The sequence below is a fragment of the Solea solea genome, chromosome 6 (assembly GCF_958295425.1).
Source record: "Solea solea chromosome 6, fSolSol10.1, whole genome shotgun sequence".
Lineage (NCBI taxonomy): Eukaryota > Metazoa > Chordata > Actinopteri > Pleuronectiformes > Soleidae > Solea > Solea solea.
Window position 1 is genome coordinate 12,643,987 of NC_081139.1, and position 219,806 is coordinate 12,863,792.

Here is a 219,806-nt window from a genome sequence, read left to right on the forward strand (position 1 = left end):
TTTCAAAGGGTTAGAAGAGGACACCTGGCACCGTGCATTGCAGTGAGCGAATGATAGCTCCTCTTGTGCAGAACTTAATTAAATTCAATGAAACATTTTTGCATTGAGCACATTTTTCAAAATCATAGTGGGCTAAAATATATATCCAAATATAGACTTGAGTTGTGACAAGTGCCGTAAAACACAGCTGCCAACTTATCCCATTATGTTTTGGTCTTGCTCTGCTCTGACATTATACTGGACTTCAATCTTTAAAACATTACCAGAAACACTCAATATTGATCTTAAACCAAATGCATTCGGAGCTATATTTGGTGTCACAGATGGTCCCGAGACCAATTTCACTCTATCTGGGACATACATTTGCAATCTTAAAACTATATAGTTACAGGTCTTATTCATATTCACAGGGATACTTCCACTGTTGGACCCCTTGCAAAACTGTCCCTAACAACTGTGTAGTAATTGTGTGGCAGCTTTATGCATCTTAATTGTCTTCTCACTGTCTCTTTTCAACTGTAGTTCACAGATGGAATTATATTTTATTCTGTGGAATTGAATGCCAGTTGAAGAAGAAATTATAATTTAGTTTTAAATGCCAGATCTATACTGCCACGTTATAGGTTGAAACTGGCAGTCATAACCAAGAGACATTTCCCTGACAAACAGGCTGCATTTTAATCTTCATTAGCACCTGGAATGTGGGTGACCTCAGATATTTACCAGCAGACAGAGAGAGGGAGACAGAGAGAGAGAGTGTGTGTGTGTGTGTGTGTGTGTGTGTGGGGGGGGGGGTTAATTAGTACAACTCAACACACCTGTGTGGGTGTTACACCAAATGACCATTAAATTAGCTTCCAGTGTTCCATATGCATTCAGAATTGAATATTTATAAAAGCTTATTTTTTTTTATAAAAAATATTTTAAACATGGTTTACAGGCCAGAGGAAACAATTTAACACACCTGATGTGGATGTTTGCACCTCAATATCCACCTCAATGCACCTCAATATCCAGCTCTTGAGTTTTAAATGACAACTTAACTGGTCTTTGAATGCCCTTTAGTCAGAATCAACTTAATTTATAGTGAATGTTTTAGCATTTGAAGTGCAGGAGAGAAAGGGGGAGAGGGAGAGAGATAGAAAGAAGGAGCGCATTGGTGCCGCAGCGGGACCGATTGTCACACGGACCTTCAGCGGGGTCGTTACCGGAGAGAGCAGCCACTACTCACCGTTCTCCCACATACACAAACCGGAGGGGAGATACAAAAGAAGGAAGAAAGACGGAGAAGACGAAAAAGAAGAGAAAGAATTAGAGGAAGGAATTGGGGGAGCCGTTATATTTGCAGTAGCTGCAGCCGCCGTCTGTCATCACCTTCACCGGACAGGATCTACTACCATCATCATCCTCATCACTCCTGTTCTTCATCCCTCATCCCCATCACCCTCATCCAGACCTATCTTTCATCACCATGCCGGGCTGGCGGAGGAACCTCACTTTCTGTCTGCAGCGGATGCAAGAGGAAGGTAGGCGAGCAAAGTAAATTAATGTGTTATTATTTATTCGCTGGCACGTGAGTATGTGCGCGCGCGAGCAGTGTGGATTTCCCTCCTGCAGTTTAAATATGAGCTGAGATGTGAGCATGTGTGTCTATTATTTTCGGTCTCTGTTTCATGAGTTTTCCTGGCTCACTAGAAGTGCGCACATGTTCTGACTGAGAAGCACCTGCAGCCTCGGCAATTGTGTGGATGCGTGCGTGCGTGCATGCGTGCGTCGTTTACGAGTGTGCGTGTTTGTTTGGACCATATGAGTGTGCACGATACGATCGGCGTGTTGGAGTTGCGCGCCATGCGCACACGTGTCACCGCGGCTTTGTTCCGCCGCCACAGCAGGGATCGTGCGCGCGGGCCAAGTGATGAGTGCAGGTCAGCGTGCATGCGCGTGCGTGTTTGTGTGTATTGCCAAGAGAGGGTGAGGCTGCGTGTTGGTCCGTGAAAACAAGAGAAGACAATTGTGATGTTGGTCAGCTGGAGTGTGTGCACGCGCGTGCATGATGACATAATGTGAATATGTGCGGTTCAGAAAGTGTTTGTCGCATGTGATGCCAAGATACATAATGGTGTTGACAAAGCCTGGATGAGGCAGTGAGACTGTTTCTGTATGGTCATGTGTGATAAGCTGAATTTAGCCAAGAGTTCAAGACAAGATTACTGCAGCTGCTTTATTGTTACTTTATGTTTTATGAGTAAGAAGAACATAGTAGCAGAAGAGTAATTTGTAAACCTGTTCAAATGGACTCTCTACTGATTTACTTTACACATACAGTATGCATGAAGTAACAACTCTTACGTCAAACATGTTTTCCCCTTTAGTAATGACTGATAACTGTGAGCAGAGTTGTGTTGTTGCGTGACATGGCTTGTGAATTAGGGCTGGGTCTGGCCACTAATTTCCTGAGGCAATTTGATTCAAAAAGCTTCAACTTGATTTTTTATTAATTCAGTGAGGGATATGACAGATATCGGAGATTCTCATAATGCTTATGTCCATTTCATCTTTGTCTTATTAGTTTTTAAATGTAGCATATTCCTCTTTTGTAAGTCACTTTGGATAAAAGCATCTGTCAAATGCTTAAATGTACATTTCAAATGTAAATGTAAATCCCAAATTAAACAAAAAGTCAGGTTAAGTCTTGGCTGGGCCTTCAGGGGAGGAGCTCCCAGCGGTCTTATCATCTTTGTCTTTTTTTCTTCATGTGCTCATGTGATCTCGTGAGACTAGTGAGATTACTCATGGCATATATTAAAAAAGTCACAATTTAATAAAAGTTGTTTTAAATCACTATATATATTAATCAGAATATCATTTTTGGTGGACCCCGTTATGATTTTTCTTTATTGAATATCTTGAAAGTAACAGTATAAGTTTTGTCCACACTGTAAATTTAATCTGGGGCTGGTTGTCACAGTTTGGCCTCTGCTCCTTAGCTCCAGAGTGGAATTTTAATTCTACAGCAATAAAATGTAAGCTTTCGACTCCATGACAGAGGTTTGTGGGAGGCAATTTTGTACGCCAACATAAACATCCTATGTGAATCGTGCTTGGCATGTAAACACTTTGATTTCCTACTGTCGTGTGGAAGAACGTACACTTCAGACACACTCAGTATCTCTCAGCAGAATTGGAATAAGTGCAGAAAGCCAGTCCATAACACCAAACATCAGTGGCTGATCTCAGTGTTCAGTGCTCTCAGTGGGTGCAAATCACTGCAGCTCTGTTCAGAAACGTGTGCTCTCTGTCTCAGAGGAGAGGTGGCTCATATCTTTATACCTTTGTTAAAATAAGACCTAATTATCACATTGTAGTGTAATGTTCTGTTGTCTACATTCTAGTCTTGTAGTGTATGTGTTTATAAGATTTATTTTTATGGTGACAGGTACAGTACAAGAATATACCGTCCTGAAATGTTTAGACAGAAAAAACTGTTTACTAATTAACTGGTGTGAGAGGAAGAGAAAGGCAAAAGGCATTGCTCAGCCAAACACATTTGTTGGGTGGATGCCATACGTTGAGGTGTGTTGTAACAGGTAATTGTGTTAGGTGTGAAGCTGTACGTGCAACTAAGCAGGATGCCAAATGTGAAGAGGGGAGTTTTTCAGAGAGACTTTAAAAACAGGAAGTGATGAGTCCTCCCTAATGGGAAGTGGCAAACCATTCCATAATCTGGTAACCGCTACAGCGAAGGCCCGATCACCCCTGAGCTTCAGACTCGTTTTGGGGACGACCAGGTGATGTACGTCAGTGACGTAAGGTGGAGCAAGTCCATCAAGACACTTGTACACAAACAATAGTAACTTGAAATGTATCCTGTGGTGTGATGGGAGCCAGGGAAGTGAAGCCAAAATTGGAGAGCTATGCTCATGTCTGTGAGCTAGTTTTTCAAGAGTTCTGTCTCAGCAGAATTGATTTAACTTTGGCTTCTTGTCTCAGTTGAAAGAAGCTTGTTTTTTTTAACACGGCTAATCTGCTTATCAAACTTCATAAATAAATTATGAATTATTATGAATTAGGGCTGGGTCTGGCCACTAATTTCCTCAGGCAATTTGACTCATTCAAAAGGCTTCGACTTGATTTTTTATTAATTCAGTGAGGGATATGACAGATATCGGAGATTCTCATAATGCTTATGTCCATTTCATCTTTGTCTTATTAGTTTTTAAATGTAGCATATTCCTCTTTTGTAAGTCACTTTGCATAAAGGCATCTGTCAAATGCTTAAATGTACATTTCAAATGTAAATGTAAATCCCAAATTGAACAAAAAGTCAGGTTAAGTCTTGGCAGTGGAGGAGCTCCCAGTGGTCTTATCATCTTTGTCTTTTTTTCTTCATGTGCTCATGTGATCTTGTGAGACTAGTGAGGTTACTCATGGATAAAGGCATATATTAAGTCATAATTTAATAAAAGTCAGTACCAGTTGTTTTAAATCACTATATATATTAATCAGAATATCATTTTTTCAAAAACTGACTAAAACTATTCGACTACAAACAATACTACTAAACTAACTACTACTAAACAACTTAACCAAATAATAAATATAGGATTTATAATAGTTAATAAATTAAGTTAGACGTACAAAAATTTCTTGCTAGCTAAGGGGAGCTGTAGAGCCGGCAGGTGTCGTCTACCGCCTGCCATAATTAGAAGAAGAAGAAGAAGCCGGAGGATTGGTGACGTAAGCAGGGGGTGGGTAGACTGGACCGTCTCATTTCACAGCGCTTGACTTCCGGGTCCTCTGAAGCGTTCGGTCGACGGAGTCATATCCTCCGTCGACCCTGTGGTGTGTCCCTCATTTGTACTGTTGATTGTGGTCCTACTGCAATCTTTGAATTCATTTTTGGATCAATTCTGTGTTGGCTGTCAGGTAACTGGCTTAGAGGAGCGTCACTGCCACCAAGCTGACTTTGTTTGACTTTGTTTGACTTTGTTTGACTTTGTTTGACTTTGTTTGCCTGTTTTACCCAGAAGCTGAGTGAAACCTGACACCTGGTGGTAAAGTTTGACATCAAAAAATTGGGCTGAACTGGTCTGAAAATGTTTACTTTGGTGAAACCCCAGATGGACAGGGAGAGATATGGACTGATGGTTGCTTACTCCTGTATGTGTGTGAGATATTTTAGATATTGAGTATGCTTGACACACAGTGACCCTGCTGTCCAATGTTAACTGCCTTATGGACCCAAGAGTGGATGTTTCAGGCTCTCTGTAAAAATCTGTATAGAGGAGATGACAGCCTTGATCATCATTGCCTCTGTTATTGGAGCTGTAGTGCATTTTTGTTGTTCTTCTTCTTCTGCCCATGTTTGCTCTTCATGAACATAAACAATGCACCATTATTGTTGTATATTGTGTCCTTCATCTGAAAATGGGCTCTACCAATCAATACTATCAGACCTGAGGGAGCGTGATGGCAGGGGGGGGGAGACAGGGGGGTTTATCCCATCTAACTGCAGAATGACTAGGTGTTTTTTGAGCAGCAGAAGTGAGGAGAAGAGGACATGATTAGTGACATGACAGTTTTAGTAACTTAATGAAGTCATGAAAAATGGATGTAAAAATGTCATTCGCACAAAAATATACTAAACTCTATTTGATTTGCATCAAAAACCAGAAATGAAACTGTAAGAACTGTAGGTGTGTATGAATGATCAGAGCTTGTCATAAGTAATGTGTCAAGCATAATGGTGTAAACTGTCGAGTAGGGGGTAAGCGTCTTTAGTAGCACTTTTTTCTCAGGGCTTACCTTGGCGTGGTTTGCAAAGTGCTTAAGGAAGATGAGAAAATCTACTTCCTGCATCCATCCTGATTTATTTCCACTTCCAATTCTTCCTATTGGCCCATCTCGTACAAAGTGTACGGCATGCTTGGGAACGCAAACATTGTAACATTGAAACATTGCCAATGGCATTGAATGCACTTAGGCATACTGAAATTTAAAGAAGGACCGACGTTGTTACAACTGACCCAGACTCTTGTATCCATGAACTGTCTTACAGCTAACAGCTAACACTTAGCACAAGCAACATGCATGAAAAATATCTAAATAGACAAACATGAATTAAGTTTGATGTGTTGGAATACAACACAGGTAATGCCTTTATAAAAATAAATGGATAAAAATATGTTTTTCTTCCTATATTTTCTTTGATGTTTTCTACACAGTGCTGATGCTTCACATGTGGAATAAGTACTGGAAAGAGCATGTGGAAAATGAATCAGGTGATTCCTAAGCTGTACCTGTGAGTCACTACCAAATGATCATTTGTGGCAGTTACAATGAAATGTACACTGCAATTTGTGTGTCTGGCATTACTCATGTTGTAGGGACCTTAATCTGTTTATAGAGTCAAAAATACGGGGACTTATCCCAATGATGTTTATCATTACATTTTCAGGAGAATCCAAGTTTTGAAGTTAGGTTACATCTTAGGAAAGTAAGTGCATGTCATACTCTGTGGAGATTGTGAAGACATGACTTTATCATGGTACACACTTACAATTGACAATTGTGTAATGATTTCATAAGCAGCTTTGCCATTGCTGTGCAATGGCTGTCTGATCGTCAAACTGTCTCATTTACCCGTTGAAGGTCAGCTAATGGATCTGTGTGTATGTGTTTGCATGATGAGGGAAAAAAAATATTCAAATATTCAAATATTTATGTGTGCAACACTCATCCATCATACAGACCACGGTGAGATACTAAAGGGTGCAAAATAAATGATAGCGGTGTCTACGATCTGTGTGTAAAGTGGGGTGGAAGAGGATGTTAATATGGACCCAAGTAATCAGAATAATCTGAAACTCTAATCCAATACAGCCCATTCGGAAACAAATTTCATTCTGAACGAGAGGGCTGGTATATCGTATATATCTGATCGTCATCGGGACTTCCTGGTTTGTTGCTATCACGTGTCAGATTCACATACAATGTGATGTATTTCTATTTTGTTACTGCTGTATTTCCTCTCCAACACAAAAGTAAAATGAAGTGTGAGTGTATTATGAACTTCAAAACCCCTTTTTAATGAGGCTTAGTTGTGTAATCACTGATTGATTGGAGGAGGGGATGGAGAGAGAGGACAGTGCTGAAGGTGACAGCGTTTAACATTGTTTTATAGGCAGTGGTGTAATTGCACAATGCCAGTATTAGTGAGACAGAAAGCAGTGTGCACCAGCGTCTGCTGTACGTTAGAGGACGAACAACACCACCAAGGACCAGACTCATAATCAACTTGTTCATGCATACTGTTACTTATTTGCAACCCATTTATCACGTATTATTCTTAGAACCTGATGCCAAAATAATAATAATAAGTTCAAAAAAGGTCACTTTTTGATGTTTGGCAAACATAAGCAGGCGAAGATTAATAAGCCTACTAAGCTCTAATGCTTCAGCAATACAGTATAGCTTTTATTTATTCATTTATTTTTAGCAGATGCTGAGCAGCTAACACCATGTACAATTCCAAATGTTGTTGGTTGTACGGCATATCGGCAAAAACCTAATTAACCTGAAGTCTGACCTAAATTAAACTTGGTTGTTGCCTGTTTGTGTTCTCACAATCTCACATTCCATTGTGTGTTGTCCTTGTAATCTTTCAGCACTGAGTTGTACATGTATGACGGTGGCAGTTGCTGGTCCTTGAAACAGGGGAAGCTCATTTCAGGCCCAGTTTATGCATAAATGCTGCCGTTGTATCTATACTTCACTTGTGTGAGACTGTATATTTTGACAATGCTGTCACTCAAAAAGTGGTTTCTGCCTTTCAGACAGTTCCTCCAATCATCATGCATTGTAGCCCAGGGTCTGAGCCCGTCCACTGCGCTGACTCCCAGAAACTCTGATGTATTCTGTGCTTTCCCATAAAGATCAGTTGAAGTTTCCACCTGTGTTGATGCTCTGTGCTGCTATGGGAAAGTAGGAGAAGAAAATCGCATCAGACGATATAGCTGATTGTGTTCTAGCGCACTTTTAGTAATGAAATGTAAATGCAACAGTACATATTTGACCAGAAAAGGCCCTCAGTTCAACTGGGATTTGTACTGGTCTACACTGCCGTGTAGCCTCCATCGTTCATTCGTAAGGAAGTAGAATGGTGGGAAGGATTACCAGAAATTGTGCAAACAATGATATTACATGAATAGCTCAGGGCGGCTTAAAATGTTGCGTATGTTTGTGCTTGTCGTTGAATCAGGAGTTCAAACATTACAATGCATACAAACTCATGTTTGCTCTCAGATGAGGTGGAGGATCTGAACACGGTCGTCTCTGTTCTTACTGACTCGAGTGTGTCTCCATCTGATTCTCAACATCCGGTCTCAGTGATGGAAGATTCTCAAGCATCTTGGAGTAGACAGAAGTATCTTGTGGCTGCTTGTTTGTGTGGGTTATTAAAGATTCAAGACAGCTGGTCATTCAGTCGACTCACGCACTGGCAAATTAAATGGTATTTACTTTACTTACATACTGGCTTTAAAGTATCTATTGGAATGTTTTCCTGTAGAGAGAGACACACCTAAACCTTGGACAGCACTGCCTGGGGCATCACATACCCTTCACATTTTCACATTTTGCCTGTACACGCAAAGTTCAAAGTGTTTGAACTTTAAAATTGCTGACCTTTCACAGGGTCTGGGTATCACAGGGGATATATTGGACCAAGAAGCCTAGAAACTCAGTCCATCTCTGAATTCTCAGTGAATAATGCAGTACAGCGCAGTTGCTTTTCTTCTTCTAAGTAGATTTGTATTAGGTATTGTATTTTACGTGCACAGTAACATGTCGACTTCAGGCTGAGCGTCTTGCACTGACGCAGTCCTGAACCAGATAGAGCAACTGTCACATGCAGGTGGCTTTAAGCACATATGTATCTGTGTTAGATCCTCAGTGGTACAAACACTTATGTCCGTGCATGTCATGAATGTTCTGCACTGCACAGAAGTTCAATAGCATCCAAGTCTGGACGTTTTTAATAACCACAACTCGACTGTAGTATTGACATCCAATATCGCACTGGTCCCTGCACAGTTGGTATCCACATAAATGCTTGCACTGTGCTGTTACCATTAGCTGCAGTTTTCTCCACAGCATGTTAGTGCTGTCACTTTTCCCCAGAATATACTCCACACATGTTATGTTTTCATTATTTTATGAACAATTTTAATAAATGCTACCTTGTAAATAGTGCTGCTCGTGTTAGAGCACTCAATTGAGTGGGATGGAATAAACACTTCAGAGTACACAGGTGTCTCTGATCAGGTATTTATGAGCCAGCTTACAGTCGGTGTCGGTGCACACCGTGTTTCTCCATTAAAGCAATGGGCTTCAGTCTGCAGAGAGTGGCGTCTCCCTCTATTAGTCTTGCATCCCCAACATGCTGTGACTGCTGCTGCTAAGGAAACCTTACATGTGCCCTCTGATGGACTCTGAAGGCTACTTCTTAAATAGACGCTTGTGAGAATACAGCATTCAAATATATTTATTTTATTTTATATATTTATTTTATTTTTTTTTTTTTTTTACGATGATAGTTGCCCCGTCCTGTGTCCATTCTTCTCCAATTTTTGGAGAGTTCTCACAAATTTTCATGAAAATTGCAAAAATGCAAAGTGGTTATGGAGTGATGCATAAAATAAATACTTATTTCTCGCATGCAATTTAATAATTTTATGTCAATCTTCAAACTTATTTAAAGCCACTAGGTCGATTCCAAAGTGTCTGTCTTTGACAACATAGTAATGGTCAGACACACCACTACAGTCAAGGGCACAGTAAATATGCATACTGTGAATTTGTCACCATTTTTCATCACACCAGCATTTCTGTTAAATTCACAGTTCTCTTGTTTATAATAATGCTCTTGTGTGGGTCAAGATATTGAATATTGAATTGCGAGGTTTAAAGGTTTAGAAAACATGGAACGTATTTCAGTGCCCACTTGTTGTACGATGACATGGAGTATGGGTTGTAATCGTATTTGTTGCCAGTGTATCTGTAAATTGTAACCATGTTAATGTGAAAAGCTGTTACTGCAACATTGTACAATAAGACAAATGCCCTCATAACTATAGAAATGGCAAATTCTGAGTGTGTGTGTGTGTGTGAATGTGATGTGTGTAGAAGGCATGTAGCCGTAGGTTAGAAGTGGGCGAGAGCAGTAACGCTGCTTCAGTCATAATAGGATCTGACGATGACTCATGCAGAGCAGGAACAACAAATGCTCTGCTCTTTCCTCCTCATCTCCTCCTTTTTACAAGCTCATCTCAGGCCCCCCTTTTCTTCCCCCATTTTCAGGCTGCTTTGATTTCCTCTTTCCTTTTTCTGTCGTCTTTCGACCTTCTCATCTCTATTTCCTTATCTCATCAGGCATCATTCACCTTAGATCTTTACCGTTTGCCTCTAAAGTTCCTTTACTTGGTTTCTTGGTTTCTCATTGTGCCTCCATGACTGTGTACTTCCTGCCTCCCTGCTTATTCCCTCCTCTCCTTTGTACTTCTACTCATTTAATTCCTGTCGTTTACATCTCCCCGATCACGGTGATAACCTTATCACTGTATTATAATGACTCCTCTGCCCACAGCAGATAGCAGCTGTTTTGCCACTTTATATATAATCTAATTTTAGGAATTAGAGAAAACGTCCAGTTGAAGCCTCAGTAAATGCATCAAATGAGGTCCAATGATATTGTACTTTACTGATACTGTCATTCACTCTTATACACTGTATAATCAGTGCTTTTACTATATTATAATTTTCTCCTTCAAAACCTCTGCTATACTGTTTCTTCTTTTTCTTCTGCAATGTTGCCTTTAGTCGTAACTGGGAAAAGTTTTTGTCACACACATCAGTCCTCTATTACTCCACCGTTTGTTTTCCCCCCAAGAATCGTGATATTTCTACGACCTTCATGAACGAAAAGTAAAAGTATCAGTGTCTGGTTTCTCTCCGAATGTATTGGAAGTCGTGTTGTCCGAGCACACAAACTGCGAAGGGCCCTATTGCAACTGAAGGAGTTATTATTTTTGTTATTAACAGGTTCAGCTACTGTAAATGATTCAGTTATCGTGATACGATTTGAATTGTGACAAAGCATTTACTGTAATCCCAGCCCTCCTTTATAACGTTGGTTACCAAACCCACCTGACACCTACATTTTATGGGTATTACGTAGTCTGCCTGCAGCAATACTCTTTTTGAGTAATGTTATGTCACAACCAGCGTCTAATACAATCGTATCTCTTTTCTCCAGTGTCTGTACAAACTGAGCACTATATCTTTTGTCATGGTTGTAAGTATCAAGATTTGTTATATTTGAGATGGACCACAGTAGATTGTTTTCCACCTTGCAGACCCACACGTATACTTAGTTGATGTAACAGTGCAACTGACCCACTGTCTGCCTCTCTGCCTCGGTCTTGATTAAAGTCTGTTGTGCTTGTCCTGGGCTGATTGCTTTCTGAGGCAATCCTCTGAGTGACTGAGCTGCACACCTCTGAGCCTTGAAAGCAATTGCATTTTTTTTTTTTTTTTTTGGGGGGGGTTATGATCCGTGGTCCCATAAAACCTGTTTGAGGTGTTGTCAAAAAATTAAAGACACACATTCCCACATTTATTTTTTGGAAATAAATATAAAACAGAATTGTTTTTTTCCTGTGTCAAATGTAGCTCAACTCCTAAAGAGCCTCAGAATAATTGTTTTGACAGAGCAACAATGGCATGTCATATTTTAAGGAAGTCTTCTTATCCATTCATTTTCTACGACTTTATCCTCCACAGGAGGGTCGCAGGGGGTGCTTTGCCAATCTCCGCTGACAGAGGGCTGTGGGGGGGGGTACACGCTGGACGGTTCACCAGTCCATCACAGGGCCACATATAGAAACAAACAACCATTCAACCATTCACTCTTACTCTCGCGGTCAATTTAAAGTGTCCAATTTACTTAATCCCCATATTGCATGTTTTTCCGACTGTGGGAGGAAGCTGGAGAACCCAGAGAAAACCCACGCACACACGGGGAGAACTTCCAGAAAGGCCTGGAACCCGGGTCCTTCTTCCTTGATAGTGTTTTTAGGGTTAGATATACACCACAACACTAGTCTTTATTTTAACATCCAGCTGTTAACACTCATGTCACTACATACAGCAGTCACTCTCTGCAGCTGCCTTCTTTTTTGCCACAGGCAGTCCTTCTCATCAGCTGGCTATGTTTTCCTTCTCTTTATTTGGTGTATGTTAATGCACTGGCAACATTACCATCAATTCTGAAGTGAGTCATTTATTATTTTTGCTCTGCTACAGACACACCCTTTCCTTTTCCTTTCCTCACTTGTTTGTTTGTGGTCACAGTCAGACCTCAACAACACTTCGACTTCAATGACTGACTAAAGTGACAACAGTCCTTCACCTGCTTTGAAGTGCACTTGGGACAGTGTAGAGTCCAATTAGATGGCTGTAGCCCAATGGATGCTATTATAATACATTTTCCCTACATTGGTGGTGGCCCTGTGGCCCACTGATAGACCAGTCCATCTGCCATTTTTAGTATTTGCCAGATTGCCGGTCTGGGCATGGTGCAGTCTGACAGGGCTGTTAAAGTCAGAGCTTCACTCTGTCACCAAGGTCATCAACTTACAAATCTCATATCTTCTCTGCTTTTGTCTGAGCTTCTCCTTTGTCCTTTCACATTAAGACAAAACATGACAGATTAGAAGCCAGAGACACAGGACAAATGAAATGGAAGGGGTTGCATGTTTATAAGGTAGGCCACGAGGTTTGGTTCTGTTAATCAGACTTTATTCAATCTTATTTTTGTGAATTCTCTCTTTCATTTTCATTTAGTGAACTCTCCCCTTTTAATTTTAACACACAGTTATACAATATAACCCTGTCTTTTTACTGCATATGTGCACAACAAACACCCAGTGCTCTTTGTCCAGAACTCCCTCCCTTTCATACCAGTCCCTTTAGTATCTGTGTGCATTTCAGTCTATCTGTGTGTCTGCTGGCAGAAGCAACCATTTGTTCTGAGCAGGGTGCTTCATTCATTCGCTCTATATGCCCAGTTCAAATTGTTGAATGCCCTCTTATACTGCCCACGTACTCTGTGTACTTTCCCTGTTTCACAGCAGTTTCCTGCCACTTCCTCACGGCTTTTATTCAGTGCCATCTATACTATCTTCCTGCCTTGTCAAACTCAGCTCTGCTCCTCCCCTCTTCTGTCGTGTGCTGCTCCTACATCCTATAATTATCTGATAAACCTTTTCTTCTGTTGTAGGATATGAATGTGTCTTGACTGCGCCACCATATCATTGTAACAATAAATGCTATAGTTATTTGATGTTGACATGTTAAATGCATGTTATTTGATGAGTTACTCTTTATGATAGATGTTGACATAGGTCTATAAGTATGGAGTACTACGCAAGTCACCATAATCTTTACTGACTCACGGTAATGATTAATGACACACACACTGGCACACGGGCTACTGCAAGGGCTACGTTTTGTTTCAGGTGATGTTCAGTCTCTGATGTCTCTGATGATTTTCCCTGGTGAGGAACATTACCATGGTCATTTGTGGAATGAGAAGACCTATGTGTGAAGATGTATCACTGCCATTATACCCTCCGCATTACAATCCAGGATCCTGCTGCAAGATCCACGACTTAAGGCAGAGCTCTGCAGTATCACAGAGGATAAGAGAATTATGTGTGTGTGTGTGTGTGTGCGTGTGTGGGCTGGTTGTGGGGTAATGGTGGGGGAGAGTACAGTGCCAGAGTGAGCCAGGCAGACATGGTGAAAAATTACTGAGCTCAAGATGAGAAAAAAGAAAGTTGTCTGAGTGTGAAAAAGGCAAAGGGAAAAAAAAAAAAAAAAAAATCTAATTGAATCTTTAAAGTCTTACTTTTACTGTTCTCATAGCAGGAGTAACACAACTGCTTTTTAATTTCAGTGGGTCCATTGCATTACATCAGCTGCATTCTCCCATAATGAAAGGAATAAATCCAGCAACAAAAACTATGAAATGAAAAGAAAACACCCAACAAGATAATAATACAGACTTATCGGGAAAGATAAGGGAAACTCAGGCTTATCTTGGCTCTTTGTGTCCCTGAGTAGCTACCATCGAGATCTCAGACTGTGAGCAGGGACTTTCACTGAAGCTGGCAATGACTGCAGCAAGAGTCAAGTTTAAGAGCAGCTTACAGTGACGATGGATTGATTTTAATGATTAGGCAACAGTACAACCCAAAAACAACATTAAACAACTTAAATCCCCTTCTTTACAGGTGTAAATGTAAATATAAGTGTTACCAGTTTTTTTGTGGCATCAGATGTGAGCAGTAGCCACAACTTAAGGTCCGAGATATCGCACTGAAAAGTTTTTAGAAGTCAGTTTCTTAACTTGTTTCTTAACTAACTGTTCAGCCAAAAACCCTTGACATCCATATTCACATTAACATGTTAACTTAATCTGTCGTCTGACCCTGTCAAGTACAATACAGAGGACACTTGGAGCAGAAGTATAGTGACAAAAGCAAAAGGCAATGCAGAATGCACATGATACCAGTAGATACTATTAAAGTCATCCAGTTGGAGAGGGTTTCATGGGCCTGATTGATGTTTTGTAAATCCCTATGTCTATGTTACAAAGTGACACTGACACATGGGTCATTTTCTATCTACCTAATTATATGCTGTGTAGGGTGTGTACTATGTCAGGTGCTATAGGGAAGGTGCTATCATCTACATTAGATGATGGATAATACACTATGATTCCAGCAGTAACATGCCCAGAGATGTGGAGAACTCAAGATAAGAAATTGAATGTTAAAAAAAAGAAAATCAGCTTTTTAAGTGAATACATTTTGTCATGTGTGTGACTGATTCTGTTGAGTGTGCAAATCACACATTTTCCAACCAGGCCATGTGGATTATCTTTTTGTATCCATAAATATCCTCAAAATGTGTATCTCAGCAGTTGTAAAGAAGCACTCTTACCATCCGGGATGAGAAAAGCATCTATATGTGTGACTGCCACTCTGTGATAATGTTATTAGTGTATGTGTGTGTGGCCCCTTCTGGTCTCCGGTTTCAGCTGGCTGACCTACAGACAGGTCAACTCCACTGAGAGTTATGCCTTTTGGCATTTTCTGCAATTCTGTGCACATGTGTACTGTACATGATTGCCTCCAGTCTCTGTCTGCTGCACGTTAGTGCAAACCTTTGTTTTTCTCCATGTTCCACTCTTTACTTTAGAACAAAACATTGACACAGCATTAAGATGCCATGTGCCCTGCATCACATTTGACTTTGCCATCCATTTGGGCTGTAACAGTTTGCATTAGTGTGCTTTTCCCTTCAGAACATTGGGGTTCAGGTCACACAAATGCAAACTTTACCCGATGGCGCAGTGCAATAAGATTTTCATTCTCCTCCTTTTTAAGAAAACTAACTACTCACCCAAACCATTAGAGTTGTGGTTATTACAGTAATTTAGAGTTTAAAAACAATCCTGACAGGTGAAGGGCTGGGCTACCGCTGACCAATTTATATTGCTCCCATTGATTGGGATAATTGGACACTCTGGCTGGCTGACCCCAGCCACATCCAGTGTATAGTGCTGGTCCCAAGCTTCCCAAAAAGGTCCCAATAAGTTCTGTGTCATGGAGGGCATCCGGCACCACTGAAAAAGCAGGTGATCGGCTGTGGTAGCATAACACACGCTGAGAGCACGGCAGTGGGAATGGACACTCAAAAACTCGAAAATACTGATTCCTTTGAATAACAGCGTCACCTAGTAGCACAGCAACTACACCATGTTACATATGCATGTATATAAAGTGTGTATTTGTTTAAATGAAGTCTATAAAAGGCAGAATGAATGTTGTTTGAAGCTGGCTGTTATTAGTTTGGCTTAACTGCTTATGCAGATTTCAGTCAGTTTCTTTATCTGTTTTCTGTTAATTGCACACCCACATGCAGCTTATAACTCAATTATAGGCTAAACAGAGTACTATGAGAAGGAGGGACACAGTAGTGCACCGTAGTGCACATATTCACACACACACACACACACACACACACACACACATGCACCACCGGCCCCCCTGCACGACGATCTGGCTGCCTCTCCTAGACTCTCATTCATGCCAAACTAATAATGTATTTTCCATGGTATTAAATGTGAAATGAGGCTGTGTGTGTCACTGTGTATTTATTTCCTCGTGTTTTTGTAAGACTGAATTGTGTTAGGGCTTACGTTTTCTCAAAATGGCAAGTCCATGACCAAATATTTGCTGTGATTCCAGAATTGCTGAAAGCCTAATACCAGTGTACTTACTTGCATATTAACACCCTGCTAACCACTCTGAACTCAGTTAAACGCTACATGTAGCTTGATCCACTTACACAACATGCCTGCCAAAAGTGGAATTAGCAGGACTGCAATTACTTTACTCTTACTTTACTCTTTCCAAAGTTTGAACACATTTATAATGATGTTTGATTAAATAGTTTGGATAAATTCAAACTGTGTTCAAACATAGACCCGATAGTCAAGGCAAAGGGTCCAAAAATATCAATTTATAATATGCCAGAAACACAAGTTTGTCAGTGTCTTTTTATTTACTATATTACCCGTGTATTAGGACGCTCAGAGCACACAGATGTCCCTGACACACACGGATATTTGATATTTATGAGCCAGCGTACATGGAGTAAGAGTATATAGGTTAAGTTATTACTGGGTAATATACTGTAGGTGTAGGTTTGCAAGATGCTGTTGCTGCTTTTGGCTGACAGTGTCGATGATGTGGTAGGAAACATGCGCACCCTCTGCGGGACTTCAAGGGTTACTGCTTAGTGCTTAAATAGGTGCTAATGAGATGGCAGCGTACATCGAGCAGGTAATTCCAGTTCCAATGTGAACTCTACATACGACGCTTGAAATAAATATCCCGTTGCAGGGACACAGTGTTGGTTCACAGTATATGTTGTAAATGAAGATGCACTTCACGTTTCCAATATTGCGTATATGTGTGCAGCCATCTTCATTTCAAGGCAGAGTCTGTGAAGTAGTGATGGTGGAGTAAAGTTGCAGTGTCAAGCTGCAGCCGATACATGTCTCTACTGCGGCACATATGGTCAAACCAGCTTGAAGTGCAAGCTTACTATGCAAATGAAGAACAGCTCCAACCACAACTTCCATGGACAAATTCTCCAAGAATCAGGGTTTGACCAGACACACTCAGACGGTGATCTTCAGACTAAACCAGCTGGTCTGTGACGTGATGTGTGTATGGATGGAAGCAGGAAAGTATAGCTTTCATGCTTGCTGCAGGTGATAGTGTGACACTCTGTGTCTACAATATTTAAGACCTTTTCTGTCATAAACACCGACTTGTGGCATGATCTCAGTCTGAGGAACTGAGTCAATGTAGGGCTAAGATCTGAGTTGTGATTAAGTTAAGCTCAGGGTCAGGCATGAACTGTTTATGGAGGTTAGGGATTGTTTAGACTTTCCAAATGAATGGAAGTCCTAGGAAGAATAGCTGTGCAAACCAGTGTGTGTAGCTGCCAGGACTAACCTGTCAGCACCCTGTCAGCTCCTCTCTCCACATCTCACATGTTTAGCTGAAGGGTTATGTCTCTGTCCCATCCAGCAGTTTCAGCGCATAGAGGACAAAGTATTTTCAACCCCAACCTCAAAACATCATATTAAACCTTTAAAATGCCACTGAATCTCCCCCGTAGACCACAGAAACAATTGTATGTCCCTTTAAAGGCATGTGGCCTTTGTGTCTTAAATGTATTACTCATGCGATGACAGTCAGTGCTACTATGGTACATGTACAAGTCACACACTTCATGCACAAGGCCGTCATATTAAAGTACTCACACTGTTTAACATATACATTTGAAGTATTAGTAGAGGAAGGACCAACTCTGCCAGTGTATGCATCATCGCCAACCGGGGTGAGGAACAGCATTGGCTTTAGTGCTTATTGGTAGTATTGCTAATTTTCAGTATTTGTATAAAGATGTTTTTGACATTATTAATAATGTCAATAATAATTCCATAAAAAGCAATCTGAGAGATAGGTAGAATTCTGCATCTTGTCAAGATTCTGTTTCCAGCCTTGGGGAAATCTGGCCTGTGATGGGAGAATTTGACCGATCACAGGGCAGCTGAGGGAGAAATTGAGCATCTACTAGCTGTTATACTAAGCAGCTGCATGCATACATCCTTTTAGTTAAACAGGTTGCTATTCCAGCATTGGCAACAACTGCAGAGCATCTCATAGAGGGAGATAATTCCTTGGCTCATCTGTTATGTATAAAGTGTTTACATCTATCCATGTGTCACAGAGGAGAAACAAAATCTGAGCTGTCAAAGAAAGTTTCTTGTTTTAACGCGATAGATTTTGCATCATAACGACATCGGTTATTCTACCAAAGGTAGATTGATGATGTTTACATCAGGGAGGGCTGAGTTCGAAGGTGGAGAGGCTCTGTTTGCGCTGAGGATCACAGCTGCAACAGGAACTCTCATTCCACATAATCTCCGTTCATTCCTCTTGTTGCTGGAACGCATACAAAGCCTCTCTAATGGCACACTGGTATGAGTGAGTAGATGACATCTGATTATTCTGATCACTGCACACGTTTACAGTATAATTGTGTGCACTTCACTGTGATGCGCTGTCGTGCCCAGCTGAAGGATTCAGACGACCTACTGTCTGCCGTCCCCTTAGTGTCTTCAACAGGCAGATGATGTAGTCTGAGACAGTGCGTGACTACTGCAGCAAAGTGCACACAATTATACACATAAACTATCTCAATATAACAAGAAAACAATCTCGTTATGACGAGAAAACCGTCCTGCTATAACGAGAAATGGCTCCGATTTCTTTTCTCTCCTCTGTGGCAATTGTACTTCTCAGTCATTAACGTGACATTTCACGATGAAGCTTCAAAAAGGTCTCAATTAACCAAAACAGTAATTTATTAGTCAGACATACTGACAGCTACACAGTGCACACTGACACACACAGAGGTGAGAGTGTCAGACACAATTCTGAATCTTAAATGACTTTGATTTTATAATTGAACACACATCCAATCATTAATTGTCACTAATAGGAAATGCACGTGTCCCTGTTGGTTGCTGTTGCTTTAATGACAGAGACGTCAGACTCTGTGTGTGTGTGTGTGTGTGTGTGTAAGGAGACAGTTAAGTGGGAGACGTGTCTGCATTTGTAACTGCTTTATTTGTGTTTTGTGTCAACTTTGTTTTAGTTCAGTTCCCTGTCTGCTCTGCATTCACTGTCACAGCGCACCTGTCTCCTGAAGCACTCTTCATTTATTTATTCATTTATTTAGGTCCATCAATGATATTTGATGCTGTAATATTTATGCAGTGGCACATTGAGACATTTATATACCAACAAAACTGCATGAATCTGTGATCAGATTATGTTTTCTATTAAAGGCGACATAGACCGGAAGCTCCAATTAACACTGCGTTTGTGTGTGTGTGTATAGCGTCATTACCTCGTTTATGAAACCCTAAAGTTTCAGAACAAACAGTTCAGCCACTGCTGAGAAATTAGTGTTGTATTGTTTTCCTGGGCTCTGCGAAGCGGATCGGCACTTCCCTATGCTGATGATGTCATCAGAAATGCTCACCATTCCTCTCACAACCGTAGCGCCTCCTGGTGCGGGCCCTAGTCCGGGCACATCCGGTTGCGTACATTCAACCGCAGAAGAAGAAGAACTACTCTCGTTGTAGCTGCTGAGATGCAGAGCATCCACCGTGCCAGAGGGGGAGCTGTGTATCTGAGAGCTGGCCTACTAATTACGTCACTTCCAGGTACCTGGCCAATCACAGGACAGTGGGAAAGCTCTCGTTGGCTGGCCAATCACAACACAGTCCACGTTCTGGGGGTGTGGTTTTGGTCTGAAACAGCACGACTGACGAGAATGTCAGTGAGGAGATATTTTGATCGGCTCGTTTGCAGCGAATGGGAGGTTTTTAACTATGAAAACATGTTAATATATGTAAGTAAACCTCTATAACTAACATATATGTGCTATACCAGCATTCGATGTCACCTTTAATCCAACACATGCAATCATGTGACATCTAGAAGTTCATATTATTTTGCCATGGGGCTTCATAATCTTTTTTTATGTAGCGTTCACAATATCATGTTAAACATGACCAAACGTTTCAGTCAGGCCACATGAAATGATTGGGTGGTGTCTGGTGAACCCTGCCTGTATGCTCTAGTCTTCACAACACAATTGAAACAGAGATAGTAGCCAAAAGTAGGACTGGCCAATAACAAAATAACAATATATTTTGAGATATGTCTATAAAATAGCAATATCTGCACACTCCTGTGTGTTTTATTACAGTTTGCTGCTCTGTAGTAAATCTTTATACAAGGTGAGCAATGTTTTGTGAAGAAACTTGTGACATTACATATAATTGCTATGTATGTTTAGCCTCAGATGTGTGACCTATTTCTCACTTGATCAAGTTGTTATTGTTATCTGTCCATAAATGTAAGTTTTATTATATAACTATAATTGTAATTATTGATATTGACACACTTTGGCCATATAGTCCTGTCCTAGCCAAGAGGTAGTGAGCCATGGAAACATGCCAGAGAAAGTTCAGCCAACAATGTAAGTGTTTCGGGGCAGAGCGTTGACAAAAGGTGGGGTGTATTAGTTGCATTTGACAGTGTAGAGTCGGCTATTTCTAGCCCGCATGTCTTCCCACACCTACAAAAAAGAAGGAAAAAAGTGCTGGACCTAAAAAAGATAAGAGTAGATTATAACAGGAGTGATAAAAACAGCCAGAGAAAACAAATGCAGTATCAAGAGGCGGGGAATGGAAGAGCTTTAGAGGGATGACAAAAAGAAGATAAAGGTGGAGGAGAGTAGAGGGAGTGCAGAGAGAGAGAGAGAGAGAGAGTCTTGGATAAACAGCAGCCAATCCAATTTCATCTGGACTTCAAAGACTCAGAACAGCAGCAATGGGACTGAAAAGAGCTGGTCACCTCCACCTGGACACGAACACTGTCGGCTATTTGCAGCTTTTATCCACAGCGACTTACCACCAGTCTCCATTATAGCTGTTAGCCATGGCTGCACCTGATTCTTTTGAAATCCACTAGAGCTCCTTTGACCAGTGAAAGCATGATCAAATAATTACATGGGTTTGGTTCACTCAAAGGTAAAGTGTTCTTTATGTTGTGCATTCAAATGCTCCAAAGGTTCTTCAAAACAAAATGTATTCTGCAGGAATTTAGTGAAGTCAATGAGAATCGATCTGTATCGACTGACAGTAACTGTAAATGAAATGTGTTGTGATAACATGTAACTACAATTGTGCAAGTGCAATCAAACCCTTAAACCTTTGTCAAGTAATGCTCACATATGTAATTACATTTTCTGTATTTCATCTTTTGTGAACCTTCCTGAACCTGAACACCTTCAGAATCTTTGAGGCTGCAGTGACTTGTAATAGGGACGCGCAATAACGTGCAATAACTAGCTTTATGCTAGGGCTGCGATGATAAATTGGTTGTGATTTTTCAAATCATCAAAAATAAGCTGTCTGATTCGTTCAGCTTCTTAAATGTGAATATTGTCTGGGTTCTCTGCTCATATAAATTGAATAACTTTGGTTTGTGGACAAAACAAAACGAAACAAGGCGTTTGATAACATCATCATTTCAAGGTTTGGGGAAAAACTGATTAACATGTTCAACATTGGCATTTTATGGACCAAACATCTAATTGAATAATCAAGAAAATAATTGCCAGATTAACAGATTAAGAAAGTGATTGTTAGTTGCAGCCCTCCTCCATGTCTTGAATGACTTTGCACTGTATGATAAGACTATATAATTTTTAAGCCTGATGTGATTTGTGATCTGAACTGCAATCACTCTTTGAACTGGATTTGAACATGTGGCTGGTAATCTGAACATAGCTTTATCTGTCAGCAGCTGTTCCAGTCAGTGGCTTAAACTCTTACAATCAGACTTGGTAAATTCCAGAACTGTAGTTATGTTAAATAGACACCACTGAAGTCAGTAAAACATGTTTGATTAACTCCAACATTTTGTGAGTAAACTTCAGTACAAAGTCTGTTTGTTACAGCCCAATGTCACCTGTGAATCCAGGGCTCACAATACAGGCCTTTAACTGCAGATAAAAGTTAACCAACTGGCTGAGGAACTAAGATCAAAATAGTTGAGGATCATCAACTCACTTCCGATAGACGTGGTTGTAATTACTATGTCAACATGGTGACAGCATCACAGTTGGTCTGATCCCATTGCTGTTTTGCACATCATATTTAGTCATGACAATTTGTGATGCTTTAGTCCTTTGACTGTATTGTTTGCACTTAGCTTTGATAAACCAGCCTTTGCGCCCTTTGTCTAATTTTTCAATGACATTTCTCACATCTATCATATAAAAGAGCAGCGGTACATTTCCCGTGGTCACTTTTCAAGCGCTGACTACAGCTTTATCCTCCACATGAGGGTCGCGGGGGGGGGCTAGTGCCAATCCCAGCTGACACAGGGCGAAAGGCGGGGTATAACCTGGACAGATCGTCAGTCCATCAAAGGGCCACATGAGGTCAAATAACCATACACTCTCACACTCACACCTACGGTCAATTTAGAGCATCCAATTTGCCTAATCCCCAAATCTGCATGTTTTTGGACTGTGGGAGGAAACCGGAGAACCCTCAGAAAACCCACACACACACACAAGGAGAACACGCAATCTCTAAGGGAAGAGTGCTAACCACACCTTGGTGATATCTAAACTACATTAAGCTATAATGATTAAAGTATAACATTTGGGTGTACTTACATTTGATACAATGATTGACGTGCCATTACTCTGTTCCTTCCCCAGAAACAGAGGCACATCTAATGGCATTCATTTTCAATTTTCTTCTCTCTGGGTTTTCCTTTCCTGATGGGATCCTGTAAAAGCACATGCCTGGCTTGTCTCCTCGTTGATTCGTGCAACTGATGAAACACCAACTGTTTAGCGTTTTGATAAAATACACAAGTGTTGATGTAACTAACGTAAGCTCACTGTGATGGCTGGATGAGGAAGCCGTGTTTTGCCTTCCAGGAGTTGTCCCCAAAGGAGTGACATCACATGAAAACTACAGAACTCAGCTAGTCTTGATAGTGGTGGTTGAGGTTGTGAGGGTGAGTGAGCACGTATGCATTTATGCTTTATGCACAGATGTGATAGATAACACAGTTCAAAAAAGATGACGTAATGTCAAAACGATTCTTGAAGACATGTTTTTAAGGAAATACACTAAATTAAACCAATCCAATGGACCAATACAGCATCAAAAACATGGCAGCATTTCCCATGTTATTTCCTGTGCAGCATGTTGTCATGCCCACGCATGGTTTAAGTACGAGACATTTAGTCGTTGGCTCCTACTGGTGCGAGTGTGTGAGCAATAATCTGTTACAGAGCTACAACAACATAGCTACAGGGTCACTGACTTATTTTCAGGTCTCTGTATTCAGTTAATTGGGTTGACAGTAATGATAGAATTAGGTTCTGCCTCATTAGTACAGGTTTTGGTCTCCACAAGGTCTACTGGGCCTGACAATGGCTAGAAAAGGTCCTAAGAAGGTAAAAAATCCAAGTGCAATGCTTGGATATTAAATGTCTCAATTGTTACCATGGTTTCTGGCTGTAATGCTGAAACTGATCATGAACCTTGACTGTGACACTGCCAGAATTCTGTGTATTCAATTAATATGAAAGGTATCAAATGAATGAGTGGTAACATGCTACTATTAGCATTTAATTCAAGTTAGAAGAAGCTGGAAAATTTAAAGACACATGGAAAAAATCAAACAAACTATTGGTAATTGTTACCATCAGTCTTACACACATAGGTTTATTAAATGACAAAGGAACTAAATAAAAATAAACAAAATCCAATGAAGAAATTAACATTAAAAAGTGTTTTTGTGGCTCAAAGGCTGTAAAATGTAACAAAATAATAGATGGGTAATGTTTGTTATCCCAAGAGGTAAACCTGTCTTTTTATTTATGACACTTAAATGAAATCTAGGTTCTTCTGAGAGGTTACAATTCACAGAGGTAGAGAGGATGATTTACAAAACCATTTAAAATGATATGTTGTCACATTGTAACAGCTTTTATTTGAAGTGGCAATTGTGTCAATAGCTTCAAATGATGATGAAAAAACAAACAAACACTCATGCACTTTCCCTCTGGGGGCCACTCTTATATTGCATTTATTGTATTTATCCTGTATTTATAAATCAAACTTAATCTTACTTGTAATCCCAAAACCAAGTCTACACACACGCACATGCTGTGATCCGTATCTTGTTATTTGTAGTGTCTTTGTGCTTCTATGCCTTTATCTTCTGTGTTTTGCTTAATCTGTATTTGTTGGTCTCTGATCCCCGCAAAGCGCTTTCTGACAAACCTGTTTGATAGAAGCACTTTCAAAATAAATTGAGTTTGGCTCGCTGAAGACACCAAGTAAAGGAGAGTGAGAGTCTGAAGAAGATATGTAGTATGAGGACTGAAGGAGGAAAGATAAAACCATAGATCAGATCACCAGGAGAAGAATGATGAAGGGAGAGAGGAAAGGAGATAAGGAAAGTACATGGACAGCACTGTAGACAGAGAATAGGGAAGGCTATTTCATTTTATTATACTTCTCTTGGTCCTTTGCATCCAAGTCTGATGAATGTCTGATCTGCTGTGTCTCGCGTTGTTCAACGTGTGTTGCTGCTGCAGAGCTGCAGCTATGTTTTACAGAGGATTTACCTGTGGAAATTGCAAGTTCGGTTACAATTGCTCCATGGATCGGCATGTTTGCAATTTATACATATTAACTCGAGGAAAGCCTCCACATCTTCCGCCGCCGACTAAAAACACATTTCTTCCGACTCTACCTTTACTAAGACGACGACAACGACGAAAAAAAAACAAAAAAAAACTTATACATCGCACTTATGACTAGCACTTCATAGTTTGGCTTACTTGAAGCTCTTTCTTACTTCTAGCTCTTATTTGTACCCAAATGTTTAAATGCACTTATTGTAAGTCGCTTTGGATAAAAGCGTCTGCTAAATGACATGTAATGTAATGTAATGTAGTGTTCAGCTGCATTTACCCACAAACTAGTACGACCAACAGTGCTGTTGCAACAGTGCCACTGCCAGAAACGCCTTTGGTAAACAGAGATGGATGGATGCAGCAGCAGTGCGTCTTCTTATCATTATCCCATATATGCCGTTGTTTTCTCGTCATAGCCTAGTTGCTCACTCAAATTGGAAATGTTCAAATCCTGAACAATGGTATATCACCACAGCAAACAGCAAAATATCCCACACAATTCTGACCAATCACAAAACTGTTTACAAGTACGTAGCGTTGAGGGCATGTCAAGTCTAGACTGCAGTGTGAAAACAAATAAAACTACGATTAAGTGCAACATTGTAACATATTACTCTTTGAATCGGAACATAATACATGTATGAAAGCACCCTAAATTAAGAGCACGGCATTCTAACATGCAGACCTGCTGCTCACACATTGAGCATGTGCATGGTACTACAGTGTGCACTCAGTTATGAGATCATCATTACAAGTTCACATCTTGCTTTGGTGGCTGCACACACACAGGTATAAGGCAGCTCCACCTGCATTTGCAATACTGAAACTCACATCTGTGGCACTTAGACTTTTCCAGTCCCAACTGCTCCAGTGGAGCTGATCAGTAGCTGACAGTGTAGGGAGACTGCAGCAGGACCAGTCAGCTCCCTGGTCTGCTGTGACTGTAAAGGCAGATGACGCAAGAAGAACATGTTTTGATTATATTGGGCAATTTATTAGGACTCAAGCAAAAGCTGCAGATGCCACATGTTGTGATGAGTGTCCCTGGCAAATGAAGCATGTTGAAGTCATACTGCAAATAATCGTTATGTCATCCATCCATCCATCCCTCCCTCCAACAAGCACAGTCAATGTACTCCAAACAATGACTTTGTTACAGGGAAGAATATCTCATTGCCTGTTGGTGTTGCTGTGTTTTGGGGAATGAACTATTCTAAATAGAGTGTCACCATTGTGTTCTTGTCTTTTGCTGCACGGATCCAGTTTCCTAGTTCAGGGCTAAAAGAGAGATAAAAAGATAATACAAATAAGTTAAGTATTTCAGGTAAAGGATGATTAATTAATTGCCAAGAGTTAGTTTAAAATTGTCACTTGTTGATGGTGGTTATCTCATACTGAAAGACCATTCTTCAAAAGCTCTTCCTGTTAGTGGGGACAGTTTAGCCAATAAACTGTAATAAAATAGTTAATAAATCAACCCTGTCAGTTTGTCACTACCTGCCATAAACAAGCTTGTGTGCTTTTACACAAGAGGAGTGTTTCTTTGGTCTAGAACCTGATTTCATCGAGTGTTCTCAGCTTGAATGACAGGGCTTTGTGTTTGACTCCAGTCCAGTGTGTGTGATGCTCTTGCTTTGTGGCTTCTAAAAGAGGGCACTGTATTTTCAATTCACTCAATCTGCTCGCTACTCATCCACTGCATGTCCACTGTCACTTGCTACCATGTTCCAGGTGGACAGTTAGGGGCCTGTCCACATGGAAAAACAATAGTTTTTTTAAATTGGCGTTTCATCCACACGGAAATGTCATTTTGGGTGGTATTTTTTTTGAAAAAGCGGCAAAGAGCGTCAAAATCTCAAAATGGTACCCTTGTGTTTTCATGTAACTGGTAATTGGGAAAACAATGATGTCATCGTCGACCTCTCTAGTGCTGGCATTCAATCATTGGAGATTGATTGGCAGTATTGACAACTACCTTCGATGAAAAGTAAGCCTGCAAAGATGCTAGATATCACGAGAGCATGTCAGGAGATAACAAACCCTATTTTCACAGACGCTGTCGCAACTTGAATGAACAGTGCAGATTACTGATACACGGTCAGCTGCACTGCACATTCACAGCTCATTCTTGTCTGTGACTCAGTGCTGTGTGGTTACAGTGCTTCTCTCTCTCTCTCCCTCTCTGTGCGTCTCTTTGCTGCCGGCTCTCCGCCCGCAGTAAATGGAGCTAAATGAAGCTCATTCGTGCGGCAGGACTGTATATTTCCTTCTCAGAAAGTAGTTAGGGTTATGCCTGAAAGGTTCTAGATTTGTTGTTAGTTGCTTTTTGTAAAAAAAAAAAAGAAAAAAAAGTCACTAGAGGTCTGAAAAGTCACTAAATAGTCACCAAGTTGGCAACGCTGTTTTTTTGGTCTGTTTGCTTTATGTTAACTTTTATTTCTTTCCTTTATTTTCCTTTCTGTCTCTGTGATTTTATACATTGTATTGTGTACGACATCTTCTTCCTTCGCAGTGCAGAGTCACTTACAGGACGGGCATTAAGTACTACAGAGTCGTTTTGGGTTGATTTCGTGTGGATGGAGACATTTCCTGAAACGATGCAGTGTTTATGTTTACTCATTCAGAATGACAAAGAGAAATGATTGTTTATGTTCATGTTGTTTATGTTTCATTCCATTTCCATGTGGATTGGGTGTTCATCACACAATTCCTTACCCTAATATTTGCTGAATCTTCTATTTGGCTGTAGATGGGAACCATCATTTACAAAATGAATGTCACGATGTATTGAAGAAGAATGTAGACTCTTTAGGAAAATCGTTACTGAGGTTATAAATGAAGTGACAAGTTGGATTATTTACTCCTTGACTTACATACAAGCATATTCTTTTTTGTAACCATTTACACAAGTCACCCCTGATTTTAATAGTTTTACATTCCAGAATTTGAGGTTTATAGTTGCATTGACGTGGATGGTTGTTTGTCTCTATGCGGCCCTGTGATGGACTGGCGACCTGTCCAGGGTGCACACCGCCTTTTTCCCTATGTAAACTGGCATTGGCACCAGCGCCCCCCCCACGACCCTCCTGTGTAGAATAAAGAAGATGAATGAATGAATTAGTTGCAGTGATGCATATAAAACGTGCATAGAGCGAGTAGTAGTATTTTTCTTCCACCACTCAAAGTGTCAGCTTTGCAAGCAAGACTACCCTTAAGCATATTAACACAAATGATTAATCTGGGGGATTTGGTTGCAGCTTCTTCCAGGAAACGTTCCTTCTGGGCCTGCGTCTTAGGCCCATATGTTTGATCATCTGTTCCATTGCTGGTGTCCGATGAGCCATTAGCATATAGGAACATTAGCATTTGACTCTCTGATATTTGGTTTTGGCAGGATATACAATATTCCTTTCATTTAATTTGATCACAACCAGTCTCCTTAAGATTTCTGACAAATGCTAATGGTATGAGATGGCACTTTAACCTACTATGGACCCAAAACCAGATGTTCCAAAGGGCCATTGCAGGTGACCCAGGACTTCTACTGTCATTTTCCTCAAGTTGATTTACAATCAAACTTTTAAATAAACTTGATTTTCCTTTATCACCTCTATGTCCATAATATTTAATCGACAGGGAAAGTGATCATAAGTTACTACTCTGAATGAAAGGTTAAATAAAACTGTAATGATGTTTTCTCCTTTACAAATTTAAGAACCTGAATGTGTGCTCTACTGGCGCAACTGTCTTATTTATTTAACTCCCATCAGCTATTGTGACACAACAGTGAAGCCGCCCTTGGCCATTCAAAGACAACATTGATATTGTCCTCTCTGTGGCATTCTGCTGTTGTCAGAGCATACTGACACATGTATACACACACACACAGGCGCGCACACACGCACAACTGCACATAATGGATGTGCAGAAAATGGTATACAACACAAGTCTACTACAACAGCCAGGAGAGAAAACATGGGTGCACACATTCTGAGCAAGGTTAAATGCAGCACAACTCCACATTACATTCATATCTCAACACAAGTATAATGTGTGAAACTACAAAGATATATAGTGGACCCAGTAATAATGTAAACTGAACACCATTGTACACATAAGGCCATGGATATGCCCAACACTTCTTCCCTTCACTCAACAGGAGGATGATTGACAGTGGCTCATGCACAGCCAGATGCTGCATTGCAACTTGGCTATAACTGAATTCAAAAGAGCCGCTAACCCTGGCGGCTCTTAGGGCCACAAGGTTCCACTCAATTTCACCTTTTGTTTGTTTGTTTGACATTTCTGAATGTGACCCATATCTGTTGTCAATTTCATTTCGAGGTGACAAACCGGTCAGTGCAAACAAACATCTACTATAAGTTTACGCCTGCCCAGAGTCAATGAATTTCAACCCCAGTACCTGCATTTATATTCATGTTTTAAAGCACCACAATCAAGGTGGCTTTGTGCACAATTTAGAGTTACAATTTGGAGTTTTTCAGACAATGTGGTGCATTGGGTTTTGAACCGGTGACCTTCTTGTTGTGAGGTGACAGGGATAACTGTGCAAATACAGTAGTATGCAGTTCCTAGAGAACCACATTACAAAACCCGAGGTTTCTTTCAGTTTATTGAAGGCTCTTTCTTTACACATATGGTCCCTTGATTCCTGTCATTCCTAAGATACAACTAAAACAGTTTTTATTACATCCAAATCTTAGGGCACCACCAGCTGTCAATGAGTTTACTTCATACAGCATATGTGTGCAATGCTCAAGAATATCTTGAATATCTAGAATAACATGAAATAGTAAAACAAAAACAGCTTTTACCAGTAAAATTTGCATTTTTTTTCTGAAAACTTTTTTTTTTACAACTGCATACACAGTATTTTATGGATGTAAACGGTCTTGATGACCACAAAAGCTGCTCTACACTACAGTTTTGCCATTCACTCATTCCCTCAAACAGTCATACAGCAAATTCTTCTATCACACATCTTTCATACCCATTCACACGTTGCCAGCACAACTGTCAGAAGCAAACGTTAAGTGTCATAAACCCAAACCCTCCAGTTGAAAGATGACTCGCTCCACCACTGAACCAGAAATACCTACATGCATACTGTACGGTCATGCTATGACAACAAATCTAACGCACGGTACTGTATTTACTGTGCATTTCAATCAGTAGAGACTTGTGAATATGAGATTTATTGATTGATTCATAGAATAGATTCATTGCATTGTTGATAATACAACACTAATAATTTGACTCATGAAAATAAACTGTTCATTTGTTTATCCATTATACACCACTTACCTGTTTTGAGGGTCATGGATAAAGCTGGAGCCAATCCCATCTGACATCAGTGAAAGGTGGGGTACACCATGCAGGACAGGCCACCAGTCCATCACGAGGCCAAAAACGAGGCAGATTTCGTGCGATGATAAAATGACAGTCTTTGTTGCAGGGCCTCAGTGGGTAAATATTGAGATGAAATGCATTAACCCTGACCAGCAGCTGCTAAATCAGATTCTAGACACGAGGTGTGATGGTGGTGATGTCTTGCTGAGACTGATGAAGGCATATAGAGGGTAACATATTAAAAAAAGGCAGCAGCACGATGATTAGGCTACCACTGAGGATGTGTTGCTGAGCTCGCAAATGACCCCAGGAGATGAGAGTAAGGAAATGAGAGTGGATGATGAATGAGAAATACATGAATGAAGCATGGATGGTAGTTTGCTCACACAACTCATGCTAGAGCTTCATTGTGTCTGTTAACCATCAAATCATTGAGCAAGTCTTCACTTTTATAGGCAGTAAACTGGACAACTGTGTATTAGGGATTGTCCTATCCTGTGAATATCCTAAATTATTAAGCGCTGCAAAATAGTTTTTAGTTGCCATGAGACTATTTTGTGTCCTCGTTCCCGTCTCAGTTCCCCGCTGTCTGACTAATAATACTAATTAAAAAAAAAGAAAAATAATTATAATCTTATATACAGGAAACAAACAACATGTACCAATACAGTCTAAATTGACTCAGAGTATGTGACAGTGCATTTATAAATTCATTTCAGACGGTTGCATCACTTCTCTGAGCCCTGTGGGCTGCTTCATTAGCATAATAATTAAGCCAGTGCCACACTATTTGTTCATGTTTTGCCGCACACTGCAGTTGGTTTTGAAGTTCCACCCCTTCATACGTGGCTCACCCTCATCTCCCAGAGACATTACCAAGCATTAAGACAATGAAGTTAATTAACGCAGAGTTAATTTCTTTGGCACTTTTTTTTTTATGTGTGGCTGATTGTGTGTGCCAGTACACCTGAGACTTCTGCCTCTGTGTGTGTGTGTGTGCGTGCACACCTCTCCTCACTGTCTCATTACATGCAGGGACTGACTCAGAGAGACAGCCAAGTATAAGATAGCGAGCATAAAAAGGGAAAGGAGGGTTAGGAGACGGGGAAAACTTTCATTATGTAATTGAGAATGAGAATTCAATCAACCCTCATTTAAAGCAAACCCACACTCTCGCGCTCCCTATCAGGAATGTTTGCGAATACTGATTTATGTGAACTGCAATGAGAGCATAATGATGTTCTCCGTAATGAAATGATTAGCATTTAAATAGCTGGAAATACACTGACTTGGCTTGCCAAAGCTTTTAATTTGATTTGTGTTGGTTTCCGGGGCCAGCGTGGTCATTTTTATTTTTGGCTGCTTGTAATTTTGGTGAAGTAGAAAAAGAAAAGGTTACACCGTGTCTCGAGTCTTGAGTGAATGGCACGTATCTTCCCAAAAGGTCAAAGAAGCTGTCAATTAAAAATAAATAAATAAATAAATAAATGCATATCTACTTACTATTCCGTAGAGGTGCATCAGCTCTGTGACTGTCTTGAAACACTACTTGCTATATGTTTATATGTTAAACCTTTGATGGTGGTACACTAAATTCATTGGGGATCACTGATTAACCACAGGGGTTCTAATCAGATTAGATGTATCAGTCAAAGCCGATCATTGTTTATAGTTCCAAAAACAATAAAACATATACTTATAGTGAAAGACATGTTGATAGTTGATAACGGTGATAAGTAACTATAACATAGGTAATAGAAATATGACATAAAAACACTATTTTTAATTAAACCAATCTATTTCATCACCTGGTTTGTGCTGATTCCATGAATGCAACATTCAGAGTTAATACTGAAGTAGAGATATTGAAGCCAACACATTATGAGTAAGAGATTTCAGTGGCTTTAATGTGCTTTTATTGAATCTGAATATGTGCACACTAGTGTTTGATTGTCATGCTGCAGTTCTTATAGTCATATATACTGTATGTCATTAGCTTATGGGTTAGAAAACTATGGGTTAAAACTGAAGTGTTTTGCTTTATATTGCTAGTTTGCAATAGAGTGAAGTATGTTACATTTTGAGTTATGGTATGGTCTGGAATGGTACACTATATTTGCAATTTTGTTCATCCATCATGGGATCATGGGAGCTGGAGCCAGACCCAGCAGAGATGTGGATGGAGCTGAGAGCTGAGGCGGGATACACCTTGACAGGACACCATCCTATCACGGGGCCAACACACACAGAGACAATCGATCACTGCCACTTCCATTCACAACTGAGTGCAATTTAAAGTCTCCCGTTAACACTGCTCAGAATAAAAGGAAGCACCAACACACATCCGCTCTCCTAAAGCTGTTGTCTAGCCTGATTTGTGCTTGTGTGTGGACCTAACTCAGCTTGTAATTTCCTTTTAATAACAGTAATCCCACCAGAACTGTGCTCTGCATCAGTAGTCAATGTGCTGCCATTCTGAAATACTGAGACGGGACAGGAAAGGACAAAATCACACAAAGGAGAGTTGAAGAGAATATGATAATGGAGATGGCAGTTTAAAGACACAATGAGAGGCCATTTTGTCTGACAAAGCGTCTGACATTCCTGTCAATGTGGCCATGAGGTGAATTCATTCATTACCAATGTCACTTGCTCACATACTCACCCATTTTAATGCCTGGTACACACTGGAAGCATGAGCAGTGGGTCTGCATCGTGAAATGTCTTGCTTTTTATTTAGACACATCAATGCTTCACCACAGTTTCAATTTCTTTATATTTTGCATATGTGACAAACACGATTTTTATTGTGTAGGAATCTGTAGGAATTGTGGATGCAGTTGAGCATTGTGGAATATTTTAAAGTATATATTTTGTTTTTATCCCTTTTCCACTCTTTAACATGAAGTCACTTATATTTGTTAACGCAGTCACTGTGTTTTTTGCTCACATACTGTATTTGCATAAGCTGAAACACCAGTCTTTGTGTCAGTGTTAACATATTAGCATGTATTAGCATCTATTTTACATGTTACAAAACGTGACACAGTGATTACGAATTGCAAAAATGATTTTTAAAGATATTAAACTGTAGATGGATTTGAGGAGGAAGTCTGCCAAAAGAGGCCCTTGAAAGTTTGTGGATTTGATGAATTTTTTGTCAAAAATCACAAAATCACCCATAAATAGACATGGGTCATTGAAAGTGCTTGAATTTTGTGCAAGAACGAAGTTGTGTTGATATTTAGGGAAGTGTCTCCCACCACCTACTGTTTCATGTGCCCTGCATTGCTCAATGTACGTAGACGAGGCAGCAATATCGAGTCGTAGCAACACTGCAGGTAAAAATCACACTTCAATATCCTTCACCTCTTGAAGCAAATGCATCCAAATTAAGGGCATTTCTTGTCTTGATAGCACATTTTTACTTCTTCCACCTCTTGTCTTGTAACTGCCACAGTGTACTCTTGCTAAGTAGCTTATGTTTGTTGTTGGTCTGTCTCTGTCGGATTATATAATATTATAAGGATTATGCAAAAATTACTTAATTGATTTTCTAGGAACTAGGTGGGATGTTGTGGTATGAACCGAAAACAACACATTCAATTTCAAAGCTGATCCAGTTAAGGCGGTGGATAATTTCTCTAACGTTCACAGATAGGGCATCTTTGAGCAATTTTCACCTGAGTCCCTTTTCTTGTTTGTAGAGATGATAATGAAACACACAAGGCACATGGAGAATGCTAGTATTTGTCACAAAGTAAAAAAAAAATGGAGAAGCCAAACAAACAAAGAGAGTCTTTAATAAATCAAATTAACTAAAGGCAGAAAAGTTAAATACAAACCAAAAAAAATGTTCGGTTGGTCTAACCGACACAACTTACGAGGTTCCCCTTCTTCTTCTTCTCATACATTCCAGCAGGCTGTACACTGAGAGGTTAAATACTGCCCTCCACAGTCCTGAACTACCGTTATTCCTGCCCATCGAAGCCTGACTGCTGATATAACACCTAATCAGCCAAAAACATCCCAAAAAGCACATACAACTAATTGTAGGGTGCAATTGACTGTGGGAGGGTGCTGAAATGTGCGGACTATGTGATCTGCTGCGGGCTGTGATTTTTAACAACTGTCAAAGTTGCTGTTCATACTTTACTCATACTTCACCTGAGACCCTTTCACATATTACTGGGCCAAATAAGAGTAAACTAAATAAATAATAAATACTCTAAATAAAGAAAATATTTTATGAACGAGAGTCAAAGTGGCAATGGTCAAACAAAAGCATGAATGTATTGGCTCTGGCAGGTAATAGGCAACCAGACTGGAAGCTGCTCACTTTATTTCCTGGGCTCAGGTGCCGCTGATCTGCCTGGACAGGTTGTTCAATCAGCTCTTGCATCCAGCTCCGCCTCAGAGACAGCACAGTAACTGTGGATATAATTGACACAGCCTGTCACAAACACACAAATAAGTTTGTCACAAAAATGCATTTTGGTCATTATTTATTTTATAGCTTGAGCTCCTTTCCTACCCTGAGTGAACCTCGGACTAATTTGAGACGGCTCAAGTCAGGGGTGAGGACTCGTTGCTGCCAAGGCTGTTGTGAATAATATACTCTGACTCACAGATTCCTGTGTCGGCTGACATGATGTGGATGCAGGTGAAGGGCCTGGCGTTAGACAAATAACAATGTGGTTTGCCTTGAAGTCTAATGCACATTTTCTCATTTTATCTGGATTATTAAACATTCTTTGGTGAAACTGTACTTTATGTAATTACACCGAATTTGTGAAAAAGGAAAAAAAAACAAAACAGTAGAAAAATAAAATAAGCCAGTGTCAGTGATGAAGAGGAAGACTATGTGGGGAAAAAAGGAAATTCAGTAGTTCAGTCATTTTCTTTTCTTCATTGTCATTTTCTCCTCTCACCATTGTATTTCATAGCTAACCAGCAATTTACTTCTCACTCTCCTGATGACAATTAACGCAATTCTAAGGAGTCAGCAAAGATTTCCCCTCTTTCTTTGTCAATGTACAGTTTCTTCCTGCTGATGTGAGCACTCTGCTGTGTGAGAGAGGAAAAATCAATGTGGTCATCTGTAATTGTGTGTATCTCTATGTTTGTCCGTGTGTGTGTGTGTGTGTGTGTGCGTGAGAGAGAGAGAGAGCGAGAGAGAGAGAGAGAGAGAGTTTGCCAGGCCAGCTGAGGGATGTGGCAGCCTGTCTGTCTTTGTTAGCATCTTTGCTTTGCCAAGGCTGCCCTGGCTTAGAGCAGTATGTAACTCCCCCAAACACACACACACACACAAACTCACACAGAGACAAACGCACACACTCTGGCATACGTGTAAGGATGTCAGCACACATGTTCACTAGCAATCAATGATGCAAGAAGCTTTCAGATCCTTACTGCAAGTAAATCACAGCACGACAGTTCCGACGTAAAGCTGCAGTAGGCAGGACCACATGAGAAAGAGTTGATTGTCTTGTCTCCCAGGTACAGTAGTTGATGAATGTTGTCTGCCAGATGACCTTTGACAGACACTTGTGCTTCAAACTCAACATACGATAAAAGCTCAACGTCTCCGTTTCTCGTTTCTCATGTCTCCGGTCATTTAACTTGTGTTCTACTGCGTTTATTGACTGAAAGACGGTCTTCCACTCAAGGGATGTGCACATTATTGATGGGAAGTTCGACTCTTTTTACTGACTCGGATCTTTTACTCTCGCACAGTAAATTGAACTCATATTTTTTTGAGTAATTGTGTTCATTTTTAAAGCGGGTGGCGCTGTAGCCCGAAGGAGTGGCGAAGGAAGGTACTGCATGAAAATGAACAAATCACTCACTGAGACGACTCATTACTCCCGAGTCATACAAAAGATTAGTGCATATTGAACGAATCGTTCACGAACGACACATCACTAGTGCACATGCAGTCGTGTGAAGCACTGCCAATAGGAGTGAGTTTAGGTGCTGAAAGATTACCAAGGAATTATTAATCAATTAAATTAAATTTAAAAAATCCTAATCTATGTACCTTATACCCCATCTTTGAGGATTAAGCATTGACAGCAAACTGTAGGTTCAGTATTTAAGTTTAAGATGATTGTTCCCTGTGATAGATGTTTCAAATGTAGGGTAAAAGAGTTGGTTGTGAAAGACTTTTTATCTTATCTGTTGAAATCATATTCATATAGCCATCAATAATAAAGATGCCTGAATTAAATATGAAAAAAACAAGTAAGCGTGTGTAGCCTAGTAGTACTGTGATAAACACCATTCAGTCCATTCAGATCACATGAAGCTGGAGAGACAGAAGTTAGTTACGGAAAATGGCAGAAGCTAAAATCCACAGTCTTACTACAAACATCCTGCAATATTTTGGGCTTTGACGAGAAGGCCAATGGGAGGGGGTGGGATAAATTGGTTGCATTTTGCCAAACAATACCTCTGCTAGCTTTTCCAGCGTTACAGACCCAATGTTTAACTGCAAAGCACATATTTTCAAATGTCAACATTTATAGAGGGGGAATCTGTCTTTAGTGGAGCTGTCCAGTGCTGAATGCAGTTTCAGGAAGTCCCTATCACCTGCATAGGTTCTCTTTTCCTTCAGGCTCTACAACAACAGATGCCATTTAATTTCATAATAAAGGTACTTTTAAAGGCATGCACAGCTACCCTGTAACTGAACTCAAATTAAATAAAGCATGCATCATATATTTTAGTGGCTCTTTGATATTCTCACTGAATGTGGACTCCAAACTAACATTCAATTTCAACGTCAACCCAGAGCACGTGATTGCATAGTCTGGAATAGTCATGGAAATAGAGATTATCTCCAGCAAAGCCTTGGCCAGGGCTTTGAAAATGGGACTGCTGCATTTGGAGGAAAGCAGTTAAAAACAGGCAGCAGCCCCAAACAGCTCATTGTTACTCGGAATCCTGGCCCACACACAAACCTGGAATTAAACATAGAACTGGATTTCATGTAGTTTTTACTCTCGTTGCAGGACATCAAAGTTCTAGGTTGGATTTAAGTTTCACAAATCTTTTTTTTTTTTTGTATTTTCTAAGTTTTGTCCGACACTGCAAAATAGCTGCAACACTAATGCTGTGGCTCCCAGATGACCTAAATGTAAATGCTGTTATAATCACAACACAACCAACCCTCTAATTCATTCAATTTATCCATGGAACAGTTGCAGTAGTCCAGGAAATGTCTAGTAAATTGCGCCTGGATTTTTCCAGTTCACTGTCATGTTCACATGTGATGAAGCAGTGGGAGAATGTCTGGGTCAGACAAATTAAAAACAGCAGGACAATCTTGGGGACATTGAGGTGAGCAGTGGCGCTTGGCATCAGCGTGCAGGGGGACACTGAACAATTTGCTTGAATTTCCTGTGTTTTCAAAAGGAGATTTCACTGGGGACTGGTAGGAGAGTTGGCTGTAGTGTGTGTGTCTCTCCTTGTCTGGGCTGCTGTTGTTGGAGGGTGAAAAAGCAGGAACCCCTTCAGGTAATCATGTTAGTTTCCTCCACTGCATCCAGTGCTGCAGTGGTCTTTGTCTGTGCATGTGTGTGTGTGTGTGTGTGTGTGTTTGCACTCGTGTCTGACTTTCAACCAATCTGACTTTAGCACCTCGGTTCTGCGGTAGTTATTTATGTCAAGCCTTTTACACACACTCACACACACACACACATACAGCTATTCTTCTTTGGACACTGCATTGACTTCTGCTCATTTGGACAGTCTAAGCAAAGCATTATACCTAATCTTAACCAGTTAACCTTAACCATAACATATACACTATTAAAGTCTTAGCCCGAAAACTTATCCAGTTCTTTAAAAAATAAGGTTCTGTCTCATTAGGACCATGTGTTGTTCTCCATGAGGACTACTGGTCCCGACAAGTTCAGTGTTTATGCCAGCACGATCCCTAAAGAGGTAACAAATACAAGTACACAAAGAGAGAGAGAGAGAGAGTGAGAGGGGGAGAGTCCGAGATGAGAGAAGGAGAGAAAGAGAGAAAGAGTACATAGTATAGAGAAATATGGAGTACAGAGATTTCTGCCTGCAGGATTAGTTATGGTTCTGTCTCAACAAAGCTGGGAAATGAAATGGATGAAAAGCTCTTCTGAGGGAAAGTTACCGTGAACATTTTCCTCCCAGGAAATCACAGAGAGACAGTGAGGGAGACAAGGAGGAGTCCTGGCTTCCACTGTTCATATATACTTACTGTATACCACAAAGAAGAGTTCTTTTTACACAGAGATGCAAGACACCATGTGTCTGTGAAGAGAGTACCAGTGTATGGTCCAAAGATTACACAAAAATATGCCTGTGTTTATAACACAAAGTTCTGTCATCTTATGTGTGAAAGTTGTATTGTTGTTTTTTTATTGCGGAAACTCACATCATATGATTGCATTTATTACTCTTAAAATCCTCCTTTTTTTCACTAATGCCAACTGACAACAGACAACGTTTTATAACAGCATAGTGACTGTTCTGTTAACATATTGTTACAGGGCACAAAGAAACAAACAAAAAAAAACTTTCATTCTGAAGTGTTGCAGTGAAAATTAAACACAGAAACCCACTGGCTTTGCAAATGTAGGCTGTTATCACCACAGTCTGATTGACTCACTGTTTTAGTGGAAAAAAAAAAGCCATTTTCAAATGTTTAATTCCGGGTATTTTTACAATGACCTTTAAATCATTAAAACTATTAAAACAAAAATCCTCTTCAGAGCTGGATAGCCACCAATAAATACAGTTGTTATCAGGCTAGAGAGGCATTACACTGCTGTAGCTGGGAGTCATGGAAGTAAATGAGTCATGAAAAAAAGTCATCCGTCCTCATTGTCATTCATTGTTTACCACTCTATCCTCCACATTAGGCTAGCAGGGAGCTGGATCTAATCCCAGCTGACATAGGGCTGGATCTAATCCCAGTTGACATAGGGCGAAAGGCACAATACAACCAGGACGGGTTGCCAGTCCATCGCCAACATCCAGAGATGAACAACCATTCACTCTCACTTTCACACCTACTGTCAAGTTAACATAGGTGTCGGTGGCCATTGTATAGGAGGGAAATTCCAAAATGATTTATTGCAAAAACATGCAATATGGGGATTAGTAAATAATAAGAATAAGCAGTTGCAAAGGAGAAATAAACTGTGTGAGAGAAAGGGAATATAGCGTGTCCTCCATCACCATATAGAGATAGAAAGATGAGAGAAAGAAAGCCATGAATTACATTAGCCTGCTGCAGACTTCAACACGGCTTAAAGTCATTTCAGAAAGTAACAAATGAATACATTAATCAATAAAATGTTTCATAAAGAATTGGATAGAAAAATAGCGAGCTCCTTTACTACCACATTAAAATCACATAAAGATTGTGAAAGAGCGGTTGAGTAAATGCACCAGTGAAAGAGAGAAAGATTGAGAGTGACAGACAGAACCGTTAGAGGCAGAGACAGAAATATTAGCACATTCTCCCTGGCCAATAATCCTTTCAAAATTGAAACCAAGAGTTAAGGAGGAGAAGGAGGCTGGAGCCAGGAGCTCATTGAAATGCTTAACTGTTAAAATGTAACCTGTAATAAAATAGGATTTAGAATAGAAGTAATGTTGCACTGTTTAATGCTTAAACAGTTATGCACTTATTGATTGGTCAGTCTTTTGATCCCCTTACGACACGTTCAATTCTAGTTTGTTGCGTGTAATGTGTCCCCGCGTCAAAAATAATAAGGCATTCTCTCACTGCCTGATTATAACCTTCATGTTCACTTCAGATTGCTGAATGATGTCATCACTTGAATTTATGGTTCAGATTTAAACATTTTCTCCAAGTTTGGTCCTCATGCTTCTCTCTGTTTTTGGTGTTTATATAATTCTTCTATTTTAATAAACTCATAAATCACCATAATACATGTAGATATTATAAGTTGAGAACATCCTGCAAATGCATTGGCTCGGTGCATCCTTCACTGGCTGAAAAATGCAGACACATGAGTATGGAGAGCAACAACTGCGAGGGGCGGGGGGGGAATAAGAGGGATGAGGGTTATAATCACCAGCGCACAGGCTCACTTATACAGCAGTGCTGCCAAATGGGAAAAAATATATAAGCGTATATATATATATATATGATGAAAGAGCCACAGGAAAATTAACAAATGCTTCAAAATTAAAAGCGACTTCTTCCACATAAATAGTTTTTCCACTTCTTTCCCACCAGAAGGAAAGTCCACTGCCCCTCCTCTCCCCATCTGCAGACATTAGATAAAGCATATTTTAACTTGTATGAGTCTTAGAAAGCAACTCAGGTAGGATTGAAATGTGTGGAAATAACCACTGATAAGATGAAACAAAGTCCCATTCAGCTTTGTGAAGATTTGGCCATTAAAGTAATGAATTTTTTTTATATTTATAACCTTGATATAATGAATGAATTACCTATATTCTTCCTTGAACATATACTCACTCGCTCACCTTCAGACTTATAGCCTGATCTGATTGGAGTCTGTGCCAACTCCATTCTTTCATAGACCAGACCAAGGGTGAAGGGGTTGGACAGAGACCAAGACTAGGAAAACAGCACTGGTTCACCTGAGAGGAATGAGCTTGGAGTCCATAAATTAAACAAAGTGCAGATCCCACATCACTTGTAATAATCCCTGTGACCACTAGGTGATGCTTAAGATGAAAGCAGCTTTTACAGGAAGACAATTTCAACATGGCCTTTCTGCATGGAGTTTTTCATGTTCTCCCTGTGAGTGTGTGGGTTTTCTCCGGGTTCTCCGGTTTCCTTCCACAGCCCAGAAACATGCACATTTTGGCATTATGCAAAATGGACACTACTAAATTGACCATAGGTTGTTTGGCTCTGTGTGGCCCTGTAATGGACTGGCCATAAGGATAAAGTGGTAGAAGATGGATGGATGGATGGACAATTTTAACTATTGATTAACATTTGCTGATAAGAATGTTGTGAGAAAAGTGTTTCCCAGTGCTGGATGGTATGGGGTTATGGCATAGACAGACTATGGACAACAAGCTATGGACAACAAACACTGATTAAACATGCTTTTTTATTAATGTCACTTTGAATATGAGACATGGTGAGGAAATCCTCAGGCTCATTGTCCTGCCATTCATCTACAGTTTTGGTCATACCCCATGTCGTGTGGATTCCTGCTTATGTCCGCAACTTCACCTAACCACTGAGGACGAGTGGACCAATATTCCACATGTCACAATCAATAGCTCTCTATGTGAAGGAGATTTGTGCTCACTGACAAGTTCCCTGTCCTCCTAAAACATGGTCTATGTGAAGATTTAGCTCAGTGCCTAATGAGAGGTGTATCATTAAGATAAACAGCATATTTAGAGTGACCTTGTACTGTGATGGTGCAAAGCCTCAACATTGCTATATTAACACCGTTTAAACAGCCTCTTGATATGTCTCACCTGCCAGGTGGATGTATTATTGTAGTAAAAGTGTGGCGCTCCTTAACTGATTTGTGAACCGAATTTGAGGAAAAATAATCAGATTTCTTTCACTTTCTGTCCTTGGAGAATTTCCATTCTATGTCAACTAAATAAAGGATCATTTTTAAAACCTGTGATCACCTGTTAGTGTGACAGCGCTGGTTTCCCACCTTTCTTGTGAGTGGACGAGCAGGGATGAGCAGTTCCATGTAGACATACAGATTGTCCCATTAATTATGGATACACTGGAGCCCTGCGCTGTCTCGCCTCATTGAATGCCAATATTTGGCACTGACAGAAGGTGTTGCAGTTTGTTTTGAATCTCATCAGACAATGTGCACGACAATGTAAAGTCAATAAATAATTAATGTCAGATGTGTTTCATTGTGCTTTGCCTGACTTTAGACAGAAGTGGAGTGCAAGGCTTCTTCCCTCTTTCATCTGTATTTTACATGAAGAATAATATCCAACTATGTGAATAAGGATTTAGCAGTTGGAACAAATACAACAAGCAGATCTCAGTGTTTTACAAATAATGAATTAAATCTTTGGTAGCAGGGATGCATACATGTTTGTTGTTAGTTCTTGTAGTGCAATAAAGCCCAGGGTGCAGGTCAACAAACTAAAGTGTGAAATAGGGATGAACGATTTCGAATATATATCTAATTGTGATTATTTTGACTAAAATTGTGATATGATTTGCGATATCAGATCAGTATGGTAATTTTGACATAAGCGTTCTCATTTTCATTTGAATAACATAGTTTAAATGCAGCAGTTTGTAGAATATGATGTGTATAGGTCACGACAATATTTCATCTAAAATGGTAATTTGACACACATTTTGGCTCTAAGAAATATTGTGCCTCCTGCGAATTTGACAATTGCAGTAGGCCATATTGCGATTTTGATAAACTAATTTTGATTAATTGTTCAGCCTTAGTGTGATGGGTAATGGGTTACTGTTGCCTCTGAGTGGAGGGTCATAATTCATCTCCAGGAAAATGGCTGCATTAAGCAATTGCACATTTTATGTGTCAGTCAGTCATCATCTACCGCTTTATCCTCCACCAGAGGGTCGCGGGGGGTGCTGTGCCAATCTCAGCTACATCGGGCGATAGGCGGGGTACAGCCTGGACAGTTCGCCAGTCCATCGCAGGGCCACACACAGATAGAGACAAACAACCATTCACTCTCACACTCACTCCTATGGTCAATTTGGAGTGTCCAATTTACCTATCCCCACATTGCATGTTTTTGGACTGTGGGAGGAAGCCGGAGTACCCGGAGAGAACCCACGCACACACGGGGAGAACATGCAAACTCCATGCAGAAAGGCCCTTGTTCCAACCGGGGCTCGAACCCGGGTCTTCTTGCTGCAAGGCGAGAGTGCTAATCACTACACCACCGTGTGGCCCCCTTTTATGTGTATTAAATAAAAAATAAATTAAATTAAAATAAAAACAAAAAAACACTGGTGTTCATACTAGATATGAGCCTTTGCTTTCACAACGTTATTCACTTGGGAAAATGGGACGCACTTTTGTTGGAAAAAAAACAGTTTACCAAAACAATGTTCACTTGATTACTATTGTTACTCAGGCATACAGCGGCACAATAGATGCTGTTTGTACATTCAGTATAACATGTAGAAATCATGAATAAAGATTTGTTTTCTTCCTCAAAATGGTGTTGATGACTTCATGAAGAGCAGGTGTTGTGTCACAACAAGCACACTCATTACTTGCGAGCAGAGGAGCTTATTAATTCACATCACAACACTGGCTTTGAGGAGAAGTACCAGAGTCCTTATACCAGCACCTTTACAAGGGTGACCACACACTAATCCAACTGGAACACAACAGGCACACAACACTTATCTTGCTGCCTCTTTACTTTCAAATGTGTCACAAAAGTTCAGTCAGTTGTTTCCCATGTCAGAACATTTTTTTTTTAGTCATTTATTCAGTCAACGTGTCAGTCAGGAGCACCAGGCTGTTACATTATCCAGGAGGGTTTTATAGAATGAAAATGCAAATAGTCCGAAATTTTGTAGGTCAGCACAGAAGACTCAGTGGGTTTGTCTGTATCCTTGACACAGTGTTGCTGTTTCTATTGCATTATTAAAGCATTGTTTTGCAGGCTGTTGGTATTGCTGATTCAGACAACCCAGGGCTACAGATTGTTTTAAAGCGGATGGAGAATAGGAAGGAAGGAAGGAAGGAGGGGGGGGGGGGGGGAATCAATCTGAACAATGGAGACAGAAATGCACATACAGCTGAGCGTCATATTGGCTATTAAAAAAAGAATCAAAAGGGTCCATATGAAGGAATGGTGAAGGTATATGCTATGGGGGGGGGGAGAGAGGGTATGTTAAGGCATACAAGAAGGGAGGAGTGGGGAAAGAAGGGAAAGACGAAATCAGGCGGGGGGAAATGTGGGGAGAAGAGAAACATGACAAAGAGGAGAGAATGGGGAAGATGAATTGGAAGAAGTGGAGAAAGAGGAGAAGGAAAAAAAGCCTCACCTTGTATGTTCAAGGAAGGCGGGGACAGAAAAAGGAGGAGATACAAAAAGCTTGATAAATAGAAAGAAAGTAAATGTAAGGAAGAATGAAGGCTGAAGGTGCCATGTGTTGTTCTTGTTTAACGTGGTCTGGTACATCCAATAAAACACTGTCTCTATCTGTCAGAGCCCAAGGCTACAGTGGACATCACAGACACAGAGAGAGAAATAAAGAGGGAGAGAACAGAGACAGAGCAGCGGCAGCAGTGTTCAGCCAGTGAGCAGCACAACGGTACTGTCTGTCTGTCTGTCTGTCTGTCTGTCTCAGAGGAAGCTTTAAACGCTCTGATTCAATCTGCTTCAAGCTGAGCTACTGGGAATAGACAAACAAAGATCAAGTGCCCTCAGCAGAGCTTGAGAAATATTGATAAGACTTAAAAAAAAAAACATTTTTAAATAATAATAAATAGTAAAAGAAAGTATTTTTTTCTAGAAATAAAAGTCATACTTTATAATAAAATAAGGATATCACGCTCTTCTCTCTAAATATTGACTGTATATTTCAGCATTAAATGATGAAATAAGAGTGTGGACCTTGCACAAATAACTTTAGAGGTCCAATTCCTATGGGACAATAATTTATTAGAAATTTAATTTTTTTCTGGACTGTTCTGTAAATATAGCTTTATATTATTTATTCAGTTGCTGACTTGGAACTTGTTGGGCATGTTGTGGTTTAATTGGCTTTTGTTTAAATGAGTTTCTGTTATTTTCATCGACTCATGGTTTTTCAGTTTTCATTGTTTTCCCTGTGTCTTGTTAGTTGTTATTTTATTCTTTTTCCTATATGTACCTTATGTTGGTTTATCTTTCAGTGTTTAGTTTCCCTCCATGTTGGTTGTCTGCCCCACTCTGATGTGTTCACCTGTGTTCATTTATCTTTGCCTCCTGAGTCGATTCTGTGTCTTTTTGTTAGTCCATCTGTTCCGTTCAGGTCTCTTTGGGTCCTCATTATTGCTCCTCATGTTTCTGCTTCGGATATTCTGCTTGTTTTTTACCTTAACCACCACATGCTTTCTCATTTGCTGTTTGAGTATATTTTTGCCCCTTGTATTGTGCTCTTTCACTATTTTCATGTAAGACTATTTTAATTACATCTTTTTATGTAAAGACGCTCCAAGTCACTCAACCGTTTACCAAATACTGTACAAAGCACTAGGGACTAATACTCATTATGTGTGTTAGTACATGTTGAGATAGAGTGTGTAGGCCGGAGGACACTACTGTATATGTGTGAGTGTGCTGAAACATTGATTAAGACTGCAGCGGATATAGAGCCTCTTATGTGAATTGATTTTTATGCTACACTCTTCTGTGCTCTTATTTTCTCAGCTGATTCCATTTTTTTATCTCTTTCCATAGCAGTCTTCCTCCACACTCTCCCTGTCTCGCTCTCCCTTTGCAATCCTGCTGATGTGTGTAGGAATTGAGAAGCAGTCATATTTTACCACTATTTAAATCAGGCAAGTGCTGGCTAACATACGATTCAACACTTTGTCTTTATACTGTGTAGACATATACACCTAAAGATCACCTCAACACTTGTTCATCATTTGTGGCAGCTCAAACTTTTTTTTTTACTGAGGTTTTAAACAACATGCTGTTTGTGGAGTATTTTAATGTGGATAAAGTGTTTTCTCTGTGCTGAATGAACAAATCTGTTGACTTTTATGTTCCGGTGCTTTTAAAAGGCACATCATTTACAATCAATATAAACTGAACACGAATGAAAAGCATCATTTTGAAGGGGTGACAAATACCTTCAGCATTTTAGGTCGTAAAATGCCTTGCTTTATATTTAGGCTCCCATGTTATCAGATTAAAGCTGCCACATTGATTATCTATAGAAAAGAGCTCTTGCCTATTTTCTGTGAAAACGATCTTTGATCACAGTTCCAATGTTCCCACCCTAGCAGACAGGCTTCCTGTGTGAACAACAGAACTGTGCAAGATTCAGTAATGCAGTCGTCATGCTCTGTACACACAGCCAGTGTATAGGCGATAAGGGCTGTAAGCAGGTAACAAACCTGTGGCTGCTTCTAAAGAAACATATCCTCAGTCAGAGAAAATGCCCTCCCAAGTAACATTACCTCCAGGCTTTGTGAAAATCCAGACATTTGTAAACGTTATGCCTGCGGGGTTAAATGTCATTGTACTGACACTGACTAACAAGCCTGCTATAAATTGCTGTTTTTTCCCATTAATAACAGTTTGACCTGATAGCATGTTAACTAACTGCCTTAAATGGCACATGGTGCTTATTTAATAAAAAAAATTGCGAACAAATAGTTTATTTTATAAATGTTTCTGAACCAGATAAAATAGAAAAAAAAAAAACAATACACGGTTAACTTTGTTTGAAGTTAGGAAATATATATTACCAAAGACCATATTAGGAATGGGCATGACATTTAAATGATTGGATTATTTATTTATATTATAAAAAGTTGAAAAAACACCAATACTCAAAAGGATACAATATTAAGAGACTGATGATTCATTTATCCACCTTTAAGTAGCTTTAATTTGAGTTTAGAGTGCTACAGGATGTATGGAGTTATTGTAGGTTTCCATTTTTATTCACTTTAAAACCTGCGGTGTTGTGCTGTATAGGAGGAGGGTTTCCTCTGACAGCTCAGACAGGTCAAATTGATCAGATTAAAACACACACACTTGCAGATTCAGGTGTACATATCCCTCTATGCCAAGTCTCAGGTGTATGCCACCCAATGCCAGCCTTTGATAAATGCAGTGTCTGATTGTAATTTGAATACCAAGCACCATATATTCATGTTTTCGAGACCTCATCTCACCTCACCGACACTGAGATGCGGAACACGACCAAGAAGAGACGCTTCAGAGGCTGAAAATAAGCATCAACGGCACAGACCTGTGTCTGAGGCAGATAATGGTAAATGTTTACTTGCCGCATTCACAAGAAGCGAACATCTGCAGAATTTAAATATTCTGAATTTATTGTAAGCACAAAATGCATTTATAGCACCATAGACCTTTTTTTTTTTTTTAATCAGATGAAGAGTCAGAAACCAGCCTGGAGCTCCACTGAGCCAGACGACCACCAGCTGAGAAAGGGGTTTATGTCCCCCATCTCCACATCCAAGACCCTGCATTGGAATGATTAAAAAAAAGTCAGAAACAGATAAATGGCTGTAAACGGTATGCAGTGTGTTTATCTTACTGAATAACCTACTAACCAAACATAAGTAAGTCATACTTGCATTATTTGACCCATATGGTTTACTTCCAAAGAAAACCCTTCTCTGCTTTAACATTACATTATCATGACTGGTGCTCAGTTTTGCACCAGTGGTGGCTAAATGAGCTAACTTGGTTAAAGATTGAAGTATGTACTTATGTAAAATGTGCACAAAACAAACAAACACACACCTAAAACTGAAAATAAATTTCACTTGCTGCTGTTTGGGAGAGTTTAGTTTTTTCCTGAATTGCCTTTGGCTGTGGCACCTGTAACAGAACCACACAAAGCTGACGTTGCTCCTTTAATTTGGCAGTAATGTTAATTTGTTTTATGTCATTGTGGTGTTGTTTTACGAACTATGAGCGTTAATGGATCGAGAGAATCCACTTCCAGTCCTCTCCCACATCCCGACACTGATTGGCACAGTTTTAATTTTCAGCTTTTGTAACAGTTGTGTTTCAGCATTTTGCTGAGTGTGCATGTGGGAGCTGTGAGCCATAATGGAATGAACAGTGCAAAACTTTCTTTCGGTAAATCTGTCACCCGCCTGACAAGCTGCCATTGCTCCCGACGTCTCTATATTACTGCTATGTTTACTCATATGCTGTTATTGATTTGCATTGTCATTTATTTGTTGTATTATTTGACACAAAATGCATTTCAATGCAAATGTCAACATGAGAATTTAAACCAAGGCCACATTTATGACAAAGTATTGTTTTTGTTGTTCGATTCTGAAAATAAACTTGGACATTTATCATCAGTGAGCACGGAAGAGGATTTTTTTAGTGTGAAGAATGTGACGTTCTTGACGAGAGAGAGTGACAGTTCAGTTGTTATAATATTACTGAAATTAAGATGATATTATCTTGCTTTATTTAGTGCTTATCTATAGGCACACTCAATGGAAATAGTAAAATTTCTTTGGCCTTTTTATTTTATTAATTTATTTTAGAGATGGGATGGCAGGTAGATCATTTCTTCTTCACAAACAAGTATTGGGCACTGAAAGAGAGCTTAGGCTGCCCCTCATCACTACTTGAACCTAAATGCCACATCAAGCTGCATTAACTTCTAGCCCCACTAATCAGAGCAGTCTGTATTGGCCAAGGCAACAGGTCCTTGAACAGGCAGCTGCTGCGTAAACAGTTCAGTGAAGAGAAAACTTATTTTATGGCCTCTTCGGGAGAGCATCATATCCATGAACTCAACTGACTTGCTGTTGCAGAGGCTGCAGCAAGTCAGAGAGCTGATAATGTCGCTCAGACTCTAAAGGTTTTAAAGTTTGGCAGATGAGCCATCAAACTCCCATATCTATCCTGCTCCAGAGGAGTTTGCAGTTTGATGACTGCAGAATACGACTCTTGTCTATACTGAACTGCTGAGGGTCGTATGATGGGTTGGATGATACATTGGTGAAAGTAAATAAACTGTATTATCTGTACGTGTATTTACAAAAGAACGTCACCTTAGTTTGTGATGTAATATTTCCATTTCCAGACAGTTTGATTAATCAATTGCCTTTGTGTCTGATGAATCAGTTATGGAGAGTGTGTGGGCCAGACCTCACCGATCTATCAATAGATAACTGGGAGACACGTGACGTTGTCGCTGATGCTGCTCACTGTCTGAGGGTTTAGTTCAGGGTTCGAGGGCTCAGTTTGAAATGATTGATATTATCACTGTCACTGGACAGCCCTCCACTTCAGGATGGTGGTGGCGTCTACGGCACACTGAACCGACAAAAAGTCTTTGAAAACAGCATCCCAAAAACATGCCAAAAACACAGGAGAATAAAAACATACACTGGCATAACTCAGCCTTACAACAAGCTGTCGCATCTACCGTGCACTACAGACTCCCCACAAGTCAGAAAAAACCCACTCTGTAAATAAACCAACATCCTAATTAACACAATAGGCAGCATTCTTACAACATTAACATTACAGTGAACACACACATTTCATTAGACATTTTAGATCTTCAGTTTATGGCCAAAATCCATAAGCTAATAAAACATAATTAAAGATTAGAACCAGTCATTTTCCCCCCCATCCCAAACAGGCAATACATGTTGTAGTCCTACGGGGCTCATGTTCCTCAAGGGAAGGAAACATGTGTGGGACCAGGAAGTGAATGTGTGTAAGTGTGTGAAATGTATGGAACAGCGGCAGAATCGGCTGGTACCTCACTGATCGCTAAGATGTTGATGGACAAATGGAAAGTAAGACACAGTTTGGTACTTTGTGATTGCATGGTGTTAATGGATGGAAGCATCATTGCAAACATTTCCACCTGGTGCATGTGTGTCTGTGAGTCTGTGAGTTTGTGTTTCCGTGTTGGAAAAAAAAAGGAAAACAAACAATAGCAATAGTCTACATGTCGCAGGTAGCCTCGGCTGTGTCCATGAAAAAGGCGGGGCTGCACTTTCCAAATCGCCTCTGCTAGAAAATATTAAATTACTGGCATATTTTCACTTTCAGGAAAATAAGATTTGGTAAGTGATAAGCCTTTTAATGCCAACTTAATTGGATCCTTATAAGTTTGAGTTTTACAGTTTTGTTAGTGCCAGGGTCTTGTGTCTTTTGAAACTTAAGGATATCATTATTTGCCTTATAGCATACCCTAAACTCTAAATAGGACCACAATTTACAAAATGGATATCATGATGTCCCACAGAGGACCTGAGACCACACATCAACTCACAACATGGTTAATAAATTGATTAATCAAGTGAAATTTAGGTTCATTGCTCATAGATACAAACTGATGGGGACATCCCCTGGTGGCCATTCAGGATTATACAGCTTTCAGGCACTTGAGCATTCGCCAAAAGACAGACGAGAGAGTATTATTTATGCTGAGCTACTGTACAGTCCCTATCAAAGTTACAACCAACAAAAACTTCTTACTTTGCTTTTTGAAGAAAAACTCGAAGAATTAATTTTCCCTAGTCATGTTCACTGTTTCTGTCCCTAAGGTTTAAAGTGGATTTGGCAGAGGAGCTTTCATGCCCTCTGCTCCATCTGTGGCAAACTCCTGGAAAAAAAAAAAGAATTCGAAAGGCTGCACTTTCTATCTTTCCATCCACCATACCATGCATCCTTTGTATCTTTCAATTATGGAAGAGAGTCCAGGCGTATTCGCTCTTTTATTGGTCGCTCCTGTTCTCTGCTTATTAAAATCTGTGCTTGTACAGAAAGTGAAACTATTTTAATCTATTACTGTTACTGCTTAATTGTTCAACTGTAACCTAAGTGAAACATTTTAAATGATTAATTAACAGGCAGTCCCTCAGTCTGTTTTCACTTTCACTTTCTTTCTGATATTTGCTATAAAGTCAGAATACAGTAACCCAGCAAAGAAGTGCAAGGACCTCAGGGTCTATATACATAACAACAGCCTGCCACGATACAATTATCATGGCCTATGTTCCAGGAATATAACCATATGATATGATATACTTTATTGTTTCTTGGGAAGTTTCCTTTCGACTCAGGTGCTACGAACCTAAACACCTCCCCCTATCTGACTTTAGCTTCATCTGTTAATGTATCACCCTTGACACTGTACAGCTATAGAGACAGTAATTCTGATGTTTTATATAGAAACATAACTTCTCTTTATGTGATCAGTTTGTTTGTCCAAAATCATACTTTTAAGTTTACAGTTTTGATTTGTCCTGTGTTTCCGAGTACTTTTCTTATTTGTGCGTAACTATTGAACTCTTACTATACAATTGGTATGCCACTGGATCACCCTAAGGAACTTTTTACTACTGGCTTGTGTTTATAGTTGTGGAAAGCCCTGCAATTCATGTCTGGAGCCTGGAGTATAATGTGTGTGAGAGACACCATTAGACCTACTCAGTGGCCCAGTGGAGTAGTCACAGATTATGGTTAGATTATGGTCACAGATTAACATTAAGTGACACAGTAACCTTTTCAAAGCCATTTTTGTATTTCTTAAATACAAATGGACTTCATATGAAGTGAAAATCTGTACTGTTTTAATGTGATGAAGGATTTTCATTGTAGTGCTTTGATACATTTGTGTTCTGCACCCTCTGGAGGATTGGTGTCACTACCAACCCTTTGGCAATTTGCTCGACAGACTCTGAGTCTGGCATTGTCCCTTTTCTTCTCGGTACTGAGCTGACTTCAATAAAGTCTTCCAATTTAACTCATCGCTGACCTCAGAGCCTTGATATTCGTACTGGACACATAAAACAGGTGCATTTCTGCTGAAAAGTTAGATGTGCAGGTTCATTTTTAGATTCTCCAGTGCTGTGACTTTGTAGTTTGCTCTATTAGCCGTTGCTGGCATTGAACTTCTTTTGGATGCATTGATTGTCTCCGGGGTCTGTCTCTGCCGCTGACAGTGACCAATTGTCTGGACTCTGCCTTGGCCTCTGAATCACTGACTGCTTTTGTGTATGAAAGCGTTGTGTGTGTGCGTGTGTGTGTGTGTCCACCTAAAATCGGAAATGAAGAGATGCTTTGTGAGAATGGAGAGATGGATGAACACATTTGGAAAAAGACTTATCGGTTTTGGCAACAATTTTCAGTGAAATTGAGCATGATAACTGGGATTTTTGTTGACATGGGTGCTCCAAGCTCTATGAGAGTGTGTGTGTGTGTGTGTGAGAGAGAGAAAGAGAGACACATATTGAGATGATTGGAGACAAAGAAGTAAACAAAGAAGTAAGAAACCTGCCATCACATGAATTCACTGCTGTCTTTTCCACTTTCCTCTTCCTGCCTTTGTTTCCTGTCATCGTTGACCATAAACTGTGTTAATCACAGACTGTTGGCCCAATCAGAGACTGGTTCTTGTCTGTGCAGATATAGCAAGTCCCAGTCAACACAAGTTAACATACATGGCAAGAAGAGACACAGCATCAAGGAATAGGACAACAGAAGTATAAAACATGATATTGCTTATATTGACCAATTAAGAGTTGGTTTAGAATAAATTTAATGGCAGAAATCAGTTAATAACAACCTTTCATGGCAGTTTATTTCTGAAGACACGTAGTTGCAATGGTCTAATTTCCCAGTTTGGGATTAATAAAGTACATATATTCTGTATTATATTATCAATATCTATAAATTAGAACATTGTGCGTATGTAGAATCGATGAAAACGCAGTAACTGGTCATTTTTCAAAAGCCGTCAGTTGTGAATTGTGTGTAAATGTGTTCTTGAGTGTTTTTAGATTCTATACCCAGAAGGGAAAACGTTTCTAAACATTTAAATTTAAAAATACCAATAAAATATGTAACCACTGGCTTCCAGATCAATTTGCATAAAAGAGGTTGGTGAATGAAGCCAGTTGTGTTTTGCAAATAATTCTTCTTTAAATAACATATTTGAATATCATCAGAATAATGATATTAGAATCATTCGTCTAGAAAAAAAAGAAAAATAAAGTGTTTCTGAAGCAATGTATTGTCCTTTACCTACAGAAAAAAAGAAACAGAGGATGAATTCATATATATATATATATATATATATATATATATATATATATATATATATTTTTTTTTTTTTTTTTTTTAAACAGTCTTCATGGACAATTTATCTTTTTTCACTAAAAACACATTTGATTCAGTCAATCAGATCATGACTGCAGGTCGATGTGTGTATAAAGCTCATAAAGGATGTTGCTACCTATTAGACTTCACTCAGCAGTTCACATTACTTACCTCAGTGGTCATATACCTGTTTCCACTCTTTGACAGAAAGCACATACTGTACAGTACCATTTACAGTACAAGAGCTAGTAATAGCACACGCTAATGGGATGGAAAGTTTCCTGTGCACTAAGAGCTTCTCCATAGGTTAATGAGGTGTGTGTGTGTGTTATGTTGTATGGACCAAAATAAGGACATTACATTCTGCCTAAAGACATAAGCTAACCATACAACCACTGCATAAACGCATGTCACAGCACAGAAGAGCCAGCTCATCCGGACAGGACTCCTGACTTCCTCCAGACCTACATCTGAAGGACAAGGGACACTCTTTTGAGGATGAACGTGTTCACATTTTGGCCAGAGAAGAGGAATCCATGCAATTTCACCTGGAGGAACAATTTCAACAACAAAAAAATGAAGGAGACACCAATTGTCAGCCACCTACAATGCTGTCCTGAGCTGTCTTCCAAAAATGATTAACAGTCAAACACAGAACAACAAGTCAGAAGAAAAGAAAAATGTCCTCCGAAGTCATGATTATATGAATACATTAATACATTAAGATACCAGCCCATTGTCTTCTTTTAGCTGCATACAGTTTTATGCATATACCTATTTGAGTTCAGTGAAGGACAAAAACCAATACCAAGAGTTGTTTTAAATCTATCATATGTACAAGACCTGTTTCCTATCACAATTTGCACTGTTATCATAACATTTGTTCAGCCTTCTTTCAAATTGAGCATGGTCACATTTCCCACACGGCAGTTGTTGTTTTTTTTTTTCTTCTACATAGCTTTTTAAATTGTTGTCCGTTTTTTTTTTTTAAAGATGTCAGTAAAATGTTTTATTGTTGTTAACTTTACTCATTATATATTCATTCTCCTCATTTATCTCCCTTGTGTCTCATATTGTCTGCGTTTTGTTTTGTTTACATGTTTAACTAATTGAGTTACCCCGTTGGGATTAATGGAGTTGTTTGAAAGGAATTATTGATTTAGTAAATAAATAAGACTCTACTAATAAAATAAAATATAATATTTATTTATTTTTTATGTTAAATTAAACTGAAAAAGAGGATCTTTATTTGTGGTAAAATCATCAGTGCATATCATACACATACTGTATTAAAACAAAATGCAACATCCAGAAAGGTAATCTAAAAGAAAAAAATAAACTAGCATTAAAATGTATCGATCAACCATTTATGAGTCCGAAAGATGGAACACAAAGCGCGTTATATCTCTTTCGGAATCTGTGTCTCCAGACTATTGCAGATTATTAAATGTTTAATCCATTTTATTTGCATGACCAATGTCATTTCAAGTGACATCATGATTCAGGATTCAGACCATGAAATTGCAATGTCAGGGTTGCTTTATTAAAATGAATTTACTGAAGAGCATCTGGTTGGGGAATGCCTCTTATGTTCATAATTGTTTTTGGTCACTACGTTTTTCCCCCATGATGCATTTTGAATGAACATCTGAGTGGGTAAAGCATTTCAATAAAAAGGTGTTTCACTTAACCGTGTCTAAAATGTAAAAGGGTCATTTTACATTTTGAGATGTGTGCTGTTATGTCTTTGTAGGAATCTTTATCCCCTTTTCCACTTCGACTCGGCACGACACGGTTTAGGTTGGTTTTCCGCGATAAAAACTACCTTCTTAATGTTCACTGCACGGCTGCACGGATCTGTTGTGACTTTGTTTTACACGTGACGCACACAAACGAGGGACTAATGACTTGTAAAGCAGTTGCTTTCAGTGTAACTGAGTCATTAGAATCAGTTAATTAAAAATGTTTGACTCTGTCTGACACAGTCACTGGTCTGAAATACAGCGGCAGGGTTTGTGATGCCGGTCGCGATCAGCAGTGCTGTCGCTAAATACACCAGACTCCTCTGTTAAATATTGAGATTTTAGACATTTCCGTGGTAGTTGTTGGAGATTAACCCATGTTTTTAGGATTGCTAAGTATTTTTAACTTGTTTGGTTTGATTTTTGTGTCAGACGTCTCTTCCTGTGACGGCACTCTGACCAATTAGTGCCCGGCAGTCTGGCGATGTCACGAATAGTATTGCCTCAGCTCGCTTGGAACCTCGCCAGAGCAGGTACTAAGATACAATGCTAGTGGATACGCAACTTAAGCGTGCCGTGCCGTGCCGAGGCGAGTCAAGCCAGTGGAAACATGCCATTTTTTATAAAGCAATTATTTAACCCCCAGTGTAGACCGATTTACTTCTGCTCGACAGTTTTTCACTCTGTTAATTTCACTGACTTTCAGCCAGGTCCACCCTCAAAGACATGCCATGAATTCACTTCCACACGTCCTCCTCTTTTACGTCTGACTTGCTACATTTTTTCTGCCGTGCTGAAAGATGAAATTTACTTTATGGCTGCAGCCATTTGAAATTTGCTGTGTGGCTGAGTCAGCCAAGTACAGTGCTGCGAGTAATTGTGATGATAGTTGGCAAATAAGAACATCACAATGCCATTTGCTGAGGCATTGAACTCTGCAGTGGCGGTTGAGGAAATAAGGTGGATGATTTTTGTCTGATTACAGCCCTACCATCACCACTGTGTGTGTTTGTAGCTCTGGGATTAGTGGAAGCAGTTGTTAACAGCTGTGTTTTGGTCTGAAGGGCACTGATGTTGTTGCTTGGCTCTCATCCCAATCCAGAAAGACAGTTTCTTTACCTTTGTCTGCATGTGTACATCTCTCTCTGACTGCCTATCTGTCTTTATCTGTCTTTCTATAACCTGTCCCCATGTCTCAGCAAACATTTGAATTTTGATAAAGCTAAACGTTACATTTGTAACACTGCATGTTTCTTATCCATGTTTGATTTTGTTTGTTTGTAACCTTTTATATACATTTCTGAATGCATAATCCTCATCAAAAACAATGCATGTACACTTACATCTTACACTTACACTTACATTTGCAAATTAATTTAAGTGCCCTCAAAGTATCATGCTCAACAATCCTTTCAGGTGTTCGATTGCTTTGGAGTTTAAATAACAATAAGTGACTCTGCCTGGTGAGAGGAACACATCCATATTGCCACAGGAGGGCACCATATTCACACTATATGTAACAAGGGAGAGAATCCTTGCATCTGGTGACTGGAGGACACAATGGGACAAAGACAGGTTAAGGAGAGAGGGACGACAACGGAGAGTCAGGGAGGTCAAATTAGGGTTGATAGATAATGACTGGAGAAAAGAAAAGGACAGAGAGCATCAGAGAAATATGACAGCGAGATGGGGAGGGAAAGAAAAAAAGGAGGGAGGAGAGCGAGACAGGAGATGAATAGATGAAAGAGGCAGAAAGGTAACAGATGAAATAAAATGAGGGGATATTGGATGCATTGAAAAGACTGAAAGAGACAAGCACAAATAGATTTGTCCTACTTCTTGTGAATAATTTCCTGTTTATTTCACATTACTCATATTTATTCTAACTGCTGTGGACATATTCCACCTATTTATAATGTGTTCCAACCTCCACATCATCTACACACACATGCACAGTTTAATAAATTAAGCCACACGCTGATATTGCTCTCTCTCTCTCTCTCTCTCTCTCTCTCCCCAATGTCTTCTATTTTCCGTAAAACACCATTTGTCATTTTTTTCATTAGTCAATTTCTGACATGTCTCCACCTCCTCCACCTTGCTCCATGATTGTTTTTTCTGTCTACTTTATGTTTGTAGAACTTCTGTGTCTCTCGAGTGTTAATAGCCTCAATGGAAGGCTAATTTTGTGACTTAGTTGGTGCTAATTTAAATTGTACACTTGCTTTAATCAGTCATGAGTGTTACGGCTGTACAGTGCAAACTAAAGTGTTTCATCGTTTACAAAAAGTGAGAAAACCAGGTTAGTTAGTCCACTATTTAGGAATAACTGCCAATCAAAAAACACAAGGCAGAGTGAGAGTACAAGTCAGATCAGCCATACATATAGACAGGGGTGTTTCAAGAGACTTTGGGGGGCCCAGGCACACATCCAATCCAAACTGAAATAGAGTAGTTAGTTGTCAGAGTTTGCAAAATTCATGGCCCTAATGCTGAATTTGATATGAAACAAAATGTTTCTTTCATGAAATCATTACCATTACCAAGTACAAAAAGGCAAACATAATTTGAAGCATCAGGAAATGTCATGGGGAAAAAAACACTAACAACTAAATACGAAAACACCTGAAACAGGTGCCTACCTGTTGCAGCATCCCTGATTGTACAGTTTATAAAATGTAACACTATTATCAGCCAAGTGTGACTTTTAGAATTGATCACCACTTCAAACAGATGGATGTACTTGCCAAAGACTCTAGAAAAGCAGTGATGAATAGAAATAGCCGATGATTTGGATCAGTGCATAACTCACTGTCAAACGTTGCACTTCTTTCTCTCTGATGAGACGAAACACAAGGACAACCATTTACAGAAAAGCAGGAAAACGCATTGAAGTTCAAACCATGCGCAACTGACATCATACTGCAAACGTCGATTTCTCATTGTCATCCCGGTGTTTTGCAGGTGGATGGTGTTAATCTGCTTCACTGGCTTTTTGCTTCTGCTTAACTCAAAGTGATGGATGATACTATTCTGGACTTCGTTCCGTAATATCCTTATTGTAATAAACATGAACATTTCTCTCCATTTTGCTTTAGTCACACTGAGCAGAGATATACTTTGTAGGGGGGTTGAATTTTTAGGTCTGGTGTATTTATTTATTTTTATTATGGATTAAGCATAATAGAAGAAGAATTTAGAAAATAGCTGAAGAGATGAATGAATGATAGACAATAAAAGACCAATATGTGGCCTCAACAAGATTAGTAGAACAGTAGACACTAAGGATGAAGGTTGTTAAAAGCATCTGTATTGCATACGAAGCACATATACTATCACATGCAATGTGATTTGTTTTTATTTCTTGCTGTGGTGTTTAATTGGCAACGTAAGCTCTTTAGAAAGTTAGCAACACCTATGGAGATAATGGAAGAGAAGGGGAAAAGTATTCAACTGAAAATGATAACTGGTCTGTATTTATATAGTGCTTTTCTAGTCTTTATACTACAGTTTTGCCATTCACTCACACTTTCATACAGCTTTTTCTATCAATCATCTTTTATAGCCATTCACACGCTGCCGGCACAGCTGTCAGGAGCAACGTGGGTTTAAGTTTAAGTAAGTTAAAACTTGTTTTCTCCAGCCTAAATAATGTTTATAATATAATACACATTTCAGGACAAACAAAATACCCTCAAAGATTCAGTTAACAAGTTCCCCCTTTCCAGATGTAACTTTTGAAATTAAATAAACAAGGAATTCTCTCCTCAAATCCACAGGGAATAAAATAATCACAGTTTAACAGGAGGCTTAGATGAAGCCAAGTGCAGCAATGACTCTGTAGTTAAGTTTAATCATTTCAGTACAGGCGAGCAAGCAGGGACTAGAGTGGTGAGGGCAAACAGATACTAGAGTGAGCGAGTGTGTGTGTGTGTGTGTGTGTGTGCATGTACATGTGCACAGGAGTTTTGGAACACTGAATGGAGATGAGGCGCACCAAGACCTGGTGTGTGATCGACATTACCATGGGACAGCGAGGAAAGGGTTTCACTGCAGGAGGGCAAGTCAATCAGAGAGCCAACTGGGTCTCTTCAAAGCAGTTTGGAGCACAGAGAGTGAAAAAAGAGCAGGAAACTAACACAGAAGTAGAAGGATACGGACGACTGTAGACAATACTCTGAAAAAGCACGGATAGAAATATGAAGAAATAGCAGGAAAGAAATCGGGGTATCATCAACAACAATCCGAGCTGGCCCAAGCCTTTATGGGGGCCTAAGCTGAATTTGAATGGGATCCCCCCCTGGGATCCCCCCCCCTCCCCCCACCTCAGAGTAGCCCGTGCTCGACTATTATTGATCCAAATGTAACACTATAAATTGAACAAAAAGGGACCTGGTATTAATTTGCACTTTCGTGTCCAAAGTGACAAGTAAACTAGCTTTATTGATGTGCTCTAAATGAGCACTCGTCGACTCCAAAATAAAACCAGATAACTTAAGCTCAACACTATCTAGATATCTGAATATATCATACACAGCTTACGCACGGTTAATACACACAAGCGAAGCCAGAGGAAAAAGACAAAACTGCCTCAACACACACTTTTTTATCCAGACACCCACGCGTGCTTTGAAAGTCCTTAGGTCATTGTGTTAATTAATTAGCCTGTACAACAGCCCAGCATGGAGTTAATTAGAAAGTCTCTCACCTCCTGCAAGGCTCATAGATACCATTGTTTCTTCAGAATGCATTCAGCAGTGTGCACACTCACGCACACATACACACGTCGGGCAGTCTTTTGAAGTGGCCACTGAGTGAATGATGCGAAGTAAATCTTCGCTTTGTGTCTGTTTGGCAACTCTTTACGGATGAGAAGGAATCATGCAGTCTGTTTATAAAGTGGAGAGAAAGAAAGACAGAAAGAAAAGCCCTAGGTCACACGGGGCTGTTGCTATATTACAGTTTTCTTCAGTACAGCATGATGTCAGTTTTATAACAGACAGTAACATTCAGTCAAATAGACCATAAATTAGGGTACGTGCTAAGTGTGGCAACAGTATGATGTGATTGACACTGGGTGTCGCACATGAGCTGTGTTTCCATCATGGTTTTGTTCGGTTTGGTACAATACGGTACAGTTTGGAATGGGAAAGCCCTGGGTCAGACTTGCATAGCGTGACATCAACATTGAACGTGTTTGTCTCAACGAGACATCAAGCTTTGCGACTTCCATGGGACATTTACACCGATCGCAAGGGAGTGACATTTTGCTGTCGCCCAATCAGCTGACTCTCATGGGTTGAGTTACCCTGACCGTACTGTACCCCATAGGAAGGGCATCAAAGAATGGAGCAGTTGGGGCAGGTTGACAAAAAGCTTCACAATAGGAGTTCAGAAATGGATGAAGTCATTGTGGGTTGACACTTATTTACTAAGGCTAGAAATCACATTCTGAATTGGCGGCTTGTGCTCTCCGAGTGCTTTATTGTTGTCGGTGAAATCAGAACATAATTTTTCACAGTAAAATCTTTGGGCACTTGGGATCAGAAGAAAAAAATATAAAAAATGTCTCTGATATATTATGATTAAATTATTAACTATAGCTCATGAGTTATCATTGAATTAATGCCCTACAGGCAAACAAATGAGCAAAATTTGTCCAAAAAGAATTATGAAGATAGTGTTGACAGAAATGGTTTGATTTGAATGCTAATTTGAAGGTATATTGGGAGCTTAATTTATAGTAAAGCTGGGAAATAAATATTCCATGCTATTAATTTTGTTAGTCTGCCTTTCTTAGTGACGTAACATGAAAACTCCTTTTTTGCCTATTTTAGATCCATTTAGAGAGAGAGAGAAAGGCACTTGAAGTAAACAGCAGCACAGGTGCACAGTGCACAGATATCACACAGTGGACCATTGACAAATTCATCATAATTCTCCACTGGATCTGAGACAGTTGCCTTGAACAGGCAGGCATCAGTCCACAGTATTTTTAAAGGGTAACTTGCAACACGAGACGCTTATAGATCCTTGCAGGTGAACACAGTCAGCTGCTGTGCAGACACTGGCATCTCCATCACTTCCACTAATAGTAATCCGAGTCATTTGCCATGTCATTTGCTGTTGTCAGCTCGGTGCACAGGTTGGTTGGTTTGCTGCTGGCACTCACATCAGCAGGAGCTGAGATGTCAGATATGTATCTGCACAGAAATCCCTGCAGTTATTCATTTTAGAATGTATTTGTGCTCAGACTTGACTGTTTTATGATTTATTTTGTTTGTCTTCTCCATTTGTGGAAATTGGGCATTCTCAGCAGGTAACCAAGCAGGACAAATATCCTTTTTTTTTTCAGTACATCAGGGAAACACAGTGCAGGTGATATTAATTGCATTTGTTTCCCAGCTGATGGCGCTGCTGTCAACAAAAGATCTACCCTGAGACTCCTATTCTTGCCGTTCTTTAGCTGGATTTATTTTATTTTTGAGAAGCCATCTCTCTGTCTTGCCATTTTAAACTCACTGGTTCACACGTCATTATTATTATTATGTTTTAAAGGTGACATAGACCGGAAGCTCCTATTAATGCTGCGTTTGTGTGTGTATCTGCGTCATTACCTCGTTTATGAAACCCTAAAGTTTCCGAACAAACAGTTCAGCCACTGCTGCGAAAATAGGGGTTCATTGTTTTCCTGGGCTCTGCGAAGCAGATCGGCACTTCCGTATGTTGATGTTGTCATCAGTATACCTCACCACTCCTCTCACCACCGTAGTGCCTCCTGGTGCGGGCACTAGTCCGGGCACATCCGGTTGCGTACATTCAACCGCAGAAGAAGAAGAACTACTCCCGTTGTAGCTGCTGAGATGCAGAGCATCCACCGTGCCAGAGGGGGAGCTGTGTATCTGAGAGCTGGCCTACCAATTACATCACTTCCAGGTACCTGGCCAATCACAGGACAGTGGGAAAGCTCTCCTTGGCTGGCCAATCACAACACAGTCCACGTTCTGGGGGTGTGATTTTGGTCTGAAACAGCGCGGCTGACGAGAGCGTCAGTGAGGAGATATTTTGATCGGCTCGTTTGCAGCGACTAGGAGGTTTTTAACCATGAAAACAAGTTAATATATGTAAGTAGACCTCCATAACTAACATATATGTTATGTTATATAATTTTTTTTTTTCTCCGCAGTGATCTGTAATACAGACATACAGGCACTGTCACCTCTAATCACCACAACTGCCGGAACGCCCCCACTCTCTGTGTTCTGGGACTTGAACAAATCACTGGGTATATCACAGTTATCATTTGGTTTAAATTTATAGCTCATTTAGTAAAATTATGATTGGTATGTTTGAGAAAGTATAAAACATTGTGAAGAATAGTGCGACGAAATAAAAGCAGCGATTGATAAAATGCTTTTGAACTTCAACAGTGTCAACGATCATATCATTTTGACTTTTCACATAGTTACAGCGTCTTCTGATCTGGCAGCCTTCAAAGTTTGCCGGCAGCAGGTAGCAGCAGCAGCAGCACTGACTGTGTAGTTAGTGAGATGATGCCACAGTATACCAGCTCACCAAATGACACTTCTGGAAACTCTTAATGACTGTGAGGAAGCCTGATTATGGGCTAAGCTATTTAGTGGGACATAATTCAAGTGGTGACCAATTCAGGAAGAAGCACCGTCATCAGAGCAACAGAAATGTTTACTGATCACTATACTGTAAAAGAAAATTAATTTATTGTTGTTATTGTAAAAAAAAAATCTGATATCTGATTTTGATAAGCAACGGGATCAATTAAATGTCAACATTTAACACACACATAAATGAGGCATTTCCACTTTATTTTGTCAAAGTTACTCTCAAATTTACTGACACTTCATTGGGATGTATGACACTGAGCCTCTCTTCATTAAACGTAATCAATCCATTTGCATTGCTGGACAATATGACTTGGGCATCCTGTGCATGTATGTGTGTGTGTGTGTGTGTGTCAGCAAATGCTGCAGTGTGTGCCAGACAACTCAACATTATCTTAGCTGCACACACCACTCTGCTCCTCATGACCCATTTAACTTTCTCTGTACACCACTGACAGACTCCCGTTACCCATGGCAACACATTGGCTGGAACACACATGTTTAAAAGAGGAAACATTGTGTATATTTGTGTTACAAGAGAGAGAGAATTAAGCATAAGTTTGCCATGATGACATGAGAATACTTTGTATTTCCATGTACTCTTTGTTTATAGTTATTCAGGGAAATGTGCCGTGTTAACCTGAGTTTACCTGAGTTTACCTGAGAATGCTCTGGAACTTCTCAGAAATGTATTACAAGGAACTACTTATTCATCACTTTGCATTTATGTAAAACGCTACAGAAGCAGTGTGATGCCCCTGCACATGATTGGAAATGTACATGTAGGTCAAAGCGAACTTTAAGGTCAGAGAAGTTGGTGCCTGCATAGTTTAATACAATCAGTCAAAAGTGGATAGGTTACATATGATGTATACATAGGTATAGTGAGGGTATAGGCCTGTGCATGGGCTCCTGTATTTAGCTGGCATCCACTCCGCTTCCACTTATAACAAGTTTCTGTTCTTAAAATCCTTTTCCCTTAGAAAACAATAACTAATAACGTGTGTGCGTGAATGGTTGTCTTGATTGTGTTTGCCTTTTACACTCTTACCATTTTTGTGCAGAGCATCAATGCAATACAAACAAGCCAAGCCACCAGTTGAGCGATGCTGGGAGAAGCAGCCCCACACTTTTCTATCACAGACTGAGAGCTGGCAAATAAGTTTTTGCTGCCAAAACATAAAATATTTTATTGCTAGACTTGGACTTGGTGGTAAAATGGGAGCTGCTCATGGGAATGTGTTTCGATTGAGGATGCTTTGGTTGCCCACCGATAAATTCTCGGCGTAGAACATGTTGATGGGAATGCAATGGGTGATTGCTGTTATAACGATTAGCCATAAACCTCGCTTGTTGTGAAAATACTATATCTGGTCTGTCTTTCAATACCAAGTCTTCTGCATGTCTCGTGTTGCTTCTTACACTATTAAATGGTCTGTAAGTTGTCTGTATTTATATATTGCTGCCTCTGGCAGGATACTACGCTGTTCATCTCTATGGACGTATATACTAGACAACACATAAATCAGGCAACTCGTCTCCTCGCCTGCTGTTTTGTCATAAAATGAAGATGGTGGATGTGCCTCGGGATTCTAAAACAGGGTAACGGGAGGGCATTTTACGAAAAGAACCCACACAAGTCTTTATGTTCTCTTTATGTAGTTATGCATATATGTATATATGTATATACATATATATATATATATATATAGAGAGAGAGAGAGAGATTGGTAGATGGAGAGAAAGAGTTTGTTCTGCAGTTTTCAGCTGTAATTTGTCCTACTTCCCTGTTCTGCTGCTCCCTTGCTCTACTTCTATCCGCCATTACCTTTTTCCGTTACATTTGCACGTTCTCTCTTTGTGTCCCTTTTCCTTTCTTAAATACTACAGGGAATGTATGTGTGTAAATGTGGATCTGTGAATAATCGTTTAATGTCTTCAGCAATGCAAGACTCTTGTACAAGTCACCTCAGCTCTGGCTTCTCATTAAAGCTACAATTGCTCTATTACAGCTATAGTGCTTAGGCACTGGCACATTGATTTAGCTAGAATCTCTCCACCAGCAGCTTTGCAGAAAGTATGCCCTCAGTATTCCACAGGGGAATTAAGGAACTTTCTAATGTATTTGAATTAATTTGGTTTGTTTCTTGTTTCTAACCCCTGACCCTTAAAATATGGTGAATCAAAATGTTTTCTATACGTCAGGCACATTATGGTCCAGAATGAAACCAAACTGCTAAGCTAATATGGCACAAATACAACTGTGAAACTAAACAAAAACATCAACATCGGGCAATTAAATGAGTAAAAAATTGTCATGTGGCTGTTGAACTTGTTATGTTGATTGAGGAGTGTGGATTTCTCCTTAAGGCTCATTTGTGACTGAAACCTTCCCACAACAGGCACAGGCTGATTTTTTGGCTATGAAGTAAATAATAAGTCTTTAATTATTAATTATCTGAACCAGAAACAAAACTGATTTATATATTTTCTAATGTCTACAAATCTAAAAAATGTAGAAAAACAAATAAGACAACAACAATGATAAGAATAAAGTTTTCGGAAGGGGCCTTTTGTTTGTCTGCTACCTGATTTGCATTACATTGGAGCCTGATTACAACATGTGCATACTGTATATATGATAATTACCTTTTTCCACATTTATCTAGGTGGACCACCCTCTTACTATTGATAATGCAACATTAAAATAACGATGCAATAACAATTAACATAAATTGGTTCAAACACAGTTTAACAAAAATGATGTGAGCCCGCAAGCTAGTTCAGGCAGCTGCAATTTTATATCCACAAGACGTGCCAGAAAATACTCTCCAATTTTAGTTTGAGCTGTCAAATGTCCCATCTCGCCACCGCACACGCTCGTGCTTTGAGCTCCACCTTCACCCCAGCATCCACCTGCAGGCTCCAACTGGGGGGGTTTAAGATGTTTGCTCATCACACCCCGATATGTCACTGCAAACACATTTGTGGAGAGTTGGAGCCTGGATGCCAAAACTAAACCATTTGTATTGGGATGCAAGCATTCTAACATTCAAACGTGAGTTGCCTGATTTAATTCTTGTGATATTAAGTGATAATATCGTGTTCTTTTGTTTCATGTTCATCAGACCAATTCTATCCAGTGTCTAAAAACCTATACTACAACGCGCCAGATTATAATTTGAGAGTTTGAGTACATTAGACATAATAAGCGGATTATTGCCTGATAAGACAGCCATATGGTGGCAGGAAAACAAAAGATAACAAAGGCAGTGGGAGCAAACTGATGGACAGGAAAATAAATATAATAAAGCTTTTTGTTACTCCCTTATGTAATGATGCCATTTTTGACAATGTAACCCTTGATATCAGTTTGAACGCAATTTAGTTGAGTTTTTGTTGCACACAGATGAGTTGCATGAAAAGTAGCTGTGCACATTATAGATAAACAATGATTTGGAATCAATGAAAGATAGGTAATGGGAAAGAATAAAACAGAAGAAATAAACTATGTGAAGAGAAATTCAATGACAAAAGAAAGGGAACCAAATAAAAAATATGCAAAGGAGCATAGAGGAGACAATGAACGTGGCTGTCGTGGAATGGACTGCTAAGTGACAGAATGAAAATTGCGTGTGTGTGAGTGTGTGTGTGAGAAGAAGAAGAGAAGGAGCGAGAGAGAGAGAGAGATAATGAAGCGAATAGCAGCGCGCTGAGTCTTCTTTCAAACTGGAAGCACCAGCTGATAGTTGTCAAGGCTAGATGTGGTGAAATGGGGTGGGTGGGCGGGCTAAGGGTACACAGAGAGAGAGAGAGAACGAGCAAGGGGGATAGAGCAAGAGAGGAGGGGGAGAGTAAGTGTGCTATGTTTCCCTTCCACCTTCTACTCCTTCTTCCTCCCAGTTCCATGTTTGCTTCATTCTTCGGGATTACCCCTAAGGTGAAGAAGAAAAAGGAGAACAAGGAAGGAATAACAAGAAAAAAATAAGATCTATTTCTGTGATTTAACAGAGACAGGAAATTGTACAGTGGTGAAAGTTATCAAGATTCACTAAAGATTACACAAAAAGGTGTGAGGCAACAAAAAAAAAAAAGGAGAAAGAGAAAAGGAGCGTGATTCGGCAAAGGAAAGAGATCCCGGGAACTTGCACCGCATCTGCGGCTGACGGGTAAATCTCGGTGAGCCAACATGGACAAAGTGGAGCAAATAAGGAAGATGGTGAGGAAGATGTCACCGAAGAAGAAGAGGCGAGAAGGAGGGGGAGGAAGAGGGGGAGGACCCGGAGAGCTGAATGACAAACTCTGCCGCTTCAGCCTCTGCATCAGTGGTAAGAGGTCACACCACTGTGTGTGTGTGTGTGTGTGTGTGCATGTGTAGAAAGTTTGCACTTGGGCTGCTGTCTCGAATGTGACTTTTCAATTTAGCAAAATTAAGGTTAGGGTAATTAGAGACTCTAATTAGAGACTGTAAATTGTCTGTTAATGGCTCTTAAGCTAGTGACCTGTCAAGGTTTACCCTGACTTTCTCTTAATGTCAGGTGGGATTTGTTTGATGGATGTGTACGAATGTTATTGTGTCCCAAATCATTTTAAGATTAGAATGCAAACATGTACATGCACGTGCTATACTGACCAGAAATTATTGCTTGTTAAATTATTGTTTCCTTTTGCAAGGACAGAGATGCTGTTTTCCTGTGACATAGTGTTTGTTTTGCTTTTTTTTTTTTTTGCATTGCTTTATCATTAAATAGTGCTACATTTTAAAGAGTAAATGGTTTGTATGTACCGCTTTCTCTAGTCTTGACGACCACTCAGAACTGTGCTCTACAGTTTTGCGATCCACCCAGTAGTCGATGCTATAATTTAGATACCTCATGTTCTTCAAAGACTTTGGAAAGCATTTCACTGAGACTTTTGGAGATTTATTTTTAAGTTTCTTTGATCATACTAAAATAGGGGAGAGAGAGAGAGAGAGAGAGAGACTTGTTAGAGGAATAAGTGTATATGTATGTGTGAGACAGAGAGAAAAGTCTGAGTGTTGTTTTTTTCTCCGACCCTCATTTATATTTTATCAAACAATACTTCTATAGTCTCAGCCAGACTTCACACTTCAGCAAACAACCACCAGACAAACAATCATCACACTGCAGTACCAGTGAAAGGTACCTTTGAAAACGAGAGGGGAGCGTGAGTGTGTCGAGGCAAACAACAGCCAAATCACCGCTCTGTTTCAGCACAACAGATGTTTCTTTTCTCACATAACTTTTGCCATTTGTTGGCTGCTTTTATCTCCCGCGTCGGACGGCAACAGGAGGTCATAAATGTTTATTGCGCCTTGATTGAGTGCTGTGGGTTGGACCAATGGATTATTTCACCAGTGTATTGTATTGATATTTGCCTCTTGCTCTCATGCTGGATAATAGTCATGCAGATCATATATACCTCGGATTTATTAGAGGTAATTTCACCAACAGTGGTCAACAGTGAAAAGTGTCTCAATTTTGATGGCCAGATATTTCTCTTTGCATCTCAGCTTTTGAGTTTGCTTTCAGACCACGTTCTTCTCCATTCCTCATTCCACTGGGGCAAATTTTAGTCCACAAATGTCTGCCGCTGTTTATGGCCATGAATTGATAAAATCTGCTGTCACTTTGACAGCGCAACAGTAACCTGAGAGTTGGATTAGTAGAAGGCAGGGGAGCATGAAAACATGAATAAAATAACAATAAGGAAAGCCTCCCTTTTTCCCATTTTCTCTCTGATAGGTGGTATCATTGGACACCACGTTGGATATCCAGTAGTCCTTGGTAAAAAGCATTTTTAGAAAATAAAACTCTCCACAAGTCATCTCAGTCAACGCCACACACATTTGACAGCACGAGTCAACCTATCTTTTTAAGTTCAGGCAGGCCTGATTGTCTTCCTCTTGCCCAATAATTGTAGCACCTGACAGATGGCGATGGGCACAGTGCTCAGTTGAGTGGAGACAGACATGCAGCTATTTGCCTGTTGTCTCAGAACAATAGCTGTGTCTGTGCATGTGTGGGTAGTGAATATGTTTTAGGTAGTAAGAAAGAGGGAAATGCAGGCAATCATGGGATGCTGGAAAATAATAACCTTGCCTTGAGGGCAGGTTGGACCATCACATCTGTCTCACATCTGTCAAATGTCCTCCTCCAAGATGGCTGTTTGCCACAGGTGAAAGCAGCAAAAGTGCCAGCTGTTATATTTTTCTAAATCAGAATGAGCACAGGAGCTGTGCACTGTAGCAGAAAATTCAAATTTGCCGTCGGCAAATTGCTCGAAGGCCAAGGTGAGCGACAGATATAGAAAGTGGCTTGGATTAAAATAGCAGCCAATATGCTGACACGTGTATTGTATATGTTAAAAGGAACATGCTCATGTGCAGAGACATGATATAAACTCGCTGCCAACACTTGACAGTTTATGCAAATATGTGGTCAAACGAGAGGAGACAGTGTGGATGCAGTTTTTGGGAAGGTGTTTGAAATTAAAATAGGGAAATGTATTACGTGGAAGTAAATATAGTACCATGAGGCATTTATGTTACTTTGACCTCAGGTTATAATTAAATGCAAATAAATGAACTGAAAACGTTTGCGATAGCACTGCCAATAATAAAACAAGTTGGAAGCACTTCAGTAAATACCTATGTCTCCCAAAAGTATTTTTTCCACACAACACATATTTCACATGCAAAGAAAAGAAGCAGAAAACCATAGTTTGATAACAAATGTTGGAGGAAATGTTGGAATCTCAGGGGCTTTTCTGTCAGAACCTCATTTCTAAAGTTTAAGGCTAAGATTTGCATTGTGTTTAGGTTAAGGTTAGGATTTGGCATGAACTGTTTAAATGGTTAAAGTTAAGAATAACACTTTGTTTAAGGTGTTGTGTGTTAGACCTTTTCAGATTTGGTTGCTGAGCTTCTGCAGAAACTGGCAGATGATGCAAACTCGATGGTCGGCCACCACTCAAAGCTTCACCTTATACCTGGAGCTAAAAACTCATTTGTTTTGTTTGTTTTTCCACTGCGGGCACCTCCAACCAGCCAAATCAAGAGTGTTTTGTTGAGTTACGCCATATTGTATTACATTATTGTACTCAATACTCAAAAAAACACGTCTCCACTGTCTTTAAAACTCATGCAGTGTCAAACTTTGCTGTTCATCCAAATGTCAGTCTTTATTCAGAAGACTACATGGCACGGTGACAGGGATGTTCTGGAAAGAAAGGACACAATGATTCAGTGTTTGATTTGTTTATTATCTTCAGTGACATGTATATTATTATTATTATTATTATTATTAATAATATATATTTGTTTGATTTAGAGTATATTTGGAATACAGTATATTTGTGAGGAAATAATTTGTTAATAACCTAACCCAGCTGTACAAGTTCAACTACAACTGAGTCTTACTCATTAGGGGAGGATGCAGTGGGAAATAGAAAAGGCTATGGCTGAGCAATTAATCATTCTCAAATTGAAATCCCATCACATCATTATCAGGCAGTGTAGAGGGAGCTGAGATACAAGGCAACCTCTCTGATAGCAGACCTGTATGTTCTGACTCTCACGAAATAATAACGTCGTGGGTTTCTTCCTTTGGGGGTTTCAAGGCGCACCAAGTGACAAGAGAGGTCAAAGTAGACATAGAACCCAGTGAAGGGATTTTTTTGTAAAAATAATGAAGGTCGCAGCTGAATTCAGGGTTGGTGTCTCGAGTATGCACAAACACGCAGCTAAATTTAGATGTTAAAACCTTAATTTCTTGTGCTCATCTCATCTCTCCACACCCAGTCCTATTTATCTCATTTCTTTGGTCTCTCTAACATTTCACTATTTCTCCTTTTGCTCCCTCCCTCACTCTCTCTCCCTCCTGTGTTTTTATTCCCCTGTCAATTGAGTCTCTCTGTCTGAAAGTCTATCAGCCTGACTTCACATGCTGATCGGCTTGTGTCACAGATTTCTAATCTGGTGAGCAAATAGCAGATAGTCAGTGCTCTATTTTAAAGTAGATGTGCTGTTCAATCACTGTGACATTCTCATTGAAGTATCCAGACTGTTTACATTGAGCATGTGAGGTTCAAGAAGCAACACGGTCCAGTTGCACAGTCTCCCACAACAAATATTTGTGATTTAACCATGTGGAGTGTTTTTAGCTAAAATTAGGAATTATCAAAGTGCTCAGTCTCTTACCTTACCATTCACCTTTTGTGTTCAGTATCCAACAAGGTGAAGGTCTCACTGAATCATAGTCACTGCAGTCTCAATAGATTTATTTGACTCTTTGGATGAAGAGCACACATCTCTTTATAACAAGTCCATCTGACTCACCTGGCTCTGATAACAAATTTGGCAATATCCTTCCCATTTGTAATGTCTGGGTCAAAAGGTCAACTGTTTGGCAGACATGTTTGATCACCCATCCACACAGCATGCTTTCTGCAGGCATTAGAAATTACAAATGACCAATACCTAGAACTGTCATTCCTGGAAAAGGAGACCCTGGCTCTGTAAGCCTGTAATTCAACCAGAGTGTTTTATTAAAACTGTCTGATAGCTGAAAAGCACCATTTTCTCATAAACGTGTCATTTGTTGTGCACGGTTTGGGTGACTGAAGATTCCCTAAATAGAGTTTGATTTCTCGGTGAAATTGGCAATTTACTTCTCCTTTGAAACATCCGACGGCAGGACAGGTTGATTCATTTCACCTCCTGCACTGGAGCTGATTAAGTTGAGCCATTAACAGGAGTGACTGAGTTGTGGAGCGCTGCTTTAGATGAGATCTGGAAAGAAGGAGAAACGTTGGAGTGGTTTGGCTGGATTTGGCTCCGTTTGGTGGATGTTGCAAAAGCTGCTCCCAACTGTCATTTTTGGTAGTTTTAATACACAAATTACTTTTGAAGTTTACACATTTGCAATATTTACTCTATGAAACATATTTCTGCAGGGCAATCTCCATTTGGGTCGGATTTTTTGGTGGAAATTGCCCTGTGGCAATTCCTCTCATGCCCACAGGGAGCCCCCTTCACACAACGCCGATTTCTTTTTGGTTGTATTTCACTGGATGCTGAACATGCAGACTTGGTGCCGAAACCACTGAACTTTTCCTGTAAAATGTGATTCCAGTTATCTTGAATTAGCATCAGTGTCTTGACTGACCTTTAGAAAAATAATATTAGACAATTAAAAAGATTTAGTCGGTCTAAGCAGCAAAGTTTCCACTACTTGTTGTGTTGTAAAGTGGGTGTAATTCACAGGTTTGCGTTGGGTTGTATCTGTGCCACAGAAGGAGACAAAATACTGCAATACATCAAAAGTCACATGCACTTTACAGTAAGTGTTACATTATTTATACAAACCTGGTTCATTTAGGACACAACACCTTTTTGAACCAAAGACGGATGAGTCCTTCAGTCTAGCTGAGTGAGCGCAGGTCTCTGCTTTGAGGTAAACAGAGGCAGATGCAGCAGGGAAATAGAAACTGCTCCAATGCTGTTGTGCACAGGGCTTTGTTGGAGAAATGCAGCTACTGTTTTCCTTTCGTGGCGTCACGGGCCACTGGATTATGGCGTTTTGTTGCATTGTGGGATTGATTGCAGCAGTGGATGCTGTTGCATACTGTTACATCAGATGTTGAAAAAGAAGAAAATTGTTCAGAGAAAGGGGGGGAAATAGGATCGGGTGAGGCAGAGGGAACAAAAGAGAAGGATACAGAATGTGAAGAAACATCGGCATGAATAAGGAATGGGAATTTAGAGGAAGGCGACTCTTGTCACTTCTGGTTGCGACACAGAAGGTGTTTCAACATCTTAAAGGTAAAAGTTTTAGCAACATCGATTGGTGAAGTTGCATGTTGCTGTTAAATATCTCTTACCTCACCCTTCCCTTTCAAGTACTGTATAGGAGAGCAACACGTAGAGAAGACCCAACTGATTGCACAGTAATCAGATAGATAGATAGATAGATAGATAGATAGATAGATAGATAGATAGATAGATAGATAGATAGATAGATAGATAGATAGATAGATATGGATTTCAGACATCAAAATGACAGATAGGTGGGGTAAAGAAGTAACTAGTAAAAAGATGTGATTGAAATAGAAGGATAAAGATTATCTGTCTGTCTGTCTGTCCTTTGTGCTGTGTAAATATTTGTGTACGACTGTAATTGTGTTTGTCCTCCTCTGTTTCTGCAGTGGTTTGTTGTTCATGTTTGAGTTTCTGCTGTGAGGTGTTTTCGCTGTTGTTGTGTTCAAAGTAAAAACTGTCAGTTGGCCTGCGGTGTGTGGCGTGTGCTTATGTACTTTATGTATCCTTTTTTTTAAAACCATTTTTATTTAATATTCCTGTGTGTAAAATGGAGATTTAATGGCCAAATATTTTCATGTATCCTTATTCATTTCAGCAAATGTATTCATAATCAGTTCCATTGTTTCCATCTTTATTTGGTATTGCAGAAATAATAACATAATAAATATATAACTAAGAATAGACTAAAATACTACAGTGATTTTGTCACAACTTGATTGCACATTATGCACAGTTTGTACAGTGGTCCTATACTACAGCCCCTGTGTTGTGAAAGCTTTACTGATTCTGAATAACAATTATATAATTCAATAAAGTTTAATTTAGCGAAATAACCAAAGCAAAGCACCAAAATCACTGTTGTAGAACCAGAGATATCACATTATTATTATTCAATTTTATTTATATTATATTCCCTTTACCATAACATGGCATAGCTGTGTGTTTGGAAGGCAGTTACATGACTACTCTTTATACTTTCAGAAAATCTGTCTACATTTTGAAAGTTAGTGGCAATTATTTTATGTTTTACTTAGAAGAATGTTCAGGTTTATCAGAGTGTCATTCTTGATGTGACCACTGGAGTGTGTGCGTGTGACAGAGAGAAGAATTCACATGTAGCACTGCAACTCCATCTCCATTTCCTTACCTTCTCTAATCTAGAAATTAAGAGTGATCCCACATGTACACACACATACACTACATTCACTACACACACACACATGCCCTTCATTCACTCCACTTCCTGTTTCATCTCTTCTTGTCCATTACCTCCCATTTCCGTACTATAATAAACCATGGCTAAGAGTGGCTCTCTTAATGGTTCACTTAAAACCCTTTTAACCCGGACTTCACTCTGTAGTGACTTCCTGTGAATAGAGGAGTCTATATACTGAAATTAGAAGCATTTAATTAGTGTCCATTAATTTGTCTCCATCAGTCACAGTTGTACTTTTTTTAAAATATACAAACCTTTTACTTTGTAGAAAGGTAAAAATAATAATTTAAGCGCATGGTACTAAATGTTCAGAGTGGTGTCATATTCCCTTGTAATGATTTACGGTAGTGCGTGGAAATGTATATTATTCACACTTTTCAAAATTCTAATTTATTATGGGGGCTTAAAGGGACAGCACACATATTTTCATGTATTGAAATATAATTTAAGACACATTATCACACCATAGAATAAGTATAGAAAGGTGTGTAATGCCATTGATGGCAGTGCAAGACTCATGCCCCACAGAAGCCACTAACAATAACCTGGCTTACAATAAACGTATTGACCTTGAAAAATGTGTTGTTTGAATTGTAGCAATATTGCTATGCATTGAATGATGGAGTGTAAGTATGATGCATCCCGCTATAGGTGATGCGTGGCATTTGCTCTGAATTAGAGTGATCAGGAAGTGGAATAGATAAACGGTTGAATCGCTGATAATATGAAGCAAAGTCTGCAAATACACTTTGTGGGACAGAGCTATTCAAATCTGATTAATGTGAAGAGATTGTTTTGTTATGCCATGGTATGAATGTGTATTAAAAAAAAAAAAAAAAAACAACGTACATTTCTGGATTAATGCCACAAGAAGCATCCAATCCGCTGTCAGTGCAACCCTGATATCCGACAGATGCAAAACCATGGGATGAGTTTGGGCTAAATCTGTCATTGCTTCTCCCCATTGGTTGCTGATTCTTTATTTTTTTTTTTTATTTTCAATTCCAAATATCCAGCACTAATGTGATGCTGTTTTATAGTCGAGATCTGACGATGTGGCCTAGATTCAAGACGTGCACACAAACACAAACTGAGAGAGAGAGGGAGGGAGAGAGAGAGAGAGAGAGAGAGAGAGAGCACAGACAATGTAGACCACTTTGCCATGTGACACAAGGATGTGCTCTCTCAGAGCAGAATATTCACTAAGATGCACACACACATACACGGTATAGTGCGTGGGAGGAGGGCTCACCCTGGTGTATACGCAGGTGTATCTGAACACTAAGCCTCTTGCTTTAAAATTAGCAATGATTTCTTTTTCCATTCCAGTCTTACAGGAATGGAAAAATAATCGAAGGGAAAAGGAGACTAGAGGTAGGCTATAACATGTGAATGCAATACCAGGAATAGTAGGATATTAGAGGCATATTGATCTGAGACAGTAAACATACAGTATGTTGCCAACCCTATAGCTTTAATGTTGTATTTGCGTCATCAAATAGAAGTAAAAGTCACAAAAATATCATAATTGGTAATCAATGACATTTGTGCGTTCTACCGAATACCCAAACAAGTATGAATTGTATCAGTAGTCAGATGCATCCTTCTTCTTTGCTCCCTTTCGTCCTTCCCTCAAACAGCTTCGTTTTTGCAACGCATCACAACAGATTATATGTAGAACCTAATTAATCTGCGATGACCCATAAAATAAACATTACATTCAAACTGCTGATCCAGCATTTGAACATTTTTACTTTTATCACCCATTTGTACCCATAATGTTTCATATCAATAATCCTGACTTGCTGTTGTTGCTTTGTTTTCAAAGAAAAGCCCGTTTTAAACAGGATTTCCACCATTCCCTCTGTGTGTTTATACACGCATACATTTATATGTATGCGTGTATGACAAGGCCTATGCTCATTACAATATGTGTTCATGTGTGCCCTGGAGTAAGAGCAAGTGGGAATCATGAATATTGATGAGGTTATTTGCCGATGATGGATTGAAATGTCAAAGAAAAAAAGTTGTACTATGGTTCCCTCGGGGTCCTGCAGGATGCCCCTGTCTCCTCACATCCAGGTTCTTTGGCTGCGCTCGGTTTGCTTCTCTCTGCGATGTTTACTTTTATTGCCTGCTGTCTGGTCAGACAAGAGTAACGCCGAAGGTGAAGGGTTGTGAAGGCTAGGGTCTATCATGTGTTTCTGTAGCTCCTCTTATCATTTGTTGAAATCCAGATAGCCAACAGTAAATACAGTTGTCAGCCGTGTCTGTACTCCTCACAATATTCTAATAAACATGACACATCTTTTCATTCAGACCACATGAGCCTTACCTGTCTGGTCACCCACTGACCTACCTGCACACACCCTGTCTGTGTGCCTGTGATTTTGCAGTGTGAGTCTTCACAACAAGGCCGATACATCACTGATATGGAGACATTTGCCAGAAGTTATTGAGTGACAGGAAAATGACAGAAAAGGTGCAGGCAAAATTTCCCGCTACTCTACAGACAGATTCCAGTGGCTCAAGGGCAGCTACCTTTTCCAGACTTGCAGACCCTATAAATCTTTAATCAATCATTTCCACTGCTACCAACAATAGTGCTTTATCAATAGAGAAAAAAATAATAAAATACTTCACCCAACAAGGCTGTGAGGAGAAATTATGGGTTTGGTTTGGTTTGGAACCATTAGTCACCTGGAGAGGGGAAAAGAACTGCCATTTACAATTTTGGCAAACAAATCAACTAATACCCCGATGGTATTGTCATTGTTCATTTATTAATATAATTAACGCTACAAGTATGCAAATTTAAATGATTTTTTTGTTGTAATTCACCCTCTGTTTACTCTTTGTGAACAGAAATAATGCAACCTTATTTGTATGTTGTGTCCTTCATCTGAAAAAAACAGTTAAGCAGTACTTCTAGATTTGGTTAAGTGTAGAATACTTAAAGAAATATCCTAGAATGAGTATTTTAAACTGAGGCCCGTGTCACTATTCAAACATCAGTGAAAGCTGTTGGAATTTAGAGATAATTAACACATTTTATTAGCATATTTCACTGTCAGCAGCTTTATAGACCCAGTGTGTATAGGAATTAGTAACCTTGAATCGTGAAATTGCCAACTGCAGCAAACTGCGCTTCCCAAGCATGTCAGGGATCTATGGCCTTCACATAGCAGGAAGGATGTGGTTCTCAACAAATGTGACAAGTTCTCCATCAGCTTATGAGCTTCCCGTAATTACAAATGTTTTAAAGTTGGATTTCTTTAAGGTGTATGCATCGTGTTTACGAGGGTGGAGCCATTTTTCTTCATTTGCATTATAAGCTTCTGCTTTATAAGCTCTGGCTGCAGTTTTCTTTTTTAGAAATATGGCAGAGCACTATGTTGGCCTCCATAAAGCGAGGTCATTGCATGAGGTAGTGCATATGAATGGCTTATTCTAAGACTATGAAAACCATTATGTCATAGTGATAATACACTTACACGTTTATGGGTAGTCTGTTTAGCTTCTGCTAATAAATCCTCCTTTATGTTACAAACTGGACCTTTAATGGGGATTGTTCAAAAGCTAATAAACTAAATTGCTGTTGCGAATTTTATAGACACCCAGAAGATTTGATTATCCATGTGATTTTAAACAATGAAAAACAAACATCAAAATGAATCCTCAACTCTATATAAAAAGTATTTTTATGTGGGGATAAATGCACTTTTATGAACAAATGCTTCAATCTTGATGTCTGCATACGCAGGAGTAGTGGAATAAAGTGTCATACCCTGCAAATAACATTTCTGAATTTACAAAACGGGCTCGAAAATTGACGTAGTGTACCTAAAATAGTGTGCTGCTATGTGTGGGTGTCGCTCCATTCAGTGTACACACTCTGCTGACTCCTTCAGTCTTGTATTCCAAACCCTGCTGCATCCTCACAAGAACGCCAACACTCTGAGCCACAGAGTAGTTTATGGGTGTGCTGATTTTATTTATTTATTTATTATTTATTCATTTTTTGGAAACCATAATATATTTTGTTTCGCCTTTCCTTTTATGTCCCATTAATTGTGACGCTCTCCACATACACTTTCATTCTTCCTCCCTCCTCCTTTTCTTCTCCACCTCTCATCTGTCCTTTTTCGTTCTATCTTCTGTGAGCTGCAATCTATCGCCCCTCCGAAAACACCACAATTCAGCTGCTTTATTTTGTGCTTCTCTTTCGCCCTCTTCCCATTCCATCTTTCTCTCTTTTCCCGTCTTTTTTCTTTCTTCTCAACTTCCAGCCTCCACTCGATCACAATCCTTATTCCCTCAATCTCTTTTTCTTCCTCCTTTTTTATATGTATTGTCCAATTTTGCTGTTTTCTCATCCACCTACCCGCTCCTTCCTCTGTTCCCCGCTACAGTTCCAACATGCCTCCCCCTCTCTGTCTCTTTCACCTCCTCATCTTTCTATTAGTCTTTTCTGCAGCTGAGCCCATGACACATGGTGCTTTGATCACTCTATCATTTTTGTTATAGCTAAACCCTTAACTCCAAACCTCTCATGACACACAGATAGTAAGAAATTGGAGCTTGACAGAAGATGAGAGGTTGACTTGAGGGGGAAAAAGAGCAAGTAAGGAGATTATTTTTGGGGATGATAAAGAATGAGACGGCAACAAAGGGAGAGGGAAAGAAAAGGGGGCAGGAAGAGTCAGTAAAAGACAGAGACCAGAGAGGGAGGAAGAGATAAGGCATGTATTTACTGTTACTGAGGTTAAAATGAAACAAAACATTTCTGTTTTTATATTCCTGTAGCTGGAAAATGGAAGAAGACAGGAAGTCAACTGCCAAAATACCTGATGTTAATATTACTGACACTTACTACATACTTTAAAGTGTATGTTGCAAGTATAACGTCTATGCAACCATGAATCTCCCCATGCAAGTGGTTCTGTACACAAGACACATCATTTGGAGCCGTATTCCGTTTGTTCCCAGGACTAATTATGTTCTGAATTTCCATCTGATAAATCACTTAGTTTTAACTTGCTTACAGTGCTGGCTGAAATTTAGATTCAACTGTAGATGCCAAGATCGTTCAATTAGACCAGAAATGGTGAAGCAGTGTCAGAAGCCTTTAAACTCTGAGAACCATGAATATCTGGACAAAATCATGTATGATGTATAAAATGACAGGAGAGAGAGGGGGGGGGAATAGAGGAAGGGAAAGAAAAGGAAGTAACACCAAGAGAGATCACAGGAATCACACATAACGAATATGAGCAAGGAAGAAGAGAGGAGGAAGAGAGAGAGACAGAGAGTGAAGGAAGGAAGGAGCTTAATTTTATACTACTTCCCACACACAAAGAGATAGAGGGAGAGAGTGAACAACAAGAGTGAGAGACGGAGGTGAAAGATAGAAGGAGGGGGGGTGGCTGTGTGATCACTTTCCCCTGGAAGAGAAAAGGACTGGCTTGCTCTCCCTCGTCTCTCTCTCTCTTCCCTTTTTTCTCTCATTCTTTCTCTCTCCATCCTTTTCACGCCTTACTATGTCAGACTGAGGAGGAAGACGAGGAAGGAGGGAGAGAGGATGTTCTCGGTTTCGCTTAAGTGCCGCTTAGGGGTCATCAAACACCGAAACAAGGGTACTGTGTGCTGGTGTGCTGCGGTGTCAGGAGTGTGATGCTGTGTGTGTGTTTTTGATGTTTGTTTGATCCGTCTTAGATGTGTTTGATGTTTACTACATTTGGCTGTTTATGTGTGTGCATAGTTTGTATCTGCATCTGTGTGTGTGTGTGTGTGTGTGTAGGTTTTATGTGTGTGCATCTCCTGTTGTACGTGTTTTTATGTTTGTTCTTTGCGTTTTAGAGGAAAGCATGGTATACTTTCTTCTCTTGCTCCTCCTTCTCCTCTTCCACTTTTTGTAACTTGCACTTTGTTTCTGTGGGACTTCTTTAAAAAATGTTTTTAAAATAATAAAAAAAAACCAGACTGAATGTCCCGAAGAAGCTGCTCACATTCTGACTGTGGCTTGTGTTGAGAGTGAAATAAGATCATCTTCTCCTGAGTTAATGTGATTTCCGCGATGTCTCAGCTGCTGTGAGGAGAAATATGAGACACTTTAAGTTTTCCTCCTGGGGAGTGAAGCTAGTCAGTTTCAAATCAACAAGTTGGTTTTTCTTTATTTCTGGAGGACTTGATTGTTTTGCGTGAATGTGATCTTCTTCGGAATTTCTTTAGATCTCGTTTAAGCATCTCATTGGTGGAGATCTGGTTCTGGTCCGGGAGGGAATTGATGGAGTTGTTGAAGTGAAGCAGAACAAACACTTAATGTCTGTGGGGCCTTTTACTGTTCATACAACAACTTTTGCTTTTAATGGAATGTTATGACATGCTAAAAGTGAGCCAAATATAAGTGAACCATCACAACTAATGGTGAGGCAGATGCCCGGACACTCTGAAAATAATGATCCTGAATCATTATTATTAGTATGTTATTACATCCTGCTGACTTTTTGCTGGAGCAAAGCTGCTGTGATTTCTGAGTTCGCCTCCATTTAAGACACACACATAATGATGAGGTGAATTATATTTTTCTGAGTCTATTTAATGCAAATATGTGCAATTACTTTTCCTAATTTTGAAGCCCAGGGCTTTTCAACCTCCTAGTTGTTGTTGTTTCTTTAGGCTTTTAAAATATGTTGTAATATGTTTTAATGTGCTGTGTTTTAAATGGTTGTACAGGGTTCTTTAAAATATTTGGTGCCAGGATTTTCTTGCCCTTTAAGAGGAAATCTTACATCTTGAGTAAGATTGAATAAGATTTTTTGAGCCAACTCTTGAATACTGAAGTATAGTGTCCTGCATGTGCTTTGTGTGTGTGTGGGTGGATGTGCGGGTGTTGAGCTCAGTAACTGGCTGAATCAGTGCCAGTTCATGAAATTTTATGACTTATTATATGAAAATAATGACTCTTTTTCACGGAGAACGTTTTTGTGTTTATTTATTTCATCGTATTATTTATTTGGAACTTAATTGTTAAACTAAAACTTAATTTGTGTGGTAACTTCAAGCAGCAGCCAGTGATGAGCGTGTGACAGCACTTAAATGTGGTAAATACAATGTATGAATAAATAAATATGTGCAGTTAGCAACAAACAAACAAAAAACTATTATATAATCATTGTCTCACATGAAAAATGCATGCAAGAGCAACTTCACTGCAGAAATAAACAACACTTAGAGCTTGTACTTCTTTAGTATTTATTGTTTCAGTCTGCCGAGGTTCTCTCACTGCTCACGCTCTTTGAGGCATTTGTAGTCTTTGTTTATTTCTCTCTTATGTAAATGTGGTGTTTCCTTTATTGTTTCAGCACAAAAACGGGATCAGTTGTTGCTTTTGATGGATATGATTTGATTCTGTTAGACCATATTAGTCCAGTCCTCTGGAATTGCTCAGTATGAGCCACTGTTTGTTAAAACTATAACCGTTATTATAATATATATATATATATATATATATATATATATATATAATGTGTTGTTTAGGAGCCGTTTTTGCCTACACCTGCGATGCATAACAGTTAGGAGAAAGTTTAAAAAATACACCCAGAGTTTTTTTTATTATTATTTCACCCCACAGAATGGGAGTGAAGTATTGTTTTTAGTGGCTCTGTGTGTCTGTCTGTCTGTTTGTGTTTCCGCACTTGCCAATGTGACCAACAGAGGCCGACAGAGGCTTGTTGTGTGAATGGGGTGAAGTCTGCCATCTCTGATTGCCTTGTTGTTATTATTATTTTCTGATGAAAATAGAACCATAGCTAACTTGGGTCAGTAATGAAAGGTCACAGTGACAGGTGATAAATGCCATTCATTTGCAATTAGCTTTGCAGTTTGGAAGCATACAACGTTTTGCCCTTTTATAATTATTACATGTTGCTGCTGCTATGGCTAAATGGCATCACCTGCTCATTCCAGACAAATCTGACCTCTGTTCATTTCTGACTGACATGGCCAGGGCAAGGGCTTCTAGGATCCACTCAGTTTTTACACAATAACCCAAATGCAGCTTGGACCCACTAGTCTTAAGATAATATGGATTGAAACGTACGTCTATGGGTCCCAGGTCAAGTCTTGAGTCTATGTGTGAAAAATCCTACCTTGTAGGTATGAATCAAACTTTAACTTTCAATGTAGCTGTACACACATTGTCCTGCACTGTAAGCACAACCACCAAACCTTACCCTGCAAATAATGAAATTGCTTTTCTTTACATTCACGTACTGATCCTTTCTCACTCCACAGATACTCTGTGTGAATCAACTCACTGTTTGTGTTGTAGCACATTTGTGTGCTTGCGTTCTATATACCTGCGTCTGATTTCTCGAGGGAGGTGGGGCATCTGTAAATAGGTTAGCTGGGTGTATATGTTTCAGGTTCAACATCCTTTGCAACTGTGCATTATGTACATGTGTGTGTGTCATGTGTACCTCGTCCTAATGAGGCAGAATACTTCTTTTTTTTAAGAACTGGCTGGACTGAGATTTGAATTTTGGTGAGTTTAAAGTTAGGTTTAGGCCTTGAGTGGTTATGGTTAAGGTTGGGGATACGGCTTTAGTCAGTCCGTTCAAATGAATGGAAGTCTATGTCGAGTTCTTAAAGGACAGCTGCGTGAACTTGATGTGTGATTAAACCCTGTTAACAGTCAGACAAGATTGTGTGTGTGTGTGTGTGTGTGTGTGTGTGTGTTTTTTATGGGTGGAAGCTGGATGAATAAACATCATTGCTGTTTCACTTTTTGTTCAGCGTTTTACACTGATGTTTCATTGAAACACCTCACACCAGCTGCCCTGCTGTTCCCTGTCACCCCCAGGTTGTCACCGTTTGAAAAGAGTAAAGTCCTATTTTTTTCCCCATTATCTTACAGTCCCACATTTAAGCTTTCTTTGTGTAAGCGATTTTCAGAGGTTGAAAAGAGTGGCAGAATTCTTCACCTTGGCTTTACGTAGTTTGTTCTCTGAATGCATTGTTCTCATCTCCCAGGGAGCGGAGACAACTGCTGAAAAGGAGTAAAGTGTTCTGGATGAAATCCATATTTAAAATAAGGCTGAAGCGGCTTGAATGGAAATTGTCTATATGCAGGATTTCCACACACAGGCATGAAGTGTGCAAGAGGTGTTGCTGAATGTGTTAGATAAGAGTTCTCCACAGGGCTGCTGTAAACTTTTAACTATCTACAGTTAAATAAGCGTGCTGCGTTATGCTTTTTTTCTTTTCTTGAATCTAACAAGTACTTTAATATAAACTTTGAAGAAAAGGTAAATATATATATTTTTCTTATCATTGTTAAGGTTTTTGAAATTTGAAACACATAATTACTAGTATTATTTCAAATAATTATCTAACACAAACAGCTTTTTGGCACAAACATGTCATAGTTATCATGAATCTGATTTCACAGTCTAATTGTAATAGAAACATCATAAAATAACTAATAATTATAGTCATCCCTTGCTTTGACTATGTTATTCCCTTGGTCACCAGGATGGCTTTTTCTCCTACTTTCTGCCCTAAACTCTTAAGTGAAAGCAGCAACTGCTCAATGTTTATCTCTTTATAAAATATGGATACTTTAGGAACATCAAAGCCTCTTCAAAACTTGTAGTATCATAGATATTGAGATCTCTAAATGAACATTTACAGTTTGCCATACATAGCCAACATCACAGATACACAAGTGCAAACCTCTATATCGTTAAAATGAAGCGAAGGTGACTTTTATTTATGTGAAACACATTTTAACCTGCTTTTGCCAACAGTGTAGGCATTAAGTGCAGCTAATGTTCACATTGGCTTTATACAGATACAGTAAGCTGTATATATTGCTATGAGCTAACTCAGCTATCTTCATTAGATGAGGAAAAGCTTGACAAGGCTAACGAGAAGAAAATATCGCTGGATGCGGTACAAACAAGATATAAAGGACGCTGACCTCGTATGACTCTGTGATGAATCAGCCTTTGATTGTGGGGTGGTCAACAAGGGGCAGCAGCATCTTCCCCGCTGATGAAGAGACTGGACAGAATAGAGAGGCCAGCTCAGTCCTAGATGGTGCTGGATGTTAGTTAAACTCTCATGGCATATCCAGAAATCCAGTCTCACGCCCTGCAGAACACAACCCAACTGATTCATCTCAAGCGTCTGAAGGAGATATATCACAGTTTAACAGCTGATCAACAGCTGGTAATATCATATCATACCATATCGTATCATATCGTGTCGTATCATATCATAGGTTTGTATGAAGTTTGCATGTCCTCCCTGTGTGCACGTGGGTTTTGTCTGGGTTCTCAGGTTTCCTGCCGTCATCCAACAACATGCAGATGTTAAGTGGACACTCTAAATGGTTGTTCATTAATTGTGTGTTTGCCCTGCGATGGACTGGTGACCTGTCCAGGGTGTTCTTCCCCTTTGACCCTATGTCAGATTTAGCGGCCCCGCGACCCTCATGTGGAAAAGAAATATAATACAATACAAAAAGATGACATCATAAGGACACAACATCCATGAAACATATAAGTAATGTGAATAAATAAATTAAAAAAAGCTCAATAAATCCAAACCACGCTGCTGCACTGGGAACTTAACTAAAGAACTTAGGAGGTATTGCCTGTGCTTGAATCCCCCTGTAGAAAAAGGAAAACCTGTGTGTTTTGTTGGAATGGCTCCACTTTTTCAGCTGCTCTGTGGAAACTGCTTGATTGTATCCCTTCCTCTGAGCAGAGGCTTCCTGAGTGTGAGCAGGTGAAAAGTTTCCACTGGTGATGACTGAGATCCAATAGACTGAAGCAGCTCGGCTGAAAACTAAATTCTCCTCCACACTTTTCTCCCTGTGGTGCTCTCCATGGTGCTGATCTGTGGCCTTCAGTCACTCCCCATGGTGATGAATGCGTTATAGAGTACACACACGTTCTTAACCTTGTCTTTAGGAGTATGAAACCTAAAACTTACACTTTGCAGCATGTGCACATGATGCACATTCTTCCCCTGCCATAATGAGGACATTATTATAAAATATCATATTATTTTTGAAATCTTTGTACAAACTTTGAACAGTTTGTTCTTGGATGTGTTCAGTCCAGCAGATGCACAGAAGATCAAATGTTCCATTGGTGTGAGTTAATGTTTTCGGCATTGAAAATAGTGGATACATGGTAACTTAATGACATATTTTTACCATTTTTTTAAAAAGCATTTTGATTGCCTTACATGCACATTTACTCCGTGTTAGGTCAAAACAAATATCATATCTTAATAGCAGTTGCTAGGTAACATCTAATTTTAGTTGTGACTAAAGTAGGAATATACAACATAAAAAAAACAACATCACGGTTGTTATCTTTAGTCTCCTCAGCCTGGCTATAGGCAGGATAGCACCTTACTGCAAAAAGAATATGATACTTCATTGATCCATGTAGGGAAGGTCTCTTTTTATTTAACATTCTCAAGCAAAGTTAGAGCTCAGAGACTGGAACAATGCAGCACATTTGCATCTGGGAGTGATTTATAATTCAGCCTGATCTCCCAGATTATTATTATTTATTTATTTTTAATATTTCTCTACAACCCATGGGAAACATTACAGTTGTAGGACATTTACATTTAGTTATGTGGCAGATGCTCGTATCCAAAGCAACTTACAAGTGACATACGCTGCAAGCACAGCCATCAGGAGCAATTTTGGGATTAAGTGTCTTGCCCAAGGACACATTGGCATGAATGTTGGAGGCCATGGCCTTCAGACCACAGTTTGACACCAAATGTCAGAGGATTTGCTGAAGTGTTATCACACATTTGATTGTGTTTTCATGTAGAGGATGCTGCAACACTATGAGTCCACTGGTTTTGTCACACCATACATATAGGATTTAAATTAGGTCCTCACATTCCATTGTCCTAACTATTTCATGATTGCCAAGGCCTCTGATTGTAAGCTTATTTATAATCAAGTGCCTGTTAATTCAGTCTGTTTTATTTTTGAACGCAAGCTGCTACAGTTGGATCTGCAAGCTGACAGATCTCAATACATTTAATAGTGTTTCTGTTTAGACCTTGTGTGTGTGTGTGTGTGTGTGTGTGTGTGTGTGTGTGTATCAGCAGAAGTGGCAACAGATTGGCCTTTCAGTTAAACTGACCCAAACGGCAGCTGACAAAAAAGTCCTCAGGCGAGACAGAGAGAGAGAGAGAGAGAATGCTCTGCCAACTTGATAGCACATTTTTTTTGTTGTAAATTGAGAACATCAAATAGAGGTAGCATCAAAGGTTGGAGAAAATTGTCCTTGAAGATCTGGTCTCAGTGGCAGTAGCAGTAGGGATGAGAAGAAACAGCAGGACCAGCATCAAAGTTCCAAGAACCTGATGAAGAACTAAGCGGGATGCCTCCTTCCCTCAGGGGGAAATCCACAGATGTCTCCACTCTCAGTCACTGCTTCACTCTGTCTCTCATTCTAAATGACACAAATACATACTTTATATACAGTGCACTGTACACACCTTGGGGGAAAGTGCACATCATTTTAGTACACATAAAGGGACATAGTAGTGGTCACCAGTGGATCGTATCACATGCAGTGTTCAAAACAGCTTCTCCCTATTATAAACAGATCACATAGATAGTGATGGATAAATGTTTCATCAGAGCTAAATATGGAATGCTGGACAGTGTAGACATGCTTCTGTGACAACTCAAATCAGAATAAAGCATGTGTGTGTGCATGCATGTGTGAAGCCTTTCCCACCCAGATGAATAAACTGACCCGATTGGACTGATTTCAGTCACTCCGTGTTGATTAGTCAACCTTAAGAACAGCTGCACTGGAATCAATCCATGTGAAATCATTCTCAAAGGGCTTCTTTCTTATTGAGAGGATTAATTACTCAAATGACACTTTTCATGTTTACCAATTATCATTGGTAAGAAGAAATGCTTCCACATTCTGCCTTTAATTTTCTTAAACCCCCTCCTGCCTCCCATCACATTCTCCCTTCAAACCGATGAGATTCTGGGCATATGGCGTAACCCCCATCTGAACAGGCTGTACAAGGGACGTCCTGATTTGACACCACCTTCTCTCCCTGGAACAAATTAACATGCAGGTTAAATATGGGTAGAGAGAACGAGACGCCATTTGTGATGCACTCGGAATGCATAATGTAGCGGCAGTTTGCCTGAGGGCACTTGCACTCTCGTCCAACCTTTGAATTTGTACAAAAATTAGCGGAGAAAAATCTGCTGGCCTGTAAACGTGTTTTGCTGTTGTGTCAAATATGCACTTCCAATTCTCGCCTGTGAAGAAAAATCAACTGTGTAAAGACCACCCTCAATCTCTAGAGAGTAAAACCACAGGCATCGAAGGTGTGATGCCTTTTTCCAAACGTGTCACTCATTTTAATGAACTCTAACGGTACCGAGGAGGCAGAAACTGGAATCTATAACAATATCAATAACATTAGCATGTGCGTTTACTCACAAGTGAACCAACGCTGAGAAAGCATGTCAAGGGGTTTTTATATCGTGACAGCTTTTGAGTTATGCTAAATATGGCTTCTGCGCATCATAAAGCCATATTTTGGTCTACAACAATCTTGAAAAGAAGACTGGAGAAAAACAGTTTTACCTCATAATTCTGATCTTCTAACATATAGTTTATAACGTGTAAAAAAGAAACAAATATCTGTATTGTGTTTTAGGGACCCTAAATATCATATCATTATTTAGTATGTATATGTCTTTTTATCTCATTTACTGCTTGAGGAGCAAGGGAAACGTTCAGCAAGGATGAGCCGTGAATATACAGTTACATGAGTATAAGGATGCAAAGTTGCTGCAGTGTGGAAGACTTAAGGCTCTCAAAGTGACAATTGTGGGAGAATCTGTGGAAGAAATACTGTATATTGTGGTTTTTGGGTTGTAAAACATCGAGGTGAATGTAGCAAAAACAAGTTTTGTCAAGCTCTATTCCTGAAAGATTTAATGATGTAGGCTTAAAAGTCACAGGGCTGTTGTTTTTTTGAACCAAAACTATTATTTTGCTGCTTTTTGATCCAAGTATAGCCTGTTCACTTTGGATCATTCCAATGGATGTTGAACTTCTAACCTTATGTTAGTGCTTTGTTTTACCCATCGAGCTGAACGGGATTTAAAGCCATGCTTTGCAGAGCTGAGCCCAGAGGCTTTGTGTTGCTCACTTGGAGGAGAGTTATGACTCTAATCAAGCAGCTCTGGCTTTATATTTTCCGTCGACTTGCTCTCGCATTCATGGGGATTTCATCAGTGCGCCACATCTCCTCTCTGCATCTTTGCACTGATCAGCAGGATTGTGAAGCGTTCATTTGTTTCATCTTGTGTTCATGACGGGAGGGTCGCAAGCATGAACAAGAGGCTAATAATGAAACTGTCACTTGATAAGTTTCCAAACCAGCTGTAATGTGCATGGCCATTTATTTAGTGAGTCTGTAAATTAAAAGGATGCTCGGTCAGTGGAACTTACTGTACATTATAGAATATATGAGGTAGAAATCAACTGTAGCTGAAATACATAAAACCAAATCCATCCATTATTAATATTACTTGTGCTTTGGGGCTCCTTGAGGGGGCTTGAGCTAAAGGTTGTTACTCATTGGCTTTATTGCCTTGAAATGAATTAGTTTCTGGGGTCCATGGCCTGTATTATGAGGAGGCTTCCAGGTTAGAGAGAATATATCTGAGCCAAACTTCTGCCTCCTGTTTGCTGAACACAGTCCAACAAGCACCACAAGATGTTTGAATAGTGTTGGGAGTTTGGAAACAATAACAATACTTTGGCTGATCTCTATTACTAGATAAATAAAACAATTGTTAGGTGGCACATTCTGGTCAATATGACCCACCTCTTTCACCCGTCACATGGATTGTTTACGCAAGATCAACAGAGGTCTGTTCAAACATGATTTGTCAACCTGAAACAGAATAAAGTGGGCTTCTGGCCTCAAATACTTGTCCCTGCTTGTAGATTTTGCATATTCACATGTTGAATTTGCTTGACAATATTGTGGTCAAATTAATTGAGACTTTAAATTGACCTTATGTGTGAATGTGAGTGTGACTTGTTTGTGTCAGTGTCAGTATATACTGTGAATGTAAATGTGTGACAAAGAGAACAAAACCCTTATATTATATAATCAGTATGTTCAATTTGACAACATTGATTCTAGTTCTGATATTAGTTTTGATTCAAGTTTGTAACTAAAAAGTTGCCTAAGCCATAATGTTGTATTTTTTTGTGTAGAGCATCTGCACAGCTGTGGACTTTTCATTCAGACTGTGTTCATATGTAAATTCTTATTTATTTATTTTTTATGCTGCTCATCACTGGCAAAATATTGAATTATAATTCTGGGTCTGATGCCTTTGTGTTTGCCTGAAGGAAACACCATTTCAGACTTATTTTATTTGTCAAAGCTCAGTTTAATTCCTACCATAGGCCTTGGATAAAAAAAACAGTTTGCTATTTGTACACAGCTTGTTTTATTTGTTTGTAATTGGCACTGGGACAAAAGTCTTGTTTATATTTGCATGTGCGACTGCGGCATGGACCTCAGCCGGTGACGTGTTTATGGTTGAACACGCCGTTAAGCTCTGAACCGTGAGGTGGCATACAAATAAACTACATTTGTATAAGCTGGAAGTAAACGAGTAGCGTTTCCCTGGAGTGATGTCTGCTTTAGCTTCATGTAGAGGTTACATTAGACTAGACAAAACTATATTTTATATACCGACAGTTACTAATGCAGTGTTTATATTTGTATTGGCCATTAGAAATGTGCTGCAAATGTGCTGTTCTTGAGGCATTTATTGCACTTTTTTGTATTTTTCTTTTGGTAGATAATTTGTTAATGTTGATTTATGTTTCCAAATGGTAACTGCATAGTTGTTTTTTTTGGCTTTATCGCTAATTAATAGTTGTATAAACTAAGCATTTTTACTGTTTTTAATCATGACATCACTTCCTGTTAAAGCCTATATATGGTGTTGCCATTTCCTGCTGGGTCTCTTCCTGTTTGGCCACAAACAGAGCAGCCATGCCACATGCTGCCCAGAAATGTTTGTTCTGGTAAAACATCATAGAAGCGGAGTTGTAAGTTGATGAATTCAATGTAAGGAATGTTGAAAGTGATATATTAATTACTCTTTAATGTTAATTTAAAATGATTTGTTTACAATTAATGTCTAAGTGTGTTTATATTGTATAGCCTACAGCTAATTTAAGCAATATACACTGATTATTATTTATAAATGACTTTAATAAGTTGCAACTAAGAAATCTGACAACGGTTTTGTATGTATTTGTTTGTTTACAGTTTTCACCCTAGCCATGATATGGTTAGGGTTGGTGATCATTATTAAGCTTAGTGTTTAGTCAGAGTTCATACACCCTACACGAGTTTTTGTTTTAAACCTCAATGTAATAGGCTTTATTTTATTAGTAACAGTAGTAGCAGAATAGATGTTGGGAGTATTCCAGCCAATCATTTCATGTGGTCCTGAATTAAATGATTTGTGGGACTATTTGAACAATATTTATTGTTGGCTTTTGTGATGTGAAGAGGATTTCAACAAATACTATGAGTTGTTTCAGGAACTATTTACAGACCCTTACTTTATACCTCTCCCAGGAGCCTTCAGCTTATTTAGGCTAGGTGTTTTCTCTCACCCTCGTGAAATGTTGGAAAATCTTTGTTAGTGAAAAGTTTGTTTCCTGACTGAGAACAAACACGCTGCCCCCAAGCTCTTTTTACAGCCACTGTATCATACAGCTCTTTCAGTCTCGCACACAAACACACCTGACACCTTGATGAACTCCTGTAACTCAGTGCTGCTGACACCTTCATAACTTGTAATGTGACGGCAGAAAGGTGGTGGAGCGAGTTTTAATCTGTCCACTGCCCCCCCTCAGGGTCCTGGCTCAGCCTTTTTTTTAGCGGTGCTGTTGTATTCAAGTTTTGTTTTGTTTTCATCTACCCATATGTCATGTGTTGTGACTACATCAAAAGAATTACAGAACAAGTACGCAGGAATACGAGGAAAAGCTTTGCTCACTTGTTTCTACAATTGCAGCTGGAGCTACTGCTTTGATTGGAATGAATGTTTTTTTGCAGTCTTGACATGATAGCGCATTGATTTACTGCACCGTCTCTCTGGTTCCAGAAATCTGGCCCATACCAGGAGAAATTTACAAACCGCAGGGAAGTTGAGATTTAGACAGAAAGAGAAGCAGTATTTATAGAGAGTCTGCCTATGATGGAAAACTATCTACAAAAAGGAAAACAGGTCTAAAAGGGAGTCAGACAAGACATGCAATAAAATGCAGGACCAGTGGAAATATAAAGGGATTGTTGATCATGTTATTATAATACTTCACCTTCTGGTGAATTCACAACATACTTTATTCACCACAGATGATCTGAGGCAATCCCATGTTCAAGAGTACCAATATTAACACTTGCTCTTTTAGAGTCTTTCCTGCTTCTCAGTTTTATTGCACCATCGGGAGTTGTTCGTGGTTCTGAACAATTGCTCTGAGGTATAGTGGAACGACCAGTAAGAGCACTCTCTCTCTCCCTCTGAATTGCCCAGTGACGGTCAAAGCTTCATGTAATGCCAAGAGGTGCAGACGTGTTTTTCTTTGTCAGATCTAACTTGAAGCACTCTATGCTGAGAAGTGGTAATGGTAATAATACAATTATTGGGCAACAAATCCATCAACTGTACCTTTCAAATGAGAAACAGTCATGCTTAAAGGGATACTTCAGCGATTTGGTTTCTAGTATTAAAATAAACTGGTAGTATTTTCAAATGATCACGTTTTCTCCCTCAGTTTCCTGAGCCGAGAAAGATCTATATGCCTTGTCTGGAAAAAAATAAAATAAAATCCTCCGTCACGAAATGCCTAATTTTGCGACGGAAAGTCCTTTGACAGTTCCACTTTTATACGTGAATGGGATTATAATTAATGCCATTATTATAATGTCAGACTAGTCATGACTTTGTGACTGCTGTGGAAAACTGGGCATCAGAAGTGGTGTATAATTTAAAGAGTCACTGTAGTGTAAAACTCACTTCATGGTGTCATGCAATATAAAACACACTCAACCTGAAAGACACACTGATGCAGAATGTTATTCTTAATGCCATGATGCATAAGTAGTAGCTTACACACACATGCTGACAACATTGCTTTTATCTGTGGGAGCTGTCAGATGAAAAGTCAACTCCCACAATTATTCTATACATCCTGCAGCACTCCAAACTAGATTTAAAGCAAAGCCACATAGTCACATTAACTGATCATTTTTTTATAATCTCATGCAGTATGGCATGCTACAGGGCTATCAACTACATTTTGCAGTGCAACAATTTTGCTGAAATATGCCAAAACAGTGGCGACGTGATTGACACTACAATCTTCATTTATGCCAAAAGCATTTTAACAAGAGTTCACCACAGATTTAAACAGCGGAGGACATGGATGACACAGGAAGAAGAGATTAATTTAATCTGTCAAGTCGGAACACTTCTCTGCCTTCACTGTCAAAGTATGAAAGTGTCTGCTGTGGAGCGTTTTCTGTGGGAATCTTTGAGTCTTCCTTCCTCATAAAACATTTAAAATCATGTTTAGATCCCCGTAGCATTCTTCTCTCCTGCCTGTGGTGTTGCATCCTGGTACATTATCATCACCTGCTGATATGTGGAATATTGGATGTAATGTGAAATTGTCCCCAGGGTAAAACCAGCTTTGTAATGTAACGAGATGAGACAAAACGCATGTTTGCCTTTGTTCAATATCAAGTAAAATGAAATTGAATCAAATAACATTGAATCAAATGACAATTTATGTGTTGGTATAGTATTGTGCAGCTGTCAGTGTAGTGTGCCGTCAAGACAATTTAAAGAGTGTATTTTTTGAAGGGAAGTCTGTCATTTATTCAGTCGGGAATGAAGCATCAAATGAGCAAGAGGGAGTAGAGCTCATGTGCATTTATTTATTTATTTTAAAATTGCAGGAAAACATAAAAATGGCTGTGCAATGTGAAAGTTTTATGAAACCCTGTCACATTCCATCAAATGCCACCATGAGCTTGACATTTTGGGATTTTTGGTGAAAATATTTTATGATAAACTGCTTATGTTATTCATGATTCTCAGAGAAGGAATCCTTCGGCCAAGATGACATTTGTGATAAAGACTCGAATGTCTGCACAAATATTGACTTTCCGACGATACATTGCAAGAACAAGGCAATCAGTGATGGCAGACTTCACCCCATTCACGCAACAAGCCTCTGTCGCCCTCTGTTGGTCATATTATTGCCAAGTGCGGAAACGGACACAGCCACTAAAAACAATACTTCACTCCTACTCCGTGGGGGTGTAGTAATTATTGACGCGTCTTCCAGTGTGTCCTGCCACAGAGGCATACTGCGTTGAAAAACAAGATACAATCAGTTTGTGTTAAAATTGGTACCTGATGGACCTGGAGCAGAACTCTGCTTGTGTTAACACAACACTGCGTTTAATATAAATAGTTGAATGGACTCTTTTCTGTTATCTTAACACTGCTATGACTGCTTTACTGTGTATAAATGGCACATTACAGCATTGTGATCCAACAGTATCTGTATTTCTTAAACAATAATTAATGTGACGCATTAAATTATCTCCGTCGCTACAGAGGGTGAAGCGATGATCAGCCTGGGAAGATCAGAGGCATATTAGTATTTATACAGTAATAGGATCAGTCACGTTTTGTTAAAACGAGTTGGTTTATTTAAGTCAAAGAGTCGAGCAAGAGCCTTGGTGTCTCACATCATCAAGCCGTGTTTTTTCTTTTTAACACTGGGTGATTTACTGCAGGGTGCTCGTGCATTGCAGGAACAACTTGATCCTGCAGCCATTGTTACTGCTGCAACAAAATGTTTTTGCCAAAATGTTCAATTTGTCCAATAAGTGAATTAACCATCCATCCATCCATTATCTACTGCTTTATCCTCCACCATTTAGTGTTAAAAACCACTGTCCCCTTGTATGCAACAACTCAGTGTTGCTCAGTCATAGAGCCTGTAGATAATCAGTGTAAATGGTGATTAAAGTGCAGTTTTTGGAGAAGTTATCAGCTGAATCAAGTTTCTATTGGCATCTGAGTGATTTAGAATTGAGACAGAACCAGGCTTTGTCCCTCTTCAGTTTTCTCAATTTGTCCCCACCTCTCCTTTTCAACCTCTCCCCCTCCACCATCTTTCCCCATTTTTTGGTAATCTGTCTTTTATCTACTCCCTGTACCATCAGTGCCCTCTGCTGATCGATGGCAGCTTCACGGCACACTGAAGATGCTGAGCAGCGTGTGCTCTCTGTTAATGTGCTTTCCTGTTTTTCACATGCTGCCCTGTGTGGCTTCAGAATCTCAGAAATCCGTAGATCTCTCAGTGTCCGGCACAGTTGGACAATGGTTTCACTGAGCAGCTGATACTAATGGATGCTTTTAGCTCTTCATTCCTCAACAACTGTTCCTCCAAGTCTCTGTGGAAGAGATGTCACTGTCTCTGAGATGTCTTTGTGCATCTTTTAGGTTTTCCTTGTGATGCTGTGATATAATATTAAATGTGCAGCATGCATTTTGTCATTTGGCATTTTGAAAACCTTTTTCCCCGAGTGCCTATTAAGTACATGTGCAAGAATGATGATTATGCTACTTCATGTCACTGTTACATTCAATTTGAGTTCACACTTCTGTCTCTTTTTCTATGCAACAAGGATCATACATTTAAATTGACTTGCCCTGATAAACGTATGGTAGCTATGCTTTTTTTTTTTTAAAGATATGAGTGAATTTAACAAATCCTGCTTGTTTTAGTCTATAGTTATTAAATATGTATATTTACAAGACTACATGGAAAAAAAGAAGTAACACTATAGTCTTACATCTCTCTGCTCAGACTATAAATTACCTCAAGGCCTAATCCTTATCACTAATTACAAACCCCCGGTCTTATTGCTAAGCTGAATTAATAGCACACATTATAGACTGGGATCAACTCGCGATTAAAGGGGCTACAATACAATACACTTTGTGGGTGTCTGTGGTTCACATTTAACTGTTTCATTTTGTTTAACTTTGACTGTGATTTCCTTTGTTAGGGCAGAGTTGGATTGTGGTTTTTTTTTTATGGTAGTAATGCATTCTTAAAGTTGCATTACTGGCGTAAAACCACAAGCAGCGAGGACGGCCTCTAAGTGGAACTCTGGTTTCTTATCATAAAAAAAAAAAAATGCTGCTGCGTAGTCATGTGCTGTGTATCGTATAGTGTCGGACTCCTGAGACTGAGATAGTTCATGTGATAATAAGATTTTAGAATGTTCCATTTGTGGCTAGTACAAATGCATTTGCTAATTTACAGATGCCAAGAAAAAAAAAAACTCCCAACAGCCAAAGATAAAGCTGCTGTGAGTCATGTCATCTTCTGGCTAATATTGACCTAACCTCATGTGTGCTGCTGTTAGCGTTCTCCTCCACTTCTCCTTACAGGCAGATAGAACTGCCTCATTGTGGCAGTCTAAAGTGTTGTGGAATGAAACCCTCTTGATCAGTGTATATGTCAATGTTAAGAGCTATTTTAACTCGAGTATTTATGTGACAGCAGCTTTAATCTGAATGAAGTAGGTTGCTCCATGTGCTGTAGCTTGGGCACTGGCAAAGATAGCATACACGTTATAGCTACTCCAATATCTATGCTGTATCTTGCAATGTAATTACTCGTCAGTGTCCCCACAGCTTTAAATTGTGTCTGTCCAGCATCAAGCAGCTTGTGTTTTCTTGTAGTGGTGGATGATATTGATGGTAAATGGTCTTTTCTAGTCTTGATGACCACTCAGAGCTCATTTTCTATCGCTCATCTTTCACACCCATTCACGCGCTGCCGGCACAGCTGTCAGGAGCAACACAGGGTTAATTGTCTTGCCCAAGGACACATCGGCATGACACCACAACCTTTGAGTTGAAAGACGACTTGTGGAGTGGAGACAACAGTTTAAAGAAGCCATGCTGGTGAAAGAGCAAGGCATGATGATTTCAGGGCTGTCGTCTCTTTTGCCTAATATGGCGAGTGATTTGTGTTTCCAGCTCTTCTGTTTTCATATGCTTTGGAGATGAAATCATCACTCCATTCCTAGATACAACTAACATTGTTTAACTTGACTTCAGTTTAGTTTCTTAAAAATGTATAATGTAGGTCACTCTACAGGGACAGTAACTCACCGTGAGAACTTAATTTATTACAAGTCAAATCTTGGCAAAAAATTGAGACACAATATCTGCTTTTGCTAAATGATTTAAGAATAAATAAATCAATGAATTGCTTTTCTTTTTATCAATCATTCAGACAAAACAAGTCACATTTGGGTCTAAACTTTACTGCTGTTACAATGTGAATAAAATAATGTAAAATGTAGTTATTATATTGTAATCATAGACTTTATACATCTGTTAATATTGTGCCTTATACCCTTTTGCCACATTTGCATAATCTTGGTGTTGAACATCTTGCCTCACAAACAGTTTTGTATCTAAATGCGTGATCACAGTTTTCTTTAGTTTGAACACCAGTGTAGAAACACTGGAGCGTGCTATTTTGAACATACATAAAGCTCTTGTGACGCTTCTGATCAGGTGATCAAACTCCCCCTAGAAGCCGGAGTGACGTGGGGAACACAGGTGTGTGTGTGTGTGTCTCTTTGTGTGTGTGTGATGAATGTTTGATTGTGTCAAGGTAGAACTCTGACATATCTGGAGCAGAGACCGATGACATTTAGCTCATTAGTGAGAAAGGAAGGTGATAGATGGATGAGGAGTGAGTGTGCAAGGGGGGAGGACAGATGGATACATGGATGGATAGTTAGACAAACTTTAACTATAAAAAAAATAAGAATGAATACAAGTTGAGAATATGAGAGAGAGGATGATGAGCTCTGTGAACCTGATGGCAGAGAAAAAAGATGGTATGATCATTAAGATGGGGAGGAGAGTGGGTTTTTATATTAGAGAGAACAACGAAGGTAATTCGAGGAAACAAAAGTTAAAAGGGCAGAAGACAAGAAGTGACAACTAGGTTCCTGCCTGTCTTTAGATAAAGTGCTAACACAATCATTGTGGATTAAAGAAAGTGTTTTGTCTAATAATCATCATCATAATTCCACGTTTGCAGTGATGGTGATGAATTATTATGTTATTTTACATTAATGGAGCTGCAGCTTTGAGATGATTCAGAGAAGCCGAGTCAGTGGAAAGAGCAGAGCACAGTCATACATTCAGAGAGACTCCCAAAACATGGCTTCTTCCTTTAAAGATGCATGAAGGTTTTTCTTTTGAAGAAGCAGATATGAGGTTTTCGTTTGCAAATACTCGAATAAAAGAAGCTGAGCCGACAGTATAAGGAAGCCTTTGTCTTCTTGAGGCCACGTTGTGAAATTTAAAACTTCAAACGTACTCAAACAGATCCATTTTCTCTGTAAGGACACTTGGCGTGTACAGCTCTAAGATGCTATGAAGAGACCTCTTTGATATTCCAGGAGATTTAATTTGCTTCCCAAAGCAGCTTCACATCTTTTCTAAGAGGAAACTCGAACACAATCTCATCCAACCAAGGCATCCTGCTTTAGTGGCTTTACTCAGCTAGTGTAACTATGAACAGATACAACTTTCTGACTCTGCCCTACTTTGATAAACAGCAAAGTTGACCTAAAAAAGCAATAAAACATGTCAATATGGGCAGATTGTTTCAGAGAAATTGGCGAAGTTGTTTGTCTGTGCTCATCGGGTGGGAGGGGCTATGGAAAGCAAGCCAGGGAATGAAAAATGTTTTGTATAATGTTGGCTACATGAAATTGACATGATATGCACATTGCATGATGATCAGGTCAATGTCCACTCTTTTTTTTTTTCTGAAAATGTTTTCCAGTTTAGTTGTTTGGGAATGTTTGTTGTTTTTGACGTTTTACTGTTCTCAGGTCTGAAAATGAAAAGAAGAAAGGAAGTCAGCTGACTACACTTAAGTCATTTATGATTTTTTTTTGTTAGTGCATACAACCTGTCTACTTGGTTTAGGTGAAATCACGAAATCACTATGTTATGAAGCAGTGACATTCAGTAACCCCTGTCACAGCTGCTTCCACTTCCATCGCCTTCGTGGTTAGCCTCTGCCACCAAGCAGCAGGGAGCACATCCAACATGACAGGGAAAACAAAGGCAAGTCTGACCCTGAGGACACAAACTGTTTTAACTTGAGTTCATTACTGACTCACGGAGGTGAATGCGCTTACACCACATTAGCTTAATGAAAGAATGCTCCCCCATCTGAGGTTGGCCTTGCATAAAACCTTCTCTTCCCATTGTTGCTCATTATGGATGAGGCTGTTAACATTGTGGAAAAGCCTCATTTGTTTCAGCCCACAGACTTTGCAGGGTTGTTTTGTTGTGTTGCTTGAATCAGAGAAGTGGCTGATGAAATATAACATTCCCAGATTAATAAACAGTTAGTAGGAGTTGAACATTGGGGTTACAAACATTTTAATATAAACATAGTGAAAGAATCAGAGCCACTCAGTTCCACTCATTGTCAATACACCCACTTTTCTTGAGGGATGATAGTTAAAAAGTATTTTCACAAGCTGCTTCCCAGAAAGGATTATATTAGTAAGAACACAATTTCATTACTTGGCTCCATGCTTTCCATTTATTATTTTCTATTAAGACATTTGTGGAGAATCGTTAAAAGGAATTATGGTTTGTTGCCATGAATTCTTGGTTTCTTGGGGGTAAATAATCCAACCCAGTCAAATAATCTGCTGAAAAAAAGAGATGCGATGCTGACGATCATGTTGATTTCTAGATTTCTACAGTACACAGGCATTCAGCTGAATTTCATCAATGGTAACATTATAATCTATTTTGGGGTTGTTGTTTTTTTTTTACTGATGTGCATCTATTAAGTAATGTTGTGCTATTTTTCATGTGTTTGATTACAAACACATGAAAAATGGCTTTTGACACTTGGCGCACTTCTCCAATTTAATAATTTTAAAATAAATTATACAGAAAAGTTTGGTGAAGTCTACTTTAACCCAGTTACAATAGCCAATGCAGTGAAGAAAGAAATAAAATAAAACAGCAAGTCCAACAGCATTTGTTTAACCCATGTGAGTCCTTCCCTCTGCTCTCCTCCCACTGAGCAAACACGTTTCTCAGACAGAATTCAGTAAAGACAACAATGTTATTTCATAGTGCTAACATTGTCTTTTTAGCAATTAAAGACCATATTGACAGCTACTACTGTCCAAGAGAGGTAAGAGCACACATTTAGATTGTCTGCTGTTTAATAAAGAGTTTCAGAGAATCAGTTTGTGCATTTAAAGGACAAACTACTATTTGATAACTCCAGGGACTGCAGGTAAATGGAAGAGGCTTAGAAAAGTGCCTACCAGTAAATCCAGATTTGTCCTCACATAATTTATACCACTGTTAAACCTTTATTCAAAGACCTAGGTTTAATTATCCACTAGAGCTTTGGAGACATAACTAGAGTGGCCTATGTAGTCCAGGAGACAAGGTCAGGGGGTTCATATGAACCAGGACTTTTAAGTATTACAAAAAAATACCAATGAGAACACCAATGTATTTCAGAATTTCTCTGCATTTTAAAAAGTCAGAGAATAATGAGCCCCATGTATCTTACCGAGCATGCTTCATTAACTGCTTCGCAACCCTGTGTGTGGATGTATGTGTGCGTCCGCGACCCTCATCAAGTCTAGCAGAATTCATTAGGAATTCATTATTCTTATGTGTGCACATTTGTATTAGTCTGTCTATTTATCAAAAGGATGAAAATGAACTGTGGCAGCATGCATGCACATATTTATGTGTCTGTCTGCTATTATGTAAAGTTGTGCCTATGGACAAATTGGGTTGTGCCATTGTGCAAGAACAAAAACAAAACAATCTTTAACTAATATGTAAAACAAGTAAAACTCAAATTCAAGGGAGGAAGTGAGAGAGCAAGAAAGAGAGAGAACACATGCTTTAGCTTCATGTTCCTGTTATGGAGGGCTAAGAGTTTTCAAAAACATAATTTTACAAATTAGGTCATATCACATTTAAAATTAGTTTTAGACTGTTACTGTTGCTAAAAATGCAGTCAGATAAAAGAAGTCGATTTACATGCAGTGCATAAGACAGAGGCCTGCATTTGAATTAAAAAGAAAGTGAAATTATTCAAATTATTCTTGTGTCCTTGTCCAAGCTTGCTGTGCGATTTAATTGAATTTAGTGCAGCGATTCTGCCTTTAGTTGTGGGAGCCTGGTTGGCTGTGACGGTACTACAGGTGGACCGAGAGATCATTAAAATATGTATTTATTTATTTAATATTCAGTTTTAATTTGACCTTGAAATAACTGTAGCACATTCGTGACCAATTATAAATTATAAAATCTGATGTACTAAAGCAAAGTAGTGAGAAAAAAAGTATTCTTATTTTTGTTGCCTATTTAGGATCTTTCTTCATGGCCATTATGTGGCAAAGCCTTATTTCTGATAAACTGATTAAGTTCAGGGATAAGATTTGAATTGCACTTATTTTAAAGTTAAGGTTAGGCATTAACTGGTGATTAAGATTAGCGATATCACTTTGTTTAGGCTGTCCAAAAGAATGGATGCCTATGTAGTGTTCTTAGAAGAGCGGATGTGAAAAACTGTGTGTTGATCTGACTTATGGTTAAAGGATTTGGTTGACTGCAGAGGATTTTCTGAAATGGGTTCTGGAATTCTCAGGTTTGGGAATGAGTGGTGAATGTGTAGTGTGTTTGTGTTGAGATACAACTGTCTGTGTCACTCTAGTCTCGCCTGTGTGGCTGTGGTAGCTCAGACCATTTCCGTTCTTTGTGAAAAGAGACTCCCCTCTGTTAACTGGTGTCAGTAACATCTTTGATTGTTAACAAGCTGCCCAAATACATACAACTCCTGCCCCATTTGTCAAGTAAATTACAGCTCCAATAAAATGAAACCCCTCACTGACTGTGCAGGAAGCTGTCAGGAGCTGGAACCTGTCAGCATTAGTCAGTTTACACCTGTGTGTGCGTGTGTGTGTGTGTGTGTGTGTGTGTGTGTGCTCCCATCAGCCTCTGTGGTTCAATTTAATCAACTTGACATGCCAGGTGGGATGAAGTTAATTATCTTGACCTGACCTGGAGAAACAAATGATCCCCAGCTGTGGGTGAATTCAATTTCAGTTTGTCAAAGGCTAAAATGGTGGTGAGAATAGTAAGAAAGAGAGACAATATCAATGGTATGGAGAAAATACTAATATGAATGAACAGACATGGAGGAAGTGTATAGATGATTCATTACATGATTCATTCAGTGTTCCTGTGCAGCCTGATGGTACAGATAGTGATAGACACTCGGAAGTCAGTACTTATTCAATGTCAAATGGTTAATACAGTCAGCACAAAAATTCACTGACTCTATGAACAGATGTTTGCACCTCCATAATGGCTAGAAAGCTGTTAACTAAAAGAGATTTATGGAAATGTAACTAGAAACCAACATTTAAAAAACATCTTGCAAAGTAAAGCACTGTGTCAGGCATCAACTGTCCTTGCTTATAAAACCTGTACCTTCATGGTGAACTCTTGCTTAGATATAGGAGATATGTGAGAATACTGTAGGATTATTTAATTTTTTCTGATGAAATTGTAAAGGTTACAAATCTGTTTAGCTTCTAAAACTCAGTCAGGTGATCTCTCCTGTATGTGGAGCCAGGAGAACTAAACCATTATCATTGTTAAACTGGTAAACTGACATAGCAGAGATTCAACCGTGAAGGATTTGTTGAAGATGGTTTACTTACAAAACATTGGATTTTGAACATTCATCACATCTGTCTTTAAATTTCTCCTCAACTGTTAAGTACAAGCCCCCAGAGTCAGCAGCTACACTTATTTTATGTTCCCAACGGAATATAACTGCACAATCCTGACGTGACATGTGATGTCCAACTCTTTGCTGATGTTTCAATTTGAAAAATAGAGCCAAAGAAACATATATTTTTAGCACACAATTTGAGGTCATGCTCTCTAGTCGATGAGAGATGGAAATAACACAGCAGGAGTTGGAGCGAGCAGACTTCCACATCCTTCCTCTCACAGGACCGTTCACTTCAGACGTTTCACTGTTGACACAGGGAAAAATAAAAATACCTTTTCCTTTAAATTCATTTTCTTTTTGACATTTCTGTTGGTGACAGCAACCTTGGAACTGACTGCAAGTTAAACCTTTCAGGTATTGAAAATAACTTTAGCAAGTGGAATACAAAATTTAAAAAAAAATTCTGCCAAGGACACACTGAAGAATTAACAGATTGATTGCATCAGGAAGGAATCCTAATGGCTGCTTTGCCGTAAGACAACATTGCTGACAGCAGCTTTCATTGGACGAATGGAACTTTGTGGTAAACCATAATAACAATTCTGTGATGTGCACTACTTTATTTAATTTCATTATTTAAGCCAAAGCCAAATAGCGGCAAATTTAAAAAAAATAGTTAATTGCTAAAAAAACTGCATCTGATTGCATTAGACTGTACTGATGCTTATGTTTGTGTCCACCCACTGTAGCATGAGCGTATAAATGTAACACTTACTCTTGATGCAATCAGTTTATTCTTCTCATTGCTTGCTTTTTTATTTTATGTTCCACTTGCTAAATGGTAAACGTCTCATCATCCGTTGGCCTTCATGTGCACGGTCCATTTATTTACCATCAAAACGCCTAAACCTCATCAGCAGAGAGGACTGCCTCTTTCTGGCTCCTGATTGGATTAAGGGTTGCGGCAAACTTTACTGTCGGGCCCATGAGACTTCATGAGAGCTATCAAAATAAAGAGGTAACATGTAGCTTAACTAAAGGTCCTGTGGTGTTTGTGTTTCCTTAGAATGACACTCTGATATTGTACTCTGGAGTCCTCCTTGGTGTCTGTCACAAAGGGTATCTGAGACTTCTTCCCTTAGTGGCTCTTAATCCTACACACTGGTCCTTTAAGCTCTTTTGTCTTTGTCCATTCACTGAGTTTACATTAACTTAGCCATGCTTATGGTAATTCATGATGCCAACAGGTTTCTTGGTTTGAATCTCAGTTTGAATGGGATCTTTCTATCAGGGGCTTCCATGATCACGCCTGTGAACGAAGGGTAGCTATGGCCTTACTCCCACAGTCCAAAGATGCACAGAGACATGATTGGGGTTCAGGTTAATTGGAGATAGGTGGTATAGCTGATAGACCTATGGTACATTGTTTAAAGTCCCTAAAATGTGGTGGATGCACAATGTGTGTTATGCCATATTGCAGTTAGAAATACATATTCCTTTCATATATCAAATTATATTATATATAACAAAACATGATGGTAGCATTTGTGTCTGCGTTCTCTTCAATTCAGATGTTTCACTGACACATGAAAATGTGAAAACATTTGTTTTCCCCAGGACAAAAACTTGTGACACACAGCACTGCTGAGCCTCCACATGTTAAAGACAGAAGCCTGGAGACTAGGCTTTTACTTCAACCATCATGTTACCCGATGTTGACAGAACATATTTGCTTGTTCATGGTGATGCCTGGGCTTTGTGGTTTCACATGCCTGGAAGCTGCCTGGTGCAGTTGTAGAAAAGAGCTATATTTTTAACCCATTTCTGTCTCTCAGTGTTCTATATACCCATCTGTGGGTTTGTCCTGTAACCAGTTTGAGAGTTTGTGTCTGAATAGGCAGTGGGCCCCCAAACACAGACACAGTGGTGGCGGATATGGTAAGAATTTGCTGTGCAAGATTTGGAGTAACTGTGGGAAAAAAACACACAGTGTGAATGCTTGTGTGGTGGACATCAAGTTGTGCATTATTGGCCATCAAGACTAGAAAAAGGGGCTACACAAATGCACCAGGGTAAAGGAAGTCTGCTGTCCCATAGTACAAATTATCTTTTCTAGTGATACCTTTTTTTTTTTTTTTTTTTTTTTTTTTATCTGAAGATACAAACATCTACAGAATACAGGCATGAGCTGGACATTTAGAGCTCAGTTTCAGACACAATTCTATAAGCCTTTGTGGACTCAGCATGAGCCTGTCTGAGTGCTTGTTTGACATTTGGTTGCACAACAAGCCAGAAAAGAGATTCAGCAGTCACTGTCCATGGTGCTGAAATTCTGTATTTAGCCATGTGGCTCTCATCTGTCCTTGTATGGCTCATTTATGGCTCAAATTAAACTGTGCTGTTATCTTCCATGAACAAATTGTGGCCTCACCTCCAATAGCACTGGACACTCAGTATGTCTGAATACATAAATCGCTGTTAGTCATAGAGAGGAAGTCCCAATGCAACTCTGTTTATATCTGTTGTGTCAGACGTATTGGAGGCAGCTTTGTAAATAAAACTTCAATTTGGCTTTGTCTTAACCTGTGCACAAAAAGGAACATGGTGCATGTCTTTTAGTGGCACATATACTTAGAGGAGCTTGCAACATTTGCAATAAAAAGGTTCAGGCCAATGCTTTGGAGGAAAGTGAGGAAAGTATTTCTTGGTTTAATGTCACTTAAGTGACTCTGGTCCAGTGTGATCACCAACCTTACAGGGAAGTCGAGGAAAAAGAAATGATCCAGATTTTTTGGGGGGTAGGAAACTTTCATCTTGTGGCTGCACCTTTGATGAAGAGAGCGATAGAGAGAGGGAAATAGACTGTGAGAGAGGGAAACCTGCTTCATAAAAACCCACTAGACACTGAAGACTAGCAAAAAAAAATAAAAAACTAGGGCATCGAAAGTCCCGAAGGCATTGAGCTTCAATTTTTTTGCATAATCATGAGAGAAACATGAGAGGAGAAAGGGGGGGGGGGGGGGAGTTGCTGTAATTAAATTAGTGCATAAAGAAAATGAGGAGGAGAACATGTGAAAACAGGGATGTCGGCTGTGTCGGAACAGAATTGATATCAGAAAAAAACATTGGGCTGAGGGCAGAGTTTGATTCGAATTGATAATTTCTTTACCCATTTAAGTGTGAAAACATGCACACAGGCTGCAATTCATGTGGTGTCAGCGGGGAGAATGGTGGGGGGGTGTCCCTTTTGAGAGAGTGAACTGAGGTAGAGGAGGAGGAGGAGGGGGGAGAGAGAGAGAGAGCGAGCGAGGGGTGAATGCAGACAGAAGTTCTGCCTCCCTCTTCCTCCTCCGCTTCTTCCATGAGGAGACAGTCCGCTCTGGAGTCTGTGTGGTAAAATGCTTTTTCTTCAGGCGATATTGAAGAGAAGACTTCTTCAAAAAGGTAAAATTAAAGGACTGTCTTCTCGTTACTGTTATTTCCTTATTTGATTTTAAACTTACCGGTTTGACTTGACACTTCAGACCGCTTCATGCTACTTTCCCCTCTGCCTGTCCACTGTCATTAATCTTTGTTTAATTGATCTTTCTTTTACTTGCTGCTTTTCTCCCCCTGGGCTCTACAACCAACTTCAAATCCCCTCATCATCAAGCTTGTGTTTTTGTCAGTCATCAAAGACGGGGGACATGGGAGAGCACTTGCTGTCCTTTTCCTTTCCCCAATGGCATTTTTTTTTTTTTTTTTTTATTCTTTTGTATTATTTGTGTTGTGTCTGAATCTCTCTCCCTGTGAAGTTGTGCCTCCACTCTTCTTATTCTGAATCTTATACTTACCCACATATCAATACTAACAAGGGCAAGGCAATATGGGAAATACAGCACCTGTTTACATCACCCTTTCCCTCACATATATACAATCATGGTCATACATCACAATAAGAATAATGTTATTCTTGTGCTTTAACTCAACTTTTTATATTTGTAGCAGTAAAAAAAAAAAAGATAGTGTTCTTAATGGAATCCCTTTGCGTTGTCCAAATGTTATAGCCATATATAAACAGTATGTTTGACTATGACACGCGTGTGTGTCTGTGACAGTCTGTGTTGACCCTACAACTCTCCATAAGAGAAGACCCAATTTTGGGATTTTTTGTCTTTTGTTGGTTGCAAGTTTTGAATTCCGTATAATATTTTTTAGCGCATAGCTTTATGCAAGTTGATGTTGCGACTGGGAGAGTTAAAATTTGTTCCGTTTCAATTCAGTATGTTATCTTCTTTTTCATTATTGTGTGATTGTTACCAATCGTTTTGAAACTGTATATGTGGTGCACGTCTGCGAGGGTGAGAGGAAGAGAGAGATGTGCCCACCCCCATCATCTCCTGATTTATTTATGAATTTGGGGATCTATTGCTTTGAAGTTAAGTCTGGAGGAGCTGTGCAGAAAAAAAAAAAGAAAGGCAAATGGGGACAAAAACGCCGCCTGTCGGTCTGTCAGGGTGCACTGCAGCCTGGAGTCTGATTTCTAAATAACAAGAGACGGAGCTAGTGTCCTTGCGTTGTCACAGTTCCCTCAAATTGGCATGTTACGAAAAGTCAAAGATTTTGTCTCCAACTAAAATGTCAGCATCCTTTTACCACCACACACAAGTACTGCACAAAGCACCACTGGTGTCCTGTTGTTTCAATAAATATATATACATATAACATATAACATAAATATGGCTGTATTCGAGATTGACTGGTGGACGACGCAATTCAGTACCAAAGATCAGTGATGTCCAACACAAGGTAGCTGAAGGTGATAAACCATGACTCATAACAACTTTGGAAAATGCCATGTAACATTTATACTCAACACATCTGATGCTTTTCATCTGGACGCAATTCCCCTCGCATTAGGGGACGGCCTGGACGAGTTGCCAGTCTACCACACTTTGGCTTTGGAATTGGCATCTCTTCTGTCCGGGCTGCTGATGCATCACAGCACCTCCTTTTTTTTTAAGATTAACTTATGATATCAGTCATTGACATTAATACAAATTCCCTTTGTTGTGGTTCCCTGTATGTATATATAATTTCAAGAGATGGGGTTTAGAATATCCAAGATTGGATATTTTACTAAAATTGTTCTTAACTATTCTATGTCACATTTTATAAACGTCATCTTCTCTCAGTGTGCAAACACATTTTTGACTAGTTGATCAGATTAATAACATATCTGTGGTGTGTGTGTTCTCATATGTGTGCTAATGGAAAGAGGTTTAGAGGTTTATTTGAGAATCGGCTGCTTGGAGTTGAGGCTTGTTGAGTTTTCAGTGCCATCAAACCTTTTTATCATCTGTTGCACAAATTCAAACCTGCACTATGTGGCTGAGCAAGTTATTCATACAAGTTCCATTTTGGAGCAAAAATGTCCTTGACTATTGTGGTATGATGTTAGTGATGAAAGTCGAGCTGGAATTTTTAACTGAAAGTGATGTGATAATGATTTACCCTTTTTTTGTTCATTGATTTTTTTGATAGCGCTCAAAACTTCTCACATTACATTGACTTTACTCCCATTATCCTCCCACTCTGCTTTTCCATTCCTTCCATTCACCTTTATGTCTCCCTCCATCATATAATCCATTTCAGTCTGTCATTTTCAACAGTATCATCTTTTATTTTCTTAATACAGTTATGTAATTTCCTTCTGCTGACTATTTTGGTGTTTTATGACCCCAGGAATATTTATTTCTTTATGGAACACACTTTTTTAATATATTTCAGATATTATCAACACTTTTTGATCTTGTTCTTAAATATGTTGATAAATATCTGCCTCCACAGTTTTTTATTCAAGTTTACTTTTTCTCTCCCTCCTTCTCTATCTTTTCCCATGTTCCCCCCTTTCTTCCTGTCTACATCTTTTCTCCCTGTGTTGTTCCTCTTAGCAATGCAGATGTACTTACTTTGATTTTTTGTCACCAGAGATTAATTAGCACTTTATTAGGAGACTTATTTATACCTCCAGTGGAGAGAGAGAGTGGGGAAAAAAGAGAAAGAGATGAGGTTGGAGAGCAAAGAGGCAGGAAAGCTGGAGTGTAAGATTGTGTAAGATTGATGGACTGAAGCAAAACAAAAGGAGAATGTGGTAAGAGGTGGTGATTTAGGCAAGGCCAGATTAAAATGGGGGAAGAGGGAGATGAGAAACAAATTAGAGAAAAAAGTGCAAGTACTAGGACAGCCACATTCTGAAGAAAAGGAAGGTGGGGTGTTGGGCCCGGCCTAGGGGATGTCAGAGCGCAACATAAAAACACGAGCGGAGAGTGAAAATTGTGTGACAACAGTGAGCAGTTTATTAAAGTTTACAGCGTAAAGTGACCGTGCTCATGAGAATATATTTACAAAAAAGACTTCAGGCTGAATCCAGGCCAAAATAACTCCCAAGATAAATCCCAACTCCTCACCAACCAGAAACTGACTAAACACTATCAAACAGACAGCAACGACACACACTGATCCTTTCCTCCAGGTAAACAGGAGAACAGTGCTGCTCAAACAAAAGTGGGGATTCACCCCTATACCGTACCGTGACTAAACACACTAATGAACTTTACAACACTATATTTACATTCATCTACACTGAACACACATATCTTTGTCAGGTTCCACTAAATGTGTCACTCTTTCCACCACGTTTTCCCTCTGCTACTCTTCTTCTGGTCTCCTGTCACCACATCTGGATCGCCAGTACCTGGAGAGAGTAGAGATAGATTGAGCGACAGGAGTTCCCACTCCTGTATGCCGATGGGAAAACACAATCACAAAGCTGCAGGCCATAACAGCCCCTATCTTATTCAGGAAATACTGTAGATGCTGTCTTCAACGGAATTACGTCCACACTTCATTCTTGAAACAATTTAATAACTAAGACTTGTAAAATGGAGACATTACGTATACCCAAACTCTTTCTACAATCTCCCATTGATAGAATAGAATAGAATAGAATAGAATAGAATGCCTTTATTGTCATTGATCATCTGCTGCATAACAACACCAGGAGATGCCTTTAGGCTCAGAGCATTTCACCTGATTTGTGACAATGAATTAATTTCAAACGAGTATACTGTATGGTCGGGGGATATCAAGGTTACAGACAGGATTACATTTATCTACTTGTTCAAGTTCTGTGGCAGGAGGATCCAAAACTGATCAACAGACAAGAGAGACTTGAGAGAGCCATATCCATGGATTGAGCCATATCTGAGGCCATATCTTTAATTTATTTATTTTTCCGTTTTTTTAATCAAATCTGATTTATGTTTTCATGTACTGTATGTTGTTTTTCATTCATCTAGATTGAAGCCTTTAGTCTTGTTTGTGCTTAATGGGCATTAACAAGATGGCTACAGTTGAACAACATGTAGGTGTTGTTCAACTTGTAACAACAAGGTGTGAAAGATATTTAACATTGAAATGTTTTGAGTTAGGTGTATGTTTTTGAAAAAAGAATAACCATAATGAGTTAAATGCTTTTGTGCATGTCTGACTGGACTTTTTGTGGCTAAAAATAGCAAAATCATGAGCATGAATTATAAATGGATTAGAATATTAGTGCACACTGATTGGCAGGAAGAGGAAAAGACAAATATGAGAGAAGGACAATGGGAAAGAAAGAGAGAAAATCCTTCACTTTTTTTAACGCTGGCCTCATTATGTCAAGGCAACTTACAAGTGAGCAAAATGTGGGATGAGGGGGTATGAGGGGGTACGTAGGAGTGGTGATGTTTCGAAAGAGGAATAAGAAAGATGAGATGAAATGTTTGAAATAATTTTCTGTGTCAGGGATTTATGTGTTTGTTGTGAAAGGTAGCAACGCATTGTCTTTTCCTGCAGACATGCAACATTAACAATTCATTTTGAGGAAACGGTTGCCATGGATAACATTTTTTTTTTTTTTAACACTAAGGTCATACAGAAAAAAGGCTTTTTATGAAATCACTTTTATGAAAATAAATATCAGAACATTGAAGATTGATTTTTGTTTTTAGTTAAAGGAACTGTCAAATGTGGTATTATAACAAACACTTGTTTATCTTAGAAACACTTCACATTTCACAAATCTGAAGGAAAACATTCAAATAAAGTCCATGTCGAAGTGTGTTTGTGTACACTGTGTACACTGTTAGCTCAACTTTGGTTGCACTTTTACATTTTCCTGAGACTTGCTCACTAACTTCAGGTTATCCTCTCTTCTTTATCTCTCTCTGGTTTGTTGTGACACTCACACACACAGACGGGTACGTAGTGAATCACTGTGGTCTCAGTGGAATCCTTGGTAGTATTTTTACAGTATTGAATACTGACACCTTTTTTTGTCAGACAACTTGATTAACTGATGGCTATTTGTGCGTGAAGAGGATATCAGTAAGTATATCAGATCCAAATTACAGACCCTATAGTTTTAACAAGAGCAGATACACTTACAGTTACTAACCTTAGCTTTTATGTTGATTAGTTCATCTGTATGAATTGTTACCAAAACTACATCTATTGGATACTTTAAATGAATTTTCATTACACAAGCTTCTATAATCACCTTAAATTAGTAAACTGGGCTAATAAATGCCACAGATTAGTAATAAATAACACATCCCTTTAAATCACTAATACTCCCTATGCAGAGCGTCCAACTGAACAAGAAACGCAAGACAACTACAAAAGAAGAGACAGCATTGTGGAAATGAGAGGGTGAATTAGGAGAGGACTGACAGGTAGTGTAGCTGGCATGGCAGAAAGCTGACATTCCACCGAGGAAGAGTGGAAAACAGATTTGGGATTCATTTGCATTTCAAACTCACTTGAAATCCAGCCAGCGGTGTGAAAAAACCTGATTTGCACTCAACTTTCATCCTCTCAGTATCTTATTTCATCTCTATCTCCATTTTGTGATGTTTTCTAGTTTTACCACAGTTTTTCTTCTGCCGGTTGGTTTAATCTTTACCCATCCTGTGTTCTTGATTTTAATTATCCTATTTAGCCATTACACTTATAGTACATACGTTTTGTTTCTTTCAATGTCTTTTTTAGTTTTGATCGTTGCAGGTTCTTGGGCTGCTGACAGTCGTCTGGTGAAGTTTCACTGGTTGTTACAGATGCACTTAAAAACTGAAATGTGACATCAGGTGCCATGGTCAGTCTTGTGGGGCTTGTTTTAATAAAAATAATATAATCCTGAACAACGACAACTGTCCTGTGGCAGATTACTTCACTTTCTACTACACATTACCCCACAAACTGGCCTCATCTGTGCCAAAATCTCATTTAGGTTTTCCTTGTTTCTTTTTTTCAAATTTGAGCACAAAATCAAAGTTTGAAAAGCATGCAATAATGATCTTTGCTCAGGAGATTTTGATTTATTTGCTATTTGTTTATTTGTCAGCAGGATTACTCAAAAGCCATTCAGTGAACCAATATTCATGAAATTGTGTAGAGAAGTGGGGCATGACCCAAGAATAATTCAATCCTGGAGTGGAACTGAAGGAGTTTTTTTTTTTTTTTTATTTTTTTTTTTTTTTTTTTTTACTTTTTCGGAATATGGTTTTAGAATAAACAACACGTATAGTGAACCTATTGCTGCTCCACTTTTCTCTTGATTGAGGAGCGTTTTAATCCACTTACTTTAACTTATCCTCCTTTCTTCTGACTCTCATGGTTTTATTTCCTTCACAGAACACTTTCATTGCTCCTCATGTCTGGCTTTTTCTCCATCTCCCAGTATTCATTCCATTCTGTTTTACTCCATTTTCGGTGTTGCTCTCAGACGGTTTTTCGTCTGCATATGTCCTCATTTGCGTCCTGCAGTGCCGAGTGCTATTAACATGATAGAATGACACAACAGGGGGAGATATAGACTCGGAGAGGAAGAGAGAGGGAAGGCAGTGAAAAGAGGTAGAGCTACATTAAAATTGGGCATTGGGCATTGTTTGCAATATGGGAGCAGGAGATGCTTGATGTCAAATTGACCAAATTAGACTGCTTTCCTACTGATATTAGATTAGTTGTTGCAATGAATTAATCAGTGATGTAGTCCTTCTCATTTTAGCTTTGCCTGTATAATATTTTAGTTAACATATATAATATATTTATTGTACTGCAGTATTGCAGTTGAAATGTATTTTAAGTGTTTTATTCTCAGAATTATATTTTACATGATATATTATGTTTAATACACCTATTTCTCTAGGGTCTAAAAACATGGTTTCTTACCCTAGATATTAGCAGTCCCACTGCATTTTGATACTCATCTTTGTAAGTGTAAAAACAATATTGATTTGTACGTATAAATAATGTGCAAACACTAAGGACAAAAAGCACGTCCCCCTAACTAAACTAGGAGTTAGGAGACTGAGTTGATTAACCAGAAAATGGTCCTCATCATCATCATCATCATCAACCCTAATGTCCTCAACAGACAGTGGAACTCTTTTATGTCCGTGCAGAAAATGAGTTCCCTACGGAACATAGCTGAGGGTGCAGTTATGTTGTGTGGGATAATGTGATCTTCTGGAGAAAAGGTTGTCCGTCTACATAAATGATAAAACGCCTAATTATCTATAGAGAGCTTGAGAGAAGCGAGAAAGACAATTTTCAGTTCATTTACACACACCGAAAATGTAAAACTATAAGATTTGTGTTCAGTATCATCTGCATATATTTTACACAACACCCAAACTCTGCCCCTTTATATTCAAAAAATATTTGCGATAACATTTCATTAAATATTCTGTCTAGAGAATGTCTGCTGCACTCTGAGAGGCAAAATGAGTGCATTCAGATCAGGTTTCTGGTCTTTGTATGTACGTGAGTGCGTATGCTTGGTGTATCCTTGTCTAGATGCTTGGAGGCGAGTGGATTATTTTCTTAACCAGCTGCCTATAGTGCCTGTGTATGAACAGCCCGTGCGTGTACATGTGCATGAGTGATTGTGTCTGTGTTAACGTGTGTCCTTGTGCATGTGTTTCCTGCTCTGAGCCACAGGAGGCCATCATTCACCACTTTAAAGTACTTATCAGTCATTTGGAGTGTGGATTCATTTGTACTTGAAAACCTAGAGCGGGAGAGGGGAAGAGTGGGGGAGAGAGAGACAGAAGAAAGCTAAAGAGCGGAGAATAACCTACACACAGGAATAAGATGAGAACAAAAAGTCTGTGGATTGCAAAATATGATTTCTTGAAGTGTGTGCATGAGTCGTGTGTGTGTGTGTCGTGCAAGTGGACATGACTCATTTTCGTGATGACCTCTTTTGCCTCCTTCCACTTCTGCCCCCTCTCTCTGTTTCTCGTTTTTTAAATCTTCAGAGCTTTAAGGAAAGAGACACAAACACACACACACGCACACACCCATGTCTTTCTATAGCTGTGGAGACACTCCTCAACATATTGAGGAGCATTTTCTATTACTTTACCCAAACCTTAAATGCCTCTCTGCTACCCTCACAGTGACCCTAAAATCATATTTTAACCCTCTGTTGAAAGTTGGATTGGCAGAAAGGTCCCCACAATGATGATGTTGAACCAGAATTGATCCTAAAACTAAAGAAAAACACATACAAATATAAACTGTTCATATTTCTAAAGATGTAAGGACACATTTACTATTCACTTCATGGATTTCTAGTTAAAGTTAAGAAACTATAAAAAGCAAAGCTTTAACTATCAAACACTGTGGGTGTAAACCAACACGATTACACAAAAAATACAATTGCAGTGATTATTTTGCTAAATTGTCATGATTGTAACAAGAGCTTAATAGAGCAAACATGTTGGTTATATAAGGTGAATTGCTTTGTCAAATTTGTGGAAAAAGGTGGAAAAAATAACATCAATGGACCCAATGACCAGCCCAATTCATCACGTCCATCCCAGTATGTATGTGTTACTGAATCAACTGTCATATCTGCCACTGTAAGATTTAGTTGTGATATGATTTAGCCCTGTAATTGGTGAAAGCCTCCCATTATGAGCCAGATTTTCTGAAGGTGTATCATAAAATGGTTTACATGAAAGGTTGTGATGAAATTATTGCGCCAGTAACTCCAGCTTTGTATGTCAAAATTGATAGTAAATGTTGCCTTTGACTGTGTGTTTGTGTCTGAATTAATAACGCTTGGTTGAATTGCTATCAGAAAACTATCAGACAACTTTCCATTCACCCTCAAAACAACTGAAGGTCTGAATCATATTTTACAGAAATCAGTGCAAAGATCTGAGTTCTCACCCAGCCACCTAGTCTGTGAACAGATGGACAAAACTGTGTTGACGGTGACTTCGACTAATTCATATGCATACAGACAGAGAAACAGATGTAAATTAAAGGTAATTTCAGTTGCCCTTTAATAAGACCCTATATCAGAGTTTAATAATCAGCTGCAGACATCATGGTTTTCAGCAGCTTCTGCCATTGTCCTGCACAGTTTAATAGTTTAACAGAACTACTTACTTGTTGTTAAATACAGGCTTCGACTTTTTCGGAGACAAACAAAATAATTCACAAAAGAAATATTTAAATTTACTTTAAAATTGAATGTGATGTAATTATTCAAAAATGGATCGTGTGCAGGCCACATGGTTGGTATAGTGGTTAGCGCTCTTGCCTTTGCAGCAAGAAGACCCAGGTTTGAACCCAGGTTGGAACAAGAGCCTTGTGTGTGCGTGGGTTTTCTCTGGGTTCTCTGGCTTCATCCCAAAGTCCAAAAACATGAAAGATGGGGATTAGGTAAATTGGTCACTCTAAATTGACCATAGGTGTGAATGTGAGAGTGAATGTTGTCTCTATGAGTGTGGACCTGCGATGGACTGGCGAACTGTCCAGAATGTACCCCACCTATCGCCCTATGTCAGCTGAGATTGGCATAGCGCCCTCCGGTGGAGGGTAAAGTGGTAGATAATGGAATGATGGATGATTGTGTGCATGTGAGAGTGAGTGTGTGTTTGTGTTTTCACTTTAAATCCACCATTACACTATATTAAACAATGAGTATCAATCACTGATTGTTACTGGGACACTTCAGACTTTTTTGCAGAGTTGTTGTGATACTGACACATAGTCAGACCTGACTGCTCTGTGTCTGTGTGTGCGTGTGTGTGTGTGTGTGTGTGTGTGGCCCATGGCACTTTAAGTGTTGAACATAGTCTTACCCCTTTTACACTGAGCATATTGCAGATGACACATTTGCACATGCGCAATTTGCATTACTGTAATTATGCAACGGTTTGAGCCATAAGAAAATTCCAGCAGTTTCTGAGAAGCTGAGATGTTGCATGTCAAATTTCATTCAGGGTGCTACATAGTTTCTATTTTTTTCGGCCTGTTTTTGGACATTGAGACAAAGCCTCAAACAAACGTTATTTTAAATATGTTTTATACTGTTCAAATTTCAAATTTAACACGACAAATCTGGTGTTCATGTACAACTACAGTGTTTTGTTTTATTATTTTTTTTGTTTTGCTTAATGAAAGTGGCTGAACTTGATTAAAATGATGAGGTCTTATTTAAAAAGAAGTGCTGGGCAGAATGAATCTCATTTACTTTAAATTACTATTAAATTTAATGTACTGTAAAATTTCAGAATGTGCAAATGGCCATCAAATCCCCACAAATATCATCAAAATATGTCATTTTGAGTTATGCTGCTGCACACAACCAAAGAGACAACGTCATAGGTGCAATGGCAGAGATAATAACATGGACAAAAGGATTAAAAAATATATATTTTTCTCTCTCTCTCTTATCATTTTTTGGCTGCTTCATACCTCCCTCACTCTTACACACTGTCTCTATCCTAAGCTTTCTCTTCAATATGTGCTCCTCTCTCTTTGTCACTCTCTCTCTCTCTCTCTCTCTCCCTCCCTCCCTCTGTCGCCCTCTCTGAGGTTGAGCAGTCGTAAGAGCCAGTCATCTCTTATCATCATCGCACTGTTCCCTGAGTGCCTGGCAGTCCACATCTCCTCCTCTTTCTCTTTCTCCATCCGTGTCCTCTTTTTTCCTTCCTCTCTCATAGTGTCTCTCTCTCTCTCTCTCTTCCTTCCCCTCTGTGGATGTTACTCTCATAAGGAAATCCATGTCAGCTGTCATGTTTTGTGGGCTGAGGGCAAATAGTGTTGGTAAGTGTTGAACCCATAAGTTGAAATTATTTTCATGGAACTAAGCTCAGAATTCTGGTTGAATTATGTGGCATTTGGAACTACATTCTCCAGTCAGACGTTGTATGGAGGTGCCATGGCATCAACCTGCTAGGATTTTTAACAGATGAAATTGTTGTTGACGATGCTGTTTTCTTTCATTCAGCAAATTTAATTTAAATTGTAAATCTCTGTCTGAAATGGTATAGTGTGATGGTTTTCCATGTATGCCTTTGGAGAAGGAATAGTTATTTAATATCAAGTTCCTTCTGCCTTCTGAAATGATCATATTTACTGACTCAATGTATTGTAGTAGGAAGATGTGCTTGCAGAAATGTCTTGGCTTGTGTTACTGAAAAAACTGTGGTTTTATGCATTGAACTCCTTTAGCTATGTGCACTGACATGCAGTACAGTCTAATGCAAAAATAGGTTGTGAATTTAGCAGAAATTAGCAAGTTATTAATTATACTTGGCTGTAGGCAACTGGACAAGCTGATGGGAAAAAAACAGGTTGTCATAGGTTGAAAACCTGTTTTTTCTCACCAGCTTGTCAGAACTGAACAAGTTATTAATTCATTATTATACAAATAAAAAAGTTAATAAATCATTCTATCAGGTATCACACTGTCAAATCAATAAGAAACCAAGGCAGTGTACTTCTTTTCCAAATAACATTCTGTGCACATACTCTTTACATGTAGCTGTGACTTTTCAAGTGTAACTGTGTTTCTGGAGACACACTTGTGAGGTTCAAGAGTTCAACTTCTAAAGAAATGTTAAAAATTCAGGATTGCCCATATGTGTCAATTATGTTTATGATCTGAAAAGCTGTAACCTGAGGTGGTGAGACTTTAATGTGGTCCCTGTTGACTTTCCACACGTGAAAATCCTGTAGACCATCTGCTACTGCTTCTGTCACAGATGCATTGCTGCCTCTGCAGTGGACAAAAGGAGAACACTCTCACTCAGAGTAGGCATGTATTAAATGATGCTAATTAACCATTTCATATCTTCACTTAAAATTATCGTTGTCATGCTTTTCAACCTATGCTATTTGAAACTTTGGCCTTCCCTGCCTTATCCTCCAGGGCTTGTTTGACATCCATCTGCATCACAGTGATGTGAAAAGGCCAGGTCAGAAGGTCAGTTTCAAAGGCTCCTTCAAACATGGCCACCAAATGCAACCTATCCCAGTATGGCCTTCTAAATGTATGCAGGTTTTCCAGACCACATCCTCCAAAGGATCAAGCCCCTGAATTAGGACACAGAGTTAACTGAATTTGGAAGAGCGAGTGGTTATCTTCCTCTGAACACTATGCTTGAGTATTGGACAGGATTAGCTGTCAATTTACTAACTTCATATATCAAGTGAGTTGAATGGTGATTTTTATTTTTACATATACATTCCTATTTGCAACGAAGCTGTTGCTTTGCGTCTTTACTGTACAGTAGTAGTAGGAACTGCATCAGGGTCATTAATAAGAGCCTCTTCCTATTTAATGCACCAACAAGCAGAGTGACTCTTTTCTTTTATGGCCACAGAGACTTTGAGGGGAAAACAGTGCTGTGACCCACAAAGCTGTTCTTTGTTCGTTTTATTTTATTTTTTTCAGCTTTATGTTGATACAAACACTGTGGTTAACACCTATTTTTCCCCCTCATGGTCACATAACTCGGGGTGATCTTTTGAATACTTATGTTTTCTTGGCATTACTAATGTACAGTATAATATTGCTCATTATGTCTGCGCTTTGCATTGTTTTGAGTGGGCGTGATTAAATCGTTTTATTACTGTGGAAGTTATGGCCACATAAAATCCCACCTGAGAAGAGATGAAAAATAAATGAATGATGAGGGCTTTATCACCACCATGGCTTTCTGCCGACGCTTGAGTTCATCCACTTCATTTTCTGAGCATTACCAGGCTGACCACGCTGAGAATTTAATATTGACTGTGACTGCTGTGGACCAGTAAGTGGTCGTGATGTTGTCATCAGCTGTGCACGGTGTGTGCCGTTTTCTCTTCGCTCCACCACAAAGTGCCTTTCTCTCAGCGTGTCGCAACCATAAACCTCTCGGAGGGCGTCTCTGCTGTGATCGCAAGTGTGACAACAATCCAGATCAGCTGCACACAGCTGTGAACCTTGAAAACAACCATTCCACTTGCAAATTGGTGAGAAGGATGCATTTATACAAGTGATGCAGATTTAATTTACTTTCCGGTTCATGTAAGTGTCTCGTAAAACGTTTTGCGCAAATAAAGTTCATACTTTTGTGAGAATAAGTTAAAGAGAGGTTATTGAGAAAAAAAAAATGGGATCATTAGCGCTAAATTGGCGACACCCCTTCATCACCACACTATCTTTCCCAACCCAACACCAGATTCATACAGCCTGTAATTAACCACAACACAGTAGCAATTAACCACCCTCATTACTGCTTGTTCCTTCCATGGCTGCTCTACATGAGTGGGTGAGACACAGGTGTGTGTGTGTGTGTGTGTGTGTGTATTGGTTGATGATGGGGGTGTAAAAAAATTGTAATGGCTGACAGAGGTTCTGTGTTCACAGATGAGGCATTGTGTCCTCTCTTGCCCTGTACCGTCTTTTTCTCTTAACCCAGTGTATTTCTGTGTGGCTTCATGAGATAGCTACAGTTGCATTGTGTCCAAGCGTTTGTCCAGGACAATAGCTAATTACACATCTTCACTTCCTACAGGTTCATAATGACCGCAATCAGATGCCTTTGCATTCAACAATGCCAGTGATAAGAGCTTGTCGATGTGTGTTTGTGTTTCCTCACACCAATATTCACAGTGAGAGGCGTTGTACATTTTTACTGTGGTTTTCTGTGGTATTGCTGTGTGTGTGCTTTATGTCCAACTGGCCGTGCTTTTGCTGTAACAAACACTTATTTATTGTTAAATAATAATGAAAGGCATAGTTAATTTTATACCACTGAAAATATTCAAACTGTAGTGTACAGTTAGAAAGTTTTTTATTATCATTATTATTATTATTATTCTTTTATGTTGCTAAAAACACATTTTAATTTCTGGTCACACTTGCTGCAATACACCATGCAAATCACCGTCCGGTCCATCAGTCAATGCACTGAGGGTTTATACTGTGTGTATCACACTGGCTTTAGCTCAATACCACAATCGCAAAACAAAAAAAAAAAAACTTTCCATCACTTTAAGTTTCAAAGAATGCAATGAATCAAAGCAGTTTGATTGCATCACTAAGGTCCATTGTGTATCAGTTCTTCCAAACAACTTTTTTTGTATTGTCATTGTGAACAAGCAGGTGCCTGTGTCTCACGCCTTTAACGGCACCAGTTAATTTGCATAATGGATGCCTACAGGGCACTTCACTGAATAGCTGGTTAATTATAATTAAGAGGAATTTAAATATATACTATAATTTCAAAAGATGCCGCTGGGTCACTCAGCTGTAACTGTGATGTTGATATCCTGAAGGAAAGCGGAGAAAGAGATGGAAATTATAAGGGTTGAAAATATATGGCAGCAAAATGTTACGTTCTAACATCCAGAGCTTGAGAAGGGATCACTTAATTGACTCGCGTCTATATCCAATCTCTGCAGCCTCAGTGCTCATCCTGGTCTCTAGAGCACCAGTGATGAAGGACTCCAAAAGTAAACTAAACTTTCAGCACCCTCAGCACCTAAAGTGGAGCACTGCTATTCACTGCCACACACTGCTCATATAGTCAGTGTGTTACTCCTGCTGCAGCCTCTGCTGTGGGTCTGTGTATGTGTGTTTGTCACATGTAATACAGTGAGGTTAAACTTTGATCATAGTGGAAATTCCTGTTGCACACTGAAATCTCGTCAGAATTCTACTTTGGTTTTGTGAATGGTTGAGTTAATACATACAATACATATACATACTTAATCTGAGTATGCATGTACAAGTCATATGCGTGTGTGTATGTGTGTGTATTTTTAAAAGAGCTGATTGAAATGAGCAAATTCGGTGTGTCAATCTACCTACCTAGGAGAGCCCACACACTTGAGAAAATGTAAGGTCATCACGGCTTGCTTTGGTGAGGCTATTCGAGCGTGTATTTGTGAGGCAGAAGGAGAAAGGTATCTAATATGACATAGTTATGCAGTATCTGTACTCCAACTATATATTTTTTAAACAATAAGGAAAGTTACAAAACACATGACATTCTGCGATGTAAACACACTGCGCATAGCTCATGGTCAAGAGGGAAGGATTCGGGCTTGCCAAAAAGAACTAAACTAAAAGAAAAGAGTTGCATTTGAAGTGTACAAGATGAGATTTGTTTGAAAAACAGTGTGGCCACCAAGGTTCTGTAATGAAACACAAGACATTGTGCAATGCAAACACACTACTTATCTAGTCCATGGCCAAGAGGCAAGGAATTGAGCCTGTAACTGGAGGGTCACAGGTTCAAATCCCGAGACAGTTCAAGGGCTGGATGCCCCTAAGCAAGGCAACCAATCCCTACTGTTCCACGGGCAAAGATAAGTGCTGTGCCCGGCTTGTGTGTGTTCATTGCTGGGGCGTCAATGCAGAGATCAAATTCACTAGCACTAATTGGTGTGTGTGTGCAAAGAATAACTAACTACAAGTTAGTTTTAAGTATTTTAAAAGACACAGCGTTTTACACAACTCAACAAGTTATTGTTGGAACAACTCTTGTTTCCTCATATTTTGGGAGCCTTTTCAAGGCCTCAAGTCTTCTGATGTCCTGACTAATCATACTGGTCTTCTGAGTTTGTTGGAGGAGTATTATTATTATTAAAGTCGTAGACAAGTGGTGCTGTGCCCCATCTTCCCTGTGGTGTTTTCTGTGGTGTTCAGTTCAAGCACAGTGTGTCCAATCTTCCACATGGTGCTTTTATTGACAAGTTGTTTCCCTTCTTCTCTCCTCAACTGAAAGCTAAACAGGATTAAAGATACTTTATATTGATTGGTACGTAACCGTCTTTCCGTTTTGTTTTGTTTTTCCGTACCAGCACCCTATTTTCAAGTGTTTTCACACAATTTACACCTTTACTCAGGTGTCTCACAATCAACTTTTGATGAACAAATCTCAAAGATTTGAAGATCAGAACAAACGTACACATCTAGTTTAAAACTGGACAAAACTTTTCTAAGCATATCGTGTGAATTTAAAACCATCTATCTATACGGGAAGCACCAATATACCGATCTTTTCCCGCAGAGGGTAATTTATCATTAGACAACAGTGGCTCCAAGATGGATGTATATCAAGAATGTATAAAGATAATTTCCACAACTGCATTAGAGTGTAAGCAGGTTCTATAACCACCACCGATGACCTCAATAAATATGTGAAACAACCACAAATGTTGTTTAATGTCAGAGCTGATGAAAGTGGTGTAAATGAATGTTAAAATAAGCCACCCTGTGAAGACCTCTATCATTTGCATGTAAATATCATCCAACTGTGTATTTACTTTCCACACTGACGGAAATGAAAACGCTGTTATCAATCAAACATCACATTCCTGGGAAGGAAATATATACTGTGTATGGGCCCAATGGAAATGGGGAGGCTGAGCGAGGAGGTGGTGGAAGAGCAGCACTTACCCATTGTGCTCAGATAGTGTGATAGTATCTGCATTATTTCTCCGTGCTGTCCAACAACACAACACAATACAACACAAGCACAGAGGCATTACACAAAAAAGGTCTGCAACATGGTGGTGAGATGGTTAGCACTGGTGCCTCACAGCAAGAAAGCGGATGTTTGTGCTGTGCTAGGCCAGTGATCTGTTCAGGCTGTTCCCTGCCTCTCGTCTTGGCTTGAGATTCCCTTGCAGTCATCAAACGGTGGTATTGATTGATTAAATACCTTTTACTGATGTAAACATGAATGTAACAGACTGGAAAAGGGGTAAAAAAATGAAGTAAAAATATTCTGTTTAAATGTGCTTTAACTAGGCAACGGCTGGCTAATAATAGTACTACTAATAATAATAATGATGATATAATAGAATAGAGTAACATGATTGAGGGGTCCTAATAGACATATCACATTACTTAACCTCCCCTATTTGACTCAGGGCCCCGTCAAGACATCAGGGGTGGATGTAATAGCCCATTCAGTAATCCATCCTTGCATACGTGTTACAATTGTTACAATCTCTTTCTGAAAAGAGGCTGGTGCTATAAACGTTATGCCAGTGATTCTGTTGCAGGAGTCAAATCTGGCTCAATGCCTTGTCTATAACTCAACCTTTTCAGTAAGCTGATGCCAGCAGTCATTAGCCTAATCACTTTAAAATTATTCACCAGGAGAGGCTAATTCATCAGAGCGGGAGAGAAAAAGCAGCAGAAAAGAGATCCTTCAAAGAAAACCCTCAGCTCGACTGGAGCTGAGGCTTATGTAAAAAATATTATTTATAAAAGATACTGTAACTTCTTACAGATTATCACTTCCTAATGCCTGTTGTAACAAATATGTTGGCTGTGTGATGATAAATCAGGCGCTGAAACTTAACAGTGGATTGTGGAATAAGAATAAGAACTGAGGATCCTTATTACCAAAGAGACAGAGATGGTTAATTGCTCTTTATGTTCTGTGTTACTCATTGTGTGTCCATGGAGAGGGGATACATTTATGTATTTTGTGTCTTTGCATGTCTGCGCATATACAGGTACTAAATCCTGTGCATGTATCCCTCTCTGCAGCTATGTGTGTGAGTGTGTGTGGGGGGGGGGGGTTTGGGAGGGTTTGATGAGCAGCCTCTGGGGCCCATTATGTCTGTGACAGCCTTACAGCAGGAACGCAGCCAGCCAGATAACTTATGAAGGTGGTTTAAAGCAAAATTTAATAAACAACCTATGAATTATTAAACCTATTACACCTCTGTGAAGATTTGCTAAACCCCAAGACACAACAACAGTGGCCTCCTTTCCCCTGTCACTGCTTGAAGTGATTTCTAAGCATTACAAGTGGATAAGTGCTGCATATTCTTTGGACACACATATAAAGCCCACAGGGAATGGAATTGCTCCAGGTATTGAACATGCTATAGATGGAAAACACTCAATAAAGTGTGGTAATTGGAAGCCAGTAAATTAGTTGGTTTTGTTTTGTAAGATTTTATAAAATTGTTGGGGTTACTTAACGTCACTTAACTAAAATGTGTTTGCATGAAAGCGTTTGAAAAGGCCGGTCAGGAATGTAGAGATTATAATAGAATTTCTAGAAGATTTTAGGAGAAATTTGACCTTGATAAAGGAAATTCTGCACAGACATTACAGTAGTTGTTTTTCACATCTAACACCGCATCCTGGATTTGCATTTGATCTTAAATGTGTTAACGTTTTTGGTTCCTCTTGTGAAGGCCTCACTACATCGGTCATCGTTTTAACTATTCTTTGGCATGTCACGCCATTTCACACCTACATGAACACTACAGTGTGCATTGGATTTTTTTTTATATGTATATATTTATTCAAAAGACCCATGCATGCATTACTTTTTGGTTTCTCGTGAGGCCATTAGGAGGAGTAAAATATCCCCCTGCCTCTCCTCCAATGTTGCCTGGAATTGGCTCCAGCTCCCTTATGTGACTCACTGTTAGTTACTAGTTACAAGTTTGAGACTGTTTTAAATTGCCAACACTGGTTACGCTTGGTGACAACATCTCGAAGAACAAACTAATGAAAAAAAGCTATGGATGTATTTTAAGTGCACTAACTCTGTATTGCAAGACATGTTGCAATCCTTTCTCGTTTTGTTGCACTGTTGATGATGGCTTCAGTTAAAAATGTTGCTTTAGGTGCTGAGTCACTTTAGAAATATAGATCTATTTTGCAACTTTAGCTGGGACATTTAAGTTGCAGCGTAGTTGTCCCTCAATATATTACAGTTCAATGTAACTACTTGAGTAAGGTGTGGTAGTAATTGAGAGGATATAATTCTTAACATAGCCCACCCATAACATCACTTTATGTCATTGATGAGACCCAAAAAAAAAGGTGCACTGAAATCTAAAATCCAGTTTGCGGATTAGGTAGTGGTTGCAGTCTATAAATGAATTTAAAGATTCAGTTATCAACACCTGCGGAGATCCGATTGGAGGATCTGTCTTATCAAATAATAATCCTCTACCAGGAACAGCTGTGCTGGAGAATAAAATGAATCACCTCTTCTTTTTTTTTTTTTACAAGAATGGATTTCCTTTCACTATTCAGCACAAGGGAACCTAACTTCATCAACACATACACAAAGTCCCTTCAGTCAATACCACCAAAATTCAATTGATATACAAGATTATTATACAACGCATGATACCCGAAACAGATTATGTATTTTGTTGTTTCTTAACCTCTTGAGCACCAAGCCTATTTGAGCCTATTTTTTAGGTCTATAAACGCATATTTCCTATTCATAATAAAATGAGTATATCTCTGCAACCACAAGGCCTATTTTAATACTTTTGGTGTCATAGTAAAGGAAAAAGGAAAAAAGATGTGTAAATATCAGTGTCAGTATTAGTGGTGAAGAGTAAATGAAGATAGAACACCAAAAACATTAAAATAATTCAGCTTTGCCTGAAAAACCCTCCAAAATAAAGATGAATATCTCTCTAGAATAATGGAGAATAAGCTCAAATCGCTCAAATCAAAGTACAGCCTGTGAATATAATCTCTGCAAAGTTTGACTTTGATCAAGTGAAGCAGAACAAAATTAGAGTGATTTTAGTGCAAAAATTACAGGCAAAGACTAATTTGTCACTTTTTCAAAACATCTGTGCAATTTGGATTTAAACCATGTATTTAACTACTTTCTTCACTTTAATATACCTATTTATGTTCAATAAAACTATTTCTGGCATTGTTTCAAAGTTCCTGCAGACTTTAATATGTTTTCCATTCAAAAAACAAACACCAGCTGACTTGTCTCTCTATTGGCTTCCTTAAAGCTGTCGTCTCCAAATTTTGATTGACAGCTTCGTTCGCCAATGAGAGGCAACCAAGTGGCTAGCTGCTGCCTTAGGATAGGGTAATGCTTCTAAAAACGTGATGACGTCACCTAGAGACGCCAGGAAGCACTTGAGTGTTACACAGGGAGTCAATTTAACCAGGGAGCACTTTGTTTGTGGTGAAAGATTAATTTCTCACAGAGAAACATCAAAGGTAAGAGAGATTTTACAGTTGTTGTTCAGCGAACGACTCTCTGTTGTCTGTATTATCTGGCGTATCTGTATCGCTGTAATGCTTTGTCCTATACTGCTTTGGCATATACCATTGGAAAGGGCAGAGTCTTAGCTTTCATTTGAATAATGTGTGGGTGTGTGTGGGGGACAAGATGGCGGAGCGTCAGCTCCAGAAATGCGGCGATATGCGCAATAACCTTTTGATGCATTGGTATTTATGAAGTTTGACATGTAGTTATTCACTTAGGTGTTATTTGAGCTGTGATTGTCACATTTTAAAGAGGTTTTTACAGCTTTGTAGACCAGATTTTTCTAATACCGAGTTTAAAAAAAAAAAAAAAAGAAAGAAAAATAAGTTGGGTAAACTCTGTCCGTGTCCCCCAATTGGGGGACCCTGGGGGTCAAGATTAAGCATTCCCATTTTTGTACAGAATCTTTACATGTCCTATCTTGGAGGTTTCTTGAAAAATATGAATAAGATAAATTGAATTATAATATCAGGCTACCTTCTAATCTAAATTGTTGAAGTAGCTTTTCCTTAGACTCTTGCTGGATATTCAGATCAATTAAATGAACAGAAAATAAAATCTATTATGTTTTTAATAGAGAAGATGTTGCAGAAGGATGAAGGTGTCATTCATGGGTTACGATTAAATGAATGGTGTTCACTGCTGAACGACTGTTGGCAGAGGAGCATACGTCACATGTTTAGTTCTATCCTTTAATGTGTCCTGTCCAATGATTATTATTGTCTTTCACAACCATCAACTGCCTAAGTCATAGACTTGTGTTGATAATGTGTGTAAAGGTGTAAAGTTGTCGGTGGTTACTGATAGAATACTTTTAAGTAAGAAAGAAGACATACTCATTTTTTTCTCTTTCTGTTTTGTCTAGATGATGGCCCATATGGAAAAACTAAGGATATCTCTGGACCAGAACAAACAATGGCCTGTAGAAGACACAGTATACCAGGTATATCCATCCATCCATCCAGACATTTATAGAATATGAACACAATCACCTCTGCATCATTTTGTGATCATCTTAGTTCATGTGTTCCCTCCGTCAGAGTACATCAGTAAAAGCTCCTGGGCTTTTATGCAAATATGAACGCTACAAGGACTAATTAATGAATGACTGTGTTTCTGCAGATAAAGAGTGTGTGTGTGTGTCTGTGTGTGTGTGTGCGCGCGCGCATGCCCCTCTGTGTGTTGTAGCACCCACAGAGATGTGTTTTGAAGCACCTCACTGATTCTGAGTGTTGCTTGAAAGATTTGCCTAATCTAGACATTTATCACTCCAAAGCTTGAGCTGGGGGGTGGCGGGTGCCACACTGGGCAATGAAGAAATTGAGTCCAATGACAGAGATTTCTTGGTTATTTATCTGCAGTATTCTGTTGGTTTCTGTTGGCCGTTTATATCCGATAATGGCAATGACACGAGTAAAGACAATGGCGGGACCGATCTGCACAGCTCATTCCTTCATCCATGAATCATCATGGATTCACTCATTCATTCAGAAATATCATTCTCAGCTTCCTCTTCATTTAACAGAGCAGTAGAGAGTAGGCTGTTTTCTTTGTTTACCTATTTTGTCATGTTGTGGAGTAGCTGCAGTGGCGCTGTTGGCTACTGTAAATAACAGTCAACATGGCAACAAAACCCTCCTCCCTCACAGCTCGGGAGGGGGGGAAAAGACCGAGAGCCATGTGATAGTGTCTTTAAGAAACAAAGACAATCTCTTGTTCATCATCTCTTGATCCAAAGTCAATTCACAGCCTTGTTCTGAAAGTGATTGTTCATTTGAACCTGCTTATGTTACAAATATTTGAAACCTAAGTCCCACTGAAGCCATCCTCTCTTCACAAACTTTTACCATAAACTCTTACTACAGCATGATACAAGGATGAAAGTGAATTGAATGTTGAGTATTGAGGATTATGCCTTTGTTAATATAGTTTTGGGAATGTATGCAGCACTGTACTGTACTACTACTGTAATACTCTCGCTCACTGTACTTCTGTATGTAGGCATAGACATACAGTACATTTGCTGTACCAATTTTGATATTAAATGTGACTTTGATGACCACTGTGTAGGTTAATTGCTTGCTTAGTTTTTGCCACTTAAAAATTGATTTCTACAGAAAAATGTGTACAATGAAATATAGAAGAATCAGTTTTATTACACATCGGTAATTGTGTTAATTAGCTGTTACTCGTGGAATGGCTGCAGGAGTGTTTTTTAACTTTGATTAACTGATGCTGATCTTATCCGAGTTTCACATTTACATTTTAGTCATTTTAGTAGATTCTCTCATTTTGAGCAGACAGGGGAATCAGAGTCTCACTCAAGGACGCACAGCAGCAAATGTCTTTAGTGTTTAGTCTTTACTGTTCTTGTATCTTGACTTTGCTTTAATCCATGAATCAGAATGGAGCAAAGGCTGCCACTAACAATGTGTCTCTCTGCTATATTTTGTGTGTTTGAGTGTGTGTTTGTATGTGTGTATGCATGTGTGGTTATGTCCGTGTCCTTGCCTGTTTTGTTTGTGTGTATTTTGTCTTTATGTGTGTGTGTGTTTTTGGTTAGAAGCTCTGCGGGGGGTTACCATGGTGGAGCTGGTGAAGAAAGAAGGCAGCACACTTGGCCTCACTATCTCAGGAGGAACCGACAAGGACGGGAAACCACGGGTATCGAACCTGCGGCCTGGAGGACTTGCAGCCAGGTGGGTGGAACAGATGCATCACTAATAAGGAAGAAGCACAATAAACACTGTACATTCAGTGTAGAGTAAATCTATTTTTCATGAAAGAAATGAGATACAGTACATGCTGCACAAAAACACAGTGTCCAGATTGTACATCCTTTCTCCCTTTTTCTGTGCAGGAGTGACCAGCTAAATGTTGGTGACTACATCAAGTCTGTGAATGGCATCAATCTGACCAAACTGCGCCATGAAGAGATCATCAGCTTGTTAAAGAATGTAGGAGAGAGAGTTCTGCTGGAGGTGGAGTATGAACTGCCCCCTACAGGTATGTATAAGTCACATCATGTGTGGCACCATTCACCAAAGTGAGGTTTTGTATTGTCAATAAAGATAGACGTCTTTACAAACACATAGTTTTTCTATATTTTTTTTTTCGGTATTACATTTGTAAGCTCCATTAGCAAATAATATTAATTTGACTAGATCACAGCAGCAACAGGAGGAACAGTATGTAGAAAATTATTTAGCAACTATAAACATACATTATATTCTCTCTCTTCCTCTTCCTTCACTCTTTCTCACTATCCCTCTCAACCTACCCACCCCTCTCGCTGTTCTCAAAGCACCAGACAGCAGCTCAGGAGTTATATCAAAGACAATCGACATCTGTTTGCACAAAGAGGGGAACAGCTTTGGCTTCGTCGTGAGAGGTAACCGTCAGTAAAACAAACCAGTTTTGTAGCTGTTGTGAACTATAGTAATCTACACCAAATAAAGAGACAGTGCTGTGCCTTTTAAAAATAGAGACATTGAATAATCCCTTCCATTTAGTGGGGCTGAATTAGATGTGTACCATGTTAAGATATACAGTAGCTGTGTGCTCCCTGTGCCAAGAGGCAGCCAGCGGCTGCTCAGTCAAAGTATGCAGTAGCTATAGGGACAGATACAGTATATATATATTTATATATATATATATATATATATATATATATATATATACAGTGTAGTTTTGTTACAAAATAAAAGTCAATGAACAAAGACGGTGGAGAATTTAGAGTTTAGTGTCCTTGTGTGTGTGTGTGTATATTAGTCACCTAAGAAAAGACTCACCTAAAACACTGTCCATTTCAACAGGAAGTGCTCACTGCCCAAGTCTATTTCTCCCACAGGGAGGACACACAGTGAAGTCACCCGCATGTGAGCCACTATAAGTAACTTATAAAACCCCATTACAAAAACTGCACTATCCCTTTAGAGATTCTAGTGCAGTGTTTCCCTAACTTTCTGCATGGAGAACCACTTTTTAAAGATGGCAAACTACCGTGAACCAATTCCCAATATAAATCGTGGAAAGAGTAAATTTGTGCATAATTGACAGCCCTATCTATAAAACTGAATATCATTTTGAACTGGTAAACAAATAATTTTCATGAAATGTGTGGTAAATGAATTAAAATTATTTATGTGCATAAAATGTGTATGGAGAACCAAAAAAAAACCCTCCCGTGCCTCATCTGTGGGTCCTTACCCAGTCTTTGGGAATCACTTCGTTATTGATTTTAATTTTTTATTCTATTATATTTCATGTACGCATTTGTAAGCATATTTCCCTGGCAGCCATCAGTTAAAGTTACATTTTCACTCTTTAAAAGAAAACACGAGCCATGTTGACAGGCATGTTTTACAATTTCATAATTAACAATGTAAAGATTTCTCATCTTGGTCATCATCAACTTTGTCCTTCTTTTCTGACAGGAGGCTCACACGAAGACTGGCACAAGTCGCGCCCCCTAGTGGTCACCTACGTGAGGCCAGGTGGCCCTGCAGACAGGTAGACTTAACTATGGAAAAATGAAATCACTACACGTGTTATATTCAAACTTAACATGTACATACACATGTCTACTGATACACTAACACATCACGGAAACATAAACCCACCGCATGTACAATCAGAGCCTAATAAGTATGCTTTTATAGTTTATTTTAAAGGATAATAAACTGAGATAAATCTAACACACAGTTCCAGACAGAAGCTGGTGATTTTTCTGCACCTTCATTAAAATGTGCCCAAAGGGTAACAATGTCTTTCTTCGTGACCATCATCTTACAGTTATGCGTTGCTCAGAGCAGTAGCAGCATGAATCACCTCATATGCCATTTAATGTTGTCATCATGTGTCTGTCTAAGCCTTCATGTTAAGATTTGCACAGCTTTAGTGTTCAAATGATGCAATGCAACTCTGTCAATCCATAATACGAATTCCTACAAATCCCCTCAAGATAAAAAGAAAACATCCCCCTGCAAAGACGACTATTGTTTTCAGGTTAAAGCAATAAAGTAGTATATGAAAATACAAAAAAAAAAAATAGCTGTAATGTTGAAAGGCATATATAATTTTACATTATGTTAATAGATCACAACAGGAGACATCTTCATTTAAGCAAGTTAACAATTGGGAACTGGACTTGGGGCTGTTTGATTAGTTAATGTTTTTGTCATTTCCTTCATAAATGGTTCAATATTCAAGAGGAATCAAGATGGAAGTTGTTCTCAAAGACTGTGGTGAAATGTAACTGATATATTCCACCATTTTTTTATTGGCCTTCTCCTCAATACTTTGTGGAGGTTGTTGTGTGTAATGAAACTGTGAATTTTGGCTGTGGAATAGAATAGTGGACCATACATGTATCTCTCTGGCTTATTGTGACAACTCAGGCATGGATAGGGTTTGCGCAGGTCGGCAGTTTGGTTAGTGACAGTTACACCCACCAATCATTCCATGTGACCTGAATTAAAAGGTTATGTTTATTATAGTATTGCTAGGGCTGCACGTACTGGCTTTTTATCACACAACTTTGTTTATTGGAGCCTATTAGGGTGTGAAAGTGGTTCTGTAACAAATTATAAACCCTGGCTTTAATTTTCACCCAAACATCTCTCATGGCTTAATTTCTCAGCTGTTGCTGGACGTAGTCATTTGTCTTGTGTTCCTTCTCCTTCAACAATTGTAGTCAAAGTGAAAATAAAGTGCCACCATTTTCCTTTGATCACTTGTGCAGCTTTTTGCATTGGTTTGGCTAAATTCATTGTATATCTACTAAAAGTCTTGTGATATTTTCAAAGACATTCCACTATTATAAGACAATTTAATTAAAGCTTCATGGATCATATATATATATATATATGGTCTGGGCCAATACCAGGATTAACTTTTCTTACTTTTGAATTATTTTTCCCCTGAAGCTCATCTTTCACCATCTTAAGCAAATTCATCCTGAAAATGTAGGTCAGTCCACAGGAATCGGATGAGATAGTCATGCTGCTTTATAAACCCTATTGGGCCACTTGGAGAAAACTCAATCTCCAGAACCACAAAGTCCCAGGAGTGCTTACATGTTTTACCATTACCAAGTGGGAATTATAGTTGAACTGAGAGTTCAACTTTACTGTTTTTGTTTTTGTTTGTTTGACTGCTTTTTGTTTTTTTCACAGGACAACAATGAAACTGCTTTCACTGCATCATCACTTGAAATAGATTTTATTAATAGGAAAACCTTTAAGCAGTCTTCATGTCAATGATGCCCTTGAAACTTTGATGGGTAACATATTTTTAGCATTGTTGATGAAAAGAAAATCCAAACCAACCTTTCAGAATTATGTAATTAAAGTGATCTGAGAAACATCTAGACATCTGTACCTACTCGAGGCTCTATTTTGAGCCTTGGTGAAATCTGGCCTGTCATGGGAGACTGTGACCATTTAAGGGACAGTTCAGAAGAAAAAGGTGCTCATACCAGTGAAAAGGTCACTATTACAGCAACTTCAAAAAGGTAAACACAATAAAATCCATGCCAGTATGGACAGAGCCTTTCAGAGATTAAGAGATTATTTTAGATCAGTCATATGACAGTTCTTTCTGTTCATCTATTGTTGTTCTGCCCAGTATAGCTTTAAGGCAATTTATTTAAATCAGGACAGACCTACAGTAAAATAAATGATGGGTAAATGAAAGCATAAAAGAATGAGTAGTATTATTATCCATTCACGTGGTGTTCAAGTAACTGGAGAATGTTGTTCCTTTCTCTGAAGATTCACATGAACAAACTCCAGTGAAATGTTTTTGTGCAATTAACTGGACCTTTAAGATTGGTAATACAGGAGACTGCAATGGTTGGAATCCATAGGCCCAAAGTCATGCTTGCTTTCACTCAGTTTTGTATAGAGCCCCTTTCTTCAAGGCCCCAAAAGTCTCTTGAAACACCCCTGTTTCTCTTTCATGTGGAAAGACATCAGATTGTTTAGTTTAAACTGACGTGTATGTTGTGGTCATATGTCATGTTGGCCTTGGAGTCACTTTCACACTGCTCACCTTTTACCCAGGTTGGAGCCAAGGGTAAAACCATTTTCATGTCAGTTTAAACTTTTATTCAGACTTTTATCTGACTCCAGTCTTTTCCTTCAGGGGTATTAGCGTCATACTTTACAACCTCTGGCTGGTATGGTGACAGCTCTGTGTTACTCACACTCTGACATCATGCATAACGCATCTATCAGCTGTCAAACGCAGTCATCTGCATGAAAGTTGCTACAGTGCTACATCTCAATTTTTATTTTATTTTTTTTTGCAATGGAATGAACAATTTTCTTGAAATACCTTTGAGTGCATCGTAAATATCAAGTCTCTGAAAAGGGATAATTACTCAAAGTTATCTGAAACTAAATTGCAACGAAGTTCCATCCGTCTTATAATAGAACATAAAACAAATCTAAATATTAAACATTAATGTTTCTATGTGAATATTTTAAATGTTGGGAAGCGCGGTGGTATAACCTGTGATCGAGCGTTTGCACTGACTGCATTTGTCATCTCTTTGATCTCTATGTAAATAAAGCTCATTTCAGCATTACATAGTCACTGGAGACAGGAAGGAGTGGTAAAATAAATAAAAGAGCGGAAACAGCTTAAGAAAGGATGTATGGGGGCTAAATTTTGTGAATTTCTCTGTGAGATGAATAAAGTATCTATCTATCTATCTAAATTAGAATTTCTAAAATATGATTCTGTAAACGTTAGGATTGTATAGTTTTTTGAGATCGTCATTGTGAAAAAGTCTTTTTTTTTATTGTTATAAAAACAACAAAATGCAGTTTAGCCGACACATTATCAGTCAGTCAGTGATAAAGGGCTCCAAAAAAACATAGCAGTAAGAGCACACTACAAAAAGAGTGGATATAAAAATTATTATTTTGTTTTACCAGATAAAATGTTTAAGAACCAGTTCTCATTTACAAATATGACCTGGCTATCATAAATTGCACTTGATTGGAGGGATGAGGGGTCACTCACTCACTCACTAGCTTGTGTCTTCAGTCTTTCTTGGTGGTGGTGAGATGCACTTTACGATCAAACTTCCTTCCCTGTGTATTTTCAGAGAGGGAACATTACGTTCCGGTGATCGCCTGCTCAGTGTGGATGGTTTGCCGCTGCACAACATCAACCACAGCGATGCCCTCATCGTGTTGGCTCAGTGTGGCCAGGAAGCTCTGTTCCAGATAGAGTACGACGTTGCCATCATGGGTCAGAGACCACACACACACACAAACGGATGCATTAAATAAACCTTTGGGAATAGATGTTTGTAGACTGTTCTAAAATGCCACTGAAATAAAACAAAAAAAAGAAGGAAAATGGATTGTTTTGTTGATGTGCTGGCATTTGCTGCCACCTCAGGCCGAACTCTGACTTTTTCCTGGATTAACCTTTAAAACCTAACCATAGTGCATTGCTTAGATCACTTTGGGTGCATTCATGAACATTGTCCGCCTCAAAAAAAATCTGCAGGATCCTCCTCTCTGAGAGTGAGAGCTACTCTGCTGTGTTTGAGTCTCAGTTTTATGATTTGTTTGTTTGTTTGTTTTATTATTAATCAGACACAGTGACAAATGCTTCAGGTCCACTATTAGTGGAAATTGCAAAGTCGCCAGGAGCAGCACTGGGCATCATGCTGACATCAGCCAATCATCAAAACAAGCAGGTCATTGTCATCGACAGGGTTAAGCCTGGGAGTGTGGCGGACAGGTAAACACACACTAAATGTTTACATGTTTACATGTTTGCACTTTTGATCTTGATACACTTTCTATAATCTATGTTGAACTTGAGTATATATATATATATATATATATATATATATATATATATATATATATATATATATATATATATATATATATATATATATATATATATATATATATATATATATATATATATATATATATATACAGTACATATACTCAGTCTATGATTCTTTTCTCTCTTAGACCATATAAAGACCTGTTGGAGCCCCTACATAATCTAATAAAAGCTACTCTACTTAAACCACAAAGTAATCAACCAGATTGAAGTTATGTTAGTAAATGACAACAACAATGCAATGTTTACAGTGACTGTTCATGATGTCAGTAGTAAACCAATACCGTGCTTATGTTGGTGCCCTATAAGCCTTGCTGTCCTTTTGTTACCCACTGGCCGTTAAGGACACTGCATTGACTTCCATTTATTTGGACATCATAGCCCTAAACTTACCAACAAAAGGTACCTAAAACAAGCAGAGACACATGCACACAGGCTGTGTCCAGCCCTATAACTCACACAGACAGTAGGAGACAGGATTCTGCCCCCAGCCTCCGTCTGGCTCAAAATATACTGTACATGAAACGCTTGAACCTTTTGTCAGGGCACAACCGAGCACTAAAATAACCTCAACAACAGAACGGTTTGAACTATGGAGGTTCACCATATGTCACTTTTCTTTACCACATAGTCTCCAGAAATTTGAACCACAGCATGAAGAGCCTTGTGTCGGAGCCAATGTGCCATTTTCAAACCAAACAAAAATATAATATTTCTCAAATATGAGTGTTGACATACTGGTGACAAATATAAGCACATGTATTACATAATGACTCTATGTGGTAACATGAAACATGGCAATTAATTATAGAGGCAGTTGACAGTGGGATAATGTAAAAATATCTAACTCCTCCAACTTTTAAAGGGAATGCTCGATCCTTCAGTTATGATGTTTACTCAAGTAAAAACAACTAGTAGCTACTTGAGCTAGTGTGATTTATCGTATTGTGTCATATTGTGAGTTACCCTGTCATTACTACCATTTTTCTTTTTCTTTTTTCCGGATTTCACAGATGTGGAGCGTTGCATGCAGGCGATCACCTGCTGTCCATAGATGGGACATCGACAGAACACTGTACCGTCCTTGAGGCAACACAGCTATTAGCAAGCACAGCAGAACTGGTCAAATTGGAAATATTACCCTCCAATCAGACAAGGCTGGCAGGGAAACAGCATGACACAGGTGGATAGAGTTCAAACTTGTTTTTTTTACCTTAATTTACACATTGGACAGCATTAAACAGATGGAACAGCTTTACTTTAAGCCATACATGATTGCCCTCTGAGCCCACCTAAAGCAATTAATGTGCAAACTAAAGTTCAACATCAGTGTGGGTTGATATATGCACAACCATTTTCCTATAACACATACAGTACCGCTCCCATGTAAATGAAGACCATTACTGAGTATATATCTTTTTTAAATAGCATGCAACACACCAGCTCTCTGCTGCAGCTAACAATTACTTTGGTAGTCAACTAATCACTTGATTATTTTTTCCGATAAGTCGATTAGTCACAATTTAAGGGGAAGTTTACCTTGTCAGAGACATCTCAGCCACATTGGAATATTTACATGAACCCGGCTCTGGCTCGAAGGGCCTTACCCTTTATTTGCAGTCAAATCGGTTTCAACAACTTCGCATTAGACATACGTTTCTCTGCCTCCACCGTCAGTCTCACTTACGTATATCCACTGAGGACATTTGTGTGCTGAAAGAAATGCTTGCTGACATGATCACTGAGAGTTCTGTCTTGCAGAGGCAGCATTCAACTTCATCTTTATTCAAAATCACACACTTTTGAAAGTTTTGGTGAAAGTCCTCCATTTTTCATTTGTTCTTTTTCGATGATTCAGAATGGAATTGGTGTAGATAGTGGGAGAATTTGGTCTACTGCCCCCATCACTTCCTGTTGCACATTGCAGTTACTGGACGTGGCTTGCTAGATGCGCTGTTTTAAACTCTACCACTAAAAAAAATCTGCAACAACCAATTACATCGACTAATCGTTGCAAACATACTATATGTGTTTGTATACACATTACTAATAATTACCACTACTACTAATAATAAGATTTTTTTCATTCTGACAAATCTGACTTTTAAAATGTTGAACACGTATGAAATGAAAGTCAAATCCATAGTCATTTTTGTTTTGTTTTTCGATCAATAATTGCCCCCTTGCACATTGAGCACATCAGTAAGAGAAAATGTAATTTTACTTGCCTTGTTGTCTCACAAGAACGCTGATTGAGAAATATTTTCGGCTGCAGTGGCAGCTTTGTGCTTAATTAGTTGTAGGAGTGTTTCCTCACCCGTGGTTGAGCAGCGACTTCTCATCTGCAGGAGAATTAGTGCCAGTGGATTCACAGGGGGAAATGCTGATGCCAATGGCGGCTTTATTATCCCAGGTTGTTGCTGCACAGTCGACAGATTTAAGTATGACATATCTGCACTACACACATAGTGGTACACATCTAGAAACATGTGACTGTATATAGCATGTGCACAGGTTCGTACACGTAACAAAGCTGCCAGTATTACATTCAGATGAACATGTATTATTTACATCCTTTTTCTCTCCACACTCACGTCTTGTTTTGTGTGTGTGGAAAAATGTGTTTTAATTTTTCTATGACCTGATTAGAGACCCGAGAGAGGATGAAAAACACTGCAGGATTAAGAGACGAGGCTGAAAGACTGAGAATAAAAATGAGAAATTCTAGACTTTAATTAGACTAAAACTTTTTACTCCAGGCTACTTTCTATACAGATTGTATGGGGCAGTCATTTTAGCTTGGCATGAGAAGGAATGGAGAAGAGGGAGCGCTAAATATAGAAGACGCAAATGAATAGGACAAAGAACGACAGGGAGTATAATGGCAGTATGATATTTGATTAAAGTCATAACTGCTCTCTTATAGTTGTCAGCATCTGCTTATGGCCTGCTACCTCCTTCTCATAATCCAATTCAAACCCATTTTATTTGCATGTCCTTACAAGTATCATAGAGAAACCCAACAGGAACACAATGAGAAACCACTTGGCAACAGTGGAGAGAAAAAAAAAAATCCTTGAATGACGTTTCTGATTATCGTTATATTGTGCAGGTGAAAGAGGACTGACTCACAGACTTGCTGTATGTGTGAGACAAATGAGAAATTTGGGTTGTAAATAACTCCATGGTTCTTTACAGTAGAACTGGAGGCCATGGTAATGCCATCCAGGTTGATTAAATGTTCAGATGGTGCTTCCCTAAGGTATTAGGGCCAGGGACCATAACTTTGGTTTTGTCTGTGTTCAGAAGTATAATAAGAACATTCCTGGAAATTCATAACTTGATTACCGTCAACCGACTTCATGGATATGTATAACTGTGTGTCATCGTCTTTTTTTAATAATACTGCCTAGAGGAAGCATGTGCAAAGTGAAAAGAATTGGTCTGAGAACCAAACCTTGTATTTTTACACTTGTAATTTCTTCTCTACTCATCTCCCATCCTAAACCCCCTATCCAAAATATCCCTCGTTTCTCATCCTGTCACTTTCTTATCTTCTGTCTCTTTTCATTTGTCTCTATGTAGTCAAATGTATTATTTCCTTCTAAGTTCCTTTTTTTTAAGTTAGGGTTAGGTTTCATGGAAGATGGAAGTAATTCATTTTTGTGTGTTTCTGTGCTTGCATGTGTGTGTGTGTGTGCATGTGTATTCCAGTAAAGGTCCAAAAGTCAGACCACCCACACTCCTGGGACCCCTGTGTAAACTTCTGTCACCCTTTGAACTCCACCCTGTCCAATACAAGCTCCACCCTCAACAAATCATGGACCGCCTCCAACAATAACACCATCAGTAGCCTTGATTACTGCAAGTGTAAGAACAGAAATTCTTAATTTTCTTCTTCATCCATTCTCTCTATTACTGTCCTTCATTTCACATTAAATATAATTAAGTACTGATGCAATGATTATTCCTATATCCTTGTACTTTCTCTCCTACCCTTCTCTCCTACAATATACCTTTAACCCTATTGTATTTGTTTTGCCTGTGCAATGCACCTAGGGAACAGTGGACAAAATGCTTTTTTTGTCTGTTTTTGCAGCTCTAGTGTCAGCAAGCTTCTCCCCTGGTTCTACAACCACATCAGGCCCGAGTAGCCAGAGCTCCAACACTTTACCAAGGCCTTCAGTTCCCATGAGTCCACGGAACTCATTGCTAAAACGACGGCAGAGAAAGAAAGAGCACAAAAGCTCCTGTAGGCTCCATAAATATATCTGTCGACCTGTTCTTTATTTTCATTGTTGTGGAAAATATGTATCCATATGGATCAACCTCACACATTTTGTATTTGTGTGTTTAGTATCGCTGGCATCCAGTTCGGTGGGTCCAGGTGGTCAAGTCGTTCACGTTGAGACTAGTGAGGTAGTCTTAACAGGCGACCCACTCAATGGTTTTGGTGTCCAGCTGCAGGGAGGAATATTTGCCACTGAAACACTGTCAGCACCCCCACTCATCAGATTCATAGAGCCCGACAGCTCTGCAGAGAGGTGAGTGCAATAAACTCTCTCTTGATTAGCTTCCTGTATAGTGGTTAGGATTCCTGGTTTTCACCCAGGTTGCCCCGGTTCGACTTCTGGTATGGGAACTGTGTGTTCACTACTGGTGTGTAATAAGGATGGTTTAAATGCTTAAATGAACAAGATTTGCACATTTTCTTTTCGGGGACGTCACTGGGTGATTTTGGCCAAATAGCTATATTTCACAGAAGGAACTGAACCATTTCTGTGGATGATTTCATGAAACACGTGTAGTTAGATATAATGTATGCATTTTTATATCAATTGTAGCTGTTTTGGTATTGCCCTGAATTTGTATCACTTTCTACGTTTTTCAAGGGTGTTGAATCCTGAATCCTGAAAGCATTGTTAGACATAATCTGTCTAAACAGGCCTTTGACTAATTTATGTATTCAGATTGTCTCTAATCCATTTCATTGGACTGGATTATTTTCCGACGTGTACTTGTGTACTTTCTATTTTGGCAGTTTGTCTTTAAAACAAAGTAACACATACAAAAAAGTTGCTAACTTATAAAGTTAAAAACAACAAGGTGAGTACTATGTTCACTAGGTATAACTGATGTATCACACAAGTCTGATGGTCTATAATAACAGTAATCTGATTGGCTTTGTGATGTGTGTTGGTGTTTAAACATTTTGAAGCCTTTATACAGACACACACACACACGTAGGTTGGGATTTTGTTAATACCCACCTGCGTGTGTGTGTGTCACTTCAGTTCATGCATTTGTGCTAACAGCATCGACATCTCTGGATTCTCAGTTTGCATTGTGTGTTTACTGATGTTCTCATTATATAAGTAAGCTCTCTCTAAGTACTGAGCGGGTTTCTGCACCCTGAGGCCCCAGTGCCCATGCTAACAACACTAATTAGCCAGCTTCCCCTCTCCCACGTCAAAGAGATCGATTAATAACCTCTTTTCTGCCTGACAGGGTGAATCCAAATGAACCCCCTCACACCCTAAATTATACTCAACCGGAGTTTATCCTCTTTAACTCCATAAGTTTTGTGCAGTGGTGAAATTCAAGAACCTTTAGCACTATAGCCTGTAATTATCCTGCATTAGTGCTGCTAGAGGTTTCATTCAAAAATTTTAATGCAGTTCATTATCACAAGAAACAAAAAAACATTGAGTATTGGTGATGACAAGAGTTAAACATCTAAACGTGCTTGTTATGCTGAGGCCACTCCTCTGGTTTGTGTGCAAATAATGTTAACAATGAAAACCTGAGCCCACCTCTTACTTGATTCATAATGTCAACATTTTTCTGAAAGTGTTGTGGTCTCAATCACTGAATTGAATTTCTTCAATTCAATTTGATGTCTATTATGTGAAGTACTGTCCCATTTAGAGCCAAATAGATAATGAAGTACAGCTGACAGCTTGTACCGCCCACTGGTCCACAAAAACACAAGATAGTGCTAGATAAACTGCAAAAACTTTACAACTCAAAAACTTTACAACTCAGTCCACAAATCAATTGGTGACACCATAAAGGGTTGCTACTCATTGTACACCAAAGACATACCTGGGCATCTGTTAGGGCACCTTCAGTCAGAGTCAGCAAGCATTCAATATTTTTCACACTGCTCTGAGAAGATAGTTTTTGTGAAAAAAGTGACAGTTGGTGAATCACTTTTGATGCAGACATTACAAGAACACATTACAACTAAAGCACCAGTTGTTGGTAATGCTTGACAAAGTTTCCAAAGTCTCTCACAGCACGATAGAGCTAAAGTAGCAAACTTGGTGACAGAGCAGGAACTGCTGTGATAGCTCATTTGCTCATTTTTTGGTAAGTCAAGATGCTGTGCTGGAGGAGCAGAGACGGGACACACAAAAGACACGGTTCTGCTACTGTGCAACATATGGACAATGTGAAGATTAAGGCTGGGCTATGAAAACCTTGAAACTTCTAACTGTAAATCTAATATAATCATCTTTGGGTACCATTTTACCCTGGTACCCTGGAGGTATATTAACAAGATGTCAATGAATTGAACTCACCTGTGTATGTAATGCTCAATCATGTCTTTAATAAACCTGGTGTAATAGACATTTTTCACAGCAGATATTTTTCAAGGTCACACTAATTACTTGACACTTGAAAGCTGTGTTACTTTTAAACTGCATAAATGCTTCCTGTATTTTCTGGATGTGTTCCAATAAAAAATATTGGTAAAAAATTATACTTTATTTATACATTATAGAATCTAGAATCTGACGATGGCCTGATAGTTTTGCACGTTACTGTAGCTTTAAGTGTGTTTTTAAAGACTATACACTTGAGCGAATGTTGGCTTTGGAAAGAAAAACCTATAGACTGATTACTTTTTCGATGAGTTTTACTTTGGTTCAATGAGCATCTTAGGAACTGCAGGTTTGATTTAGATTTGTTTTTGTTGTTGTAAAACATTCTGAGAGGCTTCTCTTTGAGTTCACATGCCTATATCTCAAAATCTGGACTACCACATTCAAACAATACCTCTTGAAGGGAAGGTAGTAAGACTTTTCACGACTTAAGTTATGTCAGCTCTCGCATGCTTGACTTTTCTCACTGCAGTTGCACTGATTTATGTTGCAAAAAAGCCAAGTTTGGGGGGGGGTGGATGTTTTGCGAACAGAAATCCAAACAGCAGCACTGGGAGCTGCAACATCTAAAAATAATACAAAAATGACATGTTGCACAGCAGGGACTAAGAAGCTGCTTTTGGGATCATCCTGCCTCTTTAAAGGAAAACAGAAGATCCGTGGTAGGGTGCTGCTGAGCATTAGTACACCTACATGTAAGACAATTTTGCGCTTGCATTTTCAACTTGGGGGTGGTCATATCTAAATAGCTTCAGTAAGTGACAACAGCCGTGACAACAACATTGCATGTACAATATGCACAAACCCTCATGATGTTTGTGGCAAACTTTCTCCTTATAGACGGCAGGAAAAATGCTATTCTGTCCATAATTCAGGTAAGCAGTGGGTGGCCTTTCTTTTGTGATGTAAGCCAGGCCCATTTTTCTGCACAAAACACATCCCCAGTGTCTCAGAGAATAATAAAATGAAAGCAAGTCTTACGGTCTGTGGGCCATATCGCATATAGCACACTATCAAATCAGGGGGCCCTCAAAAGTTTCTGGATTCATGCACAAACATTGTCATGTATAAAATGGCCTATATATCACTCTTCAAAGTCACACTCAAACATACAACACAAACATTCGGAACATGTCCCACAGATCCAGGTGCATTGCAGACTACCATTCATGTCTATATTTTACTGAAGCAGAGATTTCAGTCAAAGCTCGGAAAGATTAAATGGGAAAAAAAAAGGTGTAGGTGGATATGGAAACTGGAGCTGACTGTCAAAATGATAAAGAATATGTAGGCTCCAGCACTGGCACTGTGAAAAAAAGGATAATCACGTTAACTAAAACTCAGTAAAGTTATATTTTGGAAAGAAAACTTTATATGTGTGGTGATTTTAACCTTCTTCGACATTACCGTGGTAACTCTTGTTGTAGGTGCGGCCTGCTTCAGGTCGGGGATCGTCTTCTGTCAATCAATGGGATCCCCACGGAGGATGGGACTCTGGAGGAAGCCAATCAGCTTCTCCGAGACGCAGCTCTGACCAATAAGGTTACCCTGGAGATAGAATTTGACGTAGCAGGTGTGTGACGTTAACAGAAGATTAACATACAATTAATCACGGTATGTCTTAGTCTTTGTTGTGACCTTTTTCATAGCTTACAACATCTACAAGTCTCAGAAAAGTTGTTTTGAAACAACAGGTTTAGCCACATTAGAAACAATTATGTTGCCTATTTCCTTTTTTAACCAGTTGCAGTAGTTTTGGTCTTTTGAGGAATTGAGGGTGATAATAACCATTTCCTTGTTTTGAATGTTTTAACACAATTGGTAACCTGTGTTTAGGTTTGGACACAAAAAGCATCTAATTTAGGGCTGTGAATGTGTTTGTGCTACAGAGTCAGTGGTGCCTAGCAGTGGTACTTTCCATGTCAAACTGCCTAAGAAGAGAGGAGTGGAGCTGGGGCTCACCATCAGTGGTAGCAACACACAAACACACACACACACACACAAGACACCAAATCTTAAAGTGATGTAATTTCTGTTTTGAAGACCTGCTTGTGAAATGTTCAAATGTCAGAATCCCCATGACACACACCAATAAACATGCATTTTGCAGGATAGTCATCCCTGCAGGGAAGCTCAGCTGTGAACATCAGTGGTGATTATAAAAAGATATAGATAACAGGGCACTTGCAGTCTGTTTTTCTCTCTGGTGACACACTTATCCCAAGACAGTGGCCCCACAAAATATTACCATAACAGTATGCGTACGAGCCTTTCGGACATTTATATGTGATTGTTTATTTGAAGCTGTTATACAGTGTTTGATTCCAGTTAATGCATGGGTCAATAAGTATGTGAAAGCTAGAAAGAGCAGGCTATGCTACACTACAGATCGCAACCAAGAGAGCTCTGGACCTCACTTGACTCGGTTTGCTCACACCACCATGTTTGCAGGAAAAGCTTCTGAAAAATGGGAGGTATCAGTGCCAGTTTCAAGCTGTAAAGGTTCCCTGCACACTTTTTATTCACAGAGATCAAACAATGTATCACATAACCTGACAGTGTTCCAAAGCTGCAGTACTGTATTCAACTTTCTGATAAAACTTTCCCTCATCCTACTCACGAGAATGCTTTCCACGCATTTTAATTCAAGCATGTATCAGCAAGATTCAGCAAGATTTTTAAGTCAATTAGCATTAGAGTCTGCAATGATGCTGAAGATAGCATCCAGATGTGTAGGTCCAGGTTGACAGTTAAGGGGAACCTTAAGGAAAACTTAACTTGCAATGATCATGCCCCCAACTTTGTCAAATTAAATAAAGATTGTACAGTATTTGTTTTTACATTTTACACACTTTCACACCAGTAACCCTTACTTTAACATCGGTAAGAGGTTTCCCCTTAACTGCCAAATGGGAAGCTGCAAATCAGGATAGTCTGGAGTTATACTATACTGTTTCTGGAGTAGTGGGTGTACATGTTTTCTCCACTGAAGGGATGTGTACATGCAGCTGCTTAGTAGAATAGCCAATAGGAACATATTCTTCTTTTTCTGACTCTGACTTGCCCCTTGATTGGTCAAAGTCCCCCTTAATTAGCCAGATTTCACCAAGGCTGGAAATGCAAAAAAAAAAAAAATCATATTGAAAAGTTGTTTCAATGAAAATGCAATAATTACTCAAACATATGTTGCCTACACCAAGTTGGAGCAATGAATTGCCATTGATGTGTCTTGGCATGGACTCCACAGTGATCTTATTCCAAATTCAAAACGTACTTATTATTGGTGGTTTCATTCGTTACACTGTAAAATTGTTGTGCTGCTGCTGCTGACATCTTGATTAAAACACTCTCTAACCTTCATCCAGTGTTTATTATTATTAATAATAATAATAATAATAATAATAATAATAATAATAATAATAATAATAATAATAATAATAATGATGAGTCAGAAATGGGTTTATGATGCCGTGCGCAAAGATGAATGGCTTTATTTTTACCAGCATTAAATCAGTGACGGGTAGACTGTCGAACCTGGCACATATTTCAATGTCTGTATTAAAGATATAAATGCGTAAGTAAGTGGGCTATTAGAATGGATTGAGCACTGTTATGATCCACAATGTATTCACCATTATCTCCAGACTGGCTGAGATAATGTAAAAGCTTTAACAGCCAACAGTCATTTTAGGGAGGTAACTGTGCCAAGTATAACAAATAACCTTCTGAATATTTTCAGTTTAAGCTTGTCCGGAGACAAGCTTAAACTGTCTCTGGACAGTTTAAGCTTGTTTAATTCAGCTGTGTTTTATTAGGAGGACCTGTATATAATATAGGAAGCTCAGTAGGTCATGTTAAATTAGTTCTGTAATTTCTGACAGCTCTGATGTATAGATGATAGCTGCTGTGACTGGATCAAATCAGAAATGATGGAAATTGACTCATCTCTATTTTAAAATGCCTCGAACAACAGGCTACATTGGATGGTTCAAAGAATGGTGCAATGGCGCCATCTACCAAATATAAGTGTTAATATCTGACAGTATAAAAGAGCAACAAATGTTAACTCCTTATTGCCCAGTGTCTGTCAAGTAGTGTTTTACTTGTGACCAATATTTAGATCAATGTTTTGTTTCATTCCTATCAAAACAATAAACTCCTATGATGGTATAGACCTCCTTGTAAATTAAGTAATCGAGGTAGTGTCATGTTATGTTACAGTCGCACCATGTTACAGATGCATTTATTGTTCCCTTTTGTTACCATTGCATTAGTGGAAGTAACAAGTGTATTCAACAGAGATATTGTACTTTGTTGTTGATGTTGACATCTCTGTCCACAGCCAGTAAGAAGGCAGGTGAGCCCCTCATCATTTCTAACATCAAGAAGGGCAGCATGGCCCACAGGTATCTTACATGTATATTTTTCTATGCTATTATGTTCTATTCCATTCATTGTGTCAACTGTGCTTGGGTCTATTCTTATGATTTAATCATCACCATACTAATTTAATTATAATTAATACCAATTTGTTTTATTTTACTCACACGTCTTGTCTCACCTCCAGGACAGGAACACTGGAGCCTGGTGATAAGCTGTTGGCTATTGACAACATCAGACTGGAGAGCTGTTCTAAAGATGACGCGGAGCAGTTCCTCCAGCAGTGTGAGGAGCTGGTCAAACTAAAGATACGCAAAGATGAAGATAACTCAGGTACATGTTTAACTATAGTTTAGTTTAAGTTGGTCCTGTGTTTGCAGTATCAGTAAATAATGATGTAATAATTATTATTAGTAGTACTATTATTCTTGTTGTTAATATTGTTAATTTGACTTGTTTTATACTTCATCTGTTTAAAGATGGGCACTTTCAGTGTTTCACCACTGGGTGGTAATGTTAGTCTTCATGTGAGATACTAAGCTTTATATTTTATTGATCTTGGTGAGGCAGGAGCTGCAGGATATGAATTGAAAATCCAATGTGAAACAATAACAACAACATGCAATGAGAACATGTAGAAGACAAACATATATAAGCCTTGAATCCCTGAGTCTTAATCCCTCTCAAGTGTCATTCTGCATTGTTGTTCAGTGTCACCTTACCACTGCCATCTTGCATTTGTGTGATTGGACGAGTTAAATGAACGTGTCCAAGTGGTTTCAAAGAGACTCTGTCTATCTGTGGTTTGATGTGATGTTGAGGGATTATGTAATCATGCTAGAATATGACTCAGCGGGTATAATGGCACGCACATCCTCTAAACATGCGCACACATTTGTACATCTATCAAGTAAGATCGTTCATAAGGACTTTTTTGAATTTTGAATTTAACCCTATTACATCACAAATAAATCATTAAACCTGACCCAAAACTAACCATAACACACAAGGAAACTAATGACTATCTTACTTCTTATCTCTTATCTTAATGTCTTCCTCAGTGAGGTCTAACACTCAAACTGGTCCTCTGTACTTTACAATCATACAAGTACACATACACACACTCAGAATTGTGGAAACTTGATGACGGGGCATTCTTCTCCTTGGTTACCTAGGAAACTGTTTTCTCACCAGGGTTAACATACTTCTAGACTGAGGTGTTTTGTGTGAGTTTGTGTGTGCATTTGCATTTTTATTACCTCTTTAGGAACTTGTTCAGAATAAACACTGGCCTTGTCAGGACCAGTAGTCATCATAGAGACCATTTCTGGGCACAGGGGAGATGTGAACTGTGCTCCACATACATATGTGATTTTTTTACTCTGCTAGATAATATAAAGATATAGCTTATTAAGTAGCATTTTGCATTCAAAAACAACATCAACTGATATTTATTAAACAATGTGTTCACAGGTATAACACTATAAACAATAACATATACCATTATAGCCATTGTGTCTGGTTATGGACAGCACTGGTACGTGAATTGGGCTACTTAATATTAAAGTGACAGACACTATGTGTATATTTTTTATCATTGGTAACAATGTCAGTGATGGAAAATATTTGGTTGACGGAGTTGAGAGTGTGCATAATACACAGTATCATTTGTATGATTTACTTCTCTGTGTGTGTGTGTGTGTGTGTGTGTGTGTGTGTGTGTGTGTGTGTACCAGATGAGCAGGAGACGTCAGGCAGCATCATCTACACAGTGGAGCTGAAGCGGTACGGAGGCCCTCTGGGTATCACCATTTCAGGCACAGAGGAGCCTTTTGACCCCATCACTATATCTGGCTTAACCAAGAGGGGCTTGGCCGAGAGGTACATAATCTCTTTCTCTCTCTCTCACACACACACACACCCACACAGCTGTGGAGCACTAGAAAATCCCACAGATTTTATTTCCATCATAGATTTTAAAATAAAATGATTATCATTAAAATAATAATAATGTATAATGTAAAAATAAATATATCTATATATATATAATGATTGTGCTTCCATAAACCAAATTACGACCTGCAACTATGAACGAAAATGTTAGCTGTCAGTCACATTCACTGTGGCTAACTTCATTCCTTTTAGTGGGAGTTCTATGAAATCTAACCGGTAAATGTTACCCTAGTAAAGGATATATGACTGGTTTATTTTTTCTATTATGAATCATAATAAACAATTACCCACACATTATAACACAGTTGCACACATATAAAACACATCACCATTGAATAATGAGTTACTACCAACTCTAACAGTCAAAAGGGAGTCTTCTGCATGGGCCTAAAGCTGGCCATTGCAGAATATATAGTTCAAGAAAAATCAGGAGCTTCTGTACTGTGGAAGGCTCCTTGTAGCTGATGTCAAGGTAAACGAAAGGTAAACAACATTTTGAAGTGTAACTAAGCCACTTTATTTCAAGTGAAAGCCACTGTATATGTAGTAATGCTATGTGTTGATGGTGCAAATATTCACAGTTTAATGTAAAATATTGAAATTATACATCACGATAACGATCTATTATCTCTACCATCTACTGCATTCAAATATTGTCAAAGGCTATTTTAGACCTTGCTTGCATCACTCTCTTGTCTCATTGTCCCAGACTCCTCCCCTTTTTTTAAATGCAGGAACTGTTCTGTGGTCTTCCTCTCTCCACCATGTGAAGTGTGGTGTGAGCAGCACCTTGTTAGATATAAGTGCAACTTGGGGGTCAGATTTCACTACCAGACCACTGCTCTGCACTCCCCCTCTTTCCTCCTCTCCCTCACTCAGGGCTCAGCCCACTTCTTTTTGGCATTTCAAATCAGGCACTGGGCGGAGTTATCTGCAGGGGAGGGGGTTTAGTTACACTTTAATATATGAATTTGGCCATATAACATAATAAATTAAACTTTCATTGGTAAGTTAACCCTTCTGTGACCTGAAGCATGTGTACTTCTCATTACCGTAACTCTTATGACCGTTATATCTCATGATATTGTGATATCTAGAAAATGTATTTTTTAATTCAGATTGGCACAGCACCCTGAGCGACCCTTATGTGTAGGATTAAAGGATAGAAGACGGATGGATGGATACCAGAAAGCAGAGAAATAGAGCTTTGCACCCATATACTTGTCATTACGGTAGCCCTTAGGACTTCCGCGGAACGACCGTCCAATCACAAACAAGATTCACCAGTGCGTCACACGTTTGTGATCTTATTCCTAACGGTTCAATAACTGCCAGATATCGTAAGTGAAAGTTATCTTGGACCAGAAAGAGGCAATAACACTCATTGAAAAGTTTTTGACAATACTACAGCCATTAAATCAATACAAATCAAGATATCATTGTTTTGATGGTCATAAGAGGGTTAATGCTGATGCTAAATGGATGAAGCTGACAGGTATGCGATAAATGGTGGCTGGTGGAGAAGACAATGAGGATCTGAGATTTCACAGTACAACTTACTGATGTGGGCCACACTGTTGAGTAGTGACTAGCACTGTTGCCTTACAGCAAAAAGACCCAGGTTCATGGCCCGGTCCAACAGAGGGCCTTGCTGTATGATGTTTGCATGTTCTCCTTGTGTGTGCATGGGTTTTCTCCAGGTACATTTGGACACTCTAAATTGACAGTAGGAATGAACATGAGAGTAAATAGTTGTTTGTCTGTGTTTGTTGGCCCTGCGATGGACTGGTTACCTGTCCAGGGTGTTCCCTGCCTTTCTCCCTATGTTATGCTCCAGCGGCCCATGTGACCCTCAAGTGGAGGATAAAGCGATTGACAATGAATGCATGAACTAATTGGTGTGCTTATTGATGATTTATTAAGTGTTAATGCCCTCAGTATTAACATAATTATATATATATATCTATATCTATCTCTCTCTCTCTCTCTCCATATATATATTATTGCATATAATATATATATATAAGTCCTATTATTAAAATATGCACATTCCCATTGATTTAAAGAGATTATGGATATCAGCTCATGTCCACAGCAGAGGAGAGTGAGATGACATTAATGGTTTCTTGACTCATGTCCATCCACTAGTGAATTCAGTTTCTATCCTGTCTAACACACATTATATTTCACAATAAAACGTGAACTTTTGTGAGCAGGTCACTTGTAATTCTAAAAAAATGTTGTTGAAATGTGATGTCAATTAAACACTTTTTCTTGGCTTTCTATAAATGAAATTTGAAATGATTTTTTTTGAGCCATGCTTGAAGAAGAGTCCTTTAATGAAACAGAAACTACATATAAAACTCAGAAAGTTTTCTCACGAAAACACACACCACACATACCTCATGCATTGTAAATGTATAGCATGCACATGAGTGTGTGAGATAAGCGCTCAAAATAAACATCTCTATCAAAGTAGGCCACGACATAAAAGACTGCTTTACATTTATAGCAGGTTTACAACAGTGGCCGGTGATAGATGGTTGAAAGGAGCCACTCTAATTTGGTCCGCAGTCACCTTGTTATGACCATGAACTAGTCATGTGGTTGTTTTATTGTGCTGCAGTCTGTCTGTTCATTATCGACTGCTTATCTTTTAAGGATTGTAGGGGGAGTTGGGGTCAGTCCTGGCTGAAAAACTTATAATTATTCTGATATATTTAATATGCATAATTATTTCTTGATCAATCAATGTATTGTTTGATTGTTTGGTCCATAAATATACTGTATATTTTATGACAGTTTTTCCAAACAATACTGTTTACCAACCGACCCCAAGAGCCCATCCAATGTCCCATTTCTGTAGGTTTTGTGATACCCACTGTATGCGTGAATGTGTATGTCCAGGACAGGGGCTATTCATGTAGGCGATCGGATCCTGGCCATCAACAGTGTCAGTCTTAAAGGCAAGCCGCTGAGTGAAGCCATCCACCTATTGCAAATGGCTGGCGAGACGGTCACCCTCAAAATTAAAAAGCTGCTCGACAGTAAGTACAAAAGGTTTATAGTGCACCTTATAACTTATAGCACAAAATGGATGCACTTACATTTTTAGAAAGATTACTGAGCTGCTGACTTGAATTGTTTTTAGCCTTTCACTATTTAATCTGTCAGGATCTCTTTTATTTCAATATTAGGTGACATACTTTCAACTTTCTTGTAATTCATGTGTTTCCTTGATGAATACATATTCCAATGTTGCCTTGTGTGATAGCTTTGTAGAAGACAAATCAGAGACAACCGACTTCTGAACTGTCTGAAAATAGATGCATTGCCTCAGAGTTTCTCCGTTTGATAATATTTTTATTGAACAAAGCTAATTCTAACCATTGTTCTCCAAGATGCAGAGGACAGGAAAGCAGCAGAAGCGGAAGACATGACGGAGAACGAGCTGAGTGACCCCGAGGAGGATGATTTGACGGACAGCCAACAGACCAGCAAGCTTTCAGAGCTGTACTCCACCACCATACCCAGTGTGGACTCTGCCATGGAGTCATGGGATGGGTCAGGGCTGGATGCTGGCTATGGCAGCCAGGGTATGTGGTAGTTTAACACCTTTAGACTCATGGATTAAATTGGACATACACTTGTCTTTAACCTCAAAATAAAAATGAAAACCCCAAATTGTGAATTCACACCTTCTCCTTCTCAAGGTATGTACAACAATCAAGCCCTTGGTATTGCCCTTCATCCTCACGAGTGGCGTAGCACGAAACAGCAGTGCAGCACTACACCACCGCTTGGACCGAGGAAGAACTACCCCTTCAGTGATGGAGGGTTCAGTGAGGATGATTGGGACAAACCACCAGGGTAGGACTAAGTTTTTTTTTTTTACTATTTAAATAACTCATTTTGAATATCATTTTCCAATATATTCTGTGTAATTTTAATGGGGATGGATTGATAGTTTGAAAGCATAAAACTTTAAGAAACTGTCAAACATTAAGATGTTGGTGCTCTAGCAGAGGGTAGTGTTTGAGACTGTGGTTTGTAATGCCAGTAACAGAGTTTGTGGTGAAGTGGAAATTTCAGTTTCAAGGCTGACTCATGTAGTCAGCGAGGGTGACAGAGGATCTGGAGTGTGAGAGAACGTGTGAGCGTGTGTGAGAAAGAGTGAGTGCTTGTGTGCATGTGTAGTGATGCATTATGGGGATAGTAGCATTTGCCGGGGTTATGTAACACCAGTGCCGTTGAGGAGAAACCGAAAAATCATCATGTCAGCTGATGTAAGTGTGAACCAGATCATCAACCTTAAGAAAACGTTTATATAATAGAGAAAATTCATTTCAGATCAACCAAGACTTGGTATTGCGTATCTAGAGTTGAGATAAGATCACATTTGTGTTTGTGTGTGTGACAGTTTTATCAGCCAACAGCCAGATGGTATTCTGCTGGATCCTGATGACAGTTTCTGGTGTCAGGCGCTTGAAGACTTGGAGACCTGTGGACAATCAGAACTCCTAAGAGAGATAGAGGTCAGTTGCCATTTTGGCATTCACTCTAATTCATGCAATCATTAGCATTAGCTTCCTTAACCTCAAACATTTTGCATTACCCCAGTGTCTTGGCTAAAACGTCTCCCACAAAGGGGTGGGGCCCTTTTTAGTCTCTCCAAAGCATGTGTTTAAGGTTCATACAGTGATGCTATGAAATAAGGTTGCAGTTAGCTGTAGGTAATCAGTCTTGAATCTTCTAACCATGATATCTTTGCAGTCATCTGTACAAAACTGATAATAGAATTAAAGTGACTCTCACAATTTTTTTTTTTTCTGTTTATAATTTGATATTCAGAGGAATGTTTCTTACTAGATCACCTTTAAGGTATTGTCTTTATTTGACAATAATTCTACCTTCTACCTTTCTTTACCTTCTTGAAGGTGACCATGTTTACTTTCTTAGTTTGTATGTACCTTTATTATTCAGTATGCATCTAATAAACATTTCCCCTTGTCAAATTAATAAATAGCCAATGCACAAAGCTGCTATAGCTTCAACGTTCCACTTTTTTTTTGTTTTTACCTGAACTATACGACCACAACCAAACAATGTACACATACTTTCCATTAGGTTACGCCAAGTTTGATTGAATGTGTATTTATTTGTTTAGGCGTCCATCATGACAGGCACAGCCATCACTCTTGGCGTAGATGGTATCAATAAGCCTCCAGCTGAGCCCATATTGAGCCACAACAGGATGAGCCCATTGCGGAGAAATTCTCTTCTGCACCAAGGAAACCTTCTCCACCAGGGCACACGCCTCCACCAGGGGATCCTTCTGCATGAAGGCGCACACCTGCACGAAGAGGCCCAACTGCACCATGGTCAGTGACAGTAAAGGGGAGCAGGGGGGATAAATGTATAACTCAACTTAAATCTCAGCTAAATTGTTGAGTATTGTAAGTTGTCAGTCATCGCTCTTCTGTTATTTAAAATGCTTGTTCAAATACTGTTAAATGTGTTATTTAAAAACAGACCTGCACCAGGAGGCCCACTTTAACCAGGAGGCTCACCTCCACCAAGATAACCAATCCCCCCTCCTGCACCACGAGCCAAAGCCCAAGGCCTCATTGAGAGTGTCAGAAAGAACGTGGGAGTCTCGAAGGATCAAAGAGGAAATGCAGGGGATTCTGTCCCCGACGCCTCTGGAACTGCACAAAGTGAGTTCAAACCTCTGTCAAGAGACTCCTTTGATGTGGTTTCTGCTCTTCAAAAAGTGTTGATAAGATTAGGTAAAGTGGGGCTTTCAGGGTAGAGTAAATATAACCAATGTTATTCTTTGAAAAGCAATTCAGGAAATAAGCTTTTGGTTTTTCTTGGAACAAGCATTAGTGAAAACATGGCTGCAGCCAGCTTAGTTTAGCATAGAGACAGGGACCTGAGGTCTTACATTTTAAATAAACACATTTTATTGAGTCTTTATGTTGTTTGTTGAATGATTTGAATAGAAGTTATGTAATATTTTTGATCAAATCCATGTTCCGTCTTCAATGTAGGCCCCCCTGCATAGGTCTCTTTTGCCTGGGGCCCATAAATCCCTTGAAACGCCCTTGTTTGGCCATTAACTATCATCTTGATATAGGAAGCAGGAGTACGTTGACAGACTGCCCAGAATCCATGCATGAAAAGTGACTTTCTGGGCCACATGTCATCTTTATCAGCGGCCATGTTTCTGCATTGTCCGCCTGCTGTGAACAACTGTTCACAAGTGCAGCCAGAGCAGCTGCAGCAGCTGCAAACATTAAAAGCATTAAAAGCTGCAGCTCATTCCCAGCTGTTGAGTCGCTAGTAAATGTCCTGTCTTTTTTTGCCATGGAATGCAACTTTGAGGTTGTTTGACTTTAAAATACCATAGAAATGACCTTGAATGAGATATTACATTTGTACGGTAATATAGTACAGGATTTATAATATAGCACCCAAACACCACTTTGGTCTATATTATGCTGGCGGCTCACACTTGTACAGCACAAGCCCACAATATGAAATACATTTATGTGAAGGGAAAAAATGCATTAAAGTGAATCATTAGCATTCTGGCTGTTCAACTGATGGACTCCTTGGCCATGAGCCAACATGCTGAAGACTTTAATAGCATCGCTGTAAGGACATATCATACTTGCATATCATCATTTTGTTAACACATTCTGTTTACCTAGCAGAACATATGGGCCTCCTTAGTAGTTAAAAACAACAATTTTATTTTAAATTTAAAAATAACATTATAACATTATAACATTTTGTACAAAAGCACATCAAGTTGACATTTGTCCTCAGGTCAACCACTGCCTGCATTTTCTGTTGTGTTCATTTCTCATAATTATTTATTATACATACCTATATAAATTATGCATTTAATTTGCCTGTGTATTTTCATCTTCCTCAAGTGAGTCAGTGGTCTGAAAACATCACAGGAAAACTTTCACTACCATTGGCAACTGTTTAAAAAGAATACAATGAGACTGTTCATTCAGATCATCAATGGCATTCTTTGCCTTGCTGTATTAGGAGAAGGACTGACATGATCAAATGGCCTTCAGCTGTTGTCTTTATGCTCCATATGAAAGCCTCAGTCAGTGAACTACGTGTGCCAACTATTTCTTCAAGCGTGCGGGATACTTTTCCCAAACAGCCATTGTTTTCCATGTTCAAACTTATTTGAATTAAGTAAACTATTGAATTTCACTAAAACAACCTCATTTCCTTTTGTTTCACATCTGGAGGTAACGGTGATAAAGGACCCAGAGAGCGACGACTTTGGCTTCAGTGTGTCGGATGGTTTCTTGGAGAAAGGAGTTTATGTCAACATGATCAGACCTGATGGACCAGCTGACCGAGCAGGGCTCAGACCCTATGACAGGATCCTACAGGTTTAATATTTGACAGCGCTAACATCCATATCAGGGCCACAATGTAGAACATAATACACAAAAAAGCAGAAAACAGAAAGTTGAATGATGAAGCAAATTTCCATTTTGCCTCACTTGCAGGATCATTTGTGTTTATTGGCATTACTCCCACCAAGTAAACACAGTACTTAAACGTGATGTTTTTCTCTACTTGTTCTGTCCCAATCATAATGCTGATTGGATTTCCAGTTATTTTGTAACTCAAACAAGATAAGTGAATAACTTTACGGGTTCATTTATTGAATGTACCTGTGTCTACTTGAGTCTTTAGATATTCTAGTCCAAGGATTTAATACCAAATAGTAAATATAAGAGCCAACTTTTATTTGTGTATTTATTTTTTTTTACAAATTCTTAATAAGTAGTAACTTGTATAAAACGGTACAGTTACTACATGGTCCAAGTTAATTTGATACAGGATTTACAATTTAGCCTGAAGCAATAGCTGGTTTGTTTCTGACAAGCCACAGTTATGAACCATCAGCTGCAACTTTTACCAGAGCCTCCATTATCCGTGTCCCTGTTGTTCTCCAGGTGAACCACGTGAGGACGAGGGACTTCGACTGCTGCCTCGCGGTACCGTTAATCACGGAGGCTGGAGACAGACTGGAGCTGGTTATCAGTCGCAACCCAGTGGCCAACGATGACCCGGAGGACAATAACAATACTTTAGATCACCCACTAGACCTGTAACACATTCACCAAGACAAAGGGACGGATCTCAAGACTTACATACACATGCGCACACACACACGTGCAATAATTCTTCTACAAAGAGACTCCTCTAACAACACACAAAAATGTGCATGTCCATGCATTTGCCCCCTCCCATTCACACTAGGTTGAAGTTTACTGGTACAAGTCTCTGCAGAAAAACTACCATGACGACCTCCCACTGCTGATAACCCACAGACAACCAGTAATTTTGAACTTTATCTGTCTCGACTGACATTGATTCTTTTATTTAACTTAAAAAAACAAACTGGTGGAGGAGGTGAACTCAGCTGTTTACTGACATTTCCCAGCTTTGATTTTTCCAGATGAATCTGCATAAATATATTTATTATGATAATTTTTTTTTTTCATTTTAGAAAAAGGCTTGTGAGACTCGATCCAGTGAAATTCCAGGTTTTCCCAGCTAAAACTTAACATTGAATATAAATGCAAACCTTAAAATGAGCACAGCAATATTTTAAAAGAAGAAAATATTTTTTGTCACCATCCTTATGCTGCTGCCATTTCACCAATTTAATCTCAACGCAGGATAACTGTTATTTAGATGGTGATTAGTTTCTAATACACATAATCTACATAATGATACAATCTATTTTAATATGATATGATATAATCAGAGGCCTGTAACCAAAACTAATTAAGTCACGTGCACTTTTCCCTGAATTTTTACACTGACTTAAATTTTATTTTATGATATTTTCTATTGCAAACAGATTTGTGGCATAAAAATATCCAAAACTAGTAGACTTATGTTCTGCCCCCATCTTAATTTTAGAGCGAACATGATTAATGTCAAAATGATCCGTTTGGTGTGGAGGAATATCTCTAACTCATGACCCTCGGCTGCTCGGGGTTTGTGTGTTTTAGAGACAAAAATGGGCAGGTTAGCATCAATTTTAAAATGTTTACAGTTGTAGATAAACAATGTGGTACAAGAGTTGCTACACTTTTCCTGAACTAGATTGTTTTAGTTCAGTCAAATATACCCAGAGGTGCTGCCTGCATCTAACGTCACTCGTGTTATTCACTTGTGCTTTCCAAACCAGGGGGGCACACTGCTGAAGCACAGTTCAGTGCGGGTTCTGGAGACTTAATTATCCATTTTGCCAACTGCAAAGCTGGCCAGGAAACTCATTCACACCCATTAGAAAAGTCTTAAGTAATTGTTTCGATATGAATGGTCAGATTATGATGAATGATAAAATGTGTATCCCAAGTCTTGCTCCGTCTCTTATGCTCCACCACTATCACCCCCTTCTTCTTCTATCCATTGCGTTAGATCAATGGAAATGTGTGCGTGAACATGCAGATTTGGGGATTAGGCAAATTGGACACTCAAAATTGACCATAGGTGTGAGTGTGAGAGTGGATGGTTGTTTGTTGGTCTGTCCAGGGTGTACCATGTCACCAAGGCCTGTGGGCGTGGAGTGGTCATCCACTGTGATCCCGTCGTTAGTTTCTCAACAGTGAAATCTTAAGCTACTTGCAGGGTCTCACAAAACAGACAAGAAGAAACAATGACAACATTGCAAACGTTTGCATGGAGGATTAATCCAAGACAATGTGAGGTGAAGCAAATCCAGCTTTCCATTTTGCAACTCTATGGCATTAAATCTAAATCAACTGAATGATCATTCTGAACCCACCTCGTCTCTCCCCTCCTCTTATTTTGGTTCTGTTTGCTAACGGCAGATTCCTTCCACTTCTGTCACCTCCTGTTTTTCGACACGTTCTCCGATTCCTGCCAAAACTCTCCTCTCCCTGGTAAACTGTGGATTTACAGGAATGAGTCGTGCTGCTGCTGCTTCTGCAGCAGTATGTGTATTTGTAAAGTGTATTTGTAAAGTTACAGTCTTAAGTTACGGCTTAGACAGTAACATTAACAATACCGTGTGGGTGTGGGTGAGCAAAACTGTGATGACGTACACAAGACGGGAATAATATGAGTGAAAAAGAGAGCGAGTGAGAGCAGGAACAGGACCAATCACAGCTTCTGTTCTGTGCATCTCACTCTTTCCTCACATTGTTACATAACGCAGTTAGTTTCCAGCTGCTCCCTTTTAGAACATCACATGTATGTGTGTGTGTGTGTGTGTGCATGTGTGTGTGCGTGACAGAGTGAGAGAGCTAGGTGGTGTACATTTCATTGTACAGTGGTGATATTCATCATGACTGTTCACCTTCCTTTCAGAATCCCCGATGAGACTGAAAACAGTATGAACTCAAGGTTTTCTGTGAGAAAACCTGAGGAAAGACGACCTTTTCATAGCGAATGAACAAAAGGGTTTGACTCTTTCAAAGCACTTACTACAAAAGAGAAGCACACTGTTGAATACCATGCACTGTAAGTATTTTCACGTTACACAGTAAACTCTTGTCTCAGTGTTTTGGTTTTTTTTTACGCAGTAAAGTGGCCACAAAAAAAAAGAAGGATATAAAATGTAAACATTTTGTAAAGCAACAACTAAAAAGGGCAAAATAATTGCAAAGTAAAGCCTTTCAAAAAATATTTAGGTGGTTTATATATATATATATATATGTATGTGTGTGTGGTCAGTCATTCTCCCTATGCATATCTGGGTCAAAGGTCAGTTTAAAGCCCAATCAGGAACAGTAAGTCTCACAGAAATTTTTTTTTTCTTACATTTTTAATTAACATAATTTACTACAGAAAATATAATAAATTTAATATTTACAGTTAAGTGGTTGGAGATATGTAGTACTGTGCAAAAGTCTCAGGGCGTCACCAGCTTTGTTGTTGTTGTGTCTGTCCAATTCTGTGATCATTGGCATTTTGATTGGAATGATGTCACTGGACGTCGTTCTTACATATTAGCAAACCCATTCAATTGTTCTTGTACAAGGGCAGAGGTTCCCATGACGACCTCCCACTAAATACTTGACACTGTTTTTTTCCATTTTATTTTGTTTAAAGAAATGTGTTTTTAAATTGCACACATGTCCCATTATTTTCTGTGGCTATGTTACATTAAAATAATCACACTATATGGTCATTATAGCATTGCGAAACAACATGGTGGCCCGAGGCTTTTGCACAGTGCTGTAAATGACGAACATTTAAGTTGCAATGCAAATCTTTATGTTTGTATATTGCATTTTATGACACTGTCCTATGTTTTTACGCTGAAGATATTAACAGATGTCAGTATAATAATCGGGCATTTATTGCATCAGCTGCATCAGCTTCGCCGATTCCTGTCTGCCCCTTACACGCTGTACGTAATCTACCGCACTTTGCAGGCCCCAGGAAGTCGAGTCACACTTCCATTTGAGATAAGAACAATCAATTGTTTGGTTGTTTGTTTTTAAACTCTACATGGATTGTATTGTGGGATCTAATTTACAAAAGCACAGTAAGTATAAAATGACCTTTGTTTTGGATGGTTTGTTGGTTTTACATTTTTGAAAAACCAAGATACGATTTGACCAATTAACTGCACTTTAGTGAGTAGGCAAATTTGTTGCCCCAGCGATAACTACCAGGGAACCAATAATTGTCATTAGTTTAGTATCAGATTTACTTAAAATGGAAACACAACTACTTAAAATATTGCCATTTTAACTTTACCACTGGATTTGTATTTGGAGTGAAGTAAATGGTCAGCTAACCATACTGCATACAATCTTGTGTTATTCATGAGTTCATTGGTGCCATATCCAGCTTGTTTAACATGAGTTAACAGTTAATTAAGAAACCATTGCCATTACTGTAAACACAACATTTGAGCCTCTGTTATTATCTTTGATGTTCTCTTATTTGTGTCTCCAATCTTTTTTTTTTCTAACTCTAAATCCATTTTAAAGTGTTGAATGTTAAACTGTATTATGATTCTGGATTGGGTCCTTTCCTTTATAATGTATGCGATGTGTTTACATTGGGTTTTTTTTGTTTGTTTTTTTTAATTGTGTAAAGTTCTATTCTATGTAATATAGTATTTTTATACGACAATATTACTCTTCCAAGAACTGAGAAGAAAACACAACACAAAAATGATGAAAATGAGAAAATAAAATGTATGTCTTTATTGATGTTGTCATTTGTTTTTTTTGTTTTTTTTTCTTTGTCTATGAAACAAGGAGTGCACTGCTATACTTCTCTTTTTGAGAAGAACATGAAAAAAGATCAGAGATAATATAAAATAAAAGATCTACTTTTATTAGGTGTCTCTGTTTATTTTTTTTAGTGCATCTTTATAAACAATGAGAAACAATTATCTTATAACATTTTTATCTCTTACTTTATTTTTTGACACTGTAATGCCTCACTTTTCTATCACATCTCAGTGTGCTGATATTCACTATGACATTTTCCCATTTTTTCCTATATTTTCTGTCATTTTGATATTTTAATCATGTGTATGGCTCATTACATATGTCATGCCATTTATTGTTGTTTACAGCATGCCCAGCTATGTCATCTAATGTTTTGCAGATGATTTTGTATTTTATCTTAAGTAATTCTCAAAAACGAGTGAATTTATATCTATTTATTTATTATTTATATATTATCTATTAGGCAGCCCGCGGCCAAGTGGAAAGGGAACTTGGCTTGTGACCGGAGGGTTGCTGGTTCAAATCCCCACCCAGTCAAAAGGGCTGGGGTACTCCTGAGCAAGGTACCCAACCCCCATTGCTCCCCGGGCGCTACACATGCATTAGCACTTGGTGTCATAGAGAACATCTTTTGACTGGAAGAGAAGTGTAGTAGAATCATTTCAGGAAATGATACAAGGCCTAATTTGCATTAAGGAACTTGTTTTAAACCCTGGTTTCGTCTCAAATTCCTCCAAAATGTCACTGCAACCGAAAATGACGGAGTAAAGGGTATGATTTGAAGTTCCTATTAGTAATCTGTACACAAACCGACTGTTAATGTGTTTATCTAGTTTAAAATGTGTGCATTTGTGACTTCCTCTTTATGGGTCTGAATGAAGCAGGATGTGTTTTATTATCCGTGTGTATCACATGACTTTTCTCCTCCGTCTGCTTCTAAATAGCAGTCTGTTTTGTGGTGCATATACTGTGCTGTACATTCTGCGGACTTAATTATTCCCAAGTCTACTGTTACATCACAGGTCCGACCGGCACACATAGTTCATATAAGCACAGCAACAGCACATGTTAAAATAGTTCTCCCAGTGAACACGATGTACTCATTTACACACACAGACTGACACGTGCCAGTGTGCACGCACTCACAGAGTTGCTGCTAAACAAAATAAGAGGAAATTCTTTGTCACAGGGATTTATCGCTTCCACCAATACTGATGACGGGGGAATAATAATCATATGTGCGCAGACATTAAGACTAGATAAAAAACCCTCAAAGAACATCAGCCAGAGTATTTGCTTTGTCATAAACAATGAAATATTTTACTTTATAATCCATCTCATTAACTTATGTTGTGCAGTAATATACGTATCTTCAAATGTACAACCAGAGTAATAAGTATGAACTTATGTGCTATGTTCTGTTCCCTTTGCTGCATTTAAAGAACACAAAGCGAATGTACCACAAACATTAAAAGGATTCTTGTATTTGCTTTTGTGCAGATGCCAGAAAACTGTCGTGAAGACGAATTGGTACAGAAGATTCTCAGCAGCTCCGTCTATTCTGGGAGCTGGCAGACAGCAAATGGAAATATCAAGCAATGTGTTTCTTTCTCTGGAGTACCAGTTATTTAAAGGAGGCATCTGACGCATTTTTACTTTTTCCCTTTAGTGCGTTATATACAGAGCATGTGAGCAGAGCAAAGGGATGAGAATTTCCACTCGTCGCTCACAGAGCTGTTCTCTACTCGTTCCCTCACAGCTGCTTCACCCTGCACCAATGATGTAGCTCACTGCTCACTCCAAAAAGAAAAAAAAAACTATTATTTTTTTATTAGCCTTAACTGTAGCCTGGCATCCAAACAGCTGAGCAGCAGAATGCATCTATGTATTATAAAGTAATGTTATTATAGGTCAGACATGGCTCAGATTAAATGCATGATTTGAGCAAAACAGCTATAGATTAGATGTAAAATAAGATAAATATGCCACTCGAGCCAAAAAGCTTCAGCATTTGCTCCAATGGTTGGTGTTTTGTTTGTGTCAAGGGTCTGCAAAGTTAAAACCAAAGCACGTAGTTGCTACTACCTATTCATTTTAATTGCGGCTCCTACTGGTGATGAACTGCCTCTTCTGTAGTACAGCAGTTTAAAAGGCACATCATATGACTGTACCCAGAAATGCCTTTGGCAAACTCTCCTTGTATTCAGCCAAAAACGATGAAGAGCGCTATGAAATCATTTTATTTTATTTTTACTTTTGGATTTTTAAGTACGACGACAAACCTAATACTCACGTCACTTCAGCAAGAACTGCTTCCAGAACAAAGGGCAGTTCACCACATGTGAAGAGAGTGCATGGCAACACAACCAGTGAATATGCTTAATCAGTATGGTAGTTAGGTTTAAAAAAAAATAAAAATAAAAGATAAATACATGTGAGGGTGTAGCTCAGTTGCAGGCCCCAGCAAATGTGCTCAATTAACCAAGTTAAAACCAACATTACAGGTGAAGTAGGATGGAATACTTCGCTTGAGGCCACCTTATAAAGTTAGGCACTATCTATCTCATTTTCCTGTCACTAATAAGGTCCTTTGCAATCATTCCAGCCTCCTCCTTGTTTGAAACTGCTGTTTGATTCCCCCTCTTCAGTGCTAGATATTGCCATTCCCTTTAGATGCCTCTCTTCCTCCTACTCCTTGCTTCACCCTTTGAAGTGTAACACTACATAACACTGGATAATGATCACTCCCAACTGATGATTTACCTAACACATCCCAGTCACATATCCCTGCTAAGTTCCTTGATACCAAAGTTAAATCTAGTGCTGAAATATATATGTATATACATATATATATATATATATATATATATATATATATTGTATTGACCTAATGGGAGTTGACCGGATACTCTCCTCCTTCCACCACCTCCCTCTCTTTACTATAAACGAAATGAAGGAAAACATCAACATCATTTTCTGAAGACAAATTTTTTAATAAGAAATAAAAAAAAAGAAGTTTTACACATTGGTAAAACAGTTCAAACACATTTTTCTAGCTTACAGGTTGGCCATAGAAATAAAAAATAAAACCTTTCAAACTATCTTTTAAATGTTGCTTCTTTTTTTTTCCTTCACCAATAATTAAAAAACATTTTCACCATGTACATTCTCAAAAAGGAAGGGCTGGTATTCGGTGTTATGTAGGAAGGACAGAGGCATTGTCACCACAGACCATGCTCAGAGTGAGTGATGACAAGAAGGGACGAGAATAAGCAGGACTCCATTTCCCAGAGGCCTTAGTGCTGAGATTGCCATCGTTCAAGTAAGTTCACGAAAGAAACAGGATTTTGGAGGCTTACTTAATAATTTGAGTCCTGTCCTCACAAATGAAAACTTAAATTTAAACTAAAGATTTACGATAACGTTGGTTGTTTGAGTGGAAACCAAATAAAAACAAACGTGACTTTTGCGTTGATAAAACCACTTTTTTTTTTTCTTTTCCAACCACAAGTTACTCTTATGTTAAAACAACGGGAAAGAATAAGAAGATGTTTAACACGACTAACGACCTAAACAGATGTTCTGCCATTCCCGTGCAACCCAACGGTAACTTCAATAATGTCTGATGTTGCATCTTTATCACGAAAAGACATTTAGTCCCACGTGACATGGGTTTTACTGCAGTTTTGTATTAAATAAAACATTAACTGCTGGAGTGGGGATTGGATTTAGATTACAAGATTAAAGTATTGCATATGACATTTTAAAGAAAAGCCCACATTTGATATAGTGTAATCTTTCTTTTTATCTAATTTACTGCTTTTGTTACTGAGTTGTCAGCTTCCCAAAAGTAGCCCCAAATGATTTCATTCCATCAAAAGAAAATCGGACGTACTGAAACCTTTTCGTACATCATAAATGGAATCAAACACATTTTTGTTGCCAGGCTTAACTACAGCCTCCTGAGGTACTGGTCAGATTTTGCAGAGTGGGGAACGTCAGATGTGGCATGCTTTTGGAAACCCACCTGATTATTAGCAACATTGCAGTTTTGAGAGAAGCAGGCACCTGGAGACTGTGGGCTTAGTGGCAGTGTTATCAAGTCTCATACTCCGTCACAAACGTACTGCTTAGTATTTTGCTAGATAATCATTGTTTTATCTCAGTGCATTTCAAACCACGTGATCATCGATGGAATAGTGGTTTGGTTTGGTCTAGTTCCACACTGCAGAGCTTTTTGTTTTCATTTCAATTGCCCCTGAAAACTTTCTTTTTCAACAATTCACAAGCTTATGTCCCACTTAAAAAGGTTAGCGTCACCTTTTTTGGGTGAAAAATACAGCAAGAAAGATAAAAAGTAATGTACAACGTATTGCACATAAATTGTAGCTTTTTTTTGTTTGCTTGCTTCTGATTGCTAGTTGTACACATTACTCAACGACAGATTCAAAATACACTATATTTGGAATTTCAAAAAAGGCAAATGTGACAGATACAATCAAAAAGAAAATAAAGAAACTGCTTGATTCATAAAACACGATCACAAAAAGTAAAAAAAAAGAAAGAAGAAGAAACGGATGTTTTTTTTTTTCCAACCTAAAAAATGAATCTTCAGAAACTTTTACATTCGCCCGCAGGCGACTTTCAAATTTTCAACATTCCGCAGCAAAAAACGTTGCTGCTCCTTCAATTCTCTTGCAAATTCATAATCTCTGAGAAAAATGGGTTAGCTTAGTTTTGCAGAAGGTTTACATAGGCTCACTGACGGGAAGTGTAAAAAGACAGAGGGACTGGAACACACACACACAGAGAGAGGCAGATTAAACCAATACATAAGTACATGAGTTAATATGTGTGGTCCTTGTTTTCTGTCCCCAAGGAGAATCTTAGCACAAAGGAAAGTTTTCGTATGTGAGTATATGTGATATGTATAATCTATACAGTATACATGGCCAACAAAACATGGTTAAAAAAAATTTAAAGTATAGAAACATCATGCACGCCCATAGGAGGGTCTGTGCAATGCTTTAAATCTAAAAACAGCATCAATTATTTTGCCTAAATTATTTTAACAAATGTTATGTAATTTTGGCTGGAAAAAAAATGACCTTAACCTCCCATAGATGATGGTAAGTGATGAGTTAAAATCTTAAGTCCCTCCAACAGACCCTGTGGGTGTTAGCTGAGGTGGTCGTGAGACTAAAACATTGGCAGAAGAATTGACAGCATAGATGACAGATGTGAAATAGTTGCAGTTCAAATTAATCAGGAAATGGAATGGGGGGGGGGGGGGGGCTTCCTGCTAAGATCCTTCAGGGGAACCAAGAACCAGGTCTATTTAAGAGCTTAAAAGTAACTGAAGCGTTGTATCTGCATTAAAAGAAGAGGTCTACATTGGGAGCTTGGTAAACAAATATGTGTGAAGCTGCATGAAAATAGACAAGTCTCCTGTGGATTGGGTTTCATAAATCCCTTCTAATGATATGAGCTCATTTCATTTCTTCATATTTAATAAAGTAGCTGTCGAAAGCTGACAGATAAAACATGAAGATGTACAATCCAGTTGCTGCAATGCTTTTACTCAAATTCCTGCAAACACAAATGTGTGTAAAGTGTCTGCTTCTGGGTGTTTTAACAGCACCCAGAGACTTTTTTCTACAGGCCAGTGAGAGCTCTGAATAAAAAATGGCAGTGTTTTTTGTTTTTTTGTGGCTACGGGGGGGTGGGGGGGGGGACAAGCTGGGTAAAACAGGCAGTCGAGGTGTGAATTATTTTTGTCTGCGTGACAGAGAACTGATGCAATAGCCTTTCAAGCTCGATAAAAGCGCCTTTTTGATTGCTACCAGTTGATTTCAGCTCTTTGTCACCCACTTTGACGTCAAATTTCTAGTAAATGCTGGGATAATAAGAGCACTGCATAAAAGGCCCTGAGTGGATGGTCGCTGATCACGTACACAGTGGAAACCGCTGATTACACACACAGTTGTACACCCGTCACATTATCTGCCTTTAGGTGTTAATGGTTTTCGCATCGTCGACATTATGGCCCCCTTCTTATTGTGAAGAATGGAAGGTTTTTAATTTAGTTTGAAAAACAAATAGATCAGCCAGAACTGCAGAGGCAGACACTGTAAATGTAACACGTCACCCAATTGTGTTACCATATCAGCGACTGGCAGACTTTAGATTAAGCTAGTTTCAATGGTAACCATGTCAACCGGTGTCTGTAGCCACCACAGTATTGAAATAAATATACATGACCAATCACTTTATTCAGATCTCACGGTGTCACTAACTGCGTACCTGCATGCCCGCTGTCTGCCTGTGAAAGTGAAGCTTTGCCAGACTTACAGACTCCAGCTTTAATCGTCTTCTGTGACCTGTATGAGCTCTTTCGATTATAATTTATTGTACGTTGCAAAGTACAGTTTACATCTGATTTCAGCTGCAGTGTGTAGCAGTTTGGGTTCCTCATTGGAAATTATCCATCCCTCACTTTTGCTTTGGAGGGGCAATGTGGTCACCATGGAAACCTATCCAAAGTTTGTCAGTCACCAGCTCTTATTTGTCTGCAGCCAGCTGCCACATTTCACAGTGTCTGGGCAGGAGTTTGGCACTCAGATTAGTTGGAAGTCTGACACTGGTTTATTTACTGGATGTATCGTCCAACCAATGGTGCAAAGCTTGTCATATAGTTAATAGCCATTGGCTACAGTGGCCTGCATGGCTGGGTTATAACAACTCAAATACTGTCATCTTGTATATACAGAAGAAGAAAGCTATATAACCCCCCAACACCTATAAACTTACAGTTGGAGCCATTGCAGAATTGCCATTTCATTGTGTAAATTGAACTGCTTGATAAATATTTGACCCATACCCCCATATGCAAGAAAGTATTTGGGTAAAATCAGTTGCATTGTTGTTTTCTTTTGTTGTCGTTTTTTAATAGATGATATTACACACAGTCATTAGTAGGAGCAACGCTGTAGAAATTCATGACAGGGACGGTACTACAATGGCTGCCACTGTAAATATGTGATTTGTATAATAGCTCAGTATTTTCACCAGATAAAAGAAGTGTTCCTTCTTCTATGTAAAACTACAGCAATAATCATCAATAGTGAATACCAATAACATTATAGTCTTAATGAAAAACTCTAAACACTGACGGAGGAAAACACTAACAATAATGTAACTTCCTCAGTCAAAAAGAAAATGAATCCAATCAAAAACCGTAAGCCAAGAGTGCCTAGTGCAGTCACTTATGTACTGTAAACTGGTCTAGGACAGAGAAAGATAGATAGAGAAGTAGATATAGATAAACTGATAAGCTACTACTGTACAGTACGGCACAGACAACACACTGAAGGGTTCAACCTCCACATTTCAAATTTCAAATCCTCTCAGATACCTCTCTGTGAGCAGATTTTTCCAATCCAGTCTCACTGCTAGTTTCTCTTTGACCCATGGTTTTTAGCTATGGCAGATGGGGATTATTTGTGCTAAGGAGCGTTTAAGAACTACAGCTTTTTTGTTTATTAAGGTCATTGGCTCTGGCAGTGTCAATTATGTTCATCTGATTTCTCTTTTTCTACTTTTTTTTTAAAGGTGCATTAGGCAATTTTGAGTAGCAGTGGTCCAAAAATATATCAGCATTTCAGCATGTTTCTCAATAGCACTTCAGCTGGTCTATGATTACAAGGGGGAGGGATGCTGTAAAGGAAAATAATTTAGTTTTGGTGGCTGCAGCTTTGGATTTTCATTCTTTAATTTTGACTCGTCAAGTTTTGCCGATTAAGAAATATTTGATACCAGAAACAAACAAATCAGTTTACAAGAAATAACATTTGTTGGATTAGGACACTTTCTTTGTGCCAACAACATTTGGAAAAAGAAAAAAACGGTTTTAGTTAATACTGTTGTACCTGAAGTCTCTAACTTCTGATTTATTAAAAAAAAACAAAAACAAAAACAAAAAACAGTCAACTGAACACAGTCGACCAGAATAAACCAAAGCTGAACCCAATGGTTACGATATGCTTTCAGATAAGTGCAGAAGAGTTAAAGTTACATTTTTGGTCATCGTAGAAGTTTCAGAAACGTTTTTCATATTGTGGCTACGAAAGGCAGTTTGATTCCAAGACTTAAAAAAACACGTTCTCCCTTCATTTTCTACAAAAGTAGCTGGTGGACCAAACAGACATGTACCAGCACAAGACCAGAGGCTGGTGCTAATTTGCCACTGTGTCTTTAAAGAAGACAATGGTGGGACACACTATTTAAAAAAGAGCTTTTAAGTATTTTAGAAATAGATTTGAAATGTGATTGCTACCCTCATAATAAAACCACCAACAGCAAACTACTTCCAAAGTACTCCTAAAAGATTTGAAACAGCAACATATTTTTTCCTTAAAACCCTTATCAGTCCACCAGACAAACAGACAGACAGAAAGCTAACTAGCTTTAGAAGCAATTTAGAGAACATCAGAGGAGAGGAGAAGAGAGGAGAGCAATCTCATGGAGGGCCTCCACCTCATTCTTTTACATCATTGTTTCTACGATGGTGTGGGTGGGGGCCTTCATCAGCAGCCCCTGGTTCCCATTGGGATCCAGTGGGTAGGTGAGATCCTTGGGGCCACGATGGTCTGCAGGACGGGAGCTGGCTCCACCACGAACTGGGGCTGCCACCGCCTTGATCCTCTGCAGGAAGGAAGGAAGGAAGGAGAAGATTGCAGGTTAAAGAAGAGGTGGAAAAAAACCGAGACAACGTGAAGGACAGATGGGAATGAGAACATGAAAAAGTAGAAATAATCTCAAGCTTTTCCATAGTTTCCGTGTCCCCTGTCTTGTCATAGTCAGCAGTTCAGTTCATATTAAATTGTGGGTGTCAGTCATACCTGACCCCGCAATCCATTCCAGTTCTCTTACCTGGAACATGCACACTTGACAGTTCACACGTCACATTTTTTGTGACAGTGCACACATTTTCGCATAAGGTCCGAAGTGGACGATGACATTTAAATTACACAGACCATAGCAGAACTCAGTGAACACGGAAACTACGAGCTGGCCTTTAAAAGCTACACAACACACCTCAATGAGTGGCCCATCAGACTGAATGATCTTGATGACGACCACCATAGGGATGCAGATCATGGAGGTCAAAGCCAAAGTCCATCCTATTCCAATGGCCCAGTCAGGATACTTATACACCTTGTTATACGCCAGTCGCTTGAATTTGACCAAGGAGAAAATAAAACAGCTCTGCAAATGAGAAGGAATAAAACATTATTTACAAAAATCAAAAAACATGATTTAGGTCAGAAATTGTTGTTTTTCAAGTAAAAATAAATGATTGGAGTTTATTATTTGAGCTTAAATAAATTACTGGAGCTTATATACTTAACTACAAGTGAACACAACACAGTATGAAGACAGAGACAGATAAAGTGAGAAGAGGTTAGAAGAAAAAAAAATGAGTTTAAGGAAGTAGAGGAAGTCTTAAAATAAAAAGAAGAAAGACATGTAAAACTCTGTTCCCTAAAGTTCACTGATGATTACAGTTAACTAGATACAGTATGAGACGGCACTCACCGCACACAGTAAAGGAGTGACAACGGTCCAGCTCCATTTCATCCATGGATTTGGTCTATAGCCAATCATCTCCTCTACAGCATCATAGAAATTATCAACGCCTATGAAGACAGTAAAAATACATTTGGATCATCTTTGCTTGAGAAAGAAACTTCTACTACTAAAGAGCACATCTGGATTACTTAAATGATTTATTGGTTAATGTATTTAAAGCAACACAGTGTAGGATTTCAACCCTCAAATAGTGTCTCCTAGATCACTCCGGCACTGTGGAACTTGGTTGTTTGCACATAAGAAGTCTTGCTTCAGAGTTTGCCAGTATCAACAAATGTTACCACAACATATATTTTGTGCCAGTGGTAACAGACAATATTGTTTCCCAACTGTGGGGAGACACCAAGAGTTACCTAAAAGATCTTCACATAGGACATGAAAAGTTGGAAGAATTTATTTTGCTCCTAATCTTAGTAGTCCTAAAGCTCTTTGAGACAGGGCACAGCTGGGCATCGAGACATTAGGAGACAATGTATTAGAAGCACCAAGATCCCGAACACAAAACAAAAAGCCTTTGTCTTTCATATTTCTTTCTAGGGATTTGCTTTGAAGGGTGGTACTCACCATAAACCCAGGCAACAGCGATACATTCAAAGAATGCCACCCACAGAAGGCACACACCGCTAGCTGCATAGTAATCAAACAGCTGGAATACATAAATGCCACCCTGCAGAGAGGCAGACAGACAGAGGGAGAGAGAGGTTACCAAGTGACAATTTTCAGGTACATACTTTCTTTTTCTTTTTTGAATCACTCTTAAAAACCTGTGCACAAAATAATAATCTTCTATAGAGACAGGTGCATGTAGAGAAACTGTGGAAAGTTGAAGGGAATAAATAGCAAAATGAACATGGGTTTAAAGGTCTACAGTGTTTCCTAGGGCTGTTAATTGGATCCTCTAAATTGACCATAGGTGTTAATGTAAGAATGAATGACTGTCGGTCACTGTATATCGGCCCTATAACGTGTCCAGGGTGCACCCCACCTTTTGCCCTACGTGAGATAGCATGTCTCCACTATCATGTGGATAAAGTGTTAGATAATGAACTATTGTGAACAGTGAAAGATTATTTACATTTCTCATTTGAATGACAGTAAACATTACAGTACAGCTGTAATTTTTATGTCTAAACCTGACTGAGTCAGGGAAGGATAAAATGTTTTGGGAAATATCTGAAAATAAAGAAAAGGAGAAATAAATAGGAGACAGGACCATGTCAGGTCTACTGTATCTATTAATACTGTACTATTACTATTTACTGTAAATTGCACACATTCTCTCTGTTTATATCATTCCTTCATGTGTTCCAGTAATGATTACTAACGCTGTCCTTTACATGCTAGGTTCTACAAATCACTTGTCACTTCTCGCAGTGCTGTTACCTTGGTAACCATGGTAAGTCCCAGCAGGTAGCTGATGCAGCAGACAATAGCGATGAAGACCTCTCTGTTGTAACCCTTCCTTAGGAAGGACGGATACAGATCCACCAGTGATGTGATCTGCCCTTCCACCTCCACAAACTGCAAGGAGACAGACACAATGATGTCTTTACATGCCATCAAAATCACATTATCACATTTATTTTCGCACTGATTATGTCCAGACATTTGGATCAGAACACTTTCCAGAATGTGCTGTTCAAAAATTAAGAACATACCAATCTGGACAACTACACAAGAATGTTTGGTATGAGCTGTACTCAGTGCCATCAAACTTTATTGTGTAAAGGGGCATTAACACACGGTTCTGTGAAGGTCAGTGCCCATTGTATTTGTAGATTAAGGGTTGACGTATAGATGAAGATGAGGCTTTTTCACTAATAAGAAATAAAGTGAATATACAACTTAAAGGATACTTTCTATTACGATGGTCAATGAGGAGTCTTCAATGTTAATGTGTGGACAGAGCTTGTGCATCTGCTAACCTGACTGTCGAGGCCAAGCAGCAGCAGCATAATGAAGAAGAGAATTGCCCAGACTGTAGGAAAAGGCATCATGGTTACAGCCTTGGGGTAGGCAATAAATGCCAGGCCTGGACCTGCAGAGGAGTGGGGAGGGGAGGGAGGGGGTGGTTGGTTAAAAGAGGGGGATGAGAGGAGGCAACATTAGTATAATCTGATATGGTCATCTGATCTGCATCTACGTCGTGAGAAAAGGCCCCAAAAATGGAGACGCAGAACCAGATATGAGTGCATATAATGGCAAACTTATTTTATTACTTAGGTCAAACAAGGTGTTAACATATTAAGCCTCTTAAGAATGTTTAACATATCTTTACTTACCTCGGACCTCTTTTGTAACACTTTTGAAATTATGAAATGTCTATAACATTAAACACCAACACACTTCACATATTTCATAATAGCATATAATGAGGAGAAGGTTAAACATTATAATGAGGAGAAGGCACAACAATAACAAGGAAACCTTAACAACAGTAGAGAACATACTGTGTAGTAGATTGTAACTAGCACATGCATTATGTAGTGGATAGATTCCCAAAAGGACCAAAGACCACAAAGCGTCCATGTACTTCTTTAACCATGATTAATTTTTCCACACAGCTCAAAGCCTTTAACATGGACACAGTCAACAGCTAGATAAGCGCAATCAAATGCTTCTTGTTTTTCTCAAGCCATTTTACATTCCTAGATTAATTGAGCATGTGTGTTTACTTCATAAATACAAAATGGCCCATATAAAACCAGCAGGTGCAGTCTGTCATATCTTATATTTCGAAGGTCCAAACAAGGTCAAACAAGGAAGCAGTGGTAACAGCAAAACAGATTTGCAACCGACAGCAAGAAATGTAAATATGTTCTGGTTTTCCTCTTTGTTTTTTTTTAAGTGTGAATTATGACAGGGCATCCAACCAAACACAGCAATAACTCAGACAATATAGCATCAACTTTCAATGGAACATAATCCACATCACATTTTCATATGTCATCACAGAACTACAGTAGTAAAACTTTTAAATTTGTAGTGAGACAGAAGTCGCTTACACAGCACTGCAGAAACTCACGCAGATATTTAACCTTCATTCAGACAAATCAGAAACAAGCAGCCAAAATACGGCAGATTTACTTGAGCTATTCCTAAACCTTTAACTTGCTTACCTGTCAAGGCTTTGGCCTGATGAAGGCAATGTGTCTAATCAATAATCACATCTAATCAAATGTAGTGATGATTTTTGAAGTGGGGAAGAGTGTGAGGGCTCATTTGATTAATATGTCCAAATAAATATATATATGTGTACAAATTACATTCCAAGACCCCCAATACAGCTATCTTTTCGTCTTGTTTCAGAATATTAAAAGTATTAGTCTGAGTCATAGTTGTAGTGTATTCTGTTGACTTGACCTCTATATTTAACGTACAACTAACTGAACCATTTAATCAGGGTGGAAAACATCCATGTTGTTCGTAAGTCGGGGGACACTCAGGATGGCTCTTTTTTTCACTTAACATAGTACTCATCTTCATTTCTACTCTTTAGTAGCATTATCTGGAGCATCATTTCTTAAAACACAACCAAACTGGTTGATCTTGATTTGTTTTACTTAAAAGTAAAAAAAAATACTTGGCCTTGATGATATCTGTCCTGCCATTCATGTATATTACAACTTCGAGTTCTCACCTAATGTCCAAATAAATGTGCAATGTCTTCAACAAGTAGGGAAGAACATACAATAGATCACAGAAAATATAGAATCAGACTTTCCACACAAGATCATACAGTAATTACAGAAAGTTCAGCTTTAAGACTGAGTCAAAATTAATATTTTATGTGAAACAAGCATCGTTATTTAGTTGAAATTTGACTGAAAAGTCAAGCACTGCCCATTGGACTGGATTCCACTTACAAAACAACATTGCACTGTCATGAGGCTCCAGCAAACCTAAATATAGGCCAATTGTAAGTTAATAGAATTCAAGATGACAATTACAACCGCTTAAAAGCCTTTCCACAGCCAACACCTCAGTCTCCACATGGCAAACAATACAAATGTTGAGGCACTGAAAGACAAACTTCTTTACCCAGCAAAAGGTCGAATAGTTTTCCAATAACATTCTGTTACCATTATTGTTGGTGCCTGTGGTCTCTTACAGTCATTTCAAATAATAGTTGACAACTCTGCATGCTAGAATAAAAAAAAACTTGCTCAAACCAATGATAACACCATATGCCATTTAAGTCGCTCAGACAGATATTGCAGACCACAACAATGGCCATGGAGATAAGGAAAATCTCAGAACCAAGAAAGCAGGGTTAAGCTAACAGGCTGGCACAAGATGCACTGTTAACTGTCACACAGCTTTTGTTCTTTAAGGTGAACATTTAGCTCATGTCTGGAACTGTTGTTCTCCATTATCTATTCCACTTGCTTTACTGCGCCAATAGACCGAGCAAATATCTTCCTAATTCTCACACCCTGCGTTTGTCAAAGAGTGTTTGATTTCGGAATCGTCCATATTCCGATGCCGTCATGTGCACTTAACCAACGGATCCTCAAAATTCCAAATGAATTCAGAATCTAAATATTGGCTCTTTCTCTTTTGGGTTTCATTGCTTTTTTTTTTTTTTTTTTTTTTTTAGTTATTGTTGTATAATTAGTTAATCAGGAAGCAGCGCCCACCATCACTGCCGCCTTTACAGAACCCTCGTACCTGACACTGCCACATCAGAAATCGCCACCCCTTGCTCTTGTGCCATGAAGCCCAGGACGGAAAATATTGCGAAGCCAGACACAAAACTGGTACCACTGTTGAGGGCTCCCAGCAGCAAACAGTCCCTATGTCACACATATGTCATGAGGAGGATTTGTTAATGAACACACAAGTTTCCCTGCTATCTACTGCTAACCCACTCACTGAAACTGGCACCTCACCTGTAGCAGTTATACTTGTACTTGTTGTAGCTCCCCAAAGAAGTCATAGCGCCCAAACAGATGGCGTAGGAAAAGAAGATCTGGGTGCCAGCATCAGTCCAGACCTGCAAAGTGGGAAGAGAGAATGGAGACAGAAAGGCTGAGGCCTGCTGATCCGGGGAAATATGGGACATGTAGAGAAGCATTTGTCATGTCTGTGAAGGTTCTCAGTCATCCAGGTCATTGGATCCTAAGGAGTGTACTTGATTGAGCTTTACTGGCAAGTCCAGTTGCCATAATGTGCACTTCTCAGGAAGCGGTAAATGTCTTTGTATTTGTCCTAAACATCCAATAAATAAATTGCACCAGAGGTGATTGTTTTGTGACAACAAGGGGAGTTCTGCTTCCTCTTAAATGTCATAATGGTAAAATATGTACGGTTGTATTTACACTTCATAACTTTATAGTTTGTTCAGAATCAACTGTTTATCACAATCGCCTGACATGATTTTCTTCTCATGTATTCCCATAGTTTTTCACAAGTTCTCCGGTTTCCTCCCACAGTCCAAACACATGCAGATTTGGGGATGAGGCAAATTAGACTCTCTAAATTGTCCGTAGGTGTGAGTGTGAGAGTGGATTTGTCTCTATGTGATGGTGGACTGGCGACCTGCACCCCCTACGACCCTCATGTGGGGGATAAAGTGGTAGAAGATGGATGGATGGACATTCTTGTAGCAGCATGGCACATTAAAACCAGTAGAGGCTCAGCTTCGATTGAGTGGAGGGCAGAATTTGTGTACACATTTATGTATAAATAAATGGGCCTGAAATGAGCTTCCCCTCTTTTTCAAAGACCAGCAACCGCCACTGACTTGCACATATGGATATATGGTAATTGCAGGAAATAATGACCATAACAGTCAGCAAAAACAGAAGGACCTACCTCTGGGTCCTGCAGTTTAGTGAGATTTGGGTACAGGTAGAACTTGATACCCGCTGCAGCACCTGGCAGTGTCACTCCACGGATCAACAGCACGATAAGCATGACAAATGGGAACGTGGCAGTGATATAGACCACCTGACAATGATCAAAGGATGCACATTATCAACACACTCAAAATCCTCTATCTTGTACCCTTGTTCGCCTGGTAGGATTAACTATAGTCTGCCTTGTCAATGACAAGCCCCACTAAACATAAGAAATGTGTGTTATTTTATCCAATGTGACAAGAGCAGACCACAGGCCATCCCTTTAATCAATAAAAGTATAGTAATAGTGTCTGTTATTTGAAAAAAAAAACAGTGGCCACACTCTTTATTACCAAAATTACAACGTGTAGCAACCAGGAAGCATAAATCAGGCCAGACCATTTAGAGTCTTGAGGCAATAAAAGGGGGTAGTCTGGAATTGATTGAGCTGCCTCTGTTCTAATGGCCAATTGATGTTGTTGTTGCTGTGGCAGCAAAGGAATGAATGAAAGTCAAAACACTTAAATAGATATAGTAAACGGTCAGATTTCAGATTTTTATTAGGAAAAAATGATTTGCCTTTTTTCTATATTTAAGAGTAGCTTAAAGTAGCTACTGTCAATCAACAACCTCAAATATAAAGTATGCAACTCAAAATGGCCAACATTTAAAGATGATGTTGATGTAGCAGAGCCTACATAGAGGTATCCATAGTTAGATTAAAACAAACTAATTTGCATTATACATTGTACAGAATATGTTTGGGGCTATCTGCCAAAAAACAATGCATCAATGTCACTGATTGTTTTTTGTTTTGAGGTTTTTGATTACTCAGTTGATGTATTATTAAACAACCAATGCAGGCTTCAGAGTCACAACATTGCAAGGACACACATTTGCATTTTTCTCAGACTCCCATGTCCTTGAAAAAAATAAAATAAAATAAATGAATGGCACTTCCCTACACTCAGAATGAACACAGCTCTTAATTGGTCTCTGATAAGTAAACATTTCAAGTTCAAGAGAAGCGAACTCTAGTATACAAACAACAGTGCATTAAAGACACATTATACACATAATTAGCTACCTTGCCAGTGGACCTGACTCCCTTCCAGATGCAGAAAAAGCAGATGACCCAGACGAGCAGTAAACACAGAGCCAGGTCCCATTTAATAGGGCCTATCTCATCAATACCATTGCTGATTCCCAGCACATTGCGTCTGTAAAATAAAATGCAAAGAAGTCCATTTAGCACATGTTCACCTGTGCAACTTCGAAAGGGCACTTCATGACAATGGTGATAAAAAACAGCAGGGCTTTTCTTTTTTTAGATGTAATTTAATCCTATGTGTGGGAACTGGAGAATGCACATCTGTACGTAACTAATGACCCCATTAGTAAAGTGTCAGCTACTTCCTGTCTCCTTACAGTTGACCAAGTTGTCTTTGGCGTGGTTCCCACCCTGCCCTCTCTTGTATTTGTCGGTTTTGCCAGTTTGTCTGGACTCTCTAATATCAGCCAATCAAATCAAAGTACAACAAAGTCTATCATGATATAATGACTATGATAGAGTTCTAGTGTAATCTTATATATTTAATTGCAGCACATTCTTCACAGTTGTAATTTATCGGAACTTTCAACATGTAAAACATAATCAAATATAAGTGTGATGAAGTAAGTGTGTGTATGGTTTCATGTAACTCACTCCCAGAACTCGGTGACAGGGGAAGTAAAGTTGGAGGAGTTGGAAGCCAGCCAAAGGGTTTTGTTATTGCGGTAGGTGTCCTCGATGCAGCGATCGGTATTCCACGGCTGATTGCACTTGGCCCAGGGAAGCTCTGGCTGAAAACACTGAAATGCAACAAAAAGCACAATTTATATTTGTGTTTCTTAGCATTTGTAGACACCCACTCTTCCAGTCGCCAGTTTAGCCATCAAAGTCACTAACAACACACTTTACAAGGCGGAGCGTCTCTTTTTGTCTATGGTATAACTTGTCACGGCATCACCATGGATAACCAAGATGCGCGACCAGCAAATTTATTTCCCTATTGATGTAACAAGCTTAGCAGCATAGAGCGTTGAAGTTGCTTATTCTCCTTATGTACAATAGATTTTATTCTTCCACACGGTCCATTGTCTCCTGGATCAGTAGGATTTATTGACTTAGTAAAGGGAAACTATCTCTCTCAAGTCTGTCATATTTGTTTTTCAGGTGAAAAGCATATAAACATTATTTATAATGAAACTACAAGATGGTAAGGGATCATCAACAAACTATGAAGTTCTGTAAATGTAATAAATAAATCTCTTGTTTATTAACCTTATACAATTCATTGATTTTCTCCTCTGATGTGTTGTTTTTTTACTAATTACTTTTTATATAGTGCTATTTGTTATTATAGCTTCCCTAATTTCTGGGAGTTTGAACTAAGAATTAAAAGAATAACTCTCATATCTGTCATGACATTATCTAATGGTCACTCCTCTAGTAAAAAAAAAACAGTGTATCTGTTAACTAACTAACCATATACCAGGATAGCAAGTCTCTATAAAAAATGAATTATTCTAGTCAAGCCTGAGGGTAAAACATAACTTTATGCCAAATTGACCAAATAAATAATCAGTATCTTTACATTGAAATGTTTTTTGTTTATTAGATTTTTTTTTTCCCCTAAACGTACCTGGAACAGGTAGTAGACGCCCCAAGCCAGGATGACGATGTAGTAGATATTCAAAAGGGAAACGATCACAATGGAGGCGTAACCAATACCTAGAGGGGAATAAAAAGGTCATGGCAATAAGAAGATGAAAATAGGGGAAGGCCAAAAGGCAATTTAACACATGTTAAACAAGTACCATATCTAATAAAAATGAGAACAATAACGGTAGATGATTAGAGAATTAACATCAACATGTTACTTCCTGTTTGTGAGTAGTCTTTTGTCCTGCTATAATACAAGGAACACACACATTCACACAGAGAGAGTCTATAATAGTCGTGTTTTAGGGATGTAACCTTCACTGGTGTTGCTCTGCACTTGATTTGACACATTTACTAGAGCAATCAGCTGCGTCAATACTGGCCTTGAGACACAGGTGGTGGTAAATACAGTGTGTTTGTCTGTCTGTATGTGTCTCTTTGTTATTGCGAGTTTGAGATAAAGTGTGTCTTTGTGTATGTGTGTGTGTACATGAACCCTTAACCCCATGTGTGAACTACTTCGCTTTCATATCATGTCCATTTAATCACTCAGCTAAAAGCTAATTAGCGGCTGCCATGCATCTACGTCGCTCAAAACACACACACACAGGTTTGTGCAGCTATTCTTCTCAGGACACTACAGCCTAAACAAAGCATTATCCCTAACCCCTAAACCATCACCAGTTACTGCCACAACACTAAACATTTGATTCTGCCTTATTAGGACCAGGTTTTGGTCTCATGAGGACTGTTTAGACCAGAAAAGGTACGAAAGAGGAAACAAACACAAGTACACACACGCACACACACACATGCTCAGATCACATGGAACAGTGCTGATCAAACAAACAGATGCTTTGCCTCCATGATGTAATTTCTTGTGCTCATTGGCTGACCTCGGCTGACCTCTCAGTAACGAGACGGTAAAGACCAATAGGGTTTATTTAGGGTCTATAGAGTATCATTTCATGCCAGACTGATCTATGAGCTACAGTTTTGGGTCATATTTGATCACAATTTCGAGTCTTGTCTGAGTACTTGTGTTAAAGACATTTTTCTGTTTTATTTATAGGGAAGACCAACAGTAACCATGGTAATAGCTGCGTGTCACATTAAATAATGGCTGCATGGCTGCCCGACCTACTTTGAACAGATTTGAAACATGTGTTTATATCTGCACTACCCTTCCTCCATTCTGCCATTCCCTCACTGCCCTCTGCATTTGTTTGACATCCACATTACTTGAGACCATGAATGCAGTATGCACCCTATTAGGGCATCATAAGGAAGTCATGGAAATGTTCAATTTTGGTGTATGTTTGGGTATTGATTGGTTAGGTTGGACATTTTCTGGATGGAGAGTAGAGAGGAAAATCTCTCCATCTGGTTTCTAATCTAGTTTTGCCTGTTGCCTACTGTCACTCTTTGGCTGCCATGGCTAAGACAATATAATCCACATCTCGACCAAGAGCTGGAAAAAATATGGAACTGTAACTTCCAGAGGTCGCCAGCCCCCCCATCACTTCCTGAACCCCAAGGCTACCAAACCAAAGCTCGAGACTTGAAGTCTTTTCCACCAGATGTAAGATGTCTCCCATCTAAAGAAAGAGGCCATGGTATAATATGCTGCTGGAATCAATCGTTCATCTTTTTCCTGTTTATTCCTTCGTTAACATTTTTGATGATTTCAGTGTGACATTTATGTACGTCAGCAGAGAACATCTTGTACAGCTACACTGACCTCATCCGCACTTGACATCATGGTTGGGATTGGTTCCATCCTTTAACCTCACCACCATATTCAAAATGCTATGGCAGCACATGTTGCCCCATCTCCCTCTTCCCCCCCTCACTCTCTTTTCTTCTCCATCTCCCAGTTTTTATTTATCTCCCTTTATCTCTGGTCTTCATCAATCCACCGCTCTGCTCCTCTCCCTGGTCTACTTCTTTTCTTTCTCTGGTGCTCTGTCTCTGATGTGTTGCACCGTTGTTGCTGTAGCAACGTGTGATTCAGGACAAGCTGTACACCATCTTATGAGTGAGTGTATGTGTGTATGTGTGCACGAGGCATCGGAGGGATATAATGTGTCTGAAAGGAGGACAGAACATGTGTGCATGAGAGAGTGAGGATAGTTGTGCAAGTAAATAATTCAATCAAGATAATGAAACAGTGACGATAAAATGACTGAACCAAATTTATAAACATGAGGATAGAGGCCTCAGTGTGTTGGTGTACTAGTGCAAGCCTGGTTGCCTGGTAACAGTTGCAGGGTAAAGTCTCAGCAGTCTGGAGGCGAGTCTGGTGTGACTCAGCCTTATGTTACACAGCCTCTGTGAAATTTAACAGAGGTTTGGAAAATGGCCTGAAGTTGGATCAAAAATGGCTGGAGGCACTGAGCTCTGCGCTCATCACTGAAACCGGTGAGACTGAACAACAGTGAGGGTTAGGCAGACTGGGGGAAGATATCTTGGTATAGCAAAACATAGAGATGACACGTGATTCATGCTATGGCTATAACAAGCTCTTGCAGAGGTGCATTGTCATTTGGATTGTGCTCATGTCCAGTGTTAGATAGTCAGATGTAGATATTTTTTGCTCTGTATTTGGTCTCTACATGGACCTTTTTATTGTATATACATGTTTGCAGTATCAGTAAAATTAATCTTAATAATCAAATACAGTACATTTAATCCCCTGCAGCATTCAGGGATTCAAATGGATAATTAGACTAAATGTATTTAATTTTAACTCTAACTTTAATTTCCTCTAGACAGTGAAGGGGGAACAAGACATAGAGTCAGTAAATCAACCAGGTTGCAATCAAACCTAGGGACCTGCTGCACGGGCATATGCAGCACTTAAAAGCATGCCCTAAAATACCCACAATTAAAAAAAATTAAAATAAATGCTAACTCTCCACAGTGTGGGCAAGGGTTTCTAAGAGTAGAGTCACCTAGAACACGTATGATGAGGATGAATACTCTGCTCAATCACAAGCTTAAATGTAATACTTCCTATCCATTCAGCACAGACTGTTCTGTGCGGGGGCAACGTACCAGTAAAGATGGGGCAGAGCTTCTCCCAGCAAGTGATACCACCCTCGGAGGTAAACTGACCCAGGGCGACCTCCAGAAAGAAGACTGGCAGACCACCACCAAACAGGAAAATGAAGTATGGGATGAGAAATGCACCTGCAAAATGACATTTAAGGAACAGTTGTCAATAATGTGGAGACAGAAATGTCTCTTGGTGAAAAACACATCTTGTTGGATACTTGATGTCTTACCTCCACCATTTTTATAGCAGAGGTACGGGAAACGCCACACATTCCCTAAACCAACAAAGCCACCAGCTACAGACAGAACAAAGTCCAACTTGCTGGCCCACTTCTCCCGCTGGGGGTGTTTGCCCTCTGCTTCATCTTCAGGCCGAGTGCCTGGGCTCTTGCCAGGAGATGGTTTCAGAGTGTCCTTATGGAAATCCTTCAGGCACTGGAGCTTCTCTTTCTGAGCCATTCTGAAAAAAACAAGATACAGAGATTTGAATTGATGATAAACATAATAATGATGACATCTTTATAATCTATTAAACAACAGAAATCACGTGCTTAAAGAATGCGGTACCATGCAAGCAATATTCCAGCTGTTGTTAATCCTCCTATGGAAAATAAAGCCCAGGAAGAACTCAATACTAATAAGTATTTTGGAAATTAAGTTTACATAAGCAGTATGAAAGGCACTTCAAACAAATGCTTGCATCAGAGTTGGAAGATCTAGCTTAACCTGTTTAAATAAATTGTACATCAGTGCAAATTTTTGTAACTCAAAAAAAACAGCTTAAAACTAAGAACTCACATGCTTCATATGCACCTGGAGTATAACACAGAGAACCGTATATTAACTTATTCAAACATGTAACCACAGTTTGGCCAGAGAAAGTTCTTTTATCTCATGAACACAGCCTTGCTTTCTATAGCATGGTTAACTTGACGTATCTGTAATAACATAGCTGACTGTAAGCTGGCGCTGCTGTCGAATGAATTTGTTTTTACATAACAGCAAAGAGCAAAACCGTACTCATTCCTCCATGTATTAACATTTCATTTTGCACCTATGGTAACGGCTTCCCTGACACCAAAGCAAATCTTCAACTCCAGAGCTAGCAGAATGCATAATCAAGTCATCATGTTCAAAGCAGTATGAGATGAAGTAATGAGGTGACAAAAAGGTTCGCTAAAATGCAAAGTAAGAGATTGTGCAGATTAACTAAACTCTAACATCCTCTTTTTGTCTGGCTGCCTTGTTTATTAGAAGAGCAGTGCAGAAGTCTGTCACAGTTAAACATATCATGCCTTTATCTCTTTGCATCCACTATCTTCTCTGCTCTGTCTCAGCCATTCATTCTCTGTCTTCCTGCAGGTCTGAAGACAAGAATACGCTTTAGACAAATCCCCCATGTTGCTGCCTAGAGATTCATACATGTTGTTTTCCATTCACCGTGCGCATCCAGAATTTACAGTGGTATCACTGGTGCACTCGGCATAACAATACAAACAGCGGCAAACGTCAGCAAGTGTCCTCGCATGTGCAGCTATGTGTGTATTTGTGCAAGTTATCTCATTGTGTGTCTAAGGTTTCCTCCAACAAGTTAATGATTACACAAAGAGAGACATACACAAATGAGTATTCTTCACTAACTTCCTACACAGTTAATTAATAACGCTGAGAGGAAACTGAAAGCACTAGCTTTGTGGGGGTTGGGGGCGTTGGTGCACGTGTGTGTGTGCGCTGACTGTATGTGTGAGTGATTGTGTAGAAGCACTTCCTGCTTTTACAGCTAGTGGATTCATTTTGTCTGTGACAAAGTGTTACCATGTGTAGAATGTGATATTACTACCACTATTGAACCAAGTTTACATTTCAATGTGTCACAAAGAGAGTGTTTTGTGTGTTGATTCATGAACAACAACGGACTCAGTGGATAGATATAATGCAATTACAAGGGTAAGTAGCAGAAATAAGTCTTTTGTTTGAGAAGAGCTTCAACATCATGAAGTTCTTGATGGTGAACCAAATCAGCTGATGTAGTTAAAAGACGTTTTTTCATAGATGTGAACACTGTTGAGGAGTAACATATCCGATCTGGCAGGTGACATCTTTGGGGTCCCCAAGAAATGATTTGCAGTAGTTGGTGCAAAATAGTTGCAAGATGCATTGCCTCGTTCAATAATTGCCACAACCCCGACACATATAAGTGGCAGAAAATTGACAAAATTGAGGGCTGATCGTAAGCTGCAGCAGCTGCCATGGCTAATAAGCCAAGGAAAGGACAGAAGCCAAGATGTGGAATTTTCCCAGTTCTAGAGAAGAGATTTGCATTCTGTAAGTTATGGAGGCAGTGAGAGTGTTTCAGATGACAGAGGAGATATATGAGCTGGACATGGTGTTGTTGTTGAACCGTTGCCCACAAGACAACCTCCAGAGCGAGACTGGCCGTGGGAACTGCAATGAAATTTTGAAAGTTGAGGCCAAAGGCTCAGTGTATAACACTAAGACTCATTGTCTCGTGTTCAGTGTCTGTGTGTGTGTGTATGTGTGGCCGCACAAGGTTACTGGACGTGGAGACACTGACTTAAGCACCCAGCCAGTATCTCTCTCTCTCTCTTTACACACACATACATATATATATATATATATATATATATATATAAATCTTTCTCTCTCTGACTTCACTCCCTCACCACTTACATAACACCCATTCCTATTTTAAGATCATGTACATTTCCACTGGGCTGACCGCCTGTTTCATTCACTCCTCGCCTCATCTCCTCCTCCTCCTCCTCCTCTACTCCACATTTTGTTCACCACCCCATCCTCTCATTTTCCCATTTATTGCTCTCTTCAAGTTTCACCTAATCGAATCCCAGTGAAATCAGTGGATTACAGTCTTGATAACAACACACTGACTGTGTGTTATATTCGCCCAACAATTGACAGCAATCTTCCTTTTTATCTTCCCCTTATCTTTTGGGTAATCGTCCCTCCTTCATTGTTTTTCTTAATCCACACCTCTCTACCACTCTAGTGTCACCATCATCCTCATTATCTGCCCACCTCTTTCACTTCTTCTATCACTCCCTGTTCTCCACATAATCTTATGTTTTCTTCTGACCATCCCTGCCCTGTTCATCCTCCATGGTCTCTGCTCTTTGTATTCCTCTCTTTTTCTGCCTTCCATGTTTTGCATCTTTCTTTTCCTCCTAGCATTTGCTTCAGCCTAATTTTATCCCGATTTGAATTTATTCACTATCACTTTAGAGAATGGAATTAAAACCACCTTAGCCTGAGAAAACAATACAATACTGTGAAACGAAAGAGCTGTTAAAAGTTAACTGAGAAAGACAAAGGGAGATAAATGGTAAGCAAAAAAAAAAAAAAGTCAAGGCCTTGCCGAGGCACGTACCAGGTTGCTGGAATTTAATTGTGTCAGAGAATTAGACAATGTGAGAATCAGAGAGGAAGTGAGGTGAAAATAGAAGCCACTGATACGGATAAAAATCGCCTTTGCAAGACCAGAGACGGCACAGAATAACGGACAGGAGCATGAGTTTTAACAGAAAATGGGGCAGACATGTGGGAGCAAGAGATAAAAAGTGAAAGAAAAACAGAGACATACTGCCAATAAAGGCTCTGCCATCTGAACCCACGCACATTGGTTTACTTCTGTAGCAGTTGATTTGGTAGGTAGTAATCATAGTCTCTGGGTTTGGGAAGGGGAGCCAAAGTGAAGGGCCTCAAATAAGTATTATCTTAATGGCCAACAGGAGAGGACTCCACCCCACTATCTCAAATCCAAGATGGCACTAGTCAAACCTGACACCTCTTTACAGAACAACACATCCATGGGTGCTCCAATGGGAGCAGGTGCATTTGTTATATAACTTCAACAATGAACAGGAAAAGAAATATCAGTATCTAATATTAATGTACTACACCAGTATTCATTTCTACATTTCTATAAAGCACCCTTTCTTCTTCATGCATATATGTGGCCATGATGATAACATCTCAATTGCCAGTTGCGTACAAATAAATAAAATGTTCATTTAAACTTTAATTTGAAAGTTTCTGCTTACGACATGCCACTTCCAGAATTTCTTGTGATTTGATGCAAAGATCAGAAAAATGCAACACATCTTTGGAAAAACCAGGTCTAACAGCATCATGGCAACAGTCAACTAGCTCTGAAGTGATGACTCCAATCAGCCTGTGAGAGTATGAAGACATGCACTTGGTATCCAGCTACAAGATTAGCCGGCATGTCTTCTGCTGGTGCTAGCTATAAATCACCATGTGTAATGCATTCTTCATTGGCTGCCAAGGTAAATGATACTGTACAACCCTGCCAAACATTTCATTAGCTGTTTAAATCATATCTACAACACAATTATACAAAACCATCCAAGACTAATGAGGTGGATCTGATGTCAGTGACTTACTACAGCGAATGTACTGTTTGTGGGTCAGTGTTTCACGCTGGTTAATATAATACATACAGTAGCAGGGGTTTTCAAGGATGCATGGTCATTAAAAGTTTGGCCGCCGTGTCTGCATGTTTATTTACTGTGTCACCGAAGGCTCATTTGCCCCTTTCACTTTTCATTTCAAGAGGTGACTGTGAGAAAGTTGCCATGCCTGTGCCTGAGATTTCACCAAGGCACAAACACACATTCCTCTTACCTCAGGTTACTGGCTTGATATATTATTTAACAGCAGACAAGCATGCAGGTAATACAGCAGCTTTGACAGACTGCTATTTCTCACAAACTCTGTCACAAATAAATCAATGTACAGAGGATCACATTCATCCAGTACATGAAAATGCAGCCACTAACGCATAACTGGGAGTATTTTTTTTCCCCCTTGAAATGCCCTTTGGCACACAGGAAGTAGTGTATGTACAGTATTCAAGTAATGCTCTTTTATTATCAGATACAACTCCGTATAACTCATTTAATATTTGAATTCCCATTTCAGTTGTCTACATGGTGTCATGAGTGATACAATGTACCACACTAAGGCCTTATTGTCACATTTAAATCATTAATTAACAATAAGAATGTAACAATAACCAATAAATGCTTAAATCCAGGGTTTTCCGCCACCTAATAAGGTCTCATGTATGATGCTACAAACATGCCTATAGCGCTAGTTATCACTTTAGCACAAATTGAATGACCGAAGAGTTAACTGAGTTGTTTATGTCTCTGTCCTTATGATGCACACTGAGATAACACAACAGATAACATAACGTTTTCTGTGTTTCTCATGGGGGAACTCAAAATATTTCCACACTAGTGATTTCAGAGAAGCGGGTTTGAGTTGTGTCGCTCATATCAGTGGTTGCCGTGGTTACTATTAGTTGGCAGCAGTTTTGGGTTAGCGGAAGGAGGTGGCTAGAATGGCAACAACCACAACACTGTGTTTTTCCCCTCTGGCATGACTGCAGGACATCACACTAGGGCAGTACTTCTCCCCTGGGGGGGGCGTGGTGAGGTGTCAGGGGGGCGTGAGAGGCAGGGGAGGACAACTCATACAGTGGTTTATACAGATAAATAAATAAAAATGATCAGGTTCTCAATAGTATTTCAATTCGGGGGGAGTGCTAATATTTCTGTCCTCTGGGGGGAGGCATGACAATAATAGAGAACCACTGCACGAGGAGCATGTTTAAACACTCGATTCCACCTTTGCTTTCAAAGGTCGAGATCGAAATGTGGTTTTTCGATCAATATTCCATTTACAATCGAGATTGTGACACACCTGTTAAATAAAGAGAACACCTTTGGATCTAGTCAAGTGAGGTTAAGGTTTGGGGGAAAAAAAAGACTTTTACAAATGAGTACTTGAATGAAAGCATCATGAGCTACAGCTCTAGTTTTATCCTTTTGTGGTGAAAAATGGCCTTTTCTTAAAGCTTATTATAGCCATAAATTGTCAAGTGGCAACTGGTTGGGAAGTCACCCATAATAATCTGAGCTCCTGTTCCCTGTTGGGATTTGGCCGGTGCCATCTAGTGGTTTTGCAAACAGAAATTGACAGGTGTCACCTGCAACCAGGGTTAGATTGAATGATACATGGTGTCACACACTGGTTTCCATTTAAATGTGTGATGCTTCATCATCTACTTTCCTCTAAATGGAAACATCATTTCCAAAATTGCTGAATAGTGGATTTGCCCACAGGTGGCTATTCAATATATTCTTACTTTCGTGTTGGCTTCAGGGAGTAAACCAGAGGTCCACTATTTATAAAGAGTATACTGAGGTCTAAGGCTGCTATCAGCAATGCAACTGGCTACCTTTCGCCTGACATTCCTGTCTCTAGCATTCTCCTCCTCGCTCCCATCATTACTTTACGAATGCATTTATTCTCAGACAATCGACCTAACCTTACAAGCAGCGAGATCCACCTCTTTGTGGAGTCTTGTTTCCTGATTGGATTGGAAGTGTTGTGATATACTGGAAACATTTCTCATAGATTCACAGTCACAATGAGACTGAGCAACAAGTCCTCCAACTGAAACGCCTGAATATTACCCATAGGTATGGTTTTAGCGGGGCTAAGACAGGGCTAGGCAGAAAGTTACAGATATTGATGACACACTAAAGACACATACAACGCAACAGCCAAAGTACAATGCTTTAATCACTAAGCAAACTGCCGGTGGACACCTCATTGATGACAATAACCCCAAGGTACCACATTGCTGTTATTTCAGCCATGCTTCCATCATGGTACATTTTGGTTTGGAATGGTAAAGCTCTTGGTCAGGCTCACTTTTCCACTGAGAACAGTACCTTTATATATGTAGCATGACGTTGTACCGGTGCGCCGTCAACGAACAATGACATTGAATGCTACACAACAGACAACAATGGAGCAGCTCTATTCCTAAAGGAAACACAACAGAATACATACCGAAAAATAATTAAATTCAGCAGAAATTGAAGCTAAGTAATTATACTTAATTTATATAAGGTATATGAACTGATGTTTTTATAGCGCCAAGATGAGCCTCAGGCGGGGTCAGTTCTATGGAGGAAGCTGCAACATGCAACTTCACCAATAACATACTTTACCAAGTGTAAATGGTATAAGTAAAACAACAACAAATGAATAAAAGTGATTAATAATCTATAATAACCATGTGTTTTACACATCCACCTACTTTGTTTAGGGCGCATTGATGTGTGAACATCTTTGGTGAATTATTCGTCGCCAGTAAAGACTGAACTCTTGTTACTGATCAAGTGTTAAGTCTGGTCTAAAGACGAAAACGGAAGCACCTGCCATCACTCATGACGCGTCCCAGCTGTCATAAACGACAGAGAAGAGAATTACACTATGATGTCAGGAAAACAATGACACCCTGCATACTAACGTTAAGAAAGATAAACGTGCGGCACGGGGACGACGACGACGAGACTGTATGTCTCCTGAAATGTGTGGTACAGATGCAAAAGAGGCAGATATTTGCTTTCCATACACTGTCATCGAGACACAGCGGTCGTCGTGTACTTTCGGCAGAATTTACATGACTGCGCCCTTTTTTTCGGCTGCGAATTTCAACAAAGCAGAGCAGGCTGAGGCTGAGGCAGAGAGATTCAGAAGAGGAACCAGAGAGACAGGAGAGGCAGCGCACGATGTGCAACGTGCGCCTGAAGAGCATCACCCCCTTCTCCGCTCTGGTTTAAGCGACACAAATAACGGACTTAGACTAAATGAAATCAATAAACAAAAAGGCGCACAAATCAGAGTCCCTACGCTTATGTAGATACACAAAGAGAGAGCGCCTGACACGGATAGCTTACATACATCGACAATCGCACGACGTACGTGACACCAGCAAATAGGCATTCACTTCAAACCAATGGATGCCTTCCGTGCACATGCACGTGTTAATCATTGCTCCTCATATAAAGAAGACACGTTCGGAGAAAATAAACAAAGATCACAGGATCAATATCGCTCGTCTTGCATTCAAAGCACTTCGAATACATTCCCAAATCCACCGGTCATCATCATCCCGGAGCGCACGACCCGGCGCGCACAGAGAAAGACAATAGAGAAAGAGTATTAGCTATAAATCTACATCCCATCTTCTTTGACAAACACGCGCACATTCATTCACACCACACAACAAACACACAACCAACAAACGCAATGTATTATAATACATGCGCATAGACTATTGAATGATTTTTTTTTTTTTTTAAAGACAAACATTTGAAATAAATGTATTAACATCATAATTCTTATTCAACATCATGTTCCATCAGGACCGTTAGATCCAACCTTTGCTTTATAGCCGTGCATTGAGGGTGCCGTTTCTCCATTTACCTGCTCTGCTGATGTGATTTTCTGTATTATGTGTGTCCTTTTAATGTCCTTTGAGCGCTGTCCCTTGTCCGTTTCCACTTGTCTGTGTCCCCCTGTGTCTGAGATCTGGATGCGTAGGTAGCCTGAATTTTATCCTATTTATAAGCCTCTGTTCCTGACCTTTGTCTCTTGCAACGGTGGGGGGGACTAGAAACATCAGCGGCAGTGGAAAATCACCGGCCTGCCTCTTCTGCTTCTCAAAGCAACAGGAGAGCCGTGTGTGTGTGTGGTGCCTTCACGTCCCGATGATAACATCAGATTATTTAACTGCGCGGCTGTAGCTATGTTGGCCGTGTTTTGACTTCAGATGAAGGTTCTTGCTCTCAAGGTTTGAGGTAAAATGTGGTGTTGAGGAACAGTTGTTTTCTTCAACATTCTGTGCAGTTTGAGAGGCATAATATTTGCGTAGAACAGCCACAGTGTCACTTCCATATACACTACACAACTTTTTGTTTTTGTTTTTAGGTTTTAAACATGTAAGTCATTTAAAACGTAAGTAGCGACTACAGTACAGTCGAATCTTTTTTTTCAATTAACAAAGAGTAAGACTGTGGTGGTTATCCGAAATCAATAGATGCTGGTATCAAATTTGAAACACTAACATGCTTTGTTCATTTTATCATCAACCTCCAGGCACAAGAATCCATCGCTGAGTGACACAGAGACGTTTTCGATTCTCAAAATGTAAAGAAGAGATTTCCGAGCAGCACCTGAACGCAGCGTTGAGGGGGAATTAAAGTAAAAACCCCCTCATCCATTTCGCGATCCGTTTTTTTAAATATACATATATATATATTTCTTAACCTGCTCTCATTGGCACGCGCTCAAGATTCGAGGCGCGCTCCCGCTACAACGCCCGCATCCCCCCAACCCAGTCCCCCATATCCGCCCCCCTCCCCCACACCACCACCACCACACACACACACCTCTCCCCCATTACCCCCACCACGCTCGCGGCTGAGAGCAGAAGCCGAGGAAAGAAAGAGGCACAGTGTGAGGAGTCTACATGCTGTAGGTTACACATGTAGAGCTACAAAACACTTTAAAACCAAAAAGAAGGTTATTGTTTAAGGCCCCATTCCATTTACCTAAACCTGTTAGTTCCTGGTATTCAATTATTTACGTGGTTTAGTGTAAAAAAACAGACAAACTAAAAAAAGTGTACTTTTTGTTCTTTTTCTTATTTACATGTCTGCAAAAGCACATAACGTTTTAACCACTTGTGATGCTTTTTTGGTGTAAATTAATGAATAACCAGGGCTGTTTCTAGCATTGTGGGGGGCCTATGCAAGATGCTGTTGGGGGGGGGGGTCTCTAGTTTGCCAAACAACAATGGAGACATTCCTTTAGATGTTCCATGAAGATGCCACACTCTATTAACTGGCATATTTCCTCACACATACTGCGCATTGCACGTTGCATATCGTGGACCGTGGCATACTGACGCAGAGAATAGGACGCATTCCTACCCAACAAGAAGAGAACGATGCTGCAGCTCCCTGGTTCGAGCAGCTCACAGCTTGAAAGGCCCATCGGGCAGGGGAGTCGGGGTGTCAGCCAGTTCAAGGGTTGCCAGGTCGAGGCTCGGATCGGATTACTGTCCTTCTCACCCAAATCAACAATACAATAAGTAAATAAGTTACTAAAGTCAAGCATAGTCGAGCATAAGCCCCGCTCACCAAGCAGAAAAAAGATTTTGACCTGGCGACCCTCAAACCGGCTGACTCCTCGACTCCCCTGCCCGAAGGACCTTTCAGCTGATGAGCCGCTCGAACCAGGTATGGTCCGAGGTAGCTGTAGCATCTTTCTTTTCTTCTTTGGTAGGAATGTGTCCTATTCCCTGCACCCAGACTTGTACCTCCACCTGATGGTGAAGTGAGATACTACAGGACCCTGACGCACAAGTATACCAGGGTCATGTGTGTGGAAGTATACCAGGGCCTTAACAGGGACACAGCCTATTTTCTACAATGACTTTCCCCTGTTTAACTGAAGCCTAAACAAATCAGGCTTTAGTTAAACATTGATAAACTTGTGTTCCAGATATTTAATTCTTGTGTTTCAGTGTTTATTGAGTTCCATGTTTATGCCCCTGAAAGCTTAGTGAGAGGTTATGTTTTCACCTACATCTGTCCGTCTATATGTTTGTTAAAATGATTATGAAACAAAACACTTAATGGGTTTTTGCGAAACTCTTTCAGTGGATGGGTTATGGCTCAGAGAAGAATGTGGTGAATTGTGGTACATATCAGTGAAGGATCCAGGAGTTGGCTTGAGTGAATTTCAAGGTGCTGTCTGGCCTTGATGGAGGTATGTGCTCTCCACTAATAAAATGGATAGAGATAAAAACGGAGTGACCACTTGTTGACAGCGAGCATTAACCTATGCCCCCCCCCCCAAAAAAAATCCTTTATAGCCACATCTTATCTCCTGCCCTTGACTGGGGGGGACAGTCACACCTCCACTGTCTGTCACAACAGAACTGCAAACAGGGTTTCAAATGTGTTGTAAAGATAATCAGCTACAAAGAAGTTCAGATTTTTTGTCAGTTCAATGTAGTTGTGCACTCAGTTGCTGATCAATAAACAATCAACAGAATCTGAAATAGATCAGTTATTTAACTTCATTTTAGAATTGAAATGCTAATGTGGATATTTCTAACATTCCCTTCCACGTCAAATATTTCCCAACTTAGGTTTAAAGGCTCCTTAACCAGGGGTTTTGAATCCAAACAACTCATCTCATCTTCAGCCGCTTATCCGGCTTATTATGGTCTGGTTTGCGGGGGCAGCAGTCTAAGCAGAGACGCGCAGCCACTCTTCTCCCTGGTCACTTCCACCAGTTCTTCTGAGCGGATCCCAGGGCATCGCACCAGTTTTAGCGTCACTTCACTAGTTACTAACCGTTCATTTTAGAGGACGTTTTAAAATCCTGGTTCTGACTTTTAGAGCTTCTCATGGAAAACGTCCGACCTGACCCTGCCTCACACACCCGCCCCGCACCCTTAGGTCTTCAGTTAGATGTTCCCCACACAAGCTTTAAGACCAGAGGGGATTGAGCTTTTCAGCCAGTGGCTCCCAAAGTCAGTTGTTTAGATTATGTAAAAAGCAGTGAAAGACTCTTTTATTCAAGCAGGCTTTTAGTTAGACGAGGGTTTTTACGACTTTAAATCTATGTGTTCTTGTGTCAATGTTTTTATCCATTGTCTCTTTTATTAAGAATTGTATTTATTTTGTTGTAAAGCATTTTATTGAGGCATGTGATTGGGTATTAGGAGATCATGTTTCTTTTTTATTTCTTCTACTTCGAATGCTGCAGAGTCAAGCACGTTGCATGTCCTCATAATGGCATTAAAACACCATGTCGCGGGCCTTAAAACACACTGTGATGATTGCAAGGCTTAGCCTTGACCGGGTTTCCAACAGTGGTCTGCTGCTTGACTGATAAGTCACTCGCTTGTTTACACACCATCAGTGACCCTTCTACTTCCAGGTAGGAGTTTTGTCTCAAATATGTATGAATGACATCCCTGTGATGATTTGTCTGGGAGAGACTACGGAGGCTTATTTTGTGGGACAGGTTGCATAATGATATGCATAGTGGTGGAGTAAGCCAGCAGTCTTTGGTTATTAACAATCCTGGCCATTTGTCTCATTGTTCTTACAAATAATTAATGTTCAAAAGCTATGCATGACAGGAAAACATTAGACGTAAGTAAGTGCAAAGGCATGATTCATTCTAACTGTGTACAGCAACGTGAAATCATTTTCTTTCTTTCAGTCTGCACAATGAAGCTCACTGTGCCGATTGCAGTGTGAAACACCATGAAGGGTGCTGTTGTGTTTCCACAGCCACTGCCAGTAATGTTGGATGCGTGGTCACGTGACAGGAAAAATGACAAACATCTAAATACCATTCTTCCTGAAAACGTGCAGATAGTCAAAGAATAAACCCAAGGCTGTGTTGCTTGTCCAACAGTGTAATTAGCAGTTGTTCCCACTTCATTTTTTGCTGGTGATAGCATCTCGATGTGTTTACATTTCTACCTGCAGACAGATTTGTTTCTTGGTATATTGACGTAAACTCATCGAGGAATTTGAGAGAGTGAAAAGAAAATGAAAGCATGACTCGTGTTTTAACCCTAAGCAAAAACAACGGACTGATGATACAGACAGCAGCGTGGGAAAGAGGGGGAGAGGGCGCCTTCAACTCAATGCCACCGTATTTCAAAAGCATCTTACTTTCTCAAAAGGATAGTTGGCGTTTTTAGAAGTGTGCCTGCATAAGATCATGACACATAGTCAGCGCTGACATCCTCAAACACGTGGCCGTCACATGGACCCAGCATGAACAAGGACGTTCGCTCTCACTGAAAACAGCTGACAGTGAGAACACATGGAAGCTACTAAACAAAAGCCTCACCTAATAAAACCTATGCTATGATCATCAGCGTCATCAAATCTAGCAGAGAGTGTTATAAACACTTCTTCCAGTCAGGAGCCAGAACTGTACAAAGAGGCAGCCATCTCTGCTCATGCAGGAGGAGAATATTTACGTCCAAAAAATTGTTTGTATTTAAATTCCTTTAGCTGCGTTTGGCAAAATCACGAGAAAGATGGCTGACTGTCAGGTTTCAACATGTAAGAAGAGCAGGTGTAGTGGAAAAGTCAAAAGCAGAGGAAAAATGTATTTACAGTGAGCACAAGTGACTAAATCATGTGGAGTTGTGAACAGGTGGTTTTAAAAATAAAAAACATGACAAAACATAACAAAAAAAAACGCCACCTTTTTTATTTTTTGTAAATGTGACAATAAGTGAAAGGGTTTTTAGAGAGAATGACAATCGTCAGAAGAAGACATGACACTGTTCTTCATCTGATGTTGCAGTTCATCAGTGTCGTCATCTCCACTCTCCCCACATGTTGGATCTAGAGTCTGCTATGCAATGGAGGCATGATTGGTTTTAATCCCATATTAGTAAACAGGCAGTCCAGAGATTAGCGCCTGTCATCTGACTGCCCCAGCTGGCTAGGGAGAGGATTAAACTGAAATAAATGCACCACTTCCTTCACTGCAGGCAATGGGGGCCTCTTAGTTTCTGAGCAAAAAAAAAAAAGGTCCTTTAAATATACAAATGGCGCTGGAAGCTTAATAACTTCATGCAGTCTTAAAGTGACACAATGTAGGAGTTCAACCTTCAAATAATGTCTCCAATATTATTTTGATGGTCCGTCAAATTACAATTTCTGGTTGCAAATATTTTCACAGTATTCTATAAATGGACACACACCACAAAGTGGCTTGAAATGACCCACACATGCACTGTTGCAAAGTAAAAGTGTGGAAAGAAGTGCAACTCTGACAGAGGAGGTTTTATGATTGATCAAACAAAAATTGGCAGGATGTCCTGTTTGTCAAGATACAGCTGCAGCAGTTTGTTTTATGATCTACTTTCGACCGCACAGTTGAACTTGAACCTGAAGTTCAAAAGGTTTCTCTATTTTGTATTGGAAATTTGATTTCAGTTTGTCAAAAAGTATGGCTTCATTCTTCGTTTTGGATTTTTACTGAGTCGCTGTTCGCTCCCATACAAATAAACAAATGAGCTCAACAGCCCATAGTTTTCACCATAGTTACCAGGTACGTATTTACCTTTTTTCATTATTGTGTCTTTATGTATATAAATGCAAAGATGCAATGACAGAGACAAAGATGTGAGACATGCAGTGTTGATCCCCTGGTATTAATGCTGTCTCTGCACGGAATGGAGATGATATAAGAAGGATAGGGAAGGCATTACTATTGAGACATTGCTGGCATGATTATGATTGTTGCCATGCAACTTTTGATAATGTTGCCATGGAAATAATCATCGCTGCTGAGTGTGAGACGGAAAGTCGATCTGTTGCCATGGCAGGGGCTTTATTTTGCAGGGCATTTTGGGAGAGTCTGTTTCTGTGTCCATGTTTCAAACACTCCTCATTTAATCCACAGACATTGATGTGTATTGTGAACCTGTGAGCTGTTGTGTTCGATATAATAAAGTTATCCTTTGGGAACACTTTGTGTAGTGTGCAAGGCCTTCAAACAGAGAATAGTTAGTAGACAAAAGTCCTTGGTCTCATCCAGATGCAAAGGGACACAACTCCTATTTGGGGGCATAACTGCCAAATGACTCACTAAGATTTGTGGACTGTGATGATTTAAATGTGACTTTGTTGTGAGGTGAGTTCTACTCATTGATGTAGGTGCCATGTTATGTTTATGATTACATATAAAATGCCAATAATGCTATTTATACCATTACTCCAGCCAAGGTTTGTGATGACTTAAAAAAAATGTATTACTCAGGCCTTGAATGACCTTGCATGCAAATATTGTTCAGATTTATCGATCAGCTATGTGCATGCTCACCCATTGCTCGACGTATTGCGCTGTGGCTAGTTACTCTTTAGCCCTATTCAGACGGGATTAGTTTTACATGAGGAGGTGGAGTAAAGTAATTATTACCAGAGCTTGATTTTAGTCCCGTCCGAATGTGCCATGTCAATAATCATTACTCGACGATGTTTGTAAAGATTATGGCAACTTTTTCCTGAGGTAAAAAGGTCCAGAAAAATTACCCCAGGTAAAACTGATCCTGAGCGAAAGGTGAAATATACTGTCATCTCCTGTTTACAAGTAGTTTTCCGCTGATTTTCAAGCATGGATCGAGGTGCTGTGTTGGCAAGACGCAGCGCAGTACGCACATGACAAAGGGAGGTGACGGCAGTGCTTAAAACGAGCACCACTCGGTGTCTGGGAAGTTGGAGTGAAGTTGTTTGCAGGGAGTGGTTGCCCCCCTTGCCCTCCTGCATTGGGCGCCTCAGGTTATTGGGTAGGGTGACACAACATAATATGGTGTCTGGGGGGAGCTGGTCGTAGCGGCGGCTCTGCTACTGGGCCCAGTAAAGGGCCCCTAGGACAGAGGGAGAGATTTACCCCGATTAATTGTGGTAGTTTTACTGAGATTCCTTATAAGTTAAGTTGCATTACTCCACCTCCCCATGTAAACTAAATCTGTTCGTATAGGGCTCTAGGTCACGTCTTGTTACAAAGGATAACTGAACTTCTGCTAATTAAGTCCTGAAAGTTATTGCCTGTTGAACTAAGTCTCTACCTTCTTTCCAATGTCTTCCTTTTTGTAATTACTTTTTTAATGACCCGGCAGTCTTTTGATACTACTAAATGATTTAATAGCTTCTCCACAATTATGTTCAGTATCATGTGCAAAGTGTCCCTGCACATTTTGACCACTCTCTATATTTTCAAGTTGTAACGAAACAAGCTCAAACCCTCCAATATTTCCAACATGTAAAAGGAATTCTTTGAATTGTGATATTATTACCAATTCAAGTTTAATTTGAAGATGTGTATAGTCAGTGTATCTGTGACCCCCTTCCACGTGTTACTTAACAAAAGAACTCATTATTGCCATGTGGCTGGTTGGGGACTTAGCACAGAGACTAATCAGCGTCTCCTTAGTGAAACATTATCCAGTTGGCTAAGCTCCTGTTCTGCAATTCGCTTATTAAACACTCTAAGTCACTTATTTTTTTCTCCTTAACAGCCTTAAAATCTTTTTTAACTTTTTTTATTTTTTTGGGGGGGGGGATACTGCACATTCTCTCTCTATCTCTCTTTAAGACAATCCAAACAACAGTGATCAGTCTCTCACGTTTAAATTTTACAAATAAATCTTGGGTCTCCCCACACAAGGACACCCTCGTCTTCTCTCTCTCTCTTTGTGCCTTATCCATGTTGTTTTCTTCACACCTCACCATTTGGTCAATCGGCCGCATTCTCCCTCTCTCTCTTACACTCTCTGTCAGGGATAAACTCATGCCCTCAGGAATGTGTTGATCCCTGATCATGGCTCCACTTTAGTTCATGGCTGTTGGTTCACTTTGCTTGACTGGTTCTCTTGCCCCTGCTACTCAAGTTTCTTTCCTTTCTTGGTCATTATGCATTCACTATCAGAATAACGTGGGTTCACTGTGTTCTCTTCTGCTCATCAAAAAAAAAAAAGAAGGTTTGACCTTGGTCAGCCTTTGTGCTGAAACAAAGTCTAATGCCAAGAATGCGAGTGTGTCAAGACAATGACATCAATGTTCATGCTACTCCAGATAATAATGTATCATAATGTTACAGTGCAGGATGTGATTCCCCCCCCCCCTCAACTACAAGACATTTCTCCTCTTTAATCCCTTGAATACTTTATTTGCCTTTCCATATTTGCTTTGTCAATGATTCTCTCTTCATTTTATGATTCTTCACATTCACTTCCTTTTCCGGATTACTAAATAAGCACAGGTCCCCAGATGAATTGTGTGCTTGTTATATATATATATATATATATATTATATGGCTTCTTTTGCATTGCTTGCCATTTTTTAAATAGCTTTATTTTCCCTTTCGTGTTGAAAAGCACCTAATACATTTGTTTGGAAAAGTACGACATGAAAAGACCATTATAATTATGTGAAAACAGTGTTCATTTTTACATTGTTATGATGTACGCATGTAAAACTGCACTCTCTGCCTTATTTATCCCAGTTTTTTTAAACTGGGTAACAACTGTATCCATTATCTTTTTCCACTCTTGTCTTCTCCACTGTCTCATTTAATCTCATGTCACTTCACGGCTCTGCCTCTGTGTTCTTATCTGTATACATCCCTTAGCGTTCTTGCTCCTTCACCAATGGCCTGCTCCCATTTTTCATCTCCTTTTCTTGCCACGTCACTATTTCTTTTCTTCTCCTTCCTTTGTCTCTGTTTTCTGCTTTGCTGTCTCCACTCATTTATTATCACTCCTTTTACACTCCTGTGTCTTTACGCTCTTCACAATTCCAATCCCTCCTCCTGATTTTCTTTAATGTGTGTTTTGCACATCACTGCAGGAGCTACAAGCCAGCAGAAAACAGATAAGAAAAGGTGCATTTCTTAATTAAACCTGGCAGGCAATGCCACCCAAGTTTCAGTCATGAGTTCCTGGGGAGCAGAGTGTCACGACCTCCTTGCAGTTCAAAAAAGGGAACTGCACTGTTGTATTTGCTGTGTTGACTTGTAGTAAACTATTGTCAGCATTTATTTATGCAAGTGTTTAAATCTATATCTTTTGCTTACTGAAAGAAAACCACTCTTTGGACTTGAAAGGTGAATTTGTAGGGTTATATCTTCCTGTTTTGAGGAGGACTGCAACTGTGGTCAGCTTGGATTCCTGAGGATCTATTGTTTACCCATAGCCCCCTCTCCCTCTGCTTTGTCACAACCACAAGTATTAAATCAAGAAAACGAAAAGAAGTCATTCTCCATTTGTTCGGTGAGCTTGACACAGTAACACAAATGTGACACTAACAGAGGTGGAGCTGATTTGAATCTTGGTCCTTTGAAACAATATTTGAATGAGAGGGTAGAGAAGAGCAGGTCATCCATTGGCGATCACACCATGCCCTAGAGCCAGTGGTACGTGAGCTTTCTCTGGTGGTACCTGGAGGAAAATCAGAAAGCCTGCGTATTTGAGTGTGTAGAAAATGAATCAAATAACAAAAATGTATTAACTTAAATAAAAATAGTTAGTGTCACCTTATCCCTCATGCATGCTTTATTGTCCCCCCCCCCCCCTCGGCCATTCAAAAGAATACAGGTTTCAGGAAGTTTCACTTTCTGGAGATTTTTATTTTTTCATACAGTCTATGATCTGTGCAGGAAGAATTGACATGTACACAAACAGAATAACAGTCCATTCATTTGGAGGATTTGTTCTATATCAATAGGACCATTTAAATGATCGATTTAAACAGAGACCAGAGTAAAAGAAAAAAAAAGAGTTACCACTGTAATTATCACTTGTTTCTTTTCTTCCCCTGTCTTGTTCTGTTGCTGGCACGTCTGTTATGTCACAATTCATGCACGGGTGATGCAGAGGTGAAAATAAACACCACAGGGCAGAACAACCACTGGCATTGAGAATGGTGTTAATCGCCTTTTTCAGCAGCTTCACCTGCGGTTTCAAAAATCCCACATACACCCACTGCTTTCACTGTGAAACTGGCTGTGGAAGAGAATAAAGTAATAAGAGGTTGGTATTATTGTGTTAGCTATTGTATTATGTCGTTTTGTCCAACCTGTACTGTCTTTGGTGCTTCTCTCTCTCTCTCTCTCTCTCTCTCGCTCTCTCTCTCTTCCTTTCTCTTCTGTTCTGCCTTCCCTTCCCCTTGTCTGTCCACCTCTCACCCCCAATAACAAGCCTGAAGTGATGGCACAGGTGGTTTTGTTGATTGAGCTGATTACATGTTGACCCAAGTGAAGTTGGACAAGATTTGAAGGTCTCGTTCAGATTAAGCGGTGCATGGGAGGTGAAATGGCAGTTGCAGTGGTTTGGTTTATTTTTTTATTTTTTGGATGATGATGATAAGCTAAGCTTGGAGGCACATGTCTTTATTTTAAGCCGCCCTCTCTAACGTTCAACAGAGTGACTTGACTGTGAGCAGTGCTAATGATCTTCCTTTGCAGGGTGTTTTGGCTCATGAGCAGAGGCAGAGAGAGATGTAGGACCACTGAAAAGGTACATTTCAAACAAAGCAAAACAAACAACTTTACATAACATTTGTGTGATTGCCTTTTTGTCTGAGCTTTTTTTAACTCAAGAAAACTATGTTTCTATTGAACAATGCTGAATGTCACTAGAAGATTTGCTGACGTATGACGAGAACACTGGCACTGAGTGGAAGAAAAGCCAGGGTTTATAAGCAGCTGCGGATGAGGAGATGAGACACAGGTGAGCAGGAAAGGAGCCTTCAGCTACTAGCCATGTCCAGCCTTTGCAGGAGGAGCAAAACAAACAGGGGGAAAAAATACAAAAACAAAAAACACAGCAGAAAGCACTCTAAGTCCATACCATAACACAATACTCTCATTATGAAGGCTATAATGTAATAAAGTTATAAAAGCACCATGATCAGCAGAATCTATAACATGGCAGTGAATCGGTGTGTGTGTGTGTGTGTGTGTGTGTGGTGTTGCTGACACTGTCCTCACCAAATCACTGTTTGGCAGCAGATACACAGGTATCATTAAGGGCCAGGACTATTAGCATGCATTAATCTTGCAGCACAATGTTAGCACATGTGAAAAAAGAAGAAGAAAGAAATACATGTATGATAAAGCAAACACACGATTTATAAATGTATGATTGATTACAGTGAATAATTAATCAGTAAAAACAACTAATAAAATGCATCTTTAGGTTTGGTAACACACTGTTTCCTCTGCCTGCCCTGACTGAACATCATTGCTTTGCAGACACTGAAACACAGTTCAAAATGAAAATCAATAAACTCAGACTACAGCTCATGTTGCTCACTTTCTAATGGCTCATTAGTTCATTAGACAGATAAGTACAATATATCCTTACAATATGGTTTGTATGACGAATGACCAGTGCACACCATCATTGCCTTCATGGCAACAATAGTTACACAAACTTATTGTTTAGACCAGGGGTGTCAAACTCATTTTAGTTCAGGGGCCACATACAACACAATTTCAGTGAAATAATAGCATAATAACCTATAAACAACGAGAACTCGGAATTTGTTATCCTTTGTTTTACATTTGATTTAGTATCTTATTACAAAACATAACATTTCTTGAGAAAAATTAAGTGCAATTTCAACAACATTATGCCTAAATGTATCATTTACATATGTGCATTACAACCTACAGGTCACAGTGGATCTACAAAGGCACGCACATTTAGTATTTTAGTATAGTAGTTCACATTATGATTAGATTCTAATTTATAACTAGATGGTGGGCCAGCTCTGGCCCGCAGGCCATATGTTTGACACCTCTGGTTTAGACAGTGGAATAGTCAGTGTTTATATTTTGTCATTTACAAAATGGATTACTGCCTTATTGAGTGAAGGTGCTTTGTGTAACAATAAGTAATTCCAGAATGTCAGACAATATTAAAAAATCAGGATGGCCAGGATGGAACAGTCATGGTTACAAAGAAAAATATGGTACAACATTATAATAATGTACTAATGTCACCTGAGAAGTTTACAAACCACCCACCCATTCATTTTTTCAAATGTGTACAGTAGTCAAGCTGTTTATTACCATGTAATACACATTCCTTAAAATTGCAGGGGGGGGTTACATTACATGTCATTTAGCAGATGCTTTTATCCAAAGCGACTTACAAGGGAATTGAATACAACCTGCCAGGGGTGGAGTTGAACTTGCGACCATGAAGTCTTAGTACACAGGGTCTTAACCACAGGCGGTCTTAACCACTGAGCCACTCCAACCCCCGGTTTACTCGAGTATGACAAATTTCAATTAACATCTTTGTTGTACATAATTCTTCCTGCTCCTACATTATCTATAAAGTTGAGTTGGGCTGATGTCATGCCATAATAAGTGCAGTTACATGAATTTGTTGTGCATACTTGAATTATGTTGTGCATCTAAGGTCCTTATTGCGGCAATGAACAAGCACCTGAGATATAGGCAGATTCATCTCCCATCTTTGTTTTTGCACGTGTACTACTTCATAACTTGGAAATCCTGCATTACGTAAATATCAGCTGATCAGCTGATTTAAAAAGGTCAGCTGTCATTTTCAAAATCCATGACAAGATGGGCTGAATTTCAGTAAATGTCACAGCACGTATGCAATGGTGGCCCTTGTTAGACTCTATCCTGAGCAAATCCTCTTTCAGATCAGATGTGCTTTCTTTTAAGAGAGGTGTACGAGGGCAAGCTGAGGGATATGAGCTAACAGCTGGTTGGCATGGAAACAAGAGTCGGGTGGGACTATGCAACCGACTCCAGACAGACAAGATTTTTTGCCTGGCAGCCTGAGTAATGCTGACACACAGATGAGATAAGGTGCAGGGCAAAATGTCAGTGTTATATGATTTCCCTGTAAACTCATAGCTTTGTGTCTGTAATTTTAAGAGTGTACGAATTAGTGACATCTAATGGTGAGACTGTAGACTGCAATAAATCGAGGTCTCTCCACTGACCTCTCCCTTTCCCAGGCATACAGATATGGTGGCGTCTGCATGCTAATAAGTCTGTCCACTATCCCATTCTCTCCGCCATTTTCTGCCATGTGAAGGAAACCATAGCTTCAAAGTTAGCTACAAATGCAATGCTGCAGCCTGTTTGTCCGTTCAGGCTGCTGGAAAAACATGATGGCACAAGATAAAGCCATTATTCACTTCCCTCCTACATGTTACACAACCCGCATCACTTTTGCTTGACAGTTGCAGGATTTGAAAATAAAGGACAAATCGAATTTAAACAGTTTAAACTGTAAATCCATGGTTACTGTGTACATAATGCAAAGTGTCACCATTAGATGTCTATCTGTCTGTCAGTTTTTTGACAACACTAACTAAAACTAACAAAAACTAATTGAAAATGTGCTTAGTGTTCGTCTTTGTAAATTCATTTCATACATAATCCTTTTGGAAGTGTATTTGTTGGTTCTCTGCCGGCAATTTTGAAACGTTTTATTTGAGTCATATGGAGCTGATTGATTATTCATTTCAAAATAAATAATGCAAAAAATGTTTGGTTGTTAGAAATGTTATTAACAGATGCGGTAGATGTATTAGTCATCTCACGTTATGATACGGCGTTATGATCGGCGTGGGTTAATCTGCTAGTTTCTCTATCATTCTTTTAGCAACTTTCTGTCGACAGTAAATAATTATCATCTAATAGAAGTTGCTACGGCATTACATACACGTTGATATCACCTGCATGTAATGCATGCAGGTGATATCTACCTATCTATCTGTACCACTGCATGTAAAAGTCAGTATTTCATCTGTGACAGCAGCAGGGGGGCAGTTACCTCACACTATTCAGAGGAATGTGTTGATGGAAAGAAGGCGGTGCTGGAATTGTTCCGAGGACATGGCGGCGGTCTTAGCCAGATTTGTCTCTGGTACCATGCAGAGAGCATGACAAGTATCCACCACACAGTGACACATACCCACACACACAATGGATGGGTGGGGGGCTTATTTTCCTTGTTCCAACAACTCTGTGAATAATGACACCAGAGGTAAAAGAGATTCTGACACGGTCATGTTGCAATCAAACATGCAGGAGTTGTGGAACTGATCACTGTGTCATTGTATATTTATTTAGCCATCTTGAATTATGTTGTGCATCTGAGGTCCTTATCGCTACAAAACACCAGCTCAGAGGATATGTACCTGTGTCAACTACACAGTCATCAAATAAAAACTTTCAACCACCAAATGCCTGACTTATGATATACCAAAAGGGATTTTTTGTCCTCATACCAAAAAGTCCAGGTTGTACTATATGTTCCGAAACCATGTTCCTGATGTTCCTGACATGACCTGTATGTTGTCTAAAATTTGACAAAAATTTCATAGTTTAGTATGTCATCCAAAAAGTCACAAAAATGTCATAGTTTAGTATGTCGTCCAAAATGTGCCAAAAATGTCATAGTTTAGTATGTCGTCCAAACTGTGCCAAAAATGTCATGGTTTAGTATGTCGTCCAAAATGTGAAAAAAATCTCATAGTTTATTATGTCGTCCAAAATGTGCCAAAAATTTCATAGTTTAGTATGTCGTCCAAAATGTGACAAAAATGTAAAAGTTTAGTAAGTTATCCAAAACTTGACAAAAAATGTCATAGTTTAGTATGTCGTCCAAAAATTGACAAAAATGTCATGGTTTAGTATGTCGTCCAAAATGTGCCAAAAATGTCATAGTTTAGTATGTCATCCAAAATGTGACAAAGATGTCATAGTTTAGTATGTCGTCCAAAATGTGCCAAAAATGTCATAGTTTAGTATGTCATCCAAAATGTGCCAAAAATGTCATAGTTTAGTATGTCGTCCAAAATGTGACAAAAATGTAAAAGTTTAGTATGTTATCCAAAACTTGACAAAAAATGTCATAGTTTAGTATGTCGTCCAAAAATTGACAAAAATGTCATGGTTTAGTATGTTATCCAAAACTTGACAAAAAATGTCATAGTTTAGTATGTCCTCCAAAAATTGACAAAAATGTCATGGTTTAGTATGTCGTCCAAAATGTGCCAAAAATGTCATAGTTTAGTATGTCATCCAAAATGTGCCAAAAATGTCATAGTTTAGTATGTAGTCCAAAAATTTACAAAAATGTCATGGTTTAGTATGTCGTCCAAAATGTGACAAAAATGTCAGTTTAGTATGTCGTCCAAAATGTGAAAAAAATGTCATAGTTTAGTATGTCGTCCAAAATGTGCCAAAAATGTCATAGTTTAGTATGTCGTCCCAAAATGTGCCAAAAATGTCATAGTTTAGTATGTCGTCCAAAATGTGACAAAGATGTCATAGTTTAGTATGTCGTCTAAAATGTGCCAAAAATGTCATAGTTTGGTATGTCGTCCAAAATGTGCCAAAAATGTCATAGTTTAGTATGTCGTCCAAACTGTGCCAAAAATGTCATGGTTTAGTATGTCGTCCAAAATGTGAAAAAAATCTCATAGTTTATTATGTCGTCCAAAATGTGCCAAAAATGTCATAGTTTAGTATGTCGTCCAAAATGTGACAAAAATGTCAAAGTTTAGTATGTTATCCAAAACTTGACGAAAAATTTCATAGTTTAGTATGTCGTCCAAAAATTGACAAAAATGTCATGGTTTAGTATGTCGTCCAAAATGTGCCAAAAATGTCATAGTTTAGTATGTCATCCAAAATGTGCCAAAAATGTCATAGTTTAGTATGTCGTCCAAAATGTGACAAAGATGTCATAGTTTAGTATGTCGTCTAAAATGTGCCAAAAATGTCATAGTTTGGTATGTCGTCCAAAATGTGCCAAAAATGTCATAGTTTAGTATGTCGTCCAAACTGTGCCAAAAATGTCATGGTTTAGTATGTCGTCCAAAATGTGAAAAAAATCTCATAGTTTATTATGTCGTCCAAAATGTGCCAAAAATGTCATAGTTTAGTATGTCGTCCAAAATGTGACAAAAATGTCAAAGTTTAGTATGTTATCCAAAACTTGACGAAAAATTTCATAGTTTAGTATGTCGTCCAAAAATTGACAAAAATGTCATGGTTTAGTATGTCGTCCAAAATGTGCCAAAAATGTCAAAGTTTAGTATGTCATCCAAAATGTGCCAAAAATGTCATAGTTTAGTATGTCGTCCAAAAATTTACAAAAATGTCATGGTTTAGTGTGTCGTCCAAAATGTGACAAAAATGTCATAGTTTAGTATGTCGTCCAAAATGTGACAAAAATGTCATAGTTTAGTATGTCGTCCAAACTGTGCCAAAAATGTCATAGTTTAGTATGTCGTCCAAAATGTGAAAAAAATCTCATAGGTTATTATGTCGTCCAAAATGTGCCAAAAATTTCATAGTTTAGTATGTCGTCCAAAATGTGACAAAAATGTAAAAGTTTAGTAAGTTATCCAAAACTTGACAAAAAATTTCATAGTTTAGTATGTCGTCGAAAATGTGAAAAAAATGTCATAGTTTAGTATGTCGTCCAAAATGTGCCAAAAATGTCATAGTTTAGTATGTCGTCCCAAAATGTGCCAAAAATGTCATAGTTTAGTATGTCGTGTAAAATGTGCCAAAAATGTCATAGTTTGGTATGTCGTCCAAAATGTGCCAAAAATGTCATAGTTTAGTATGTCGTCCAAACTGTGCCAAAAATGTCATGGTTTAGTATGTCGTCTAAAATGTGCCAAAAATGTCATAGTTTAGTATGTCGTCCAAAATGTGCCAAAAATGGCATAGTTTAGTAGGTCGTCCAAAAATTGACAAAAATGTCATGGTTTAGTATGTCGTCCAAAAATGTGCCAAAAATGTCATAGTTTAGTATGTCGTCCAAAATGTGCTAAAATTGTCATAGTTTAGTATGTCATCCAAAACTTGACAAAAATGTCATAGTTTAGTATGTCATCCAAAATGTGCCAAAAATGTCATAGTTTAGTATGTCATCCAAAATGTGCCAAAAATGTCATAGTTTAGTATGTCGTCCAAAATGTGACAAAGATGTCATAGTTTAGTATGTCGTCTAAAATGTGCCAAAAATGTCATAGTTTGGTATGTCGTCCAAAATGTGACAAAGATGTCATAGTTTAGTATGTCGTCCAAAATGTGCCAAAAATGTCATAGTTTAGTATGTCATCCAAAATGTGCCAAAAATGTCATAGTTTAGTATGTCGTCCAAAATGTGACAAAAATGTAAAAGTTTAGTATGTTATCCAAAACCTGACAAAAAATGTCATAGTTTAGTATGTCGTCCAAAAATTGACAAAAATGTCATGGTTTAGTATGTCGTCCAAAATGTGCCAAAAATGTCATAGTTTAGTATGTCATCCAAAATGTGCCAAAAATGTCATAGTTTAGTATGTAGTCCAAAAATTTACAAAAATGTCATGGTTTAGTGTGTCGTCCAAAATGTGACAAAAATGTCAGTTTAGTATGTCGTCCAAAATGTGAAAAAAATGTCATAGTTTAGTATGTCGTCCAAAATGTGCCAAAAATGTCATAGTTTAGTATGTCGTCCAAAATGTGCCAAAAATGTCATAGTTTAGTATGTCGTCCAAACTGTGCCAAAAATGTCATGGTTTAGTATGTCGTCCAAAATGTGAAAAAAATCTCATAGTTTATTATGTCGTCCAAAATGTGCCAAAAATGTCATAGTTTAGTATGTCGTCCAAAATGTGACAAAAATGTCAAAGTTTAGTATGTTATCCAAAACTTGACGAAAAATTTCATAGTTTAGTATGTCGTCCAAAAATTGACAAAAATGTCATGGTTTAGTATGTCATCCAAAATGTGCCAAAAATGTCATAGTTTAGTATGTCGTCCAAAATGTGACAAAGATGTCATAGTTTAGTATGTCGTCTAAAATGTGCCAAAAATGTCATAGTTTGGTATGTCGTCCAAAATGTGCCAAAAATGTCATAGTTTAGTATGTCGTCCAAACTGTGCCAAAAATGTCATGGTTTAGTATGTCGTCCAAAATGTGAAAAAAATCTCATAGTTTATTATGTCGTCCAAAATGTGCCAAAAATGTCATAGTTTAGTATGTCGTCCAAAATGTGACAAAAATGTCAAAGTTTAGTATGTTATCCAAAACTTGACGAAAAATTTCATAGTTTAGTATGTCGTCCAAAAATTGACAAAAATGTCATGGTTTAGTATGTTGTCCAAAATGTGCCAAAAATGTCATAGATTAGTATGTCATCCAAAATGTGCCAAAAATGTCATAGTTTAGTATGTCGTCCAAAAATTTACAAAAATGTCATGGTTTAGTGTGTCGTCCAAAATGTGACAAAAATGTCATAGTTTAGTATGTCGTCCAAAATGTGACAAAAATGTAAAAGTTTAGTAAGTTATCCAAAACTTGACAAAAAATTTCATAGTTTAGTATGTCGTCGAAAATGTGAAAAAAATGTCATAGTTTAGTATGTCGTCCAAAATGTGCCAAAAATGTCATAGTTTAGTATGTCGTCCCAAAATGTGCCAAAAATGTCATAGTTTAGTATGTCGTGTAAAATGTGCCAAAAATGTCATAGTTTGGTATGTCGTCCAAAATGTGCCAAAAATGTCATAGTTTAGTATGTCGTCCAAACTGTGCCAAAAATGTCATGGTTTAGTATGTCGTCTAAAATGTGCCAAAAATGTCATAGTTTAGTATGTCGTCCAAAATGTGCCAAAAATGGCATAGTTTAGTAGGTCGTCCAAAAATTGACAAAAATGTCATGGTTTAGTATGTCGTCCAAAAATGTGCCAAAAATGTCATAGTTTAGTATGTCGTCCAAAATGTGCTAAAATTGTCATAGTTTAGTATGTCATCCAAAACTTGACAAAAATGTCATAGTTTAGTATGTCATCCAAAATGTGCCAAAAATGTCATAGTTTAGTATGTCATCCAAAATGTGCCAAAAATGTCATAGTTTAGTATGTCGTCCAAAATGTGACAAAGATGTCATAGTTTAGTATGTCGTCTAAAATGTGCCAAAAATGTCATAGTTTGGTATGTCGTCCAAAATGTGACAAAGATGTCATAGTTTAGTATGTCGTCCAAAATGTGCCAAAAATGTCATAGTTTAGTATGTCATCCAAAATGTGCCAAAAATGTCATAGTTTAGTATGTCGTCCAAAATGTGACAAAAATGTAAAAGTTTAGTATGTTATCCAAAACCTGACAAAAAATGTCATAGTTTAGTATGTCGTCCAAAAATTGACAAAAATGTCATGGTTTAGTATGTCGTCCAAAATGTGCCAAAAATGTCATAGTTTAGTATGTCATCCAAAATGTGCCAAAAATGTCATAGTTTAGTATGTAGTCCAAAAATTTACAAAAATGTCATGGTTTAGTGTGTCGTCCAAAATGTGACAAAAATGTCAGTTTAGTATGTCGTCCAAAATGTGAAAAAAATGTCATAGTTTAGTATGTCGTCCAAAATGTGCCAAAAATGTCATAGTTTAGTATGTCGTCCAAAATGTGCCAAAAATGTCATAGTTTAGTATGTCGTCCAAACTGTGCCAAAAATGTCATGGTTTAGTATGTCGTCCAAAATGTGAAAAAAATCTCATAGTTTATTATGTCGTCCAAAATGTGCCAAAAATGTCATAGTTTAGTATGTCGTCCAAAATGTGACAAAAATGTCAAAGTTTAGTATGTTATCCAAAACTTGACGAAAAATTTCATAGTTTAGTATGTCGTCCAAAAATTGACAAAAATGTCATGGTTTAGTATGTCATCCAAAATGTGCCAAAAATGTCATAGTTTAGTATGTCGTCCAAAATGTGACAAAGATGTCATAGTTTAGTATGTCGTCTAAAATGTGCCAAAAATGTCATAGTTTGGTATGTCGTCCAAAATGTGCCAAAAATGTCATAGTTTAGTATGTCGTCCAAACTGTGCCAAAAATGTCATGGTTTAGTATGTCGTCCAAAATGTGAAAAAAATCTCATAGTTTATTATGTCGTCCAAAATGTGCCAAAAATGTCATAGTTTAGTATGTCGTCCAAAATGTGACAAAAATGTCAAAGTTTAGTATGTTATCCAAAACTTGACGAAAAATTTCATAGTTTAGTATGTCGTCCAAAAATTGACAAAAATGTCATGGTTTAGTATGTTGTCCAAAATGTGCCAAAAATGTCATAGATTAGTATGTCATCCAAAATGTGCCAAAAATGTCATAGTTTAGTATGTCGTCCAAAAATTTACAAAAATGTCATGGTTTAGTGTGTCGTCCAAAATGTGACAAAAATGTCATAGTTTAGTATGTCGTCCAAAATGTGACAAAAATGTCATAGTTTAGTATGTCGTCCAAACTGTGCCAAAAATGTCATAGTTTAGTATGTCGTCCAAAATGTGAAAAAAATCTCATAGGTTATTATGTCGTCCAAAATGTGCCAAAAATTTCATAGTTTAGTATGTCGTCCAAAATGTGACAAAAATGTAAAAGTTTAGTAAGTTATCCAAAACTTGACAAAAAATTTCATAGTTTAGTATGTCGTCGAAAATGTGAAAAAAATGTCATAGTTTAGTATGTCGTCCAAAATGTGCCAAAAATGTCATAGTTTAGTATGTCGTCCCAAAATGTGCCAAAAATGTCATAGTTTAGTATGTCGTGTAAAATGTGCCAAAAATGTCATAGTTTGGTATGTCGTCCAAAATGTGCCAAAAATGTCATAGTTTAGTATGTCGTCCAAACTGTGCCAAAAATGTCATGGTTTAGTATGTCGTCTAAAATGTGCCAAAAATGTCATAGTTTAGTATGTCGTCCAAAATGTGCCAAAAATGGCATAGTTTAGTAGGTCGTCCAAAAATTGACAAAAATGTCATGGTTTAGTATGTCGTCCAAAAATGTGCCAAAAATGTCATAGTTTAGTATGTCGTCCAAAATGTGCTAAAATTGTCATAGTTTAGTATGTCATCCAAAACTTGACAAAAATGTCATAGTTTAGTATGTCATCCAAAATGTGCCAAAAATGTCATAGTTTAGTATGTCGTCCAAAAATTTACAAAAATGTCATGGTTTAGTGTGTCGTCCAAAATGTGACAAAAATGTCATAGTTTAGTATGTCGTCCAAAATGTGAAAAAAATCTCATAGTTTATGTCGTCCAAAATGTGCTAAAATTGTCATAGTTTAGTATGTCATCCAAAACTTGACAAAAATGTCATAGTTTAGTATGTCGTCCAAAAATTGACAAAAATGTCATGGTTTAGTATGTCGTCCAAAATGTGCCAAAAATGTCATAGTTTAGTTTGTCATCCAAAATGTGACAAAGATGTCATAGTTTAGTATGTCGTCCAAAATGTGCCAAAAATGTCATGGTTTGGTATGTCGTCCAAAATTTGTCAAAAATGTTATAGTTTAGTATGTCGTCCAAAATGTGCCAAAACTGTCATCGTTTAGTATGTTATCCAAAACTTGACAAAAAAGTCATAGTTTAGTATGTCGTCCAAAATGTGCCAAAAATGTCAAAGTTTAGTATGTCATCCAAAACTTGACAAAAAATATCATAGTTCAGTATGTCGTCCAAAATTTGACAAAAATGTCATAGTTTAGTATGTCTTCCAAAATGTGCCAAAAATGTCATAGTTTAGTATGTCGTCCAAAATTTGACAAAAATGTCATAGTTTAGTATGTCGTCCAAAATGTGACAAAAAATGTCATAGTTTAGTATGTCGTCCAAAATGTGACAAAAATGTCATAGTTTAGTATGTCGTCCAAAATGTGACAAAAATGTCATAGTATAGTATATCATCCAAAATCACTCAAAAAAGGTCATAGTATAGTAAGTCGTCCAAAATCACTCAAAAAATGTCATGGTTTAGTATGTCGTCCAAAATGTGAAAAAAATCTCATAGTTTATTATGTCGTCCAAAATGTGCCAAAAATGTCATAGTTTAGTATGTCGTCCAAAATGTGACAAAAATGTCAAAGTTTAGTATGTTATCCAAAACTTGACGAAAAATTTCATAGTTTAGTATGTCGTCCAAAAATTGACAAAAATGTCATGGTTTAGTATGTCGTCCAAAATGTGCCAAAAATGTCATAGTTTAGTATGTCATCCAAAATGTGCCAAAAATGTCATAGTTTAGTATGTCGTCCAAAAATTTACAAAAATGTCATGGTTTAGTGTGTCGTCCAAAATGTGACAAAAATGTCATAGTTTAGTATGTCGTCCAAAATGTGAAAAAAATGTCATAGTTTAGTATGTCGTCCAAACTGTGCCAAAAATGTCATAGTTTAGTATGTCGTCCAAAATGTGAAAAAAATCTCATAGGTTATTATGTCATCCAAAATGTGCCAAAAATTTCATAGTTTAGTATGTCGTCCAAAATGTGACAAAAATGTAAAAGTTTAGTAAGTTATCCAAAACTTGACAAAAAATTTCATAGTTTAGTATGTCGTCCAAAAATTGACAAAAATGTCATGGTTTAGTATGTCGTCCAAAATGTGCCAAAAATGTCATAGTTTAGTATGTCATCCAAAATGTGAAAAAAATCTCATAGTTTATTATGTCGTCCAAAATGTGCTAAAATTGTCATAGTTTAGTATGTCATCCAAAACTTGACAAAAATGTCATAGTTTAGTATGTCGTCCAAAAATTGACAAAAATGTCATGGTTTAGTATGTCGTCCAAAATGTGCCAAAAATGTCATAGTTTAGTTTGTCATCCAAAATGTGACAAAGATGTCATAGTTTAGTATGTCGTCCAAAATGTGCCAAAAATGTCATGGTTTGGTATGTCGTCCAAAATTTGTCAAAAATGTTATAGTTTAGTATGTCGTCCAAAATGTGCCAAAAATGTCATCGTTTAGTATGTTATCCAAAACTTGACAAAAAAGTCATAGTTTAGTATGTCGTCCAAAATGTGCCAAAAATGTCAAAGTTTAGTATGTCATCCAAAACTTGACAAAAAATATCATAGTTTAGTATGTCGTCCAAAATTTGACAAAAATGTCAAAGTTTAGTATGTCATCCAAAACTTGACAAAAAATATCATAGTTCAGTATGTCGTCCAAAATTTGACAAAAATGTCATAGTTTAGTATGTCTTCCAAAATGTGCCAAAAATGTCATAGTTTAGTATGTCGTCCAAAATTTGACAAAAATGTCATAGTTTAGTATGTCGTCCAAAATGTGACAAAAAATGTCATAGTTTAGTATGTCGTCCAAAATGTGACAAAAATGTCATAGTTTAGTATGTCGTCCAAAATGTGACAAAAATGTCATAGTATAGTATATCATCCAAAATCACTCAAAAAAGGTCATAGTATAGTAAGTCGTCCAAAATCACTCAAAAAATGTCATTGTTTAGTATGTCGTCCAAAATGTGAAAAAAATCTCATAGTTTATTATGTCGTCCAAAATGTGCCAAAAATGTCATAGTTTAGTATGTCGTCCAAAATGTGACAAAAATGTCAAAGTTTAGTATGTTATCCAAAACTTGACGAAAAATTTCATAGTTTAGTATGTCGTCCAAAAATTGACAAAAATGTCATGGTTTAGTATGTCGTCCAAAATGTGCCAAAAATGTCATAGTTTAGTATGTCATCCAAAATGTGCCAAAAATGTCATAGTTTAGTATGTCGTCCAAAAATTTACAAAAATGTCATGGTTTAGTGTGTCGTCCAAAATGTGACAAAAATGTCATAGTTTAGTATGTCGTCCAAAATGTGAAAAAAATGTCATAGTTTAGTATGTCGTCCAAACTGTGCCAAAAATGTCATAGTTTAGTATGTCGTCCAAAATGTGAAAAAAATCTCATAGGTTATTATGTCATCCAAAATGTGCCAAAAATTTCATAGTTTAGTATGTCGTCCAAAATGTGACAAAAATGTAAAAGTTTAGTAAGTTATCCAAAACTTGACAAAAAATTTCATAGTTTAGTATGTCGTCCAAAAATTGACAAAAATGTCATGGTTTAGTATGTCGTCCAAAATGTGCCAAAAATGTCATAGTTTAGTATGTCATCCAAAATGTGAAAAAAATCTCATAGTTTATTATGTCGTCCAAAATGTGCTAAAATTGTCATAGTTTAGTATGTCATCCAAAACTTGACAAAAATGTCATAGTTTAGTATGTCGTCCAAAAATTGACAAAAATGTCATGGTTTAGTATGTCGTCCAAAATGTGCCAAAAATGTCATAGTTTAGTTTGTCATCCAAAATGTGACAAAGATGTCATAGTTTAGTATGTCGTCCAAAATGTGCCAAAAATGTCATGGTTTGGTATGTCGTCCAAAATTTGTCAAAAATGTTATAGTTTAGTATGTCGTCCAAAATGTGCCAAAAATGTCATCGTTTAGTATGTTATCCAAAACTTGACAAAAATGTCAAAGTTTAGTATGTCATCCAAAACTTGACAAAAAATATCATAGTTCAGTATGTCGTCCAAAATTTGACAAAAATGTCATAGTTTAGTATGTCTTCCAAAATGTGCCAAAAATGTCATAGTTTAGTATGTCGTCCAAAATGTGCCAACAAAAAAAAATGTGCCATCAATGTCAACATACTGTTGTCCAAAAATTGACAAAAATGTCATGGTTTAGTATGTCGTCCAAAATGTGCCAAAAATTTCAAAGTTTAGTATGTTATCCAAAACTTGACAAAAATGGCATCGTTTAGTATGTCGTCCAAAATTTGACAAAAATGTCATAGTTTAGTATGTCATCCAAAATGTGCCAAAAATGGCATAGTTTAGTATGTCGTCCAAAATTTGATAAAAATGTCATAGTTTAATATGTCGTCCAAAATGTGCCAAAAATGTCATAGTTTAGTATGTCGTCCAAAATGTGCCAAAAATGTCATAGTTTAGTATGTCGTCCAAAATTTGACAAAAATGTCATAGTTTAGTATGTCGTCCAAAATTTGACAAAAATGTCATAGTTTAGTATGTCGTCCAAAATGTGCCAAAAATGTCATCGTTTAGTTTGTCGTCCAAAATGTGCCAAAAATGTCATAGTTTAGTATGTCGTCCAAAATTTGACAAAAATGTCATAGTTTAGTATGTCGTCCAAAATGTGACAAAAAATGTCATAGTTTAGTATGTCGTCCAAAATGTGACAAAAATGTCATAGTTTAGTATGTCGTCCAAAATGTGACAAAAATGTCATAGTATAGTATATCATCCAAAATCACTCAAAAAAGGTCATAGTATAGTAAGTCGTCCAAAATCACTCAAAAAAGGTCATAGTATAGTAAGTCGTCCAAAATGTGCCAAAAATGTCATATTTTAGTATGTCGTCCAAAATGTGACAAAAAATGTCATAGTTTAGTATGTCGTCTAAAATGTGACAAAAATTTCATAGTTTAGTATGTCGTCCAAAATTTGATAAAAATGTCATAGTTTAGTATGTCGTCCAAAATGTGACAAAAATGTCATAGTTTAGTATGTCGTCCAAAATGTGACAAAAATGTCATAGTTTAGTATGTCGTCCAAAATGTGACAAAAATGTCATAGTTTAGTATGTCGTCCAAAATTTGACAAAAATGTCATAGTTTAGTATGTCGTCCAAAATTTGACAAAAATGTCATAGTTTAGTATGTCGTCCAAAATTTGACAAAAATGTCATAGTGTAGTATGTCGTCCAAAATGTGACAAAAAATGTCATAGTTTAGTATGTCGTCCAAAATGTGACAAAAATGTCATAGTATAGTATATCATCCAAAATCACTCAAAAAAGGTCATAGTATAGTAAGTCGTCCAAAATGTGCCAAAAATGTCATATTTTAGTATGTCGTCCAAAATGTGACAAAAAATGTCATAGTTTAGTATGTCGTCTAAAATGTGACAAAAATTTCATAGTTTAGTATGTCGTCCAAAATTTGATAAAAATGTCATAGTTTAGTATGTCGTCCAAAATGTGACAAAAATGTCATAGTTTAGTATGTCGTCCAAAATGTGACAAAAATGTCATAGTTTAGTATGTCGTCCAAAATGTGACAAAAATGTCATAGTTTAGTATGTCGTCCAAAATTTGACAAAAATGTCATAGTTTAGTATGTCGTCCAAAATTTGACAAAAATGTCATAGTTTAGTATGTCGTCCAAAATTTGACAAAAATGTCATAGTGTAGTATGTCGTCCAAAATGTGACAAAAAATGTCATAGTTTAGTATGTCGTCCAAAATGTGACAAAAATGTCATAGTATAGTATATCATCCAAAATCACTCAAAAAAGGTCATAGTATAGTAAGTCGTCCAAAATCACCAAAAAATGTCATAGCATAGTATGTTGTCCAAAATCACCAAAAAATGTCATAGCATAGTATGTCGTCCAAAATCACCAAAAAATGTCATAGTATATAGTATGTCGTCCAAAATGTGCCAAAAATGTCATAGTATAGTATGTTGTCCAAAACCACTCCAAAACATCATAGTATAGTATATCATCCAAAATCACTCAAAAAAGGTCATAGTATAGTAAGTCGTCCAAAATGTGCCAAAAATGGCATAGTTTAGTATGTCGTCCAAAATGTGCCAAAAATGTCAAAGTTTAGTATGTTATCCAAAATTTGACAAAAAAGTCATAGTTTAGTATGTCGTCCAAAATTTGACAAAAATGTCATAGTTTAGTATGTCGTCCAAAATGTGCCAAAAATGTCATAGTTTAGAATGTCGTCCAAAATTTGACAAAAATGTCATAGTTTAGTATGTCGTCCAAAATGTGACAAAAAATGTCATAGTTTAGTATGTCGTCCAAAATGTGACAAAAATGTCATAGTTTAGTATGTCGTCCAAAATGTGACAAAAATGTCATAGTATAGTATATCATCCAAAATCACTCAAAAAAGGTCATAGTATAGTAAGTCGTCCAAAATCACCAAAAAATGTCATAGCATAGTATGTCGTCCAAAATCACTCAAAAAAGGTCATAGTATAGTAAGTCGTCCAAAATCACCAAAAAATGTCATAGCATAGTATGTCGTCCAAAATCACCAAAAAATGTCATAGCATAGTATGTCGTCCAAAATCACCAAAAAATGTCATAGTATATAGTATGTCGTCCAAAATGTGCCAAAAATGTCATAGTATAGTATGTTGTCCAAAACCACTCCAAAACATCATAGTATAGTATATCATCCAAAATCACTCAAAAAAGGTCATAGTATAGTAAGTCGTCCAAAATGTGCCAAAAATGTCATAGTTTAGTATGTCGTCCAAAATGTGACAAAAATGTCAGTTTAGTATGTCGTCCAAAATGTGACAAAAATGTCATAGTTTAGTATGTCGTCCAAAAATTGACAAAAATGTTATGGTTTAGTATGTCGTCTAACTATAATATTTTTGTCAAATTTTGAACGACATACTAAATTATGATATTTTGGTGCCATTTTGGTGACATTTTGGACTATGGCATGTGAGACATTAGTGGCATGGTGGTCTAGTGGTTAGGAGTTGTCGCCATTGTTCCTGTTGTAAGAAAGTGCTTGGTTCAATTCCAGGTCTCAGCACTTCTGTGGTGTATTTTGTATGTGATTCCAATGCCTGACTAAAACAGGTTGTGTTTTTAAACAGATTACTTTTTTGACAATCCAACATGTTAAAGTATAGCAAAACATGAAAAAAGCAATGTTTATTAAGGGATGGGAGACATACAAACTCGACACAGAATGAGACCAGAGCTGGGATTGAACTCAGTACATTCTAGCAACAGTAACATACTTAAGACATACTAACCACTACACCACCATGCCACTTACATCTTTAAGTAAAATGTCATAGTTTAGTATGTCGTCAGAGAAGTCACCAAAATGTCATAGTTAAGTATGTCTTCCAAAATTTGATAAAAATGTCATAGTTTAGTATGTCGTCCAAAATGTGACAAAAAATGTCATAGTTTAGTATGTCGTCCAAAATGTGCCAAAAATGTCATAGTTTAGTATGTCGTCCAAAATGACTCAATAATGTCATGGTATAGTATGTCGTCCAAAATGACTCAATAATGTCATAGTATAGTATGTTGTCCAAAATGAGACAAAAAAGTTATAGTATAGTATGTTGTCCAAAATGAGACAAAAATGTCATAGTTTAGTATGTCGTCCAAAATCACCAAAAAATGTCATAGTATAGTATGTCGTCCAAAATCACCAAAAAATGTCATAGCATAGTATGTCGTCCAAAATCACCAAAAAATGTCATAGCATAGTATGTCGTCCAAAATCACCAAAAAATGTCATAGTATAGTATGTCGTCCAAAATGACTCAATAATGTCATGGTATAGTATGTCGTCCAAAATGACTCAATAATGTCATAGTATAGTATGTTGTCCAAAATGAGACAAAAAAGTTATAGTATAGTATGTTGTCCAAAATGAGACAAAAATGTCATAGTTTAGTATGTCGTCCAAAATCACCAAAAAATGTCATAGTATAGTATGTCGTCCAAAATCACCAAAAAATGTCATAGCATAGTATGTCGTCCAAAATCACCAAAAAATGTCATAGCATAGTATGTCGTCCAAAATCACTCAAAAAAGGTCATAGTATAGTAAGTCGTCCAAAATCACCAAAAAATGTCATAGCATAGTATGTCGTCCAAAATCACCAAAAAATGTCATAGCATAGTATGTCGTCCAAAATCACCAAAAAATGTCATAGTATATAGTATGTCGTCCAAAATGTGCCAAAAATGTCATAGTATAGTATGTTGTCCAAAACCACTCCAAAACATCATAGTATAGTATATCATCCAAAATCACTCAAAAAAGGTCATAGTATAGTAAGTCGTCCAAAATGTGCCAAAAATGTCATAGTTTAGTATGTCGTCCAAAATGTGACAAAAATGTCATAGTTAAGTATGTCGTCCAAAATGTGACAAAAATGTCATAGTTTAGTATGTCGTCCAAAAATTGACAAAAATGTTATGGTTTAGTATGTCGTCTAACTATAATATTTTTGTCAAATTTTGAACGACATACTAAATTATGATATTTTGGTGCCATTTTGGTGACATTTTGGACTATGGCATGTGAGACATTAGTGGCATGGTGGTCTAGTGGTTAGGAGTTGTCGCCATTGTTCCTGTTGTAAGAAAGTGCTTGGTTCAATTCCAGGTCTCAGCACTTCTGTGGTGTATTTTGTATGTGATTCCAATGCCTGACTAAAACAGGTTGTGTTTTTAAACAGATTACTTTTTTGACAATCCAACATGTTAAAGTATAGCAAAACATGAAAAAAGCAATGTTTATTAAGGGATGGGAGACATACAAACTCGACACAGAATGAGACCAGAGCTGGGATTGAACTCAGTACATTCTAGCAACAGTAACATACTTAAGACATACTAACCACTACACCACCATGCCACTTACATCTTTAAGTAAAATGTCATAGTTTAGTATGTCGTCAGAGAAGTCACCAAAATGTCATAGTTAAGTATGTCGTCCAAAATTTGATAAAAATGTCATAGTTTAGTATGTCGTCCAAAATGTGACAAAAAATGTCATAGTTTAGTATGTCGTCCAAAATGTGCCAAAAATGTCATAGTTTAGTATGTCGTCCAAAATGACTCAATAATGTCATGGTATAGTATGTCGTCCAAAATGACTCAATAATGTCATAGTATAGTATGTTGTCCAAAATGAGACAAAAAAGTTATAGTATAGTATGTTGTCCAAAATGAGACAAAAATGTCATAGTTTAGTATGTCGTCCAAAATCACCAAAAAATGTCATAGTATAGTATGTCGTCCAAAATCACCAAAAAATGTCATAGCATAGTATGTCGTCCAAAATCACCAAAAAATGTCATAGCATAGTATGTCGTCCAAAATCACCAAAAAATGTCATAGTATAGTATGTCGTCCAAAATCACACAAAAAAGTCATAGTATAGTATGTTGTCCAAAACCACTCCAAAACATCATAGTATAGTATATCATCCAAAATCACTCAAAAAAGGTCATAGTATAGTAAGTCGTCCAAAATGTGCCAAAAATGTCATAGTTTAGTATGTCGTCCAAAATGTGCCAAAAAAGTCATAGTATAGTATGTCGTCCAAAATGTGCCAAAAATGTCATAGTTTAGTATGTCGTCCAAAATGTGACAAAAATGTAAAGGTTTAGTAAGTTATCCAAAACTTGACAAAAAATGTCATAGTTTAGTATGTCACCAAAAATTGACAAAAATGTCATGGTTTAGTATGTCGTCCAAAATGTGCCAAAAATGTCATAGTTTAGTATGTCTTCCAAAATGTCATCGTTTAGTATGTCGTCCAAAATGTGTCAAAAAAGTCATAGTTTAGTATGTCTTCCAAAATGTCATCGTTTAGTATGTCGTCCAAAATGTGACAAAGATGTCATAGTTTAGCCTGTCATACAAAACTTGACAAAAATGTAATGGTTTCGTATGCCGTCCAAAAAGTCACCGAAATGTCATAGTTTAGTATGTCGTCCATAATGTGCCAAAAATGTCATAGTTTAGTATGTCGTCCAAAATGTGCCAAAAAAGTCATAGTATAGTATGTCGTCCAAAATGTGCCAAAAATGTCATAGTTTAGTATGTCGTCCAAAATGTGCCAAAAATGTCATAGTTTAGTATGTCGTCCAAAATGTGTCAAAAATGTCATAGTTTAGTATGTCTTCCAAAATGTGACAAAAATGTCATAGTTTAGTATGTCTTCCAAAATGTGACAAAAATGTCATAGTTTAGTATGTCTTCCAAAATGTCATCGTTTAGTATGTCGTCCAAAATGTGTCAAAAAAGTCATAGTTTAGTATGTCTTCCAAAATGTCATCGTTTAGTATGTCGTCCAAAATGTGACAAAGATGTCATAGTTTAGCCTGTCATACAAAACTTGACAAAAATGTAATGGTTTCGTATGCCGTCCAAAAAGTCACCGAAATGTCATAGTTTAGTATGTCGTCCAAAATGTGCTAAAAATGTCATAGTTTAGTATGTC

The 219,806-nt window shown here is 38.7% G+C and overlaps 2 protein-coding genes across 10 annotated transcripts; one reads left to right on the forward strand and one right to left on the reverse strand.

The window, feature by feature from the left end:
• The first annotated feature begins 1,164 nt into the window (after window positions 1-1,164).
• grip2b (glutamate receptor interacting protein 2b) lies at window positions 1,165-159,298 on the forward strand. Of its 9 annotated transcripts, none has more exons than XM_058632044.1 (25): window positions 1,165-1,526; window positions 125,904-125,981; window positions 127,602-127,737; window positions 127,899-128,044; window positions 128,343-128,429; window positions 129,475-129,550; window positions 133,155-133,300; window positions 133,654-133,801; window positions 134,932-135,101; window positions 137,633-137,788; window positions 138,018-138,170; window positions 138,276-138,462; window positions 142,014-142,159; window positions 142,476-142,556; window positions 144,929-144,992; window positions 145,154-145,299; window positions 146,703-146,847; window positions 149,827-149,966; window positions 150,321-150,515; window positions 150,633-150,789; window positions 151,340-151,454; window positions 152,087-152,300; window positions 152,452-152,636; window positions 154,200-154,346; window positions 154,920-159,298. In XM_058632044.1, exons 1-25 carry the CDS (start codon window positions 1,472-1,474, stop codon window positions 155,076-155,078), a joined length of 3,432 nt encoding a protein of 1,143 aa, XP_058488027.1. In that variant the 5' UTR covers window positions 1,165-1,471; the 3' UTR covers window positions 155,079-159,298. The 9 variants fall into 9 exon arrangements, with proteins under 9 accessions (XP_058488027.1, XP_058488029.1, XP_058488026.1 ...); XM_058632046.1 differs by having other exon boundaries at window positions 127,605-127,737; XM_058632043.1 differs by lacking the exon at window positions 1,165-1,526 and adding an exon at window positions 66,512-66,924 and having other exon boundaries at window positions 142,476-142,553.
• Window positions 159,299-162,310: 3,012 nt separating this feature from the next.
• Window positions 162,311-189,019, reverse strand: LOC131460356 (sodium- and chloride-dependent taurine transporter-like). Its single transcript, XM_058630758.1, has 15 exons — window positions 188,796-189,019; window positions 180,680-180,909; window positions 180,450-180,584; window positions 177,373-177,461; window positions 176,394-176,539; window positions 175,776-175,908; window positions 174,663-174,797; window positions 173,738-173,841; window positions 173,517-173,641; window positions 170,771-170,883; window positions 170,229-170,366; window positions 169,410-169,512; window positions 168,792-168,892; window positions 168,291-168,461; window positions 162,311-167,897 (listed from the first exon to the last, which is right to left on the reverse strand). The coding sequence occupies exons 2-15, from the start codon at window positions 180,906-180,908 to the stop codon at window positions 167,739-167,741; spliced, it is 1,881 nt and encodes a 626-aa protein (XP_058486741.1). The 5' UTR covers window position 180,909; window positions 188,796-189,019; the 3' UTR covers window positions 162,311-167,738.
• Between the last annotated feature and the right edge of the window lie 30,787 nt (window positions 189,020-219,806).

Bases quoted from the DNA above. Each gene is read 5' to 3' on its own strand.
- LOC131460356 (XM_058630758.1), bottom strand. From the start codon at position 180,908: ATGGCTCAGAAAGAGAAGCTCCAGTGCCTGAAGGATTTCCATAAGGAC. The intron at 180,585-180,679 runs GTAAGACATCAA...GTCATTTTGCAG, and splicing joins CTGCTATAAAAATGGTGGAG to GTGCATTTCTCATCCCATAC. The intron at 176,540-177,372 runs GTACGTTTAGGG...GTTGCATTTCAG, and splicing joins GCGTCTACTACCTGTTCCAG to TGTTTTCAGCCAGAGCTTCC.
- grip2b (XM_058632041.1), top strand. From the start codon at position 66,786: ATGGACAAAGTGGAGCAAATAAGGAAGATGGTGAGGAAGATGTCACCG. The intron at 146,848-149,826 runs GTACATAATCTC...GTGTATGTCCAG, and splicing joins AAGAGGGGCTTGGCCGAGAG to GACAGGGGCTATTCATGTAG. The intron at 152,637-154,199 runs GTGAGTTCAAAC...TCACATCTGGAG, and splicing joins CGCCTCTGGAACTGCACAAA to GTAACGGTGATAAAGGACCC.